This window comes from Mirounga angustirostris, unplaced genomic scaffold (assembly GCF_029215605.1).
Source record: "Mirounga angustirostris isolate CCGP_5_RB_7025 unplaced genomic scaffold, mMirAng1.0.hap1 SCAF_5, whole genome shotgun sequence".
Taxonomy (NCBI): Eukaryota; Metazoa; Chordata; class Mammalia; order Carnivora; family Phocidae; genus Mirounga; species Mirounga angustirostris.
The window spans coordinates 92,991,985-93,280,342 of record NW_026991713.1 but is presented as its reverse complement, the minus strand read 5'-3'; the positions used below and the strand labels follow the sequence as shown (position 1 = coordinate 93,280,342).

At 39.1% G+C, this 288,358-nt stretch overlaps 8 protein-coding genes, 1 non-coding gene and 1 pseudogene across 17 annotated transcripts; 1 reads left to right on the top strand and 9 right to left on the bottom strand.

Annotated features, from left to right (window-relative positions):
• Positions 1–53,302: 53,302 nt before the first annotated feature.
• Positions 53,303–75,738, bottom strand: LOC123843966 (killer cell lectin-like receptor 2). The gene is made up of 9 exons (XM_064591562.1): positions 75,602–75,738; positions 69,281–69,383; positions 67,355–67,471; positions 65,833–65,922; positions 64,724–64,936; positions 62,772–62,914; positions 61,021–61,127; positions 58,092–58,250; positions 53,303–56,290 (listed from the first exon to the last, which is right to left on the bottom strand). The coding sequence occupies exons 3-9, from the start codon at positions 67,467–67,469 to the stop codon at positions 56,191–56,193; spliced, it is 927 nt and encodes a 308-aa protein (XP_064447632.1). The 5' UTR covers positions 67,470–67,471; positions 69,281–69,383; positions 75,602–75,738; the 3' UTR covers positions 53,303–56,190.
• Positions 75,739–76,905: 1,167 nt separating this feature from the next.
• On the bottom strand, positions 76,906–85,770 carry MAGOHB (mago homolog B, exon junction complex subunit). Of its 7 annotated transcripts, none has more exons than XM_064591564.1 (5): positions 85,690–85,770; positions 82,326–82,384; positions 81,489–81,599; positions 79,422–79,504; positions 76,906–77,248 (listed from the first exon to the last, which is right to left on the bottom strand). In XM_064591564.1, the coding sequence occupies exons 2-5, from the start codon at positions 82,338–82,340 to the stop codon at positions 77,149–77,151; spliced, it is 309 nt and encodes a 102-aa protein (XP_064447634.1). In that variant the 5' UTR covers positions 82,341–82,384; positions 85,690–85,770; the 3' UTR covers positions 76,906–77,148. The 7 variants fall into 7 exon arrangements, with proteins under 7 accessions (XP_064447634.1, XP_045729819.2, XP_045729816.1 ...); XM_045873863.3 differs by lacking the exon at positions 85,690–85,770 and adding an exon at positions 85,186–85,599 and having other exon boundaries at positions 82,326–82,428; XM_045873860.3 differs by lacking the exon at positions 85,690–85,770 and adding an exon at positions 85,186–85,367.
• STYK1 (serine/threonine/tyrosine kinase 1) lies at positions 85,689–148,787 on the bottom strand. 3 transcript variants are annotated; one of them, XR_010411609.1, is made up of 13 exons: positions 135,357–141,083; positions 109,760–109,907; positions 109,174–109,308; positions 106,158–106,424; positions 105,195–105,376; positions 103,506–103,589; positions 100,960–101,168; positions 99,336–99,376; positions 98,623–98,719; positions 95,984–96,144; positions 92,524–92,652; positions 88,314–88,495; positions 85,689–85,768 (listed from the first exon to the last, which is right to left on the bottom strand). XR_010411609.1 is itself a non-coding variant. In XM_064591561.1 (11 exons), the coding sequence occupies exons 3-11, from the start codon at positions 109,803–109,805 to the stop codon at positions 95,940–95,942; spliced, it is 1,266 nt and encodes a 421-aa protein (XP_064447631.1). In that variant the 5' UTR covers positions 109,806–109,907; positions 135,357–137,558; positions 145,772–148,787; the 3' UTR covers positions 93,957–95,939. The 3 variants fall into 3 exon arrangements, 1 of the variants encoding a protein (XP_064447631.1); XR_010411610.1 differs by lacking the exons at positions 85,689–85,768; positions 88,314–88,495 and adding an exon at positions 145,772–148,787 and having other exon boundaries at positions 91,644–92,652; positions 95,351–96,144; positions 135,357–137,558; XM_064591561.1 differs by lacking the exons at positions 85,689–85,768; positions 88,314–88,495; positions 92,524–92,652 and adding an exon at positions 145,772–148,787 and having other exon boundaries at positions 93,957–96,144; positions 135,357–137,558.
• Positions 148,788–148,907: 120 nt separating this feature from the next.
• YBX3 (Y-box binding protein 3) lies at positions 148,908–176,104 on the bottom strand. The gene is given in 11 exon segments (XM_045873854.2): positions 148,908–149,473; positions 150,846–150,945; positions 151,585–151,756; positions 153,311–153,408; positions 158,975–159,178; positions 163,245–163,367; positions 167,106–167,195; positions 170,040–170,073; positions 171,337–171,400; positions 175,600–175,817; positions 175,819–176,104. Coding segments are annotated over 10 exon segments (1,098 nt in total). The 5' UTR covers positions 175,848–176,104; the 3' UTR covers positions 148,908–149,473; positions 150,846–150,879.
• A 6,664-nt stretch (positions 176,105–182,768) lies between these two features.
• On the top strand, positions 182,769–184,116 carry LOC123839918 (large ribosomal subunit protein eL37-like; annotated as a pseudogene).
• Positions 184,117–185,935: 1,819 nt separating this feature from the next.
• Positions 185,936–186,310, bottom strand: LOC123840963 (small ribosomal subunit protein uS10-like). The gene has a single exon (XM_045870680.3). It carries the CDS (start codon positions 186,308–186,310, stop codon positions 185,951–185,953), a length of 360 nt encoding a protein of 119 aa, XP_045726636.1. The 3' UTR covers positions 185,936–185,950.
• A 71,292-nt stretch (positions 186,311–257,602) lies between these two features.
• Positions 257,603–258,759, bottom strand: LOC123840944 (taste receptor type 2 member 7). The gene is given in 2 exon segments (XM_045870660.1): positions 257,603–257,788; positions 258,001–258,759. Coding segments are annotated over 2 exon segments (945 nt in total).
• Positions 258,760–262,702: 3,943 nt separating this feature from the next.
• Positions 262,703–263,861, bottom strand: LOC123839912 (taste receptor type 2 member 8). The gene is given in 4 exon segments (XM_045869743.1): positions 262,703–263,209; positions 263,211–263,307; positions 263,309–263,376; positions 263,607–263,861. Coding segments are annotated over 4 exon segments (927 nt in total).
• Positions 263,862–265,697: 1,836 nt separating this feature from the next.
• On the bottom strand, positions 265,698–280,786 carry LOC123839906 (taste receptor type 2 member 9). Its single transcript, XM_045869729.1, has 3 exons — positions 280,668–280,786; positions 266,807–266,892; positions 265,698–266,596 (listed from the first exon to the last, which is right to left on the bottom strand). The coding sequence occupies exons 1-3, from the start codon at positions 280,784–280,786 to the stop codon at positions 265,698–265,700; spliced, it is 1,104 nt and encodes a 367-aa protein (XP_045725685.1).
• LOC123845100 (U6 spliceosomal RNA) lies at positions 279,155–279,258 on the bottom strand. Its single transcript, XR_006790944.1, has one exon. It is a non-coding gene; the product is annotated as a U6 spliceosomal RNA (small nuclear RNA).
• Positions 280,787–288,358: the final 7,572 nt, after the last annotated feature.

Here is a 288,358-nt window from a genome sequence, read left to right as displayed (position 1 = left end):
ATGGAGGTATGTCAAAGGGATTGAGGGGCCAGGTGAATAAATTACCAATGGCTAAAGCTGGAACAATTTAAGCATCAAAATAAAGTAGTAGTGGACTATAAACCAAAATATAAATAAATACCTATCAGTCCATAATAGTATAAAATGACTGAATAAATAAATGAGGGCAATGAGACAAATTCTTCATGCAGAAGAATTCCAAATATAATTGCAAATATATGGGTTGTGGTTTCCTATGTATCTGGTTTTGATATCCAAGTTACCGCTTCACAGAATGAGTAGAACATGTTCTGTTCTCTTCTGTCTCCTGGAAGAGTTGTTTGGTTGTTTTTGTTTTTTTTTTTGTTTTTGCCTATTTTAATTTTATACTTTATTCCCTACATATTTAGTAGAATTTTTCAGTGAAGCCATCTGGGGTTGCCTCTGGAATTACCTACAAATTGAATATCTTATTTTAGATATACCACTATTTAGGTTATCAAATTCTTGAGTGTGTTTTGAAAGATCACTTTTTTTAAGAAATTAATGTCTTCTAAGTTTTATACTTTATTGACAAACAGTTCTTCATAATATTCACTTATAATTGTCAGTAAATCCTTTCATGTCTGTAATGTTGCTCTTTCATTCCTCATGTTGGTAATTTATGACTATTCTTTTTCTTGAACAGTCTGGCTAGAGGTTTATCAATGTTGTTGGTCTTTTCAAAACTTCCTGTTACATTTGTTTTATTATTTCCTTTATTTACAATTTCACTGATTTCTGCTCTTCATTTTATGATTGTCTTCTTTTACTTGATTTGGGTTTTTTTTCCTTTTCTTATTCTACTTTCTCAAGGGAAGTTGAGATGATTGATGAGAAAATTTCTTCAAATGTTATACATTTCTCTATAAACACTGATTTAACTGCATTCCACACATTTTGATTTCCTGTCAATTTGCTTTCATCAATTCAAAATATTCAAAGTTTTTCTTTATATGCAAACAGTGAATCATGGAACACTACATTAAAAACTAATGATGTAATGTATGGTGATTAACATAACATAATAAAATAAAATTAAAAAAAAACAAATAGCAAGACATTTTTAAATTTTCTTCATGGTTTCATCTGACCTGTTTATTATTGCAAAGGGTATTATTTAGTTCTCAAGTATTTGGAGATTTAAAAAGTATTTTTTCTGTTATTGGTTTCTAGTTTAAGTCCACTGAGGCCATAGTCTGTGTGATTATAATTTTTTTTTAATTTGTTGAAATTATTTTTATGGACTAAATATTGTTAAAAATATTTTAATGTACAATGTGCTTTTTATAGAATGTGCAGTCTGCTATTGTTGCCTGGAGAATTCCATAAATACCATGTAGGTGAGGTGGCAGAAACTATTATCCAGATCATCAATATCCTTACTGATTGTAAGACTGGATCTATTGATAATTAAGAAAGGAATGTTTAACTTCCCAGGTATGATATCAAGGTCATATTATGTTGCTTAGAAATATTTGTAAGAGAGAATGCATAAAAAGCCATATGAGGAACATGAGTACCAACTTTAAAGATGTGGTAGTTTCTGGTATTTTTCTATATACTTTAGATCCAGATCTAGTGGAAGAATTTCATACTCCTTCCCAAGCCCATTCTCCTTCCTCTATAAGGACAACCCTACCTTGAAGTTTATGTGTATCTCCATGATTTTGTATTTGATTACATATTGACAACTTTTATATTTTATATGACTACATATATGCTACTATATATTGATTTATATATATGACATAATCATGAATGAGCAATATACAGAAGGGAAGTATACCTAAATGGAGCTATTGCAGTTCAAGATCTACCATATGATTTTACTCAGCACTATGTCTTCCAATTTTTGCCAATATCAGTACAAGTGGATTTGGAACTTCCTTTTAAATGCAATCCAGAATCATTGTATGAAATATATTACACCTCATTCATCTATTTCTTTATTCAGACATCTCAAGTATTTCTCATTTTTCTCTATCAATAATGCAGCAGTGAGCATCACCATGTCAGTAAGTGAAACAGCCTATTCATATGATCAGGCTTTCTGGACATTCAGGTTGCATTCCTTATCAAACAAGTTTCTTTGTCAAACAAGTTTTATAAAATCTTAATCCCATCTTCTTATTGCTGTTTTTGTTATATACACTACAAATGCATTTTTCAATTATTTTTTCCTTTTTGTTTGAAATAATTACAGACACACAGGAATTTGAAAAAATACTACAGAGATCTCAGGTATCCCACACCAAGTTTACACAAAAGTAGCATCTTATCTAACATTTTACATATTTGGATAACAGCATACATAAAAATATATACAATATAAAATCAGGAAATTGACATTGATACAAGCAACAGAACTTATTCAGAGTTCACCATCTTGTTTGTTTATTTGATTTTCTGGTTTTATTGAGATATTGAGTTTAAGTTTATAAGATTAAGCTATAGAGAATAATGATTTCATTTACACATATTGTGAAATGATTACCCCAATAAGCTTAGTGAACATCCAACATCTCATACAGATACTAAAAAAAAAAAAAGAAAAATTAAACATATGTTTTTTTCAATATGATGAGAATTATTTGGGCCTACTGTCTTAACAACTTTCAATTATACAATACAGTAGTGTTAACTATAGTCATCATCCTGTACATTACATCCCTAATACTTATTTGTCTTACAAATGGAAGTTAGTACCTTCTTGCAGTTTCCCCTCCCTCTACCTCATCTCCGGTATTTTTTTTTTCTTTGTTTCTTTGTTTCATCGACAATGTCCCTGTTGGGCATTTGTTTTTTGGAGGTTTTTGTGGGTTTTTTAATTTTTTTAGAAGATATTATTCATTTATTTGAGAGAAAGAGCATGTATGGTGGGGAAGGGTAGAGGGAGAGGGAGAAACAGACTCCCCACTGAGCAGGGATCCCAACACAGGGCTCCAACCCAGAACCCAGAGATCGTGACCTGAGCCAAAGGCAGATGCTAAACCCACTGAACCACACAGGCACCCCTGAGCATTTGTATATATTCCCTCGAGAAGTGTCTATTCAAGTTCTCTGTCCATTTTTTTAATTTTATTTTGTTATGTTAATCACCATACATTACATCATTAGTTTTTGATGTAGTGTTCCATGATTCATTGTTTGCGTATAACACCCAGTGCTCCATTCAGTACGTGCCCTCTTTAATACCCATCACCAGGCTAACCCATCCCCCCACCCCCCGTCCCCTCTAGAACCCTCAGCTTGTTTCTCAGGGTCCATAGTCTCTCATGGTTCATCAGCCCCTCTGATGCCCCCCCTTCATTTTTCCCTTCCTACTATCTTCTTTTTTTTAACATATAATGTATTATTTGTTTCAGAGGTACAGGTCTGTGATTCAACAGTCTTACACAATTCACAGCACTCACCATAGCACATACCGTCCCCAATGTCTACCACCCAGCCACCCCATCTCTTCCACCCACTTCCACTCCAGCAACCCTCAGTTTGTTTCCTGAGATTAAGAATTCCTCATATCAGTGTCTCTGTCCATTATTTAATCATGTTCTTTATTTCCATTGTTCTTGTTAAGTTGTAGGAATGCTCCATATATTCTGGATATATCAGATATACAACTTGCCACTCTCTCCATTCTGTAAGTTGCCTTCCCATTCTGTTGGTGGTATCTTTTGATGCAGAGAGTTTTTTCAGTTTTGTTGTAGTCCAATTAATTTGTTTTAACTCTTGTTGTCTGTGCTTTGGGGTCTTATACAAGAATTCATTACCCAATCCAATGTCATGAAGATTTTCTCCTCTGCTTTCTCCTGTGATTTTTTTTTAAGATTTTATTTATTTATTTGACAGAGAGAGAGAGCAAGAGCAGGAACACAAGCAGGAGCAGTGAGAGAGGGAGAACAAGGCTTCCCACTGAGCAGGGAGCCTGATGCTGGGCTCAATCCCAGGACCCTGGATCATGACCTGAGCCGAAGGCAGATGCTTAATGACTGAGCCACCCAGGCGCCCCTCTCCTATGATTTTTTATAACAGCCTGTCTTAAATTTAGTGCTCTGATCTATTTTGAGTTCATTTTGTATATGGTATAAGGTAAGGGTCAAATTTCATTTTTTGCTTGTGAATATCCAGTTTTTCTAGCACTACTTGTTAAAGAGACTGTCCTTTCTTTCATCATAGTCTTGGCACTCTTGTTAAAAATCATTTGACCATGGGCACCTGAGTGGTTCAGTCAGTTGCACATGGGACTCTTGATTTTGAGTAGGGTCAAGATCTCAGGGTGGTGTGATCAAGGCCCATATTGGGCTCCATGCTGGGGGTGGAGCCTGCTTGGGATTCACTCTCTCACTCTCTCCCTCTTTCTCTGCCCCTCCCCCACATGGAGCCTCCCCACCCCCACCCCCGGTCTTTCTAGGAAAAAAAAAACAATCATTTGACGATATATGCAAAGGTTTATTTCTGGGCTTTCTATTCTATTACATTGGCATGTATGTCTGTCTTTATGTCACTACCAACCTACAGACAGAACTGAACTTATATGGGTCTACCAATGCTGAGTCAACTTAACAATTTTTTGAATTTATGATGGTGAAAAAGCGACACTCATTCAGTAGAGACCATACTCTGAATTATGAATTTTTACCTTTTCCCAGGCAAACAATATGTGGTACCCTACTCTCATAATGCTGGACAGTGGCAGGGAGGTACACCTCCCAGAAACTCATGTGATCACAAAGGTAAACAACCCATACACTTACGACTATTCAGTACACATATAACCGTTCTATTTTTACTTTTCACTTTCAAGAAAGTATTTAATAAATTACATGAGCTATTGAATACTTTATTATAATAGAGGCTTTGTGTTAGATGATTTTGCCAAACTGTAGGCTAAGGTATGTGTTCTAAGCATGGTTAAGGTAGGCTAGTCTAAGCTGTGTTTTCAGTAGGCTAGGTATATTAAATACATTTTCAGAGATGCCTGGGTGGCTCAGTGGGTTAAGCATCAGCCTTCAGCTCAGGTCATAATCCCCGGGTCCTGTGATCAAACCCCAAGTTGGGCTCCCTGCTCAGCAGGGAGCCTGCTTCTCCCTCTGCCTCTGCTGCTCCCCCTGCTTGTGCTCTTTCTCTGTCAAATTAATAAATAAAATCTTTTTAAAAAAATACATTTTCAGGGGCGCCTGGGTGGCTCAGTCGTTAAGCGTCTGCCTTCGGCTCAGGTCATGATCCCAGGGTCCTGGGATCAAGCCCCACATCAGGCTCCCTGCTCCACGAGAAGCCTGCTTCTCCCTCTCCCACTCCCCCTGCTTGTGTTCCCTCTCTTGCTGTGTCTCTCTCTGTCAAATAAATAAATAAAATCTTTTTAAAAAATACATTTTAAAATTACAGTATTTTCCACTTACATTCAGTTTATCAGGACATACTTATCATAAATTCAGGAAGGTCTATTTTTTTTTTTTGAGAAAGATAGTCTTTTTATTTATTTTTTTTTTAGAAAGATAGTCTTTTTATTTATTTATTTTTATTTTTTATTGTTATGTTAATCGCCATACATTACATCATTAGTTTTTGATGTAGTGTTTCATGATTCACTGTTTGTGCATAACACCCAATGCTCCATGCAGAACATGCCCTCTTTAATACCCATCACCAGGCTAACCCATCCTCCCACCGCCCTCCCCTCTAGAACCCTCAGTTTGTTTTTCAGAGTCCATTGTCTCTCATAGTTCATCTCCCCCTCTGATTTCCCCCCCTTCATTGTTCCCCTCCTGCTATCTTCTTCTTTTTTTTTTCTTAACATATATTGCATTATTTGTTTCAGAGGTACAGATCTGTGATTCAACAGTCTTGCACAATTCACAGCACTCACCATAGCACATATCCTCCCCAATGTCTCTCACCCAGCCACCCCATCCCTCCCACCCCACCCCCCACTCCAGCAACCCTCAGTTTGTTTCCTGAGATTAAGAATTCCTCATATCAGTGAGGTCATATGATACATGTCTTTCTCTGATTGATTTATTTCGCTCAGCATAACACCCTCCAGTTTGGTATATATATACAATGGAATATTATGCAGCCATCAAAAGGAATGAGATCTTGCCATTTGCAAGGAAGGTCTATGTTTTGATAATTATAACTTTCTAAGAAGTTTTCAAATGAGGAAGTGTAAGGTCTTCAACTATGTTCTTCTTTTTCAAGATTGTTTCAACTACAGATAGTCCCTTGACATTCTATGTGTCATCTTGGAGAATATTCTATGTGCAATTGTGAAAAATATGTATTCTTTGTGGCTAGAGTGTTCTCTAAATGTCTGTTATGTGCAACTGATCTAGAGTATTGCTTAAGACGTCTATTTCCTTACTGAGATTCTGTCTGATTTCTCTGCAGGTCAGGTCTGGTGGTGATGAACTCCTTTAGCTATTGTTTGTATGAGGAAATGTCTATCTCTCTCTCACTTCCAAAGGACAACTTTGCCAGATAGATTATTCTTCTTTGACAATTTTTTCTGTTGTCTATTTGAATATCCTCCCATTCTTTTCTGGCCCAAAAAGTTTTTGCTGAAAAATACACCAATAGACATATAGGAGATCCTTTGTTTTCTTGTTTGTTTGTTTTGTTTTTAAGATTTATTAATTTATTTATTTTAGACAGAGAGAGACATGGGGAGGAGTGGCAGAGAGAAAGCAAGAGAGAGTCCTAAATAGACTCCCTGCTGAGCACAGAGCCTGACTTGGGGCTCGATCTCACAACCCCAAGATCATGACCCAAGCTGAAATCAAGAGTCGGATGCCTAACAGACTGCACCACCCAGGCAGGCACCACCCAGGTTACAATGGAAATATACAACAACAACAAGAAACCATGTACAGAGGCAATGCAATCCCTATCAAAATTCCTATGGCATTATTCACTGAGAGAAGATAATCCTAAAACTTGTGTGAAACCACAAAAGACCTTGAATAGCCAAAGCAACCCTAAGAATGAACAGCAAAACTAGAGACATCCCAGGTCCTGATTTTAAACTATATTATAGGCTATAGTAATCAAAACAGAATAGTACTGGCATAAAAAGAGGCAACTAATGGAACAAAATCGAGATCCCAGAAATAAACCCATGCATATATGGCCAACTGACATTTGACAAGTAAGCCAAGAAAACTGAATGGATAAAGGATGGTCTCTTCAATTATTGGTGTTGAGAAAACTAGATAACCATGTCCACAATAGTGAAATTGGACCCTCATCTTAAACTATTCACAAAAATTAACTCAAAATGAATTAAACACATAAACATAAAACTTGAAACCATGAAACTCCAGAGAGTAAAACCTCCTGACATTGGTTTTGGTAACAATATTTTTTAGATATGACACCAAAATCACAAGAAACAAAGGTAAAAATAAATATGTTGAAATTCTAATTCCCACGACCTGTGAATATGACCTTATTTTGCAATAGGGTCTTTAAAGATATAATTAAGTTAAAATGAGGTCAATTGGGAGGAGCTTAATCAAATGAGTCTCCTTATAAAGAGAGGGATATTTGAACAGTGACATGGAGAAAGAATGCCATGTGATGACAGAAGCAAAGATAAGAGTGATAGACAAGCCAAGAAACACCCAAGGATTGTCCACAACCACCAGAAGCTGGGAAGAGGCAAGGAAGGATTTTTTCAGAGTAAAGAATCTCAAAGAGAACTTGGCCCAGCCAACTTCATTTTAAACTGCTAGCCACCAGAACTATGAAAGACAAATAGATGCGGTTCAAAGACACCCCAGCTGTGTACTTATGGCAGCTGAAGGAAAAAATATACCACCCATGTAACCAGAACCCAGATTACTACACCCAATTTTATCAGCACCTGAAAAATGCCCCTTGGACATTGCTATTTTCTAAGACTAACTCTGCACCATGGTAAATACTATTCATAACCCATATTGTTCCTTTTAGGAATAAATCCACATGGCAGGAACATTTGTTCTAGTTTCTAAGAGCCGAGTTTAGATTTATCTGGTGTTTAAACTTAGAAATAAATGGAATTTTATAGGATGAGCTATTTTGTGTCTGGTTTCTTTTGCTCAAAATTAGGCTTGTCATATTAATCCACAAAGACATGGACAGATAATTTTTGGCTTTTTGTTTGTTTTAAGATTTTATGTATTTGTTTGACAAAGAGAGAGAGCAGCAGAGGGAGGGGGAGAAGCAGGCTCCCCACTGAGGGAGCTGGGCATGGGGCTAGATTCCAGGACCCAGGGGTCATGACCCCAGCCAAAGGCAGATGCTTAACCAACTGAGCCACCCAGGTGCCCTGAGATAGTTTTTTGTTGTTGTTGCTGTTGTTTGGAGAGAGACAGAGCTCCGGTGATTGAAGTGGGGGCAGGGGAGGAGGGCAGAGGGAAAGAGAGAAAAAAACTCAAGCAAGCTCCAAATTCATTGTGGAGCCCAACACAGAGCTCAATCTCACCACCCTGAGATCATGCCCTGGGCTGAAATAAGAGTCAGACTCTTAACCAACTGAGCCACCCAGGCAACCCTGGACAATTAGTTTCAATAAAAAGAAATACCATAAAGAGATGTTCATTCACACAAGTAATAGACAAATGTACATTTAAATAACACAAGAAAACCCTTTTATTGGTGAAGGTTTTATCTGGCAAAATCAAACAGATCAATAACACACTGTGGTGGTAAAGAAGTGAGGAACCAGAATTCTTGAATGTTGCTGTGTGGAGATGATAGGTGTACAACCTCTACTGAAATATATACATGTCTATTAAAATTTAATATACACACCTTTGACACAGGAATTTCACTGCTAGAGATTTACTATATATATGCTCTATGGCAAATTATACTGTATTAAGTGTTAATCATTCCAGCATTTTTCAACAATTATAAAATTCTGGGCAAACCTAAATATTCATTGGAGATAAAACTTTTGGCACATCCATTTAATGTAGTATTTGCAGCTGCCTACAAACACTGATGCAGCTCCTTAGGTACTGATATGGAACAAACTGCATGATTTATTTTTAAACAAAAACCTAAAGAAGTAATACTATTATTTGTAGTTATGTAGTATTTTGTTTAGAAGATAGCATGTACAGTATATGGTTGCACTTTCCTAGAATATGTCTGAATAGTATCTAAACTATTACATGTTTGCCCATGAAAAGAGAACTAGGTGAATAGGTATAAGATAGATAAAGAGAAATTGTTCATTATTTCATATCTCATATTTTGAACAGTGTGAAAGTATTAATTACCTAATATATCAAGATCATTAATTATATTTTAAAATATAAAATTATATACTCAATAAAAATGAATTTGTTTTCACATTCTTTGATGGATTGGTTCTTGAACTTCCAAACAATATGTTCATTTTTTGGATGTATAACTTACTATTTATAAAATTTATTTTTTATGCTTGAAGAATGTTTGAAAGATCATAATCCTTCACAAGTCAAGCATAGTTGACTAATCTGACTGAATACCCTGAGTTTTTTCCTAATATCTATTAAAGAATGAAAATATTAAAACTTTGATGACAATAATTCTTTTATTTTTTTTTTTGACAAAAAATTATCATGGCCAGTGAACTCCTTTTCACAAATGTAACAAAAGCGTTTACTACAATCAGCACTAAAAATATTTGATGAGCTGAGGTATCCACATTTTATATCCGGTAAACTCTGTTGGAGATGCCTGCAGCAGAGAATATATTTATTTTAGAAAGTCATTTCTCAGGTAATATTTATAACGAATTTAAAACATATGTGCAATTCTTTCAATGGACATGCAACATCTGCATCCCTAGCACAGACCTCTCACTTGAACTTCTTAATCATGTATCACAATCCCCAAGTGCCACCCTCGTACATAGCTAACTGGTTAATAGATTTATTAAACTTGTATCTAAAACTGAATTCCAAATATGCCTTATTAACATTAATGGCTACATCATTCTTACAATTACTGGGCCAAAAACCTTGGAAACATCCCTGAATTGTCAATCTCTCTCACACATATTTTTTTCTTCTCACACATCTTTGAAAGAAGTGTGGAATCTAGCCACTTTATAGCAGCACAAACCCTACCATCTTCATCAAGGCACTGTATCTCACCTGGATGAATCCAACAGACTCTTAGTCTCCTGCATCCCAGCTTTTACTCCCCACTCCTCACCCCAAGGAACACACACCATCTAATCTGAAGAGTGTCCAGAAGGAGTCTCTGAAACAGGAAACCTGCCTTGTCACTTCTCTGCTCAAAACCCTCTAATACCTACTCTTTGCCCTCATGAAAAAATCCAAGTACTTAAACTTTTCTGATGTCCTTCCTGCTCTCACCATCACTACCTCTCTGACCTACTTCCCTCCCCCTTTTTCACTTTGCTCTAGAGTTGCAGGCCTTTTTCCTATATCCTCAAGCAGACCAAATACACTCCTACCTCAGGGTCTTTACACTAGCTGTTTCTACTGCTAGGATGCTGTCCCATCAGCTAATCCACAGGGCTTGCTCATTCAAGATACTATTCAAACATCATATCTCAAGGACACTGTCTCTGAGCACCCCCATTTAAAACAGTAAAATCTCTTCCTCTTACCTTCATACACAAAAGACATTGTGATATAGAAAAAAGTGAGAAACGTCACAATAATCCATAGCATTTATCTTCTTCTAACGTGCCATATAATTTACTTAGCATATTTGGTTTGTCCTCACTCATCCCTACCAACACTATCATACCTGCATTAGAATGTAATATCCATAAAGGAGGATACTGTTGCCTGTTTTATTCATCACTGTAGCTTCAATGCCTAAAATAGTGCCTGGCATATTATAGGCAATCAGTAAACAGCATGTTAAATAGCCCAATGTCTCTCATAATCTCCCTTATGTTACTTAGCTTAGTTATGACAAATCATTTTTCTTCATTTTCTAAACTAGTTTCCTGGACATCAAACCAGCAAATCTATGGGATTTACCAGTGAGACAAGACTACCAGAAATTATGTGGATTTGTGTATAATAATAGCATGAAAGACACTAAGTGATCACACTAGAGATACAAGATTACTAAATGATTTATTGGAAAAAGCTCTTTCTTTTTAGTTCTTGAATAATACCAAGCAAACAGGTACAAGTTGCACTGACAGAGAGAGCTGGGTTTAGATACAAGTTTTATTCATTCGTTATATTTTTACCATTTCCTGCAGCCATTACTTGAACATGCTAGTATCACAGAACATACAAGAGAAAGATACAAAAGCAAAATGTCACGTTACTGTATTTGGAAAGATCATCCAATAAAGAACATGGGAATAAATAATGCTCTTTGGGACTATCTGAAGCCTGAGATTTGCATTTGGTTGCCTATCTGAGAAGCGAGATCAAATGGAATTCAAGATATTCCCCAGGTCCCCAAGGATCCTTTCCTATTCTTGATCTATAATCTACCAGGTGGTTCCTGAGCAGGAAAGTTCTGGAGCAGGAAATCTACCATGTCAGTTCCTGTGATATGAAAACTTACACCATCTGAGATAAGAGTGTGTCATCCAGCCACTTCCAGGGATGCTTAGCTCCTACTTTATATAATCCAATCCAATAATTGTATTTTATTTTTGATTGAATGAAGTTCTGTGGAAAAGTAGAATTATTCATATTACTCATAACATCAATGCAAACAACTCACCCACAAAGGACTTATAAAATACTGGGCACTTTGATCTTCAAATACCTCTCTGATAAATGGAGGAGGTGGGCTAATTTTTCCATGGTGCAGAGAAGTTGACATGAAAAGTCTTCAATGAACAAATCACTCAAGTCTTTGTGACTGGTTGAAAGATATCAACAAAGGACACGATGGATTTTTTAAAAATCTCTACATATAATAAAGTGGATGGGTAAGTATGACTGCACTAAACCTAGAACTTCTCTTCATCATAAGACATCTTAAAGAATGTGGAAAGAAAAGCTTCAAATCCTGAGATATCTGCAATAATTTAAAGAACAAATACATATTTCTATAAATCAATAAGAAAACAAAATGATCCAATAAAAACAATGGACAAAACATAAGAACATATTTCAAATAAATAAAACATGTAGCCAATAAATATGGAAAGAGCTAAGCTCACTAGAGAGCAGGAAAATGCATTTCAAAGTCACAAGGATATATTCTACAACTATTCAATTGTCAGAAAGTAAAAATAACAACATGAAGTTTGCGGGATGGTAGAGATCAAAAATATCTTTAAAACAGTTCCTAAAATCATATTGAAAAATAATTTGGAATTCTCATATAAAATTGAACTTGTACAAATCCTATTGCCCAATAATTCCATTCATAGGAAAGTTTATGATAGAGAAGAGAGGACACATGGAACAATTTTGCACAGAGACATGTCTAAGAATGTTTAATAAAGGACTATTCATAACAGCAAAAGCTGGAAACAATGCAAATTCCCATCCTCTAGAGAATGGATGAGGCCTACCCAAGCTGTGGAATATTATACAGTAGTAAAAATTAAGAAACTATACCTACAGGCATTAAAACAGCTTATGCTATTTATTTGCTATGTACACTGAAGAAAATAAAACTACTCTGAGCATTTTCTTTGCTATGCAGAGGGAACCATACTGTCTGTTTTGAAGATTTTTGTGCACTGAATAATGCATACAGTGTCAAAAATATCTTTAACATAAAAACCTGTAAATTATTTGTAATCATTATCCCAATTGACATATTTTAGTCACTTAAAATGTCTCTTATGGATGCAAATGTGAAGCAACAAATTAATGTTCTTTCCTAAAAGCAATGTAATCTAATCCCCCTCTCTCGCACTCTTGCTTTCTCTCTACACACACACACACACATACACACACACTCCAATATTTTTTCACTGTAATTAAATTGTATAAGAAAAATACCTAGAGTAGGTAAAATGGGGGCTATTATATAAGCACCACAAATCTATGCATTATCCTTTCTAGGTCACTGAAGAAACACTAAAATTAAATGTTCATTGATACTTTCACTCACATACCTTTGTTAGATTTAGGGGTATACATAAATGTATAAAAGCCAATCTCAGTTTTCAGTACCAATGGATTTAAGGCACTGCCTTCATTACACTCTTGGGTGTGGTAAAGCAAAAAAGACTAAAATCCTAAACCATTAGAGTAAGAGTAATGCTGTTGTACAGCAAAGTCTGTTGCAGAGTTTGTATAGTGTATAAGTATTCCACTTTAGATCCTGACAGGAAGGCTGTCACCAAATGAGGCAAGAGACTATGAAACTCAGCTTTGTTCTAACCCACGACAAAGTCTCATGGAATTACAAAGGCTCTAGATTAGTTCATGGATATACAGGGATAACAAGTATATGATGTTTCATTGAAACTCTGAAGCCTAAAAACTTCAATGGCAGGACTAAAACTGAAGAAAACTGAAATGGAAATTACAGGGGATATATGGATGAAAAATAAATTTAATTTCTGAGAGAAGAAAATTCAACTTATTGAGGAATTGATTGATAGAAACTGAGATTTAAATTAATCAGGGTGGGAGGAGGAGCAAGATGGAGGAGGAGTAGGAGACCTGGATTTTGTCTGGTCCCAGGAATTCAGCTAGATAGGGATCAAACCATTCTAAACACCTATGAACTCAACAGGAGATCAAAGAAAAGAATAGCAGCAACTCTCTGAACAAAACGCGACCACTTTCTGGAAGGTAGGACATGCAGAGAAGTGAATCCAAGGTGATATTCAGGAAGATAGATGGCAGAGGAGGGAGCTTCTGTAGGCCACTACCAGCAAATGATAGAGCAGTGGAGCACAAAATCAGAAATTTTAGAAGTCAGCTCTGCTGAGGGACGTCAAACCAGTGGCTAAGTGGGGGGTGGAACCCTCACTGGGACAGTGTGGTCTCAGGACCCTTGGGGTCACAGAAAGACTGGGGGTGCCTGAGTGTAGCAGAGCTCCCAGGTATTAGAGCGGGGAAGATGGCTGCAGAGACAGAGACGAAGAGTGGACTCTCAGCTGGGGGTTGCCATAAACCGTGATCCATGGCACAGTTGGGCCACTGTTCTTCCAGCAAGGACCCAACAAGTGGCAGATCAGGGGAGACTCCCCTTCCTCCCTGGGGAGGAGTGGTGTGGGAGTGCACCACAGAGATCTGCTGGGTTTGGAGACTCCACACGAGGTCGGGTGCCAAAGACAGAAACACTCAGTCACAACCGAGTGAGCACAGAGTGCAGCCGGAGACCGGGGAGAAGTGACTGTTTTTCTCTGGGGGCTCACTGAGGAGTGGGGCCCCAAGTTCTCGACTCCTCCGGGGTGGAGTTTGGGAGGCCGCCATTTTGACTGTCATCCCCCCAAGCTGTACAGAAAGCTTGCAGGGAACAAAAGCTCCCAAGAGCAAACCCAAGCAGGTTACTTAGCCCAGACTTGGCAAGGGTGGGGCAATTCTGCCTCCAGCAAAGACATCTGAGAACCACTGTGATGGCCCCCTCCCCCAGAAGATCAGCAGGAACAGCCAGCCAAGACCAAGTTTACCGATCAATGAGAAGAGCAGAACTCCAGCGCTAGGGGAATACTGCACATAGGATTCATGGCCTTTTTCCCATGATTCTTTAGTCTTTCAAAGTTAATTTTTTTTAACTTTCTTTTTATTTTTTGAATTTTTTCTTTTCCCTTTTTCAACCAACATCATATCAATCCCTTTTTTTGAAAAATCTTTATTTTTCATTTTTAGAGTCATATTCTATCCTTTCATAGTAGTTAACCTTATTTTTGGTGTATATATATATATATATACATGTTGTTCTCTCTTTAAAATTTTGGGATACAGTTTCTTCTAACAGATCAAAATATACCCTAAATCTCTAGTGTATGGCTTTGTTGTAGTCTCCTGCCTGACCACATTCTCTCCCTTTTCTTTTTTAAAATCCTCTTCTTTCTTTTTTCAACCAACCTCTTATCTTATCTTATCTTATCAATTCCTTTTATAAAATCTTTTATAATTTTCATCTTACAGTCATATTCCATCCCTTCATTGTATTTACCCTTATTTTTGAACATATATAAGTTTTTCTTTCTTTAAAATTTTGGGAAGCACTTTCTTCTAACAGACCAAATTATGCACAAAATCTAGTGTGTGGCACTTATCTATGCACCAACCTGATCATATTTATCATACTCTGTTTTTTAGTTTGTTTGTTTTTATCTTTTTCTCTTTTTTTTCCCCTTTTTTCTTTCTTTCCCTCTCTTTTCCCCTGGTTTCAGGTCTTTTCTGATTTGTTTAGTGTATTTTTTCTGGGGTCGTTGTTACCCTGTTAGCATTTTGTTCTCTCATTCATCTATTCTCCTCTGGACAAAATGGCAAGATGGAAAAAATCACCTCAAAAAAAAAGAACAAGAGGCAGTACCAACTGCCAGGGACCTAACCAATACAGATGTTAGTAATATGTTGGAACTAGAGTTCAGATTGATGATTTTAAAGATACTGCCTGGGCTTGAAAAAAGCATGGAATATATTAGAGAAACCCTTTCTGGAGAAATAAAAGAACTGAAATCTAACCAAGTTGAAATAAAAAAGGCTATTAATGAGGTGCAATAAAAAATGGAGGCTCTAACTGCTAGGATAAATGAGGCAGAAGACAGAATTAGTGATATAGAAGACCAAATTATGGAAAATAAAGAAGCTGAGAAAAAGAGAGATAAACAACTACTGGATCACAAGGGCAGAATTCGAGAGATAAGTGATACCGTAACACAAAACAATATTAGAATAATTGGGATCCCAGAAGAAGAAGGAAGAGAGAGAGGGGCAGAGGTATATTGGAGCAAATTATAGCAGAGAACTTTCCTAATTTGGGTAAGGAAACAGGCATCAAAATCCAGGAGGCACAGAGAACCCCCCTCAAAATCAATAAAAATAGCTCAACACCCTGACATCTAATAGTAAAACTTACGAGTCTCAGAGGCAAAGAGAAAATCCTGAAAGCAGCTTGGGACAAGAGATCTGTAACCTACAATGGTAGAAACATTAAATTGGCAACAGACCTACCCACAGAGACCTGGCAGGCCAGAAAGGACTGGCATGATATATTCAGAGCACTAAATGAGAAAAATATGCAGCCAAGAATACTATATCCAGCTAGGCTGTCATTAAAAATAGAAGGAGAGATCAAAAGCTTCCAGGACAAACAAAAACTAAAGAAATCTGCAAACACAAAACCAGCCCTACAAGAAATATTGAAAGGGGTCTTCTAAGCAGAGAGCCTAAAAGCAACATAGACCAGAAAGGAACACAGACAATATACAGTAACAGTCACCTTACAGGCAATACAATGGCACTAAATTCATATCTTTCAATAGTTACCCTGAATGTAAATGGGCTAAATGCCCCAATCAAAAGACACAGGCAAACCATTTACCATGCTAATGGACACCAAAAGAAAGCTGGGGTGACAATCCTTCTATCAGACAAATTAGATCTTAAACCAAAGACTATACTAAGGGATGAGGAAGGACACTATATCCTACTTAAAGGGTCTATCAAACAAGAAGATCTAACAATGTAAATGTCTATGCCCCTAACGTGGGAGCAGCCAATTATAAAAGCCAATTAATAACAAAAGCAAAGAAACACATTCACAACAATACAATAATAGTGGGGGACTTTAACATCCCCCTCACTGAAATGGACAGATCATCTAAGCAAAAGATCAACAAGGAAATAAAGACTTTAAATGACACACTGGAACAAATGGACTTCACAGACATATTCAGAACATTCCATCCCAAAGCAACAGAGTATACATTCTTCTCTAGTGCCCATGGAACATTCTCCAGGATAGATCACATCCTAGGTCACAAATCAGGTTTCAACTGGTACCAAAAGATTGGGATCATTCCCTGCATATTTTCAGACCACAATGCTTTGAAACTAGAACTCAATCACAAGAGGAAAGTCGGAAAGAACTCAAATACATGGAGGCTAAAGAGCATCCTACTAAAGAATGAATGGGTCAACCAAGAAATTAGAGAAGAATTTAAAAAACTCATGGAAACCTATGAAAATGAAAACACAACTGTTCAAAATCTTTGGGATGCAGCAAAGGCAGTCCGAAGAAGAAAGTTTGTATCAATACAAGCCTTTCTCAAGAAACAAGAAAGGTCTCAAATACACAACCTAACCCTACACCTAAAGGAGCTAGAGAAAGAACAGCAAATAAAGCCTAAACCCATCAGGAAGAAAAATAATAAAGATCAGAGCAGAAATCAATGAACTAGAAACCAAAAGAACAGTAGAACAGATCAATGAAACTAGGAGCTGGTTCTTTGAAAGAATTAACAAGATTGATAAACCCCTGGCCAGACTTATCCAAAAGAAAAGAGAAATGACCCAAATAAATAAAATCATGAATGAAAAAGGAGAGATCACAACCAACATCAAAGAAACACAAACAATTATAAGGACATATTATGAGCAACTATATGCAGCAAATTAGATAACCTGGAAGAAATGGGTGCATTCCTAGAGATGTGTCAACTACAAAAACTGAACCAGGAAGAAATAGAAAACCTGAACAGACCTATAACCACTAAGGAAATGGAAGCAGTCATCAAAAATCTCCCAAGAGCCCAGGGCCAGATGGGTCCCAGGGGAATTCTACCAAACATTTCAAGAAGAATTAAAACCTATTCTTCTGAAACTGTTCCAAAAAATAGAAATGGAAGGAAAACTTCCACACTCGTGTTATGAGGCCACCATTACCTTGAACCCAAAACCAGCAGAGACCCCATCAAAAAGGAGAATTACAGACCAATATCCTTGATGAACATGGACGCAAAAATTCTCACCAAAATATTAGCCAATAGGATCCGACAGTACATTAAAAGGATTATTCACCACGACCATGTGGGATTTATCCCTGGGCTGCATGGTTGGTTCAACATCCGCAAGTCAATCAATATGATACAATACATTAATGAAAGAAAAGGCAAGAACCATATGATCCTCTCAATAGATGCAGAAAAAGCATTTGACAAAGTACGGCATCCTTTCTTGATCAAAACTCCTCAGAGTATAGGGATAGAGGGTACATACCTCAATATCATAAAAGCCATCTATGAAAAACACACAGCGAATATCATTCTCAATGGGAAAAAACTGAGAGCTTTCCCCGTAAGGTCAGGAAAATGGCAGGGATGTCCACTATCACCACTGCTATTCAACATAGTATTAGAAGTCCTAGCCACAGCAATCAGACAACAAAAAGAAATAAAAGGCATCCGAATCAGCAAAGAAGAAGTCAAACTCTCACTCTTTGCACATGATCTGATACTTTATGTGGAAAACCCAAAAGACTCCACTCCAAAACTGCTAGAACTTATATAGGAATTCAGTAAAGTCGCAGGATATAAAATCAATGCACAGAAATCAGTGGCATTCCTATACACCAATGATAAGACAGAAGAAAGAGAAATTAAGGAGTCGATCCCATTTACAATTGCACCCAAAACCATAAACTACTTAGGAACAAATCTAACCAAAGAGGCAAAGGATCTGTTATCATAAAACTATAAAATACTCATGAAAGAAATTGAGGAAGATGCAAAGAAATGGAAAAACGTTCCATGCTCATGGATTGGAAGAACAAATATTGTGAAGCTGTCAATGCTTCCTAGAGCAATCTACACATTCAGTGCAATCCCTATCAAAATACCATCCACTTTTTTCAAAGAAATGGAACAAATAATCCTAAAATTTGTATGGAACCAGAAAAGACCCCAAATAGCCAAAGGAATGTTGAAAAAGAAAAGCAAAGCCGGTGGCATCACAATTCCGGACTTCAAGCTCTATTACAAAGCTGTCATCATCAAGACAGTATAGTGCTGGCACAAAAACCGACACATAGATCAGTGGAACAGAATAGAGAGCCCAGAAATGGACCCTCAACTCTATGGTCAACTAATCTTTGTCAAAGCAGGAAAGAATGTCCAATGGAAAAAAGACAGTCTCTTCAACAAATGGTGTTGGGAAAATTGGACAGCCACATGCAGAAGAATGAAACTGGACCATTTCCTTACACCACACACAAAAATAGACTCAAAAAGGTTGAAAGACCTAAATGTGACACAGGAGTCCATCAAAATCCTAATGGAGAACACAGGCAGCAACCTCTTCAACATCAGCCACAGCAACTTCTTCCTAGAAACATCGCCAAAGGCAAGGGAAGCAAGGGCAAAAATGAACTATTGGGACATTGTCAATCAAAAATGAACTATTGGGGGGCGCCTGGGTGGCTCAGTCGTTAAGTATCTGCCTTCAGCTCAGGTCATGATCCCAGGGTCCTGGGATCAAGCCCCACATCAGGCTCCCTGCTCTGCGGGGAGCCTGCTTCTCCCTCTCCCACTGCCCCCACTTTGTTCCCTCTCTTGCTGTGTCTCTCTCTGTCAAATAAATAAATATAATCTTTTAAAAAAAATGAACTATTGGGACCTCATCAACAAAACCAAAAGACAACCGAGAGAATGGGAGATGATATTTGCCAAATGACATATCAGGTAAAGGGCTAGTATCCAAAATCGATAAAGAACTTATTAAACTCAACACCCAAAGAACAAATGATCCAATCAAGAAATGGGCAGAAGACATGAACAGACATTTCTCCAAAGAAGACTTCCAGGAGCGCCTGGGTGGCTCAGTCGGTTAAGCTGCTGCCTTTGGCTCAGGTCATGATCCCGGGGTCCTGGGATCGAGCCCTGCATCAGGCTCCCTGCTCAGCGGGAAGCCTGCTTCTCCCTCTCCCTCTACCTGCCTCTCTGCCTACTTGTTCTCTCTCTCTGTGTCAAATAAATGAATAAAATCTTTAAAAAAAAAAAGAAGAAGAAGACTTCCAAATGCCCAACAGACACATGAAAAAGTGCTCAGCATCGCTCAACATCATTCGGCATCAGGGAAATCCAAATCAAACCCTCAATGAGATACCACCTCAAACCAGTTAGAATGGCTAAAATTAACAAGTCAGGAAATGACAGATGTTGGCAGGGATGCGGAGAAAGGGGAACCCTCGTACACTGTTGGTGGGAATGCAAGCTGGTGCAGCCGCTCTGGAAAACAGTATGGAGGTTCCTCAAAAAGTTGAAAATAGAGCTACCATACGACCCAGCAATTACACTACTGGGTATTTACCCCAAAGATACAAATGTAGCGATCTGAAGGGGTACGTGCACCCTGATATTTATAGCAGCAATGTCCACAATAGCCAAATTATGGAAAGAGCCAAGATGGCCATTGATAGATGAATGGATAAAGAAGATGTGGTGTATATATACAATGGAATATTATGCAGCCATCAAAAGGAATGAAATCTTGCCATTTGCAATGACCTGTATGGAACTGGAGGGTATTATGCTGAGCAAAATAAGTCAATCAGAGAAAGACATGTATCATATAACCTCACTGATAGGAATTCTTAATCTCAGGAAATAAACTGAGGGTTGCTAGAGTGGTGGGGGGTGGGTGGGATGGGGTGGTTGGGTAATAGACATTGGGGAAGGTATGTGCTATGGTGAACGCTGTGAATTGTGTAAGACTGCTGAATCACAGACCTGTACCTCTGGAACATATAATACATTATATGTTTAAAAAAAAAAAAAGTAGAAGAAGATAGCAGGAGGGGAAGAATGAAGGGGGGAATTGGAGGGGGAGATGAACCATGAAAGACTATGGACTCTGAGAAACAAACTGAGGGTTCTAAAGGGGAGGGGAGTGGGGGGATGGGTTAGCCTGGTGATGGGTATTAAAGAGGGCACATACTGAATGGAGCACTGGGTGTTATACACAAACAATGAATCATAGAACACTACATCAAAAACTAATGATGTAATGTATGGGGATTAACATAACATAATAAAAAATTAATTAATTAATCAGGATACTCATGTACCTAGATTTTTTTTTCTTTTTTTTTTATTCTTATGTTAATCCCCATACATTACATCATTAGTTTTAGATGAAGTGTTCCATGATTCATTGTGCACAACACCCAGTGCTCCATGCAGAATGTGCCCTCCTCAATACCCACCACCAGGCTAACCCATCCTCCCACCCCCCTCCCCTCTAGAACCCTGTTTGTTTTTCAGAGTCCATCATCTCTCATGGTTTGTCTACCCCTCCGATTTCCCCCGCTTCATTCTTCCCCTCCCGCTACCTTCTTCTTCTTCTTTTTTTTTTTTTCTTAACATATATTGCATTATTTGTTTCAGAGGTACAGATCTGAGATTCAACAGTCTTGCACAATTCACAGCGCTTACCAGAGCACATACCCTCCCCAGTGTCTATCACCCAGTCACCCCATCCCTCCCACCCCACCCCCCACTCCAACAACACTCAGTTTGTTTCCTGCGATTAAGAATTCCTCATATCAGTGAGATCATATGATACATGTCTTTCTCTTTTTGACTTATTTCACTCAACATAATACCCTCCAGTTCCATCCACGTCGTTGCAAATGGCAAGATCTCATTCCTTTTGATGGCTGCATAATATTCCATTGTATATATATACCACATCTTCTTTATCCATTCATCTGTCGATGGACATCTTGGCTCTTTCCACGGTTTGGCTATTGTGGACATTGCTGCTATAAACATCGGGGTGCACGTACCCCTTCGGATCCCTACTTTTGTATCTTTGGGGTAAATACCCAGTAGTGCAATTGCTTCATGTACCTAGATTTTTAAAATTTATTTTATTCCATTGCTATTATTTAGTTCATCTGTTTCTTATAGTTAAGAGTGATTCATTCATATTGTTATTCTAATATGAATTTCAGAAACAAAAAAACATAGGTTTCCTTTTTTTTTTTTTAAGTAAGCTCTACACCTAACATGGTGCTTGAACTCACAACTCCAAGATCAGGAATCACATGCACTATTGACCAACTGAGCAAGCCATACACCCCCGAATGTTGTTTTTGTTTTAACATGAGTTTTTTAAGTCTTCCTTCACAGACACTAATAGAAAGAACATTGCTAGCACTAAACAGTATACTTGGAACTCAGTGCCTAAATGGAATCATTAGAAGAAAAGCTACAGAATCCAGTCTGTTGACTTAATATTCCTGAATCCTATAAGGAATGGCAAATGTGATCTAAATTTTCTCTTCTAGAAAAGAGATGCTTCCTCCGTCATTCTAGATGATAAGTAAAAGAAAATTTCATTTTTAGAGAATTGGTCCTGCTATATTCAATTTCTTTACTTTTCATCCTTTTTCCCATAGCCATGGAAGTGAGAAACTCATCTTCCCTTAGAAGTACTGACAAAGGAACAGAACTCAGTACAATGAGAAACTCTCTTTCAGAATGCTCAGAACATTGAAAGCAGTTTTTCTTTTACCCTGTATCAGCCCTGAGAAACTAAAAACTGAACTCCCTGATGTATACTAAATTTGAAGATGCAACATATACAAGAAACAACATACAATACAATACAATACAATACAATTTAAAAAAAACTGAAAATCATTCCATGGCACACACAGCAGAGCCATTTCTCTTGATTTAAAACAATGGTTCTTCTAGGTCTCTGTTGCACCTGTGTCTCCTCTGCAAAGCAATCTCCACCAGATAGCAAGTGCTTCAACACAAAGTGGCCAAATAGTATTGGAGGGAAGTCTAAGCAATTATTGTAACTCAAGATACAGGAACTTCCCATAAGGCATTTACTCAAGTTTTATAAAGTAGATATACCTCCTCCTCTTTATTATCAATCTTAATGAGACTAGAACGCTGGTCTTGGCATGACTCCTTACTCCTCTCCCAAGTCTTCTCTTCCTTTGCAAAATAGTAACAGCTTTTTCCATAGCAGTACATTTTTTCTTGAGGTCTGATATAGTCTTTATCTTAAAAACAAAATCCACCATGATCTTCAACCACAAGAACACTTAGAGACCTGCACCTTCTATATATTTCATTGCTTAGTTCAGACTGAATAACCAAAAAAAATCCCAGAAGTCTAATGTTGGAAATAGCTCTTTGGCCAAATTGTGGAGCCAGAGACTGTCTCTGACAGACTTCAGGCCATTGTTAGGATTGCACTGAGAAATCTTGTCTTCTCAAGGGCAAATACACTGCAGCAACATGGAGCAGTTCTCCCTTCTGGGAGAAATCCACCAATGGAATGTACAGGGATGGTATTAATTCCAAAGGATCTATATTGGGGAAAATTCATTCATGAGGATAAATTACTCAAATAATCAAATCAACATGACTTTGTGAAAGCTGAGCTCAATTACCTATAGTAACGAAAATGATTTGATTTTAAAAGGTGAGCAAAATTAAAGGACCTGACAAAATACAATATAAAGTTTTGAAATTATATATTGAAAAGGAACAGAAGGGGATAATTCCATGAAAAAAAAAATCATCTGTAACTAACAGCATAAGTATTCAGTACATACCTGTAATAGATGGTAAAACTGAATGACCTTCAACTTCTGCAAAGGAAGCGTTTTTGTCTTTTATGTCTTTCATATTTTGCATTGTGTTTCCAGAACACCTCTGAAAAACTTCAACCCATATTAGAAAATTAAGGTCATGAATGCCTTTAATAGGTCACTTTATTATAATCACTTACTCTCATTTAAATTGCATGGTGAATGCTGTTGACTAAATGAAAGTACCATCAGAGGAAATGTGAGGATAAAATACTATGAAGTGTCCGAACATAGAACAGATTTTTATTATACAACTTTATTTGCTATCTATTATTTGTTAAGTATGTAAAATAGTAATCAACTTTTATAAAACAGAAAATATAAACAGGAAATCAAATATATTACTAGTTTCTATGTCATCTACACTTCAAATAAAGATTTTAAAGTTGGTGAAGTTGAGTATTCAGTATATTATTTTGTATTTAGTATTTGCATATAAAGCTAAATACAGGGATTTGGCTCCCCTCTAGAATAAACTTATAATTGATTCACTGAATGTGCATGGAGTAAGAGCTCAGATGGCTCCTTCTAATACGCAAAAGGAAAGTTAAAAATCTCTGAGAAAAATAACAACATTTTCCCAAACTCACAAATAAAAATGTAAAAACATGAAGTATATGGCTCTTTCAGTGTGTGAACATTAAAAGAAAAATCCTTTAAAGTATTTGTTACATAACTGAGAACGTTCATTTCCAAATCTGCTACAACCCATCATCATTCAGTCAAATTCTTGGCTACTTGTAAAAATCCAACAAAATCAATTGCACAGTCTCTTAATATAGTCAGTCGCAATAAATGTAACTATTGCTTTAACTGAGCCATCCATTCCAATGTTCATATACTGGTTTTGAATTAAAAAGACACATTAAGGAGCATCTGAGTGGCTCAGTTAAGCCTCCAACTCTTGGTTTCAACTCAGATCATGATCTCAGGGTCCTGGGTTTGAGCCCCACCACCAGCACCACGCACAACATGGAGTCATTCTCCTTCTGTCCCTCCCCCTGCACAAGCTCTCGCTCTCTCTCTCTCTCTAAAATAAGTAAATAAATTTAAAAATAAATAAGACATGTTAAGACCTCTGATACCTAGGGATGCCTGGGTGGTTCAGTTGGTTAAGCGTCTGCCTTCAGTTCAGGTCATGATCCCAGGGTCCTAGGATGGAGTGGCATGACAGGCTCCCTGCTAAGCAGGGAGCCTGCTTCTCCCTCACCTCCCCATCTGTGTTCTGTTGCTATCTCTATCTTTCTCTCTCTCAAATAAATAAATAAAATCTTAAAAAAAAAAAAAGACCTCTGACACCTAAATACTACAAGATCTTGTGACTAACCAATTCCCTTGTCCTTTCCTTGCTGACTATCCAAGGACACATGGTACAAAATTAATTTTGGCAGGACCTCCAAGAAACTTACAACATAGTCTTTATGCACATCTAAAAACAGCCAAATTCATTGGGACACATGGCTGGCTCAGTGAGTAGAGCATATGACTCTTAATCTCAGGGTCTTAGGTTAAAGCCCCATGTTGGGTGTGAAGCTACTTTAAAAATAAAAAATAAAATAAAAAACATACAAAAATAACCAACCTTGGACACTCTTGGCATTCACCATCTCATCTCTACAAGTCTTCTGAAAGTCAGATGACCAAAAATCACAAAACTGTACCCATACGGTTTAACGCTAACACTTATGCTTCTCATCAATATTTCACCTCAACATTACACAGTATAGTTATTGAGTCACACTCTTTTCTCATCAACAGCTATTTCAAGTATTTATACTTTTCCTAAGTTATCTAGTGCACCTCCTTGACACTCCCCCTCAGAAGATGGCCTCGTGTGTTATTTCACATGGAAACAGTCACCAGCAAGTGTACATTCCTCTCAAAATCCTGCCTCACCGCCTATAAATACACAGGTATCCCTCATTCTATCTCAGAAAAAAAAATTGCTTTTCATTGAGTAAGTCTGAAACTTCAACCCCTGGTCTTGATTTCATCCCCTATTGAACCTTTGGTGATCGTGATCTCCTACTATTATATTTCTCTCTTGGACCCTCAACATTTTCCTTCTCATGGTTCCCTTCTCTTGGATTATGCTCAAGTCACCTCTCCCACAAAATTTCCTATCCTTTATTCTTCATATTTTTTGTAAGAGAATTGTTTTTCTAACTCTTAGATTGGGGATAGCATAAGGTTGTTCATAATACTTCATTCATGAAACACTCTCAAATTTGCTCTCAGAACCTTTATTTTTATTTATTTAGCCAATATGCTAACCACCAAAAATTGTAGCTAGCACCTTAACTATTACATTTATCTACTTTTATACTTTATTTCATCCCTTCTTCCTACCTTTAGTGTTACTAAAGCCCATTACAATCACCCCTTGATAAATTTTACATATACTTTTATTGTCTCCTTATGTATTTCCTGAAATATTACTATTTATTTGTTTTTAACTATTTAAGTTTGTAAGAAAGTATGATATACAAGAACTTTTGTGCTCTTGCTCTTTTTTCATTTCACATTATCTTCATAAATTTCATCCACATCGTTGTATATCACTGTAGTTTATTTTAACTGCTACATAAACTGCATGCATTAGGAAATAAATTGCAGAGGTTTCATTTACTCTCCCATTAATGGTCATTTGTGTATTTCTGAGGTGTTTGATAGTAAACAGCACTGCTATAAACAGTCCGTAGATGTGCATATCTGTGCATGTGCAAGTGTATCTGCTGGACATATACTTAGGCTGAAAATGACCGACTCATGTTCAGGTTTAGGAGATAATACCCAACTGACAAAGTGCTTGTGTCAGATTATAGTCCCTCTACAATGTATGAGATCATATACATCCACATATTTTCAACACATGGGAAATTTTTTGCTTAGCCATAATTCAAAAAATAATTTTCTGTACTCATTTTCTCAACTTCCTAATGTTTGAATAAGTTTCAGTCATTGTAATCAAGCTTTGACCCAACCTACCATTTTGCTGAATCTACTCTAGAAAATGTCATTAGTGGCCTCTCTGTTGCCATATATAATAAGCATACCTTTCACTATCATAATACTTCGTCTTTCTGTACTACTTGAAACCCATAACTATCTTTTGCCTCCTCTCCATATGATGCCATAATGTTTTGGATCCCTTCCCTGTTAAACCACACCATCACTGTTTTTCACTATTTGCTCCTCTTACACTTAATCTACTCTCCCTGGTTTCACAAGGTGACACATGGTCTAGCTTCTTCTTTCCTCTACTATGTTTTTGAATACTTGTTCCATTAGTTGTTGAATAAGCAATTCATATCTCTAATCTAGGCATCTCTCCTGATCTTCAGACTTTTGATTCTATCCTATATGTGCGGATAGTCTGTGTCTACTGCAAAAACTCACTTCGGAAGACTCAGACTAATCTAATTCTTTCTGGTACCCTCCAATGATATGCCACCAGCACCTCACTCTTCACCATTATTAGTGCACATGCACACACACACACACACACACACCCTAAATCATACCCTAATGTCCCTCTTGTGTCTTCTAAAACATTTAGTGGAATATATTCACCAAGGTGTATAAGCCTGATGTCAAATGGTAATACTAATTCACTTGTCTCCCTCACACAATCAACAAAAGGCATATCTTAACAATTCTACACATCAAATATTTCCCATATGTGGTCCCTACCCTTCATTACTTCTTTCATGACACTAATTTGTCATTCTTTTTTTTTTTTATATTTTATTTATTTATTTGACAGAGAGAAAGAGCAAGAGAGGGGACACAAGCAGTGGGAGTGGGAGAGGGAGAAGCAGGTTTCTGGCTGAGCAGGGAGCCCGATGCGGGGCTCAATCCCACTGGGATCATGACCTGAGCCGAAGGCAGACGCTTAATGACTGAGCCACCCAGGTGCCCCTAATTTAGTCATTCTAACTAACCCTAATTCCCGAAACATCCTCCTATCTTGTCGCCTCCCTCACTTTCCAGTCTATTCAGATTGACCTTTCCAAAATCCCTATCTGCTCATGGGACATGGGTCCTGTTTTGCCCTCAGATAAATCTTCCAATAATTTCTTTTTTGTTTTTAGAACAGATCTAAAATTTCCTAACATGATATTAAAATTACCATAAATTGCGTATCTAATGAAACCTATTTCTACCTACTTCTTTTATTTACCCAAAACTGAAATTCTCCTAACACATCAATATGTTCTTCTGTTCATGCTGTTCTGCCTGGAAGAGTCTTCTCTACCATGAATTTCCTGATTACATCCTACCTATATTTTATATCATGTCAATTACTATCTCCTAGAGGAAACTTTCTTGACCTCAGCATGGAATATCCCACCCATCTGATATCTTCATGCCATTATCACAGCACTAATAATATTTATTTTAAAAACTGCTTCATTTAAAAAAAAACCTTCCCCTTAAAACTGAGCTCATTGAGAGCTCACTTTCTAAAATTTATTTCTTCAGTGCCATCCATAGTTCCTGACCCAGGGAAGATACTTAAAATTGTTGTTGAATGAATGAAACAAAGAATAATAAACATCAGGAAAAGGATATTAAAAACAAGTATTCTATCAAACTGAGTGTTGTTGGAGTGGGGGGTGGGGTGGGAGGGATGGGGTGACTGGGTGATAGACACTGGGGAGGGTATGTGCTCTGGTAAGCGCTGTGAATTGTGCAAGACTGTTGAATCTCAGATCTGTACCTCTGAAACAAATAATGCAATATATGTTAAGAAAAAAAAAAAGAAGAAGAGGGTAGCGGGAGGGGAAGAGTGAAGCGGGGGAAATCGGAGGGGTAGACGAACCATGAGAGACGGTGGACTCTGAAGGACAAATGGGGTTCTAGAGGGGAGGGGGGTGGGAGGATGGGTTAGCCTGGTGGTGGGTATTGAGGAGGGCACATTCTGCATGGAGCACTGGGTGTTGTGCACAAACAATGAATCATGGAACACTTCATCTAAAACTAATGATGTAATGTATGGGGATTAACATAAGAATAAAAAAAAACAAGTATTCTATACACATTGTTTAAAAAATTGATATAAAATCTATAAAAAGTGATATAGAAAATATATCAACTTTATATTCCCCTTGTGATTTAAGCAGTATTGCAATATGATAAGGAATGTAAAATTCAAATAAAGATTTTTCCAATTCTCTGATAATATGGAAAACCTCCTTCCACACAAAATATAAGGATGAATATATATGTAAGCCTCACTGTACATTTCAGGCAAATTTTCTGCCATTACTGCTATTGCTTACACTATTTTGTGTGGTATAAAACCTAAGTGATAGCAAAATAATAAAATCATCATCCTCAATATTATCAACACCGTCATAATTACTAACATTTCTATAGGACTTTATGATTTTTTTACAGTGTCTTACAATGGATCCTTATAAGATTAATTAGGATTCTGCAAATCTTTTTTTTTTAATATTTTATTTATTTATTTGACAGAGAGAGACATAGCGAGAGAGGGAACACAAGCAGGGGGAGTGGGAGAGGGAGAAGCAGGCCTTCCGCCGAGCAGGGAGCCCGATGTGGGGCTCGATCCCAGAACCCTGGGATCGTGACCTGAGCCGAAGGCAGACGCTTAACGACTGAGCCACCCAGACGCCCCCTGCAAATCTTCTATTACCTTTTTTAAATTTTATTTTATCTCATCATGTTATGTTAGTCACCATACAATACATAATTAGTTTTTGATGTAGTGTTCCATGATTTTATGATTTACAAAGGTTCAGCAGAAGTTCAGTGATTATAGCATCTCATTTTCTACTCTGGCTCATTGCTCTCATAAGAACTGTGATTGTCACAGATACTCACGCATATATATTAAGCCTGTGATTGTCAGCAGGAGGATAACAAATATAATTCCCAGGGATAATGCAACAATATGCCATGGAAATTCTGTACAAAGTCAGAAAGCAAAATGTACAGTAAGCATTGAGCCTAGGAAGGCCCTCAAATTTAGAACAAAATGGAAATTCATTCTGGAACTAAAATGAATATCACTATTTATTCTGGTCACAAGTCTCATTAAATATTACATTTAAATATACCTCTTCATATGTAAAGAACAGATATATAATATCAAACTGTATAGACACAATTATCATGATTTTACTTTTTCTTACTTGACATCATAATGTTTTCAGAAACAATAAAACAAACAAAACCCTTTACCTCTCCTTCTATTCATTGGACATCTTTCACGCTTCTGTTTCCCCGAATAGGGTAATTTCAGCTCCACGTATGTCACTCTCTCCTCGCTCATTTTTGAGGGCTGCTGCCAAAGAACACAGCTCAAATCCTATGCAATGTTTCATGAGGCATGAAAATAACATTATATTTATCATGAAGTAACAGTGACAGCTAAACAAATGATCATCTGAAATAAGCAAGTTAAAGTAAATATTTATCGGGACTGTTAGGAAAACTTTTTTTTACATTTCTCTTTGTAATGACTTAAACAGAGATCCTACACAATTAGGTCCACTACCATTTATGGGCAAGTTATGTTTCACTTTTTTTTAAATTGAATTCATTGCCAAATTTAAAAATTTATATATTCCATACCCACCTAAAAAATATATTTATATTAACTTTTGAAAAATTATGTCTGATCACTTAATGCCTGTTTTATGCCCAATTATGTTGGTGGAGGGAGGTGGGTGGGGTATGGGTTCAATGCGTGATGTGTATTAAGGCGGGCACTCGTTATGATGAGCACTGGGTGTTACATGGAAGTGATGAATCACTAAATTCTACTCCTGAAATCAATATTACACTATATGTTACCTAACTCAAATTTAAAGTTTGAAACAAAAAAAAATAAAATAAAATTTTAAAATAAAGCAGATATAGTATAATCCTATTTTACTAAAAACGCTTCCATATTCTTTTTTTTTTTTTTTTTTTAATAAAAAGAGAGACCACAAGAGCAGGGTGGGGAGGGCAGAGGGAGAGAAAGAAGCTTAAGCAGACTTCATGCTGAGTGCAGAGCCAAACACAGGGCTCAGTCTCACGACCCTGAGATTGTGACCTGAACTGAAATCAAGAGTCAGACACTTAACAGACTGAGCCACCCAGAAGCCCCAAAACACTTCTATATTCTATGAATCTATCCACTTATCTATCTATATGTTTTACTGTTAGATGTTCGTAAATTGTATATACACAATGATTATTTCATGGTGATATAAAATATTTTTTATTTTTTAAAACTTTCTTCTTTATATTTATTTGCAATTTTAAGTTTGTGTAAATGGTGGGGAATGTCAAGAAGATATTACTGCTCTTTGACCCATGAGCTGGACCCAGGCACTCCGGAGGTCCTCACCCCCTTCCTTTCCTACTCCCAGGGTCTGCTCCGAGGACACAGCCTTGGGCTAGTGACATGATATTGAGAACACTTACACTGTATACGTGACTGAAATCAGCTAAGGCCTCTTTATGAACTTTTATAATTTGGCAAGTGGGTGCAGGGATCCATTCATCTTGCTGCGGCCCAGGACAAGCCTTGTAAGGTCCCCTTGCTCATTAAGCCTGCCACCTACCATCTGGAGTAGCCTGCCTCTCCCTTGGGTCTCTCCCTGACCTCCGAGTACAGGGGCTGATTTCAGATTACACCAGGAAAGCTCCAGAGAGGGCTGCAAACCAACAGTAATGAATCTATAATTTAAAATAAGACAAAACAGGGCGCCTGGGTGGCTCAGTCATTAAGCGTCTGCCTTCGGTTCAGGTCATGATCCCGGGGTCCTGGGATCGACCCCCCATCGGGCTCCCTGCTCGGCGGAAAGCCTGCTTCTCCCTCTCCCACTCCCCCTGCTTATGTTCCCTTTCTCGCTGTGTCTCTCTCTGTCAAATAAATAAATAAAATCTTTTAAAAATAAATAAATTAATTAATTAATTAATTTAATTAAATAAGACAAAACAAAAACAATTGTGAGTTAAACAAGAAAATAAACAATGACTAGAAGGGAGTTTAAACAAATTTTTAAGTGATTATTGATGGTGAAATTGCTCTTCTTCGTAATTTTATGTACTGTAACATTTCTAATAATGTTGAACTCTGTCCTCCAGATGTTTTAACGGCACATTTTCATGCATGTAAGAATGTTGAACAGACTGTTTTATATCTCATATGTCACACTTGTGGTCATGTGGGCACAGTAGAGGGGCACGTACAACAGTTGAAAACATTACAAAACTACAAAAATGTAGTCATTAAATACAGCACATTAAAGCAGAAAAAATGTATTTTGACTGTCGGAGATTAGGAGATAAAGAAATGTACATGTGTACCATAGATCAATTCTGTATCATTTAATTAGAGCTTAAAAATAAATATATGACACATTTATGCTAACATACTTGATAGACATATATTAAAATAGTATACATTTAAATGTATATTTAATTTGCATATAACATTGACTATTTTAATTATATGCCATTTTAATTTAATTAGAAAATGATATATGGGGCCGGGAAATAATCCCTTAAAGAGGGGTGGGTAGTGTTAACTGAAGGCCTACAGGACTCATTTGCTGAATGAAGAAAGAATATATGAAGGAACTAACATATATGCGTGAATATATAAATACAGAGAGACAGAGCTACAAGGCTATTCCTCTAGCAGTTTTCTTGTTCTCTGAGTTCTCTCCCTCTCACTCATACCCTGCAAGGCACTCTTTCTCACCCAGTCTGGGCCAAAATGAAACTAATTTATGAAGAAAGTACTTCTCCCTTGTAGAAGTGTGCTTGTTGAACCTGATGTTTTCTCCCAGGCCCTGGGGAAGGGAAAGCAGAAAAGCTGAGTACAAGATGATGTGGAGATGGATTCCAACAAGAGAACTTTTGAACATAATGGAACAGAAAGCAGGAAATAACCCAGCTGGCCTGGCTCATTCATTTTCTACCACCTACCCGTTGTCTTTGGGTGATTTAATATCTCAACAGTTCTGAACACTTTTAAACTCTCCTCCAGACAAGGTAGGGAACTTGGACATCGTATAGGGGCATTGGAACCACAAAGGGATAATTTTGACCCCTGACCAAGATGGAACTGAACTAACTTGTTCACAAATGGGATTCTCTCGAGAAAAGGCTGCTACCTAAGGAAGGAGTGAACCTTAATGAGAGGGGGAGAAAAGTAAGCCTTCATTCTGAGAGCAGATTCTATTGGGGAAATAGCATTTAATCAGAAAATATGGCTCTGAAATGGAAAGGCTAATTGAGACTTTGAAGAAATGAATAGCAGTTTCTCTTGTCAGAGAAAGCAATTTCAAGGAAGGAATTCTGAGACTCACCATAGGGTATTGGTAAACATAATTAATGCTTTCACTATGAAATAATTAAAAATAAACAAGAGCAGGGGCACCTGGGTGGCTCACTCGGTTAAGCGTCTGCCTTCTGCTCAGGTCATGAAGCTGGGGTCCTAGGAGCGAGTCCCGAATCTGGCTCCCTGCTCAGCAGGGAACATGCATCTCCCTCTGCCTCTGCCCCTCCCCCCTGCTCATGCACATGCTCTTGCGCTCTCTCTCTGTCAAATAAATAAATAAAATCTTAAAAATAAATTAATTAATTAATTAAATAAATAAACAAGAGCAGAAGGTCTAAAAGTGTGGTCCTGGGATCAGAAGCATAAGCATCACTTGAGAACTGTTTAAAATGCATTCTTGGGCCCCACTTCAGAATCACGGAACCAGGAACTGAGGTGGTGATCTGTACTTTAACAAGCTTTCCAGATGATTCTGAGGCAAACTAAAGTTTGAAATCTACTGGTACTGACATCAGAAGCAAGTGAATCATAGCTATGGAAAGTCCCTGACCTTAAACCCATGAATGGGGTATATAACAAAGAGAAACTAAAAAGTCAAATAACCAGAGGTTGACCGTAGTTGAGAAGTAAAGATGTCCCTGAATATAAAATTCTTCCTTAACAGTATCAAATGGGAATATGTTGAATCATTTATGTGGCATCTCATTATATTTTTATAGAATAACAACCAGGCTCAATTACACTTTATGTTTCTGCCTCCATGCCCAAATTTTGACAACTGAAAAAGGTCACCTCCCTTGGAAAAAGGTCCAAGCTATAGCTCACCATCCCTCACTTGATGATAATATACCAAAAGGAGGCACCATGCTGGGAGGGGTTCAAGTCATAGCCTACAGAGATATAGCTCTGAACTCACCTCTCAGCGTCACATCCCAAAGACTTATCCACTGAGTGGATTTACATTTGCATTTTTTCATGCTCACCTGGTTTCCTACCAGCATCTCCCTCTTCTTGGCCCACCTTCACTAATTACCAATAATTGGTTAAAACTCAGAATATATCATCATTTGATATTGCTTTATCAAAGTGTATTCAACCCAATAGTAAAATATAAAATTAACACGTAAGTGAGCTTTCGATCACCTGCTGCTTGTCTATGCCAACTCAACCCTCCACCATCATAAAGCTTGCTGGAAGTCCATTATAAAAGACAGTATACAATACTCTGTGAAAATAAAACATAAAAATAGACTCAGATACTTCCTGAGAGATTATCAACATATCTAGCCCAGCAGCTGGGGGTACCTCCGGTATTTGAGCTAAAACCACACAGGAAGTCTCCAACTCAAGGAGCTCACTGTGTACCACAAGGCCCAGTGCAGAAATGTTTCGGTGTGTGGAGGCATGGTAACCCTGAGAAGGGCCTCCTCTCTTCCCTCATTTTCATGCAAGGTCCAAGAACAAGGCAAAAGGTAGATTTTTTAAATAACATCAATTCAAGATTTACCTTTAAATCCTTGGCTTACTTTAAGTTTGGCCTCTTGGGTATGGATTTTTCCAGTATGGTCAGTAACAAACATTTATATGAGAATCGGAAATTGTATTAAAGTGTCTGATGCTTGAAAACGTAGTGTTTGTGCCCAGAACTTGTTTTTACCTTGTTGTATTTCTGGTCTCCTTTCAATCTTGTGGAAATCTATGTTAGAAAAACTGATTCCCGCCTCACAATCCAAATGTTTGTAAACTCACATCAAGATTTTTTAATAATGGTGTTCCATACTGTAACCTACCTGAATAACAGTGTCAATAATCTATTTCTTACAGGTAGATAATATCTTTTCCAGCAGATAAAGACTCGCAAATATTATTTACTCATGTCTGCTCTTTGAAATCTTTAAACAATGAACAATATGTACAAAGTTCAGTATGTCACACTCATAAATAGAATATTTGACAGTTCAAATTGGGTGAATTGAAACTATGAAAAATGTATTATACCATTATGTCTTTTGCATCTGTCACCTTACTTTACATATCTGCTTCTCTCTCTTTCTCTCTCTCCCTCCCTCTCTCTCTCTGAGTTGACCATATGTTCACTAAAGGCAGAAATCATGTCTTACTCACTTCTGTATAACCAGCACACAATGCGATGTCTGGCATATAAAAGGCACCAGATAATTACTGAATAAGTGAATATTTTTATGGTTTAACATAGTAGAGGACAAAGAATTTTAAGTTATGGTAAGTGAAAAAAACTTCCATTCCATTGCTCTGTTTGTCCTCACACTTGACTTCTTATTGATAACATGCAATGTTATTCCTAGCTAGTCATTGTTAAAAATTGGGGCAATAAGGAAAACATGAAGAAAAAAAAACCTTAAAATTGCCTGATAAAATATATTTCTATATATTTCCTTTCCATATTTCTATGTATTTTTGTACATGATAGAGATCACACATTATTTTGCAATCCATTTTTTCAATTAACATTATGTCAAAAGCATTTGTCATATCATTGGATACTTCATAAAAATAATTTTAAGGCTTTCATATTTTTCAATTGGATGGTTGCATCATATATATCAACCCGCCCACTATTGTTGAACATGAGATTTACCATGGTATTTGGCAATTCAAATAATGCTGGGGTAAAAATCTAAGCGTGTAGCATTTGGTTCAGATGTTTCATTTTCTGGACAGATTTCTAGAGGTAGAATCATTAGCTCAAAAAGTACTACCATTTTTAACACTAAAATATATTTTGCTAAGTTTATTTGCAGTAGTGTTCTACTAACATTCCCAATAGCAGTTTATGAAAATAGATAATTATTCTTAGGTGCAAAACTTTTCTCTAAATTTAAGAGCCTTGATTTTAGGGCGCCTGGGTGGCTCAGTCGTTAAGCGTCTGCCTTCAGCTCAGGTCATGACCCAGGGTCCTGGGATCGAGCCCCACATCGAGCCCCACATCGGGCTCCCTGCTCAGCAGGAAGCCTGCTTCTTCCTCTCCCGCTCCCCTTGCTTGTGTTCCCTCTCTCGCTATCTCTTTCTCTGTCAAATACATAAATAAAATCTTTAAAAAAAAAAAAAAAGAGGGGCGCCTGGGTGGCTCAGTGGGTTAAGCGGCTGCCTTCGGCTCAGGTCATGATCCTGGGATCCTGGGATCCAGCCCCACGTCCGGCTCCCTGCTCAGTGGGGAGCCTGCTTCTCCCTCTCCCTCTGCCTGCTGCTCTGCCTACTTGTGCTCTCTATCTCTCTGTCAAATAAATAAATAAAAATCTTTAAAAAAAAAAAAAAGAGCCTTGATTTTAGAGCTTGGTCTGTGTGGTGATGCCATCTGGTGGTCATAGTACAAAATTACAACATCAGAAATGAAAAATCCTTTGGAAACCGTAGTAAGCAGAATTAAATTTATAAAGTGTCAGCAGATATCACAGGTCTTATAAGTTTTCAAAAAGCACTCTTGCTATTTGGATTTTTTAAATTATCAGTAACCAAATAAAATAAAGGTTAAATAAAACTCAGCCTGAATTTCTGGAGCACCTCTCACATGGTGGCTATTTTATCAAATGCTGAAGAAGAGGTGAGTCACAGTTCACGACCTCAAGGAGTTTATAGTTGTTGTTTTTTTTTAAGATTTTATTTATTCATTTGAGACACAGAGATACAGAGAGAGAGAGAGAGCATGAGCGGGGGAGAGGCAGAGGGAGAGGGAGAAGCAGGCTCCCCGCTGAGCCAGGAGCCCAATGTGGTGCTTGATCCCAGGACTCTGGGATCATGACCTGAGCCGAAGGCACACGCTTAACCATCTGAGTCACCCAGGCGCCCCAAGAGTTTATAGTTTAATCAAGTTAAAAATCGGGAAGCAAACTGACCATTACAAACCTGACCACAAGCTTTTGCAAATGGAAAATAATATTTACTAATATTTGTAATTTGAATTATTTAAAATGGCCTCCAATTATCTCCCACACCTCTTGGTATTCATGCCATTGCCTAATCCTTTTCTCTGGAGTGTGAACTGATTTCTATATCTCCCCCCACCCCCACCCCCACAAGAAACAAACAGCTCTGATGTGAAGAGCCCTATAAAGAGACCCATGGAGCAAGAAATTGAAGTCTGGGGCAATAGCTGGTGAGGTCTAAGGCCAGCCAACATCCACGTGAATGAGCTCTGCAGCAGATCCTTCCTCATCAAACCTTGAGTTGAGACCCCAACTGTAACCGACACCCTAAGGGCAGCTTTGTGAGAAACCATGAATCAGAGCAACCCAGAGGAGCCATGCCTAGCTGTTGACACACAAAAACTGTGAGATTGATTGTAGGGTAATTCATTACACAGAAATAGCTAATTCACTAACAAAGGGAATTTGAAACCTGCTTAAACATTTCAACATTAATTTCAACTTAATTGCTCAAGTCCTATACAAAATTTAAAATGCAGAGACTTTAACTCTTCTGAACACCTCAAATGCCTAAAGTGGCAAACATACGAAATAAGATTATTTCAAAATCTGTTGCTATTCTTATGCTTAAACTCAACTTAAAACATAAGAGTAGTTTTTAACCTTCATTTTGCTTGTTATAGGCAAAATATTTCAGGAAATGTTTTGTCAAACAACTGATGTTTAGTCAGAGTTTGGGACCTGTTTGCTTTAACTTTAATCTAACTGAAACCACCATTGAGTTACCTATTGCTTTAGGGTTAAACTTCAGTTGTTACAAAAATAGCACATTTTATTTTTTTTTTAAAGATTGTATTTATTTATTTGTCAGAGAGAGCACAAGCAAGGGGAGCAGCAGGCAGAGGGAGAAGCAGGCTTCCCGATGAGCAGAGAGCCTGAGGTGGGGCTGGATCCCAAAGCCCTGGGATCATGACCAGAGACGAAGGCGGACGCTTAACCGACTGAGCCATCCAGATGTCCCAAAAATAGCACATTTTAAATTCTTACCTTTCACATAGGTTTTGGATTTTTATAACCTAAAATCTTTACTATAAGTAATATCTGTTTTAAATATTATTTAGCCAACACTTCATTATGCATTATCCTATTATTATTATATATTAATATTATGTGTTACACTATTTCAAATTATGTACAGGCATACTTCATAGATTTTGCGAATTCAATCCCAGACCACCTCAATAATAGCATGAGTAAATGAATATTTGGTTTCCCAGTGCCTAGAAAATCATGTTTACACTATACTGTAATCTTTTAAGTATGTAATAGCATTATGTCTTTTTAAAAAATGTGCATATACCTTAATTTAAAAATACTTTGTTGCTAAAAAATGCTAACCATCATGTGAGTAAACTAGCAGAGGATAAATAATACCAAACAAGTAACACAGTAGAAGGTTTTTCTTTATTCCCTATATTCTGTGGTATATAGTTACTAGTTTCTTTTCTGTAAAGTAAAAATGCCCTCTGGACCCATTACTTCCACATTTATTTTGGGGGATAAGCAGTAAGTAAATAAAAAATTTGTTGATATCTGGTTAAACCTTGTGTTAGCCTTGGCCTAGGGTGGCAGAGACTGTTGGCCAATCCATGAGCCTTTCCAAATCACCTTTTCTCCTGCCATTCCCACAAGTTACTTCCTTTCCTGGCTCCCCTTGCAGTGAGAGTGGCTACCCAGCCCACCTTTGGCCACTGAAACTTAAGAAAAATTTCACTAGATTTCTGGAATGGTTTTCATTGCCTCTATTCTCTTTTTGTTTTCCTGAATACTGACAGTTACCTGGAGCTGTGGCAGTTATTTTGTGGCAATGAGGTTGTCAACATGCCCAAGGACAGATTAGGAAGATTTTGAGAGCCAATGACATTGTCGAGGTGTTGGACCAGTGCTTAGTCACTTGATCTCTGGGTTTCTTTGATATCTATGTCCCGATATATGTCTAAGAACCATGTACCCAGGGTTGTCAATTTCAATTGGTTCCTTATCACACAGAAGAGGGAGCTCACACTGAATCAAAAACATAAACTAGGTAATTTGACAAGTGGGAAAAACAAGATGGAGAAATCAGAAGATTTCTGTATTTACTATTACTGTAGCTATAAACTGTGTTCTTATACTCTGATATTACAATATATGGAGAATGTGCTGTGCTGTAAAGCAAGATGGTTTAAGATTAAAAACAAGACAGGGCAACACAAATGGAAAAACTTGTGATTTGTGGCTTAGAAATAAAAGGCCCTTCAATCTCTCAGAGGCAGCCAAAGCCTCAGCTTCTCCCCCTGCTTTTTCTCTAACAGCTCTGTTCTTATGTATTTTAGTTCCTGGCCTGTTATTTTCTTTTTTTTTTTTTTTTTTTTTTTCTGATTATATATCACATTTTGTCTTAACACCTAACGGTTTCACTCTCCTTGGATTAAACTATTTCTCCATCCATGATTGGCACAGCAGTATCCCTCAGATCTACAGAAGATCACAAATGGGAAATCCCAATGTAAGCTTTATTTAGAAAGGCCCTTCAAAGGAACTCTCATACAAAAGGAAGAAAATCTACTCATACATTATTTTTTATTGACGACTAAAACCCATATGTCATATGGGATGTAGGAATTGTATGTAATGATTTTTTTTTCTTGAACCATTACGGAGGAGGTTCTTCTTTCCCCATATTTTATCTCAGTGTTTCTCTACTCTCCAGAAATGACTGAGGAGGATATTTACACAAGGTGAAACTGCATGACAAAGGAAAAAAATACAATCCAGAACTTCTGACAGGAAATAGGATTATAGTGACCATTTATTTTTTCAGAATCATAATGTTCGAACAGGATCTTATATGCCCAAAAGTCCCTGCTAAGCGGTGATCTGCCCTGTTTGAACACCTCTGGGGAAATCTAACTCATTTTTCCCCAAGGTAGTCAATCACAGATTTTAACTGTTCCTAGAATATTTTTCTTTATTCTGGATCATAATTTTTCTTCTTGCATCTGATCTGCACAAATATGACTCCTGAGCATTTTAATGGCAAAGAAGAAGTAATACTTGTAACATGCTTCATGACTTCTAAGGCTAAGTCCAACATCTCAGAGAATAGGTCATCATCTCTTCCTGGGACCCGAATTCATCACAGTGCAGAAAATACAGGAAAGATCATCTTATTTTATTTGACATGGAGTCAGTGTGTCTTTGCTATTTAAGGGTTCTGGGTCATTTTGGGAGATAAATATTAACGTCAGGAATTGTGTTCAAGTGAAAGGAAAAGTCAACTGATACAGCAAACTTTATTGTTCTCTTAGTTTTAAGAAACTAACACAGCAGGGGCGCCTGAGTGGCTCAGTCGGTTAAGCGTCTGCCTTCAGCTCAGGTCATGATCCCAGGGTCCTGGGATGGAGCCCCGCATCAGGCTCCTTGCTCAGCAGAGTGCCTGTTTCTCCCTCTCCCTCTCCTTCTGCCTGCCTGCCACTCCCCCTGCTTGTGCTCTCTCTCTCACTCTCTCTCTCTGTGTCAAATAAATAAATAAAATCTTAAAAAAAAAAAAAACTGCCACAGCCCCCCCAGGCTTTAGCAACCCCCATCCTGGTCATTCAGCAGCTATGGACATGGAGACGCCCCACCAGCAAAAAGATGATGATTCACTGAGAGCTCACTTATCTGTAGCAATCATCAGTAAAAATAAACAAATAAATGAATGAATAAAAGACAAACAAACCAACCTTAAAGGCAAAGGAATCTAAATCATTGCCTTTGAGGAAATAAACACAATGGAGTTAGAAGGATTCCTCCCGAAGTATGTGTCCAGGGTAGTGATGATGCTAAAGAATAACACAGGAAGGAAAACCTTTAATAGAAAAGGAAAGAAGGATGAGTTCCTGGACCTGAGTCAAAGAAGAAAAGAGAAACAGTTTGGGCCTCAGCAAGAATCTTCAGATACATTTTGATCTTTCTATAATATCCATTCTCACATCTGTTCTTTAAATAACTACCCTTTGGGGCGCCTGGGTGGCTCAGTCGTTAAGCGTCTGCCGTCGGCTCAGGTCATGGTCCCAGGGTCCTGGGATTGAGCCCCACATCAGGCTCCCTGCTCGGCGGGAAGCCTGCTTCTCCCTCTCCCACCTCCCCTGCTTGTGTTCCTGCTCTCGCTATCTCTCTCTGTCAAATAAATAAATAAAATCTTTAAAAAAAAAAAAAAGAAAAAGAAAAAAGAACGAAGGTAAACTTATATCTTCACTTTTCTCAGCCTTTGAAATGCACTTCCAAAAGAAACTCTGGAGGACCCAGCATTATTCCATCACCAGAATAGAAATTCCTCCACTCAATGACCTCCTTCTAATTTAATAGGATTCTACCTGAAAATATTCTAATCCAGGAGGTTTACTTCCCCTTCCCTAAGGTTTTATTGTTCTGAGTTTATTTTCCTGTTCTTGCATTTCAAATATCAATCCCCATCAGACAGAATTAAGGATGTTAACAAAATCTCTAGAAACAGTAGCTGATCACACCTTTGACCTTACCAGAAAGTGCCACACAGAGTTTGGCCAGAAATAGAGGTGAGAGGGGTTCACTTTCCCTCATCCAGGCTGAACAGAAAGAAAAGATCTGATGTGCAGAACAACTGAAAATATTCCCAGCACTAGGATGGGGCATCTTGACCTTTCAGAGACACTCTGAAAGTGTCTGTTCTTGTCATAATTTCTACATACGTTTACATTTTTCTTTTTTTTAAGATTTTATTTATTTATTTGAGAGAGAGAGAGCCAGAGAGAGCAGGGGCGAGGGGAGGGGCGGAAGCAGAGGGAGAAGCAGGCTCCCTGATGAGCAGGGAGCCCAACATGGGGCTCCAATCTGGGATTGGATCATGGATCCAATTGAATGGATCATGACCTGAGCCGAAGTCAGACGCTTAATCAACTGAGACACCCAGGTGCCCCATGTTTACATTTTTCTTAAAAGACCTTTGCTCCTCTCTTTACCCAGGGCATAGAGCCAAAAACAAGTACCTACTAATAAGTATTTTTGACTCATAACCGGAGGAAAAAATAACAACGCAGATGATGAGATAATGAAAGAAAGGAAGGGAAGAAAGAAAGGAGAGAGAAAAAAAAAAAGAAAAGACAGGGAAATGGGAAATAATTTGGTCAAAATTGTGACTACTCAGCTAGGAGTCTCTGTAATCATTTTGCATGTAGTTTCCATAGAGAGCTTTCATCTTTCCCTAATGTTTACATGATGGCAGAGGAAATCCAAGAACTAAGAGGACACAAGAGTGTTCTGTGTGATAGCACCTCCCACATCAGGCAGACAGAGTTAAAGAAGAAAATGCACAAGACAATTCTCTGCCTAGAAAACATTACAAATTCAAACTGTGGGAATAGGGGAGTTAGAAAAATCATCTCTTAATTAGCCAGAGAAAAGATTATAAATCATGAAATACTGTCATTTTAAAACTGTTCTTATGTTTTTGTTTTGTTAAATTACTGGGTAGAAAATAGCACAACTTTCTTTTCTTTAATGAAAGAATAAAAGAATAATGATCCAATATTTAAATCATATGATAAAATATGTATTATATGTACAACATTGCCGCCACTTCTGGAAACATAAACAAACTTATATAATAAGGGTTTGCGGCTATCACTTCAAAATACCACATTACATATCTGTGCTCTGTGCTATTCCTCATTAGCAGTGTTATGCAAAACAGGAATTAATGTCCTACATTAATGTAACATTTACATCAGGCCCTACACACGTTTCTGTGAAGGGTTGCTTCTCATTATTTTTGTCTCTGATTTTCAGTGTATAAATCTGCACCTTTAGCACACCCTTAAGTAATCAAGAGGGTTAATGTGTAAAAAGTAAAAGAAAATATTATCTATATTTCTAAGCTTTAGCAGCCCTGTATTTGATGTTATTTATATTCTGAACCTCTCCCTAGTTATTAATATCCATTTCTCATTAATAAGTTATTTCCTATCATGGATATTTGTTAATTAATAACCATTTGCCATTCAGCCTAGATTAGGCAGTGATGGGCATATTAATTTTAAATATCTTATACTTACCATAGTTTCCTACACACAGTAGTTTGCTTAATTAATATTTCTTGAATAAAAATGAACTCTAAAAAATTTCTTTATTTTTACCTTTGAAGTACATTTTGCATATATGACACTTTAAGTACACAGAGTCTTATGTCCGCTGATGGTTTTACATAATAAATATTCTGAAAGTTTTTTCAAAAGAAGTCTTGGAGCTGCGAATCCTCTGCTTATACTTTTCGCCACTGGGAAATAGTTTTCTTCATACTCATCCAAAGAAATGTCTTCTTTTTTTAAATGCTCACTGCTCTTTTAAGATATCCCTACAAAAGCCACTGATGTGTTTTGTTTTTGTATTGCTTTAATAACAAAAGCAAACTGCTACTAAGTGAGGAAATAAACCTGTTTTAAGTTAACATAAATTATGAAAGAAAGTTAAAAAATACTTCCCGATGAATTCATATGAACAAACATTTACTTAATGTGATCCAACGTGACATAACAGAAGACAAAGGAGTTTCACAGAGCGGTAAAGTGGCAGTTAATGCTGACTGGGCTGGAGTGTGAGCAACTCTACAAAGGTCCCATGTGAGCTGGCTGCCCAGAGAAGCTAGAAAGGAAAAAGTACAGCTGGCCAAAAGAAACTCGTGCTAGAGCACATAAGGGTGAAACAATCAGCATGTAGCATAGAGAATGAATTACATTAGGGATTGTGGTGTAAAATACCTAGATTCTACTTGGAGATGAGAACAAAGACATGGCAAATAAAGTCAAAAGGAGAAAACTGAAAACAGCTCTCTGCCACAGTTGATCTGCTATATCCTTCTCTTTACGTCAGGAGTTGGCATCTGCCCAGGAAACTTAGTATCAGGTTCAACTGTTCTTTTCGTTTTGTCATGTTTTGTTTTGTTTTCTTTGATCAGATTCAGTTTGTATCTATACATGGTCTTACTGCTCCTGTAACAGACTGAAAGGCCTATTGTAAATAATTAGCATAGTAATTTACATGGAAGCATTGCACATACCATTTTTTTTTAAAGATTTTATTTATTTATTTGACAGAGAGATAGCACAAGTAGGCAGAGAGGCAGGCAGAAGGAGAGGAAGAAGCAGGCTCTCCGCTGAGCAGGGATCCGGAAGGGGGGCTCGATCCCAGGACCCTGGGATCATGACCTGAGCCGAAGGCAGCCGCTTAACCCACTGAGCCACCCGGGAGCCCCATCACCTACCATTTTTAAACACCTATGAGAACATATACATCTGCCTTGGTACCCAGGGACATATCCATTATTATCACTAATTATTATTATCAATCATTATTCTTAATCTATTAAGACAATGCAAAGGTATCCGAGCTAAAGCTAAAGATCAGAGCTATATCATTGTCTGAGGGGAGGCAAACAGCCAGGGCTCAAACCCCAACACTAACGATTAATTAATTGACCGATCTTACTAAGCTTTAGTTTCCTCATCCATAAAATGAGGATGATGTATTATCTCACGGGATTGTTACAGTGGTAAAGTGAGAAGATACATGTGTATCAGTAAGTGTCCACAAGGAAAAAAAAAATGCCTCTGGGTATTTAAAACAAAGGAAATTTAATTTAGGGAATTAAGGAGGTGACAAAGATGCTCAGAAACCACCCAGGAGTCAGTAAGGACACTCAGAGTTTAACAACACTGGGAAGCCTCTGTTACCCCCTATTCTAGAAGGAGGTAGTTTTCCAGAGCCAGGATCACTGGCAGAATCTAGAAGCACAGAAGAGGCGTTCAACAAGAGGCAGGAACATAGAAGTAATGGAGCTGTTGCTAGAAATGCAACCTCAAGTCCAGAGGGCCTAAAACTACACTGCCTTCTCCCTCTCTCCCATCCTCCAATTTCCCATCACCCTCTCCTATTGACAAAACCCACCCTGCACCCCGGAGCCTGGTTTTACCAAACACATGTTAGGTACCTTCTCAGATTCTCAGCCTCAGCTTCACACATCTCTCGGGGTGTTAACCCCTGGGCTTGCACGGTTGCCCCTGCAATGATCACCTACAGGTAAGGCTATGTGTTTCCCCCGTCTGAAGTCAACAACTGAACAGTCGGGCTCTAAATACCATTTCCAGACTCTGAGAAGCACCACACCGCAGGAGATGAGATGGGGATTCACTAGCAGCTATACACACTACAAGGGCAGGTTACTTGTTTGCTCTAGGCATGAACTCTAACTAATGAGAGACAAAAGATGGAAAGGAATTGGCACACGGATTACCTCTCCACTCCTCCCTTCCATGGCCTGCTTCCACCTAGGATGTTTCTGTGCAGCCACATTCCCCGTGGTCAAGTGACAGCTTCGTTGCTTCGTGGAGCTGTGGCCCGCTCAGTTATGTGTCACCTTGTACTTGTTTCCTGTCCTCTCTCACCCCACTGCTCTTTTCCCTAATTTCCACTGCCCTGAAAAGCATTGATAGCACTGAAGGTTTGCCCTCGGGCTTTGTTTTAAGACACAGGGAAAGGCAGCCTGGAGGGGTTAGCTGCCCTGCCAGGCAAAGTTGAGGAGGGGAAGAGCAAAGAATAGATCTGAATACAAACAGACCCAGAAGCTATTGTCATATCCTTATATTCTTATTTAAATCTTATTTAACAGCTTCAAGCTTCAACCTAGGATGAGGCCACTATCTGCTATGCCAAGAAAGAGGCTCTCACGCTCTCCTCAATAAGAAGAGACACAGAGCCCCATCAGGCATTGCATCCGCCTCAAACACTGGCCCTCCAAATGATATGGAATCTTCCCCCCAGCTCTAGATGTGGCCCCTCATAATCTGGAAATCTGCCTGCCATTGATAAATTCTATTAACACTTCCTATACAAAATGGCAATGGAAAAGGAAGAAGAAAAAAATATATAATCACTTATCACACAGACATAATAAAAACAGTTTCCAATATCCTCTTTCCCGTGAAGGTCAGGAAGCCATAGTTGATGTTACCACTTTCTCCTCCCACCACTCATTCATTTGCTCTAATGCCTCAACTAGTTGGGATTCTTTATCTAGTGTAATGACCCCTCCTACCTGTTCCTCTCCTACTTTACATACAAGTTTTATTTAATTAGACTGTCTCCATTATGTCCTCCTTTGCCTTGGAGTCTCTGAACTATTGTACTATTAAAAAACCACCTGATAACTAATCCTGCAATACAATAGCTATCCGGGCAGGTGTGGGATGATCTCTCATTGTGATTTTGATTTGCATTTCCCTGGTGATTAGTTGTGTTGAACATCTTTTCACTTATCATTTGGTCATTTGTATGTTTTCTTGGGAGAAGTGTCTGCTCAGGTCTTTTGTCTATTTTTAATTGGACTTTTATTATTATGATTGAGTTGTAGGAGTCCCTTGTCTATTTTGGATATTAACCCCTTATCAGAAACTTAGTTTATGAATATTCTCTCGCATTCTGTCAGTTGCCTTTCAATTCTGTTGTTTCCTTTGCTGTGCAGAATCTTTTATTTTGATGTAGGCTCCCATTTCTAATTTTTGTTGGTTTTGCCTGTGCTTTTGGTAATAGATACAAAAGCCATTACTATGACCAATGTCATAAAGCTTTACCCCTATGTTTTCTTATAGAATATACACAGTTTCAGTTTTTATGTTTAAGCCTTTGATCCATTTTGAATTGATTTTGGAGTGTGATGTAGGATATGCATCCATTTTCATTGTTTTGCACGTGGATGTCCAGTTTTCCTGACATCATTTGTTGATTTCTCCATTGTGTATTCTTGGCACCCTTGTCGAGGATCAGTTGACTGTATATGCATGTGTTAATTTCGGGGCTCTCTGTTCTGTTCCTTTGGTCTATGTGTCTGTGTTTGTGATAACACCACGTTGTTTTGATTACTATAGTTCTGTTCTGTACTTTCTCAGGATTGTTTGGCTTTCTGGGGTCCTTTGTGACAGGATATGAATTTTGGGATTTTTCTCTCTATTCTGCAAAAATTCCATTGTGAATTTGATAGGGATTTCAATGAATTTGTGGAGAGCATTGGGTAGTGTGGACACTTTAACAACACTGAGTCTTACAATCCACGAATAGACAATAACTTTTTTCTTTTTTTGTTATGTTAATCACCATACATTACATCATTAGGTTTTGATGTAGTGTTCCATGATTCATTGTTTGCGTATATCACCCAGTGCTCCATTCAGTACGTGTCCTCTTTAATACCCATCACCAGGCTAACCCATTCCCCCACCCCCCTCTAGAACCCTCAGTTTGTTTCTCAGAGTCCATTGTCTCTCATGGTTCATCTCCCCCTCCGATTTCCCACCCTTCATTTTTCCCTTCCTGCTATCTTTTTTTTTTTTTAAATATATAATGTATTACTTGTTTCAGAGGTACAGATTTGTGATTCAACAGTCTTACACAATTCACAGCACTCACCATAGCACATAACCTCCCCAATGTCTATCACCCAGCCACCCCATCCCTCCCACCCCCCACCACTCCAGCAACCCTCCGTTTGTTTCCTGAGATTAAGAATTCCTCATATCAGTGAGGTCGTATGATACAGGTCTTTCTCTGATTGACTTATTTCGCTCAGCATAATAACCTCCAGTTCCATCCACGTCATTGCAAATGGCAAGATTTCATTCCTTTTGATGGCTGCATAATACTCCATTGTATATGTATATATACAACATCTTCTTTACCCATTCATCTGTCAATGGACATCTTGGGTCTTTCCATAGTTTGGCTATTGTGGACATTGCTGCTGTAAACAACAGGATGCACATACCCCTTCGGATTCCTCCATTTGTATCTTTGGTGTAAATACCCAGTAGTGCAATTGCTGGGTCGTACGGTAGCTCTATTTTCAACTTTTTGAGGAACCTCCATACTGTTTTCCAGAGTGGCTGCACCAGCTTGCATTCCCACCAACAGTGTAGGAGGGTTCCCCTTTCTCTGCATCCCCACCAACATCTCTCATTTCCTGGCTTGTTAATTTTACCCATTCTGACTGGTGTGAGGTGGTATCTCATTGAGGTTTTGATTTGGATTTCCCTGATGCTGAGTGATGCTGAACACTTTTTCATGTGTCTGTTGGCCATTTGGATGTCTTCTTCGGAAAAATGTCTGTTCATGTCTTCTGCCCATTTCTTGATTAGATCATTCGTTCTTTGGGTGTTGAGTTTGATAAGTTCTTTATAGATTTTGGATACTAGCCCTTTATCTGATACGTCATTTGCAAATATCTTCCCCCATTCTGTCAGTTGTCTTTTGGTTTTGTTGACTGTTTCTTTTGCTGTGCAAAACCTTTTTATCTTGATGAAGTCCCAATAGTTCATTTTGGCCCTGGCTTCCCTTGTTTTGGCGATGTTTCTAGGAAGAAGTTGCTGTGGCTGAGGTCAAAGAGGTTGCTGCCTGTGTTCTCCTTTAGGATTTTGATGGACTCCTGTCTCACATTTAGGTCTTTCAACCATTTGGAGTCTATTTTTGTGTGTGGTGTAGGGAAATGGTCCAGTTTCATTCTTCTGCATGTGGCTGTCCAATTTTCCCAACACCATTTGTTGAAGAGACTGTCTTTTTTCCACTGGACATTCTTTCCTGCTTTGTCGAAGATTAGTTAACCATAGAGTTGAGGGTCCATTTCTAGGCTCTCTATTCTGTTCCATTGATCTATGGGTCTGTTTTTGTGCCAGTACCATACTGTCTTGATGATGACAGCTTTGTAATAGAGCTTGAAGTCCGGAATTGTGATGCCACCAGCTTTGCTTTTCTTTTTCAACATTCCTCTGGCTATTCAAGGTCTTTTCTGGTTCCATACAAAGTTTAGGGTTATTTGTTCCATTTCTTTGAAAAAAGTGGATGGTATTTTGGTGGGGATTGCATTGAATGTGTAGATTGCTCCAGGTAGCATTGACATCTTCACAATGTTTGTTCTTCCAATCCATGAGCATGGAACGTTCTTCCATTTCTCTGTGTCTTCCTCAATTTCTTTCATGAGTATTTTATAGTTTTCTGAGTATAGATTCTCTGCCTCTTTGGTTAGATTTATTCCTAGGTATCTTATGGTTTTGGGTGCAATTGTAAATGGGATTGACTCCTTAATTTCTCTTTCTTCTGTCTTGTTGTTGGTGTATAAGAATGCCACTGATTTTTGTGCATTGATTTTATATCCTGCCACTTTACTGACTTCCTGTATAAGTTCTAGCAGTTTTGGGGGGGAGTCTTCTGGGTTTTCCACATAAAGTATCATATCATCTGCAAAGAGTGAGAGTTTGACTTCTTCTTTGCTGATTTGGATGCCTTTTATTTCTTTTTGTTGTCTGATTGCTGTGGCTAGGACTTCTAATACTATGTTGAATAGCAGTGGTGATAGTGGACATCCCTGCTGTGTTCCTGACCTTAGGGGGAAACTCTCAGTTTTTTCCCATTGAGAATGATATTCGCTGTGTGTTTTTCAAAGATGGCTTTTATGATATTGAGGGATATACCCTCTATCCCTATACTCTGAAGAGTTTTGATCAAGAAAGGATGCCGTACTTTGTCAAATGCTTTTTCTGCATCTATTGAGAGGATCATATGGTTCTTGTTCTTTCTTTCATTAATGTATTGTATCACATTGATTGATTTGTGGATGTTGGACCAACCTCGTAGCCGAGGGATAAATCCCACTTGGTCGTGGTGAATAATCCTTTTGATGTACTGTTGGATCCTATTGGCTAGTATTTTGGTGACAATTTTTGCATCCATGTTCATCAAGGATATATTTGATGGCGTCCTTGTCTGGTTTTGGGATCAAGGTAATGGTGGCCTCATAAAACAAGTTTGGAAGTTGTCCTTCCACTTCTATTTTTTGGAACAGTTTCAGAAGAATAAGTATTAATTCTTCTTTAAATGTTTGGTAGAATTCCCCTGGGAAACCATCTGGCCCTGGGCTTTTGTTTCTTAGGAGATTTTTGATGACTGCTTTAATTTCCTTAGTGGTTATAAGTCTGTTCAGGTTTTCTATTTCTTCCTGGTTCAGTATTGGTAGTTGATACATGTCTAAGAATGCACCCATTACTTCCAGATTATCTAATTTGCGGGCATAGAGTTGCTCATTATATTTTATTATAATTCTTTGTATTTCTTTGGTGTTGGTTGTGATCTCTCCTCTTTCAGTCATGATTTTATTTATTTGGGTCCTTTCTCTTTTCTTTTGGATAAGTCTGGCCAGGGGTTTATCAATCTTGTTAATTCTTTCAAAGAACCAGCTCCTAGTTTCGTTGATCTGTTCTACTGTTCTTTTAGTTTCTATTTCATTGATTTCTGCTCTGATCTTTATTATTTCTCTTCTCCTGCTGGGTTTAGGCTACATTTGCTGTTCTCTCTCCACCTCCTTTAGGTGTAGGGTTAGGTTGTGTATTTGAGACTTTCTTGTTTCTTGAGAAAGGCTTGTATTGTTATATACTTTCCTCTTAGGACTGCCTTTGCTGCATCCCAAAGATTTTGAACAGTGTGTTTTCATTTTCATTGGTTTCCATGATTTTTTTAAATTCTTAATTTCCTGGTTGACCCATTCATTCTTTAGTAAGATGCTCTTTAGCCTCCATGGATTTGAGTTCTTTCTGACTTTCCTCTTGTGATTGAGTTCTAGTTTCAAAGCACTGTGGTCTGAAAATATGCAGGGAATGATCCCAATCTTTTGGTACCAGTTGAGACCTGATTTGTGACCTAGGATATGATCTATCCTGGAGAATGTTCCATGGGCACTAGAGAAGAATGTATATTCTGTTGCTTTGAGGTGGAATGTTCTGAATATATCTGTGAAGTCCATTTGGTCCAGTGTGTCATTTAAAGTCTTTATTTCCTTGTTGATCTTTTGCTTAGATGATTTGTCCATTTCAGTGAGGGGGGTGTTAAAGTCCCCCACTATTATTGTATTGTTGTCAATGTGTTTCTTTGCTTTTGTTATTAATTGGCTTATATAATGGCTGCTCCCATGTTAGGGGCATAGATATTTACAACTGTTAGATCTTCTTGTTGGATAGACCCTTCAAGTAGGATATAGTGAGTGTCCTTCCTCATCCCTTAGTATAGTCTTTGGTTTAAAATCTAATTTGTCTGATAGAAGGATTGCCACCCCAGCTTTCTTTTGGTGTTCATTAGCATGGTAAATTGTTTTCCACCCCCTCACTTTCAATCTGGAGGTGTCTTTGGGTCTAAAATGAGTCTCTTGCAGACAGCATATCGATGGGTCTTGCTTTTTATCCAATCTGATACCCTATGTCTTTTGATTGGGGCATTAAGCCCATTTACATTCAGGGTAACTATTGAAAGATATGAATTTAGTGCCATTGTATTGCCTGTAAGGTGACTGTTACTGTATATTGTCTGTGTTCCTTTCTGGTCTATGTTGCTTTTAGGCTCTCTCTTTGCTTAGAGGACCCCTTTCAATATTTCTTGTAGGGCCGGTTTTGTGTTTGCAAATTCCTTTAGTTTTTGTTTGTCCTGGAAGCTTTTGATCTCTCCTTCTATTTTCAATGACAGCCTAGCTGGATAGAGTATTCTTGGCTGCATATTTTTCTCATTTAGTGCTCTGAATATATCATGCCAGTCCTTTCTGGCCTGCCAGGTCTCTGTGGATAGGTCTGTTGCTCATCTAATGTTTCTACCATTGTAGGTTACAGATCTCTTCTCCCGAGCTGCTTTCAGGATTTTCTATTTGTCTCTGAGACCCATAAGTTTTACTAGACGTCAGGGTGTTGACCTATTTTTATTGATTTTGAGGGGAGTTCTCTGTGCCTCCTGGATTTTGATGCCTGTTTCCTTCCCCAAATTAGGGAAGTTCTCTGCTATAATTTGCTCCAATATACCTTCTACACCTCTCTCTCTTTCTTCTTCTTCTGAGATCCCAATTATTCTAATATTGTTTCATCTTATGGTATCACTTATCTCTCAAATTCTGCCCTCGTGATCCAGTAGTTGTTTATCTCTTTTTCTCAGCTTCTTTATTTTCCATCATTTGGTCTTCTATATCACTGATTCTCTCTTCTGCCTCATTTATCCTAGCAGTTAGAGCCTCCATTTTTTATTGCACCTCATTAATTGCCTTTTTGATTTTGACTTGGTTAAATTTAAGTTCTTTTATTTCTCCAGGAAGGGTTTCTCTAATACCTTCCTTGCTTTTTTCAAGCCCAGCTAGTATCTTTAAAATCGTCATTCTGAATTCTAGTTCTGACATCATACTAATGTCCATATTGATTAGGTCCCTGGCAGTCGGTACTGCCTCTGTTCTTTTTTTTTGAGGTGATTTTTTCCATCATGTCATTTTGTCCAGAGGAGAATAGATGAATGAGAGAACAAAATGCTAGCAGGGTAACAACGACCCCAGAAGAATATACACTAAACAAATCAGAAGAGACCTCAAACTGGGGGAAAAGAAAGGAAAAGAAAGAAAAAAAGAGAAAGAAAAAGATAAAAACAAACAAAAAACAGAATATGATCAAATATGATCAGCCTGGTGCATAGATCAGTGCCACATACTAGATTTTGGGTGTATTTTGGTCTGTTAGAAGAAAGTGCCTCCCAAAATTTTAAAGAAAGAAAAACTTATATATGTATAAAAATAAGGGTAAATACAATGAAGGGATGGAATATGACTGTAAAAATGAAAATTATAAAAGAAATCGATAAGAAGTTGGTTGAAAAAAGAAAGAAGAGGATTTTAAAAAAGAAAAAGGAGAGAATGTGGTCAGGCAGGAGACTAGAACAAAGCCATACACTAGAGATTTAGGGTATATTTTGATCTGTTAGAAGAAACTGTATCCCAAAATTTTAAAGAGAGAACAACTTATATATATATATATGCCAAAAATAAGGGTAACTACTATGAAGGGATAGAATATAACTCTAAAAATAAATAAAAAGATTTTAAAAAAAGGGATTGATAAGATGTTGGTTGAAAAAGGGAAAAAGAAAAATTCAAAAAAAAAAGTTAAAAAAAATTAACTTTGAAAGACCAAGGAATCATGGGAAAAAAGCTACGAATTCTATGTGCAGTATTCCCCTAGTGCTAGAGTTCTGCCATTCTCATTGATCGGTAAACTTGGTCTTGGCTGGCTGTTCTCGCTGATCTTCTGGGGGAGAGGCCTGTAGCCATGGTTCCCAAATGTCTTTGCTGGAGGCAGAATTGCCCCACCCTTGCCAGGTCCGGGCTAAGTAATCTGCTCAGGTTTGCTCTCTGGAGCTTTTGTTCCCTGCAAGCTTTCCGTACAGCTTTGGAGGCTGAGAGTGAAAATGGCGGCCTCCCAATCTCTGCCCCGGAGGAGCTGAGAACTCGGGGCCCCGCTCCTCAGTGTGCCCCCAGAGAAAAGCAGTCAATCACTCCCATCTCCCCGGTCTCTGGCCGCACTCCATGTTCACCCGGCCTGTGACCAAGCGTTTGTCTCTGGCACCCGACTGGGTGTGGAGTCTCCAAACCCAGCAGATCCCTGCGGTGCACTCCCGCAGGGCTCCTCCCAGGGGAGGAAGGGGAGTCTCCCCGGATCTGCTGCTTGTTGGGTCCCTGCTGGAGGAGCAGTGGCCTGACTATGCTGTGGATCATGGTTTATGGCAACCCCGAGCTGAGAGCCCGTGCCTTGGCTCCATCTCTGCAGCCAGCTTCCCCGCTCCGATACCTGGGAGCTCTGCCGCACTCAGGCACCCCCAGTCTTTCTGTGACCCCGAGGGTCCTGAGACCACACTGTCCCAGCGAGGGTTCCACCCCCTGCTTAGCCACTGTAGTGATGTCCCTCAGCGGAGCTGACTTCTAAAAGTTCCGATTTTGTGCTCCACTGCTCTATCACTTGCCAGTAGCGGCTGACGGAGGTCCCCCCCCCGCCATCTATCTTCCCGAATATCACCTCGGATTCACTTCTCCGCACATCCTACCTTCCAGAAAATGGTCGCTTTTCTGTTCAGAGAGTTGTTGCTATTCTTTTCTTTGATCTCCTGTTGAGTTCGTAGGTGTTCAGAATGGTTTGATCCCTATCTAGCTGAATTCCTGGGACCAGACAAAATTTAGGTCTCCTAAATTTAGATAAAATTTTAAACTAAGCACATAAACCAGGTCTAGCACACTGCCCAATGACACGAGATGCTCAAACCTTTTATTAAAACTTTACAAGTTTTTAGGTTTCATATGAGTAAAGATCTATGTGTGACAACAGGATTAAAAGCTTTCACTTAAGGGGCACCTGGGTGGCTCACTCAGTAAATGGTCTGACTTTGGCTCGGGTCATAATTACAGGGTCCTGGGATGGAGCCCTGTGTCAAGCTCTGCTCTCAGCGGGGAGTCTGCTTCTCCCTCTCCCTCTGCCCCTCCCCCTGCTCATGCTCTCTCTCTTTCTCTCTCTCAAATAAGTAAATAAATAAAAACACTTTCACTGAAGAAGGCAGGAAAATAAAAGCAGTCATACTCAAAACAAGTAGAAGGGAGAAAATAATAAAGATAAAAGATGAAATAAGATAAAAAATGGACAAACATAAACAAATCAATGAGACAAAAATCTGGTTCATTGGCAAGATCAATAAAGTTGATAATTTCTAGCTAGACTCATCAAAACAGAAGAACACAAATACAACAATATCAAAAACATAAACAATATCAGAAAAAAACTGACAGGATCATTGATCCTACACACAGTAAACAGATAATAAGGGAATATTATTGTTATGGGTTGAACTGTATCCTCTGAAAAGATATGCTTAAGTTCTAACCCCTGCACCTATGAATATGACCCTGTTTGGAAATAAGGTCTCTGTAGATGCAGTCAAGTTGAGAAGAGGTCATTAGAGTGGGCTCTAATCCAATATGGCTGACATCCTTATATGAAGAGGAAACTGTACGTAAAGACAGGGACACACACGGAGCATGCCATGTGATAACAGAGGCAGAAAGTGAGCCATGCAACTGCAAGCCAAGTAATGCCATGAATCAATGGCCACCATGAAAAGCCAGGAAGAAGCAAAGATTCCACCCAAGTCTCAGAGGAAGCATACTGACACCTTGGTTTGGACCTCTGTCTTCCGGAACAGTGAGAGAATAAATCGTGATGGCTTTAAGCTGGTGAATTTGTGGTACTTTGTTACAGCAGCCCTAGGAAATTAATACAACTGTGAAAAACACTAAAACTATACATTTGACGATTTAGGTAAAATCAATAAATTCCTCGAAAGATCAAGATTATCAAAATTGACAAGAAACAGAATGTCTAAAGAGCCCCTATTAAAGAAATGGTATTCCTAATGAAATGTAATCTCTCAAAGAAAATTTCAGACACAGATTATTTCTCTAGTACATCTGAGCAAACACTTAAGGAATGAAAATTCAAATGCTACCCCACAAAATAGATGGATATTCAGAAACATCCCAAATGAATACATAAGGCCAGTATTTCTCCAATACCATAAACAGAAAAAGATATTTAAACAAATTAGGGGCACCTGGGTGGCTCAGTTGGTTAAGCATCCAACTCATGATTTCACCTCAGGACATGATCTCAGGGTCATGAGATGGAGCCCTGCCTTGGGCTGCTGACTCAGCAGGGAGTCCGCTTCTGTCCATTATCCTCTCCCTTTACCTCTCCCCTGGCTCACACATGCTCTCTCTCTTAAATAAATAAATCTTTTTAAAACATAAATAAATAAATAAATAAATAAATAAATAAATAAATAAATAAATAAAATAACACACCAATATCCATCATGAATATTAGCACACAATTTTTAAGAAAATATTACCCAAGCAAATCTACCAATATATAAAAAATGATAATAAATACAATATGACCACATGGGAATTACCCAAGAAGTGCAAGTTTTGTTTAACATTGAAAAACCATAATGCCATCTATCATATTATGAATATAAGAGAATATCTATATAAACATCTCAAGAGATACAAAAATTTATATAACAAAATTCAATTTCCATTCATGGTAAAAGTCTCAATCAACAGGAATAGAAGGGAATTTCCTCAACACAATAAAGAGGATCTCCAAAAACCTGCAGCAGACCTGACATATAAGAGTGAAAAACTAAATACCTTTCTTTTTGTAACATGGGGAACAAGACAAGCATGACTCCTATCACCACTCTCTTCAACACTGTACCAGAGGTCCTAAGCAGTACAATAAAGCAAGAGAAAAAAATGAAGGAAAGGAAAAAGTAAACCTTTCTATATATTTTTTAAAAGATTTTATTTATTTATTTGAGAACACTTACAACTTAAGAAAAGATTGAACAGGGGTGCCTGGGTGGCTCAGTTGGTTAAGCATCTGCCCTCAGCTCAGGTAGGATCCCGGGGTCCCGGGGTCCTGGGGTCCTGGGGTCCTGGGATCAAGCCCTGTGTCGGTCTCTCTGCTCAGCAGGGAGCCTGCTTCTGCCGCTCCCCCTGCTTGTGCTCTCTTGCGCTCTCTCTCTGTCAAATAAATAAAATCTTTTTTAAAAATAAAATAAAAATAAAAAAAGATTGAATGGACACTTCAATAGGCAAAAAACTAAACAGACACTTCTGAAAAGAAGATACACAAATGGCCAATAAATACACAAGAAGTTGCTCAATATTATTACTTTTCAGGAAAAGTAGTTCAGGAATGAATTACTGATACATGAAAGAACATGGATTTCAAAAACACGCTGAGCAAAAGAAGTCAGATACAAAAAAGTACATGATTATGAAATTCTAGAAGAGGCAAAACCAATTCATAGTGACAGAAAGTGTAACACTGGTTGTCTGGGACCAGGTGGGTAGTGAGGGGGAAGAAAGGAGCTTTTGCAGGCAATAGAATTATTCTATATCTTGACCTGATGGTGTTTAAGAAATGTATACATTTGCTAAAAACCCACTGACCTCATGACTTAAAATGGGTGCACTTTATTGCATGAAAGAATAACCAGATAAAGTTGATTTTTAAAATGTCAAGGTCAAGGGGCACCTAGGTGGCTCAGTCCATTAAGTGACCAACTCTTGGTTTTGGCTCAGAGTCCCAAGATGAAGCCCTGGATAGGGTTCTGAGCTCAGCATGGAGTCTGCTTGAGATTCTCTCTCTCCTCTCCCTCTGCCCCTCCCACCGCTCACACTTTTTCTCTCTAAATAAATAAATTAAATCTTATAAAGAACAATAAAACAAAATGTCAAGGTCAAGAAGACCAAGAAACCTGAGGAGTTCTCCGAGACTAAAAGAGACTAAAATGACATCACAACTAAATGTATCACATGATCCCACACGTGCAGGAAAAATACCTATGCTGATATTATCAGGACAGTTGACAAAATTTGAATATGGGTTATGGATGAAATCACAGTACTCTATCAATGCTAAATATCCTGATTTTTATAATTTTACTATGGTTATACAAGACAAAGTACTTGTTCTTTTTTTTTTTTTTTTTAAGATTTTATTTATTTATTTGAGAGAGAGAGAATGAGAGACAGAGAGCATGAGAGGGAGGAGGGTCAGAGGGAGAAGCAGACTCCCTGCCGAGCAGGAAGCCCGATGCGGGACTCGATCCAGGGACTCCAGGATCATGACCAGAGCCGAAGGCAGTCGCTTAACCAACTGAGCCACCCAGGCGCCCCAAGACAAAGTACTTGTTCTTATAAAATAGTTAGACAAAGGGACATAAGGTCCCCAATTTATTATCAATTAGAACAGCAAGGGAGTAGGGGAGAGAGAGGAGAACTGTAAAGCACAGGTAGAACAAAATATGAACAAATGGTAACTACGTGCAAAGGTTACAGGAGAGTTTTTATACAATTTTTTCAACTATGAGGAAGTATGAAATTATAGCAAAGTAAAACCATTTTAATGAAAGGTGATTATCTAGATGGGAGGGGAGGCAAAATAACTATATTTTAGTTCTTAATTGTGCCACCTCTCAAACCCAGAGGCTACTGAAATGATTTATCCCATTTCTCCTACTAATAAGGAAAAGACCAAACTATCAGAGTTGTCTAATTGGTTCTATGGGTAGGTCAGGGAAAGAGAAAGGGAATTTCTCAGGACCATTAAAGAAAGGGGAAACCTCTCCAAAGACAAAAGCATGCACTCTTTCTCAAGAAGACAGATGGCATCTGATCTCTTAAATCATAGTCCAAAAGAACATTTCCTTCCTTTTCCCACTCATCTCTGTTTCCACAGTAAAGTAACTCCTAGTAGCAAAAAACATTAGTTTGTTAAGTATTCACAAATTATCACAGGAACAAACAAACAAACAAATATCAGGTTCCATTGCACCTTTTCTTCTTGTATATATTGAAGCAGGCAGAGAAACCAGCATCAATTCTCTCCTCACAGATACAATTGTAGGTCTTAGAGCACTCAATAGTTGTTATTCTTGTTGGGGTTAAAAATGCACATTGTCCTCTTCCAGAAGAACTCATGAATGTATAGTTACTGTAGAATAGAAAACACACATGGTCAACTGTTTAGGGATGTCTGGGTGGCTCAGTCAGTTAAATATCTGCCTTCAGCTCAGGTTATGATCCCAGAGTCCAGGGATCGAGCCCCACATCGGGTTCCCTACTCAGTGGAGAGCCTGTTTCTATCTCTCTCTCTCTCATTCGCTCTTGCTCTATCTCATAAGTAAAATCTTAAAAAAAAATTAAAACCTTCTTGAATGAATTTATGAGCTGGCAAGAAGCAAATTCAGGCTCAGGCTGAGGTTAAGTAAAGGTGGGAACCCAGAAGGGTAAGTGAAGGACTGAAGTCATTTTCTCCCTTAATTGATACAGTAGATTAAATATGAATTCCACTCAAGTTTCCATATGGAAGAAAACCTACAAAGAGTTGAGACCCTGAAGATGTATCTTCAATGTAAACTACCCTTGAAAAGTCTTCAACCTTGGACTTAAGCAGAAGAAAAAATGAATAATCCCACCTAAGAATCCAAAATTACCAATTATCCCTCATGCAATTTGTATTTGAATATTATTTGAATATCCAAATCCCCTACAGAAAAAAAAAAAAAAAAAAAGGAAGATAAATGAAACTAAGTAGCTTGGGAGGCATGGGCAGAAAGCATGAGATGTGTTCAATAAGTACGGATGAGGAAGTTAGTAACCTTTGAGACATGTCAGGTATAGATACTGTAAGTACAGCATGTGCCTGCTGAACATAGGCAAGGAAGAAGGAACCAAGTAGCACTACATGTCTCACTCAAAATATACATTATGCACATAGACACTTACATCTATGAGGTCTTAAATTCACCTCCTACTGGTGACACTCTTACTGACCCTCTGCCTAACAAACTCAAATAAAATCCATAGCTGCTCATCAGGATCACTGGAAAGCTGCAGCTGTCCCCGGGCTTACATGCTCCCACATCTCCCCACTAGAGAAAATGCATATGCTGGCCACAGAGCCTTCTGTTTGTTGGGCCCCCTTACTCAAAACTCAAGTGATATCCTAGAAACCACGCCACTATCAGGAAAGGGGGATGCAGAAGAGTCAGGCCATCTGAAGATTATGTAACCCAGGATTCAGGTAACCTTTTACCCACTTGCACCTTATCCTGAATGTGATAACTGATCCTATCCCATCCCATTGTGATAAGCTATTTCTTTCCCCTTGCATTGGGCTATTTGTTCCAAATTGACTTAATTAACTAAATACAGTTTGAGCATCTTAATTTGACCCATGAGCCTTTCTGTTCTGTGCCTCTGAAGTGTTTGCCTGGAAGTGAACTCACAGGCTATAACTGCATCAAGGTAATTTCCTGCAAGCCATCTCTTTTAAGTTTGCATCCACCTTCATCTCAGTCCTCAAATAATTTCCACAGCAGCTCAAAAACGAAAAAAACACTACACAGAAAATGACACCATGAACTAAAGCCAGCAGAAACTATAGAGTAGACCCACAAAACTTCAAATATTAGAATTATCAGATACCAAATATAAAATAAGTATGTTTGACATCTTTCGAGAAATAAAAGACAGCTTGAAGAAGTGAGTAACTAGCAAGATTTAAAAACTTAAACCAGAATCCCTAGAAATAAAAGGTATAAAAGTTAAGATTTTTAAAAAATTATTGAACAGTTTAACAGAAAATTATAACTAAATGGAAACCCAAGAGTTTACAAAATACTGCACTTCAAAATAAAACTATGGGGATGTCTGGATGGCTCAGTTGGAAGAGCTTGTGACTCTCGATCTCAAGGACAGAGTTTGAGCCCCACATTGGGTATAGTGATAAACAAAGAAACAAACAACCCCCCCAAAAAAACCATAGTGAAGGCATATGTGTATGTGTGCGTGTGTGTATACTCACTTATATTTATATTTATAAATAATATAAACTAATAATATACAGATTGTATGATGGTGTTATGTCCTGATAAACCCAAGACAAATTGAAAATACCAAAAGTCAAAAATGCATGTAATACACCCACCCTACTAGCTTATCCTAGTGTACCTTAAATATGATCAGAACACTTTTGTTAGCCTATGGTTAGGCAAAATCATCTAACACAAAGCCCATTTTATAATAACGTGTTGAGCATCTCATGTGATTTATTGAATACTACACTGAAAGTGAGAACCAGAACGGTTGTATGGGTATAGGATGGTTGTTAAGTGTACTGGGTTGTTGATCCTTGTGATCAGTCAGGAGGATCACTGGGAGCTCCAGCTGCCTCCACCCAGCATCACAACAGAAGATCACACTGCACATCACCAGCCCCGGGAAAGATCAAATTAAAAATTCAAAGTACAGTTTCTACTGAATGCATATTGCTTTCACACCATTGTAAAGTAGAAAAATTGTAAGTAAAACCCTTGTTAGTCAGGGACCATCTATAAAGAAGTTTCAAATGAACTTTGGGGATCCTCCAAATACTTAACTTGTGATTGTGGGAGGGATCACTATAGCTGATTCAGGATGGTCCAATTCCTTCATATCACTTTATGATTTGCATTTGTTTTGGGTACCTCATAATGCATACTTCTGAGCATGTGTTTAGCATCAAAATTTTGTTAATAATCTGTATGACATTTCTCTTTCTTTTTAATTATACTTCCTAAAACACGTTCTTCATCATTCTACTTATTCTTACCAATGACCTCTGTGTGAAAACCACGTGAAATAAGAGAAGATTCTTTTTAGATACAGTCCTCCCAACCCCAACACCAATGTTGGAGTTTGAATGCATTCCAGAGACTTACATCCCAAAAGGTGGACCAGTGTCAATCCATTTCCATTTTTGTTCTCTATCATCATATGATAATCCAATCCAGTAGTTATTCCTATAAATTTGGGATTGAATAAAGGCCTGTAAGGAAACAAAACATATCATGTGACTAGCCCCATCTGTTAGATTAATGAAAAGGAGGAAGGTGAAGGTCCCAGCTGTTTCTATGGACAATAAATACTCTGCTACACACCACACCATGCTTCATCTCTATTCCTGGAAAACCCTCCCTCCTCTCCATCCTCATGCTTTTATTTTCCAAAGTAAGTTTTACCTCAAAGATTATTTACTTAATGTTAAAAATTCCTGCCACTCTCATGGATTATTTAAACACGAAAAAAATTTAAATCTAAATATCTAACACTAGACTTGTTAAATAATGTATGTCACTATAAAACTACTCAAAACCATGCTCCAGAAAAATATTTAATGGTGTAGAAAGTGATCATTACTTATTATTAAATGAAAAAAGGAATCTTCACAACAAATTTATTAAAATAACAACTAAATGTGCTAAGTTGTGCATCAAAACCCTCAGCCTCATAAGAGAAAGGCTTGCTGTAGTTTAGTAGTTCGAAGGGGTGAAGGGAAAATGGGCAGTATTTGGAAATATTTACTATGTCAAAAAATGTAATATAGCAAAGTGACATTTTACGTAATGTCTGATTAAATGGCTGAATGTATTTCAAAATATAGGCTTAAATTTAAGTGAGTTTTACTGCAACAAACATTTTATGACTTGATATCATAAATTCTTTTATGTTGTGACTTAAAACATCTATTAGATTTGCATATAAATGTTATATTGTTTTCCTAAGGGATAAATAGAGGTTTTAGGCTGATCTTTGAAAATACTTTTCTGTAAAAAATATTTTGTGTGTGTGGATAATTTTTACTAGTAATAAATTAAAAGATAATTTTGATATTGTTGTCACTTTATTTTCTCTTTTTACAATTCCTTTTGAAAGATATACATCATTATACAATATATTAGAATATTGATCAAGAAAATGTTATCTACAGATGCCATGAAAATCACCATGAGGCTAACCTGTAAAACTGTTATCACTTTTATATTCCTCATTATTATCTCCTTTTTGCAGGTGGAAAAACTGAGATCCAGAGGTTGAGTAATTCAACCAAGGTCACACAAATAATAGGTAGCAGAAGCGGATTTGCCTGATCCCAGGCAATCTGGCTCCTGGATTCCTAATAGCACCTAGTGGATTAGGTTCCTCCAGGTTCTTAGTTGCCAGCTTGCAAGGATAAATAACCACTGCTTCCAGGCTGCAAATACCAAAGGGTTAAGGGCTCCATCGAAGGAGAGGCACGCTTCTCAGTGAGCTGTTCTGCACACACCTTAGAAAAGGAAATGAATGCAAAAACCCAAACTGAATCTTCAAGGGGGTTTCCATTTTGGAAACAATAATGGTCATCATGATAAATAATATATATTGAATGTTTAGAAAGTAGCAAGATCATATATGCCTATCAGTAGGCAGGGTTTTCCAGAACCCTTACCTTTCTTACCCACACAATTTTTGCTCACTCAACAGACACAATACAGAGAATAACTGAAGGTCCTTCTTTCTGGCCTCCCCCTGTCCTCAGTATCTCAACATCTCTCAATATCCTCAATATCCTCAACATCTCAATACCCTCAACATCACTCCAAGCATGAGAGACAGTTAGGAAAATAAAAGTGAATGTAACAGTCCATGATACCAGTTCATCTTCATCATTTATCTTCAAAAGAGATGACTTATAACTTTGGCAAGTCTGTTTACATCCGTTCCAGTTTTTACTTTCAGGAATAAAATAATAACACTTCATTCCATAACAGGACCAGCGGTTTTCACAGAGTTTGCCTACAACATATGAGGTGAATGAAACATTGTCTGGTATTCTGTTAAACAGAGCAATATACTTACCAGCCCTCCATAATTAAATAAAATCTTAATAGCTATCAATAATGATAATATTAGGTTCATCAAGATTCTGGAATGCCAAAAGATATCTCTTATATTCATTGCAGCATTATTCACAACAACCAAGACATGGAAACAACCCAAGTATCCATCCATAGATGAATGGATAAAGAAAATGTGGTATATACATACAATAGAATACTATTCATCCTTAAAAAGAAGGAAATCCTGTCATATGTAACAGCATGGATTACATACATACATACAATTACCTTGAGGATATTAAGCTAAGTGAAATAAGACATTCACAGAAGGACAAATACTATGCGATTCCAGTTATATGAGATACAAAAAATAGTCAACTCAGAAAAACAGAAAGTGGAAGGTGGTTGCCAGTGGCTGGGGGAGGTGAAAATGAGGAGCTTTTGTTCAATGGGTATATAGCTTCAGTTATGCAAAATGAGTAAATTCTAAAGATCTGCTGTACAATATAGTACCTATGGTTAACAATACTGAATTGTGCATTTAAAAACTTGTAAAAAGGGTAGATCTTGTGTTAAGTGTTCTTAACCGCCCCCCCAAAGAAAAAGTGACATGGGAAAGCTTTTGGAGGTAATGGATATGTCTACTACCCTAATTGTGGATGATTTTACAGATACATGCATATGTCCAAACTTGTCAAATTATATACATTAAATATGTGCATTTTTTGCATATTCATAATACCTAAAGCTATTTTTTAAATAATAAAAGTAATTTTTTAAAAAGATTCTGGAATGCCTTCTAAATAGAAGAAACATGATTCTTTAGAATTTCTTCTTTTCCTCATATATCTTATAATGTACCAAATTTTTAAAATACTATTGATTCTTTCTTTTTATTATTTTTATTAACATATAATGTATTATTTGTTTCAGGGCAACAGGTCTGTGATTCATCAGTCCTACACAATTCACAGCGCTCACCATAGCACATATTGATTCTTTAATAGCAGAGAGGATAAATTCCTGGTACCATATCTAAATGATATTAAATATGCAAAACTGTTTTATAAATTCCAAATCCTAAACAAATATTTTATCACTTATTGATTAACTAGGTTAATTCGTTCCATCCATTTGCATGACAACGGAGTTGATTGTATGGGATTTAATATCCTTATCTCTTGGATGTTTTAAAGGGTATTATCACACAGAGTTGTACAAACATCAACACTTCAGCAAACTCTGCAGAAGTACTGCAGAGCCTGCAGGGAGTGTCTGTAGACCAAATACCTGAGGTCAAAGCACAATGGAAACACATACAACAGAATCACCTTTACAAGAGCACCCAAATAAAAGGCCTTGTGCCCATTTAACCTAAGTATATTCTTACTAATAGCCTCCATATTTCATATCAGCCACAAAGTAGAGTGTCTAATTTGCCCACAGGTCCAAAAGGATCCACGTTTTCAGGGAAGCTGACACACTCTTTCACCTCCCTGAAGCAGTCAGGATGCAAGAACTGCCATTGAGTTTGGGTAGATACAGAGCTCTGTTAATCCCAACACAGCGCCTGGGGTCTCAGTCTCACATTTGACGTAGGCAAACCCAAACACTCATATTGCATCTTGAGTACAAATAAAAAGGTGTCTAGTAGACCTAGATCACTAGCATATACCATCAGCCTGCCTATCAGGCCTCAAAGCTTCTGGAAGGGGAAGAAATAAAGGCAAATCATGCAATCTTCCATTCAAGATGCCCTTCATACCTTCATTTTCTTCCTGACATCTCCTACCTGCAAACAGTAAATCCTGTTCCTTTTTCTGCTGAAGCAATTCATTTTTGAGAATGTTATATTCTAAAGTCATATTTGTCAAAAGTCGCTCCTTTAAGTAGCTGTCATTTTGCAAAATGTGGTGCTCTCGAGTCAGGTTTCCTATCATTTCCCCCAGCTGATGGTTTTCTTGAATATACTGAAAAACTAAAATTAATAGCATAGATATAATACAAGGGTACTCATATACTTGAATGTTAAAATTCAAGACAAAAGAAAAAGTCTCACTTTGACAACCAACCCCTTTCATTACTTTAAATGGTTAATGTGACATTTAGAAAGTAACACCTCAATAAACCGACCGTAGAAATGGAAACTTCAAACTTCACACTATTAGCAACTTATGTGTAGAATAAATAAAAGAAGATATCTGAATAAAATTATAATAGTAACATCTTACCATTCAGTTCAGTTTCTTTTTAACAATTAGCATATCATTTATAAATAGGTCCCAGAGTAAAAACCAGTAAATCAACACTTAGCAACACATTTTCTATATGTGAAAATCTGCACTAGGAAACATGAAGAAATACCATCATTGTTACTGAAGGTGATCGAATAGAAAAGGGAGGAAGATGTAAATAAGTACATTTATTTGAGTGGCACATTAGTGATTTTCTCTAAAGATGTCAAGAAATTCAAATAAAAGATAAGAGTTGAATTCAAGATCATCTAAGGTACACGTACAGAATCAATCTTTTTACTAAACTCTATCAGCACAGACTTGGAAAAAAAAATCAAGGAAAGTCATAATTTCTTGTGAACGGTTGTTTCTCAAAGAATGTGTATCTAATATTTACAATGATCTAAACTCAGAAGACATTATATGACTAAGTCCTGTATCTGAATGAATGCTATTATGTATTCTACAGAATGAGACAGTTCATTAACCTACAGAGTCATTGGAATAGGTGAATAAAATGAAAATGACACTGTGACATGTCTGGGACATTCCATCATGATAGCCAGGGAACAGTTAGTATCTGTGCAAACAGTGGTCACTGCTATTACTCAGACTTCAAAGTTGTATTTTAATTACTCACTCTTTGTCCCCAATAGGGTGACTGCCACCGATAGTAGTAAACACAAGATCCCAAGAATCACTGCAATGAGATGCCAGGTCACTGAAAACCCTTTTTATAAGGAAGAAAGATAATCATCAGGGACAAAGTCTTGCTCACTGCTAACCTTAACCTGGGATACCATTTGAAACAGAGATAACCTTCTCTAAAAATTTTACAAAAATATATCATATAAATTGATTTAAATTTATGACCTAATAATTACAGTTTTAAAGTCTCAGATTTCTGACTGATACACACCCACTGTAGAAATCCTACGCACAAGAACAGTCCTCTAGGATTTTAAAAGCACTTTCCCTACTAAAGCACAGATGGCCTAATATATAGATTTGTCCAATCACTATGTTGTACACCTGAAACTCATGTACATTGTGCATCAATTATAATTCAATTTAAAAATTTTTAAAAAAGGGCGCCTGGGTGGCTCAGTTGGTTAAGCGACTGCCTTCGGCTCAGGTCATGATCCTGGAGTCCCGGGATCGAGTCCCGCATCGGGCTCCCTGCTCGGCAGGGAGTCTGCTTCTCCCTCTGACCCTCCCCCCTCTCATGTGCTCTCTCTCTCTCATTCTCTCTGTCTCAAATAAATAAATAAAATCTTAAAAAATAAATAAATAAATAAATAATTAAAATTAAAAAAAAAATTCAACAAAGTTTTTTTTAAAAAGCACAGATGGCAATAGATATAATACACTTTTATAAGAGTCCACACTGATGTGTATACTCCTTCCTGTGATCACAACTAATCATGAAGAGGAAGGAAAAAGCAGTCAGTATTCTTGAGGAATTGGTAGCCAATAGTGGATATTATGAGGCTGGAAATGTGATTGGGGTCCATCCTTAAAAGAGTTTCTACAAATCAACTTTCCCTTCTTTTTCATCAATCCTATTTTTCCTTAGACAATATTTATCTTCCTACTTTTGAGGTCCTGGGTCTGAAAATTGTATCTCTGATTGTCACTAAATTAAAACAATAAAAGTTAATCTCACTTTAGAGTTTGTGACAATATTTGAAGATAGAGAGTGAGGACGGAAAGAACAGAAAAAAGTGAACGCTCCTTTTGACTAATCTTCTGTTTCTTCATTACCAATTAAGGTTTGATAAATATTTAAGTCACCTAAAATATCTTTTTGTCTGAATAAAAACATTGTTTCTAAAAAATATTCCCATTTTTCAAGCATTCTCTAAGACCTTTGTTTCTCTAGGAAATTCAGTGTTTTCTTGAGACTCTAATCTGTCCTTTACTTTTAAAGGCCTCACAAATTCCTCTTGACCAAATTTGAATAAAAACACTTTATTAGCTTTGCAAATTTTAAAGAATTCATTAATTTCTCCATTTCACAAACATAAAAATATAAAACAAGGCTTTGCTCTGCTACTCTACACCATCATGGTTTCTTATTACTATTTGAAAACAAAAGGACAAACAGGAACTTTTTTCAAATGTCAGTTTGACAATCCATAAGAGATGCTTAAGATATATACCTTTGCCATCATTTTTCCCAGGCCTTTGAGTCCCACCTGGCCTTAATCTATTTGGTGACTCTGAAGAAGACTGAAGAAATCTCAGGGTGGAATAAATCACTTGCTGATCGCTCATATCTACAGTAAGAAGGGAAAGATGCTTTAAATTAAAGCCTCACAACAGGATGATTTCTGTCAAAAGAAAAATTCAAATCTCAGGCTGTAGAAACATACCAGCGACATACCTAGAGGCTTGTGTGTGTATCTGTATGAGTGAGTGTGTGTTTAACTCCTTCAAGCGCATAAAGCATGTGGACTGATCCTGATTTATATAAGAAATGGAAAACCTTTCAATATTTCTGTTAAACTCATTTATACTCCTAGTGATTACTGCCATGATTATTAGAAAATATCGAAAGAATTTTTTTTTAAATGTCCCAATAGATTGAATAGGCTGGGTCCTAGGCAACCAGCCAATTTAGCTCAAAATGTTGAACATACATATACGTATTTTTCATTTATATGTCAGAGAGAAAGAGAGAGAGTACAAGCTAGGGGAGCTTCAGGCAGAGGGAGAAGCAAGCTCCCTGCTGAGCAGGGAGCCCAACACGGGACTCAATCCCAGGGCCCCAGGATCATGACCTGAGCCTAAGGCAGATGCTTAACCAACTGAGCCACCCAAGTGTCCCTGAACATACATATATAAATGTTGGACAAATCTGGCACCAGTATAAATTACTGAGACACTTTAAAAACTATCAGTTCAAAAAAATGAAAATTCTGTTTGAAATTCCGAAAAAATATATATATCTTGGCCTAAAAAGCCTTAATATACATGTTCAGATATACACATAAATATTTAAAAGTTCTTGCATTCTTTCAAATATAACAAGACTCTACGAGTATGTTTCCCAAAGTATAACCCATAAACCATCTGCAAAAGAATTATTAATGGTTAACATCGCAGATTGGTCAACAATCCAGACTCCAGTGGCCCATGTAAGATATGCTGAATAAAAATCTCAGTGGAGCCCATATACCTGTATTTTTAATCCCAAATGATTCCATGTATATTTGAATTTTAGAAATAACTTTCTAGTGTGTGATGTTGCCAGAGAAGCCTCTCTGAAAATAAAATTTGTCAACAGGCAGTCATTAGTTTATATCCATAAAGGATTCAGTCTATTAATGGATATCAATATAAAAAGAAATTATTAGGGGTGCCTAGGTGGCTCAGTTGGTTAAGCGACTGCCTTCGGCTCAGGTCATGATCCCAGGGTCCTGGGATCGAGCCCCGCATCGGGCTCCCTGCTCGGTGGGAAGCCTGCTTCTCCCTTTCCCACTACCCCTGCTTGTGTTCCCTCTTTCACTGTCTCTCTCTCTGTCAAATAAATAAATAAAATCTCTTAAAAATATATAATAAAGAAAAAGAAAAAGAAATTATTAAATAATAAATCTTTAAAAGCTACCCTGATTCTGATATTAATCAGTGTGAAAAGATGATATCCAAGAAACAGAAAATCTGGAAAACAAATTACACATGAAACTCTATTCTCCTTAAATTTTTTTATTAATTTACAAAATTTTCTAAACTTATTCACATTTTCCCTAATTTCCTAAGGAAGAGGAGTCTTTTCTATTACACAGTCCTTTAAGGTGGATAACATCTACATCATTCAACACAAAGCAAAAGTCGCAGTGTATCGAGAAAAAGAAAATACCTTTCCATGAATTTTGCACTACAGTTTTCACATCCTTTAGAGTTAATGCAGTTCTAATGTAATCATTAGAAAATGCTTTTCTATCAATCCCCATATTTACACCAAGCCATTTATAATAAAATGCCACCTTCCAAGAATCTTTTTTTCCCAGAATCTCTTCGTTATTAAGTGGCACTAGTAGGACACTCAGATAACAAAGATCTGGGGGAACAGAAGCAGACGTTACCTGTGTCTATGCCATGCAGGGATGCAGGCAGAGAAAGCTGATCCAGAAAAGAGGTGGAAGAAGTTGGCCTTTTTGATCCTGGATCCCTTGTGTGCGTGAGGGTCTGTAAGACAGAAGGCAGAAATGATTGTCTCTGAATGGTACTCCCACTCAGAAATTTACTGCCCCTCCTCTTGGCCAAAGTGCTGAAAGGAAATTATATGAAAAGGCTGATGCTGAGGTACATCTTCCTCCATTTCAACTAACCAACCACTTCATACTCTTTGCAAAATAACGTTCAAAATCACTATTTGAGGACTGAAAATATAAACGAACACAGCTTTGGAAAAAATAAGAACTAATATCTTCAACAAAAACTAGCCTATTTAAAAGAAACTACTAGCAAAAACAAATTATTAAAGTGCATAAGTATACATATGCCTAAGAAATATTATAACTAAATTCTTTAACTCTTAAAGAGTCTGTCTCTTAGAAACTTTCTCTTACATGCCGCTATCTGAAAAAAAAGATTTTTTTTCCACTTATGTGTACAATCAATAAATGTATTTTAAAAATTATTTTAAAACATCCATAATCCCACTACAAAAATTTTGGTGTATATTCTTCCTGTTTCTTATCCACACACTATGATTACTATGAAAGTTGGCATTATTCATACATAATTTTTTTGATTTATTATTTTCTAATAAATGTTTCCTTACTTAAAAAATATTTATCTAAAATGTGATTTTAAAATCCATATATAGTCATTACCCACACAGATTATGCCACAATTTATTTAGGCAATCCCCTACTGTTGGACATTTGAGTTGTTTTCCAATTTATTGCTAGTACAAAATTTATGACCTTACATTTGAATGTTGTCTTAGGAAAAATGTTTAAACGTGAAATTAGGGGGGGTTAATACATTAAAGCACTTTGATACATATTGCCCAATGCCTTCCAGTGAAGCTGCTTCCATTTATATACCACCACCGTGTGTGAAAATGCTCACATTTTATTTTTTCAAAAGATACTGTTGAATTATTCCTCTACTTGAGTTTTGTACATGAATCTTACTTCATGAAGAACTACAAACTTCCAGCTAAAAGAAATTCATTTCTATAACTGTTTCTATGAGCCAGACCTTACCCAAACCTCACTGAAGTTCATTTTCATTTAATACAGGCCTTGTCAATCTTCTGACATACAGCTCTATGAAATCAACTAAAGTTGCTCTTCAAAGGAGATGATTATGGTTAATATGGAGTGTGGAGGAAGAGGAGAGAGGTGGAATGAGAAACAGAAATTGGTCATGAAGAGATAGCTCACCCTTACTTCACCAGGCTCTGATCAAGTTCCTTACTTATTCTTCTCTTTCCTTACCAACTTCCAGCCACAACTAAACCATTGTACTTTAGAAGGATTTCCCATTCTTCAGGTTGTTCATGCCTCCCACCTCTCCTCCAAACTACTTTACAAACACAGCTACTGAATGTTCTGACCACTAGGACCAATCTAGGTTATGTTGCTATTCTTTGGCCCTCACCGGGCCCACTTCTGTCCCCAAAGCACTCCTTAATCTCTGATCACCACTTGTCATCACGTGCAAGCACTCAGCTGAAATACCCCCCAGACACTAATTTAATTCAATAATATAAGTTTCATGGGGAGAGTCTGGACACTTCAAGAATACTGGTTACTGGGCATTTTCATCTCTTTACTCTAATCCTGTATTGGCTTTGTTAATCTCAAAACAGAGAAAGATTCTAGCCCTCTATTCTAAAGCCATACATACATACATACATACATACATAAATCAACCAACCAACCAACCTCTGCTGAAAGAACATAGGGAGTAAGGGTGGGAGAAGTATTAAAGTTGATCAAAGAGGTGGCAGAGAGAGACACTGTCATTTATTGAAAGACCCACTATATGTATAACCATATCAAACCCTCCCAAGGCTGATAGCCATTTAATATTGCCCCCATTTTACACATGAGGAAACTAATGTTAAGAAGTTAATTGACTTGCCAAAAGATACATTATTGCTAATTCTTGACCCATGTTTAAAATCAGGCTCATTATATATTGAACATTGTTATTTGAGGTCAAGGTTCAAATCCTCCCTAGATATAAAAATGTCAACAAGTCACTCCCAATCTTCAAGACCTTTTCCTCATGTGTTCAATAAGAGTAACACTCCCTTCATAGGCTTGGAAGAATTCAGTGAGAGTAGCACTAGAGAGGATTTCTCAGACTTCAAAATACATAAATATTCATTTTTTTTCCTCTCTCTCTCCCAAGGTTCTATAAACAGTGGAAGAGCCAGGACAGCAATGCAGAAATCCTGACAGGCTGAGCTGGTTTCTCTGTCCTCACCTTTCAGGTTTGGACTGCAGATGCTTGGAAGAGAGGGTGTGGGCAAGGGCAAGGGGCACATTCCTAATATTTAGGAGCTGGAAACATGTGGCAGCATACTGCACCTCCATTCTGTGACCTCGGATCTTGTTATTACCATCTTACCATCCCATGCAGTTACTAGTAATGCTGAGCCTTTATTCTGTTTTGATTTACATCCTCAGAGCTGGTGAAAGGTGGTCAGTTCTCATGATGCAGGCCAGACAGGTGCAGAACACTGTTTTAAACCACCATAGTTGTCTGTCCTCTCTACATACACTCTGTAAGCTGAGTACCACGTCCGTCTGGTTCCTTATTGTAACTGCAGCACAGACAAGAGATGTGATGCCCACATGTGCACGTGATGAACAAGGTGATTCAAGTTCAGAGGAATTGGTTTCACTTATATGTGGAACATAAGAAATAGAACAGAGGACCACAGGGGAGGGGAGGGAAAACTGAATGGGAAGAAATCAGAGAGGGAGACAAACCATGAGAGACTCTGGACTCCGGGAAACAAACTGAGGGTTACAGAAGGGAGGGGAGTAGGGGGACAGGGTGACCAGGTGATGGGTATTCAGGAGGGCATGTGTTGGGATGAGCACTGGGTGTTATACCCAACTAATGAATCGTTGAACACTACAACAAAAACCTATGATGTACTATATGCTGGCTAATTGAACATAAAAAAATAAAAAATAAAATAAACTAGATTTTCTAAAATAAAAAAAGGAGGAATTGACTATAAAATCTAGATTTTTCAGTTTTAGACAAAATCAATTGAGATGAATGACTGGGAAGCCAAATTGTGTAGCAGCTCCCTCCAAGCTCAAGTTATTTGGTTTGTTACTAAGCTCTAATTTCTGGAAGAGGTAAATTTCTTCTTAAAGGAGAAGACAAGATAATGACAGCACTGACTTCAGGTGGGACTAACAGAAACTCCTAGCATGGCCCTTTGATCAAAGCAGCACAACATTGGAAGCACCAAACTTCATCTGAACAACCACTGGTTCATAAAACAGAAAGATGAAAAATTTGAAGAACTTTGAATGTTCCTATACTTTGTCATCCAAATTCACTTATGTGCAAGACACACATAACACATACACACATGAATATATAAAGCATTTGCTTATTTACTTCCTGGCTGCTTTGCTGTAAAGCCTCTGTTCATTTGGGAAACCACACATTTTACCCCAACCACTATTGACCATATTTACTTTGTCAGCTAGCTTAGTTCACAGCTTCTAGTCACACCTTCAAGCTTTCTCGTCACAACCTCAAACCTCAATGGCTTATCATTTCACACCATCATGCTGTTCTTCCACTTGTAGGCCAAAGGGAAGGATGTCTAGAGGAACCACCAGCGCCCAGAGAAGGATGGTCTGCATCCCTCTGAGAAGAGTACCTCACCTCGCCGGGTTCCCACCTCCACAGTTAGACTTCATGCCTAACCTTCATGACACTGAGCAATGCTCATTTTCTGGCTCTTGCTGCAAAAACTCAAAAGACCTCCTTTGAACTTTCTTGTTCCCCTAACTAGTTACCTCATTTGTCCTTCTTGTCTTTACAATAAAATCTGTTCTAATGCTCTAGAGGTAAAATCCTTTATATGGGCCCAACTGCCCTCCAGCAGTCTATCAGACAGTATCCGTCCTTCCTCCAATTTCTAAATAACTAAATGAGACCACCTCCATCCCAGGAAATAAGTAAGCTTGAAAAAATTATGGCAAAAAAGGGACTTCAGAGGGCTATTTGGGCTCTCTGCCATTAAAGGTAACCTGTCTATTCACAGGTGGAAAAGGAAAATAGATCTGCAAAGTAGGGGCATAATTAAGAATTCTGTTGTATCAGTTAGTGTTCCCTCCACTATCTCACACAGTTCAGACTCTGAACTTACCCTCAAATCATTCATTTACCTTTGTTGTTTATTTTTTATTAAATTTTGTGGATGTTCTATTCTAGTGCATTACCATATAATGATAGGAAGCCAATTATTAAAATAACCAACAAACTTGATCACCCAAAAACCTGCACATAGATATTTATAGCTTTATTTATAATCGCCAAAACCTGGAAGCAACCAAGGTGTCTTTCACTAGATGAATGGATAAGCTGAGGTCCACCCAAGCAATGGAATATTATTCAGTGCTAAGAAGAAATGAGCTATCACGTCATGAAAAGACATGAAGGAAACTTAAATATGTAAGTGAAAGAAGTAAAAGAAGTCAACCTAAAAAGGCTACATATCATATAACTCCAACTACATGACATTATGGAAAGAAAAAACTGTGGAGACAATACAAAGAGTAATAGTGATGATAAGGGTCGGTGATGAGGGTAGGGAGAACTGGATGGAGCACACAGGAATTTTAGGGTAGTGAAAATACTAGCTCTGATACTATAATGATGGATATATATCATTATACATTTGCCTAAACCCATAGAATATACACTGCCAAGAGTGAATCCAAAAGGAAACTATGGGCTTTAGGGTGATTATGATGTGTCAGTGGAGGCTCATCAAATATAACAAATGTACTACTCTGGTGGAAAATTTTGGTTAACAGGAGGCTATGCATGTGTGCGGGCTGGAGTATATGAGAAATCTCTGTCCCTTCCTCTCCCTTCTCTGTGAACCTAAAATTGCTCCCAAAAAAGTCTTTAAAAAAAAAAATCACAGGGATCAGTAGTTGAACTTACAGCACAACCCATGTTCACAGGTCTCACATATTTCAAAAACTCCTTTTCACTGTCCCATTATCCATTGCTTTGGTTGAGCAAAGTTAAAGTGTCTACTTGAGAAATTAGGATCACAGCTGTGATCCAAAGGACACATCCTTATCCAAAGTGTTTGAATATACAGTTCTGTGGCAGGACTATGTGCATGTGCAAAGCTCGTGGTAACTGAAAGGTTTTCCATAGCTACAGAAATGAATCTCTTCCCCTTCAGACTAAGTTACAAAGACAAAATAATCTGATGGCAGTAAGTACAAAAGACAACCACCTCAAACTTTTACAAAGCATCTACTCTGTGGAAAATATTGTGCTAGATGCGGGGAAGCAACACTCCATCCCATAAAAGGGCCAAAGGAAGGATGGGGCACTGAACCAACACTTGGAAAATAAGTTTTGATTATTGCAAGAAGACTCTTTATTATGGGGAGGAAGGGAAGGGAACATGTATCTACTGACCTGAGTGCTATAACATTCCAGTTTCATATAAAGCTAGTATTATACAAAATTTAATTGTTAGTGATCATTGTCCACCAGCAGCTTACAATCTAGGAAGAAGCAGTTCAAACAAGGTATAAGAAAGTCAGAGACAATATAAAATATTTATCCTAATGATGTAGCCTCCAATCTTGGTTTGAATGTGAGAAACTCAGTAGACAGTGGGGAGAGAACATAACAAGTCAGCACAAGAGGGAAGTCAGAGAATGATGACAAGGAGTTAACACATTAAATCGAAGAACTGTTTCTCCCAACTTTGCTCCATCTTCATCATCTTACTCAATGTCTTACTCAGGAGACACAGAATATTGAGGAGCAAACAAAAATTGTGGGCCCACAAATTAAAAGAGCAATCATTTCTCCCTTCTTCCTGGAGGTTGACATCTAAGTATAAGAAAATTACATGATTTGACAACGCATATCCATCAAGGTCTACAACTTGAACAGAAATGTTTATTATCGTCAAGAGACCTGGAGGTGGTAACAGTATAGTCTTGCACAGTGGAGATCAGGTGACTTTTCAGGACAAACCTGGAGGATGGCCAGGGATTGTTTATATAGTGTGAAAGACCAGACAGGACTCCATGGCAAACACGCTGCCAAGACATGCTCTAGAGCTACAATATCCAAAGGGTAGCTACAAGGCACACTGGCTATCTACATTTAATCAAAATTAAATAGCACTAAAAAAAAAAAAATGGGGGCACCTGGGTGGCTCAGCTGGTTAAGCGACTGCCTTCGGCTCAGGTCATGATCCCGGAGTCCCGGGATCGAGTCCCACATCGGGCTCCCTGCTCGGCGGGAAGCCTGCTTCTCCCTCTCCCACTCCCCCTGCTTGTGTTCCCTCTCTTGCTGTATCTCTCTCTGTCAAATAAATAAATAAAATCTTTAAAATAAATAAATAAATAAATAAATAAATAAATAAATAAAATGGTTTGTTGACAGCAATATACCATTTTATTCTTACATGAAAAATCAACAGGACATGATTTAAAACAGACTTACTTCAGTAAAAAATTGTTCAGGATAGAATCTGAATTGGCAGATGGATATTCATTTTACAATTCTTGTAACAATTTCTATGCTTGAAATTCTTCATAATAAAATTTGAAAAAAGTTTAAGAGAACTATAAATTCAGTTATACTAGCCACATATCAAAAACTTAAGTTGCCACGTATAGTACCTAGTGCTTACCTTATTGGACTACAGACATAACGTCTCTATTATCTCAAAGAAATGTACTGGCCAGAACCACTCTAGAACCGAGCTCAGGAATACTGGCAAACTTCAGAGACCAACTCTTCCCAATAAGGTCAGTTCTGACTGTCCCAGGGGGGAGTGAATTATCACTACCAGGACTGCACACTTTTAAAGAGTGGGGGTTCAGATGGGGGATTAACAATCCCAGGGGCATAGTTGCTAACAGGGAAGTAATGAAAGACCAAGTCTATCAGAAAGAGGTTGCAGGACTGAGAATCATGAGTTAAACCTATGCTCATTAATAGTTAGAATACACACACACACACATGCATTAAAGTGTCAATTTTAAATAACTTGTAATGCTGAGAACTCATTTAGTTCCTACAGAAACACAAAATATATTCCGTAATATCTTATTGACAAAAATCTACTGTGAAATAAGGAATAAGGGCATAACAGAAGATATGTTTCACCTGGGGTGCTGACTTGACTCTTGTAACCCTTTAGGCAATTACTGATTACACCAAAAATAATTAAACTTTAATAATTCTGAGGGGTTTGGGATACATGTGAAAAATCCAGAACCTTCTGAAACAACTTCTATAGGCACCAAAAATTACGTCCCATTAGGTATGGAAGAAATGAGAGATCTGCAATTTCCTTTAATGGATGAAAATCTGGCAGCATTCTTCTGCCTGAAAGAACTTCTGCATAGGATGTACCTACTAGAACAATTCTTTATTATCTTAAAGTGAATAAAGAGACTTAGCCTTCTGAAAAAAACAAACAAACAAACCCACTCTCCATCCGGGCTTTGATATGTTTTATTAGAGCAAACTCTCAACAAAAGGTTCCTTTTATTTATAGAATTTCATGTGTGAGGACTGTCCAGACCACTTGGACCCAAATGAGAATAATCATTAAGCCTGCTTATGTATTTCCTTATTTTTAGTTGCCATACAAAAAAAATTTCACATTTATAAAAATCCCAATAGGGTAAATGACAAACCCATCCCTTAATTAAATATAAAAACAGCTGCAAAAACATACAATTTAGATTGGTTTAATCTTGAAATGTAATCCAATAAGACTAAAAACTAAACATTTCAGGTCCTGTACCAAATAGTAAAATACTCGAAGGCCTTCAGGATCCCTAAAATTTAAAAAGGTAAAAGTTACTTTTTTGTTCCTAAGATGAAACACATAATTTTAAAGTTAATTCCCAAAACAAAACAAAACAAAGGAATTCAGGAGAAAGGATTTGTTGCAACTAAAATGAACATACTGACTACCATCTCTGTCTTTTCTACAAAATTCATTTTTGTATTCATTCATATTTATATTTCATTCATATTTAAGGTGTTTATTTTCTTATAAAAGAAATAGCTATACATAAGAACGTAGAAGGCAGATAAAATTATAAAGACAGAAAAAAATAATACCCCTAATACTATAAAATGTCAGTCCTCCCAGGATAACTATAAATATTTTGGCATTTCTCTATTTTCTTAACTAAAATCATTCCCTGTGCCCTTTTTAGTATTACTTTTTCCTTCTTTAATATTACTTTTTCCTTCATTTGTGAATTATCAATAATTCTCTTTGTTAAACATTTGGATTTCTCCCCAATTATAAGACTTCAATGACCGGGCGCCTGGGTGGCTCAGTCATTAAGCGTCTGCCTTTGGCTCGGGTCATGATCTCAGGGTCCTGGGATGGAGCCCCACATCGGGCTCCCTGCTTGGCGGGAGGCCTGCTTCTCCCTCTCCCACTCCCCCTGCTTGTGTTCCCTCTCTCGCTGTGTGTCTCTCTCTCAAATAAATAAAAAATCTTAAAAAAAAAAAAAAGACTTCAATGACCATCTTCATGAATACAGCATTTTCGTTATTTGAGAGCATTTCCCTAAAGTAGATGCTCAGAAATGAAATTACTAAGTCAAAGATGAATTTATTTTTTTTATTTAGTTAATTAACATACAATGTATTATTTGTTTCAGGGGTACAGGACTGTGATTCATCAGTGTTATGTAATATCCAGTGCTCATTACAACCCTCCCTAATGCCCATCACCCAATTACCCCATCCCCTCAGCCCCCTCCCCTCCAGCAACCATGAATTTAAAATGTTAGCAGCTTCATGATGTAATGAACACTGGGTATTATATAAAACTGATGAATCACTGACCTCTACCTCTGAAACTAACAATATATTATATGCTAACTAATTGAATTTAAATAAAAATAAAAATAAATTAAAAAAATAAAATGCTAGCAGCTTTTGATGCATAATTATCAAACTGTTTTCCAAAAAACACTGTACCAATTTAAAATCCTAGTTAGGGTATGAATGCCACATCCTCATCAACTGTGGGAAAATCAACTTGATAGTTCAAAAGTATCCGACTGGTCTTTATGAATGTAGCCTTTTGTATCCAATAGTGACTATGCATTCATTCCTTTCTCCCTTCATCTAATAAATATTTACAAAGCACTTCTTGTATGCCAGGCACTGTGCTAACTGGTGACACAGCAAGATTCTCATGGAGTTCACATTCAAACCAGAAAAGCAAGCAAGTAAGTTCTTACAAGTTAGGGTGATAGAAGAAAGAGCACTAAGAAAACATTCTGAGGCATAAGACAGAAAAGAAGTGGAAGCATAGAAATTTTTCGGACAAAAACAATACTATGTCCTACAAAGGTCCAGAGGAGATAAACTTGGGAAGACAGAGGAAGCTAAAGCCATACTTAAGTTATACTGACTTTCTTCAATTTCTTTCAAATATTAAACTCAAGGAGGAGAATGATGTGGTATTAGGCTAATGAGGCTGATATAATCCAATAAGGATTTCTTTTAAGTTTTATGAAACTCTATCCAGATTTTTACCAAAAATAGCTATTAGAATTTGGTTGCTGTTATGCATATGGTCAGATTAAGATTTGACAATCAGAAAAATACACTGCTAAGTAGTTGACAGCAAGTCTTCAATGACATAAAAGTCAAAATTATATCTGCAGAATAAACCGATAAATTGCCACTGAAATAACCCTAGAAAACTGGCTATTGTTCTAAAATGGCCCTTTCAAATAAATTATGTCAATTTTTTTTTTTTTTTTTAGATTTTATTTATTTGTCAGAGAGAGAGTACAGGCAGGGGGAGCGGCAGGCAGAGGGAGAAGCAGGCTCCCCGCTGAGAAGGGAGCCCGATGCAGGACTCAATCCCAGGACCCTGGGATCATGACCTGAGCCGAAGGCAGACACTTAACTGACTGAGCCACCCAGACATCCCTAAATTACGTCAATTTAGTTAAAATACTTCAGCATACTTACTTTGACTGATTTACATCAATAAGAGAACCTATTTTCGATGTTGTAAAAGAAATATGTTCATCTCCAATTACAATTTCAAGCTCCTGAAAAAAATAAAATAGATTACTGTAGTTAATATAAAACTCCACTCAGAGGTATTGGTATTCTTGTTACCAAGAGGTCCCAATTTAGCTGCAAGTTTTCTAGCAGTCATAAAGAAGAAAGAAAAGAAAAAAGAAAAGAAAAGAAAAGAAAAAGGAAAAGAAACTTAACCTGACAGACATAAACTATGTCTGTAAAATAAAAACCTCATCAACTGCTCAGGAGTCCCCAATATTAGGATTAACGAAGAATTGCTTTCCAGAGATCTCATAAATAAGACACTATAAATATGAATGATATATATAAGAGTACACATAAACATTTCTTATGTCAGTAAAAACTGAAGACATAACTTTGAAGCAAAATGCTGTAGATATGGGTATAAACCTATTTTTAATAAATAAATACAAGCACATTTAACCTTTCTACCAGGCTTTATAAATAAAATGCACAATACTAATAGCACCACTTGGGCATCTACTATGTATGAGGCCCTGCTGCTGGGGACTTTACAAACATACTCTGTAATCCCTAAAACACCCTTCTCAGGGTATGTTACAAATGCAAAATACAAGACTCATAAAGCATAGGAAAAAAACACTGATGTATTTACAATCACGAATAAGTGATGGTATTGATATTTTGAGTCCTCGGCTGTTAAGAATGAAAGACTCATTGTGATTTGACTTCACAAAGCATTGAAAATTAAGACCTACTAAAACAAATACAACATACTGTAGACATTCTTAGTGTACCATAATTATTGTAGAAATTGTTCTCTAGATTTTATCCGCAAATCTAAAACCAGTAATTATGAGGCTATGTGTGTAGTGATTTATCAGGTTAAATAACAAATGCCATTAAAGATGGTCTTAGCTCTCTATTTCATTATGGGACCTAATTATGCACAGTTTTTGGCACACACAAAATGGAGAACTAATTAAGGCTCTCAAACGATCATAAAATCTTTGACTTAAAGACCCAATAGATGATTTCTGGAACATGCCTACCCCTCCCCCCACTAACCAAAACATATAAATACATCATCAAGTCGGTAGATGAAAATACTGGGTTCTCCCTGAGTCTAAAATAGATAAAAAGTTTACTGTTGTAGTGTCTGTTTTTTAGTACGTATGTACCTACAGCATAAAACAAACCGAGATTTAAATTTACTTTTTAAAAGTATTTACAATGTGTAACATAAATACTGTTAACTATTACCTTTGCTTTCCTAAATAATACTTCTTTAAATAGAAGAGGTAAATGACTGCTACAGAATGTCAGCATCTATTTGATTTCTCCACATTTTCTTCTAGTCAAAGAAGGGGATATAAAGTATAATTCTCAGGAATATATAAAAGTGAAATTAAGTATTTCTTCCTCCAGGAGTTAGATCTCATTTCTTCAAGAGTTGAAAAAACCCAAACTGTCTTTCTACAGAGTGAAATTAAGCCTTCAAACTTCTCCAGAAGCCCTTTGAGAAACATTAATTACTCTGAAGGGAATAAGAAGCAAAAGCAATGATCAGTTTGAAAAAGAAACCAATCAAATCCCTCTCTTGGGCACAAGGGTACAAATAAAGAGTTCTCAAAGTTATAAAAATGAAGAAAGTGAATTTTACAATCAATAAGAATCCTCTCTTGAATTTCACAAACACTGTACTTATTCTTAACAGAAGTAATTAATATACAATAGCAATTATCCATTAACAGTATGAAAACATCCTAACTTTAACCAGTGAGGCTACAGAGAAGACTGCTCAGAAAGATGCCTAAGTTTAGAGCTCTGCACTGACTCCTTTACAATTCAAAGGTAGAACAGAAAATGAAACTAAGTGAAATAAAATTAAAGAGTATTTACCGGGTGCCTACTAAATGGAAAACCAAAGAATCAAGGAGGAACTATGCTAAGTAAATATGGAGAAACGTAACAATTATATCACCAATTTCCAACATGTATGCACGTAAAGAACTACTGTATACGAACCTGTCGGCCAACTCTGTCAGGGGGAGGCCACAAAGCATCATCTTCTTTTGTAATTTCACTGTCGTCAATAATCCTCTTCAGTTCCTCCATTACACTCTTGTGCACATAAGCCTGAAAACAAGTTACAATAAAAATTCCACAATGTCTATTACTTTCCACAACTCAGAATGAAATCATAATATGAAGTTACAAACCCTAAATATTCAAAGAGAATATCACAGAAGAATCTAATACTGATCCTAAAAGTACAAGATGGGAGATAATCACTCATCCTTATGATTTTATTAACTCTCTCGCCCTTTCCTTTAATATGTATTTGTTTCCAAATTTAAAAAAAAAGATAACTTACACTAGCCCCCTTTTAAAACCCTGGATCCTGCCTTTTAACATGGGACTCAAATACCTCTGAGTGGTTAACAATGATAACAGAAAATCTGTGAGGTGAACAGACACAAATACAAGTAGACATCACAGTCACTGCTTTGAGCTTTTTCTTATCCTTAACTTCCGGGCCTTTCATTTAAAATTCTGTAAAATACTGTATTTAAATCTTGACTATCAATCAGTTTAAATAGGGAGTGGGATAAAAAGACAAAGCTAATTATGAAATGAATGAAATTATATGTTTAAAGGTGGAACTACAACTTAATATAATCAGATTGCTTCTTTGGCTGTTACACATGCTACATTTAGATCTATTTAAATAGACTCCTTTTTCAATCTATAAACTGGCTTCTTTACAAGCAATACAGCCTGAGATGTACTTTTGTAAATTCAAAAAAAGACATGAAGAAAATGGTCTAAATGTAAAAAATTAGACATCTGAAAAGAACTTACCTCCTTTCTGATCATGACATCATTTTTGTAATTGCTGTTGTTGGCATATCTAAGCTTTCCTGTGGGGAGTGGAAAAAAATTCAATCTATAACAGCAAAAACCACTAAAAAAGAAAATAATAAAAAAATGACATTGTAAGCAATTTCAAAGGTACAGACCATTTTATACTACTACTTTTATTAATATTTCCACCCTTTTAGCATAAGATCAATGCTAGACCTGTAAACACTCAAATATTGGTAAAAAGTTGGCTAAAGTTGAAGCCAGTCATTTTCAAAACTTTCATACCTTCAATAGTTGAATTTTTAAACATTCAACATAATTTTTAAATATTTCATGCCTTCAATATAATTCAATATAATAGGAGGGGTCATTTTTTTTTATTATGTTACGTTAATCACCATACAATACATCATTAGTTTTAGATGTAGTGTTCCATGATTCATTGTTTGTGCATAACACCCAGTGCTCCATGCAGAATGTGCCCTCCTCAATACCCACCACCAGGCTAACCCATCCTCCCGCCCCCCTCCCCTCTAGAACCCTCAGTTTGTTTTTCAGAGTCCATCGTCTCTCATGGTTCATCTCCCCTCCAATTTCCCCCCCCCTTCATTCTTCCCCCTAGGAGGATCATTCTTAAGGCTCATTTGCTTAAGCTATGTCATGAACTAGACAGGGAATCTGAAAAAGGAACTAACATTTCTTTTTAAAGCCTATGTTATATATCTGTATTGGCCCTAAGTGATTTACCCAGAAAATTTAATCTAATTGGTAAAACAACACTTACTAGGTTTTGTTCTCTCATCTATTTATACTTGAGAGAACAGAGTTAAGTAACTTGCCCAGGGTCAGAAAGATTCATTTCTAGGTCTACCTTCTTCCAATACTCATGCTTTCCCCAATACTCCAAAAATTATTTCCTTCAAATTAATATATGTACACAATATGGCAATGCTACTATTTTAGCACTGTGACTAAGATGTATACGAACTATGTACTGCTTCTAGATAAAAGTTGGTCAGTTTGTTAGCTGACCTGTATTTAAAATTTTAATCCATCATGACTTTTGTACTCCCTGATGCATGCTTCTCATCATGGCTATGGTCAGTTGCTCAGACACAAATGTAATGTGGTCCTGATCTCTGAAATGATAGGTTTCCCTAATGAGGTGACCCCCTCACTACTGAAGGAAATATGTGGAATGATATGGTGGCAGATAACCGGATGAGAATCACTGTTCTAGCATGAACTCTCCATGATAATATCCGCCTACTTAATTTACGTGACTGGCTAAACATGATATAGGCAAGCTGAAAGCTGTTCAAAGGCAAAGGCACTAAAAAGAGTATCACCTAAGAAAAGAATAGATGGAGAATTCAGATAAATTTGGCTCCTTAGTTAAATTTAAAAGAGACATGGTAAGAACAAGGGGGAATAAAGTGATTAAGGTTTCTGAACTGCAGGGCTGTAGCTACCTTGAGTTCTTCCTTAAATGTCTGATACTCTTCCTTTTCCTAACATGTGATGCTTCTCCACTTTTTTTTTTCACTCTCACAGAACTTTGTCCAAACCATAATACACCACTTAATATCCACACTGTTTTATGGCTAGTTTCATGTCTGTGTCACCCACCAAGACATAGTTCCTTCAGAGAAATTAAAGAGACTTACTCATTATTGTACCCTCAATTTTTGTGTTTACATGTTGCCTTGCACATAACACGCATTCAAAGAAAGAAAAGTCTATGCAGGTGGACCATCCCTGTTCTAAGCAGAGTTCAGTATACAGTAACTCTCTAAAGAGATTCAGGGCTCTCAAATGATAGAATAATGCTGCACCTCCAGGGCAGCAGACAGTCCCACCTCACCCTTTGCTCATGCTGTTTTCAGCAGTCTGAATGGTTTTTTTCCCCTCACAGGCCAAGAAAATGCCTATTCTCATTCCAAGACTCATCTTGAAAGAGAACTTTGGCTACCTACATTATTATGATCTCAAACCCACCTTCGCCCCATATTTTTTTGGCAAGTATTGTTGGCATTTTGGAGACAGTCTTTGAGATGCTAGTGCACTATCTTCCCGGTGCCAGCCTCTCTGAAATAAATTCCTTTGTTGTCTCACCACCAGTAGATTCTCTGCCTTTGGATTTTGTCAGCGGTGAGCCCCCAATCTGGTCTGTTTGGGAAACCCAGAGCAGCCCTGCGCACCAGCTACAATTTCAACTGTTACCTTCTCTAGGAAGCTTTCCTGGACTCCTAACCATTCCCTCCTTTTTATTCCTAATGCATCTTATGGGGAACAACAACTATATTTAAGCACCCAAAACACATAATTACTACACTCATGTTCCTACACGTGGAGCTCCCTTCTTCAGTTCAGCGCACCGGAAGCCATCTAGTTTACTTGACGTCATCCTTGAACATTTTAAAGAACATCCCACCACGCGGTTGTGCAATGGATGCTTAAAGTCTTCCGGTGACCGGCAATTTTCGGCCTCCCCCGTCCAACCACTGTATTCATTTAAGCGCTGTACGTAAGGCCACGTGTCTAGGAAAAGGGAGGAGACCTACTCTGAAGATTCTGATTACCCTGTGTTCAAGTTTTCAGTATCTGGCAGGATCAGATTTTCTGAATTAACTTACACCCATTAATTTTCTTGTATTCACAGGTCCAGTTAATGCTTCTGAGAGTCTTCGGTTCGGATTTACTTCGGCTCTAGCAAGTGACCTCAGTCCCCAAGACACACTTGCAAGCCCACTGAGGCGGAATCACCCCACTTCGCCTCCTCCGCGCCCTCTCCACCCCGCTTACCCGAGCCGCGCACCGAGCTAAGCTGCGGCGGCGGCGCCGCTCCTCTGCTCACCGTCTGGCCGAAACTCGAACTCCAGAAACTCGTGTCCAAACTTGCCCTTGTGACCTACGTAGTAGCGCAGGTAGAAATCGCTGGCCATAGCCATTTTTACCCCCTAAAGCCAGCCCAAGGCCTGGCCAACGTGCCGCCGGGCGCCTGGTAGCGACGTCATCGCCCGGGATAAATGCGTCACTGCGGGCGCGCCTTCCCGGTCCCGGTCGCCAAAGGAAAGGGGGGAGGCTAGCTCTCGTTCCAGAGTCTTGGAGGCGCCGGGGCGAGAGGAACATTTTTTTCCCCAAAATTAAGTGGATACGATTATATTAGCAAAGCACAGAAGTGTGGGAAATGTGATCGCATTTTTTATGGGTTTAGAATTAAGGTTTCAAGTCGCTTTTACTTTTCGGGTCTCTAATTCTCGCGCATCCTGTCCTCACGAGGTGGGTGTGGCATTATTCCCCTCTAACTGGTGGAATGAGAAAGATAAAGCCCAGAATCAGCATGGTAGACCGGGATTACCTCTCTTTCCTCCAGTTAGATTCCTAACCGGAGCTTTGCCCTCTGGACGATGACTGCTAGTTATCCGGCAGCTAGAAGCCTAGAATAGAGGCGAAGTAGGAAGAACCCATCAGAAAAGAGGTCTGACGCATGTATCATATGATCTCACTGATATGAGGAATTCTTAATCGCAGGAAATAAACTGAGGGTTGCTGGAGTGGGGGGTGGGGTGGAGGGATGGGGGGACTGGGTGATAGACACTGGGGAGGGTATGTGCTCTGGTAAGCGCTGTGAATTGTGCAAGACTGTTGAATCTCAGATCTGTACCTCTGAAACAAATAATGCAATATATGTTAAGAAAAAAAAGAAGAAGAAGAAGAAGGTAGCAGGAGGGGAAGAATGAAGGGGGGGAAATCGGAGGGGGAGACGAACCATGAGAGACGATGGACTCTGAAAAACAAACTGAGGGTTCTAGAGGGGAGGGGGGCGGGAGGATGGGTTAGCCTGGTGGTGGGTATTGAGGACGGCACATTCTGCATGGAGCACTGGGTGTTATGCACAAACAATGAATCATGGAACACTACATCTAAAACTAATGATGTAATGTATGGGGATTAACATAAGAATAAAAAAAATTAAAAAAAAACAAAAAAAAAGAGGGAACAAAAGAAAAAAAAAGAAAAGAGGTCTGATGTTTAAAAAGCACATTGAAAGGAAAGATCTCTGATAGTCACGGTATAAGAGTTCCTCTTAGTAGTAAAACTTTCATCATTCAATAAGGGTTAATCTTTAGTAGCCTGTGTAGTTTTGGCAATTTGACTTAAGATCAAATGGTTTAGCCCACTTTTTTTTTTTTCTTTTTAAAGATTTTATTTATTTGAGAGAGAGAGTATGACCAGAGGGAGGGGCAGAGGGAGAAGCAGACTCCCCGCTGAGCAGGGAGCCCTATGTGGGGCTCCATTAGGGACTCCCGGATCATGACCTGAGCGGAAGGCAGAGGCCCAACCGACTGAGCCACTCAGGCGCCCCAGCCCACGTTTCTTACCAGAAAGAATTAAATTGGGGAGATGAAGGAATGCTGCAATGTGGAATGGGTTTTGAAGGAGGTAGAAAGACAAGGTGAACTTTTATACAAAGTCTACTTTTGAAATATTATTGATCACCCTGTTTTTACCAACAGAGTAATTCTGTTGGGTGACCTTTAACCTTCAGCAGGATTTAGAAGAAAGACTGGCAGTCAGAAGACCTGGGATTCATTCCCATCACTTACTTCTACTAACCTTGGTTACTTAGTCACTGTCTACACCTGTTTGTTCACCAACCAAATGAATATCCTACAATGTCCTACAATCAACTTTGCGAAGCTTAGGAATTGTTGAGAAGATCAAATGAGATAATAAATGTATAATAGCTTTAAAATTTATAAAACATAATGATTTTAACAGGCGTTATTAAAATGTGCCAGAAATGGATGGACACTGGTAATAATTTTAGAGCCCTTTACACTTTTAGTCCAGAGAAGAAAGCGAACAGTAGATAAATATTAACACAAGGAAGCAAACCTTACAAGAAAGAGTATTTTTATTCTTTCATTGAGGAAGATGCAGTCACAGCAATAATGGAGCTTTGGATGCCCCGCTCCTGCTCCTGACTCACCAGGGTTCACTCTCGCAGAGGAACAAGTCAGTCAGGACGCTGCTCCAAAGCCATGACTTTTAAAGACACCAGGAAGACACCCAGGGAACCAGAGATTCACTGAATTAGAATTACTCTAACCAGCCGCAAAGTAAAATCTTTGGAGAAGGTATGTGCTGCCTTGATCAGAGGCACAAAGGAAAAGAATCTCAAAGTCAAAGGACCAGTTCAGATGCTTACCAAGGCTTTGAGAATCACTGCAAGAAAAACTCCTTGGACCCACAAGCTACTCATTGATTTGCACAGTCCTTCTGGAATTGTTAAGCAGATTACTTCCATCACTATTGAGCTAGGAGGTGAGGTTGAAGTCACCATTGCAGATGCTTAAATCAACCTTTTTAATAAATTGATTATCAGTTGTTTAAAAAAGGGGGAAAGAAAATTTTTAAATGCTGGTAGCACAGCAGAAAAAGCAAGTCATTTTACTGGTGAATAGGGGAAACTGAAGAAAGGGAAGTATCAGGGAAGTATTGTGACAAGAGGTACAATTTGAATCAGACCAAGTTGAGTAAGTTCAGTATATATTCAAAGGGAGAGAAAGAATTCCAGGCAGAAAACAGCCTGACCAAAGACACAGTGGTATGACAGTGTGTGATTTGGGAAAGCGAAGAAATTCACTATAGTTAGAAGATAAGGTTCATGCAAGTAGAATAACTAGAAAGGCAGACTGGGCCAGATTATGTTGAGTCTATATGAACACTTATATAACTGTCAATATAGATATCTATATTAACCATTGTATAAATGTTAATACAGAAAGATCATTCAATTCCTATATATACTGCCATTATGGAAAATATGCAAGAGACATAAAGCACTATCCCTTACCACTAAGGTGACTAACTGTTCCAGTTTGAACAGGACTGGGGAGTTTCCTGGGATGTGGAACTTTCAGTTTTAAAGCCTGCAAAGTCCCAGGCAAACAGAGATGAGTTGGTCAGTGTACTTACCACAAGAATAACCCACAGAGGGGCGCCTGGGTGGCTCAGTCGTTAAGCGTCTGCCTTCGGCTCTGCTCATGGTCCCAGGGTCCTGGGATCGAGTCCCACATCGGGCTCCCTGCTCGGCAGGAAGCCTGTTTCTCCCTCTCCCTCTCCCCCTGCTTGTGATCCTGCTCTCACTGTGTCTCTCTCTGTCAAATAAATAAATAAAATCTTTAAAAAAAAAAAAAAAAGAATAACCCACAGAAATTTGACCACAATATCCCATAGTAGCTCTGAAAATATAAGCAGTAATCCATTTGGTTTGTTTTTTGGAGGGAGCCTCATTCAATATCTTTAGATTCCCTAGTGCATGTCCTCCAGATTTTTGGCACACATACCAGTGTTCATCTTCATGCTTACGTAAGAGAGCTACAGGTACCAGGTACCAGAATTTACTATAATGTAAGTAGTGCACATGGAATGCACAGTGTTGAGGTCTTTATCTATAGGCCAGTTATTGTCTTTATTCCCTAAAAAGACCTCTGAGGTAAAGACTAATCCTCTCTGGGTGCCTGGGTGGCTCAGTTGGTTAAGCGACTGCCTTCGGCTCAGGTCATGATCCCAGGGTCCCTGGATCGAGTCCCGCATCGGGCTCCCTGCTCGGCAGGGAGTCTGCTTCTCCCTCTGACCCTCCTCCCTCTCATGCTCTCTGTCTCTCATTCTGTCTCAAATAAATAAATAAAATCTTTAAAAAAAAAAAAAAAGACTAATCCTCTCTAACTCTGTCTTTAAGAGGAAATGTGAAAATATATGTACTTAATCCTTTATATACAAAAAAAGCCTCACCATCTCTTGTATCTGATAAGGATTGCAGAGTGATAAAGCATTTGTGTTTTGTGGTCTTCTTGGATGTTATACAACAGAGATGTGGAAATGTTCTGAACAGCTCTTGAGCACTTGGAATGTGGCTGGCGAGACCAGGAACTGAAGTTTTTCTTTTTAAATATTATTTCATTTGTATGAATTTAAATTAATGTTTAAATACCCACGTGTGTCTATTGGCTACTGTGTTGGACAGTGAAGTTATATAAGAACCACTTCATACTCTTTTACTTGGGCTGGAAATAGTGAAAATATGTTTCGGACACTGAGAAATCTCAATCTCAGTTGCTGTAGAGTTCAAATTAGAGCGTACTTACCAGTATCACCGGTTTATTTATGAAAACAAATGTTTGGGCATCTTAAACGAAGCCAAATAAAGTACTATTTTTGCCTTTGCTAATGCAGCCTATCTGTGGTTAGCTTTAAAATACCCTTCTGAAATAGTTAAGAAATACACGTTTTATTTCCAACTCCAGCTGAAATTAAGACTTAATGATTTAATCAAATACATAATATTCATTGATAAAATAATGATTTGATTTTCCCCTCAGATTTTTTTTTTAAGATTTTATTTATTTATTTGAGACAGAGAGAATGAGAGAGAGAGAGCACATGAGAGGGGGGAGCGGGAGAGGGAGAAGCAGACTCCCCGCTGAGCAGGGAGCCAGATGCGGGACTCGATCCCGGGACTCCAGGATCATGACCTGAGCTGAAGGCAGTCGCTTAACCAACTGAGCCACCCAGGCGCCCTTCCCCTCAGATTTTAAGTTTATTGCTTTCAGCTTCACGGTGATGAATCCAGTCAGAGGGCTATGGTCAGAGATGATTATTTCTTAGAAGTGTTAATTCAATCTTTTAAAATGTTCTGATTTTTCCTGCATCTAAAATTCTCTCTTCTCTTGATCTCTCAAGTCTGCTCTGTCCTCAAACTTTTCTTTTGCCTTTTACCTCACTATCTAAAATCATCAAATCATTCCTACTTAAAATTTTCAGAAATATGCCCTGAATTTCCTGAGATAAACACTGGAGAGGATAGGTTTTTGTTGTTGTTGTTGTTGTTTTCATTTGTTTTCTTTATTTTATCAGTAGCTTTTAAACAGTTTGAATTTGTATTTACAGAACAAAAGCTGCCAGGGCTATCTCATTCCATTAAATGGGTCAGAGTAATAAACCAAGAATATTATATAATCTAAATCAACATTCTAAGGTAATTAAAAAAAATTAATGTCAAAATGAGATGGTTTGTTTCAGCCTTTATGACATCCATCCACCTTTCTCTTCTCTCTTCTAGGACTTCTTGGGGTACCTGAGTAGTTCAGTCAGTTAAGCCTCTGACTCAGTTACAGGTTAGATCATGGTCTCAGGGTCATGGTCTCAGGGTCAAGGGATTGAGCCCCACGTGGAGTCCTGTGTGGGGCTCCACGCTCAGCGCAGAGACTGCTCGTCCCTCTCCCTCTGCACCTACCCCTGCTCTCAAGCATGCATACATCTCTATCTCTCTCAAATAAATAAATAAATAAATAAATAATTTTTTAAAAATAGACTTATCTATGGAATTTTAACCATAAATGTCTTTTTACACTCAGTGGTATTACTTTTTTAATGAGAAACACCATCATGCAGAAACACAAAAATTTTCATACCATTGTTTCTCAGATATGTTCATATGTGGTGAGCACTATTGCTAGATTTTTTTTTTTTTTAAGATTCTATTTAGGGCTCCTGGGTGGCTCAGTTGGTTAAGTGACTGCCTTCAGCTCAGGTCATGATCCTGGAGTCCCAGGATCGAGCCCCGCATTGGGCTCCCTGCTCAGCAGGGAGTCTGCTTCTCCCCCTGGTCCTCCCCCCTCTCATGCTCTATCTCATTCTCTCTCTCAAATACATAAATAAAATCTTTAAAAAAAAAAGAAAAGGTTCTATTTATTTGAGAAAGAGAAAGAGTACAAGCAGCAGGGGAGAGGCAGAGAGAGAGGGAGAATGAGCAGACTCCCTGCTGAGCAGGGAGCCCGACGAAGGACTCGATCCCAGGACCTTTTGATCATGACCTGAGCCGAAGGCAGATAGATGCTTAACTGACTGAGCCACCCAGGCACCCCCTATTGCTAGATTATTATGACATGATGATATATTTAATTCCAGTATTCAAACTAATAATTTTTCCAGTATATGACAATATCATATGCTTCTAACACATAGTATGACCGCTAACTCTTATTTCCAAAACAAGTAAAAACAGTCTCTAGATTAAATATAATAGGCTACCCTCCCACTTTTCCATTGTATTTGCCATACTCATTTGTTTAAATGAGCTATAAGATAAAGCAAAAATTTAATAAAAATTATTACAGCAAAGTTAAGATTAAGAAGATTCTATCTACTAGTTTACTTTTTCTTTAAAAATAGTGAAAAAATTGGGGCACCTGGGTGGCTCAGACGGTTAAGCGTCTGCCTTCAGCTCAGGTCATGATCTCAGGGGTCCTGGGATCGAGCCCCACGTCTGGCTCCTGGCTCAGTGGGGAGCCTGCTTCTCCCTCTGCCTCTCCCCCTGCTCGTGCTCTCTCTCTCTCTGTATCTCTGTGTCTCGAATGACTAAATAAAATCTTTTAAAAAAAAAGTGAAAAAATTATTCAATTTTAATAACAAAACACCTAAATCTACCATGAAAAACACTAGTGTTCTGCATGAGTGTGATTTGAAACTACTGGTTCAGACTATTCTAAGTTAAACTACATTTTCAACTTTCAGTTAGACACTGTATCCAGGTGCGTGTTTGCTCAGTTCCTAGCTATGTTAGAGGCTTTTTTAAACAATAAAGCATAAATTGGAAAAACAAGATCCGGGGAGGGTGGAATCAAAACAATAAAACAAATCCTAGCCCAGATTAAACTTAATTGAATGGTAAATATTTTTATTCTCTTTTCCACTCATTAGCTCAGACATACCTGGTTTGGCTGACCAGTTAAAATGCCAAAAATATAATCCCCCTTTTGGAGAAAGCCTGGCCAAGTAATGGGAAAGACCCAGTTTTCTTAGAATAAATAATCACTGTATCCATTTTTCTAAACCTATATCCAGAAAAACAAATAAAATTAAGGGTAAAATTTTTAAATAGCAATTGTCTGCTGCTTTCCCTCCTACCAAAACAACTATTAACATACAGTATGAAAGAGCAATGCTCTGATTAATTATGTACCACTTTCCTCCTAACCTCACTGTGCCCCCATCCACTTGCCGACTTGCAGTTCCTCAAACAATTTATGCCTTTTTCCTTGCCCCAGAGTTTTCACACATATAGCCCCACTTCCCTCTCCCAGATGGCTCTTCTTCTCACTCTTTGTCAGGTTTGCTTACCTACCCGTAAGGTCTGAGTTTAGGGGCACCAGGGTGGCTCAGGTCATGATCCCAGGTCGGGCTCCCTGTTCAGCAGAAGCCTGCTTCTCCCTCTCCCCACTCCCCCTTGTGTTCCTTCTCTCGATGTGTCTCTCTGTCAAATAAATAAATAAAATCTTTAGGAAAAAAAAAAAGGTCTGTGTTTAAATGCCATTTCTTCAGGGAGGTCCTCATTTTACATTTCTTTTTACTATCCCGTAGTTTTTCTTCGTAGCACTTACCACAATTTGTAATTATACCCACACAAACATATACCTAAAGTCTCTTACTTTCTAGACTGTAATCAAAAGCTCTCTGTTTTATCCAACATCTGGAACAGTGCCTGGCACAGTTGGCCCTAACACTCACCTTTTTTTTAAATATTTGAATTAATACATAAATATTTTGTAAATTTGACTTACGTGAACAGACAAGCAACAACAATGAGATTCCATAGGACTTTATCATTTTGTGCCAAGCGCTGTACCTCCCTTCTCCCTATTGCAACTTAACACCCCCTTAAATCCTTACTAGTCATGTGGTACTCCTACCGGGGCAAGAATCATTATTCAGCTGGATGACTAATCATGACCTCATTCAGATTCCGACTTCTACAAAATTGTCAACTGCCAGTCAACTTTCTATAGCAGCCTTCGGTGTCCCTCCCAGAGCACCCAGAGTGTTCTTTAAAACCATAGATCATGCTGGGATGAGCACTGGGTTAGTTATACTTAACTAATGAATCAGTGAACACTACATCAAAAACTAATGACATACTATACAGTGGCTAACTGAACATAATAAGAAAAATAAAAAAGTAAAACCATAGATCACATGTTCAAGGACATTGTCATCACCATATTTTCAGTATTTTCAAATTGTAGAAGGCTACTGTCATCATCCAGAAGCTCATACAAAAGTGATGAGCTCAGGGCGCCTGGGTGGCTCAGTTGGTTAAGCGACTGCTTTCGGCTCAGGTCATGATCCTGGAGTCCCTGGATCGAGTCCCGCATCGGGCTCCCTGCTCAGCAAGGAACCTGCTTCTCCCTCTGACCCTCCCCCCTCTCATGTGCTCTCTCTCATTCTCTCTCTCTCAAATAAATAAATGAAAAAAATCTTAAAAAAAAAAAAGTGATGAGCTCATTATTTTAGTCATGTGGTACTTGTACCAGGCCATCCTTCAGTATGTCCTGCCTTGAGGTGTGACTGACAGACTGAGGTTCTCTTTCTGGCTACAGTAGATTTTATTATTATTTTTTAAAGATTTTATTTATTTGTTTGACAGAAACATAGCGAGAGAGGGAACACAAGCAGGGGGACTGGGAGAAGGAGAAGCAGGCTTTCCGGGGAGCAGGGAGCCCGTTGTGGGGCTCGATCCCAGGACCCTGGGATCATGACCTGAGCCGAAGGCAGACGCCCAACGACTGAGCCACCCAGGCACCCCTGGCTACAGTAGATTTTAAATGAAAAAGATATGAAAGATTCTAGGATAGGTGGGGCAAAAAGAAAGGAAACTACCATTTACTGAGCACATATGAGCCAAATACTGTACAAACATATATTCTTGTTCAGTCCTCACAACAACCCTGTGAGGTAGGTAGGTATTATCCCCACTTTACACCTGAGGAACCAGTCTTCTGACAATGCAGATTGTCTCCTGAATTTTTCTGTTGACATTAACTTCCATTTATTTACTTTTATCCTATTGTAGAGATTTGGCAGCTGTATACTAGAAAATCCTACTTTACTCAATAAATATTAATTTAATGAAATAAAGTTTCACAGTACATCAACGAATGATTGAGTCAGAAGCTACCATCCTTCTGTCTCAGATTACATCCTTTTCTAACCCTTTTAAAGACCTTCTGGACTACTAAGCATTCTTGCTTGGCTTTCACATTTCCTACTTATTAAATACACACATAGTACATAGTACATTGAACTACACAGGGATTAAGTGTGCCGAACCCTGCACAGTCAGAAATCTGCGTATAGGGTGCCTGGGTGGCTCAGATGGTTAAGCGTCTGCCTTCAGCTCAGGTCATGATCCCAGGGTCCTGGGATCGAGTCCCGCATCGGGGTCTCTGCTCCTTGGGAGCCTGCTTCTCCCTCTGCCTCTCTCTCTCTCTCTCTCTCTCTCTGTCCCTCATGAATAAATAAATAAAATCTTGGGGCACCTGGGTGGCTCAGTTAGTTAAGTGACTGCCTTCGGCTCAGGTCATGATCCTGGAGTCCCTGGATCGAGTCCCGCATCGGGCTCCCTACTCACAAGGAAACTGCTTCTCCCTCTGACCCTCCCCCCTCTCATGTGCTCTCTCTCTCGTTCTCTCTGTCTCAAATAAATTAAAAAAAAAAAGAAATCTGCATATGACTTTGACTCCCCCAAAACTTAACTAGTAATAGCCACTGTTGACCAGAAGCCTTACCAAAAATATAAACAGTCAACACATATTTTGTATGTTCTATGTATTACATTCTGTATTCTTACAGTAAATTAAGCTAGAAAAAAAAAATCATAAGGAAGAGAAAATACATTTACAGGCCTGCACTGCATTTATCAAGAAAAAAACTCCATGTATAAGTGGACCCACATAGTTCAAACCTATGTTGTTCAAGGGTCAACTGTATATTCATCACAGCCTAATGGGCTCTCTAGGCTCAGTCTCCCTAGTTTTATGGGGACCAGGAAGCTAGTCTGATGAACAATAGCTGTTGAATGTTCTTAATCGTGAATGGACCTCTCCAGCTTCTAGTTAAAAGTAGTTCCAGCCAAGTTCACTTGTCTCATAATTAGATAAAAAGAGACTATCTACCTCTTATCTATACCCAAAAGGAAACTCTGAAGTTTTCCTACATGGTCCTCCTCCAGTCCTGCATGAACGGACCAGGACTGAAGAACTTTATCTCCTTCCTCCACCTTCTCTTTGAAGGATGACCTTGGTCCACGTCTGTACTCCTGAGCAAATAGAACCTTTTGATTTTCTTTCTCATCAACTTCTTTTCCGGCTCCTTATTCCATCAGTTGACTCCCAACTTCTCTGGACTCTATAATCTAGATGAAAGCATGCTTCAAGAGGAAACCAGTCTGTGGTGGGAGGACCAGCTTGTTTGTGCAATGCCAGACAAACGTGGATTTCTAAGATTTTCTTTGCAATGGTACTATCCACCACGTCTACTGTGGGTCTTCAGGATTGGGACAGCAGAAATGAAACTATACTTCTCAGTCTCCAGGGTATATGGAGTGTAGAGCCTCATCTGGCATCATTTTGGGTATCTAGGGAAATGTGTAGGGGAATATCCTATTTGTCCCTTTATGTCCCACTAGAAAGCTATTCTCTGTTCTCGGAGGAATCCATTCCAATAGTATATGATCACTCATAAATGTTTCTTTCCCCAAGATCTTCATAGGATGCTGTAGCTGTAGGAGAGGCTGTCCATGCTGATACCTGCCACGGCTGCATACAGTTCAGGCACCACCAACTCGGGTACTTGCAACACAGCTTTGTCATTTGCAGTTCGAGCGGCGATTTCTAGGCGTGAGTGTAGCTCTTTAAGTGAGGGGCGGCTCTCCTCACTCCAGCGCCAGCAGGACTTCATAAGACCATACCTGAGAGGGAAACAAGAGAAACTGACTTCCTTGACAAGGCAAATGTTTGAGGAACGTTGTCTCTTCGCCTAACACACCTTAACAACAACAACAATAAAAAAACCCGCAGTCATTCATCTACTTCTCACTGTCCTCTCCTGTTTTTCCAGAGAATAATATTCCTTCTTATCCTCTTAGTATTAAATCACTTAATATCGTCTTCTCATCAGGGCCCTTTTTATAAGAAGAACGACTGAAGATTTCTCAAACTAGAATCAGTATGACAGAACAAGTTTTTCTTTCTATTGCCCAAAACTCTCAGAAGTTAAGTGTTCTCATCCTTTAGATATTACTCACTTGTAGCATTCCCCACCATTGCTATAAGGTATCTCCCAGTAAAAGCTACCTCGCAGCCAACAAAATAAGAAGTTATGGAATAATATGATTCACACTAATTTTGAATAATCTAATTAATTAGATGTTTCCTTTCATTAATCCAGGTCATTGCCCTCTTTTATTATTTAGCTTCTCCAAGAAATTGCCTTAATCTAGACAAAAGTACTCACCACCTTTAAGCTGTCTTTTCTTCAATCCAGTTTACAAAGAATTAATAATGTAGTCTCTTATCGAACACTTCTTGTCATGTCTCATCCCTCTCAAGAACCTACAGTGGTTTCCCACAGTCTGCCGTGTAAAACCGACATCCTACCTGCTAGCTTCTCTGCCTCAGAGACCTTGCCTAACTGAACCCCTCTCCTCCAGCCAAGTCAATGTCTTGCTATGCCTCTGATGTGGTTGTTAACACCCAACTCTGTCTTTGCTCATGCTATGCCCGATTCCTTGAGCATCCTCTCGATGGTCGTCATGTCCTGCGGGCTTGTTTTAGATCTCAATCCTTCTATGCAGCCTTCCCTTATAAGCCTCAGCCCACGCTGAGTCTCCCACACTCTTTACTATTGTACAGTGAGACTGTGTAAAAGATGCTAATTTAATAACCCTGATAACATGTAGCAAGAACTTACTTGTTTTATAAGGCATGGTAGTGGAACTTAACATGCATTATTTTATTTTAGCCTCACAATAACGTAGAGGTATGATTATCATTATACCTATTTTCAGGTAAGTAAACAATGTTCAGTAAAGCAACAGGACTAGGAGTGGACATGTGTTTTTTTGACCCTGTGATGTGAGTCTGAGCTTTTAATCCTTCTTTTATGTTGCCTCCCACTTTAAGTTGATTTTCAGGTTGTTTTAGATATCTCCTCACCCAAATATTAAATTCTTCAAGATTGTATACTTTATTGGTTAAGTGTCTCCCCTCCCCCAAAATAAAGGACAGATTTTTACACATAGAAAAAGCCTACAAGAAATATTTTTCAACAATCATTCCAGTATACCCAGGCAGTATTATTATATTATATACATGCATGTGTGTGAGTGTGTATATATATAAATGTATATAGTTATGATATTTAACATTTATAATATGCTTGATACAGTAACTTTATTGGTGGGGAACTAGGGTGATGGAAATTTACCCTTTTAATGCTGAAAAATTTATAAAATAGCAATAATTTTATGAGAAATTTATATTAATATATTCTCCCCTGACTTCTTATAAATATTTTAACCTTTTCTTATATTCTATAACAATCCCTTTTTGTAATTTATAGGTTATAAAATTCTGTGTATAATTTTTAATTTTTCCATTTTCTGCCTCTGCACTAGCTCATCAGCTGTCCCCTTCTGCTGACATTATTGGATACTCCTTCTCCTATCTTTCTAATTTCTTTCTACCCCCTTCTGGTTGGCTTCTAATTTGCTCAGACCTGGAAAAATAGTCAATATTTTTTAAAAGTTAAATACTAAATAAGAGCCAGTGAGTAACTCTAGAGCAATGGAGGGACGCCTGGGTGGCTCAGTCAGTTAAACATCTGCCTTCGGCTCAGGTCAAGATCCCAGAGTCCTGGGATCGAGTCCCACGTCGGGCTTTCTGCTCAGCGGAGAGCCTGCTTCTCCCTCTGCCTGCCACTCCCCATGCTTGTGCTCTCTCTGACAGATAAATAAAATCTTAAAAAAAAAAAAAACTCTAGAGCAATGGATTTTTATGGCAGCGATATTACAACTGAGGCTGGCAGTCTCTGACTGATACTGACATTTAGACAAGCAAAACACTACTGTATTTACATTGGATTTGGTCCACTTAGAAGCTTCTGGAAGAACTAAACTTTATCAACTTAGATTCCTAATACAGTTTTCAGTTGTTGCCTCAACACTGAGTGTTTTTGTGTGTATACACACACATATACATACATACATACATATATAAGTATATATGATATATGAGCAGATGTATTTTACTGCATAGGTGTGTCTAAGGCTGTGTATTAGCATATAAAGGACAGCTAGGGATTATCTGAGCCACTTTAAAAGGGCACGATTGATGGGGATCAAAAAGAGGTTGCAATGAGAGAAGAGTAGACCCTAAAAACTGCTTACATGGTATGTGTGCAGCTACTGGGTCTCTTCATTATTTTCCTTCTTTGGAGATGTTGTAGGATGCTGGTAGGAGGGACTTCAGGATATGGTGGTGCCCCTGTTGGTATGAAAAAAATGAGAGTAGCAAGGGAATATTAGGTCCTCTAGAATATGAACTATAACATGACTCTACATCCACCTGGGCTAACTGCCTGCAAAAGGTAGAGCCAAAGGAAAAATGCTAGATACAATATAGTTGCTCCCTGGTGATCAAGTAAGAATATAGCTTAGAGAGTTTTGGAGTAAAAAAAAAAAGGTGTTTGGGAGGAAAAAAACTGATAATTTAGGAAAATGTTGAGTTTTTACAAAAGTAACAGAGCAAAATGAGAAATGAGACCTGCCCTCCACTCCCCAAACATGGGAAAGTACTGTATTTTCGCTATCAGATAGGTTTATAAATCTAAGGACAACATATTTATGTTTATACAAAATCATTCTTGGAATTATTCTTTGGATTTTAAAACCTCTTTTGGAATTAGTAAAGTGTTGAGGGAAAAAAAGAAAAAGAAAGCAAAAAAAAAAAAAAGTTAAAAGGAGGAGAGGGATTTCATATCAGCCCAGTTCAAACCTCAGAGATCATACTGAAACCTCTTCCCATAGCATATGCCATCTCCCGCCCAAATAAACATACTTGTATATTTGCATACAGGTACTACCTTAGGGACCCTCCTTACCTAGAGTCACCATCTCATAAAGCAGGATCCCAAAGGACCAGCTGTGAAAGAAACAAAGCCATTTACTTAATTTATATTTCTGCCTTTCCTAAAGAGAGCTCACTTAAACTATCAGGGGCCTTCAGTAAGAACCCTATAAAGGCAATGAAGGGGAATTAAAGGTGTCTCATAACATAAGCAAAGTAATTAGAAAGCATTTCTGTTCAATCCCCTTCAAGTCTAATCTCTTTACAGACTGGATTTATGTCTCCTTTCTTCTATATTTCACATTAATAGATGTTTACTATCATTTGCTGAATTGTGTGTATGTGTGTTTATGGAAACACACAAACACATCTACCCAAACATAAAGAAATTACCTTCCGCATCTTTTTCATCCTTTCCATTCATTCCTGCCGAAATTCTAGCCTTTAGTAACTTAGCACAAGTCTCAGGGAGGTTTATCATTTATCTACTATTTCCTCAATAGATCTAACTGTCCAAACCTAGGAAAAATATTAACAAAACAAGCTTTACATATAATGAGAATAGATATTTGCCACAGCAATATGATTTAAGACATGTTAATTTCACTATTCTATAAACCACATTAAACGAGCAGTATTTCCCAGTTAAGCTTATTACTCCCAGACCTCTACTGAAAAGCAGATGTCAGTGAGGCAGCAATGGAAATCTCTTAATTGACTCACCGTATTAACTGATGTTCTAAATTTCCTCTGCTGCTCATGACATTAATACTAGTAAGATATTATATGTTACATCTATGTGCTTCGCCAAGCTGCTGAATTATATGGTTACCGAAAGTCAGTTGTGATTCTTTCCAGTACTGTTTATACCATCAGATGCATCAATGCAATTATGTAATCAATTAAATATAAATGCAAAAAGTATTAGCTCCTGAAAACTAGGTTGAATGCTTTGAAAGTATTCTATAAAGATACACTGCTAAAAAGAAAGCGTTGTCAAATTGTGTGGGTGAGCCCAACAGTAGGAAATTGGAAAAAATAATAATAAACGTCTGCAGTCAAATTGCTTCACCATTTTTTTTCAGATTTCTCACTCAAAATCATCCCAAGCTGAAACTCAAAAATAATGTGTTATGGATGCTATTTATACAAGAAATACAGTGTATAACTTCACTTAGCAGGTCAGTCCTCATAAAAAAGGCTTTGGCCCTCCCCCAAAAGATCAATCAATAAATGTACATTTATATGTTTTAAGTCAAAGTAAATTATTCAAAGTATGTATATTTCTTTTTATTCTAATAATTCCTGGTTTAACTGAACTTTTGATTAAGTGGACCCACCTCCTTCAGATAAAAGGGAATCTACTAGATTAAGTCCTTGGATATTGGTATGAATAATCTTTTCACTTTTCTCTTTTCTGATTAAGGCTGCTAATCTAATACAGAAGGAATACTTTAAAAGGCACTAAAAAGGATTGCAGCCAGATGTCAAATATGAGCTCTGTCACAAAACACACATTTCTCCTGGAGAGTCTGTCTGACTTCTAGGTAGAGATTTCACATGTAGACATAATTGACAACAGATACAGTCATGGTCAGGAACTGGGGGACATCTAGGTCAAGAAGGGAAGAAGTCCAAAGGGCAGGAACAAACCGTACATGTCTCCTCTGATGCCAGCTTGTCTCAGCAGAAGCCGTTCTGGGGCGAGCCACTTGAGAGGTACGTTGTGAGTAGCCGGGATGGCCCCTCGGGCATGGACTTCGTAAGCTAGGCCCAGTCCACAGAGCTTAGCAGTAAGATCACTTTGGATCAGGATATTCCTAGCTGCCACATCCCCATGGAACAGATGCTTATCCTGGAGAAATTCCTGTAAGCACAAGATCAAAGATGGATCAGCTGTCTGAGTTCATGGCTCGAGTCACAGACAAAAAGAAGCAGTCCTAGGAATCCTCAAAAAGACAAGGACATTTTCAACTCTGAACAAGTCTCATTGATAATGACATATCACTTCCAAGTCACCATAATGAATCAGACATTTTTGCATTATGTTTAGGATTACCAAACTGAGCAAATAATCCAAACAGCATTAATAGTGGGTTTGGAAAGTATGATCACCCATTCTGTGTCAAGCTCTGACCCCTGCCTGAATTTACATTTCTCTCAGATAGGATCCAGCTACACCCTGGAAAAGGAAGCAGGTTTCAAGTTTCTAGCAGCAGTCCCCCAAACAAGGTAATATATACATAGTGAAATTGAGTGTCATAATAATGAATTTACACAGAGCTTTATATCATCTCATTTTGTCCCTAAAATAACTAGGTCAGATAAATCTAAATGATTACATCAGGTCACACAGTTTGGAGTGGTAGTGACCAGAACCAGGTATTCTAATTCATAGGAATTAGAATTACAAATTCTTTTTTTTTTTTTTAAAGATTTTTTTATTTATTTATTCATGAGAGACAGAGAGAGAGAAAGAGGCAGAGGGAGAAGCAGGCTCCCAAGGAGCAGGGAGCCTGATGCGGGACTCGATCCCAGGACCCTGAGATCATGACCTGAGCCGAAGGCAGACGCTTAACCATCTGAGCCACCCAGGTGCCCAGAATTACAAATTCTAATAATTCTCAAGCCAGCCTACAAATCAGAATTGCCTGAGAGCTTTTTAAAAACTTATGATTTTTGCCCCAGCTTTACTTAACCAAAATCTAGGGAGAATAACCTAGTAATCTCTATTTTTAAGAAGTATCACAATGATTCTAGCACAACCAACAAAGCATTTGAAAACCATTGCGCCTGGATGACAATGATTTGCTGCAATCATTCCCCCAACATCAGGCTATTCAAGGCATAAGAAGTTGAAAAGCTATACATGACCAAGGAGCTAGAGATTGAGGTCTACGATTGCTAAATAAGAATGACATAAAAAAAGGGGGCGGGGCGTTTAAGATGGTCATTTCCAGTCACTGATGATGAAGGAAACAGTAACTAGCAGCTTTCTGTCCCTGGTGAGGTGAGGTTTTAAACGAAGAAATTATACTATCCTGAGAAGAATAAAGAATGTAGTGACTTTGAGGTTGTCAAAGTAAGAAAAAAAAAAAAAATAGTATGACAATGCCTTGTAACTGGTAACCCAGAGCCCTGATCAATGCATCTCTGTGGGGCACCACTGCAATTATGGTTCACAATACAAGGTAGGCTGTGTCCTGACACCCTAACTTTATCAAGGGAGTATACCAACTAGGACCTCCAAACACTGTAGATAATACTCATTTCTACGACGTGCTCTCTCCTTGTGCCCCATGGGAACTTCGGCTGTAACTACTGCTCCTTTTCACCTCACTGCTTCTTTTCTAAGCTTTCCCAGATTCCATTTAGATCCCTAGTACATTTCACACCTCAAGGAGGCAAGATATATCAAATACTTAAAATAGTAGCTTCACAGAGCCTGATTTTCTATATAGCAAATGCTAATTTTAAGTAAAGTTATCTAAATAACTTCATAGAAATTGTCATCTAAATTTCTTGACTAATTCTGGTAAAGGTACATTTTTTTTTCCTCTTAAACCCTTTTTTTCTCTTACCTCTTTATTTAAGTTGGTTTAAATGAAGGAATGATCTCACTGTTGCCCCTTATTTCTTTTTTTCCATGTTCCTTGTTCTTTTTAAAGTATATGTATTTCCTATCACATTCAGTATCAAAGCAAGTCTCCAGTGAAATGTGTTCTGAGCTCGTCTTTCTTGTTTTTCAGGCATAAAATTGTGCACTTCCATCTAGCTCTGCAGCCTTTCACCCATTTGGTTTCTCTTCCCGTGTCTCCTCCCAACTCGCTCGCTATTTGCCATTTTACATCTCTTAATATTAGTGTATATGGGGAAGGAAGAGTGTCAAGCATATAACTCTTGGCCCTGGTTTTTGACCTTTAAGACTGAGAAACCTTTTAAAATCCTTCCTGTTCCTTCTACAAAGCCTAAGTTGACGACTTTCTGCCTAGAATTACCAATCCTGTGTATATTATCTAAATAATTTCATAAAGAAAGAACTGAAAACAATTTATCAGTGCTTGAGCTTCTGACCCTTAACTTCCATCTGATTTTCTTTATAATCTATACCCCATTTGGAAATATAAATATGAGAAATGTGATGTCAAATATCAGACTAACAAGAAAAATCCATACCATCTGTTGTCATTTTTCCCAGACTTACCAAAGCCAGGAGGACCTGCCTCCCGATGTGATATACTTGTTTTTCTGTGAGATCATAGAGAAGGCCATCCATGGTCATCACATCCTAAAGAGCCAAAGAAAAAACATGACATCAAAATGACATGAACAGATCTAAAAAATAAAATAGGGGCAGAGATATTCTTAAATGCAGATATCAAGGCAAAGATACAAAAACGTAGGGATGAAGATTCAAGGAGAGGCTAATATGAGAGATTCTCAGATATGCAAAGAAGTACAATGATAGACTGACCTAAAAAAAACAATAAAGAATGTAGATAAATAACAGAATGAAGGAAGAACAGAATAGCAGGTAGGAAAGACAGATATCATAAGACTATCCCCTGGATAAAGCAACAATTTTCCTGGGGCACTATGTGTGTGTGATTAATTAAGCACATTAACTCAACACATTATTGAATGACTACTATGTGCCAGGTTCCATCTTAGGAACTCAGAACACAAGAGTGAGCAAAATAAACATGTCTGCTGCCTTCTGGAACTTAAAGTGTGACATCAGAATCAAATAATCATACATAAATATATGGTTACATATCTATAAGCTCCATGAAGGAGATGAAAAAGAGAGCATATGATGGTGACAAAAAAAGATCTGAAGGATGGCTGGACAATGACTATGCAAAAAAAAGGAAAGGGAGAAGTTTGGTGTAATGAGAGAAGCATGTGTAAATGGTCTAAAATAGAGAAGCATAATCATTTTAAAAAATAGAATAGCGAAGTTAGAGCAGAGAACAAGTTACAGATGAATAAATAACCTCTTACAAAGGCTTAAATGCCTAAAGACTTGCACATTGTCCCATTTGCACCACTGGATGTAAGGCATTAACAGGGTCCCTTTATCATACACATTTAGCGGTAAAGTAATCAGTCTTTTGAGGAGGCTTGATTAATATTGAACTTGTTCATTGGTAAGTGAGGAACTAACTAGGGAAACATGCAGTACTTCAGAAAGAGGAATATGTAGAGAAGCAGAAAAACTGCAAGCAAGAGGACTTGCACTTTAGCCTGGAAATTTCTACACATTTACATTTTTTTAAATATGAATTTGAAGTACAAAAACTTTCAAGCTGAATGTCTCCTCATCAACCCTGGCATACTAGAGGGATGTTACGGAATAGAAGACACATTTAAGGCTAACAGCGATAAAATTACAGTCAATACTAACAATAGTTTTTACATGCATAATTTCTGTTAATTTTAATAATAACTTATTATTATTCCCATTGTACAGATGCTGAAAATTCAGGCTCAGAGGGAAGACTTGCCCAAAGTCACACAGCTCGTAGGATATAAAGCCGAGAGTTCATGCCCTAAATCTGCACTGCCCACTATGATAGCCATTAGCCACATGTGGCTGTTGAGAAGTTTATTATTTAAAACTAAATGAAATTTTAAAAATTCCATTTCCCAGTCACATCAGCCACATTTCAAGTGCTCCATAGCCGCATGTGATTAGTGGCTACCATTTTGAACAGAGCAGATAGAGAATTTTTCTGCCATCATAAAAAGTTCTATGGGATGGTGATACTCAATCATTATTATGTTCCTATAATGTCTCTCTGCTTGGTCGTTTGCCAGGCTATTTGACATGTGACCAGCTAATGAGCCAGGTCAAGCCTTTCCTTCCTAATGCCTCTGCCCTGCTGCTCACCCGCCGACAGGTCCAGAGAAAGCTGAGCAGGTCCCCTTGGGCCACATCCTCCAGCAGCATATAGAGCGGCAGCTCCTCTGTGCAGCAGCCTTGCAGCTGCACCAGGTTCTCGTGCTTCCCCAGGTGCTGGTAGAACTGGATTCGCCCTAAGAAATCCTGCACCTCGTGGAGGCCAGCCGGTTCTGTGGAGGACAGATGAACCATGGGAAGCAGTCAGAACATCACCAGTAAAATGGGAGCTATGAGGGAGGAAGCAACCTCAGATGGTAATTTTCAAGACTCCAAAGGAGAATAAGTATAGACAGAAAGTAAAGAGAAAGGGAACTAATTAGAAGATAATTCTCAAGGTCACTGATTTTTTTTCTTGTCAAAACAAACAGAGAATCATAGGCCTTAGAACTGGATAGACTCTCATTTGCCTAAATAGACAAGTGCTCACATTCAAATATTATCACTGCCTAGGCCTTTTGATTAGTATTCGTGCTTATCCTATCCTTGTTCTGTCCATATAAAGAGAAAAAAAGAAAAGAGGAAGGAAGGAAGGAAGGAAGGAAGGAAGGAAGGAAGGAAGGAAGGAAGGAAGGAAGGAAGGAAGGAAGGAAAGAAAGAAAGAAAGAAGGAAGGAAAGAAAGGAAAGAGGAAGAAAGAAAGAAAACAATATTAGGGAAAGTGATAGTGCAGATAAATGAAGGAACAACCTCAAAATCCACATGCACTAATATCCAGTATGAAAAAATCAGTTCTAGCAACCTCAACAGGCAACACTGAGCTAGGGAAAAACCCCAAGAAAAACATTTCTGTCTCAAGTTTTCACTTTCTATCCCTTTCTTACTCTGCTCACAATTGTGATCACAGCTATTTGTTGATTAACATCTTAATGTCTATAAGCTTGTTAGCATTCATGGCTGGGGGCTCACAATGGAAAAGTAAAAAAGGGAAAGGGAACTCAAACACTTCTTTTACCTTTCAAAACCCTGAGGACAACACTCTTTGGCTTAGCTGGGTCCCCAGTATACATCTTGGTTCGATAGATGGCCCCACAACTACCATTGTGGATCTCCTCCAGAACTTCAGAGAGTTGCTCCCGGGGCACTTGCAGCTTAGCCAGAGCATGAGTGGTAGTTCGTAGGAGGCTTTCCACCGATGTCTCCTTAAGTGGCACAAACACACTTCCTCCATGTCCTCCTGCCTTCCAGCTTAGGCCCCTAGATGGAGGCACAGGGGCAATGCCTAGAACAAAGAGATGATACCAATCATCTTTTCCCTACCCTAGGGACTCCAGGAAAGCAGAGCCTGGAACACACTGGCAAGGAAGTTCCTTTAGCAATTTTCTCTCTGCCCGATGTGGGGATACCTTCTGTGAACCAGCATCAATACCAACCTTGTAAAACTTTTATAATAACCCTATTCCTTCTAAGACAACTCAAGATGGACCTCTGGAAAGTGGTAATGACATTTTCTTTCTACTTTTCTCAGGATTACAGTTCAGTATTAGTATGGAAACAATTAAGGAAGTTCCTGAATTGGTACTCAAACCACAGATACCTGAAACGTGGTGGTAACTACCAGTAGGGACTAATGCTTAAGTCAATCAAATGGCTTTTAAAGGTGGAGGGAAGGTATGGATAACTACTCAACTCTAAGCTGTGCCTATTCTTCCTCCCTTAAGATGTCCCCAAAGTCAAACTGCATATTTCCCAGAGTCTCAGTCAAAAAAATCTTCTGGTACTTTCCCCTTTTCTTAGTCAGTTTTTCTCCATTGGAAAAGAGAAATTCATTCTTCTCATTAAACCTCCATTCATTCATTAATCTATCAGTTTATTTGGCAAATATCACATCCTGCATTCCAGGAACTGTTCTAGGTGTTGGGAATAGGCAAAGCCCAGATTCTTTTTTTTTTTTTTTTAAGATTTTATTTATTTGCGAGAGAGAGAATGAGAGACAGAGAGCATGAGAGGGGGGAGGGTCAGAGGGAGAAGCAGACCCCCTGCTGAGCAGGGAGCCCGATGTGGGACTCGATCCTGGGACTCCAGGATCATGACCTGAGCTGAAGGCAGTCGCTTAACCAACTGAGCCACCCAGGCGCCCGGCAAAGCCCAGATTCTTATGATTACTTTCTAGTGGTAGGGGAGAGGGGAAACAGATAATAACATACCAGGAAATGAGTGTTATAAAGGAAAATAGCAGAATCAGAGGCTATCTGTGATGCTATTTTATATTTCAAGGCCAGGACAGTCCTTTCTAATAGGATGAACATTTGAGAAATGCCTGGAAGCAATTAGAGAGCAAACCATACTGGTATCAGGGAGGATATTACAGACAGAGGGAACAGGAAGAGCAGAGGTATTGAGGAAGAAGCATACTTGGCATATTTGAGGAAGAGAAATGAAGTTAGTACAGCTGGAACCATGTGGGATAATTGGAGAATCATACGAGATGAGGCCAGAGAGGGCCCAGCACATGGAAGGTCATTGGAAGAATTTTGTCTTTTTTTATTCTAAAAAAAAATTATATTTTATTTTATCCCAAGCCGAGAATGATCAGGACTGACTTAGGCCTTAAAAGAATCATTCTGCTGTCCTGTGGAGAACCATAAAGGGACCAGGAGAGAAGTAGGGAAACCAGTTAGGAATGTATTACAACGATCTATGAGAGATGAGAGAGGCTTGAGTTTCTTCTAAAGATAGAGTTAACAGGATTTGCTAATGGATTGGATACAAAGTATGAGAGAAAGAGGAGTCAAGGACATCTGCAAGATTTTAGACTGAACACTTCATAGAAAACCAGAGGACATTTGTGAGGGAACTTCAGGACCTTTGCTGTGGGCATATTATATATGAGATGTGTATTGGATCCAAACTGCAAAATAAGTGGTTTAATATAGGAATCTGGATTTCAAGGGGACTACAGTTAGAATAGAGAAAGGGTTTGAATCCATAAGACTGAAAATGAGACCATTAAGGGAGTGACTATAGGTTTAAAAGGAAAATAAAGTGTTTCAAGAAGGAGAAGGTGCATAATTGTTCCAAATGCTTTTGACAGGTTAAGAAGAGGATTCAATATAGCTGTTATCGGCAATCTCGGAAAGAATTGTTTTGGTGGAATGGTGGGGATAAAAGCCTTATTTTAGTATGTTCGAAAGAGAATGTGACAAGTAGAAGTCATGAGAGTGAGTTTAGACAACTTCTCTGAGAAGTTTTTCTGGAAGTGAATTAGAAGAGAATTGGGATAATTTTTTAAGTGTTTTATTTAAATTCAATTTAGTTCACATATAGTGCATTATTAATTTCAGGGGTAGAATTTGGTGATTCATCAGTTGCTTATAATACCCAGTGCTCATTACATCAAGTGCCCTCCTTAATGCCCATCACCCAATTACCATTTAGAGAGGGAATGGGGATCAGCCACTAAACAGTTTCTGATCACTGTCATGATTCTTTTTTTCTTCTCTTTACTCTTAGTTTCATGTAAGCTAATTCATTTTCATTATATGCTCACTGGTACTTCAGAACAGGATATTATCTCCTACTTAATGCTTCAAAGACTGCTATGAAGGCTACCCTTTTTCATCATATAGTCCAGGAGCACAGAGGAGGGCTGGGATCTATTACAGAGTAAATGTCATCCTTTGAGGCTGGTAACAAAGCCTTGGGCTTTTACCCACTAATCTTCCTCCCCAATATGTAGACACTCACATGGCCAAATATTTGATAGTGCAGTAGGACAAAGAAGATAGAAACAGGTCACATGAAGCCTCTCTTGCCTAAGGTTGTTTCAACTAACAAGCATATACTGAGTTTCTACTCATGACTTCCTAGAGAAGAGCTCACCTCCCCTCAGCTCCACAAGAGGGGCCCCATACCTCCTCTTCCATAGCAGGGACCTCACCTTCTAGACTTGGGCTCATTGAGACTTGGGTCTTACTTTCTGTAATCTCTATTTTCCCCAGCCCTTCTCCCAGCCCCAATTTGAGTTTTACCTTGGAGTCCAGGAGACTGTTGTTGAGCTCTTTGTCCTCTGATAAAAAGCCACAGGATGACTGCAAGAAGGATAAGGAAAGTGCCAACCAGAATGGTTGGGATGATGATGATCTCATACTGCTGCTCCCGGACAACTGGGTAGGAAATCAAGCAGGAGGAGGAGAGATTGAAGAAGAACCCCAATCTGATGTCCACACAACTTCCCCTACCCACACAGTGGGTAGTCCTTCACCCACCCTCATACGTGAAATGATCATTTCTTCCTTCTTCCCCTCCACTTCCATACAATGGCACCACTACTGGGAGCAGCTCTCTAATCAGAAAGCCCAGTGTCCCCACTTCTCAGCCTATCAAGGGTGCTCTGTGTCTCATCTCTCATTTTTCCTGCTGAGGTGAAGGATGCAGTATCTGGATCTCTGACTGGCACTTGTCCCTCTTCAAAGACAATGACCTCGAGTGCCCATTCCTTTATGAACACCGTCTTCATTTCTACTAGAAGTCAACTCATTCTCCTAGAATCTATGCAGACCTTCGTCTCTGTCATCCTAGAATCAGAAGATAGGCATCTGTGGTGTCTGTCCTTACCACACAGCTTGTCACTGAGACTGCATTCCAGTAGCTTTCGTGCCATGCCTCTCTCATCTCCCAGGTCACACAACTGTCCACTCCTTTGCTTGGCCCTCAGAGAATGCACAGAGCACCACTGAGAGTAATTCCCAAGGATGAAATTATTCTGAAAAAATCAAATGGAGCATACAGAGAGTTTTAAGATACCTCAAAAGATCATTAGGTATTAAGTACATCGCTACCTGGAACTTTCTGAGTCATCCATTCATCTCTATCCATCTACCTGATGTTCAAGTGTGAAGAACTTTGTTTTTTCCTAGCATTTTCCCCTTTTCTATTATACAAATATAGCCCTGATCTGGCCTTATCCTTTCATGCCATTGTTTCTCAAATTATTTAAAGGTTCCCCTCCTACCCAAGACCCCTGCTCCAATGCTCAAGTTCATGTTCGCAGCACTGGTCTGAGCAATTGTGGTCCATGGGTTATATGGAAATGATCTACCTCCCCTATAATCCTAAGCAGGTTTAATATTTTTTTTCTGTGTATCACTTATTTTTTAATTGGAGCTTCCCCTGGTCATTATATATAGACAGACACAGGCATTCATTCCTACTAGTATATAGATTAAAGGGAGTATCAGAACCAAGCCATTTTCTTTTTCTCTCTCTTTAACTATGTAATATATACATATATACATATATATATTCATAAGTTACAAAAATAAAAAATTAAAAATAAATAAATAAATTAATTAATTAAATAAAATAAAATAAATAAAAATCTTTCTCCTACCCCATCCTTCTCCATTTATTCAGTTCCCAATTCTCCTCCAAGTAAACTAGTTTCTTGCTTACTGAGCCAGAGATTCTTTAGGTACATCACTTTTAATTCTGTATGATCAGCATATATTTGAAATTACACCTCCCCAAACCTGGTCCTTTCTTTCTGAAGAGAACTGGTATATATATATATATATATATATATATACAAACTTTATTTTGCCCTTGGTAAACAAAAGTCCTCCCTGGTTCTAATTAATTCTGATGTATCTGGGGGGGGGGGAACGGTGATTTTTTTTTTTCACTATCTAGGTGATCCTAAGTATGTATCTAGTTTTGTAGTGATTTGATAACAAGGTAAAATTTTACAAATCAGAATTACAGAATGCTCTGTTGTACATAAGTGCTATTCACCATATTATGCGGTCTTCTATTACATGTTGTGCTTTATTATTGATACTAATAACGACAATGTGACTTATTGAGGCAGAGTCCCTTAGTGCCTGAAACACATATATAAAGAAACCTTCCAGTTCCAGCCTCACCCCCTTTTCATTATTCTTGAAGCTCCATGATTGGGAGATGAGAATTAGACAATTTTCTTACAACTCAGAAGAAAGACAGGTGTGTGGTTGGTTGACAGAAGCCCATGTATACAGAGGAGTGGCCAGGAGGAAAACTGGGGAGAGGAAAGTCACCTTCTTATCTGTGGGCTTGTACATAACAAGGGATCTATGAAGTCAATGAATTATAACAAAGTCCATATCATCTAGTTTATAAGTCGAGAAAGCAAGGTGAAAGGGAGTTGAGAAAGTTTCCACAATTCCACAAGACCACATGGAAGGAAAGCACTGGTGCTAGGGCAAGAATCAGGGAGCCTTGAGATGGTAGAGAAGGAGACCTTAAATAATAAAACATTAGCACAGTCCAGAGAATTCAAAAGCTGCTTGAAAATGTCTCACTGCCATTCTCATTCTTGTTCTCCTTTCCTCTTACTTCCTTTTCAGTGCACTATCAGATGTAATTGTGTTCATTCAGGGAGCAGCCAGTTTAACGAGTTTGGCTCTCCGGGGGAGTGTTCTGTGAGCATAATCTCTCTTTTTATTTATTTTTTTATTCTTATGTTAATCACCATACATTACATCATTAGTTTTTGATGTAGTGTTCCATGATTCATTGTTTGTGCACAACACCCAGTGCTCCATGCAGAACGTGCCCTCTTTAATACCCATCACCAGGCTAACCCATCCCCCCACCCCCTCCCCTCTAGAACCCTCAGTTTGTTTTTCAGAGTCCATCGAGCATAATCTCTCTTGACCACAGTGCAAGTGGAAGAAAAAGTCGGTCAGCAGCCAGCTCCAGCTTGCAAGCTCTGCCCAGAAACCAAACTCCACACCCACTAATACATACCAAAGGAAGACATTTAAAGGCCTGTGTGCACATGTGTCCTCACTTAGAACTGCTCATGGTGGGCCAAACTCAACTACAGGCACATGGCCAAACATACCCACCCACACCCAGTGACTCAAATCCATACTTGTACCCTTGCACCTACATATCACACTTATTACAGAGCACAGTGTGATACAGTATGGATACAGTATGAACTTCTATTCCATTTCCTGAACAAGGTTCATTTGTGTATCTTTATTTGGGCATGGATACTTTAAAGAAGCTAGGCTTACTAACAACCGGAAACCCAAAATAATAGGATGCTAGACCAAGAAAACAAACGTGTAGGGCTATGGTGAGGGCCACTCGGTAGATTGCTTTCCAGGCATTTGTACAATAAGCTCTTTCCAACTATTAGAGCTTGGCTGGAGACATGTGGAATATACGAAACGAGTCTAGAATTTTTAAGGTGAACACACCAGGCATACCCACCCCATAGGCATGGAAGCCTACACAGGAAACCTTACCACCTTTAGAGCCCACCAAAGCGCTTATATCAGAAGATGCTCATACTCACCTGTAGCAACAATATTCCTCTCACATTGCTTTTCTCTCTGCAGTTAAATATTCAATTACCACATGACTTTGCCTGTCCACTGTGTCAACCTGAGAAAAGACATGCCTTGATGCCAGAACCTTCTAGGATGATTCTTCCTATTGGTTAGATTCTAACCTATCAGTGTTCTTGACCAACATTTCTATACAATATGACCAATACTCTACCCCTTCAATTACATCTAGACAGTTTTCTCACTGTGTTAAGACAAAAATGTAGGGGCGCCTGGCTGGCTCAGTCAGTAGAGCATGCGACTCTTGATCTCAGGGTTGTGAGTTTGAGCCCATGTTGGGTGTAGAGATTACATAAAAATAAAATCTTCAGGGCGCCTGGGTGGCTCAGTTGGTTGGGCGACTGCCTTCGGCTCAGGTCATGATCCTGGAGTCCCGGGATCGAGTCCCGCATCGGGCTCCCTGCTCGGCAGGGAGTCTGCTTCTTCCTCTGACCCTCCTCCCTCTCATGCTCTCTGTCTCTCATTCTCTCTCTCAAATAAATAAATAAAATCTTTAAAAAAATAAAAATTAAAAATAAATAAATAAATAAAATCTTCAAAAAGAAAAAAAGAAAAAAATGCATATTGGCTACTCCTTCTCTTACCTAGACTGTAAGGTCCTTACATATATAAAACATTATCCCACAGTTCTCTCCTTAGTGCCATGTATTACTAGATTATTGGAAGCCATTGGAATCAAGGACCCAGTAAAGTTGGGAAATTGTTTATTTTGATAATTCCATTTAATGGTTGGAAAATAGGTACACAGCTTGCCTATAGTTTACAAATACCTACATCTAACAGTGCCAAATCTCCTCAGGCAGGGCTCTAATTAAAACAATATTATTCCCTCATTTGTGGTTATCATTCCTTATTTTCTCTCTTCTCAATCACTTCTGACTTTCTGTTGACATATTGAAAAGTTCAGCTCCCTTCTTGAATTGAGAATCTGGAGTAGGAAATAGCACAATGAAGAAGGAGATACAATAGGAAGAAAATGAGAGTGAAACGAGGGGTAAAGTTCAGCCCAAAGTTTTGCAAGATTACAGTCCGGACACCACACAAGTGAATGGTTATAACTGAAATTAAGCTAACTATAAACATAAACTCTCCAAACTCTTACACATAGGCACAACACAAGCATAACACTATGCCACATCTTTGTATCTGTTTCATTATACACAAACACAGTTCTATTTGCAAGAATAACACAACTCCTACTAGCAACACTTCTGTCCAGTGAGTACAGTGTAATCTCCCAGATATAGTCAACAATTTACTCAGGAGTATCCAGAAGAAATTCTTCTTACCAAAATACACTTACAAAGAGAACTTTAAAAATTAGATCCATTCTCCTGTATTCCATCTGCCTACGTGTTGTGAGAAATTCCTTGATTGACCTCCATATAACACCTGGTGCCGTTACCGTAAGATACGATTAAATGTTAACACCAGCCTCACCCTCAACCTTACCACCTGTGTATCAACACAAGTGGGTCCGCCGGCCATGTTCTTTTTATGAAGACAAGTGGCCCATTCGCGCACATGGATGCCACATTGGGTAAGGGAGTTACTCATAGCTATGAGCTATGAGGCAGAGGACTCAAAGAGTTCAGGTGAGGAGGGTAAAATATATGGAGGTAGCAGCCCCCAGACTGAGGCAGTCCACCCTCTACCTCACTCACCCTCTCTTCCCCTCCCCCTTCATCCTTATCCTTGAGCTGTCTAGTAAAACAAAACAAAAACCAAAAACCATTTACTGGAATGAACATGTTAAATTGGAAATGAGATAGAAAAGAACTGCTCAGATCTATCTACATGATTCCAAAATTACTTAAGCTTTAACATTCTGAAAAGCAAGCTGTTCTTCCTATTTTCAGCTCCAATAAACACGTTGAGCAACTACAATGTGCCAGGTATTATGCTAGGCACTTTCACATAGAGGAAACTGTGGCTCAGAAAGATTACGTTCTGAATAAGCCAGGGTTAAAAAAAAATTAAAACAGGGGCTCCTGGGTGGCTCAGTCAGTTAAATGTCTGCCTTTGGCTCAGGTAATGATCCCAGGGTCCTGGGATCCATTCCCGTATGGGGGGGGGGGGGTCCCTGCTCAGCAGGGAGCCTGCTTCTCCCTCTGCCTGTTGCTCCCCCTGGTTGTGTGCTCACCTGTGCTCTCTCTCTCTCTGCTAAATAAATAAAATCTTTAAAAAATTAAAACATAAAAAAGCAAGTAAATGACACAGCAAGGTTTCATACCCAGTCTTTTAGTTACAAACCCAATATTCCTTAAACTACTTTACTACACATCTGTCACTCAAATGGACAAGACCAAGAGTGTCAAGAAGGAATTATGTCAGAATCCAAAAGAATCATAGAAAGCATAATGCTGAAATCAAACTTCACCAACAAATACGACATAATTTGGGAAGGGCAGGTGAGTAGAATCTGCCTTTAAGTGTGTTCTCCAAGATCTTACAGGGGCACAGACAATGTCTGCATGTCTGTCTTCGAAATTTCTTCAGAAAATAAACGTAGCATCAGAAACTTTTCCTAGTACTCACCAGATCATGGAATCTTGGGTCATTTTCTTTGTTTGCTCATTTTCCTGGATCTGATCTCAATCCGTTTTCTACCTTCTGCTTTTGGAGGGAAAGGATCTAGTTTCCAGGACTAGCAAGCTTTCATTGTGAGCCTGAGGGTCAGAAAGGTGCTAGAACTCCCAGGAGACAGGGCACTGGCCTAAGACATAGAATCATCGTGCAGCACCCAAGGCTCCACCTTCCTCCTGAAGCATACTTGTCAGAGGACAAAGAGTAAAGGGAAAGTACACTGAAGAGGTGACCCTCTTTCAATCTGGAAAACCTGACTAGTGTAGATAACTTGTCTTGTGCAGCGTGGTATCGCCTAGTGAGGATGAGGCAAAGAGAAGGGGAGGTTACCCAGAGGGAATCCCTTGTCCTCCTGTTCTTCTCAGATATTGAAGGATTATGGTGGTTCTGATCTTCACCCTCCCCCACCTTCCTAGAAACCCAGAGCTTGAAACGCACTTTGAAATGGTTGGAAGAGAGTCTCCTGTGGTGCCTGGGAATCCGGACCTTGTTTCAACAAAGGTCTTTTAACAGTGAGACTGAGTGTTATCAGCTTTTCTTGCTTCTTATTTTTACGTACCTATAGGAATTCCTAAAGCATGTGCTACACGGTAGAGATGAAGAAGCTTAACTTCTATCCTGGTAGCTCCCGAAAAGTTTCCTTTATAGAGGAGCAATGTGATTGCAAGACAGGCCCCCTAATATCTAGGTAAGAATTGCAGTAACACTGCACGCCCCATCAGATTTAAATATGATTACAGAGATTACATTTTATTTCCTTTGAGGTGTTACACAAATTCAAGACATTTTATTTTTATTATAATTATCATTCTATTTCTCGTGTTCTTGATTCCATAATTCTCCACCTACCACATTCGAACCTCAAACGCCCAGAAATCGTATATGTATCTCAAATTAGATATTCTCCCACTGATTGTTTTCTCTTCCCAAGATCACTAGTGAACATCAATTTCCCCAGCCCAGAATAAGGATTCTCAATCAGGGAAAAGCCAAGGACACGCAGCTACCTCCCACCTTTAAACACAGAATAGCTTCTGATCCATCTGCGTCCCCTTTGTCCTACCTGATGCACACAACAGAAGACGCCTGCTGGGGGCTTCTCTCAAACACCTCGCTGCTACATTGTCAGTTACAATGTGTTTCCAAGGATCAGTCCCCCTCTTTGCTACTCATTCTGCTAGACTTTGCATTCAGGGGTGGTGGGGAGACTTCTGGTACTTAAAAATCTTGGAAGTTTCCCCCAAAATGAGGAGCCCCTTGTTGCTCTGCTGCTTCTCCAGCCTATCCTAGCACACTGCCCTCTTGTGGAGAGGGGAGCCACACTGAAAAGAACAGAGGGAAGACATTTTGTGAAAGATTGCAGGAACGAACACACACACACACACACACACACACACTTTCTCATACTCTGATAAATGAGTCCCAGACCCAGGCAGGCAGAGAGACAAATGGACAGGGGATTTCACAATCAGGAAATCAGCTCAAATGCCGTTTACCTCGGTGCTATGTCATACAGGGTGTGTCCCTGTAAAGATTCTATACATAGAAGGTAATCCTAAGTAAACAGCAACAAGCGCCTGGCAAGACGAAAAAGACGCTTCTGGGAACGTCATTCTGCACAGCAAGGAGCAAACAGCAGATTCCCTCGTTAGGAATGGGTCAGCGTGCTTCAGAGCTGAGCAGTCTGGAAGTTGGGAGACGTGGAATCAGCACAGAGCTGGTGCTATGATAATAGAGTCAGAGGTTTGAGTTCTAGCTCTGGTTTGACAGGTGATTCATCAAGCATCCAGAGGCTTATATAACACCTGACCTTGCCATGCCTTCTCTTCCTAGTTTAGGGAGCAGGACATCTCTTTCTCTCCTGAGGGCAGTGAAGAACCACAGAGAGCAGCAAGAAATGAATCACATCGGAAAAGGGGCCAGGCAACCAGCAAGACCCCTCAACCAGCTATACCACCTTGCCTCTCAAATTCTGAAGGTTCCTTCAGACCGGCATCTTCTGACCCTTATCACGGCAGCCCCAGAAACTCTCCAGTTTCATTCCTATCCCTACCCTGCCTGTAATTTCCTATGGGATAGTGGTAAGAGAAGGAGATTTGGAGTCAGACTTCTATTTGAATCTCAGGTCCACCATTCATCATGACTGCGTATAAGTCATTCTCACTTTTCTGAGCCTCTGTTTTCCCACCTGTAAGTTAAGACAACAATATCTACCTGTCAAGGCAGTTGAAAGTTCTATAGGATACTTGACGTAAAATACCTAGTATAGTGTCAGGCCCATTACAGACAATCAATATGTAGTATTCTCTCCCTTCCTCCCTTCCTCCCTCCCTCCTTCACCTATCTCCCAGGCTGGGAGGTAGTCACATAGCTGTACCAATCAGTAAGCATCTATAACTCCGAATAAGAAAACAAAACACCTATTATCAAGATATTTATATTTGTGGGGGCACCTGGGTGGCTCAGCTGTTAAGCATCTGCCTTCGGCTCAGGTCATGATCTCAGGGTCCTGGGATCGAGCCCCACATCGGGTTCCCTGCTCCACGGGAAGCCTGCTTCTCCCTCTACCACTCCCCCTGCTTGTGTTCCTGCTCTCACTATGTCTCTCTCTGTCCAATAAATAAATAAAATCTTAAAAAAAAAAAGAATTTATATTTGTGGATCTAACTATATTTAGCCCTGTGTGTGAAGAGGAAGTTAAAGTAATCATAAAGTTAATGTGGGTTTTAAATCTCTTCATATCAACTAGATATGTTTTGACAGTCTAAGTATTACACCTGCTAGGCGGTCCCTGAATTGGACAATCATGTTGAGGAAGGGAGATTTAAACAAGATGGATCAAAGACCGTAATGCTGTAAGCTAAGGTATAAAACAGATAGAATGCTAGATAGTGGTATATTATTAATTAGTTAGTTAATTAATTCACCTCCTGTCCTAAATTTCTCAACTCCTTCTAGCTGATTCCATTGATACCACCTATCTGCTGGCTACATTTTTACCCAGTTCCTGAACCAATCTTGATGGAGGCAGTAAGGAGAGCAATAGTCTCAGCTCCTTCTCCCCATTCTTCTTACCATACTCCCCAATCTGAGAAGACATAAAGTTGATCATTTTTCACAAGGGGTATCCAGTTATTCATAGTTAATACCCAAGCACTGTCAAATCTGGAGTCCTGTCCCGAACGTCTCACAGGTGCATAGGCTCTTCCTGTTCTTCCGGCTTCAATCAATTTTCTTTCATTAGATAAGAACTTCACACTATAGTCTGGTTACTGAGGTCCTGCTACAAATGGAAAGGACCCCCACACATGCACCCTGATAGATACCCTGCTGGCTTGGCACTTCAATATGGCCATCACCTCATCCCCACTATGCTTCATGCCCACCCACACACCCCTGAAACTCTTGCCCCCACGGTTCTGCTCACATCCTATAAACCCAAGTTGCTCATTTTTGCCTACATTTGAGTCTATAACCTAACTGTCCACCTTTACCTAGAATTTACCTCCATAACCTAGTTAGTTTATCTCAAATCACTCTCAGACAAGTGACCCTGAAGCTGGTGAGAGGTAAGAAAAGTCACCCAGTGGATATAGGCAGAATGGAGATCACTCATGGTCATAAAAAGAATAGTTGTAAGGCAGTAGCAGAGCCAGAGAGTGGGGTGGTTCAGGGAATAAACAGAAAATGAGGAGAAAGTTTAGGTAGCTTTCCTAAGATGTTTAAGTATGAATGAGAGAACTAAGTTGAGAAGTTCAAGGAGGGCTCATACAGTAGAGTTGTTTGGAAACTTAGGGCTCCAGCAAGATGAGGAAAAGAACTGGTGATATCTCAACATGCGGTAATCTCTCGCTCTAAAAACAAAACAAAATTTGGGGGAAGGGGCATGTCCTAGGCCTGAATATGTTACAAGGCCTAACACACAAAATGACATTGAAAAACAGAGAGTAAGATTAATAGAACAAATAAATATCCCAGAAATAAAATACATATTTAGGAATTTAATATAAAGAAGTCAGCATGAAACAAAACAAGCAGATTCTCAAGCTTGGTTACACATTAAGAATCTTGTAGGGAGCTTTCTAAAAAATACCAATCCTAGGGTTCACTGCCTCCCACCTTGGAAGAGATTGTGATGATTATGAATCCCATAATTACGATTTCACCTATCAGCATTGAAAAAAAAGGACTATTTCCCAGGAGAGACTAAATTATAGCTAAGTTGAGAACTATTGAGATTGATTATTATTATGTGGATTATGCATATTATGATTACTCGTTTGGCAATAATAATTTCCATCCTTGCTTCATTCTTATGCAAAATTAAATTTTAGTTGTAAAAATAATTATGTGTTTTAAGAAACAAAAAATAACAGTGTAAGTTATATTGGATTGGTGAGGACTTGGTAAGTTTAAAACAGAAGCAGCAGGCCCCACGCTTAGCTCAGAGTCTACTTGCTTCTCTCCCTTCCCCTGCATGTGTGTGCTCTCTCTGTCAAATAAATAAATAAAATCTTTAAAGAGAGAGAGAGAGAAGACTCCTTCCAATAGGGGGAAAAAAAAATCACAAAGAAAGGATCAACCAATAAATAAAAACATAGATATTCTATATAACTTAGTAACATAGTAAAAAAAATTACTAAAATGACAATAAATAAATGGTCATGAAAAGTGAAAAACAAAAGAAAGCCAATACCCCAAACCAAAATGTTTAACAAATACGGAAGAAGGGTAATGTAAGATTAAAGATGTTTACCTTAACTAGTAATTAATAATACACATTCAAGTAAAAACAAGATGCAAATTTTTTTGTCTATCCATATAAGAAGAAAAAAGGGAAAGAATTATGATGCTCTGAAGAACCCTATTTAAATAGCCCACTCTAACATAGTAACAGGGAATCTAAATTTCTACATTTATGGAAACAAATTTGGCATGTACGAAAAGAGCCTTAATGACATTCATAATTTTGACCCAGCAATTTCTCTCCCAGGAGTCAATTATAAAAGGATTTTTTTTTAAAGATTTTATTTTTAAGTAATCTCTACACCTAACGTGGGGCTCAAACTCATAATCCTGACACCAAGAGTCACACACACCACCAACTGAGCCAGCATCCCATAAAAGGATTTTTTTAATAAAAGATGTTTCTGAACATGCAAAAAAATTTTATTATACTGTTATTTATTTCTTTTGAAAGCAGAAATAGGCATGTGATTCAAAATAACCCCAGGACTTGAGCAATGGAATTGAGTGGAGGATATAAATGAAACACGATTGGCCATGTGTTGAAAATTGTTAAATTTGGGCTATGAATACATAGGTAGTCAACATACCATCCTACCCATTTGCCTGCTTTTGTATATACTTGAAATTCTCTACAATAAAAAAATGAAAAGTGGAAATAAATTTTCATCAGGAAAAGTGGGATGGTTAATTTTATGCTTCAACTTGCCTAGGCCATGGTACCAATATAATTGATCAAATGTTATTCTAGATGTTTCTGTGAAGGAATTTTTTTTATGAGATTAACATCTAAGTCGGTGAACTCTGAGTAAAGCAGATTACCCTCCATAATGTGGGTATACCTCATCCAATCAGTTGACAGTCTTAATAGAAAAAGACTGACGTCCCCAGAAGAAGAGGAAATTCTGCCAGCATGTTGGACTTAAACCGGGTCTCCAGCCTGCTTGCCTACCCTGAAGATTTTGGACTTCCCAACTATCCACAGATTCTTTAAAATAAATCTCAACGGATACATAGATACATAGACAGACAAACAAACATTCTGTTGGCTCTATTTTTCGGGAAAATCCTAACTAATACAAAGAGGGATGTCAAATTTTTATACAGCTATGCAATGGAATACTATAAATATATTAATTTTATGTTCAAGTTCATTAATTTTATGTTCAATTTTATATTCAGTTAACGTTTTTAATAATTTTTTTATGTTAGTAGGTAAAGTAATATAGTCAGATTTAAAATTCATCAGGCTCTAGTTTAATAAAGGTCTATATTGGCAGCCATGCTTTAACATTATCTCTGTCTCTCTCTTTCTGACTGTCATTTTGGGCAAGTTTTATCACATCCCTGGGTTTTAATTCCTAATTCATAAAATAACAGATCATAATCCTTCAACTGCCTAGTCAGAGACGTTCTGGCAAGACAAATAACATATGACAGGACTTTAAAATTTTAGACTAAAAGAATTTTATGGATTTCAGAAATCCAAGGTAGAATTATCATGTTCCCCCTTTCCCCTGCCCCCGCATGCCTACTGCCCTCTCTTCTGAAGTATCCTTGCTGCCCACAGTTAAAGCTTTTCAGTAGTAAATGATTTGAAGATCTGTTAAGCTGCTGTTAAGGCTTTGGTATTTCAGAGAATTTCAGGCCAATTCTACTCATTATTCCATCATTTTTTGATCATATGTTTTCTCCTCTCATATATCAATACCAATAATTTTTAGGAAGACAGATTGATGCAGATATGAGATGCACTAGGAGAAAAACCTGAGCTCAAATGAACGTTAAATAATACTATTTCTATACTAGCATGGATTCAAGTATAATGAGGCTCTGGCATTAATCTTTACTTTGGCTTCAGCTGCCTTCTGCCCTAGAATTGGTCATATTTTCCTCACCTAGATTATTTAATAGAAAGTTCTAAGAGAAATGAAGAATGAAAAGAATCTCAGGGTGCCTGGGTGGCTCAGTCAGTTAAGCGTCTGCCTTCAGCTCAGGTAATGATCCCAGGGTCCTGGGATCCAGCCCCACATCAATCTCTCTGCTCAGCAGGGATTCTGCTTCTCCCTCTCCCTCTGCATCTGTGTGCGCGTGCTCTCTTTCTCTCAAATAAATGAATAAAAATATTTTAAAAAAATTCTCTCCTAATACAGGCAAAGGGGATATGAGATCTCAGTTATGTCCCTGGGTTAGCACAACCTTGTGTGTGACCTTAAGTAAGTCAATTAACATATCTTTGTCAAAGGTTTGTATATAAAGCATCATGAAATATACAGAGTAAAAATATAAGGCATTATAATTATTTTTATTTAGTACCCAAGAAAGCAAAACTATGATAAAACCAAAGCTATATAACATACATTCACTTAGAAGAGAATTCAGAAGTGTAAAACCAGAGGAAAGGTGGACAACAGAGTTTGTCTCTATCCTTTTAAGTAAGACATGTAATACCTTCTACCATCCCCTCAAAATGGCTATGTAATCTAGTCCTTCTTTGCCACATGTTGACAGAAAGAATCAGATCTACAGAAAAGTTAGGAATAGTAAATGCACCCTACAAGGATGCAGAAAGCAGTTTAAAACAAAGGGATGTGAATATTGTTAGAAATACCTGCCACCGTCCTGGCTTCTTGATTTGTCTTGGGAATAAAAATGTGGCAGTGACATGAACTTTAAAGATTTGCTTGAGGGTGCCTGGGTGGCTCAGTTGGCTAAGCATCCGACTCATGATTTCAGCTCAGATCATGATCTTAGGGTTGTGAAATCGAGTCCCACGACAGGCTCTGCGCTCAGTGCAGTCTGCTTGAGCTTCTCTCTCCCTCTCTCTCTGCCCCTCCCCCCCACTCATGCTCTCTAAATAAATAAATGAATGAAAAAAATCTTTAAAGATTTGTTTGATTTTATTTTGAAATGAAAGAGGTAACAAGATCCCAATAGAGATAGGAAGAGAACAAAGATCATAACTTTATTATCTAAATCCAGAGGAAAACCCTCAAAATTTTTGCCTAATATTTATTTAAATTGAACAACAAAAATTTATTAAGTACTTTTCACCATCCCTTGCTCTGGTTCCCTCCTCTGTATGTCTCTCCTAACACAGTTTTAGATCTTTTCAGGACCCAGGAAAGGTTAAATATAGATATTGTATCCTGGACCCATATTATCTCTCCCTCCTTTCCCACAAACTCAGTTTCTTTCCGTGAGTCAACATGGAGCAGAGTTCAGACAATAAACCAAGTGAAGCAATCTGTTTTGTACTCTGCCCTGCTCTGCTCCTCCTTAACTGTCATTTATGGGTAGCATAGCTTCCTTAATACTGGTTTTTGCTTCCCGCTATATCCTAGCACATTTTATGGCATGTAGTTACAATGACAAACATTCAAATAGTGCTCCCCATGTGTTAGGCACTGTTCTAAGCACTTTACATATAGATGAAGAAACTGGGCCACAGAGAGATTAAGTAACTTGCTCCAGATCACACAGCTAGTAACAGGGATTTGGAATTCCCAGGTTGTGTGGCTTCGGAATCCGTTTTCTTACATTATACCATCTTCCTAGCAGATTCTTGAAAATATTTTCTCTTTTCTTTTTTCCTTTCTTTTTTGCTTCAATATTGCTTTCTTTTTGACCAAGATATAATTCACATACCATAAAACTCATCCTTTTTAAAGTGTATAATTCAGTGGTTTTTATATTCACAAAGTTGTACAACCATCACTGCTATCTAATTTTAGAATATTTCCATCATGGGGCGCCTGGGTGGCTCAGTCGTTAAGCGTCTGCCTTCAGCTCAGGTCATGATCCCAGGGTCCTGGGATTGAGCCCCGCATCGGGCTCCCTGCTCAGTGAGAAGCCTGCTTCTTCCTCTCCCTCTCCCCCTGCTTGTGTTCCCTCTCTTGCTGTGTCTCTCTCTGTCAAATAAATAAATAAAATCTTTTAAAAAAAAAATAGAATATTTCCATCATCCCCCAAAAGAAATCTGTACCAATAGCAGTCGCTCCCCAATGCCCACTCCCCCCAGCCCCTGGCAATCACTAACCTATTCGCTGTCTCTATGGATGTGCCCATTTTGAACATTTTATATGAATCGAATCATACAATCTGTAGCTTTGTGTCTGGTTCCTTTCACTTAGCATGTTTTTAAGGTCACCGATTATATTAGGGTTCTCTAGAGAAATAGAACCAATAAAATATGCAGATATGTAAGAGGAGATTTATTACAGGAATTGGCTCATGAATTTATGGAGGCCAAGAAGTTCCACAGTCCGCTGTCGGCAAGCTGGAAAGTCAGGAAAGCTGGTGGTACAATTCAGAGTGAGGCTGAAGCCCTGAGAACTGAGGACCACTGGTGTAAGTCCCACAGTCTGAAGGCCAGAGGATCAGGAGCTCCAATGTTGGAGGGCAGGAAAAGATAGATGTCCCATCTCAAGAGAGAAAGTCACCCTTCCTCCACCTTTTTTGCTGTATTCGGGCCCTTGGCAGGATGGATGATGCCAACCCACACTGGTGAGGGCAGGTCTTTATTCAGTCCATTGATTCAAATGCTAATCCTTTCCAGAAACGTCTTCACAGAGACACCCAGAAATAATGTTTCCCAGCTATCTAGGCATTCCTCAGCTCAGTCAAATTGACACATAAAATTAACCAGCACAGTCTGTGGTCTGAGCAGTTTTCTTTTTGTGCAAACTGATGCCACGCTCTCTCAACCTGTCTCTCCCTCTCTCCCTTTTCTCTCCCCCAATTCACTTCCACGCACCTCGCACCTGCCACGTTGTCTCCCTTAACTGTGGAAATCCTTCTTCCAATCCTCAGATCGATCTCCTGGGTGTTCCAAGTGATCTGACCTCAGTACAGCTGTGTTGAGGGTCGAGGAAAGCCCCAGGTCCCCCTACTTCTCCACCATCTGAACTCTGCCTCCTAACCATCACATCCATGTTGTAGCATAAATCAGTACTTCAGGGGCGCCTGGGTGGCTCAGTTGGTTAAGCGACTGCCTTCGGCTCAGGTCATGATCCTGGAGTCCCTGGATCGAGTCCCACATCGGGCTCCCTGCTCGGCAGGGAGTCTGCTTCTCCCTCTGACCCTCCCCCCTCTCATGTGCTCTCTCTCTCAAATAAATAAATAAAATCTTTAAAAAAAAAATCAGTACTTCATTCTTTTTTGTGGCTGAATAATGGTTTTAATTCTTAAATTTAAGTTTTTGACCTATTTTGAGTTAATTTCTGCATATGTTGTGAGGTAAGCATTCAATTTCATTCTTTTGCATGTGAATATCCATTGTTTCAGCACAATTTCAGTGTTTCTGTGTTGTATGTGAATATCCAGTGTGTCCGAACAATTAATTGTTTTGACACTGTGTGGAAAATCAAATGGCCACAGGTATGAGTTGGAGACTCTCAACTCTGTTCCACTGGTCTATATGGCTATCCTTATGCCAACAGTTCACAGTCTTAATTATTTAGCTTTGCAGTGAGTTTTAAAATCATTAAATATGAGTCCTCCAACTTTGTTCTCTTTTTGATGATTGTTTTGGATATTTTAAGACCCTTACATTCCAATGTGAATTTTAGAATCAGCTTGATCATTCCTGTAAAAAAAAGCCATCTGGAATTTGAGTAGATTACACTGACTATATAGATCAACTTGGGGAGTACTGCCATCTTAACAATATTAAGTCTTCCTACCTGAGAACACAGGATGTCTTTTGATCTATTTAGATCTTTAATTTTTTTCAATGATATTTTGTAGTTTTCAGTGGGCAACCCTCATTTGTTGTCGATGCTAACATTTACAGTTCTGTGGCCTCTAAAGGTTAAGCCAGAATTTGTGTATGACTTGGTGATATCACAGAATGTTCTGTCTCTGAGAAAATCCATTCTAGAACAGGTTGGTCAATACATGCCTCTTAGAGGCTGGCCAGACATGCTATCTATAGCTAATACCATAGCATACTAAAAGGCCACTACTGATCCTTCTCATATTTGGATAAATGCACAGACCATAGAGCACCATATTGTGCAGCTCTTAGTGTCAGAACCCAGTGTATTTTCTTGGATGAGCCTGAGTTCGTCTAATTTCTCAGGTTGCCACAAATTGGTAGGATTAGAGATGGTATCCAAAGAATGACATCTCTAAATTTCTATCAACATAAATACTTCTTCATATCTAATCTACGGAGAACACTGCTCCCTGGGCACCCAAAATATGTTTGACTGAGGTTTAAATAAAAGCCACAAAGGAGCAGCCCCCAATATCACTGTTAAATTATAACTCAGGTATAAAAATATAAGGATTTCCATCTAGCACAGAGAGTTCTATCCCAGGGTTCAATGCACTTCTTTTTGTGAGTGAATTATCTCACACACTATCTGAATATCTATAAACCCACAATCTGTGGCCTTGTGGATACTATCAAATCTTTATTGGCCATCTGTTTGTAGCTAAGGTAAGCTCATACTTCCGTTTTTAAGTCAGCTTGCCTCCATTCCCCAGTCAATGCTAACTCAGTGGATTAAAAATAATCAATTTTAATATCAGCCCAAGAAGAGCAGACCTGGAAAGATAAATGTGGTGGTAAAGGGGTGGTGCTTTATAGATAATTATAAGATCACATTTGATTTATTTATATTTCTTTTTTCCCAGTCCTACAGAATTGGAATATTCCTCAAAGCTATCTTCATTTTTATAAGAGAAAGCCACTTCAGAATACTCCACGGCTGTCTTAACAACTTCATACGTGGAAACCAAGGTCTGAGTGATCAGGTGACCTGGCGAGGTCAGAAGATCTAATCAGATGTGAAAGCTCCCGATCTAGAATTCCAGATTAGACCGTCCTAAGAATGGAATGTAGGTGACGACAAGAAGGACAGGGAGTGAAACCCAAGTCACCCGGTGATACGGGAGATGCTTGGGCTTCAAGAGCGGATGCAGATATGACAGGTTCAACTCTCAGTATCCAAAAGCCATTCTATTCCCGTGCTGTAAATGTAGTAACCACTGCGGTGCCTTCTGGCCTGCTATAGCCACACCTCCCTGCTAAAGAAACAATGGAAAGAGCAGCCCTGCCTTCCATCTCTTACTCTGCCTGCTGAGCCAGCTGTGAAGTACAACGCACTCTCCACAAATGCGCAGAATCCTGAACAACCAGCCGAGCCCTCTGAAAGCCACAGGAAAACCTCACGTCCACAGCCTACCAGTGAGGAAACTCGGGCACACGAGAGAGGCGTCCTCCAACAGCAAGCACTCAAGCCAGGGCTACCATTGTGTGTCTCCAATCTCTGCCTCGTGCTCTTTCACTACCATTCTCTACCATGCGTAAGGCTGGCTGGAGATTTGACCCCTTGTAGTTATTCAGTTAAGTTTTGTAGCAGTGAGGATAAGGAAAAGGATCCTAGTTTCTAGAATTCCTAATGCAATATACTTTCATGGTTTCTTCTGCCTGTTGGATCTTTGGGCTGTTTAGTGTCTGGACCAGGCTCAGAAAATCTACCCCATACATCTCCAAGGTTGAAGACTAGAGACTTCGCATTCCAGTTGTGTTTTCATTGCGGGCACTGCAGGGCTTTCAGAATACTCTAGTGGATACTGTATTTCCTTCTTCTTCCTCTGCCAGAACTCATTTTGACTCATACTAAGATAGCAGCCCCCCCAGAACACTAAAGGGATCGGGCGTTGAGACCTGTGGGTAAAGACCACAGAGGTAGGAGGCAGGGCAGCTGCAGGCCAGACTGGCTTGATTTGTGGAATCTGCTTATAAATCTGATGGAAAATAAGGCAATGGAGATAAATATTTAGCATTCTTTTAGCCTTCCTCCTCTTTCCTTGAACCACAAGCAAGCCTGTCACTTCTACTACTCAGATAAACAAGCCCTTTCCTGCTGCCTTAGCCTCTAACCAGCCAGAAGGAGCACTACGTTGGGGCCCAGACTGAGCACGTGGGCAAGGGCCAACAGGAGCTTTTCTTGCCTGGGCCAAGCCAGTCCCATCTGGCTTAAGAGGGACTTTGGAGAAGTTGACCCAAAGGATACAAACTAGGGGTGGCTTTAACATACAACTGGCCCTGATAGTTGAGTACTATCAGAAAAACGTGCTTAGGGGGTGCTGGGGTGGCTCAGTCAGTTAAGCGTCTGCCTTCAGCTCAGGTCATGATCCCAGGGTCTGGGATCGAGTCCCGCATCGGACTCCCTGCTCAGCGGGGAGCCTGCTTCTCCCTCTCTCTCTGCACCGCCCCCCTCCGCCCGCTCATGCTCTCTCTCTCAAATAAATAAATTTTTAAAAATCTTTTAAAAAAAGAGAAAAGAAAAATATGCTTAGGATCAATTTCTCCAAACTCCAAATTATCACCTTTCACAAATGTTTTTCATCATTCAGTTGATAGCATAATATGAATATAACATACATAGTGTCTCCTGGAGTTCTTCAACACAAAACTTTGCATTTACCCAACACAGTACATTTGGTTAAATCATTCAAAACTGATGAGACAAAAGCTAATAATTTTGAAGGTTTCTCCAGAAAGCAAATTGGCTTAAAATATGAGCATTATATGTTCATTATTGAGATTGACCTATGGCCATAACATATACTTTGAAACAGTTTTTTCTTAACCTTTAGAATCTGCTACGATTTGTTCTTAGTAGAATTCTAACATAGCCTAGAACTATATACATATAATAATTTTTATTTAGGCCAGTGTCCTAGAAATAGCACCACATTTCTGTCTTTTGTAACCTGACATTAAGCACCACTGCCGTTTACTGTGGTTGAGGCTATACGATGTTAACAGCCATAGCAGGAAAATTAAAACAGGCTTTCTTTTCATTTATAATTCTTGCCAATAATTTAGTCCATAACAATCTGCAAGTGCAGGTTTGAAAAATGTAATCACTATCTTCAAGTTGATTTGATCACGGCCATTATGAAGAATTAGCTATATGGATAAGTGGCTACCGCCAGAAAGATTGCAATTATAACTGAGGACACAGACTGAGTTGCAGGTGAAGACAGTTCTTAGAAGTTGGGACGCAACAGAGACTGATGAGGGCTAAAGAAGGCAGGAGCATCGGGAGATTCTTCCGTTCCCTGAAAACTCACCCTTACAAGTCGCATTCACAACATGATATAGCTGGAATCTACAGTGCCCAACTCAGCTGGCGTTCTAAGCAGGAGAAAGTAGAGAAGGGCATCTGAGCTGAGGGGGTAAGAGTAGTAACCTCAGGAAAAGAGGCTGAAGTCAAGGGACCGGTGGGAAGCCCTTCACCCCATCCCCACTTTCCTTTCTTGCCCAGAGGTGACTGTCACCCCAGCTAAATTCTAACCTATCCCCTCATTATTTTCCTAGTTAGGAAACTCAGAGAAATTGTGAGAAATTCAAAAATAAAAGACTCATTTTTTTTTAACCTGGGAAGATTCCCCTGAGGTTTCCCAGTCTACCTCAACCCTTCATTCGCTAAGAGAGGGGGAAACATATGAGATAACGAAGGACATTGAGGTAAATCATAATAAAAGAGTGAGCACAAAAAAAGTGCCAGAGCTTAAAACAGATTTCAGGTCCCTGCACTCAGGACTGGACTCTTTCCACTCTACATGGATGTTTGTGCAAGGAGCTGTTTTGTGGGTGGGTGTGTGCACTCATCCCCTTCTACTTTCATTTTCCCTGTTAGAAACTGGGTCCAAGAGATGATATGCTAATATAGAGCATCGAATACTCAACTTGCTTACTTAGTGCTTAATTGATTCATCTGTTATTATCTTGCTCTTCCCAACCAGATGTTAATTTCCTGGAGGGCCTGGTCAGCTTCTTTAGGTCCTTCATTAGCACAGCCCAGAAGTAGGCAGAGGGCAGTAGCCACATCTAAAGTCAGAAGTACGGTGGGCAATTGAGACTGACTAAACCTAGCCTGGTGGGAAGGACAAGAATGAAGTGAGAGAGAGAGACACCTTCATGAGAACAAGAATTTCAGGACTTCGTCTACTTTCTTTCTTCATTACTGTATCCCTTCCACTAGACCAGTGTCTGACACATACCAAAATCATATGTTTGCTCAATAAAAAAATAGCTAACTTCACCTATAACATTGAGGGACGCCTGGGTGGTGCAGTCAGTTAAGCATCTGACTCCTGATTTCAGCTCAGGTCATGATCTCCGGGTTGTGGGATCAAGTCCCTCATCAGGCTCCCCACTTGGCAGAGAGTGCACCTGAAATTCTCTCCCTCTCCCTCAGCACCTCCCCTCCCATTCTCTCTCTCTCTCTCTAAAATAAATAAATAAATCTTTAAAAAATTAAAATATAAAAATAGCATTGGATCCAAAAGAAATTTTTATAGAAAAATAACCACTACAAATAAACTGGGTATAAAGAATTTAATTGTAATGCTAAAAGTACAAATAGGGCTGGGAAATCGTTTCTAACAGTGTTAGATAGGAAGTATCAGGGTAGCCAGCTCTCTGCTCAGTGGGAACACATTTTTAGTTCTATCATTAGGCAGGACACTGGTTTTCTCTATAAAAGGGATATAAAGTTCTTTGCTACACATAGCAAGCAAAACATTGATCCATCAGAGTGAAAATAGGACAATAAACCCAATAAAGAAAACCCAGTCATTGAAAGCTCAGTGTGGCTGGCAGATAACAGCCCCTCAAAGACATCTATGTCCAAATCTCCAGAACTACGAATATGTTAGTTTTTAATAGTGTTAACATAGCAAAAGGGAATAAAGATTGCAGATGGAATTAAGCAACTGACCTTAAAACAGGGAGATTATTCTGGATTATCCTGCAAGTCTGATGTAATCACAAAGACCCTGAATGTGGAAGAAAAAGGCCCGAGTATCACTGCCGGCATGAGGAGTGTGAGAAAAACGACATGGCTTTGCAGATGGAAGAGTCACAAGCCGAGGAATGCAAGCAGTCTTTAGAAGCTGAAAAAAGGCAAGGAAAAGGATGCTCCCCTAGAGCCTCCAGAAGCAATGCAGACCAGTCTACCCATCTTAGACTCCCGACTTCCAGAACTGTAAGATAAAAATCTGTGTTGGTTTAAACCACCAAATGTGTGCTGATTTGTTACAGAAGCAGTAGGAAACTAACACACTCGGGGCACCTGGGGCGCTCAGTTGGTTAAGCGTCTGACTCTTAATCTAGGCTCAGGTCATGCTCTCAAAGTCGTGGGATCGAGCCCCGTGTCAGGCTCTGCACTGGGCTCGCAGCCTGCTTAAGATTCTCCCTCTCCCTCTCCCTCTGCCCCTGCCCCTACCCTCACCACCCACCCCCTCCTCAGCGCACATACTCTCTCCCTCTCTCTCTTCTTTAAAAAAATAAAATAAAATAAAAAAGGAAACCAACACACTCAGTTTAAAACAGAGCTGCAGAATCACAAAAGTCCCTGTAGGAGTTTGGAGCACATGCTCCCAGGAGCTGGTTGCCGAGAGTTGGAAAAGGTGGGAAAACAAAGTTTCTGCAGAAGACAACTGAAATACATGTGCTCAACTAACTTGGAGTGTGTACGTAATTCAAGAACAAGGAACTGTTACGGGTTGAAGTGTGGCACCCCGAAATTCACATGTTGAAGTCCTAGCTTCCAGTACCACAGAATGTGACCTTATTTGGCAATTGTCATTACAGAGGTAATTGAGCTAAGAGGAGGTCATTAAAGTGGGCCCTAATCCAATATAACTGGTGTCCTTTTATTTATTTATTTTTAAAGATTTTATTTATTTATTTGACAGAGAGAGACGCAGCGAGAGAGGGAACGCAAGCAGGGGGAGTGGGAGAGGGAGAAGCAGGCTTCCCACCCAGCAGGGAGCCCGATGCGGGGTTCGATCCCAGGATCCTGGGATCGTGACCCGAGCCAAAGGCAGACGCTTAACAACTGAGCCACCCAGGCGCCCCAACTGGTGCCCTCTTAAAAGGGGGAAATTTGAAGACACATATGCAGGAAGGATGCTGTATGAACATAAAGACGGCCATCTTTCTACAAGCGAAAGAAAAAGGCCTGGGACAAATCTTTCCCTCCCAGCGCTCAGAAAGAACCAACACTGCCAACAGCTTGACTTCAGACTTCTGGCCTCCAGAACTATGAGACACTAAATTCCTATTGCTCAAGCCACTCAGCTTGTGGTTGGTTAGAGCAGCCCCAGCAAACTAACACCGTGATAAAGGCACTGAAGAAAGGGTGTACGAAGCAAACAGGTGTGCGGTCCTATTGAATTTTGCTTTCTTGAGGTTCACAGATACTGTGTTTTTTACAAACTGCAGGTCTGTGGCAACCTTGCATTTTTTCAACAACATTTGCTCACTTTGTGTCTCTGTGTCACATTTTGGTTATTCTCACATTTCAAACTTTTTAAATTATTATTTTATTTGTTACCGTGGTCTGCATTCAGTGATTATGACTCGCTGAAAGCTCAGGTAACAGTTAACATGCTTTTAGCAATGAAGTTTTTTTAAAGGATTGATTTATTTATATTGGGGGGGAGGGAAAGAGTCTTTTTTTTTTAATTTTTTATTGTTATGTTAATCCCCATACATTACATCATTAGTTTTAGATGTAGTGTTCCATGATTCACTGGTTGTGCATAACACCCAGTGCTCCACGCAGAACGTGCCCTCTTTAATACCCATCACCAGGCTAACCCATCCCCCCACCCCCTCCCCTCTAGAACCCTCAGTTTGTTTTTCAGAGTCCATCGTCTCTCATGGTTCGTCTACCCCTCCGATTTCCCCCCTTCATTCTTCCCCTCCTGCTACATTCTTCTTTTTTTTTTCTTTCTTAACATATATTGCATTATTTGTTTCAGAGGTACAGATCTGAGATTCAACAGTCTTGCACAATTCACAGCGCTTACCAGAGCACATACCCTCCCCAGTGTCCATCACCCAGTCACCCCATCCCTACCCCCCACCCCCCAGTCCAGCAACTTTTTTTTAAAGATTTTATTTATTTATTTATTTATTTTTAAGATTTTATTTGTTTGTCAGAGAGAGAGAGAGAGAGAACAAACAGGGAGAGCTGCAGGCAGAGGGAGAAACAGGCTCCCCAATGAGCAAGGAGCCGAATGCAGGACTCAATCCTAGGACCCTGGGATCATGACCTGAGTCTAAGGCAGATGCTTAACCGACTGAACCACCCAGGCACCCCAAGATCTTATTTATTTCTTTGAGAGAGAGAAGGCATGCGCATGAGAGAGAGCAAGCAGGAGCTGTGGGGAGGGGCAGAGGGAGAGGGACAAACAGACTCCCCGCTTGGCAGGGAGCCCGAGGCAGGGCTGGATCCCCATCAAAGGACCCCAGGATCACAACCTGAGCCCACGGCAGATGATTAACCCACTGAGCTACCCAGACACCCCTAGGGAGAGTCTTTAAAAAAAAAACAATGATAATTTTTTCTAAGATTTTATTTATTTATTTATTTGAGAGAGAGAGACATAGATAGTGACAGAGATAGTGAGAGAGAGCACAGGTGAGGAGGAGAGGGAGAAGCAGGTTCCCCGCTGAGCAGGGAGCCCAGCATGGGGCTGGATCCTAGGACCCCGGGATCATGACCGATCCAAAGGCAGATGCGCAACCGCTTGAGCCACCCAGATGCCCCTGATAATTTTTTTTTAAGATTTTATTTATTTATTTGTCAAAGAGAGAGAAAGAGCACAAGCAGGGGGAGCGGCAGGCAGAGGGAGAAGCAGGCTCCCCACTGAGCAGGGAGTCCGATGTGGGTCTCGATCCCAGGATCATGACCTGAGCCGAAGGCAGACCCTTAACCAACAGAGCCACCCAGGCGTCCAGGAAAGAGAGTCTTAAGCAGACTCCACACTGAACATGGAGCCTGGTGCTGGGCTCTATCTCAAGACCCTGAGATCACAACCTGAGCAGAAAGCAAGAGCCTGGCACTTTAACGAACCGTACCACCCAGGCTCCCGAGCAATAAAGTACTTCTAATCAAGGTATGCACATTGTTTTTTTACACATAATGCTATTGCACATTTAATGGACTACAGTACAGTGTAAACATAACTTTTATTTGTACTGGAATCAAACATTTCATTTGACTCCCTTCATTACAATGTTCGCTTTATTGCAGTGGTCTGAAACCAAACCCGCAATATCTCTGAAGTCTGCCCCAACAGTTGGCCCTTGAACAATGCAGGGTTTAGGGACACCGACCCCCTGAGCAGCAGCAAATAAGCACATACCTTTTGATTCCCCAAAAACTGAACTACTACTAGCCTGTTGACTGGAAGTCTTACCATTAACATAAACAATCGAGCAACACTTATTTTGTAGATTATATGTATTATATACTGTACTCTTATAATAAAGTAAGTTACAGAAAACACTTAAAAATCATAAGAGAAACTACATTTACAGCACTGTTCTGGATTTATTTTTAAAAATCCATGTATAAGGAGACCCACACAACTCAAACCCAGGTTGTTCCTGGGACAACTGTACCTCTCACTAAAAGACCAGGCTGGCCCCTCCCGGGGGGAGGGGGGAGGCGGGGGGGGGGGGGGGGGAGGCGGGGGGGGGGTAGGAGTACTGAGGAGGGTCAGTCAGGTGGAGGGCACGGTTCTCAGGTGCATCTCAGTGTGTGCGTGCTGCACCTTACAGGAGCCTGAGTGCTTGATTTCCACAACCGCTGATGGCTCTCACTAAGTAGCAGGAAGAAAGCTTGGTCTGAAATGTATGAGAAACTCAGATGGCAAGAGGATTCCTAACAGAAAGAGGCCACGGTCACCTAAATGAAAGGGAAAGAAAGCAGACAAAATGGGGACGAGGTTGACAGGGAGAAGGGAAAGAGGCACAGAAAAAGAGAAGACAAATTAAGAAGAAAACAGAAATTCGGTCACGAAGGAATGGCATATCACACTGTACAGTCATAAACATATAAAAGACAAAACCCGTAAGATGTTCCTTCCAAAGAAATACGGGTTCATTCACCTGGTGATTATTGTTCGTTCACATAAAATTCGAACCGCCGCTCACAACCGTCCCACTCTGGTCCCCACTCTTTTCTTCCCAAACGTCCAGGTCCACCCCTAGCTGCATCCCTGCCATCCGGCGCCCACCCTTCCTGCCCCCCAACCCCAGTTCACTACCGTGTCCCTCCTCCGGCCACTCTGATTTCAGGTGCAACTGGCTCAGCCAGAGGGTAAAAAATGATCGCTTTGGATACGACAAGGCGAGCTGGCCTCAAGGAAATGCTTTTCAGTCCCTCCTTCCCACTGGTGGGGCGTGGCTGCCAGCAAAGGATGGAGTTTGGGCGGGCTCCCCACAAAGGGAAGTCTGTGGGGACGGAGGCTTCCGGGACTCACCACACACTAGCCAGCAGGAAACCTCTGCTGAAACTGTAAAAGCTGCACCTGTTACCGATCTACTTACTGAGTTCCTCCTCTAGTGATTGCTACATGGTCAGGTATAAAGGAGACTTGAGTCCAAGTGAAAAATGGAAAGTCATTATAAAGCGCAACAGCGCCACCTCATGCCCGACCTTATAGCAGCAGCCTTCATCGGTGCTCTAAAAGGTCCGGATTTGATCAGGATTTAGCTTGATGAGTCCTCTCCTGGGATAATCGCAACCTCCAGGCTTTGCTGGGGAATCGCTAAGGAATAAATGGAAATAAAAGTATCAGTAGTAGGTAATCAGTCATTAACATATGCTTTCTAAATACATTCTGGGCTCTCCTCTAGGGTTATAGCATAAACAAAAGTAGGTCTATTACCTGCCCACATGGAATTTACAATCAGAGGAAACACGGAAGAAAATACAGGGCTGAAAGAACTCCATATTAGATACTAACACTTAATACAAGTTCTATTAAAGAAATGCGGGTCACAGATAACTTAAATAGGGGACCAGTTTGCTCAGCACTGATAGCATACCAAAGAAGCACCTATTTAGAACAGAAAGAATTGGGGCACAGTGTAATGCGGAGTATTTAGAGACTGAGGTACTTTAATTCTCTAGAGCCTTCTCTATTGAAATTTTTCTTCCTTCAGAGCTCTTTTAAAATTGGATGAACTGGGGCACCTGGTTGGGTCAGTTAGTTAAGTGACTGCCTTCGGCTCAGGTCATGATCCTGGGGTCTTGGGATCGAGTCCCGAGTCGGGCTCCCTCTGCTCAGCGAGGAGCCTGCTTCTCCCTCTCCCTCTCCCTCTGTTGTTCCCCCCCTGCTTGTGCTCTCTCTGTCTCTCCCTCTCTCTGTCAAATAAATAAATAAAATCTTTTTTTAAAAATTAGATGAACTATACTAAATGTCACTGAATTGCACATTTAAAATGGTTAATGGGTAACTTTGTTATATGAATATTACATTAATTTTTTTAAAAAAGGATGAAATCTCATCAGCCAACTGTTCTTCCCATCTTTTAGGTCATGATTGATTAATAAAAGCCGAGTGAACTGATCTGAGCCTCATATTATGCAATCTCCTGCTCTGCTTTCCCAAGCATCAGAATCTCCTGAGGCAGAGGCTGTAGCTTGCTCATATTTGTAATTCGTGCAGCACCCTATTAGACTGCTCCATCCCCATTCTAATTTACAGAATTTTGTTTAAAAATCTCATTACTGTGAAGGAACTATTACAGTGATAGAAGTTATAACCTCTAGGACATAGGGATTTTTTTAAAAAGCAAAATATAATAAAGAGGAAGAGGCCAGAATTTACTCTCCAATTTTATTGAGCAATTCAAATAAAAGATGAAAATTTTTTAAATTTCTGAGATAGAGAAAATTCTGGAAATAGCAATGCTCAGACACAGAAACACCTAAGTACATACTAGATACAGTGCTAGCTAAACAAGGTATAAACAGAAGGTCTCACGTTTATACTCATGAATAGTGGCTAGATATCTGTTACTTCTTTTTTTCTCTCCAAGTGTTCATTCCCTTATAATTTCAATTATTGCCTCTTTCTCAAATGTCTGGCCCTCTGACTCATTTTCAGCAATGCTTCCGTCCCACCATTCCTGCCAGGTGGTTATTTCTGCCCCACAATTAATTCATTAAGCGTTGGTTTGAGTGCTCATTATCTGCTCTGCTCATGTGAAGTGTTGAACTGTAGGAATTCACACTGAAATATCCACCGGAGACTTCATTCTGCAGTTTACTCCAGACGTGCCTTCGCTATATTCTGCTCTCCTCGGACCTCCTGCAACAGCCATCCGTTCATGTGTTACTTAGCACATTCTCTCTTGTGCGATTCCTGCACTTGTGAGGGATCCCTGCTTGGAATCTGGTGCGGTGGATACTCCTGAAATCTATTTACGTGAGGCCTGGAGAAACCCCTGGGAAATCATTAATTATAAGGAAAAAGAGAGTCGGGGCAGGACTTACAACTGAGTCCTAAGGAAAGGAGACTGTAACTGTAACTAGTAGAGTTATTTCACAAAGCAACATCAACAAACTATATTAGAACCTGGGTAGTGTTGCTTTGGAACTGTTTCAAAGGCATTTAACACAGAAGTGAGGCAGACAGATTCTCCGACTTTATCTGAAAATGCAGCCCAGCTTCACCATGGGAGGGCAGCAGGATGCTGAAGCCTACCTGGAAGGCTTGGCCGCACAGAGAAACAGAGCGATCCTGACGGGAGGCTGTAAATGGAGTCAGCAATAGAGTCTCTGCAGCAATGCCTGGCACCTAACTGGGGCTTCTCAGGGCTCGAAAGGACAGTAGACATCAGCAGAGTGAATCTAAGGCAGAGAAGGAAACTGGTAGACTCCACGTAGGAGCCGGGATTTGGATTGGCGAAAATTTACAAGGTATTCCACTGCCCTGAGGACTCCCAGGGCCAGTTGAGGAACTGGTTTTTGAAATAATTCTGAGGTCCTGCAACTAACGAAAGACAAAGACCAAAAGAACGTATCAGTATGACCTCATGTTTAACCCAGGTTGGTGTGTCCTAGGGAATGTGGATTATGGGTATTTAACTTTGCATGTATACATTGTTTCTTTTTCTGTTGCTGAGGCAGCAAATTACCACAAACCCAGTGGCTAACACAATACAAAATTATTTTACAGTTCTCTAGGCCAGAAGTGGAACACTCATCTCTCTAGGCTAACATCAAGGTATTGGCAGGGCTGTGTTCCTTTCTGGAGGCTTTTACAGAAAATCTGTTTCCTTGGCTTTCCCAACTTCTAGACCTCCCACATTTCTCAGTTGAGCCAGCAATGGCCAGTCTAGTCCTTCCCACATCACATGTGTGTTTCTCTGACCCCTATTCTATCATTATCTCTCTGTCTCTGACCACAATTGAGAAAGTTCTTTACTTGTAAGGACTCATGTTTTGTTTAGATTGGGCCCACAGGACAATTTCCCATCTAAAAAGTCTATAATCTTAGTCACATCTGTAGAGTCCCTTCTGTTGTGGAAGATGACATAATCACAGCTTCTGAGGATTAGATTATGAACTCTGGGTGGGGGGGGGCAGTTTTTATGCCTACCACACATTCCTTGGACGAGACTTTAGCATAAGGTCCATATCTCATACCTCTTTGTACTGTTTCCTGCAAATAGTGAGAGATCATAAGTGTTGTTGACCACAAAAGGAGTATCTCACTTGCCAACCACTTTTATTCTGGGAAAGAGTATTCATATTCCCCATGGGGGAAAATGTGATGATTTGAGGCATTATGCCAACCATATGCTCCACTTATTTCTTCCTTGCCTTTTTCTCCCAAGATTCCCAAGATTCTCATAGAATCATTCAGTGTAGTTTAGAGATCAGTGACCTACAGCTAGTTTCCGCAGCTTATGCCAACTAAGACAGGTTGACTTTTCTGGGTCTCAGTTTTCTCATTCGTGAAATGAAGAGGATGGAGTAAATTAGCTCCAAGTTTTTGTCAAGTTTTGCATCCCATGATTCCCTAACCCTTGAACACAAAAAACTCCTCTGCTCCAAATTCTTGCCCACTGATGCCTTTCCCACAGGACATCTCTGGCAGGTATTCATCCAGTTCTGTCTAAACTTCCTCAATATGAGGAGCTGCTACCAGGCCCCTCATTCCATCCATAACAGCTCTGCTAACTAGAAAATTATTCCTCATACTAAGTTAGCTTCACTAACCTGCAATTTATTTGTAAAATGGAGGTGAAAAATATCTATCTCATCAGGTTGTTGAGTAGTTCATGTAAGAAAATATACTTGAAAGTATTCAAAAATCAAAAGCACTATATAACTGTTAACTGCCATATTATTATCTGATACTATTGATAATAACAATCTAGATTATTATTAACCTCTATTTGTGCAATCTGTGATGGGTTGTACACTTATTTTTTTTAATTATATCTTATTTATTTCAGCCCTCTTCAGGCAAAACATTAAAGATAATCCTGAATCAATCTCTGACTTACACTTTTCTGGCTATATTATTGAGACATGGTCAACTGCAAGTTGATTTAAAAAAAAAAAAAAACTATTAAAAAATTTCTGCATACCTCATAAGGCACCTGGCTGGCTCAGTTGGTAGAGTGTGCGACTCTTGATCTTGGGGTTGTGAGTTCAAGTTTATATTATTAAGATGTCATTTCTAACCAATCATTTTTTGTAAACATAGCAATAAACAATCCTTGGTGAGCTAACAAATAGAAAGTTTGTAAGTGAGCAAAGCTGAGGACCTGGTTTCATCATGACCATGCCCCTACCAAGTGCAGCATGAAGAACGGACTAGTCTTTTTGTAGGTCCTTCCTTTGCCTTGCACTACAATGTGGCATAAAGAGAAAAACATAGATCCTATAGCCAATCAGACAGTGAATGAAACCCAGATTCACCTCTTAACACTTCATGCTTTGGAATTGTGGCAGACTGTGGGAGATTCTGCTCACTTAACTTATTTCTTCTCTCCAGGTGCAATTAAGGGCTTGCTCGGCCCCCTTAAATCTAGGTACTGCCATGTAACTATCTCTTGCCCATGGACTATGAGCATTAGCAATACGTCCCTCATAGTCTGAAACAGACTTGCTGTCTCATTGCCCCATCTACTGGCTGGACGGCAGCAGGACAAGCTGAGAGCACACATTCAAGATGACAGAGCCACAGAATGGAAGATTATTCCTAAGTAGCCCCTGGAAGGAAAACTGCCCAGGGGAGCCACCTAACCAAACATGTCTGTAAGAAAAAAAAAAGTATTCTATTAAGCCACAGAAATTTAAGATTGGTTGTTACAGCAGCTCACATTAATTACCCCGAGGAATGCAAGCATACTAATTTTTCAGAGCCACTGGTTTCCACATCAGTAAAAGGGAAGTAGTATGTCTTGCAGTAAAGGTAGAAGATAATATATTTACAATGCTTGGTACCAAGGTTACTTTAGTGAGAGCTATATAAATTAGCTCCAGAAAAAAAAACGTAAGAAATTATGGTGCCATGCCTAGGTGTGACCTTGACAGAGTAACACACAAAGGACAATGGCATATTAGAGTGGAGGGAAGGCTGAGGATAATTGTGAAATGACTTCACTCTGACCACCAGTTGAAAACCACTGATTCAGGGCACCTGGGTGGCTCAGTCGGTTAAGCGTCTGCCTTCAGCTCAGGTCATGATCTCAGGGTCCTGGGGTCAAATCCCACGTTGGGCTCGCAGGGAGTCTGCTTCTCTCTCTGCCCCTCCTCCCATCTGTTCTCTCAATCTCTCTCTCTCTAATAAATAAATAAAATCTTAAAAAAAAAATAATTGCTACAATCCTTTCCTTTCAGGCAAAGACATTGAGACCATGATGTTGAGTATCTTGAGGTTAAAAATTGTGAAAGATTTGGACTTGAACCTAGATCTACTCATTTCCAGGCTTTTCTCCCTATGGCCTCTATTTCTGTGGGTTTGAGCCTTATAATAAACTTGTGTTACCTGGATCCACAATGCCCTTACTTACTAAATGGCAACAAAATGTGCTAGCCAGGGGGCATCTGACTGGTTCAGTCAGTAGAGCATGTCACTTTTGATCTCAGGCTCAAGAGTTCAAGACCCACCTTAGGCATGGAGCCTACTTAAAAAAACCAAACCAAAACAAAACAACAACAAAAAAAAAACTAGCCATGACTGTTGTGAAGATCTAAAGCAATAAGAACATTGGTACTCAGGGGCACCTGGGTGGCTCAGTCGTTAAGCATCTGCCTTCAGTCGGGTCATGATCCAAGGGTCCTGGTATCGAGTCCCGCGTTGGGCTCCCTGCTCAGTGGGAAGCCTGCTTCTCCCTCTCCAGCTCCCCGCTGCTTGTGTTCCCTCTCTCAGTGTCTTTTTTATATATATATATATTTTTTATTTATTTATATGACAGAGAGAGAGCACACAAGCAGGGGGAACAGCAGAGGGGGAGGGAGAAGCGGGCTCCCCGCTGAGCAGGGAGCCTGATGCGGGGCTCGAACCCAGGACCCTGGAACCATGACCCAAGCCGAAGGCAGACACTCAACCGACTGAGCCACCCAGGTGCCCCTCTCACTGCTTTCTTTGTCAAAAAAAAAAAAAAAAAAAAAAAAAACACATTGGTACTTAATGTATTCTTCATTTGTACAAGAAACTTTAAAGTTTCTAAGTTCATGATACCATAATTTCTTACGGTTTTTTTTCCACAAAATTTTTATAATCTTGTATTTTGTCCTACCCAATTCCTTAAACGTTTGAAGGAGTTAAGATAGGTTTAAGTTAGGTCTATAGGAGTCTACAAAAGAGGTTTCAAAATGGGAGACGTGCTAAGATCTTGCCCTTGCTTCACATGGGCTGGCTCAAACTAGGTCTTTCAACAAACTCAGTCAGTATAAGGCCCCAGATTTCTCTTGTCTCCCCCAAAACTTAGCAGTATCATGTTCATGGAACAGAGACCACTGGGTCCAGACAGTTAGATACCCCCCCACAACCGTGCAAGAATATAGAAAACCTTAACGACACCATCAATCAACAGGATCTAGTTGACATTTATAGAACACTCTACCCAAAAATAACAAAATTCTTTTTAGAAAGCCATAAAACATTCACTAAGATAGGCTATATCTTAGGCCGTAAACCAAAATAATACTCAACAAATTTTAAAGTATTAAAATCACACAGTACATACTCTGACTGTAATGGATAAAATTAGAAATTAATATCAGAAAGATAACAGAAAGAGATCACTAAGAACTTGGAAATTAAACATCACACTTCTAAATGGGTCAATGAGAAAGTCTCAAGAGAAATTTAAAAATACATTAAACTATGAAAATGTAAATACATTTGAAATTTGTGAGGTACAGGTAAAGCAGTGCTGAGAGGGAAATTTATAGCATTAAATGCTTATATTAGAATAGGAGAGCAGATGCCTGGGTGGCTCAGTCCATTAAGCATGTGACTCAATCTCAGCTCAGGTCTTGATCTCAGAGTCATGAGTTCAAGCCCCTCATTGGTCTCCACACTGGGTGTGGAGCCTACATGAAAAAAAAAAAAAAAATACGAGAAAAGTCTCAAATCAATAATCTGAAGAAGTTAGAAAAATAAGAACAAAATAAACCCAAAGCAAGCCAAAAGAAGAAAATAATAAAGAGAAGTCAATGAAATAAAAAAATAGAAAACCAGGGAAAAAAATCAATAAAACAAAAAGCTAGTTTCTGAAAAGATCATTAAAGTTGAAAACCTGGGGCACCTGGGTGGCTCAGTCAGTTAAGCATCTGCCTTCGGCTCAGGTCATGGTCCCAGGGTCCTGGGATCGAGCCCCACATTGGGCTCCCTGCTCAGTGGGGAGCCTGCTTCTCCCTCTCCTCCACACTCCTGCTGCTCTCTTTCACTATCTGTGTCTCTCTCTCTCTCAAATAAATAAATAAAATCTTAAATAAAAAAAAATTTTGAAAGCCTCTGGTGAGACTAACAAAAAAAGAAAAAAGAAGAAAACTATAAATATCAGGAATGAAACATATCACTACCATTTCTGGAGACATAGGACAATAAAGAAATACCTTAATAACTCTTCACACATACATTTGATGACTTAGATAAAACGGACCAATTCTTCAAGAAACACAAACTACCACAACTCATCCAATATGAAAGAATTTGGATAGGCCCATTACTACTAAATTAAATTTGGAGTTAAAATTTCTCAAAAAAGAAATCTCTAGACTCAGATGGTTTCACTGAAGAATTCTACCAAATGTTTGAAGAAAAATTAACAACTCTACACTGTCTTCCAGAAAATAAAAGAGGAAGGAGACTTTCCCGGCTCATTTTATAAGGCCAGTATTACCCTGATAGCACAACCAGAAGAATAGTACAAAAAGAAAACTACATACCAATATCCCTCATGCACAGAAATGTAAAAATCCTGAACAACATATTAGCAAATTAAATCTAATATTATATTTAAAAATTTATACAGTATGAGAGTCTTAGTCTGTTCAGGATCCTATAACAAAATACCCCAAGCTGGGTAGGTTAGGAATTGATTTCCAATAATTCTGGAGGTTGAGAGTTCAAGATTAAGGTGCCTGCAGGGTCAAGTTCTGGTGAAGGCCCTCTTCCTGGCTTTTGGCCAGTGTCTTATTCCCACTGCGTCCTCATACAAGGTAATGGGCTAGAGATCTCTGTGATGTCTCTTTTAGAAAAACGCTCCACCGTCATGATCTAAGCAGCTCCCAAAGTCCCCACCTCCTGATACCATCACACTGGCATTAGAATTTCAACGTATTACTTTTTTTTTTTTTAAAGATTTTATTTATTTATTTGAGACAGAATGAGAGACAGAGAGCATGAGAGGGAGGAGGGTCAGAGGGAGAAGCAGACTCCCTGCCGAGCAGGGAGCCCGATGCGGGACTGGATCCCGGGACTCCAGGATCATGACCTGAGCCGAAGGCAGTCGCTTAACCAACTGAGCCACCCAGGTGCCCCAATGTATTACTTTTGGAGGGATACAAACATTCAGAACACAGCCACGACTGAGTGCATTTATTCCAGGGATACTAGGCTGGTTCAGTATTTGAAAAGCAACCAGTGTAATCCACCATACTAACAGGCTAAAGAGAAAAAATCATGATCATATCAGCTGATGCAGAAAAAGTATTAGACAAAATTCAACACCCAGTCAGAATAAAAGCTCCCAGCAAACTAGGAATAGAGTGATCTTCCTCAACTTGATAGAGAGCATCTAAAAAAATACCTACAGCTAATATGATACTTAATGTTCAAAGACTGAACGCTCTCCCCCTCTAATATTGGAAACAAGGCAAGAATATTCACTCTCACCATTCTTAGTCAGTATAGTATGGGAGGTCCTAGCAAGCCAGTACAGTAAGGCAAAAAAAAGTAAATAAAGGGGACACACATTAGAGAGGAAGAAATAAAATGCCTATATTTGCAAATAATATAATGAAAATCCTGTTCCTAACAACATAGAAAAGCCCAAAGAATCTACAATCAATCAATCAATCAATCAATCAATCCTGGAACTGACAAATAAGTTCATTGCATTTGTAGGATACAAGGTCTACATATAAAAATCTATTGTATTTCTATATACTAGTGATGAGCAAGAGGAAGCTGATATTAAAAACAATACCATTTGCAATTCCTAAAAACAAAATGAAATACTTTGGTATTGATCTAACAAAACATGTACAGGACTTGTATGCTAAAAACCAAAATACTGATGAAAAAAATCAAAGATTTGAAGAAATAGACACATGCCATGTTCATGGATTAGAAGACTCGATGTCAATCCTCTTCAAATTGATGTGCGGATTTAATACATTTCCTATCAAAATCCCAGCAAGACTTTTTGTAGAAATCAACAAGCTTATCCCAAAATGTACATGAAAAGGCAAAAAAACTAGAATAGCTAAAATAATTTTGAAAAAATAAAGTGGGAGGAATCATTCTACCTGATTTTAAGACTTACAGTACTCAAGACAATGTGTTATTGGTGGAGGGATAGACAAACTAGACCAATGGAACAGAATGAAGACCCCAGAAATAAACCCACATTGAGTACGGCCAACTGGATTTTAGCAAAGGTATAAAAGCAGTGCAATTAAGTAAGAATTATAGTCTTTTCAAGAAATGGTTCTAGGGCGCCTGGGTGGCTCAGTTGGTTAAGCGACTGCCTTCTGCTCAGGTCATGATCCTGGAGTCCCTGGATCGAGTCCCGCGTCGGGCTCCCTGCTCGGCAGGGAGTCTGCTTCTCCCTCTGACCCTCCCCCCTCTCATGTGCTCTCTCTCTCTTTCTCTCATTCTCTCTCTCAAATAAATAAATAAAAAATCTTTAAAAAAAAAAAAAAAAAGAAATGGTTCTAGGATGACTGGAAATCCATAGGCAAAAAATTGAAACCCACCCTAAATCTTACATCTCATACAAAAATTATCTGAGAGGAAAACAGAAGAAAATCTTTAAGATTTAGGCTAGGTGAAGAGTTCTTAGACATGAAACCAATACCACAATCCCTAAAGAAAAAATAATAAATCAGACATCATCAGAATGAAAAACTTTCACTCTAAAAAAGGCAGTGTTAAAGAGGATGAAAAGACACCTCACAAACTGAAGAAAGAGTATTTGCAAATAGTTGACAAAAGACTCATATCAAGATTACATAAAGAATGCTCAAAATTTAAATAGTTGAAGCCAAAAACAAAATAAAGTCCAATAAAAAAATTATAAAAGCCATGAATGGACATTTTACCAGAAAGGAAAAATACACAGCAAACAGGCACGGGAAAATATATTCAACATCATCAGCTATTAGGGAAATGTGGATTAAAACCACAATAAATATCACCGGACACAGAAGAGCTCAAATTTTGAAAGTGACAATACCAAATGCTCACAAGGATGTAGGGACGCTCATACATTGCTGCTGCAGATTAAAATGATATGTATTAGTTCGCTAAGGTTGCCGCAACAAAACACCACAGACTGAGTGGCTTAAACAACAGAAATTTATTTTCTTACAGTTCTGGAGCCGGAAGTCCAAGATCAAGATGGCAGTTCTGGCTTCTCCTGAGGCCTCTTGTGGCTTGCGGACGGCTGCCCTCTCGCTGCCTCTTCATGTGGTCATCCCTCTGTGCATGTGAGCCCCCGGTGTCTGCATCTCCCTCATTTTGTAACAGTAGCAGTTCTATCGGATCAGGGCCTCATTTTAACTTAATCACTTCCTCAAAGACCTAATCTCCAAATATGGTTAACATTCTGAGGTAGTGGGGGTTAGGACTTCAACGTGAATTTAGGAGGGACACAATTCAGCCATAACAGCCATTTTAGAAAATGGTTTAGGAATTTCATAATCACACATACACACACACACACACACACACAATTCCCAATAATTTTATTGGTTGAGAAGTTCTGTTCTCAACTGATCAAAGGGACTTTTACCCATGGTGCCATGTCCATGCAGTAGGCTCAAGAGTCATTTTGAACCCCACATATGAAGTCCCCTTTGAATTAAACAGTGAGATCAATGCACGAAAAAAAACTATGGTAATAACATAGAGTGATTTCTCATCTCTTCTATCACACGCCTCCATTCTACAGCCCTCTTAATAGAATACTGGGCAAAACACAGAAGTGTGGGGAGGGATCGACAAGCTAAGCAACCTCTGTCACGTTACCAGTGTGGACTTCAGCTCCATTACAGCTTGCCATCCCTTTGTGAAAATCTGGGTGGTTCTGGAGCTAGATTGTCAGATGAAATGCTTTCACCCTAAGAAAATGACAAAACTAATATAGTATCACCTTTGCTGAACAAGATTACCTAGTTTTTAGAGATTTATAACAGCCTGTTTCCTTTCTAGACTTCTATTAAACAAGAAAGACATCTATGCCATGATATACCAAATCACTCCCCTGGAGTCAAGAGATTACATTTATTTTCTCCTCTTTTCAACTGAAACCAAGTACTAGCTTCCCAGAAGTTTCAATCTGCATCAGCTCTAAGATTTAAAGAACTTTATTACTTCAAAATCTCAAAGTATTTGTGTTTAAATACATTTTTCCATTCCACCAAGAGCTAAAGTACTTTGAAAAATTGCACCTTTGCAATGCAGGAGCCCCTTAGAATACTGTTGTCAGTTGAGCTATTTGTGATACAAGAGCACCAAGCATCCCTCTTGGCAAATAGTAGGCATGCAAATATTTCGAGTTGTGTAGGTTTTCTCTACAGGTGCTGTTCCATCACACATGCAAAATTCACGAGCTTACTAACCAATCACAGCTAATGTGTGATCAGCAGATGACAGCCTTCTAGTTAATCTCCAGCTATGTTCCCACCCAGATAGCCTCTGTATCTTGATAAAGCAATTCAAGTCCCTGATCCCTTGCTGTAAAAGGAAAACAACAACAAAAAACTTATTTCGGGCCCATCCTCACATCAAATCCAATTCTTTCTTCTGTACCTTCAAACCAGTGTTTTAGGATTATACTTATACCCACTACCAAAGATTTTCCCCCCAACTCTTTGCATGCATTGTTACATTGTTTTTTCTCTAGAAACAGATTAACAGTAAACCTGGAAACAGATGGATAGTATTTAGAGGTAAGGATGTTGGAACTATGACATAAAGTGTTTATAATTGCAATTTTTAAAAAAGCCTCAATATCCAGTAAGTGGGCTGACAAAATTATGGACAGCTATATAACTGAAATGTTGTGCAGCCGGTACAAATGATGAGAGGACTCTACCTACGTTTGATAATGGAGTAACAATAAAGATAATTAGATGGGCAAAAAATGTCAATGCCAGTGTATATAGTGTTAAAAGACATTCAAAAAAAAGTTTGAAAGACTCCACAATAAAATTGTTTAAAATGAGCAGGAAGGGGTGGGGGGCAGTTAGAACACCAGCTGGGCAGTAAACTTACCCATGGCATTTTAAAAACAGATCTAATGTTTGTTGTTAGAATAACAGTTAAAACCCCTTCCCCCTCCCTGAGTTGCATCAGTTTGCCAAACACACACAAACCCCCATGAACGTAAAAGATTTGAAATAGATCTTTTTTTAAAAAAAACATACTACCTGGTTGCCTTAAGGAAATCAGAGCTAAGATGACATTTCTTCATAAAATACTTTATACCTTTGAATATTTTTTGCCTTGTGCAACTTTGGTTTTTTTTGAACTTGCAAGGCAATACAAGTTCTTGAACAATCCTTTCCCTTGCTTGCCATTTCTTAAACAGGCCAAGTACACACGTTCCCTCCCTGCAGTCTTTGCATCTGCTCTCCCTGCTTTGAATGTTCTTCTCTCTAGAAATTCAAACGGTTATTGATCTCCCACCTCATGAATCCATTTATATATTCTGTTATCATTTAGAGACCGCCCCCCCATTTAAAATAAATGTACCTCCTGCAATTATGCCAATCTTTATCCCTTTACCATGTTTTTTCTTTTATAATATTTATTGCCCTCTGACATTACATTTCACACTTGTTTACATATTTGTTTATTCTCCATATTCACTCACTAAAATGCAAGCTCACTGGGACTAGAGTCTTTTGTTGGTTTGTTCCCTCCTAGCCACCAGAATAATGCTTGGCACAAACCTAGGGCTCAACATGTACCTGATTTAAAGGATAAATTTGAAAGGTGCAGTGTATCTGAGAAGTAACTACATAGCATTGACATATACTGTAACATTTCTCAATTTGAAGGCACCATCTTCCCGGGGGGGTAAGAAATTTCTAAGTGCGGATGGAAAGGGGCCCCTCCTCTTCCTCTTTTCTGAAAGACACACATGTAAATATACAACATGGCAGTTGGTGTTGAAAACCTCAGGTTGGAGATTCAAGAAGGTCAGAACTCTTAACTCCTTCATTTATATAAAGAAAACTAATCTAAATGCCATCATAACACCTCAACAAAGATTATTCGAGAGAGAGAGAGAGTAGGAACGAAGCATGCCTACTGCCAAACTCAGACAAGAACTTGTTCCTTCCAGGAGGAATCCCATGGTCTCAAGCTCATATGCCTACATTTATCAAATAGCACTAATGCACCTTTACATTGGCTCTGAGTTTACTATTTTGTGAATAAAGTGGTGTGAAAAGATAAAACATATGCTAAGATAGGAAAACATACTCCAGTCATACACCTTTTCCTTTCAAGGGTAAAAATTTTATTTTTGAGGAACTTCATACTGCACATTTTTAAAGAGTCACATAAGAAAGCAAAAATGTTATCCTCCCCTCATCCTAGAAATAAATAAGGGCATAAAATTTCTTTTTAAATCACGACACTTGGAAGTTTAGCACCAGCATCCAAAATGAACAAAAAAGGAAAAAAAAGCATTTACTATATATTTCAGATTTCTTTGGTTGGGGTTCTCCCCATGTGGTATTAATATTTCTTCTTTCAATTCATATTACCAAAACAGTAAAAACCAGGAAAAAAATATAAACCTAGTGGTTGCTGAAACTGGGGAGGTTGCTCTCTTGTCTTTTGTGCAGGCATTCCCGGGATCTCAGCTTGCTAGAAAAATTGGCTGACTTTTTCCTTTTGCAGTTGTCTGTTTCATAAAGAATAATAGTAAACATTCTAATGTCCACATCTTGGTTATGAGTCTTCCACATTATTGCTTGGATGTTTCTTTGGTGTTGGTTAAGGTCATGGTCTGCTTTACGCTTTATTTTTTTTAATGGTCATTAATTTTTTAGGTCACCTGGAAAAAAATTAAAACCAAGAGTGACAAAATGACCAAAAGTTAAAGAATAAAAAGGCAAAAATGTTAATTCAAAATACGGTATTTCAGAAGCTCGAAATGGAATCTATCCTTGCATCTATAGATTTGTAAACTATACATTTAATAAAACATTTTTATCATAAACCAGAACATTCAGTACGTGGTAGTAAAAATTTTATAAAACTATTTAAAATTACCATCGTGAAGCCTTCTCAAATAAATGAGACTACAGCATCACTAATTCTTCATAATCATGTTAGTGGCTGCACAATATTTCCTAACATGAATATACCCCCAAATCGAGCCCTTTCCCAATGTTAGATTATAGATAGTAGAAATATTTGTTTCCCTGTATTTTGGATTATTTCCTTAGGAGACCTAGAAATAATGTTACTAAGTAGAAGGTTACAGCCAAATGATTCAAACAATTCTCAGTTAATGCAGGCAAATTTAAATAGGGAGCTTAATTCTATGATATATTGTCCACAAAACCCAGAGATAAAATACAATATTCCCAGCATAGCAAATGTCTACCTGACCGAAGGCTATGGGTTTAACAAACTCTTTTAACGAAAAGCTAATTCTTTAATGAAAAGGGCAACAACCAAGAAATACTCAAAAATTTAAGTCCCAGGAGTTACTAGCTAAAAAACCCAGAATGAAAACAACTATGGCTTCTAAATTCCTATATAAGTGGCTTCACAATTGGGTCAGTCCTTCTAGTTATATTTTACCTACATAAATTTTCCAACACCAATAAAGACAGCAAGCTGACCTTTACCCAGAGGTTGCGCTTTACCATGCCCTGTTCAAGCACTTCATACCTGTTCTCTCATAAATCTCTACACCAACCCTAGTGAGGTAGTCTAGTTGGTATCCCTGTTTTATCAACAGCAGACATTGCTGAAGTAGAGGATAAACAAACCACTAGATAGCATCCAGCAAATGAGTAGGAGATCCTGCACTGAGTACAGAAACCTCTTGGCTCTCACACATTATGCTGCACTGCCTCAAAATAAATTCTGTTGGTTATCAAAGGGAAGAAAAAAACTCTCATAAGTTTATTCTGTACAGCAAACTCGTTCAAACTGGCCACTAGGTGTCACAAAAGTAAAACTTTCAAAGTTTTCTTAAGAGGTATTAGTATTAAAAATTGTCTAGAAAAAAATCTGATGTTTACGCCCCCAAAAGCCTAGCAAAATAAGGTCAAATCCCATACTTAAGCACTAAAACTACTCTCTCTCGAGGATCCGAAAAGAGATGAAAGGTCGGCCCAGAGGAACCACAGAACTAGTTCAGGTTAGAAGTCAACAATACTTAAAATATCAACTCGAGCCTGGGGAGCTCTTACCTGGTGATGGTGAAGGTGCCTGGGGAGCCTGGTGTCACTCAGCACCGCTCTGCTCGGTGGCTGGAGCGGGGTTCTCAGATGGCGCGTCGCCTGCCTTGGTCTAAAACACGCAACAAAACCACAAATCAGAAACTGATCCAGATGACAATGGAAAGTTCAAGACTAAAAGGTCTCAAAAGTTAGAACTTGCTGCTTATGAAGGTAAATCACTGTGCAAAATTAACTATTCTTAAGTAGGAGTCAAAATTTAGTACCACAGAAGAAAGGCCCATAAATGGCAACTAAACAGCACCACTCTCCATAACAAAAAGTCTCTGATACCCAACTGCTTTCAATACGCGCTTAGAGAGGCTCCCCTCTAAATGCCGTCCTTTGTTCAGAGAGCCCTAAACATTTTAATTCTGAATCTCCGTTAGTATGCATAATTCTTTCAGAGAATGTTAATTAGTTGAATTCAAATATTGGGTTTGTGTTATGTACAGGGGATTCTCTCTCTCCATAACATATATAGATATAGATCTTAAGCAAAATATTATATATTAAAAACATTATCATTTATATGAAATACGTCGTATTAGATATAAAATAGCTATGAAGGTCATTATAAATAACGTTTTATATAAAATGCTCTATCACTGTCAGTTACCAGGTTATCTAAGCACTCTCAGGATGAACACTGAACAGGGTCTGACATGATTAAGGGTGATCCGGCAACATCCCGCTCTGTGTCTGCATTTACCTCTTTGCCGTCCTGTGAAGGAGCATTCGGAGGACGGGGGCGACGCCGATAGTTGTATGGTCGCCGGTACCCGCGGCGAGCAGGTGGCTGGTTTGGACCGCTGGCCGCTTGTTGGTTCTCTTTGTCTTCAGCCTCGCCAACAGCTGGGGCAGGTCGGGGGCGAGGAGGGCCTCTAGGGCAGAGAACGCGACGAAAGAAAAGAGCACAAGTGCAACAGGCCAGGGGGCCTCAGAATAATCTTTATTTTTTAAGATCAAGCGATCGGTATTGATCGCTAGAATTACACACAGGCTAATGCAGCAAATGGAAGGGAGATTTTTGTGAAAAACCAACCAACCAACAAACTTATCTTTCCACTATTTTCCCCTCTCCAGCTGAATACCTACTTGTAGTGAACAAACATACACTGGACACATAGCATGATCCTGCTAGGCACCTGCCAGGCACCAAGGATAGGAAGATTGAAAAAGAAAAGTTTTGTCTGGTATCTGCTCTCCTCAAGCAGTTTAGTGGGGGCAGGGGGATGAAACATAGGGGAAAACTAACACTACTATGTGCCAGAGCCTGTGCCAGGATGTTTTTGTGTCAAACATTTCATTTCCATGCTAACTCTGGAAGTCGGATTTATAGTGAGAAAACCAAGAGTAGTGTAGAGACGCTAAGTATTTGGTTGAACCACGGGGAACTCTGCTTTTTACAGGTCAACAAAGATCAAATATAATTTTCCCATGATCGTGCAGCCAGGGATTGACAGAGCTGGAATCTACATATACCACTCTCCCCTTTCTGTTTTCATTAAGACATTTCTATGAAGTGTCTTATTTTTGAAAGTCCTTAGTAATTAATCATTAGGAGTGATTATGTCTAAAACTGGAATGAATCTTGTGAGGAAAAAGGACACAAAGTGGTACAAATCCTTTCCCAAAATAATAGACTTACCCTCCTTTCAATAGTGAAGGTCTACTTTTTTCACTTACATCAAGGACCAGGAAGAGGAACAGAAAGGCTTATGATATCAAGAGCTTTAAAAGGATCTTATGGAGTCTAGCCCAATTCAGTCTTCACAAGGGATAAAGCACAAATAACCTATTCCTTCACTAATATGAACATCACTGGTAGTAATAATGTCTCGTGTTTACTGAGGGCAGACTATAACCGGTACCATTATCTTAGATTCATTAGTACTTTTAAAAATTGTAAAATACTCTTCAGTGTCCATCTTAGAGACCTGGTAACTTAAGTCTGACAGTCCAGGAACCTCCAAAAGGAGACACAGGTACAAGGTGGGAATTTAAACACAATCTGATCTGTAGCCTGACTTACCACCTACACTGCCTTTGGTTTTCGCAATTCAGTATCCCAAATACCTTCTTGGCACTCACTTCTTCCTCCGTTTGTTGCTCTACCACTGAATTACCCATCAATTAATTTACTGTTTATTTCATTAAATATTTATAATAAAAAATTAAATATTAATTCACACCATATGACAGTTAATAAATACAAATAATAGTTTGGTACAGAGATACCTAAGTATTTTGTTAGGTGGCAGGAAAATATCCCACGGCCATCTGAAAGCATACTGCAGAGGTCCCCCAAAACTTAGGATGCAGCCACTTCTTCTAATTATTATTACAGATCCATAAAACAGGCCCACAATAGTCTCATCCACTGTACTATTGCTCACAAGTGCTTCACGTGGTCGTTAGTGAAAAATGTCACCTACCTCCGGTACCTTGGGCGGTAAGTTGGATTTCGATGAACTGGTCCCTGAAGTTGTGCCCCCTCTGGGACTCCCTCCTTCATCTCTCCAATCTCACCAGCCTACAAGAAGGCAGTGAGAGCTGAAAATGAATGTCATACTACCAGATATAAGAGACATAGAGCCCATAGTTGCATTCAGAATTTTTAAGTAAAAAGATGCTTCATTATAAAGCCAAGAACCGTCAACTTTAACAGGGAACTGTGTACTGATGATACAGGTCTTCATGAGTGATAGCAAAGAAAAACTTATTTCCACTAGAACAGTCTTTTGCCTATCACAGAGCACCTTATTTTATAATACTAACTTAACATTTTGAAGTGTTCCACTCGTCTCTTACCAAAAAAAACCCTACATTGTAAAAGGAAATACGATGATATATTACATTTGAGCAATGAGAATCTTTTCCACATTTCAAACTCAGACCCACTGATTCAATCTACGAACAGGGTATCCCTTCAACCATTAATGGTTTCTACATTCAAAGATTTTCCCACACCTCCTAACTACACCTTCACCTCTGGTGTCTTCCTTTCATCTCTTTGCATTATTTAAGTATAACCTTTAAAAAATAATAAAATTACACTTTCCTGATGATAAATTTATTTTAAGTTGGGGATATAAAATTCATTTATTGTGGAACTTCCAGAGAAAGAAGTGACTAAAAACTAGTAACAAAACCCACAAGACACATCTCCAAAATTCTTTATAATACAGCCACATCTCAACTTTCTTTTTCTCAACACTAACAACCCTTACTTACTTCTCCCTATTTCACTAAGAAAAGAGAAGCAGCCAGCAAAGAATTTCCACGTTCTTTCACGCTCAAATCTGCCCAGACACCTGCGTTTGCTGTAATTTTCTCCTCTCTCCTAACCTTGGGTGAGTGGTCCATGCTCACATCCAAAGCCAACTCCTCTGTCACCTCCTCAAACACTCTGACTTGCGATCCCCCTCCTCCCCCTCATTGTAGTTTTCCCTCTTCTCTACACCTTCGTTTCCATCCAGGCATACAAACAGGCTGAAATAGCACCCATCCTTTACTTACAGAAAAGTTGGAAGGACAGAACCTAATCCTCAGGCCCCGTTCAAGCTTCACCAGTTGTTCAATAATGTCCTTGACAGCAAAAAGACCCATGCAGAACATGCACTGAATTTAGCTGTCTCTTTGCCCGGAACGGTTCTTCGATCTTTACTTGGTTTTCATGACCTTGACACTTTTAAAGATTACAGGCCAGTTATTTTATTCAATTTGGGGCTGTTTGGTGTTTCCTCATGATTTAGCTTATGCATCTTTGGCAAAGAAGCCACAAAAGTCACACTGCATTCTTCTCATCGCATCCTGTCGGATGGCATATGGTTTCAGTTTGTATCGTTACTGACAATGTGCACTGTCAGTAGTTAAGGTGGTCTCTGCCAAGGCTACTTCGCTGTAAATTTACTCTTTCCCTCTTTGTCATTAATGAGGATCTTGAGAATACTTTCAAAGTCTGTAAATATTTCTCTTCTCATCAAATTCTCAATATATTCATTTATGTATTTGTATCTGTATAGACTCATGGTTTTCTATTTTATTCAATGAGTTATAATCTGTTACTATCATTACTGGCCAATGGGAACCCTTTCAAGCTGGCTCGTGTCCCTGACATGTCTCTAACATTCTTTGAGTACTTTCTTGCTTTTTGGCACAACAAGATGTTCCAGGCTCACATTGTACTTTCTCTGGCCCAGCTCTGAAATCAGCCATTTCTCCAAGAGAGCTTCTTTTTATTGGAGCATGGTATTTAGGAATGAAAAATTGGGGACCAGGTATGCTCAATGTTATCAAGGAGTCTCTGTTTCCAGGCCATTTCTGTAGACAGAAATAAGGCACACACACACACGCTAATATATATCTATACATCTACAGTGTGAGTTACACATATACACATGTGCCTATGGGGGTCTGAATGGAGAGCACATTTGACTTGCCCCTCCATAATGCCTTTAGGAGTAAGTTGTTGGGGAGGGAAAGGTTAGGGAGGCCAGGAGAGAATTCACTAAATGTCAAAACAAAATCAAAGCAAACAAAAACCTTGCCCTGACCCCATATCCTCCTCCAGCTACTGCCCCATTTGAGTTCCTCTACAGACATACATATAAAAGAAAACCACCACCACTACCACCACAGAAACCTTAAGGGAGAATATAATACCTTTTCTTCCTCACCCTTTGCTCTCTTGAATTCATTCTAACCAGACCACAAACCTCCAAGTTATTAAATCCAGTAATCAATTCTCAGCCCAACTTCCTGTGCTTAACAGCATTTAACACAGCATTTCCTTTTTGAAATACCTTCTCCCTGGGGCGCCTGGGTGGCTCATTCGTTAAGCGTCTGCCTTCGGCTCAGGTCATGATCCCAGGGTCCTGGGATCGAGTCCCACATCGGGCTCCCTGCTTGGCAGGAAGCCTGCTTCTCCCTCTCCCACTCCACCTGCTTGTGTTCCTGCTCTCGCTATCTCTCTCTCTGTCAAATAAATAAAATCTTTAAAAAAAAAAAAAAAGAAAGAAAGAAATACCTTCTCCCTATCTGGTCCTTCTTCATCTTCATCTTGCATTGTCAGTGTGCCCTAGGATCAGTGACTCAGTCCTAGGATCAATTTTCAACCTACACTCATTTTATAGTTAATCCCATCCCCTGCCAGGCCTTTTAATTTGTCCTTATGACCCCAAAGTTCCACCTAGTCTCATCCCCACCCCCCACCTCCCCAGACTCCCTTGGGCCTCTATCTCTGCCATTCCCTCTGCTGTTCCTGGCCTTTCCCAGTGCCTGAAAGATTCTCTCCCTCACTTCATTTAGGTATCTTTTCAAATATGACCCCAAAGACTTTGTCAACCACCTTACCTAAAATGACACCTTCCTAACTCAAGCCACGTTCTCCCTCTCAACTGTGCTTTATTTTTCTGCCTACTTCACATCTCCAGGTAAAATTTAAGGGGGGGGGGGGCAGATTTCCAGATGATTTCCACCTTTCCCCCAAACCCGATCTTTCTTCAGTCTTACTGTATTTGTTTAAATAAAAAACCACAGAGGTATCCTTTACTCCTCACACCACACATTCACTCCATTATCAAATGCCATCACTTCTAGGTTTAAAACATTTTTAAATCTGGCCACTTAGCACACCTCCACTGCTAGCATTCTCATCCACGCCATGACCAGCTCCACATGGGGAGATTACAGCAGCTGGTCTCCCTACTTCCACCCCTGCCTCCTGTGGTCTAGCTTCCATAAATAGTCCCATGAGCTCTTAAATATGTGTCTTCCCTGTTTATATCCCTTTACTGGCTTTCTGTCACATTTAGAGCAGGTCAGCAGTCCTTACCAGTCTACCAGGCAGGTTGGATCTGCTCTAAGATACCACCCTAATCGCACCTCCGGCCCCTTGCAGCCTCGCTCACAGCCGTCCCAACCACACAAGCCTCCCTTTAGTGCTCTAAACAAGCCAAGTTGCCTCTTCCCCAGGAACTTTGAGTCACAAAAAGCAGACAGAAACAGCAATTGACATGTATGAAGGATGAGAATTTACTAGAATGGTGAGAGGGGAAGAGCATCGGCAAGAGATTGAGTTTAAATCAAGCTCCCCAACTTCCTGCCCACGCAACCTCAGGTAAAAGTTTGCCAGTTTTTAAAAATACTCAAATCTCTTCATTTGTAACACCAACAAAAATATGGAAATCACTGCCAATTTTCTAAAGCTACAGGGAAGACTGGATGAGCACTGATTTCAAACATCTGCCACTTGGTCAGTGCCAAATATTTTATACTCCCTCTTCTCTATCATATACCTCTTTTCTCAAAGAATGCAAATAGTGGCTATTAGCTCAGTAACCAGTTCTACTTAATTTGCAAGTGAAAACTAAATTAAAATTAAGCTAGAATATTATCTTTAAAAAAATAGAAACCACTTGGTCACTGACGTATCATGCTATATATGTCCCTTGTACATAAGGGAAATACTATTGTCCTGTATCTTATAATTTTTTCCCCGTGGTGTTCAATAAATTTTAGTATTTATGTAGTAGAAAATGTTTGCAAAGACTTCTCTATTTGACCTCAGTAATTTTAATATCCTAGAGATCTCTCTATACTTTTAAGCCATTACACTAACAACCTTGAAGTAGCCTAGCTGTATGAAGGATGAGTCTTAGGGATTTTCATTTGATGCTCTTGATTGCCTTAAGCAGATTTCTTTAATCACTGGACATCCAAACATGGTATGTATTAGAAAGACTGTAAGGAAAAAATGTTGAAGGAATCTAAGGACACCTTTTATTTCATATATGGAATGGGTAAGAGATTCAGCTCAAGTTAAAACAACTCCATGCAATTATCAGAATAAGCGTATGTTTCTCAAAATTAGCTTTCAACCAGCTTGTGCAAATGCCACTCTACAGAGCACTGAAGAATCATTTTGCTCTGAACCTTCAATTCCTAAGATGAAATAGAATTTATTTTAAAAACATAGAAAAAAGAATCATCATGTTCTAAAAAAATGATACGTACGGACATGCTAAATAAATACTAAGAGAGATTATTTCAGGAAAGTACAACTAATGCCCTAAAAATAAATGTGTATTACAATCTCACTGATTCTTCCTGCTCTCATTTCCTAGAAGCCCAGAATGCTGCCCTAAAGAAACCTACTATGCCTCATAGACCCAATCTCTCTATATATGCAAGTCTTCTTGTTATTTTTAGCACATTCGTCAGGGACAGCTGTTAAAGAGTGGAAGGGAAATAACAAGAAGCAATGTAGAAAGAACACAGTCATGCGTGATGGGATAGGAGATGGGTAGCAACGAACAGACTGAACATAGTGTTCAGTCAAAACACTTAGTGGAAAAACAGAAAACAAAAACCAAGGACACGAAGAGGAAAAATTTATAGCTAGTGACAACAAAACTGATATCCTATCCCAAGTCTTCCAAGTTTCCTGGGAATTGTGAAGTTGGTACAAGTTTATTAATTATAGGTCAAGTTCACAATAGCTATATCAGTATTTTTCAGGAAAAAAGGAGAATCAGTAACTAATCAACCATCACCACGTCTACATTAGGTTTTCTGAATAATCATTGCCATCTCATAAAAATTAAAGACTTAATAGAGATTTTATCTATCCTGAGGAGCGTGCTAAAATCTTCACCCTCAATTTAATCATCATAGATCCATGGGTGAGATACCTTCCTATTATCCCCCAGTTAATGGATGAGGATTAAATTGGTTTTCTCGAAAGCTCACAGATTCAAGTAGCAGAGGCAAGATTCAAATCCGGGTCTGCTAACTTCAGAGTTCTAGCTCTTAATGCATAACCATCTGTCTCTCTGCTTTAAATGGTATGCTATTCACCAGGGTGCCCAATTACAGGCATGGCTCCTGTGGTTATGCTTCTGGTTCTGTTATGAGAATGGCTGCTCAGAAAAAGCACCCTAACTAAAGGCCTTGCCTCAGCTTCTGTAGCATCAGGAAGCCACAGGCAAGGTTTGACTCCCGGCGGCTGGTGTTGGAGGAGGAGGAGGAAGAGAAGGCAGAGGAAGGACGGAGGGGTGAGGACTGCTGAAGACGACAAGTCCCAGGTGCAATTTTACCTGCATTCTGTTGGGATGGGGAAAGACCCGGGAGCGGCGGTCAAAGGTCTGTCCCACGTGGTAAGGCGGGAACCGCCTCCGGTACTGAGGGCGATACTGGGGGCGGCGCAGCTGACTCCGGGCCCCAGAGAACTGCCCGTCAGTGGCAGGGGGCTCAAATCCTTCACTGCTGCCGCTCCCTTCCTCCTCCTCCTCCCCAGCGTACTAGCAAGCAAAGAAACAGAGATTCAGAAGAAGTTTCAGCAAGGACAGAACCAAAGAATACCGCTTAGGAGGACTACCCCCAAAAGAAAAGAAAACAAAACAAAACAAAAAAACCTCCCCAAAAAGAATAATCCCTTCTATCATACAGACAGAATGCATCTAACCCAGGTTATCATGTGATTACCTGGGATAAACTACATTAAGATCAAAGTAGATCTGTGCAGATAAAATATCAAGAAGCAGAGAAGCAAGAGCAATCAATCTATAATGAATTTAGTAGTCATCTAATTAGAACTGGTGACTATCTGTTGATCAACCACCCAAAAAAAACCCAAATACAAGGTTGGTATTAGTTAGCTCCGCCAAATGTGTATCTCCCAACATCTGCCATCCACTGGGGGCAAAGTCAGGACAAAACAAGAAAAAAAAAATACTTTGTGGTGTTCTCAACATGTTTGTCCTAAGAGTTCAACCTTCCAGGAGCAGTGCTCAAAGTGTGCACAGGGTCTTGGAAAACCTTTCCGAGTGGGGGGCTGGTACTGAAATTCAAACATTCTTGTAACGTTACTAAGACAATATTTGCCTTTTTTCCCTCTTATTCTCTCATGGGTATGTGGAGGGGCGCCAAAAGCTACAAGGACACGTAGCCTCTTAGCTGACTAAATGCAGAATGAGATATGAAAATCCAGCTGGCTTCTATTAAACCAAATATCAGAGATTTGCAAAAATAGAAAGGAACATCTCTTCTCACTCAATTTAAAAACACCGTTTTCATTAAAAAACATTACTTATATTTGTGTAATGAGCTTATTTTAAATTAATTAAATACCTTTTAAATGGCTGCTCTCATTGCTAATATAATATTAATAGATATAAACACACATAAACAAAAACTCTGGGATCGTCAATAACATTTAAGCATATGGGGCACCTGGGTGGCTCCGTCAGTTAAGCCTCTGCCTCTGGCTCGGGTCATGATCCCAGGGTCCTGGGATCAAGCCCCATGTGGGGCTCCCTGCTCAGTGGGGAGCCAGCTTCTCCCTCTCCCTCTTCCTCTCCCCCTGCTTCTTCTCTCTCTCTCTCTCTCTCTCTCTGTCAAATAAATAAATAAATAAAACCTTTTTTAAAAAAATTTAAGCATATCAATGGGTCCAAAAACCAAAAGTTTGAGAACCACTGACTTACGGCATGATTCTTTTCATATGTTTTGGAATAAAGTTTTAATTGCACTTTTATAGTAGTAAGTTAAAGATAACAGGCAGTTTCTAAATATAGGCCTTATTAACAAAGGAAACTACCGGCCTTAGATTTTTTCCTGTATTTTAGCTACCATTATCACATACTAATATTTTATATTAAAAAACAAACATCCAGGGTGCCTGGGTGGCTCAGTCGTTAAGCGTCTGCCTTCAGTTCAGGTCATGATCCCAGGGTCCTGGGATCAAGTCCCACATCGGGTTCCCTCCTCGGCGGGAAGCCTGCTCTCCCTCTCCCACTCCCAGGGCTTGTGTTCCTGCTCTCACTATCTCTGTCTCTGTCAAATAAATAAATAAAATCTTTAAAAAAAAAAAACAAACATCCAAACATCCCTCAAAGAATTTATATCAAATCTTAAAGGATATAGATATGCAAATGCCAAAGGTAGTCAAGAGAAGTAACTATAGTTTTCAAAAATGAATGAATTAAAAACTAATAAAATAATGACCTATTTCCTTTGGAAGTGAGGATATTTAAGATTTAGAACCCTCCAGAACCAACCACCACATGGGCAACTAAATTCCCAAAAGAGGAAAAGTTTCAACTATAGCCTCAACTAGTCTAATTTCAAAACAATCAAGCCATTCTACACTTCATAAAACCTGCATCAGACACAATGTCCAACTACGTAAGAACATATTAGCATAGAAAATATACACCAAAATAGTAAGTGTGAGACTGCATAAATTATTCTTATTAGGCTTTTCTGTATCTTTTTTGAGTTTTATACAGCCAAATCATTAAGAGTTTTATAAAATAAGAATAATGGCACTGCCATTGCCAAACATGCTCTTTCCAGCTAAGGAGAAAAGTCTTTAAAGAAAAATTTCTTGGGGCGCCTGGGTGGCTCAGTCGGTTAAGTGTCTGCCTTCAGCTCAGGTCATGATCCCAGAGTCCTGGACATCGGGCTCCTTACTCAGCGGGGATCCTGCTTCTCCCTCTGCCTGCGTGTGTGTTCGCTCTCTCTCTCTCTCTGACAAATAAATAAATAAAATCTTAAAAAAAAAAAAGAAAAATTTCTCACTAAAGTTTTTCTACCACTTTTACTTCTGAATTAACCTAGTAATCAAAATACAGTTGGCCCTTGAACAATGTGAAGGTTAGGGGTGCTAACCCCCATGCAGTCAAAAATCCATGTGTAACTTTTAACTTCCCAAAAACTTAACTAAAGGCCTATGGTTGCCTGGAAGCCTAATAATAACACAGAGTCAATCAACACCCACTTTATATGTTATATATATGATATACTACATTCTTACAGTAAAGTAAGCTATGGAAAAGATAATGTTTTTAAGAAAATCATAAGGGAAATATATTTACATTACTGCACTGTATTCACCAAAAAAATCTGCAGGTTAAGGGCACCTACACAATTCAAACATATATTATCCAAGAGTCAACTGCCATCAAAACTAGAGTTCTGTGAATGTGATGAATTTGACAACATTAACTTGATATAATAAATGTTATAGTAGCTCATTCCTACTCCCCACCCCCTGCACAGGTTTTTATTAAAAATCGAATAGGATAAGCAAAATATGGGTAAAAAAATAATAGAACTAGGGGAGGGGGGGTGGGGAGGATGGATGAAATAGACGATGGGGATTAAGGACTGCACTTGCCATGTTGAGCACTGGGTGATGTATGGAAGTGTTGAATTACTGTATTATACACCTGAAACTTATATAACACTGTATGTTAACTAACTGGGAATTAAAAACTTTAAAAAAATAAAAATAGAGACCAATAAAATTTTAAAAAAGAGAGAAAAGAAAAATACAGAAACAAAAATAAAATGTCAACAGGTATCTGATAAAAACCAATTTGGGCAGGGTGTTAAGATGACAGAATGAAGAGGGAAAGCATCAAGGTAAGCAGAAAGATATAAACCTACCAAAGCATAGGGATAAATCATTCTCATTCTGCAGACATTTTATTCTGGTGAGATTTTTCAAAAGGTTTCCTTGGATAATACACATAACCACAATCTAGTGCTCACAAAGCATCTTCAGTTTTATTCTATGGTGCCAATCCCAAGTACTAATTCTAGAAACATCAAAAAATGACTCAAATTTAATGGGATCCTCATGACCGCAAATGAATGGGATTCTTTTTAGGTGCCTTGAGAGTACTTTAAATTGAGCCTTCTAAGTAAGCTGTAAGACAGACTTGGTTGTAAACCCTTCCACCTGGATTGCTACCAATCTAAAAAACTAAAAATCTGGAGAATTACTTACTGCTTCTTTACTTTAAAATAATGGGAAAATGCTATGCTAAATAAAATAGTTACTTAGTCAAGGTAAATTAATATTTCTGTGGTCAGTACTATTTTTTGCCTATTCCCAAGCTATTCCTCGTTCTCCCTTGCCAACCAAACCCTTATTTTCTTAGAGGTCAACAGAGCTAGTGCCAAGAGATGAACAACAGGTTTATACCAATCATGGAAATCCCAGTCCCCTTTGCCAGTGAATGCCACATGACTAGGTTCTGGCCAGATAAAAGAGCCAAATAAAGAGAAAGCCCTTTTGACAACCCTGGCACAGCCTATCTTAATTAAGCCTTCTTGTTGAAAGATAATTGTCTGTTACTTGCAGCCAAATTTGTACAAACTGATACAACTTCTGAATGGCAAGTGTCCAGAGAGACTTTTAGCAATAGAAAAATGCTGGACACTAAAAATTTTCCATCCAAAAAAAAAAAATCATCTTGTGCCTCCAAGAGAAGATACATCTATCTGCTCCAAGTATGTACACTTAATTTTAAACGTGACAATTTTTTCAATCGCTGTTTAGGAAGAGAGACAACATACATTACGGGGCGGTCCACGGCGTCTGCCATAATAGCCACGTCTGTAACGGCGCCGATCAGCAGCATAACGGCTCCCTTCTACTGGGACTCCATCTGGTCCAGTCACATTGGCTGCTTCTGCACCCTGGGAAAGAAAATGAACAAAGATGGCCTCAAAATTAAAAGAAGCTGAACTAACCCCCCACCCCACCCCCAAAAAACCCAGTCTTGGACAGTCAGAATGTTAAAGACTGGCAGAATGTACTCACAATTCCTATCGTGACCTCAAAGATACACCCAGGTATTAAAAAGGTGAGTGAGGTGCTTGGTGTACTGATTAGAATGTAGTTTCTTTGCTCATACAACCTAAACTTTTCCTTCTTGTTTGGTTATACTAAGTTCAAGAGCAGGATGTACCTCTTTAAGAACATAAACTGGTAAATATGCGATTATAAAATAATGCTAGACCAGGAAGAATGTTCCTCAGTGGAAAATAACGTCTAAGAAGATGTTATCTTCTTAGAATAATGTTGAAACTGGATGCCTGGGTCGCTCAGTCAGTTAAGCGTCTGCCTTCAGCTCAGGTCATGATCCCAGGGTTCTGGGGTTGAGCCTGAGTCTGGCTCCCTGCTCAGTGGGGGCGCCTGCTTCTCCCTCTCTCTCTGCCCCTCCCCCTGCTTGTGCTCTCTCTCTCTCTCTGTCTCAAATAAAATCTTTATTAAAAAAAGGAAGAATGAAGGGGGAAAATCGGGAGGGGGAGATGAACCATGAGAGACGATGGACTCTGAAAAACAAAGTGAGGGTTCTAGAGGGGAGGGGGGTGGGAGGATGGGTTAGCCTGGTGATGGGTATTAAAGAGGGCATGTTCTGGGGCACCTGGGTGGCTCAGTTGGTTAAGCGTCTGCCTTCGGCTCAGGTCATGGTCCCATGGCCCTGGGATCGAGCCCCGCATCAGGCTCCCTGCTCGGCGGGAAGCCTGCTTCTCCCTCTCCCACTCCCCCTGCTTGTGTTCCCTCTCTTCGCTGTGTCTCTGTCATATAAATAAAATCTTAAAAAAAAAAAAAAAAAAGAGGGCACGTTCTGCATGGAGCACTGGGTGTTATACACAAACGAATCATGGAACACTACATCTAAAACTAATGATGATGATTAACATAATATTATGGTGATTAACATAATAATAAAAAATAAATAAACAAATAAAAAATGAAAAAAAGAAAAATGTTGAAACCTGTATGATTCTAAGGGACACTAAGAGAAGAGCTATTCACAGGCTCAAGTGGCTCCGTCCGGCACAGAGTTATTGAGAAGGAAACCTCCCAACTTGGCAACAACAGAAAAGAAGGTCCTTGATTTAGCAAGACATAGGTTTCCACAAATGTAGTGCCACTTTAGACCTTCTTATTATCCTTGAAACAGACTTACCATTCTTATCCTCATGTGGACAGGTAAAATAATGCTTCAAAAATATAAAAAATTCAGACAAGATACTCAAGAGTCTATATCACACTCTATACCAATTTGTAAAACCTCAAGTTCTGAAAACATACAGAGGCAAAAATAACCTGGCAACACAAAATTTAAAGGGTTCAATGGGATAACAGAAACCATTACAGGTCAGCATTTGCTGGTGGATGATTTCAAACTCCAGATTTGCAAGACAGCCTAGGGACCACATTGGTAAAGAAATCATTTAAATTTTTATATTGAATGCAGTGACTTTTTCTCTCTTAACAGAACAGCTTGAGAGCTATCAAGAACGTGGACCACGGAATGGTGTGCATGTATGTGCCAAGAGCACATGCACAGTAGTCAGTCAGTCATGCACTCAGTTTCTAGTTTAGCTGCCACAGCTTCTACGGCAGTTATATCATATATGGTTTTTAAATGTTTTTATTCTTATTCTAGATTGTTTTATTGATATCTATAACAGACTATTGATTAAAAACAAAGCATGAAGGACATTACTAATGTTGGAATAAATATGTAACAGTGTAAAACAAAAGTTCTGTAGATATATTACAAGATGATCCATTAGCTTCTTGTATTGTTCTTCATCTGAACAAAGTTGTTACGCAGTCTATGAAGATGCCCCTGGCTTTCCAAAATCCAAGCCAAGGAGAAAATACAATGATTACGTTAAATTTGAATCTTCTTTTGGGGTGCCCGGGTGGCTCAGTTGGTCAAGAGTCTGACTATTGATTTCGGCTCAGGACACAATCTCAGGGTATGAGACTGAGCCCCGCAATGGGCTCCATGCTCAGCAGGGAGTCTCTGAGATTCTCTCCTCCCCTCCCCCCAACCCCGCTGCCTTGCCCCCGCCCCCCCCGAGTGCGTGCACACACACGTGCTCTTTCTCTCAAATAAATAAATAAATCTTTTTAAAAAATTTGAATCTTCTTGGGGCGCCTGTGTGGCTCAGTTGGTTAAGCATCTTCCTTCGGCTCAGGTCATGATCCCAGGGTCCTAGGATCAAACCCTGTATCAAGCTCCCCGCTCAGTGGGGAGTCTGTTTCTCCCTCTCCCTCTGTGTGTTCATGTGCACTCTCTCTCTCTCTCAAATAAATAAATCTTTTATTTTTTTATTTTTTTATTTTTTAAGATTTTATTTATTTATTTGACAGAGAGAGAGAGACAGCGAGAGCAGGAACACAAGCAGGGGGAGTGGGAGAGGGAGAAGCAGGCTTCCCGCCGAGCAGGGAGCCCGATGTGGGACTCGATCCCAGGACCCTGGGATCATGACCTGAGCCGAAGGCAGATGCTTAACGACTGAGCCACCCAGGCGCCCCTAAGTAAATCTTTTAAAAAGAATTTTGGGGCGCCTGGGTGGCTCAGTTGGTTAAGCGACTGCCTTCGGCTCAGTTCATGATGCTGGAGTCCCTGGATCAGGTCCTACATCCGGCTCCCCGCTCTGCAGGGAGTCTGCTTCTCCCTCTGACCCTCCCCCCTCTCATGCTCTGTCTCTCAAATAAATAAATAAAATCTTTAAAAAAAAAAAAAAAATTTTTTTTGAATCCTTTATTGAGGTTAAAACATTCTTTAATGTATATTATTTGTGCAGAAGTGCTTACAAATCACAGCATGAAAATTTTATGCTTATAAAAAGGAAATCTTCCCCAAAGCAACTTTTATCTATTTTTAATACTATGAAAGTCATGGGTGCCTGGCTGGCTCAGCTGGTAAAGCATGTAACTCTTGATCTTGGGGTCGTGAGTTCGAGCCCCGTGTTGGACACAGAGATGACTTTAAAAAAAATACTACAGGGGCGCCTTGGTGGCTCAGTCGTTGGGCGTCTGCCTACGGCTCAGGTCATGATCCCAGGGTCCTGGGATCGAGCCCCGCGTCAGGCTCCCTGCTCTACGGGAAGCCTGCTTCTCTCTCTCCCACTCCCCCGCTTGTGTTCCTGCTCTCACTATCTCTCTCTCTCTGTCAAATGAATAAATAAAACCTTTAAAAATAAATAAATAAATAAAATAAACAGTATAAGGCAACCGTGGGCCCCTGGGTGGCTCAGTCGGTTGAGCAGCCGACTCTTGATTTAAAAAAAAAAAAAAAAATACTACAAAAGTTAAATTTTAATCTACACTTGAATATATATTTGGTACCAAAATAAAGTATCTCCTTTAAATTTTGAAAAATTAGCTTCTCCCTCCATAGTTGAACAGGGTTCAGCATTTATTGAGAAATTAAAATGCCCTTTTATAACATATCAAAGAATGTTTATAATGATATTCAATAATCAAAAATTTTCTCCTTAAAAAAGTCACTTCTTCCTGTCAAAAATCCAAAGTAACATTAATTCAAAAGGGGCCGAGAAACCATTTATTATGCAAGAAAACCATGTGCCTGCACACTTTGATACCCAACCACAACAGTCTCTCACCTTCTCTCCTTCAACCACATCAAACTCTACAGTTTCTCCATCTCCTACACTGCGCAGATATTTCCGTGGGTTATTCTTCTTGATGGCAGTCTGTCGAGAGAACAGAAAATTCTAAATGAAGTATACATCAATATTGGCCACAGATTTCATCTTTCAAGTTTATTGTACATATTACTTTTTAAAAGTATCATTCTCCCACTAACCTGGATTTCCAAAACAAACAAAAAACACTGTAAAACTATGTTCCACATTATTTTCTTGATTCATGTTATCTTTTGCAATTCTTCTTGATAGGTGGATTAAACAGAATGTTTAGTTAATACACAGTTTTGTTACAACCTGATCATAATATTGGATACTATTAGTTCCCTCAAACTATTAAGTACCTAAGATTCAGACTGGACCTCCATCAGTGGTGGGGGGGCAATGCCTTCATGAAATCTTACGTAAATACACAAATACACATTTCACATAGAGAGGTTTCTATGGACAAGAGAAACTGCTAACCTCAAGAGGAATTGTAAAATATAGGAAGGAGTGGAAGGATGATGAAGAATAGAAAAAAAGGAATTTAAAAGTGCCAGAAGCATACTTCTTTTTTATTATGTTATGTTAATCACCACACATTACATCATTAGTTTTTGATGTAGTGTTCCATGATTCATTGTTTGCATATAACACCCAGTGCTCCATTCAGTACGTGCCCTCTTTAATACCCATCATCGGGCCCACTCACCCCCCAACCCCCTCCCCTCTAGAACCCTCAGTTTGTTTCTCAGAGTCCACAGTCTCTCATGGTTCGTCTCCCCCACCGATTTCCCCCCCTTCATTTCTCCCTTCCTACTATCTTTTTTTTTTTTTTTTTTTAACATATAACGTATTATTTGTTTCAGCGGTACAGGTCTGTGATTCAAGTCTTACACAATTCACAGCGCTCACCATAGCACATACCCTCCCCAATGTCTATCACCCAGCCGCCCCAAGAAGGATATTTTCTGACGGAATACACAAAATTATCTCAGGAATGAAACATTACTGATAATCATAATCTGGCCTCTTCCCCACCTCCCCCCATTTTATGCATAAGGAAACATGAGGCTGGTTAGTGATTTAGCTGAAGACCTAAAGATACAGCCTGGTGGGGAAAGTACAGGGCGTGGGTAGGAGAAATTCATACCCCTGCACTGTATCTATGATATTTATTTAATATTTTCCCCATCACACCATTCATCTCTCACTCTTCCCTACACATTCCCTGATGATGCACTGAAAGGTTGAGAAGATATTATGCTGCATGAGACACGTGCACCTAAATATCTGCCTATGAAAAAGCTTCCCTTTCTCAGTCAGTGGAAGGGAGACAATAATTTCTGCAATGAATTTCCATTTCTTTAGTTGGTATCTCTAAATAGTTAAAGGGGCTCCGAGTTTCTGTGGAACTAGGTCAACCTTATTTTATAAAGCGATTAAGCATGTGTAATCCAGCCCTTCCCTTACTCTGAGTGGGAGGGAGGAGGGAAAAAAATGAGCCAATAGCACAGAGACCGGACCCACAGAGGAAGAAAGGCAGCTCAGGACAGGATATATGCTCCCGCAGTTAGAACAGTCAGCCATTCCAAAAGCAGCCCCTCCCTGCCGGCTCGTTCCCTTTTTCCTGTTGAACTGGGCAGGCCTCAACACATTGAGGTGACTCACCACACAACCTCATAGGGACTGGAATCAGGTCATATACTTGCAGGCTAGTGATGCTGGCGACCAGTACAGAAACTTGTGAGGTCCTTTCACTGCAGCTGTCACCAAACAGAGTTCTTTACCCAAAAGGTCTATTAACTTCTAGGTATTATAAGCAACACTTTCTTTCAGTCTGTTACGACTTTAAAAGTCACTGTATCTCAACAACGACAAAAAAATCTATTCAGAGTATCTAGGTAGAACTGATACACATCCAGTCAAGCAGAAATGTAAACAAGAGAAACCACAACTACAGAGCTTAATCCTCGACATCACCAGCTCCAGTCACCACACCCACCTCAAATTCACAATCCTAACCAGGAGGAGACAAAAACGCAGAAAACCAGAGGCTTGACAGAGCCCTGCAGGTAAACGTACTGGTGTTAGGACCTGGCTCCATACTTCCCTGCTGTGCACTAAGAGCTCCCCACATATTTGAGACAACTCAATGAAACTTAAATACACAAAAATAACAAGGGGAAGCATTTCTTCTTTTAACCAATATTGTAAAACAAGTCCAGGATACACAATGAAATAAATAGCATCCCAGGCCAGGAAAGTGAAGACAGAGATCCCAGGAGCAGACAAGCCTGTGTTTCCCATATTTTACCCGTTTTCTACATTTCTTTCGAATCCAAGGGAACGTGGACCTTTTGACCTGGACATGTGCTAACCATGCCTCATTTTAACAGGAATGAGGACTATCCTGGGAATTGGGGAGTTTTCTCATGTCTTGGATACACAGACTCTTAACCATCTGCTTCGCTGTGCTTTATTTACCTCAAGTCAGAGTTACTCTGGTAGAAGGGCTTTAACCAAGACCCACCCAGGCAAAAGCCAGATCAGTTCCAGCCAAACACTAAGGAGGAACCACAAAGTCAGGAAAATAAGATGCTAACATGGAAACAAAATTTTGTTAAGGCCTCAAAGGCTTTAAAAATTAGAACCTGGTCTAACTGATTATTACTCCATTTGAATATTACTGCAAACGTAAAAACTCAAAACAGTTAATATGATGGGACAGAAGAGTTTATCTGCCAATCTTAAAATGTGGACGTGAGCGCCCCTGCAAAAATAAAAATCACAATAAGAGTTCAGAGTAGAATAATAGTATATAGGACTTCATTTTCGAAAAGAGACAACAGCAGATTACAGACGCCCCCCTCCTCACATAAGAAATGTAACATTTATTATCCCTCTTACCTGATGTACAAATACATCTTCTTTGGTGTCATTTCTGTTGGGAGACAAAAAAGTTCATAAATAAAAGTACTAGGTATATGGAAAAACTTAAAAGAACAGATGCTTTTATGAGTTTAGATCCCAAGACTTCAAAAAGACAACATAAATTTTTGTTTATCCTCTCAACTTAATTCAGATGCCTGGAATCAGTCCTTGTGAAAAACTTCCAAACCTGCCAGATACCTGTCTTACCCCTCCATATTACCGGAGTGCTTAGATCCAAGTGTACAGATTCTACAGAAATATCCCTTCCCTCTCATCTCCTCCTAAATCATGTGGAATGTAATCAGAGCCTGAGATTTCCCTCCCAGTAAAAGCAAAGTAAGACAGTTAAAAGGACAGGGCACAGCTGTGAACTAGGCTCTCCTTACACTGAAACCTAAAACAGCACCACCACCCCCCCCCCATTCCTTCCTGCCCTAACTCACCCCCCACCCCACCAAATCAGATAAGGAAGAAATTAAGGCATTTTTAAGGGGGCGGGGGGCAAAGAAAATGACAATATCATGTAAAAACTTCATCATACTCCCAACAGCCTACAGTTGTGTTCTCGTTTTTACATGGCTAGAAGTTACCATTGTTTATTTTTATTTTTTTGAGATTTTATTTATTTGTCAAAGAGAGAGAGCACAAGCAGGGGGAGCAGAAGAGGGAGAAGCAGGCTCCCCACTGAGCAAGGAGCCAGATGTGGGACTCGATCCCAGGACCCTGGGGGTCATGACCTGAGCCGAAGGCAGCCGCTTAACGACTGAGCCACCCAGGCGTCCCGAAGTTACCATTTTTAAAGAAAACACTACACTTTCTACACAGGACTTGGGACAGACCTGGGTTACAGATCCAGCTCAATTACTCACTAGTTGTGTGACCTGAGGAAAGTTGCTTAACCAGTCTAAGATTCCATTTCTCCATCTGTGAAATTAGGGATATGGTCCCAATTATCCTAAGGCCCTTCCCATTTCTCATTCATCTCCCTCACCTTTTCTCTTTTAATGACTGAATTTTATAAAATACGTTATTTATCAGTATTCTGGAAATGTATTTTAATTAACATTTAACACCAGTAGCTTAGAAATGAGAATGCTGACAGTGCTTACAAATCTTAAAACTTACTCCAGACATCAATTAAAAACAAAACAAACAAACAAACAAACAAAAAACTTACATAAGCCATTTAAAAAGTATGGTAAAGGATTTACAAACTTCTGGTGCCATAAAGTAAGCATGCATTTAAAACATATACGGAGATACACACACATACCGATTTATAAATCCATATCCATTTCTGACGTTGAACCATTTGACAGTGCCAAGGACTTTGGTGGCTAAAATAAGATTAAGCAGATAAATTAGTATCTGACCTACAAAGAGATAAAGCTCGTATCAATAAGGTCTTGATAGCATTATTTAAAGCCTAAACATACCTGAGGAAACCATTAAAGGCTTAATTCTAAAATATATTCGGAAAAGAAAATGGAGCAAGGGAAGATATCATAGGAAAATACTTTTCAGAAGACGAAACTTCTCTTCCTTGTTAAACTTTTCAGTAAAGTCATAAGAAAAGGAGTGGTCGTAAGTCTATACAATTCTGCAATAATTAAAATTGGGAAACACTGTTTAAGGAAAAAAAACAAACAAAAAATACTCTTTAAGATCAAAGTTTTAATGCTGAAAAATTTTCTAAGTACAAAAGAAGGGTCACAATGAAAGAGACGGTAGATAGATGAACAAAGTACCAATGACCCTAACACATCACTTTCACACTCTGACATATAAGGCAAACTTTAGTAAGAGAAACAGTAGCTCCTACAAAGCTACTGTTTTGTAGCTAATCTACAAAGACATAAAGTAACTTGTCTAGTTGCCAGATGGGGGCCTATCAGAGGAGTCAAAGAGTAATAATAGAACTGATGCTGTCTCAATCCCAGTTTGTACTCACCACCCCTAGGCATGATGTAACAGGCCTTTCCAAACCGTAGTGATGAATTTGGGCTTCTGTTTCATTGTTTATCCTACTCCCTGCAGTTGGTGAGAGTCAAACTCAGCATTTTTTACAAAATCCCCCTCTTTAACCTGATTGTCTCAACGTTCCATCATGAGTAGGACAATTTCTGTACAACACCAGACTTCAACAGAATCCAAGAGAAGGAATCTACATAATATGGTCATATTAACTTGCACTTCAGAGATTCATATGTCAGCCATTAAGCATGATTTGAGAAGACTCCTTTGAATCAACTGTGAATGCTAAATTCAGAACCTCTAGGAAACGCCTACATCTAAATTCAGGAAACACATAAAGCAATTATCAAGACTCAATGAAACAGGAAATATGACAATAAGAGTAAGGTTAAAAAAAAAAAAAAGACTTAGTAGAGAATGAAAGTAACAAATTAATCCATGCTGCCTCTCTATGAGATACAAAGTTGATAACTTCAAGGATAAACAATAAGGATTCAGTTTTTAAATTCAAGACTAAAATAGTAATTAACACTTGCTTGGTTGTGGGCAGATGCTTTCCACTGTTTTGCTATACTGATATGCCTAAGGAAGTATTTTAGCTCTCTGTAAAAAGAAAAAAAAAAAAAAAAAGAACTCATTATGCCTCTAAAGTCATTCAGCCCACCACTGACTAAGCAATCTCCAGCTCTATGTCCAAGTAACAAAGATCTCTCCAATGAAGAGATTGAACCATTGGAATCTTCAGTTTTAGGCCATTCTAATCAGAGCAACAGGTCAAAGAAGAAGAAAAAAAAAAAAAAAACAACCTGTATTAGATCTAAATGTACACAGAAGAGGCTCATTTTTGATAAATCATATGCTTTTTAGTCAAACATTATTTCAAATGATAGGCTTTTTGTGCCTCCTTTCATTTGACCCAAAATTAATGACCTGGGAAAATATAAAGATAGGAACTCTTTGATTCATTTCCATACAGTTAACGTCTAGCACTGTCAAAGGAATAATCTTGATTAGAAAGGCAACACTAATAGGAAAAAAGATGAAATTTTTAAGTCTAACTTCAATCCAGGCTGAAGGCCATTTTTACTCCCCAAAGTAGTTTTTTAAAATGTCCTAATTCCACAAATATCTCCAACAATGTTACAGGATCGAATTTTCATGCACACCTCTTGCTTTAAAACCATAAACTCACTTCACATACCCAAAGGAGGAAGGGGATGGGGTAGTTCAGAGGAAGACCATATGGCTTCTAGGATGTTTATTAGGAAAGTTTTCTTTCACTCAGGTAAACTATCTGTGGCCTATGGTTATCCACTGAAGTTAAGGACTGTTTGCAGGAACCAGAATGGGAGAATCCAAAAGCAGAATTCCACTTCAGTCAGCACTGTGCCTTGCACATTTTAGGCACCCATGTGTTTGCCTGGCAAAGGAAAGAAGATGGCAGAACACACTGGACAGGGACAAACAGTGTCGAAATGTCATGTAGAAGGCTGTCCTTCATTTTAAGAGTTGGAGTTACAGTGGAAAGATGAAAGACCTCCAGAATCATCACCTGGGATGTGGTAGAGGCTTAACAGCAGTTGGTGAAAAGTTAATTTATCTGTTCCTTTCATCTTTAAAGATATCTGCTTCAGTTTCTTTTTTTTTTAATTTAAGATTCTATTTTTTTTTTAAGATTTTTATTTATTTATCTATTTGACAGAGAGAGACACAGTGAGAGAGGGAACACAAGTAGGGGGAGTGGGAGAGAGAAAAGCAGGCTTCCCGCTGAGCAGGGAGCCAGATGCAGGGCTTGATCCCAGGGTCCTGGGATCATGACCTGAGCCAAAGGCAGACGCTTATCGACTGAGCCACCCAGGTACCCCTCTGCTTCAGTTTAAAATCCAGCAGTTTAGTTTAGATCCAGAAGGGTACAAGGATCAAGTGAAAACCTGAAAGCTTTCCTGTATACAAAAATGAGTATTAAGAATATACCTTAACACTGCTTTGGTTAAGACAAGGTTGTCTCTCTCAGACATTTTGCATGGAAATGTTCCAAGAAACACTTGTTGGAAACAACATCCCAATACAACAGTGACTAGACTGAAGTAACTTTTAGTCCAGCAAAAAAAGGAGGGCAATTTTGTTTCTTAACCTACACAGGTTACATTTAGCATGTTGTCCCCCAGTAACTGAGTAAAAGCTCTGGAAGAACAAGAAAACAGGCCTTGGGGGGGGGGGGGGGGGGGAGACATGGAATTGTATTACTTTCTTCACCTTATTCCTTCAATTTTCTTCCTAGGAAATTGAGTAGGCAAGGCTCAGAGAGATCAAACAGGCCCCACCCCACATATTGGAAATTGCTCTGAAGCATCCTACACCGTCTCCTAACTTTCCCGTTTAAAAAGAGTGCATTGGGGCGCCTGGGTGGCTCAGTCGGTTAAGCGACTGCCTTCGGCTCAGGTCATGATCCTGGAGTCCCGGGATCGAGTCCCGCATCGGGCTCCCTGCTCGGCAGGGAGTCTGCTTCTCCCTCTGACCCTCCCCCTCTCATGCTCTCTCATTCTCACTCAAATAAATAAATAAAATAAAATAAAATAAATAAATAAAAAGAGTGCATGACATATGCACACACCCTTCAGAGTTTATTCACCACCCACCTGCTTTGTAAACCCGCTTTAAAGCCTCACACAGGGCATTCGTTCAGCCTCGAGAACGCTGAAATAGGCGACAAAACCAACAATGACAACAGAAACCCTTTCTGCTGCTCTGCCCCACCAACCTGAACGTCTCATCTTCCCATCTGTTTTCGTAAGTTACAAGTCCCAAGATAAGGATGTTCTGAACAAACGTCATACCCACCCTATGGACGAAGTTTTTTCAGCTGCTGCACCAAGTGCATTCCCACAGTCCGGGAAGAAGAAAACGCGTAAGCGACTGGTAAACCCTGAATGGTTCTTTTCAGCAGTGGGCAGAGGGAGGGAGGAGGACGTGGGACCGAGACCCAAGTTTCCCGCAGAGGATTGCAACACCTCTTAGCCGGCATGTGGCCGACAGAAGCATGGCGTCTTTCCCGTGCCCATGTGGGAAGGGCGTCCGGGACAGACACCTGAGCCTTCTCAGCAAGAAGCCTCTCCACCTTGCCCTCCGTGGGCCCCTAGCCCCCACCTTTCCCGGAGGGACATCCTCACCTCACCCAGATCCCAAGCGAGGACTGCACAGTCCCCGTCCCACGTGTCTGTCCCTCCCCTGCATCCACATCCATCCCTACCCTGGGTCCCCCTCCCAGACCGTCGCTCCCTTCCTCTTTGGACCGAAGTATTCGCCACTACGGGAAGGTGTGGCAGGGCTCGCGCCTAAGTGACAGAAGTTAGGACCCCAACCTGCCGGCCCGGGGCCGGGAGAGGCGCGCACGGGACAGCCAGGCGCGCCCGGCGCCGCGCGCTCCCGCGGGAGCCTCTGCAGGGCCGCCCGGCTGCGGCCACCAGCGCTGGGGACGCCACCGTCACTCTGCCGCCCGGGTGCGAAATGCAGCGGGGCGGCCCCCCTCGGAGCAGCCCCCACCCTCCGCGGCCTGACTCACCGAGAACTTTCTTCTCCGCGTCTTCGCTGCCGGCGGGGGCCGAAGAGGCGGGGGCCGCGGTGCCGGGGGCCGCGTCCCCGCCGGGGCTTCCCGCGACGAGGGCGGCGGGCGCCGGGGCCGCGGCCGGGGGCGCGCCGCCGCCCACCGGGCTCTTGGGCGCGGGGTCCTGGGGGGCCGCGGCGGCCGCCTCCGCCGGAGCCTGCGGGAGGGGGGGGGGGGGTGGTGGTGGCCTCGCCCGCCTCGCTCATGCCGCCGCCTCTGCTCTCAGTCGGGCACCTGGGTGGCGGTTGGTCGGCGGTTAGCGCGGCTGGGGCGCGGCGGCCGGGGCTCGCTCTCGGGGAGGCCGGTGCGGCTCTCGCGGCGCCGGCGGCGGCGGCGGCCGCGGTGGGGGTCTCGCGGCGGAGGCGGCTCGAGCTCTCGGGCTGCGCGCTCGCGCTCGGGCTCCTCGCTCGATCTTACTGCCCCAAAAATGGCCCCGCACAAGTTTTTCCAGGCGGCGCACCGGCCGGGGAGGGAAGGGCGGGCAGGGAAGAGGGTGGGGAAAGTCGGCTTCCGAGCCGGGCACGACCTCATTAGCATTTAAAGGCGCCCGGTGCCCTTTCCAAGCCACCAGTCCGCCCGGGCCCGGGGCGCAGGGGCCGAGTTGGAGAGTCGGGGGGAAGCCTGGGGGAGCTCTGCGTCGCAGTCTGGGGTTCGCTGAGGAGCACGCGCTGCTGGCCCTTAGTTGGAGCGGGGTAGCGGGGCCCCTTCCTCGCGGCATCTTGACACCTTGAGACTGACCTTTGGGCGGAGGAAAACAGGGCATCCAAATTACGCGGGGCTTCTCTCCCAAGCACGGTTTTTAAGCCCTTTATGTTTATTCGTTCGACGTTTATGAAGTGCCAGAAACTATTTCTGACAAAACAATTAAGAATGAAACAAAATCTTAACTCTGCTTGACTGCTTATTCCTAAGCGATAACTTACGGATAATCTTATCTATAACCCACAGGTAAGGAAATCGAAGTGGAAACGTCAGAGAATAAATTCACATCCTACCTTCTGCTCCAATTGTAGCTCACTGCTGGTGAAAGCTTAAGCAACTGAGCCCGCTTAGCTTCAGGGATGGGGGTACAGAGAAACAGATCACCCGGTAAACATATTCCCAGTTTGAAGTGTCCACATGGCCTTTAGAGAAGGCCCTGGACTATGCTAGACACATGGCCAGAGGGACTACGTATGACCTGCACCCAGCGCCTATTTGGAATTTAGGGGTATGTGGTGTTCTTTACCTATACGGTCCAGACAGACCTAGGTATAAGTTCTAGTTTTGCTCTTTATTGAGAGAGTTCAATGGTGTGCAGCGTCACAGAGGGTGTTTCCTCCTTTTAAAGTTTCTCAAAGGCACCGTGGAAAGGAGATGAGATTATCATATGTTAACTCCAGCTTTTGTCCAACAAAAGCTCATTTTCTTCATTTCCTAGTCTCCTGAATCATTTACCTATTGTTCTCCCCTGGAATTGCCTGTTTTGTGGCTACATCAAGAGGGGTGCTATCAAGTGTAATTCACCATTGTATCCTCACTGGCTAACACAGTACCTAGCATAGAGCTAGAACACAGTAAATGTTTACTAAATGAAAACAAATGAACAAAAAGACCAAAATTTTCCAAACTTATCAACACACTCATTATCAAGTGTTAACTATCCAGCTTTATTACTTTCTTCCTCCATTGATGAAAAAATACAAATTAAAGAAAATAAATTCTTAGAAAAAAATAGCAAAATATGGAATTTTTTTTTTACTTTCCCATGTACTTCTATGTTTTAAAAATTACAAACACCTAAATGTTAAATTCATATTTTAGTTTGACTTCAATATGGAGCATGTGGTAATGTTAATGTGGGTATTTTTAAAAATCCTGGTCAAATACTTAGAATGATTAAAGTATTTCTTAATTTTAAAGATGCTAGTCTTTACATGATAAGCATGATTGATTCTGGCAAGGACCGGCCATTGACTTTCGTATCCAACAAAATTATTACCAGTGCTGTTTACCATGTAGAATTGGATTGCAAGAAAAGAGAGGGCTTGGGCGCCTGGATGGCTCAGTTGGTTAAGCGACTGCCTTCGGCTCAGGTCATGATCCTGGAGTCACAGGATCGAGTCCTGCATCAGGCTCCCTGCTTGGCAGGGAGTCTACTTCTCCCTCTGGCCCTCCCCCCTCTCATGTACTCGCTCTCTCTCTCTCAAATAAATAAATAAAATCTTTAAAAAAAAAAAAGAGAGAGAGAGGGCTTGAACTCTTCAAACCCTATTCTAATAGTCAAGCCCTTTTTAAAAATATATGCAGGTATACCCTGCTTTTCAAAAATTCATGTTAAGCCATTCCACTTTCACAAAAGACCTCCATTAGTACCTGTTTTCAACTAACAGAAAGAAATCCAAAGAGGATTTCGCTTCTATGAAAAAAAGACGAAAAGTGAAGATAGTGTTCAGCATTTGCTTTGTGGCAAGTCATCATAGAGAAGAGTGCACCCTGAGCAGCGAGCATGGCCCTGCCAGGCTCCTTCCCCAGGAGCCACACTCAAGCATCTCAGTCTCAAGCTGCCATAGCCTTGAACTGTTTCCGTGAGCATCTGCATTTTATCTTGATTTATTTTGTGCATCTGTTAGCAAGATGTGTCCTAAGGTATCATAAGAGCCCAAGAGAGGTTACTTTTTGGGTCTGGGAATGCTCAAAACTTTTTCCGTATAAATAAATGGTAATTGTGTTTTTATGACATTTCGGGTTCATGGAAACACTCTACATAACAATAGTGGGGGAAACCTGTATACATATTTACCCTTGGAAAATAATTCCTAATTAACAGGTGGGGTCTCCAACCTCTGGAATATCCTAAAATACTTACAGATGCATCCTGGAATTTCCTAGAATTTTGTGCTGGAATGGCTCCCAAAACTACTCCTCATTTTCATCCAAGAAAAAGCAGTGAGCAGCTTGTAATTCTTGGTATTGTGCTAAATAAATCTAGAGAGAATTATTTAGAACAAACAAGATCTATGTTGTTTTATTTTTTTTTTAAGATTTTTATTTATTTTAGAGAGAGTGTGCATGCAAAAGCAGGAGGGGCAGAGGGAGAGAGAGAGAGAGAATCTCAAGCAGACTCCGCGCTGAGCCCGGAGCCCAAACTAGGGCTCTATCTCACGACCCTGAGATAATGACCAGAACCGAAATCAAGAGTTGGACGTTTAAGCGACTGAGCCACCCAGGCGCCCCAAGATCTATGTTGTTTTATTTATCATAACTAGAGAGTAACTTGGATACAGATGCCCATAAAGTCTTCCCTTCCTTCACTCATTAATTCACACACTCACTTAGCATGTATTTACTAAGCACACACTATGTACCAGACAAAGTGCTACACTATGAGTTCCCAGTGTGGACCAAAATGAAGTTTGCACTAACGTTTTTGGGGTTTTTTTTTTTTTCATGTGATGTTAAATACTTTTTTTCACTATCATTTCCTTTGTAAGAAAATGTCATTTCTAAAAAAAAAGAAAAGAAAATGTCACTTCTTAAATTTGAGATTAAGTGGAACAAACAAAAAACGAATTGTAATCTAATTGTTGGCAGCAAACATTTTTAAGCAATGACTGACTCGATCATGAAAATAAAAGCCACTCTGTTCCTAGTATGAAGGGACTTAGAGCTTCCACAACTTCCGGAAAGGCTGGGGGGTTGGGGGGGGTGAGAGAGAAAATCCAAGAAGCTCCATTGAAGATAACAAATCCAGCCAGTGGTTCTTGAGAACCCTCCCAAAGCCACTAGAGTTGCAGGATCTCTAGGAGACTCAACCATTCTGGGCTACAGCCGCGTTTGGGAAGACTTAAAGCTTATGCAATTTAGACGCCTCTCTTTAAGAAAAAAATAATGAATACAAAATTACTAATGCCACTCTCGCAGTCTTGAAAGGGCCCATGCAGGAAAGAAGCCCCTTAAGTCTAAACTCCCTTAGCTTACATGTGTCCACATGTGTCCACCCCATACCAGCTATCTTAATCAGCAACATAGATGCTAGAGTTCCTCAAGAAGTTTATCTGTAAGCAGCTTTGAACCTCCATCTGTCCATGCATCTTCCTGTAACTAACTGGAAAACAATGACATCCTTCTCTTCTGCCTTCTAAATCTTGAACTAAATCTTGAACCAGTCTCATTGACAGATTCCAACCTGGAACCATACAGGGAAGGAAATTCTGGGAAATATAGTGCTGCCTTTGAGGAGGCTAAGGATGATGCTGAGTTGCCAGAGACTATGCAGCATATCACCCTAGGGAGGAAAATAACAATTGACTAAAGGAGATTAAGGGGAGTTTAAGCCATTCAAGAAACTAGAGCTTCAAAGTATGTAAGCATTGGTATATTAGCATATCTGAGACTGAAAAACAGTGCTCTTCTAAACCTGATCGATGCTAAAACAACGGACGGGGGGAAAAATGGTCTGTTTGGAATAAAAAAGTAGAGGAATAAGCAAAAGATTTGTCATGGTCTCCAACAATGTTCTTCTCCTTCAGGAGAGGAGATAGCCTGACTATAAGTCTCTGTTTGGCATTCACTAATAATGCATTCAACACATTTATTGGCCATTCATATTAGGTGCTAAGGATATCATGCAAATCAAGACCAGAATGTTCCCTGTATTAAAGGAGCTATTGGTCCAGACCAGGACTGCATAACTGAAATATAACTTGAGCCCCAAATAGGAGACATATATGTAATTTTAAAATTTCTGCCAGCCACAATAAACAAGTAAAAAGAAACAGATTAAACTGATTTTAATACATTTTCCTTAACCTGATATGTCCAAAATATGTATTATCATTTCAACATTTAACCAATACAAAGTTATTATCTATTTTACATTATTTTTTTTCTTTTGATACTGTTTTTAAACTCTGGTGTGTATTTTAAACTTACAGCACCTCTCATTGGACTTGCCACATTTAAAGTGCTCAGTGTGGTTAGCGGCTACCAGATCGAGTTGTACAAATCTTCTAGACAAGGAGAAGTTTAATTTTTTTAAGCTTTTTTTTTTTTTTTTTTTTTTTTTTTAGTAATCTCTACACCCAACGTGGGGCTCAAACTCACAACCCTGAGCTCAAGAGTCACATGCTCTTTCAACTAAGCCAGCGAGGTGCTCCTAGACAAGAAGTTTAACCTGAATAATTCTCCACAAGCCCATTGTGAAAAATTCCTGGCCTTGAAATCTAAACCACACATCTGTCTGTGGTAACCTATTAAGATAAGGTTACCTGTCCGGCTCACTTGAGCTTCCCTATGACATATAATACCCAAAGAAATCACATGAGTCATAATTCCATGATTCTGAATAGTTGTATGACAATGTCACTGATAAATTCTACAGCATGTAAATGAAGTTAATTTACAATATCCATTCCTTGCCAACACTGCTTGTGCAGATATACAACTCTTTAAACATATATCATCATACCAAGGTGAGGATGTAGTCTAGGCTGTCTTCCTTTTCATTAAGAGAACTAAGGGTAGGGTAGGGGATTGACTGTGACTTAACCCTCTCCTATGCGAGACTGGATTTAGGATTTGGAAAACACTGCACCTCTAGATCTGAGACCGCTGAGAGAGGAGAAGCAATTACTAAGAAATTTAAAAAGCAGGTTTAAAAAAACCTGATTGTTTCCTTTTTTTTTATTTTATAGAAAAGTTACAGCTTCTCAAAGACTTTGTTGTGTTTGTTTTGCTTCTATTTTTTTTTCTTAACTATTCTTTCATTGTTAAGTTTTTTTTTAATGTTGCTCTAAAGATTAGCAAATTGGTATACTTTTGGTTGAAGAACTTAAAAGGTTGTCTGATAGGTAAATAAGAACTGGAAAGACGTACTAGAAATTATCCATTTCAACCCCACTCATTTTACAAATGAGAATCAGAGATTAATCGGCTTTCTCAAACTAACTCATCTAATTAGTGGAAAAGCTAAAATCAAAACCTGAATCTCCTTATACTCAATCAAGTGCTCTTTCTTCTATACAATTCTAGTTGAAAAAATCCCCATTGCTCTGACATTGAGTCTAGTGGTGTTTCAACTCTCCTCTTTGATTAAGCATATAAGAATTGGAATCTGGTTGGGGTGCCTGGGTGGCTCAGTTGGTTAAGCGTCTGCCTTCCGCTCAGGTCATGATCCCAGGACCCTGGGATGGAGCCCCACATCAGGCTCCCTGCTAGGTGGGAAGCCTGCTTCTCCCTCTCCCACTCCCCCTGCTTGTGTTCCCTCTCTCACTGTGTCTCTCTCTGTCAAATAAATAAATAAAATCTTTAAAAAAAAAAAGAATTGGAATCTGGTAAAATGTAAGAAACATGCATAGAAATCTGTAAACACTCTGAACTCACCTCAGAAATAGAATCAACTGATGGGGCACCTGGCTGCTCAGTCAGTAAAGCATACAATTCTGGATCTCCCCATTGCAAGTACATGCCCCATGATGGGTGTGGAGCTTACCTTAAAAAGGAAAAAAAAAAAGAATCAACTGTGCAAGGCCCTCTGGCCACTAGACAATGTTCATCTTCCCAATGAGGACCCCTGGAGAGGAAACCAAACATCTGTGTGCAATTTTAGTTTATAGCATTTGGAACTAACTCTCTAAAACAATGCATAAAATATATTCTCTTCTTCCTGAAAAAGCTTTTTCTTCTGTCTCTTTCTACACAGATTACTTTTCCTTTTTTTTTCCTGTTCCAATCCACTTTCTCTATTCCTTTTCATCTTCTTCAGTACTTCCCTTTATATCTTTACTTTTTCAAAAATTAAATCTAATTGGATATCTAATCCAAACTCTTGTCTGGGAGATCTAATGCCTTACGGGGTTTTCTTTTTTCTCTTTCTTTTTCTCTTTCTTTCTTGGATCTGATAATTCTGGGAAATAAATCCTCAACCAGCAAGAGAAAAAAGGGAAAACATCCAATAGATCTCTTCGTCAATGTTTGCACTTCAAAATTCTTTCTCCTCTCCTCTTTAATATGAACTCTTCCTCTTGGTCAGACTTGATTAGCGTCTCTAACTGCTTCCTGTAGTGATCTATTTTGGTTTTGGAGACACCTGTTTAATTTGATTGTGATACTCCCCCAACATGGGAACTTTGGAGTAGAAACTGAAAATGAGAAAATTTGTAAGGGTAAGGAAAAAACTAGCTCCTAATAAAACTGCAAGAGACAAAGATTAATATTAATTAAGCACCATCAGACATTTGACTTCCATAAGTGCACAATATTGAAGAAAAAAATTACTATAAAGTAGCAATATTTGCTAGTGTAATATGAGTGTGTACTTATTTTGATACTATGAAGTAAACATAGACAAAGAGAGTAATATTGACCTCTTTCAAGTGTTTAGATCTCCAGGAATCTTACTGCACTCTGAACAAACTATTTTTAGTCCTCTTTTTTTTTTTTTTCAAGTAATCTCTACACCCAATGTGGAGCTCAAACGCTCAACCCCAAGATCAAGAGTTACATGCTCTACCTAAACTGAGCCAGCCAGGTGCCCCATCTAGTCCTCTTTTTATTCTGCCTTTACCTGAATTCTTTGCACCTGTCACTATTGGTCTAAATATGGGATGTTGGGGAATTTGAATTTGAACTATAACAAGGAGTCGAGTGATGGAGTGAAGTGTGCATCACCCTCCAGAGCAGACTTCTGCTCCTGTCAAATCCTAGTAATAGAATATCAGTTATGCACATCCCACTGGGTCTTTCCCAATAAGTCAGGACTCTATCCCACCACCAACTTCCTGCCCACAAAGATTGCCTTTGGAACCTTCCCAAATAGAGATAACTGACAGTCATTTTGTCACGATTGAGTTTGAACAAAAATAAGTATTATGATAGGATAACTGTGTCCTAACTAGATTGTATTTTACTACACTTTACAGTTACATACAAGCTTGTTGCAAGTTTCCAGAAACACATCCACCTAATGTTGTTTTGTTTTGAGACATGAAATATATTTTCAAACATTGTTTTAGTAAAATAATCTTTCCTTTCGTTGTATTCCTGGTTAGGCAACTTACAGTGATTTTCAACATCTTGACTCTCAAGCCAGTTTTTTCTTCTCCTTGACTTATTATGCCATTTAACTTGAAAAGGAGTAATTCCTAAAAGAGTAGTTTCTTTGGTAAAGATGGAGCAATTTTAGTCTTTGGTCTCGGCGGCAGAAATGAGAGGACGAAGGAGACTTCATCATTTGGAAAGCATCACAATAAGACGCCCTCACTGTGTCACCACTGTGACTCTAAGGCCTGTCATCTTCAAAAGTCAACTGTGGCAAACGCGGCTATCCTGGCAAGAGGAAGAGAGAGGATAACTGGAGTGCCAAAGCTAAAATACCACTGGACCGGTGGACTGAGGCACCTAAAAATCATGTACTGCAGATTCAGACCTGAATTCCAGGAAGGAACAACACCTAAACCCAAGAGGGCAGCTGTTGCAGCATCCCGTTTATCTTAAGGATTTCAAGGATTAGTCACACGATAAATGTCCTGGTTTAAGGGGCTCCTGGGTGGCTCAGCCGGTTAAGCGTCTGCCTTCAGCTCAGGTCATGATCCCAGGGTCCTGGGATCCAGCCCCCATTGGGCTCCCTGCTCAGCGGTGAGTCTGGTTCTCCCTCTCCCTCTGTGATCTCTCTCGCTCTCTCTCAAATAAATAAGTAAAATCTTTAAAATAAATAAATAAAAATCAATTTTAAAAAGGTTGCAGCAATTTTAGAAGTTTTTGAAAAATTGTTTTGAAGATTTCATTTATTTATTTTGTGAGAGAGAGAGCACACACGCAAGAGCGGGGGGAGGGGGCAGAGGGAGAGGAAGAGGGAATATCTTAAGCAGACTCCCCACTGAGTGGGAGCCCCAGGCAATGCTCGATCTCACACCCTGAGATCCTGACCTGAGCCAAAATCAAGTCAGTTGCTTAACTGACTGAGCCACCCAGGCATCCTGCAATTTTAGAGTTTTTGAAGGTGAAGTTTTGGGGCACCTGGGTGGCTCAGTTGGTTAAACGTCTGCCTTTGGCTCAGGTCATGGTCCCAGGGTCCTGGGATCGAGCCCCACGTCTGGCTCCCTGCTCCGTGGGAAGCCTGCTTCTCCCTCTCCCACTGCCCCTGCTTGTGTTCCCTCTCTCGCTGTGTCTCTCTCTGTCAAATAGATAAATAAATAATCTTTAATTAAAAAGTTAAAATAATAAAGATGAAGTTTTAAAGCAGAAGTTTTTGAATTTAAAGTTATACCACACTAGGAGTCCTCACAGTGAGAGTTTATATAGAAAACGAAAAAAACTCAGACTTATGAAATATCAACAGGAAAAACTTAAATTCAGGCAGGCTAATTTTTAAAACCAAGATTGCAAGAATTAAGTGGAGTGATTTCGTTTGTTTTCTGAGCAGGTTGCTTTGTTTTGGTGGTGGTTGGGGGGTGATGGTCTGTGTGTGTGTGTGTGCGTGTGTGTGCGTGTATTCTAATTACTTTTATTCTGCTATTGTGAAAAAAAAAATGCCACTAAGCTAAAAACATGTCTTCGAGATGATTGTCAATGTGAAGAAGTTATGTTATCATAAAGACATATATTATGCTGTTTAGCTATGGCTACTCCTATTCTGTATCTTAATTTTAGGAGTTTCTATTCAGATTCAAGGTTCATAATCTAGAACTATAATGAAATTAAATGTTGTTCTAAAGCTAAAGTATGGAACCTGACTTCTAAAAGAACCCACTATCAGGGCACAAAATAGAAAAATGGCATTTTATTTGATTTTTACTAATGTATAAAAATGCAAGCCAGGGGCGCCTGGGTGGCTCAGTTGGTTGTTGGGCAACTGCCTTCGGCTTGGGTCATGATCCTGGAGTCCAGGGATCGAGTCCCGCATCGGACTCCCTGCTCAGCGGGGAGTCTGCTTCTCCCTCTGACCCTCCCCCCTCTCATGCTCTCTCTATCTCATTCTCTGTCTCAAATAAATAAATAAAATCTTTAAAAAAATAAAAAATAAAAAAAATAAAAAAATGCGAGCCAGCTATTTTGTTATCTCTAACAAGAGTCAACCAAAAGAACACAAGTGAAATTGTACCAAGAAGGAACTCAGTTTAATAGCATCTAACCCTGAGATGGTGAGAAATTCATCACATGACAAAATGACTTTGAGGTTTCCTTTGGGAGGGTTCCAAAGACAATCTTTGTGGCAGGAGGTTGCTTGGTGGTTGGATAGAGTCTTGACTTACTGTGAAAGGCCCATAGGGTTGTGGGTTTTTTGTGTTTTTTTTTAACAACTGATAATCAATTTATTAAAAAGGTTGATTTAGGCATCTGCAATGGTGACTTCAACCTCAACTCCTGGCTCAATACTGATGGAAGTAATCTGTTTAACAATCTCAGAAGGACTGTGCGAATCAATGAGTCGCTTGTGGATCCTCATCTGAAAACGATCCCAAGTTTTAGAACCTTCACCACAAGGAGTTTTTCTTGTAGTGATTCTCAGAGTGTTGGTAGGCATCCGAACTGGTCCTTTCACTTGGAGATTCTTTTCCTTTGCACCTCTGATCAAGTCAGCACATACCTTTTCCAAAGATTTTACGTTGCAGCTGGTGAGAGTAATTCTAATTCGGTGAATCGCCACCTCCGGTTCCACGGGTGTCTTCCCGGTGTCTTTAAAAGCCATGGCTGCAGAGCGCCTTCCTGACTGACTGTTCCCCCCTGAGAGCGAACAGCGGTGAGTCAGGAGCAGGAGCAGGGCGTCCAAACCTCTGCTGTAGCTGCGACCGTGTCTTCCTCAAAGATTCACAGGGTTGTGTTTAATTGGTATTTTATTACCCGGATTTGACAGGAGCGGGAGTCTGTTCTGGAGGGTGATGCACACTTCATTCCATCACCCGACTCTTCATCATAGCTCAGGAAATAAGATTCATTATGGCTGCTCAACAGGTATTAACTGGGCACACCTTAACCTTAGTTTCTGATCTCAATGTATTCTGGTCCCTTAAGATTACTTGGCACTTTCTTGACCTCTATTATGGCTGAAACTCTTAAGCAAGCTGTACATACCTTCAGAAATAGGCTACAGTGTTGTTTGAAATACAAGTCTGTCAAGAAAATGCTGAATTGGGATTATTGATGCCTATTCCTCCAGATGGGGACCAAACTCATATTGAGAGTAAGTTGTTTTTTGTTTTGTTTTGTTTTAAGATTTTATTTGTTTATTTGAGAGAGAGAGAGTGAGAGAAAGCAGGAGGAGAGGGAGAAGCAGACTCCCCGTGGAGCAGGGAGCCCGACATAGGGTTCCATCCCAGGACCCTGAGATCATGACCCGAGCCAAAGGCAGAGCTTAACCGACCGAGCCACCAAGGTGACCCTCCTTTTGCCATTCTTATAATTTCATTTGTTCTTACCTCTAGCCCAGTTCATTTTTGAATCCATCAAACTCTCAGATCTTTCATTTGTTATCTATCAATATAGATAGGGTGGCACAATTACTTGAATACTAATAAAAGGCATCATTTATTTGCTATCTATCATGGTCTAAGAACTAAACAGGGGCCTCATATTTATCATTTCTAATCCTTGCACCAGCTCTGCAAGGTTGGTATTGTTATCCTAATTTTGAAGATGAAGATATCAGAACTTAGAGTGGTCATAGAGCCAGTGGATCATAGAACAGAGATTCAAACTCAGGTCTTTCAAGGTCTAAAGCCAGAACCATCTCCTCAACTCTGCAGCGATGTTCCCTCTAGCTCTTACCCGTGTAGATTATGTCAGGCTACTAGGTCCAGAAAGTAATCTAACATTCATCCAGAGAGGCAAGTTTGTTTGAAAATGGTACATGAAGCCTCACTATATCGTTGCTTTTATCATCCCACATCCCTGCATTTCTATCACACTCAGAGGCTCAGACACATGGACGCAAAATGAGGAGGGGGAAAGAATATATGAGGAGTGAACTCAGTGACTAGGCTATGGCTGCTTTTCTGTCTTTTTATATACTGATTTCCTTTTTTTACATATCTTTTCCTGGGTTCTGTCTTACATGCTAGGCTTAATCTCAATTTCCCCTTTGGCTATAGTACCCCACCAAAATTTAAATTTCCAGTATGATTTATATAAGTCAAGCTGTATGTTACTAATGTTGCAATAGAAGAATCAGAATTCTGACTAACTGGGTTTTTTTCTGGGGTATTCTTATTCCTTGTTTCAAGAAGAAAGCTAAGATTTTGGTAGTTAGTAGTTTGTAAGACTGACAACAGAAGCTGACTCAAGAAGCCCTCCCTCTCTTTATATTATGAAAACCAAAATCCACTAAAGATAATATGTGAAGGTGTTTTGAGTGGAAAGGGAAAAGAGCTAGTGTCCTTGTAAAAAGATATGCAAAAACAGGAGCCAAGGCAAGAAGATTCTCAAGCCTGGGAAGGGGACAATAGTGTACTGTGGGTAACTGGAACTGGGATCTGCTCCCTCTAGCACCCCCTGGAAGGACTTTGTAGTGCAGAGGCTGTCTGCATGGTGGGCACATTTGGGTAGCATCATGTTCTTCTGTGTTCTCAACTCTGGTAAAAACTCCCATGAATGCTGTAACTCAGCCACAGGGGTTGGACATTCTTGCAAGCTTGGATAATGTCCATCTCAGCAGCAACCATGAATATAATGTAGACTAGTTTGCCTTATGTAGTAAAGGTCTTAGGTGGGATGGACAGGGGAGGGAAGGGAAAGCAGATTAATGTATGAACTTCTGTATGAATTCCACTAATGACTAAATTTCTTACAACTTTGATGGGATAGGTTCTTCAAATCAGATTACTTATAGTTTTGTTTGTCCCTTAGATCCATTCTTCACCTTCCTTTTCCCCGTTCTTTGTCGCAGGGGGCTAACCTTTCTGGGCAGCTTCTGTAGACATCTTTGCCCCTGGATTCCAGTTGTGTCCAGCCATTGGGAGGCACTGGCAGGAGATCAGAGGAAGAGGAATGAATTGGGGTATTTTTTTCCAAGGATCCCTCCTTGTGGGTTAACTGGATCCCTTTACTGAAGGCAGCAGATCCCATCTGGTGGCCCTGCCTTATTTTTTTTTAAAGATTTTATTTATTTATTTATTTATTTGAGAGAGAGAGAGCATGAGCAGAGTGGGGAGGGTCGGAGGGAGAGGGAGAAAGAGACTCCCTGCTGAGCAGGGATCCTGAAGCTGGACCTGATCCCAGGACTCTGGGATCATGACCTGAGCAGAAGGCAGACAATTAACAACTGAGCCACCCAGGTACCCTGGTGGCCCTTTTATAGTTACTCTCTCTGGGTTGGGTTCTAGTAACCATTTCTTCACCTTGCCCCCTCAGACCTGGGGAAGGAAAGTTTAGAAACTGCCCCATTCTTGTTAGCCTGGGGTGAGGGCAAGAGGGAAGTGAGGGAGTACTATATTATTGCCAGTTGATTTCCCTTAATCCTATCTATAACTTTTAAGTAGTTTCTTTGTTAAATCCTCCTCAGTTAATTACCTTTGATCATGCCATCTTTTTCCTACCAGGACTCTCAATATTACATAATGTGACTTTCCCCCCAACACGCCTAAATATGTGGACGACTCCTAATCCTTATATGTTGCTGCACCGCCTCCCTCACCTCCACCTGCCCCTGGAATTAATTTGTGCGGTCCATATCAGAGCTATGGTAGATTATAACTTCTAGCACTAAAGTCAAATTATTTTGAGATTTTAGCAGTGAAATTCCCACCTCCTGAGAAATGCCTCAGTCCCAGGCAAATCAGATGATTATCAACCTATTTATTACTCTGGTGTATACTTGTGTGTGCAATTTCAGAAGTCCCTGGTGATTTGCGTCTAGTGGACTATAATGAGACAGAGTTTGAAAATTACTACACAATTCTACATATAACATTGTCCAGAAGGAGATAAAAGAAATTAGGATAAATGCCACTCTGCTCATCAGTTGTTTCAAGAATACTCTTTGGTGGGTCATGAATATAAGACTTTCATTTCAGACGAAAATTTTAAAAATTAAACCACTTTTTTTTTAAGATTTTATTTATTTATTTGACAGAGAGAGACACAGCGAGAGAGGGAACACAAGCAGGGGGAGTGGGAGAGGGAGAAGCAGGCTCCCCACTGAGCAGGGAACCCGATGTGGGGCTCGATCCCAGGACCCTGGGATCATGACCTGAGCCGAAGGCAGACGCTTAACGAACTGAGCCACCCAAGCGCCCCCAAAATTAAACCACTTCTTGGGGATGGAGGAGCAGTATTGTCAGAATCCTGGTACAAGGTTAAAATTATTCTCCAAACCTGGACCTGCCATATGAGGCATGGTTTAACATGTTGGAGCTGATGATAGAGCTAAGAAAAGGCCATTTAGCTTGTGATGGAAATGATTACCAGAAAATGAGAGTGTTTTTAGGAGATACAATCTCCTTCCCAAGAGAAAAGACAGTTTTACCCTTGATAAAGCTAATATTGAGATGGCAGGAGCTGAGAAAAAGAACATGATCTATGAAATGTCTAAGGAGGTCAATCTGAGGAGGCCACTAGTGTTCTCAATTAAATATGTCAGTAGCTATGGTTGAAGATGCTTGAGAGTTGGTTCCAAGGGCTTAAATCCAGAGCATATAGCAAGCAAACCTCCTAAGTATTGCCAGAAAGTTAGGGAAAGCTGACTGTATTTATAGGAAGTTTATAGACTTTGTTATAAAGGAACCTGCCCTCAAAGCCTGAGGAAAAGTGGAGCTGACCTGCTTAGCATAAGTGTGGCCAGGAGAAAAGAGCATCTGTCCTTGTGCAAAACTTAACCTGACTGAACTCCATCACCTTCCAAACTTCTCCCAAATAGAGAGGCTGGTGAAAAAGGAGGAAGAAGAAAAAGCTGTTTCCTTCCACAGCAGGGAGGTGGAGTTTAGGAAAACTTGTCCTTTTCAGTTGATTGGCCCAAATCAGGCAAGAGTAGATGGGAAATAAAAATGGCAAGTAAAGTCTCTGAATGCCAGTCACTTTTCAGAGTTTTAGATAGGAAGGGGTGGTTACCTTTCCTTTCTCCAGGTCTCCCTGAGAACAAGCTTCTGTGATGAGTGAAATCTGGTGCTCCCACCAAATTTTCGTCAGCTTTAAGCTGCCATCAGTATGGTGGGCCCGTGGCACCCACTGAGAGCCTGTGACTGGAGAACGGTGGACCCCACAGTGAGACTAGCATTGACCTGCATGCTAGTGTTAAGAATGGAGATCTGAAGCCATATTTCCTGAGTTTTAATCTTACAAGCTGTGCAACCTTGGGAAAGTTTATTTCTCCTCACTTAAGTTTCCTTATCTGTAAAATGGGGATAATAATAGTACTACTTTTATAAACTTGTGATGATTTAATGAGATAATGTATATAAAATTCTTAGAATAATACCTGTCACATGGAAAGTATTCCATAAGTGTCTATCTTCCCTCTCATCATCAGAAGAAACACATTTATAAGATAACTGTTTACAGTTTAGGGTTTATGCTCAGTCTTTTTTTTTTTATTGTGTTTTGAGGAAGATGAGCATTCCATGATTAACTATACAATGAGTGCTTGTGAAGGAAAGGCTAAGGTGTGTTTTGAAGTTCCCAAGGGAGCACCATCAGGTCACTGTCATCTCAGTAGAGGTCACATGCAATTGACACTTCTTTTGCTTGACTCATAGCCCCTTAACTCAACCTTCTTATGATCTACTTTATGTGCCCATGAATCAAATAGCATTAGCTTTACACAGTCTTCTCAGAAAATGGGTTATTAGTTATTACCAGATAATTTCTCTCCACTGGACAACTTTCTGTGCTGTATTTGGGGAAGAATTTTGGGAAATAATAAATACACTGGAATTTGCAAGTGGGGGGAGGTACAACCTCAACATGGATGAATGTGAGCAGGAGATTCTGACTAAAAGGGTGAGAGGTAAAGGAAGGAGATGGTGCCTCTAAGGATGAGGAGGTTTGGCTGAAGATTTGATTTGAGTGAGCAACTCACCTTTCTTCCTACCAATGGACCCTGTATTTCTGTCCTAATCCCCTGTCAGATTTTTTTTAAATTTTTTAAAGATTTTATTTCTTTATTTGACAGAGAGAGACAGTGAGAGAGGGAGCACAAACAGGGGGATGGGAGAGGGAGAAGCAGGCTTCCTGCTGAGGAGGGACCCCAATGCAGAACTCGATCCCGGGACCCTGGTATCGTGACCTGAGCTGAAGGCAGACGTCTAACGACTGAGCCACCCAGGCGCCCCATCCCCTGTTAAATTATTTAAGCAAGGAGACCATTAGACTGAAGTGGCTTTAATGCCTTAGTAATCTTTGTAAGCAAACCAAAATCTAAGCTTGTAATGCCTCAAGTTTAAGAAATTAAAACCTAAGGACAACCAATCACCAACAGCCAACTAGGCTTTCCCAAATAATGCAACTGCTAAACCTATAGCCAATCAATTTCCTGGCTTTGCTTCCTGTCTTCTCTATAAAAGTCTTTACCCTAGTTCCTGTTGGTGGAGTGCTCCTAATCATTTCTGGTTTGGCCAATTTGAGTCAATTTTTGTTCAAATAAACTCTTAACATTGTTAATATGCCTCTGTTAATCTTTTTACAATTCTGGAGTCAGTAGTGGGATTCCCTTCCCCCCCCCACTCACCCCCACACCCTTGAGAACAATGAGCAATAAGCAGGCATAGGTACACACAGAGTTCATTGTGCTCATTGCTTTCTTGCTGCATCTGGGGGTCACAAATTAGTCCCTCTAAGATATATGAGCTCTACAGCTTTTGCATTATGAGCTCCCAAACTTTATTTGAGAATTCCTTTTATTGGACTGACTGGGTCCAACTTAAACCAGATTGGGTCTGACCTAAATCAGACTGGTCCAGTGTGAGACCTTAGGTAAATAAAATTTTCTTTTAAGGAAAAAAAAGAGAGAGAGAGAGAGAGAGAGAAAAGGGTGCTTCCAAGTCCAAAGAGTCTAGGACCCCAGCTAATTATAAGTATAAAAATTATGAACCCAGAACTTATGTTTGTCTGGACAAGTGGGTTAACCTTATGAAAGATAGTCTTGAATTACAATGGAAGTGGGAGACTTTTAACCTAGATAAGTTTATCCATTTATAAGGTGCCCTAGAGAAAAAGAAGTCTCAGCCAAGAACTCAGAAGGGTAGAGGAAAAATTATTTTTCCTCCCCTACAGTTTCTGATGATCCAGATGGGACCTGCTGGGACACCCCACTCCTTCTGGAACCTGCAGATGGGATCCTGGGAAAACTAACAGAAGCTGGCAAAGGGCAAGAGTTCTTACCAAAGTCAGCTTTCTGGATCTCTGTCTGTAGTGCCTGGTCAAGAGAGGAAGGTAAATCTCACTGATCTCTTCCTTTCCAAATTCAGATTCTTGTGAATTGTTTTTTCAGTGCCCATTAGTTATCAATCCTTTCCCTACCAGGGACAGCTACTTTTTTCTTGTTTGCTTCATTTTCTGTCCTGAGAACTTGTCTTGGCTTTCCTTCTGTTGGGGCATGCATGTTGCCAGCCCTTGTGCATGCAGGCCGCTTAACAGTCAGGTTTGAGGCCACAAGAATATGGTGGGATAGAAATGTAGGTTTCAGACACCTGGGTGGCTCAGTCAGTTAAGCATCTGCCTTCAGCTCAGCTCATGATCCCAGGCTCCTGGGATCGAGTCCTGCATCAGGCTCCTGCTCAGTGGGGAGCCTGCTTCTTCCTCTGCCTGCTCCTCCCCCTGCTTGTGCACTTGAGTTCTAGAAAGAAAGAAAGAAAGAAAGAAAGAAAGAAAGAAAGAAAGAAAGAAAGAAAGAAAGAAAGAAAATACTTTGCAGTAATGTCCTACTGACTGTTGTCAGCTCTTAAGAAAATTGTCCAAGTCTTCCTTTCTTTTGGTTATCTTTGTGAATGGTTCTGCATCTTGAGAGGGCTGTCATTTGCACCCTCTTTGGGGATGCCTCTTATGTCTGTGACTAAGCCATAAAAGGCTTATTGATTTTGGTTTTGGATCATTTTAATATATATCTTTGGTTTAAAAGAAAAAAAATTTGTTTAAGGAATGCAATACAGCCAGCAATATTTCTGTTTGTCCTGGCTAAAACTTGATAATAATATGTTTGAAAGGATTTTTTTAATGAGCTCTATGGTCAGAAATCGGTCGACTTGGAAGCTGATATTCAGAGCCTGACAGGAACTCTTTTTAAGTCCTCCTCTCCTCAGCTCACATGGGACAATGTATTCAGAAGGAAAGAAAACATCCTGAAACCATTGTGGAAGGATTTACTAAAACATTCCCAAGACACGCAGCTCTAAATCTTTTGATTTCCATCTTTGTTGGAAATCTTCTCCCTGATAGAGAGAAACAATTTGGATGGGTGGGTCAGGCCCTCGATATCTTTCAGGTTGCAACCCAATTCTCTGAGGAATTAAAAAAAAAAATACAAAAAACTGTGCTTGTTTTATAATAATAGAAATGTAACATTAGAAGCAATTCAAAGACTACCAATCCTTTTTAACAGTCCTCAAACCTTCCCTATTCATCTCAAAAGGCTTACAGATATTGTAAAAGATCCAGATTATTGGAAATAAAACACCTTCTTGGAGAAAACTTACATCCTTTCTCTGTGCCTTGAGATGTAAATTTTTGACCCAGTCTTCTGTAGGAACCCAGAGCCATCTCTTTGAAATGCAAACTTCAGGGAGATAATTCTTATCAGAAGGGGGAGGGGTGGAGAAGGAGCTATATGGAAATTAAGCATATGAAAAAAATCTTAAGAATCTTGTTCATAAGGACACCTGGGTGGCTCAGTCGGTTAAGCGTCTGCCTTTGGCTCAGGTCAAATCCCAGGGCCCTGGGATCTGCCTGCATTGCATCAGGCTCCCTGCTCTGTGGGGAGCCTGCTTCTCCCTCTCCTTCTGCCTACCACTTCTGCTTATGCTCTCTTTCTGTCAAATAAATAAATAAAATCTTAAAAAAAATCTTGCTCATAAATATTAGCACAAAGCTTAAGCTAAATGAGCAAGTAAACTTAACTTATCCCTTCTGCCAGAAACACAGTTTGGATCTCTTCTTTTATGAACTAGTGATTTTTACATTACTGCACCTGTCTCATGGCTAAAAATTTTAAATACAAGCTATAAGATTTGTTTGTGTTTGTATGTTCATGTATGTCTAGTTATGTATGTATAGATTTGTGATTTTTCTACCTCCAGTTGGTATTGCCAAAATTAATTTGTAAAAGAGCTCTTTGTAATTAGCTTGAAGTAAAATTAAGGGCTTATATACATCAATTATTCTCTCAGAAATATGGAAAATAACTCAAATATTTTTCAAGTTCAAGTGATCTAGGATAATCTTCTATAAATGAAAGCTACTTTGTTTTGCTAGTTTAGTAAAAACTGGCATGTCTTCAGAGTTATTGACATTAAATACAATACAGACATACAACTTTTATCCTACCTGGCTTTACTAAAAGTCTAATTAGCTCTTGTTATCTTGTTACAGAATTTGCCAGCAAGAAGAATAACTTAAGAAGATAACTGTTCAATGTCTTGTGAAATTTTCATGAGATATCTAAACATAATTGTTTAAAAATAGTTTCCAAAATCTTTTTGGTAACTTGAAAGCTTAAAGTGATACTGTTAAGTTAAAGGATGGATATTCATTGAATATCTAGATCATTTCCAAATAAGATAAAACTCTGAAAGGTTAATTACTGAACACAGGTCTATCTACTTTTGCCTTCTTATTAGAAAGGAACTAAAGATGTTTGTTAGTAAAAATGTCTGTGTCACACTGAAAAACTTACTATGAGGAAGAATGTACTTCTAGAAATTATGAAAAGTATTTATACATTTCCCAATCCACAGAATGCAGGTATAACAAACAGTCCATAATTGCTTATTTCTTAGTTTTCACTAGAAACGAAGGTTTCTAAGGGTTAAGAATTCTGATCAGTGTATGTAATTAAAAATACTAGAATGATAAGAGTGAAAGGAAACTGTGTATGAAAGGTAGGTAAGGAAAATAAAATGTGTTTTTGGAATAAGGAAAGGGAAGGCATGCTTTTGTTAAGAGAAAAAGTCATTTTGTCCTAAAGTAGAATGACTGGTTGTTCCAAACTGAGAATGGAAAAATATAGGACAAAACCCAAATGGATGCAAAAACACTGTAGAAGGTTTGTAGAAAAGGAATCCTGGAAAAAAAATTTATGTGTGGTCAAACTGGCTATGATTGGAATGGATTTATTTAAGTTTTTAAAGAATGAGCCTTAATATCAAAAAGTACACTGGTGCAAAAATAGAATTTAGTTTTCTCTCTGTAAAGATGACAGTTTTCTTGGAAGAGATTTTGAAACATTTTTCTTTATCTTTTTGTGTAATCTACCTGGAAAGCAATGATTCTGTGTCTTACCGAAATAATTTCCTGTGCTTTATGTTGTCTTTATCAGGTCTTTGATTATGGGAGAACTGAATCTCCTCAATATTCAAAAGAGCTAAGTTTTGTTCACAGCAATGTAACCTTCTGTATTTGGCTTTAAAATCTTCCATGAACACTTTTGGTAAGTAGGTAAGTATAATTTCATAACGACCTGTGATCCTATTTGATCAAACTTTGGCATTCTTTACAACTTTCCAAAATCAAATTGAAATGAAATCTTTTTGTCCTCAAACTGACTTTGAGATTTCCTCTGGGGTCCCTGAAAGAAGGATTTGTCACTCACCATGTGAAGATGTTAAACTGATTAGGCCTATTTGGCATGTTAACATATGTGGGAAGTGTTGCCACATAAGAAGTGGTGATGTAAACACACAGCACAAACTCTTGACTGACAGAGGGAACAGGAGTAGAGAGATGAGGAAAATACATGAAGGGGATTGAGAGGTACAAACTTCCAGTTATAAAATAAATAAGTCACAGGGATGGAAAGTACAGTATAGGGAATATAGTCAATAATAATGTAATAACTTTGTATGATGACCAGATGGTAACTACACTTACCACGGTGAGCATTTCATAATGTATATACATGTTTAATCATTATATTGTACACCTGAAACTAATATAATATTGTATGTCAACTATACTTCAATTAAAACTTTAAAAAATTTAATACTACTATGAAAAAAAGAAGTGATAGAAGTGATCATAAACTTTCTTAGGTAATATGTGTATGGATATATGTCACTAATATAGGTATTCTAGAAGTTGAAGTTCATAGAAATTTGTCAGTACCCTCATCGTCCAATTATTGTCTTAAATTATTGTATGCCATGGAAATAACTAAGTTTCCTTATCAAATGATCTCTCATCAGATCTTTAGCCATGGCCATTTTTAAAGTCTTTTTGTCATTTATAGACAATTACTGTTTTGTACTGATGTTTTTGTAACAGTGCTTTATCTTTAGAGTGAATCATAGAAAGGCCTCTAACAAGTACTCCATGATACAGGTTTCTGACACTCTGAGATCATACCACTGAAGTGGGTGAGAATTTTCAGAACTCTAATGGAAAAGCTGGATTCAAGCAGAACAAGAATTAATAATGAAGGATAGTTGGAAGAAAGACAGGCTGGGAAAAGGGGCCCCCACTCTAAGAGGAAATCACACTTAAAAGGATTTTACACCATCCTGGAAGGAGCCCTCCACCCTTTCCCACGTCATAGGTAGATGACAAAAACCTGATTGGATGACAGGTGCATGGAGGGTTAATCAGATTCAAACAGTCTGCTAACAAGTCCATAAAAACCCTTACATCTAATCTGCCTCTTGGGGCCCCACCCTCTTCAAGAGCTTTGTACTATCACTCAATAAACTTTACTATGGCTCAATAAACTTTGCTTGGCTGCCCACCACTCTTCGTCCGGTCTGCCTCTTCATTCTTTAAAGCAGTGTGACCAAGAACCACGGGCACTAAAGTAAAAGAAGTCCTGTAACATTAATAGCATGAGATTTAGCGAACTGATGAGGACAATCATAGTTTTAATGACTTTAGCTTTGAAACATTGCTGGCTCCTTAATATTTTAGTTTTCCAGGTTTAAGGAAACCCTTTTCTCTTAAGCTATCCATGATTTACAGCAATCTGGTAAAGTATACCTTTTTAAGTAGAATTGAAACATTTAGTTTTTCTCCCTACCTGTTCCCTCTAGAATTTGGTTTATCTTTGCTAGAAATAGGGGTGCCTGCAGATAGAAAAATTATGTTTCAATGGAAAGCTAGCATAGCCTTGTGGGTATTAAATTCTATTCTTGTTCTTTGTCTTTGAGGTTTTGTTATCTACCTGTAAATCAGACTGGATCCTGAATTTTTCTGGTTTCTTCAAATATTTATCTATGACTCTCTGAGCTAACATTTTCAATTTTCTCCCACCCTTCTGACTTGGAGTCACTAAGAACAAAGGTACAACCCTGGAACCTTTTTAGAAGGTAGGCTCCAAAACACCATACCGGGTCACTGTCTAGTTGGCAACTAAACTTAAGGTCTTAAATCTTGGCGTGCACATCTCCCAACTGAAAAGGGCCCGTCCAGATTCTTAGAACTGCACACCAGCTGGAGATCTAATATTAAGATTAACTAGGAAGGTTCCTCCCCAGAATCAGACAGCATCTTAAAGTAGAAGTTCTTTAAGGATTACAATAAGATTATTTATTGTCTGGACAAGGAGGAATCTGTACCATAGCCAACACCTCCTGTTGGATCAGCACCTCTGATATTGCAGCAAATACAAGAAATGAACAAACAAGCCACTCACTAAAACAGGTACCTCTTTGAGGTACATTCTTTGATTCATTCTAGTTTGGTTCATGGGGGCCCTGACGAAGGAGCACACTTCAGTGTCTTGGGATTACATTCTTGATAGTCATCATTTCAGTCTCCCTGATGTCTTCTCCCAAGGTCTTAAATACGTCGTCAGAGTCATCAGCAGTGACCAACATTAGATGGTCGGTCATGCTATGCTTATAGAGACAGAAATAAGATGAACAATAAGATGAACAAAAACAATTCTTCCCTGGACCTGACGTCATAAACTACTAGTTTCATGATGAGACAAGTCTCTGATGGAGACTGAGAGTGGCACTGAGAAGATGACCAAAAGGGGGAAATTGTTCAATTAATTAAACAAGGAGGCTGAGGTTACTTTAATGGCTCTTAGTCTACATAAGCAAACCAGAAGCTAAGTCTGTTAATACCTCCAGGTTAAGAAATTAAAACCTATGGACAACCAATCACAAACAGCCAACTAGTCTTTCCCAGACAATGGAACAGCTTACATTGTAGCCAATCAATTTCCTTCCTTTGCTTCCATGTCTTCCCCAGAAAAGTCTTGCCCCTAGGGCATGTCATTGGAGTGCTCATAACCGCATTTGATTTGACTCTGCTTGATTTGAATTGATTTTTACTCAAAGAAACTCTTAAAATTTTAAACAGGCCTCATTTTATCTTTTAACACCCCACACAGTTACTCCATTTTTTGAGACTCCAACTTATCTGAGGCTAATTACAGATTCTAAGCCAGCTCTGTCAAAGGGCAAACTTGGGGCTGTTCTAGGAGAAAAGAATCTTTTTTCCAAGAGGACTCAATTCTTAAAACAGACAGGCAGAAAATGTTTCCTGTGCTCAATTTGCATATTCAGCTCTTGGGAAAAATATTGCTATAATATTGTGATTTATAATAAGAAATATACATTTGGTCTTCCTGCTCATTCTTGGCACAGAACTTCTAAAAACCCTTGCAACTTCCTAAGTAATAAGAATTATAAGTTGTCTTTTGTTATTCCTAACAAGCCCCCTTCAAACAGACATGAGTTTATATTAATGAGGTGACTTTTGGATTGCCAGGGAAACCAACCAAGTGATTAGAGGGTTGAAACTTTCAGGCACAGCTTCTGACCAAGAAAGGGACAGGAGCTGAAGAGTGAGTTCAATCACCAATGGCTAATGATTTAATCAGTCATGCTTATGTAATGAAGCTTCCATAAAAACCCAAAGGAACAGAGTCTGGAGGGCTTTTGATTTGGCGGATAAGAATGCTGGAAGAGTGGTATACCCCAAACTCAAGGGGACAGACGCTCCTTTGGAACTTCATCCCATGTATCTCTTCATCTGACTGTTCACATATACCCTTTTATATCCTTTGTAATAAACTGGTAATATAGCAAGTAAACTTCTTGAGTTCTATAAGCCACTCTAGCAAATTAATCAAACCTGAGGAGGGGGTCATGGAACCTCAGATCTATAGCTAATGGATCAGAAGCACAGGTTGCAACCTGGACAAGCGATCTGCTTTTAAAGTGTGTGTGTTGGGGAAGGGGGGCACGGGAAGAGTTTTTTCTCTACAATTGCCCATATATCCAGCCATCATTGATTTTTCTGACATTCCTATCTTTGAAAAACCCTTCATTCAGGCAAAAAAAAAAAAAAAAAAAAAAAATCTAGGAAGAGAAAAAAATCTGTAAATTTTCTTTACAGAAATGTAGATTAATAGTGAGAATGATGGCAGGCAGGAGCACCTGGGTGGCTTAGTCGGTTAAGCATCTGCCTTCAGATCAGGTCATGGTCCCACGGTCCTGGGATTGAGTCCCGCATGGGCTCCCTGCCCAGCGGGGAGCCTGCTTCTCCCTTTGCCTGCCACTCTCCCTGCTTGTGCTCTCTCAATCTGACAAATAAATAAATCTTTAAAAAAAAATAGTGAGAATGGGGCAGAATAATACATTAAAATATAACATGAAATTGGGGCACCTGGCTGGCTCAGCTGCTGGTGTGTGTGACTCTTGATCTTGGGGTTGTGAGTTTGAGCCCCATGTTGGGTGTAGAGATTACTTAAAAATAAAATCTTAAGGGGTGCCTGGGTGGCTCAGTCGTTAAGCGTCTGCCTTCGGCTCAGGTCATGATCCAGGGTCCTGGGATTGAGCCCCGCATCGGGCTCTCTGCTCAGCAGGAAGCCTGCTTCTCCCTCTCCCACTCCCCCTGCTTGTGTTCCCTCTCTCGCTGTATCTCTCTCTGTCAAATAAATAAATAAAATCTTTAAAAAAAAAAAGATTAAGAAAAATAAAATCTTAAGATACATACATATATATGTATAAATTAAATATAAATATATGAAAATAAAAATATATATATAAAACAAGTGGGGTGCTTGGGTGGCTCAGTTGGCTCAGTTGGTTGAGCATCTGACTCTTGGTTTCTGCTCAGGTCATAATCTCAGGGTCATGAAATCGAGCCCCTCATCAGGCTCCCCACTCAGTACTGAATCTGCTTGAGATTCTCTCTCCCTCTGTCCCTCCCCCACCCGCCACTTGCGTGTGCCTGTCCAGGTGCACCTGCTCTCTCTCTAAAACAAATAAATCTTAAAAAAATAAATAAATAAAATTATAGATAAAGATCTATCTATCTATGTATATCACAAAACTATATACATTTTTGCCAGTCTGGTTGGATGATATTGGATTTGATTTAATTTTATTTAATGAAAATAAAAGAATCATTATAAGACAATTCTTAAATATTAACTTTGTGAAGATTCATGTCCTCATATATTTTCCTCCTCAAAACTTTCTTGAAACAATCCCAAGTTCTCTAACAATTAGAGATGTCTTTTTTACTTTTGAGATATCTTTTTTTTTTAAAGATTTTATTTATTTATTTGAGAGAGAGAGAATGAGAGACAGAGAGCATGAGAAGGAGGAAGGTCAGAGGGAGAAGCAGACACCCCGCTGAGCAGGGAGCCCGATGCGGGACTCGATCCCGGGACTCCAGGATCATGACCCGAGCCGAAGGCAGTCGCTTAACCAACTGAGCCACCCAGGCGCCCCTACTTTTGAGATATCTTGATAACAGTTAATTTAGCTTCCAGCATTTTTTCCTTTTTATTTTAATTCCAGTATAGTTAACTTACAGTGTTATATTAATTTCAGGTATACAATATAGTGATTCAGCAACTCTATCCATCACCCAGTGCCCATCATGTCAAGTGCCCTCCTTAATCCCCATTACCTATTTAACTCATCCCCCACCCCTTCCCCTTTGGTAATCATCATTTTGTTCTCTATAGTTAAGAGTCTGTTTCTTGGTTTCATTCTCTCTCTCTCTCTCTCTCTTTTGTTTTTCCTTTGCTCATTTGTTCCGTTCCTTAAATTCCACATATGAGTGAAATCATATGGTATTTGTCTTTTTCTGGCTGGCTTATTTCACTTAGCATTATACTCCATAGCTCCATCCATGTCATTGCAAACAGCAAGATTTCAATATTTTTTTATGGCTGAATAATATTCCATTATGTGTGTGTGTGTGTGTTTGTATATACACATAAGGAATATATATATACAAAATATATATACATAACCTATATATGCATAATATATATACATATATATACAAAAAAGAAAGGTATATAGATATAGATACAGATATATCACACTTTCTTTATCCATTCATCAGTCAATGGACACTTGGGTTGTTTCCATAATTTGTCTATTGTAAATAATGCTGCAATAAACGGAGGGATGCATGTATTCCTTTGAATTAGTGTTTTTGTATTTTTTGGGTAAATACCCAGCAGTGGGATTACTGGATCATAGGGTAGTTCTATTTTTAACTTTTTGAGGAATCTTCATACTGTTTTCCACAATGGCTGCTCCAGTTTGCACTTCCCACATTTCCTACAGTGCACTGTAAAACCAATTCTAACTAGCTCATTTGTACACCTAACCAGTCAATCATAAGGTTAGTTTAGAGGCCATCAATCATCAGTGCAAATTCATTACTACTGCTGGAATTTTAATTCCAGAAATTTGCTTTCTTATGTTGGCTTCTTATATAAGAAAAAGAACATCAGGAGGGCTCATCTTGTCAAGGTCATGACATGGTGCCTCTAGAGATCCTGAAGGAAATTTTCTCTCACAACTTACTTATTTTTCCATTTGATTTTTTTTTAAAAAAAGGAATAATATATACTACTTATGTTAAAAAGCATAAACTGTAAGAGTAAAAAGTTAAAATCTCCCTTTTAAAGCTTTTCCCCACATAGCCCACTCATCCGGGATAACCACTATCAAGTCTGTTTTACATAATTAAGTACAGTAATGAATTATAACTCATTGAAAAAAGTAGGAGTTCATGAATCAGACTGATAAAAAATAAATAAATGGAGAAAAGGGAGTGTTCTTGCTAACAACAGGACGCTAAGTCCTGATTGGTGATGGTGGAGGATGTGCTGGAGTTATAAGTCAGCATTTTGTTACTGTCATGGTACAAACTGGATCAGCTAAGATTCATCCATGGATACTACGTAGAGGAGAAAATGTTGATGAGGAACAAGACATTTCTGTGGATTTAAAGTATCCATCCATAGGTCCTTTTTTAGTCAGAAGAGAAAAAAAGAGTAATGACGCAGTGGAGAAATTGAACAGCACCTTGACCTAGAGGGCAGAATTAAAACCACCCATGAGGGGCAGATGGAGATCTTGTGTCTCTAGATAAGGTATGCTGAGAAGGATCACTTAGGTAGTATTCCAGCTGCAAATGCATAATCTGAATCTAATAATGAGGAAATGCCAGACAAACCCAAAATAAGAAATGTTATATTAAAAAGGGGGTGACTGTACTTTTCAAAAATGCCAATGTCATGAGAGACAAAGAAACGCTGTGAAAATATTCCAGATTGAAGAAGACTAAAGAGACATGGCAACCAAACACAGTACCAGATGGGATCTGTGTGCTGGAGGAGAAACAATGCTATAAAGACATGGTTGGGTTAATTTGCAAAATGGGAATTCAGGCAGTAGATTTAATAAAAGTATCATATCAATGTTAAATATATTGAAGTTGTACATAACTGTGGTTTTATAAGAGATTATCATGATTCTTAGGGAATACACACTGAAAATTTAGGGGTAAAAGGCCATGATTTATATAACTTACCCTCAAATCATCTGGACAAAAAGAGAGAATATAGCAGATGGGGTAAAATGTTAATAGGTGAATCTGGGTAAAATGCATGTGGATTCTTTTTGTACTCTTCCTTAATTGCAATTGTACTCTTTAATTGCAATTTTCTGTATATTTGAAAGTATTTGCTAATTAAAAGGTGAAATAATTTTTAAAACATGGGTTTCATCTTTTCAGGCTTTTTGTATGTATTTACAATGTTTCTATATATGTTCAAATACATTTTTGGATATATTCAAATACAGTTGAATACATGCAAATACATTTTTCTGACATTATAAATCAGATTTTTTTTTAATTTTTTAATTTCTTTATTTGAGAGAGAGAGAGAGAGAGAGAAACAGCATGAGAGGGGATAGGGTCAGAGGGAGAAGCAAGCTCCCCGCTGAGCCGGGAGCCCGATGTGGGACTCGATCCCAGGACTCCGGGATCGTGACCTGAGCCGAAGGCAGTCGCTTAACCAACCGAGGCACCCAGGCGCCCTAAATCAGATTTACTTTTAAATTTATTACTTTACCTATTGCCATGATAAAACCACAGATCTCAGCATGGAAAAAGAGTCGGAGCAGTTCTCAGTGGGGCACCAACAAGTAGAAGGCCTAGAAGCAAACAGGGTGACATCTCTGTAATTGATCAGATTATTATGGTCACCTGGCAGGGTGGGGAAGGGAGCAAAATGAGGGTGATGAAGAAGGGAAGAGCATAATGTGAATCTTTTACTATGTCTAAATGCCCAAACGAAAATATGCAGCACATTGTATATAATAAATATGGGCTCTTATACATTTGACATACTGTGTTGCTTAAGCACCTTAATATATATCAGATCTGTAATCTGTGCAGCATCTCACATATTGTGGAGATTTAATAAAATTCCAAGATAATTAAGAAGATAACATTATTTTTATTAATTCCTCATTTTGCTCATGACCAAACTGCAAAGGAGATCCCAGTCATAAAAAAAGACTCTTGTTTTTGATTGTCAGCCCTTCAGAAAACAACCTGCTAAACTGAGACCTCTTTTTCCTATCTGTAAAAGATTAGAACAATGCTGACCCATTTCTCAGTATTGCTCTGAGGAGTAGCTTGTAAAAAAGAGTAAAAGACTTCAATAATTTAGGAGTGTCTCATAAAAATAAGTAAATAATGATGGTATTTCCTCCCCATACAACACTGCAGTCTCTGTGAATGGTGAAATGAGGGGCGGTTCTGATGACCCACCTCCTGGAGGCAGTAAAGAGCTTTGTATAATATTTTATGTGCCGATCATTGGGACTGAAAGATATAAGTTACTGTTATTATTTGCAGACATATTCCAGGAGCAATGTACAATGTACCTAAGCAGAATTAAATGAGTAATTAAACAAAATTTCAAAACAGCCACTAAAAGGTAAGCACTCAGCCCAGGAAGGCTCTCCTCTCCCCTCCTCCTGTTGACTAAGTCTGTTTGCTATCACTCACTTCTTCAATGATAAGGGGAAGAAAAAAATGTAACAGAAGCCTCAGAGCTTGACTCAGCATGTCCTTCTCTTGCTCCTTTAACCACTCTTCCTCTCTCCCGACCCCTAATCCACCTTCAGCAACACTAACATCTCTTTGCTCTTACCTGAGGTATGAACCGAAGGCTGTCATGGATGAGAATTCATCTGAGTTATTTATTCTAAAAGCTTCTCCTACAGTAAAATGTCGGCCTCACTTGACTGAAATTTTATAAAATAGAAGTTTATACACTTTAGTCAGGGAAGTTTTGGCAGATAGATTTTGTATTCTGCGAAAACTTCGGTCGATGGTAACGGCTACCTGGACCACCTTGCTAAGAAGGACTCTGAGATACCTGAGCTCAGTATGAAGGAGGAGAACCTTGATAGATTAGTGATGTCAAGAACAGTTGGATAAGGGGTTAGTGGGGGCATTCCTGAGCCAGATCTGCCTTTCTAGGTAAATGCATTGCACCCTCTAGAAATCCTTTTTATTCACGTGCTGTCACATCTCCGTGCATTTTTACAGATCGTTTCATCTGCCTGGAATACACCTTCCCCTTCTGCACATCTGAGAGCTTTCGTTATTCCTTCAAGACTGTGTTCAAACTCTACTTTCTTTATGAAGTGTTCCCTAGCTTCTCCAAGCATCTTCTGAGATCACCAGATAGTGTGCCTCTGGAAGTCTGATTCTTGGTCTCCCTCACCATACAGTGTCTGCAGACCAGCAGACTGACTGACTGAAAGCATGATGAGTAAATAAATGATCAGTCTCTCAAGAAAAACCACAATCTAGGGGCGCCTGGATGGCTCAGTTGGTTACGCATCTGCCTTCGGCTCAGGTCATGATCCCAGAGTCCTAGGATCAAGCCCGGGGTTTTGTCGGACTCCCTGCTCAGCGGGGAGTCTGCTTCGCCCTCTCCCTCTGCCCCTCCCCCCAACTCATGTATGCTCTCTCACTCTCTCTCTCTCTCAAATAAATAAATAAAATCTTTAAAAAAATAAAAAGAAATTTAAAAAGAAAAAAAGAAAAATCACAATCTAGTGGGTGATAAGAGAAGACAAGTAGTATATAACAAAGAACATTGGGCAAGGAAAAACCAAAAAAAAACGTGACTTAAAGTGCTTTGGGGACTTGGAGGCTAAGAAAAAATCTGGGAATAAGGCAAAGAGTCATGAAGAAAATGACATCAGGTAATATTTGACTGGGAGAGGCGGCAGCTAGCATTGAGCGGGTATCTATATCATGAAGTAAGGGAGGATGAAAATGCCTTTTTATAATTTATATCATTTATATCATTGACAATACAATACAGATCAGTTGTGCTGGCTGTTTTGTATTGAGTAGTCAGAGGATGAGCAACATGTTGTAGAAGTTCAGGGTCAGATTTTTTCCCCCCTGGGAACAGAATCTAACAGCAGAAAGACTGAAGGATTATTGGAGCAATGTAGGAAAAAGTGGAGACTAGTATTTTTTCCCATATCTTATTTTTGCCTAATTAGGTCTGCCAACAAGGTTTTGACGGATTAAGATACCAGAGTATCGAACATTGCTTGGAGAGAAGAGAGCTAAGGGCTAGGCTTGGAAATCGACTCAAGGAGGAAGTCACTCTGCAGTCAGAACCTCTGGTTCCTAATCACAGCCAGGCAACTTGAGATGAGAAAGCTAAAGGGGAGAAGAAAACCCATCTTTGTAGCAAGACAAGCTTCTGGTCTCAAACTACTGGGGCTTTGACCTTGCATTTTGGCCTTTGTGATCTGGGGATTCTGTTTTCCTGTTTGAAAAATGGGAATGATGGTGGTTATGATGGTGATGATAATGATGATGATGATGATGACCATGACTGGAGGGGATCTCGTGGGGACCAGACAAGCTAATGCTCCCAGCGGACTGCAATGCACATAGTAGGACTCTAATATATGGTGGCTATTAGTTGTGAATGCTTACTATGTGCCAGACATTTTAACATATGTTACCTGATAGCGTTCTCAACATTCACTCTTAATTGGGGTGTTATGAAAACCATTGTACATGAGTACATGCTCGATAAGTAGCAGACCTAGGCTTTAAACTCTGGATGGCCTGAAAGCAAATTCTGTAGTGATTCCAATATACTAGGATCCTTCACAGACATGTGACCATCTGAACACATAGAGCTTTGCTTTTCAGTTTGTGAATGTGCGTACATATACTTAACTCTGCTGACCGCCATTATCCCCATGTCCAATTTGGATAAACCAGGACCCTAAGAAGTAAGCCAGTAAAATATTTTGCTGTTTGTTTGCTTATGGTTTTGAGTGCATTTGGTTACGTTTGGTTTAACTGCATGAGCCCAGAAAAATACCAGTTAGAAATGGTTCTTCTGGGGTGCCTGTGTGGCTCAGTTGGTTGGGCATCTGCCTTCAGCTCAGGTCATGATCCCAGGGTCCTGGGATCGAGCCCTGCATCGGGTTCCCTGCTCAGTGGGAGGCCTGCTTCTCCCTTTCCCTCTGTATGCCGCTCTGCCTGCTTGTGCTCTCTATCTCTCAGTCAAATAAATAAATAAAATTTTTAAAAAAAGAAAAGAAAAGAAATAGTTCTTCTGTCCTGAGCTTAGTGCAGGAGTTCTTCTTTTTTTAAGATTTTATTTATTTGAGAGACAGAGAGTGCGAGCGAGAGAGCACAAGGAGGGGGAGCAGCAGAGGGAGATGGAGAAGCAGGCTTCCAGCGGAACAGGGAGCCTGATGCAGGGCTCGATCCCAGGACCCTGGGATCATGACCTGAGCCGAAGGCAGACGCCCAACAACTGAGCCACCCAGGCGCCCCAGTGCAGGAGTTCTTAAAGTTCTCAAAGTTCCGGGCGCCTGGGTGGATCAGTTGGTTAAGCGACTGCCTTCGGCTCAGGTCATGATCCTGGAGTCCCAGTATCGAGTCCCTCATCAGGCTCCCTGCTCAGCGGGGGGGTCTGCTTGCCCCTCTGCCCTCTGCCCTCTTCCCTCTCATGCTCTCTGTCTCTCATTCTCTCTCTCTCAAATAAATAAATAAAATCTTTAAAAAAAAAAAGTTCTCAAAGTTCCTTGACATTAGTCTTGATGAGGATTTTTGGGATTGACACCAAAAGTAAAGGCAAAAATAAACAAGTGAGAGTACATCAAACTAAAACACTCTGTACAGCAAAGGAAGTTATCAACAAAATGAAAAGGCAACCCGCAGAATGGGAGGAAACACTAGAAACACGGATGCCAGGGACTGGAGGGTGGAAGAAATAAGGAGAGGTTGGTAAAGGGGTACAAACTCCGCTACAAATGAATAAAGTCTGAGGATCTAATGTAAAGCATGGGGACTATAGTAATAATACTGTACTGTATAACTGAAATTTGCTGAGGATAGGACTTAAATGTTCTCTCACACACACACAAAGAAAGTAAATATGTGAGGCGATGGACATGTTCATTAACTAGATGGGAGGAATCTGTCACAGTCTTCATCTGTGTCATCATCACAAAGTACATTTTAAATATCTCACAACTTTGTCAATTATAGCTTAATAAAGCTCATATATATATATATATATATATATATATATATATATATATATAAAGACAGCTGGGAAAGCTCCAAGGATCTGGATGAAGTTTGCACACATTTTAAACCACATTCTGCACTGTGCACACCTGTTGCACAGACAGATGTGAAGGGGGGGATCTACAGAAACTATAAAGAAAGCGGTAAGATGATCACCAATTGAGATGCTAAAATACAGACTTGAATTAAATTCCAGATTCCATACAAGCTCTCCAGCTCCTCAGTTAGCTGTAGCATGAATGCATTGCCAAAGAGAATACCCTCTTAATTTTTCCTAATCACCTAAGCCCCCTACACCATGCCATCTTAGCAGGATGGACACAAGACATATCACACTGCTGAATATTTTTCTTTTTTTTTTTAAGAGAGAGAGAGCACTCTCCAGCGGGGGGGGGGGGGCAGAGGGAGAGGGAGGGAGAGAATCTTAAGCAGGCTCCATGCCCAGAGTAATCTCACAACCCTGAGATCATGACCTGAGCTGAAATAAAGAGTTGGAAGCTCAACCAACTGAGCCACCCAGGTGCCCCCACCGCTGAACTCTTTTAAATGAACATAGAAAAGGACCATAAGGTTACAAAGGAAGGAAGGAAGAAATGAAGGAAGGAAGGCACGGAAGAAGGGAAGGAGGAAGAGAGGAAGGGAGAAAGGAAGGAGGGAGGGAGGGAAGATGAAAGAAAAGGGAGGGAGGACAGAGAAAGAAATGATTCCTTTGTCTTGAGAGTTTAAGGCAGGAGGTCTCAAAATGCAGTCCCTGGAACCAGGACCATCAGTGTCATCTGGGAACTCGTTATAAATGCAAATTATAAATTACCAGACACTAGCCAGACCTAAAGAATCAGAAACTGGAGAGGCACGGAGGGAGATGGTGGAGCAGGCAGCAATCTGTGTTTTAACAAGACCTCCAGGCAATTCTGAAGTGCACTACAATTTGAAAATCACTGATGTAGGATATAAACAGCATGTAATTTTTAGCTCTTGATAGTAGCTTGCGTTTCTAACATATTGGTAACTTTCCAGTTTCTCTTTTACTAAAAAGAATAAATGTTGGTTGTAAACAACTTAAAGATATCGCTTAAAATTTCATTGACCTGGTCCGGATATTAAATATCCTTGCTAGATCTGCTTTATTATTCAAGGGCCACTTTCCAGGAAAGAAGTATTGGTTACAAGTGACAACCTATTTTAGTGACTCCGGCTTTAGTCAGAAGTCTATCTGTATGTCAAATTTAAATTAATCTTTTGTGATTTTAGGTATATTCCTACTTGATCTGTCATTAAAGCACATTTTTATTTTTACAATTCATTTCTTTTTTTAAAGATTTTATTTATTTATTTTTTTAGAGAGCGAGAGAGAAACAGCATGAGAGGGGCAAGGGTCAGAGGGAGAAGCAGGCTCCCCGCTGAGCCGGGAGCCCGATGTGGGACTCGATCCCAGGACCCTGGGATCATGACCTGAGCCGAAGGCAGATGCTTAACCATCTGAGCCACCCAGGCGCCCTACAATTCATTTCTTAAAAATATTTCATTTATTTATTTATTTGAGAGAGAGAGAGTGAGCAGGAGAGAGAGGGAGAGAGAACCTGAAGCAGACTCCATGCTGAGCACAGAGCCCAATGCGGGGCTTGATCCCACGACTGGGAAATCATGACGGCAAGTTCATGACCTGAGCCAAAACCAAGAGTCCAGAGTTTCATTTTTAAATAGGCAGATTGAGGTATAGATATTATAAGTATAAAATCAGAATTTTCTAATTTGGGCCTAACTTCAAATATTTTGAAAAATTATCAAAATCTTTGCCCTAAATTATGATTTGATAGTTCTCACCATCAGCATAAGGGGAATGTGGACATATCCTAGAGTTTAGAATTTCATCCTAACGTCCTTTATAATTTCCTAGAAAGCTATTTAGCCATTTGCAACATACATTTTCTGGGGTATCCACCCCACTCAGAACATCCTTCCATGATCATCATTACCCTTGTCTGTGCCTTAGTCTATAGCCATAGTCATACCACGTTGAAGTTTTTCTCAGAGGTTCGGAATCAGATTCAAAGATGTGGGCTCATCTCTGCTAGGAGCTGAGGATGCATGAATACAGGAGTTATGCTGTAGCCCAGACAGGTCGAGAAAATCATATACTAGAGAACATGGAGAGAGAGAGACAGTAAGTATGAGCAATTGCCATAGTTCCTACAGCAACTAACACCAAGAGTTTAAGTTTTGACATAATAATTTGATTATGATTCCGATCAATGATTTGATAATGATTCCAATCTTTCGTATCACCTAAAGAAACCTCTTGTACCTGGAATCTTTGAAATGCAGCTTTATTCCATTGAAAACACAATTTTTTTTAAGTTTGAATGAAATTCCGGTATTTCTAACTCAAAGTGCCTCAAGATTACAGCCAATGAAGAAATGTTCCTGGGGTGCCTGGGTGGCTCAGTCGGTTAAGCATCTGCCTTCGGCTCAGGTCATGATCACAGGGTCCTGGGATCAAGTCCCGCATCAGGCTCCCTGCTCAGTGGGGAGCTTGCTTCTCCCTCTGCCTCTCCTCCTGCTTGTGCTCTCCATCTCAAATAAATAGATAAATAAATAAATTAAATCTTTTAAAAAAATGTTCCTGCTTTGAAATGGCTTTAGGAATGAAACCACTATTTAATAGTGTCTGGGAAAGTTATTTGTCTTGTCCCATGCTAAGAATGAATCAAATCTTTTAAGGGTCCTTCAGTTATAAAGAAAATAGCAAACATCTTATTTCTGTATCGATGATGAAGGTGTTTAGGAAGGAAGGACGGTAACTTCGTGTTAGTCAAATGGTTTTTTTTTTTTTTTTTTTTCAGAACTCTCAGTAAGTGTAGTGGAAGGATGATGGACTTTGACCAGAGCCATTAACTTTTGAATTCCAGTTCCATCACTTACTATCCGTTTCCTTGGATAATTTACTTTGTTTCTCCCTGCCTACTTTCTTCTGCAAAATAAGGGTGAGGATGGTGAAGTTCCCTTTGCTTGACTGTGAGGATCGCGGAAAGTCTGGATGGTTGTTGGTTCCCAGGTGGGAGTCATCCTCATCCTGCTTTCTGTGCAGCCTTTGTTTTCCCAGCTTCTCTGGCCTTGGTGACATCATAAAAAACAGGAAAGAGAAATCTGTAAACATGAGCCATTGAAGAAATCTGTTTCTTAGAATTCAGCTTTGAATTTACTTTTAGCTCAGGATTATTGCCACCCTGTGGATTTCTTGGGTAATGAAACAGTCGGAGAAATTAAAAGGGGGATTGCTGTTACTGTCATTTTAGTGAAATTATCATTGTGAGCGCCCTCTTCTGAGCGTTGGAGGAATGAGCACATACCTACCGCATTCCATTTCGGTTTGTAAAATTGAATGTAGTGCAGCCTCAGGGAATGAAATCATTAATTAATCCATCCTCCTCTATAGACCTCCCTCCTCCGCCGAATCCTTAATAATTTGAATTTCAAAGCTGGCCAGTAGTCAATTCAGGAAGAGAATTTTAGGCCCCTGACTTCCAGTTGAATATACTTTCCCCTTACACAACTGGATAATAAATGCTTATATCTACAGTTAGCTGATGGTTATTTTTCATTATGTATTTATTTTATAGGTGGTAGTTTGTTGATCAGTTAATTAATTTGCCGTGTAGCACTGTATTTACATGGAATCCTGCTCTCTCCTAGTTACTTCCTGAGTGCTGCCAATTTTCTTTCTTTTTAGAAGCATTTTCTTGTCATTCTTTTTGTTTGTTTATTTGTTTGGTGGAACTTTTGGATGATGGTTCAAGAGCCTGTCCCTATTCGCTGAAGATCCCTTGCAAATTTCCACTTCTGTGTATTCCGCCTGCTTTCTGAAATATCCCTCCCCATCTCCAATGCTGTACAAATCTTTATTTGTTCAGGACACAATTCAGGTTCCTCTACTTCTTTTGAGACTTTCAGGCCACCGTGGCTAGTGCTATCTCTTTGGGGGGCTCTATCACTGACTTATATGTTATTTTAACATGGATATTATTATTTCTTCAGCTCGACTATGCCCTCTTTGAAAGCAAAGACTACGTCTTAATTGTGTTACCATGAGCACTTGAATTCCCAATATATACATGATTAATACGTATTTCCTGACCCATTGTGCGTGTCCCTGCTTTCATTTCCCTTTTCTATCATATTTCCACCTTTCCAAGCAAGCAGGAAAAACAAAAAACAAAAAACAAAAAACCACAACCCTCTGATCTATTGAAGATTATTGCTTTTTGTTTCTACTGGTTTTGTGTCAGCCCAGGTCCTCATTTGTGTACATGCGTGTAAGCGACAGGTAACTGAGCGAGCCACAGAGGTAGAGTTTGACTTCTCCCATAACTTCCAGTTCCCAACAGTTTATCTATGAGTTGGGATCTGTGTTCAAGTTGCTTTCTCCCATAAAGGTTTTGTTTTCTGCTTCTCTGAGGCAACTGATGGTATCACTTTAAAATAAAGTCTCAGGTTGAGGTTTTGAGAACTACATGTTACAAGCATGTTTGAAGGCTATTTGTGGTTATGAATTCTCAGCGGAGATTGCTTTCCCTCTCTCCCCTCGTTTCCAAGGTTCAAACCTGTAAGTTTGCTGTTCCTTTTCCTGAGGAGAGGAGTGGTTTGTTGTTGTTGCTTTAATTTGTTTATTTGTAGTTCTCCCTCACAATGAGAGGGTAGTTTTTATGTACCAGGTGCATGTGTGTGTGGAGGGGTTCTATCCTCCAGCTTGAATAATGATTTTTCATTACTAGGGAACCTGAGCGAGTACTCAGTTTTATGTCTGTTCTTTTTTCTCACGGGCTGTTATCTGGTTGGGCAGATACCCTTAGGGCAGATCTCAATTTCAGGCTTTACTTCCCTCTGTGGGTTATTGCTTTTGCTTAATTTTGTTAAATCTCTGAGCATTTCCTTTGATTTTTGCCAGCTCAGGAATGCACTGAAAAATTTTTTTCAGATCATATTTAGAATTCCTAGTTCTCCGAATTGGGATGGTTACTCTCCATGTGCACAGTGATGGTTCATTAATTCGTAAATTTCACAGAGCAATTCTATCCTGATTTTGGATTGAGATTTCACTGAGTTTATAGAAAAATTCAGGAAGAACTTAATATCTTTGTAATAATTTATTCTTCTCATTCTTAAACATGGTTTATTATTCCATTTATTTACATCTTTATTATGTCCTTCAGTAACTTCTATGTTTTTCTTTTAAAGCTTTTATGCTAAGGTTTTTTTTTTTTTAAAGATTTTATTTATTTGAGAGAGAGAATGAGAGAGGGAGAGAGCACATGAGAGGGGGGAGGGTCAGAGGGAGAAGCAGACTCCCCACCGAGCAGGGAGCCCGATGCGGGACTCGATCCCGGGACTCCAGGATCATGACCTGAGCTGAAGGCAGTCGCTTAACCAACTGAGCCACCCAGGCGCCCTATACTAAGGTTTTGTATTGTTTCCTTTTCAAACTTGCCTTTTCAATTAGTTACTGCCATATAAATAGTTAACCCTTACATAGTACTTACTATGTGCCAGGCATTATTTTAAATCCTTTAGTAATATTTTACCTGGCAAATTTGTTTACTACCTTGAATTTCCCTGTCATTTGATTTCTCTTGCATTTCAATATCTGTTCCTTTTATTTGTTTAATCATTTTTTTAACTGCTGTTTTATTTGGCGCCTCTCTTTAATGAAATTGTTTTTCCCCCTGTGTGTTTCACTCGTCTTGATTTGTAGGCTTATGTTTGCATTTGAGAATTCCTCTTTTCCTGACTGCAGACACTTTTCAAATTCACTGTTGCCTGCCTCCAGTGTTGGAGTAGACACAGTTGGAATCTACCAGTAAGGAATCTTCCTGTTATTCCTACGAGGATTTTGCTATTCCTTTTGAGAGTTGCCAGCCACCTGGAACCTGTAATGACCAGTTATTCATACCGGCTTCTTCAGTCTGGCAGCAGATGCCGAACTGTTTACTGCTTGACTCCGTATGTGTGTCAGTGTTTGTGTTTGTGCAGGTGTGGTATTAGGGCCAACCTGCCTGACAGCTTTACATTCCTTCTTTATGCAGTTACCATAATGGTTGTCCTTGGCTCCCTTTTCTTCTTTATTTTCATCAATTAAGAGTTAGAAAAGTCTTTATAACTAATCTTACCCATATCCACCATTTTATGTGGTGTCTGTCTTTGTACCGAAATTCCTTCTGCAGTTCAATCCTGTCTGATTTCTATCCTCTTATAGATAAACATTTCTGCTTTCCTGATGACATTCTTTCTTTTTTCCAGTATCGTTAAGGATTTATTCCTTACTTTTAAGTTAATTTTTCAAGATTTGTTGTGAGGTGAAGTTTGTTGCGTTTGCCCTTTCTGTTACTAATGCCCACTTACTTATTATTAATACCCACTTATTAATTGTTATTCTCATTTCTAGCTATTTCTCATTGGCTCAACTGTTAGGAAACTGCATTAACAATACCAGTAATGAAAAGCTATTTGTATCCAGCAATCTCTGATCAATAGATCAGGGAAACACTGGACTGAGTAAAACTGAATAATTATCATAGGTCATTGTATATAAATTGAGATCATCTCGCACTTTCCAAAACATTTATAAGTTATATCACCAAATTCTCTCCACAAGTCTTAGATAATCATTATAATTTCAAATTGAGAAAATTATGTCCAAGGATTACTTGAGATTTACACTATTAGTACACTAGAGAGTAAACTTAATGCCCACTGAACACAGCTATTAAAAGCACAAAATCTACATCCAGACAATCCAGGTTCAGATTTCACCTCAGGGGCGCCTGGGTGGCTCAGTTGGTTAAGTGACTGCCTTCAGCTCAGGTCATGATCCTGGAGTCCCGGGATCGAGTCCCGCATCGGGCTCCCTGCTCAGCAGGGAGTCTGCTTCTCCCTCTGACCCTCCCCCTCTCATGCTCTCTCTCTCTATCTCATTCTCTTTCTCAAATAAATAAATAAAATCTTAAAAAAAAAATTTCACCTCAGTTACAGACAAGTTGCATCACCTTTGAATTTCCCCATCTCTTAGTTTCTCATCTGCAAAATGTTATTAATTATATTACTGTCCTCAAAATATTTTAGTGAGGATTAGATTGAAAGAGCTCAGAACTGTCCCAAGCACATTATGTAATCAATAAATCATCATGTTGTTATTATGATTGTTGCTACTATTTTGAACTCACATCCAGCATCTTTTACTACATTTTTTTTCTTTGAGAGAGAGAGAAAGAGAAATAGAGAGTGCACACATGTGCACAGGGGCAGGGGGAGGGACAGAGGGAAGGGGAGAGAGAGATGCCAAAGTGGGCTCCATGCCCAGCGCAGAGCCCGCCGCGGGGCTTGATCTGAGATCAACCCTGAGGTCATGACCTGAGCCGAAATCAAGTTAGATGCTTAACCAACTGAGTCACCCAGACACCCCAAGACTAATTTTAGAGGTCCTTTTGAATTTAGGGATAAGGTCAGAAAGAAAAAAAGAGAACGCTCTAAAAGTGCAACGTATGGTTAGACAGTACATAAGTATTGACTAACCATTTGCACTGCTAGCTTAATCTGGTGCTTCTAGATTCTAGGCAATATAAAATGTATCAGGGAAACAATGTTGAACAAGTCAGATTCTCCCATCTCTCATGGGGCTTACATATCAAAAGAGGAGGCAAGTGATAAAAAATATAATTATACTAGGGGTGCCTGGCTGGCTCAGTTGGAAGAGCATGAAACTCTTGAGCATCCCGACTCTTGATTTTGGCTCAGGTCATGACCTCAGGGTGTGAGTTCAAGCCCCATGTTGGGTGTAGAGATTACTTACAAATAAAATCTTTTAAAAAAATGATTATACTAAAACAAAGGCATTACAGTTATTTATTTATTTATTTATTTATTATTTTTTATTTAAGATTTATTTATTTATTTGAGAGAGCGAGAATGAGAGAGAGAGTACATGAGAGGGGGGAGGGTTAGAGGGAGAAGCAGGCTCCTCGCCGAGCAGGGAGCCCGATGCGGGACTCGATCCAGGGACTCCAGGATCATGACCTGAGCCGAAGGCAGTCGCTCAACCAACTGAGCCACCCAGGCAAGGCATTACAGTTGTATTAAGGGCTTTAATGCATGAAATCATTTGACAGTGCACTGCTCAAAAGACTTAAATACTCAAGGTCAGTTACAGCGACTAGAATTTTATCTTCCTAAAGGCATATCTGGAAAATAATTGCCTTTTTTTCTTAAGATTGATTTATTGATGGGGCTCCTGGGTGGCTCAGTTGGTTAAGCAATTGCCTTTGGCTCAGGTCATGATCCCAGGGTCCTGGGATCAAGCCCTGCATGAGGCCCCCTGCTCCTTGGGGAGGCTGCTTCTCCCTCTCCCTCTGCATGCCGCTCCCCCTGCTTGCGCTCTCTCTCTCTCTGTCAAATAAATAAATCTTTAAAAAAAAAAGATTTAATTTATTTATTTGAGAGAAAAAGAGAATGAGTAGGGGGAGGGGCAGAGGAAGAGGGAGAGAGAGAGAATCCCAAGCAGACTCCCCCTTGAGCACAGAGCCCAACATGGGCTCGATCCCATGACCCTGAGATCATGACATCAGCTGAAATGAAGAGTCGAATGCTCAACTGACTGAGCCGAGCCACCCAGGTGCCCTGGTAATTGCCTTTTAAACTGTTGAAAAATGTTACAACAGAATACCCATGGTTTCTATTAAAAGAATCAAAAACAAAACTTTATCATTTTTATCTTTTACTATTCAAGTGAGGGAAACAAAGAATCTGACAGGCAAAAAGTTCAGGTCTTTAGACACATGTTCTCTATTGTAAAGAGAAGGATAGGTCTGTTTGTCTTTGTTGTTGCGAGGTTCTAGAGGGAGATGGCTGACGCGGAACAAATATGCATTAGTGGGTTCATGGACTGCAAGTAGTACGTTAGGAAACTGCTATGTTCTGAGTGGTTGTATCCCCTCAAATTCATATCTTGAGATCTTAATCCATCAAAGATGATGGTATTAGGAGATGGGGCCTTAGGGAGACGCTAAGGTCATGAGGACGGAGCTTTGTGAATGGGATCAGTGTTCTTATGAGAGACCCCTCAGAGATCCCTCACCCTTCACCCTTTCACCATGTGAGCACACAGGGAGAGGTCAGTAGCCTGCAATCCGCAAGAAGGCCTTTGCCCAACCATGCTGGCACCCTGATGCGGCCTCCAGAATTGTGAGAAATAGATTTCTGTTCTCCATAAGTTACCCAGTCTGTGGTATTTTGTTATAGCAGCCCGAATAGCCTAAAACTTCCTGTGTATTGATCAGAGATCGCTGAATATAAAAATTCTTCCATTACTTGTGTCGTTACTCCATGTTTTATTCCCAGGTGAGCCAATAAGAAATAGCCTCCAGGTATAAATAATATGTAAGTATATTAATATATTGTTATATATTGATATATAAATATATAGCAATTAATTATAAATATTTAAATTTATATATTAACATTTGTGCAGTAAGTATACTTAGTAATTAATATATAAAAAATATATAAAATTATCAGATATATGCTGACTGCCCACCATGTCCCAGGCACATTTCTAGGCATGTGGGGGCATCTCAGTGAGCAAAATGGCTAAAGATATCTGACTTTGGGTACTTTAAATAAGTCAACAGAAAGTACCCTCTGTTCTCTACCCATCCTGTCTGTGGAGAGAGATGAGGGAGGAGCAGGACCTTGTTACTGATGGTAGACCTGAGGGCAGACTAAAGACACCTGAGCTCCAATCAAAGCAAGGGACCACGGAAATGTTCCTCTTGTTTGTCTCAATGAGGTTTGCTGGCCTGAGCTATGTTTACAGTTCACCCTAATGAGCAAGTGCACTGTGGGCTCATTTGTGGCCAGGGATGTTGTTCCTGCAGTCACTAACCGTGCCAATCATCACAGGGCATCTCTATCTGCAGGCAGAACATTCAGGCATGTGGAGAGAATGGGTGACCTTTCCAGAGTAATAGGGGTTCAAGCCAGTACCATGGATGCAGAAGGGAAAGATTGTTAAGGAAGCATTCCTAGAAGACAGAGTGAGATTTGGTGGATTTAGATGTCATTAAAACAGTCATCCGGGATCCTGCCCCTAAAAGTTTTGCCTCAGGGGTCCCGACTAAGGAGCTTATGTGAAAAAAACAAAAAACAGTGGGCAAAAGAAAAGCACACTGCAGTGGAACAGCCTCTAACATAATGTTAAGAAGCAAAGTCAGAACGTAAGGTGAAAAATCATGTATTCATAGAATTACCCACGATAATCTTGTCATTGCCTCAAGTTAAAGTACTTCTCATCTGTTTTCATCTTTACAACTATATATTAGGTCCCATAACCCTTTGTTAGTCAATGTTTTTGTGCCCTTAGTTAATTCTTCAATCTGTCTCTCAAGAATTTTAAAAAATCCATCGCCACTCACACGTCTGGCCACATGAACAATACATTTCTTTCCCCCTTTCTTTCTATATCAAAAATCCTTCAAATCAATCCCACAAATTTCCTTAGGTTTGCTAATATACATTGACTTTCTTCGGAAGCTTGGTTGTACTTAGTACAAGTGATGATCAGTATATGTCCAATATTTTGATAAATGTGTGTATGGAAAGCTTTCTTTGCAACATTGGAAATTATCTAGGTAAGCACTAGGGAATGCAGGACTATTTGGTATAAACTTGATTGGAAGTATGGAGGTTTAAGTGAGGCCTCTGACTCTCTTTATCTCTCACTCTCTCAAAAAGGCTGAGCCCAAGAGGGAACCCTTGTGTACTAACCGACCTAAGCCAAATGACAGGGAGAAAATGATCAGTCTGTCTTAAGGGAATAAGCCCAGCTAGGATTTACTCCAGGAAGTAGATGAACAAGAAAGTGTATTCTCATGGTATTGCCCAGTTAATATCCTTGTATTTTTGTTTCTGAACAAGGAGATTAGTAAATCTTTTGCTATCTTGAGAGGGAGCAGAAAGGGAGGTGGGCAGAGGGTGGGAGGAAGGATTGGAAACATGGGAAGAAGGACACAAGTATATGGAGAAGGGTAAACAAGCCTCTCTCCCCATAAACCCACATTACAAATCCACAGTACTATAGTTACAAAATGAACCTAAAGTTTACAATGAAAAACACCACCAAAGAAAAAAATGCCTCCTATTATTATTTTTTCTTTTTTTTTTTAAAGGTTTTTAAAATTTATTTGACAGAGAGAAAGACAGCCAGAAAGGAAACACAAGCAGGGGGAGTGGGAGAGGGAGAAGCAGGCTTCCCGCCGAGCGGGGAGCCCGATGCGGGGCTCGATCCCAGTACCCTGGGATCATGACCTGAGCTGAAGGCAGACACTTAACGACTGAGCCACCCAGACACCCCATATTATTAATTTTTCAAAGAGAAGTTTCCGTGCCTTATAAACTAAAATGTAGAAAAACCCCACAAAAACCAAAATGACCCTAAATTTCAAATTACTCTCCTCTGCAATTTCGTCTGCTCATCTTATTCAAGCCAATCAGATACCTAGTGGATTCTACTTTCCTTTCGTTGTAACTGAGCTTGAGCCATCTGTCACTCGAATAATTATAGATCCTTGAATCTCTAAAGTTGAAAAATATCCCCTTGCTGTCCACCCACAGTGTCTCATGTGTTCTATTTCTTGAAGAAAAAAAATAATTGCACCTAAAAAATTACAAAAATATCTCTGTACTCAAGTTTAGAATTTGCCTTGAGCAATAACATTTAATGAGGAAAAGCAATATTCCCTTATTACTATTGCCAGCCACTGAGGTAGGAAAAAGGAAACAGGAAGAAAAAAGGAAAAAGTATTGTTTTCAGCTTAGACTATCAATTTCTACCAGATGTGCATAGTCTACAAATCATGAGCTAAAAATCAACACCAAGAAATCTCTCCTTTAAGAAGTTAGCAGAGATCTTATGCTTTATCTATATATTCTCTCTCAGAGAGAAGAATGCAAAACTCTGTCTTTTTAACACTCTATAAACATTGTCTAGAGTTGACTTAAGAAATTCCTCTTTCTATTAGGTTCTGAGAAGCCTCTGAATTTCCATTTCCTTTTTGAATCTCATGTGGCTAGCATCACAAAATTAAATGGGGTCTGAGTCCTTCCACAGTACTTTTCTTTAAGTTTTATTTATTTATTTTAGACAGAGACACAGAGAGAGAGAGCATGTAAGCAAGGGGGAACGGCAGAGGGAGAGGAGAGAATCTCAAGCAGAGCTCCACAAGGTAGTTTGATCCCATGATCCTGAGATCATGACCTGAGCGGAAATCTAGAGTCAGACGATTAACCGACTGAACCCCTAGGTGCCCCCACAGTATTTTTTTTAAAAACAGGACTCCCTTATTTGTAATAGGGAAATCTAAACAAACTTAGACTTCATTCAAGTCTTCTGCTTTGAAGATGTACGTCTTTATCCCCAGCAGGAGCCCCAAACCTTTGAGCCTTATATTACTGTGTCTGTCACTGTTACCTCCTATAGTGAAATTCTTTAGGCCCATGATTCCTGTCCCCTAGAGGAGGCTTCTTTCTTGTCCCCAAGGTCACTTCAGTGCATGCCCCATGTAAATGCTTAATAAATGTGGCCATTTGAAACAGTAAAGAAAATGGAAAGGTTGAAATAGATATTTGCATTAAGCTTTAAGAAAGCCATAGGAATTCACGTAAAGGGCCACATCAATATAAGAATGCAGAATTTAACAAAAGACAGTAGTGAAACCAAAATGGGGAATTGGTCCATGTTTAGAATCACTGTTGCTCAGTTACCTGCTGGGCCTACTTTTTTTTTTTTTTTTAAGATTTTATTTATTTATCTGAGACAGAGAGAATGAGAGAGAGAGAGCACATGAGAGGGGGGAGGGTCAGAGGGAGAAGCAGACTCCCTGCCGAGCAGGGAGCCCGATGCGGGACTCGATCCCGGGACTCCAGGATCATGACCTGAGCCGGAGGCAGTCGCTTAACCAACTGAGCCACCCAGGCGCCCTATTTATTCATTTATTTGAGAGAGTGAGAGAGAGAGAGAGCACATGAGAGGGGGGAGGGTCAGAGGGAGGAGCAGACTCCCCGCTGAGCAGGGAGCCCGATGCGGGACTCGATCCCTGGACTCCAGGATCATGACCTGAGCCGAAGGCAGTCGCTTAACCAACTGAGCCACCCAGGCACCCTGGGCCTACTTTTGTGAGACTTTAAAGAGACCGTAATGTTCATATGGTCGCTGATCTCCAAAGCTACGCAGGTCATCCCAGCAGTTGCCCCTGTGTCCTACCACCAGCTGCCCACCTCACCCAATACTATACTGCTCTCAACACACTTCTTGACGCTGACTATCCTGTTTAATAACTTCTGCCCTTACCTTATATAAAAGTTAGAAATAGAAGGACAGTTGGCCGTGTAGGGACCAAAGGCAGGCCACCCCAAGGGGAAAATTATTGGTATGAAGATTATTTTTGAGTTAAAAAGCAAACAAAACTCAGCCGATTCAGGGAAAACTCATTACCTCTCCCTCAACTGTGTAAGAAAAATTTAGCTGGAGGACTTACTCCAAGAAGAGAGTTATCACCAAGATACCTACATAACTAAGTATGGAAGACACAGAAAAACCTAACAAGGCCTGTTTGGTCAAAGTCCTCCATGTCCCATTGTTTCTGAAAGGCCCAAACATTTGTTGACGAAACAGTTACTCTTTTTCATCTTCTGTAAATTGAATTCTGTTCCTTTGAAGTTTCAGATCCTTACTCCCTTCTTCTTAGTTCAGAATGACATCTATATCTCATTTTGCCTGTCTTTGCAATTCTCATGTCTGTGTAAATTCCCCATGTGTAGAAAATAAAGCTTCATTTTCTCCTTTTAATCTGTCTCATACTGATAGAGGATTTCACCATGATTTTGGCCTTAATTTGTACTTCCTAACTGATTAAGTTCTTCTTTACAATTTATCTTTTGATTCAGGTAAAGGACCCTTTAGGCAAAGCATCCTGTGGTGTGAACAGAAACTACCCCCTCAAGCCTTAAGGACTTCCCTGATGCCAGCAACACCTTGCATGACTGACCCCAAGAAAATGACTGACCTCACCTTCCCCGCCACATGCAGGTCCACCGACCTTTGTCCCACATTTGCCTCATAAACCAAGAAGTAGTTTTAGCACTTTGGAGACAGTCTTTGAGATGTTCACCTTTGTCTTCCCAGTGTCAGCCTCACTGAAATAAATTCCTTTCTGGTTTTGTCCCCACTCATTTCTTTGCGTTTGGATTTTATCAGTGGCGAGTGTCCAGAACTGATCTGTTTGGAAACCCTGCAGGCAGATGCTCTTGCACCCTTGGGTCCTGGTGACAATCTCAATTTGATTCTTAGTTCAGCTAGAAGGATGTTGAAATGCATAGTAAATTCTTCCTCCCCAACAGCTGCAATGTTCCCTCCTTGAGGAGATAGCTCTGATTCTCCTTTGCCAATACCACCCACGCTCAACACATTGTTTTTATTGCCTTGGCTCACATCTTTGTTTCAACTTTCTCCTTGACTCTCTGACCACCTCACCTCCCCACACACCCCTCCCCACCCCACACATACCTTATATACTATTAGAGGCTCGGTAGATGCGAGGTCATCCCCTCTTTCATCCAGCTGTTAACACCCAAAGAAACAATTCATAAGTTCTAAGAAATAGCATGTCACTATCATCATCTTCCTCATCACTAATATTTATTGAACATTTCTGGTAGGCCAGGATAAGCACTTTATATGGGTCATCTCCCTCAAGTCTCACAAAAACATTATAAGCTAATTACTCCTATTTCTCTTTTATAGACAAAAAGAATGAGGCTTAGGGCGCCTGGGTGGCTCAGTCGGTTGAGTGACTGCCTTCGGCTCAGGTCATGATCCTGGCGTCCCGGGATCAAGTCCGCATCAGGCTCCCTGCTCAGCGGGGAGTCTGCTTCTCCATCTGACCCTCCTCCCTCTCGTGCTCTCTCTCTCTCATTCTCTCTCTCGCAAAAAAAAAAAAAAAAAAAAGAATGAGGCTTATAAAGATGAACTATTTTGCCCAGGTTATACTACTAAAAGTGATGAAGACAGATTTTGAAACCATATCTGACCAGGGCACAAGTTTAGCCCTTATATTCTGCTCCTTAGAACCAAAGGAATTTCCTTTTTTAGGTGTATTCTTCCAGTCAAGAATTTTTCTAGTGCTACAAAATAGGTTGTTTTGGGGGTTTTTTTGGTTTTTGTTTTTTTATTCTTCCACAGACAATTGATAAAATAGCAGTTTCTATCCTTAGAACCTCTGTTCAGACTCCCAACCTGTGACATAAGTATATCTTTAGAGAGCATTTTGTTGAGCAATTTAGGTTCTTTGGGTTTTTTAAAAAAATATTTTCAGAATATTTTTAATTGGAATTGTTATGTTGACATTTGTTCCTCATTCCACCTCATCAACTGTTTAGGTTTTAATGCTCAAGTTCAAAGAGACAATAAATGGAGCAGCCAAGTCCTAAGTTCACAGAAATCACTGGAGTTGACCTTTCATGTTTGTGCAAGAAAGCCAACTTTTATTTATTTATTTTTTACCTCCCTAATTCCCTTCCATGGAGGTTAGTTTGTCTTAAATTTCCTTCCAAGGTGCTCTGGAAAGTGTCATCCCCCACCAAATGATTCACTGGACCCTCTTTACAATCTCCACCTTGATCCTTCCAACATTTTTGCTAAGGGAATCTGATGTCATACATCATCTTCACTTATTAATTCTCTATGAACTAAATTAATTCTAAATTAGATATAGCATATTAATGTGGGTCTCTCCTTTGTTGACTCTTGCCCTGCTACTTAGTGATTCCGTTGGCTCTACTGACAAATCAGAAGTTTCTTCCTAAATCCTCCTCTCAAAGTAGTTCCTGTGTCATCAAGTAATTACATTTGCATTTTCTTAACCTTTCATTATTTGTCATTCTTATCACAGTTAAGGAAGACATGTTATCATTTGACAATTTAATAATATAGAATACAATGAGATTAGTGATAATTTCTATAGAGGAAATGTTCTGGTTGAAGCAACCCAATAGAAGCCTGAAGATTCTTCTTATGTAGCAGCAATACTCTTACATTCTTTGGGAACTATATAAGTGAGAAACTCCAAATCTCTCCAGAAGAAAGAAGAGGATAACTGTAATTTAAAGATAAGTACCTTTAATTTAATTTTATTTAATTTAAAGGTAAGTACCACCCTCTTCCTCTTCTTCTTCTTCTTCTTCTTCTTCTTCTTCTTCTTCTTCTTCTTCTTCTTCTTCTTCTTCTTCTTCTTCTTCTTCTTCTTCTTCTTCTCCTCTTCTTTCTTCTCCTTCTCCTTCTTCTCCTTTTCAAGCTATACTGCTGGCTTTGAGCACAGCCCAGCAAAAGGCATAAGATCAAGATTGGGAAGTCTGATATGATAACAGGTATGGCAAACTTTTGATGAGCAGACATTTTAGTGACTAGACTGTCTCTCAGTCATTATTTTTGCTTTCCTTTTTCCTAGAGCAAACAGAGAACAAGAAGTGACTGAATTACATTAATATATCAGCCCCAATTCCAAAAGATCTACTGATGAGGAATAATTCACTCAGCAGATAATTTGTTTAACCATGATTTCACTTCATTTTTGTTCAAGTCTCTTCATCCTTCTATCTTTCTTAGACTCTCAATTATTCTAATCACTAGGATAGACTAACATTTCTTTTTTTTAAATTTTTTTTAAGATTTTATTTATTTGAGAGAGAGAGAATGAGAGACAGAGAGCATGAGAGAAAGGAGGGTCAGAGGGAGAAGCAGACTCCTTGCTGAGCAGGGAGCCCAATGTGGGACTTGATCCCGGGACTCCAGGATCATGACCTGAGCCGAAGGCAGTCGCTTAACCAACTGAGCCACCCAGGCACCCCTAGACTAGCATTTCTAAACTTGATCTTAAGGCCTCCCAATGTTGTGCCCTATTAAATTAGTTATATGCTATTCAAATTTTAGGGAGCAATTTGTTTTATTTCAAATAGGATTTCCAATAGTCAATTGATTAATCAAAAGTCAAGGGTTCTTGTTGATATACTTGTCACTTTGGTCAGAAAAATAATTTTTTGCAATCTTAAATAATTAATTTGATAAAAGAGTTGTTTTAAACATAATTTTAGAAATCCAGCCTTCTTCAACCTATTAGCTTCAAATTGAAGATGTGTTTTTTACAGAGGATACCAAAGAAATATGTGATGTGGCTTGTTGCCCTCAACGAACAGACGATCTTCACTGGGGAGTAAGGCTTGAATATACTTAGTAGTGTATAATGAAGTACTAAATTCAATATTGTACTGTAAGACTATCTGATATAAAAAAGTGGCACACATCCTATGGACCTGGAGCACTAAGGCAATGATTAAATTGTTAGGATAAAATAAAAAGAAATTTAAAAAGGGCAAGAAGAAAGGAGCAAAAATGGAGTATAAGTGATTGAATGACTTTACCATAGCTAGGTTTCCAGTTATTATAGTATGTGTGCTAACAGAATGAATATGAAAAAACAAGTGATTGGATCAGATTGATAATAACTTGTAGTATCTTATTTGAACTTCTTTATCCTTATGAATTCCATTATTTTAAAAAGTTGTACTTCTTTTTAACAGAAAGAATATCACACACAATTTAAAGTATAATTTACAAGTTAACCTCAGGGTGTGTTACAAAGTAGTCAACTGAATTTTTAAATTATATATTTAGGTCTTGTAACCCATTTTTTGATTCTTACCACTTTACCTCCTATTCTTTTTTGTACATTACATTATCTGCTTGTCCTTATGTTTTGTTCTCATGTTATGTATTTCTCAAAAAGAAACTTCAAATAGGAAGGCATGTTAAGAACAGAATACAAAGATCATGAAAATTCTTGCGATTGATATCTAAAAATACAAAGCATAATGTATAAAGCAGATAGTAAAGTAGCTGTTCTAACAATGACCACAGTGTGGCCTCCAAGCATCATGAATGATGCAAGAGAGCCACACCTCGGAGCATAATTGCAGCAGAGTGGAAAACTAGCTAGGTTTTTCCCTCCAACGAAATCCCATGAGAGAGCGGAGTTTAAGCGTTGGTTTTTTTTTTTTTTTTTAAGTTTTTATTTATTTATCTGACAAAGAGAGACACAGCGAAGAGGGAACACAAGCAGGGGGAGTGGGAGAGGAGAGAAGAAAGCTTCCTGCCGAGCAGGAAGCCCAGTGCGGGGCTTGATCCCAGGATCATGACCTGAGCTGAAGGCAGACGCTTAACGACTGAGCCACCCAGGCGCCTCCAGAGTTTAAGTTTTATGTTTGGCTGTGTGCATTTGATTTTCCCTGATTCCTATCTAGTTTTACTCCTCCCTTGGCAAGTGTCTTTTGCCCCTAGTCAAACCTCCCTCATCCTCAAGTTAGCTATGAATCAGCTCACTATTTAACTTCTTGAACAAATATCTTTCATGTCTAGAATCCACTCTGCAACTACTCATCAACCAGTAGCAGTCTGGTTTTCCAGTGCCATCTCTCTGTTAAAACTAGCTTTCAGTGACCCTCCAAATGAGTTTGTATATGACAATATTGTTCATCACCTTCTTTTGGAAACTTTTTTCTATTCTGGTGTGGTGACATTAATCTCTTCTAAGTTTATTCTTACTGTTAGGTTGTTTCTATTTACTCTGTTTTCCTAGTTCTCCCTTAGCCCCTTCCTGATACGGTTGCTTCCTATGGAATTTTGCAACCAAAAGGTCTAGCAGCTAGTAAGTCTTGTATACAGAAACCCAGAAAATATATTTTATCAATCCTTTACTTCAAGTTCAAGGGACACAATCTAGCTAATACTGATTTCATAAGATAATGGGGTTTGGGGAGTGAATATCTTGTCTGCCAGTTGCATTCAAGATTTAACGTTTTGTCCCCAAGCCTCAGAGCACAAGATGCTCTTGTCCATCCACAGCCCTCTGTCTTTTTATTCCTTCACAGCAGCCCCTTGTCTCTCCTTGTGTTTGATCTTGTGAGTGGGCAGTCATTTTCTGCCTTTTGAGACTCTGCTCTTGGAGAGGGTGAAGGAAGGGACTTGGATCCTACATAATGGAGATAGAAGAAACCCAATGTGATGTATGGTCTTGGATCAGATTCTTGAGAACCAGACCTGAATGAGGAATGTTTTCCAAAATATCTGTTGAGGACTTCTCCCAGGGGTGGGGTGGGTGTGGGAAGCACAGTAGGGCAGGGAATAAAACTAATCAAGAATGTGGTCTCAGGGTGGAGACAAGCTTAGTCTGGCCCCACAGAGGAAGCCCTGGAGCACCAACTGCTCCACTAAGTTAGTCCCACTTGAGGCCGGGAGGCCAGCCTTTGGTACTCTCATGTCAGAGGGTTGCTGCTAAGGACAATTATTTGGAGAAAAAGGCAGCTGTGAATGCTAGCAGCGACTCATAAGGGGCCAGTGGGTCACCAGTCATAAAGGGGGTCAGGGCTGGGCACCTACAACAGTCACTGCCTGCTGCTTTCACCTGGAGGATCTGAGAGTATGTAATCCCTTTTCATGACAAAGATTAATCCTTGCTCACTCCCTAAGGCTAGACAAGTAGCTGTCTTCATCCCAGTATTGAGTCAGATTCAAAGACTCCATTTAAGTATGAAAAACAAGAAGTAGCAGCTCTAGAGAGGAAAAACCTGGCATATATCACCTTAACCATGTGGCCAAATTAATATCATCAGTGTTTCAAAGACTTAGTGCTATCGTGTACCCTCTGATATGATGCAAGCAGAAGAACACTGTGGTATTCTTTCCAGACATCCACAATTCCAGTCTAATCAGGAAAACACAGATTGGGAGGCATTCTGTAAAATACCTGACCCATACTCTTCTCAAGTATCCAGATCATGAAAGACAAGGAAGGACTGAAGAACTCACAGATTAGGAGAGACAAAGAAGTGACAACTAAATGCCATGAATAATCTTGCACTGGATCATGGAACAGAAAATGAACATTAGTGGAACATTCTAGAAAAATCTGAATAAAGTCTGTAGTTTAGTTAAGAGTGTTATACCAGGGCCCCTGGGTGGCTCAGTTGGTTAAGCAACTGCCTTTAGCTCAGGTCATGATCCTGGAGTCCCTGGATCGAGTCCAGCGTCGTGCTCCCTGCTCAGCGGGGAGTCTGCTTCTCCCTCTGACCCTCCTCCCTCTCATGTGCTCTCTCTCATTCTCTCTCTCAAATAAATAAATAGAAAATCATTAAAAAAAAAAAAAGAGTGTTATACCAATGTTAACTTCCTGGTTTTGATAATTGTACTATAGTGCATGTATATATTTATAGGTATCTATTTTATATTTATATTTATTTATATATAGAATTTAAAATTAAATAAAACTTTCTGGTTTTATTTAATTTTATTTCTGTTATATTTATATTTACACATATGTATTTACATATTTACATATATATGTATTTACATATATATTTACATTCTAGTAGTATATAATTTATTTATTTATTTTTTCTTTACGTTTTCTTTGTTTCCAGTGTTTCCTATTCTATGGTAGAATGAACAAGCAGGATTACTATTTTAATACATTCAATTTTGACTCACTTTCATTTGACACTGTAACATGTCAAGGTGCCATAGAATCATTATGAAAATTAAGAATACCTCCTGGCATTTAATAATTTCCGATAATATTTACTTGCATTTTATTTTATTTTTTTAATGTACTTGAATATTAATGAAAACAAAATCTATAACATAATTGACCTCATTGCAGATAGGTGTATTATTCCTGTTAGTCCTGGTAGAAGTTTGGTTGGTACTTCTAGAAAGGTACTAAGTGTGAATAGACAAGAGGTACAGTGTGAAACACTTCTGAAAACAGCTGATTTATGAAGATTAATGCTTCTATAACTAGGGTAAAAGAATAAATACACAGGACTGCAAGGAGCTTTTAGGTATTGCCTTTTTTTTTTTTTTAAGATTTTATTTATTTATTTGAGAGAGAGAGAGAATGAGAGACAGACAGCATGAGAGGGAGGAGGGTCAGAGGGAGAAGCAGACTCCCTGCCGAGCAGGGAGCCCGAAGCGGGACTCGATCCCGGGACTCCAGGATCATGACCTGAGCCGAAGGCAGTCGCTTAACCAACTGAGCCACCCAGGCACCCTAGGGATTTCCTTTTTGATTTGATTATTCTCTTTAGCATTCTTTGTCTAATAAGCATACATTTTAAGAGTTTTTTTTATATCTATCTTGCCCACTCTATGAAAGAAAGGACTTTTGTTTTGTTCTCTTTACTACACTATTTCCAGTGCTAACAAGCTTGGCATATGCAGTAAGCACTCAACAAAAATTTCTTAGAAATCGATAAGTGAATAAACAAATAAATTGGTCATCTACAATTCAGATTTCCTACACCATATGTTGAGCAAGTCTACATTGGAACACTTCTGGTGATTAAAAAAATGTGTATATGTACAAATATGTTTTGTTAATCCTACGTAGAACAGTAATAAGAGTCTACTAAAATAGACAAACATAAGTTGCAATATCCTTCCCTCTTGTGTAATTTTTTTACCTCTAAATTATTTCAAATATATGTATTCCAAATATACATATATATTCTAAATGTTTATATATATATTCTGAACACATATTTTTCAAAAATATATAAACATTCCAAATATGGATTCCATATATACATATATATATCATATATATCAAAATATTATGATAACCAGGTTGGTGTTGGTCTAACAGCCAGTTTATCATGACACCTCAAATGTACTTTTGTTGTACTTTTAGTGTATTTTACACATGACTTACGGAGAGAAATGGGCTAACAGAAAAGCATAATTAAGGGGACCATGACCATATCTTTGATTAATTTCCTTGTGCAAATAGAGAGAAGGTAAGAAGTCTCACAGTTCCTTTTTTCTTTTACAAATGAGGAAAAGCGAGGTATGTGTCTTTATACACAATCTTTTGAGGCAAACCAACAGAGAGATAGTCAAAACTCAAGTCGACCTGATTTAGACCCCATCCTGGCAAACAGAACTGCACTCTAAACAACAACCAAGTCCATACATTGTTCTAAGAATCTTTGTATAAAAGATAGTGACACAAGGGTGCTGTGAAAAGCTATCTCACCTCTAGGTATGGCCTGAGGTACACGCATCCTCTTATGGTGACCCTGTCATTTTCAATCCACCTGCACAATCTAAGGCATTAAATATCAGGCAAATTGATCCCCTCGGCAGTTCTTTTCTGCTTTCAACTTAAAATACCTTCCATGGCTTTTCTCTTGTATTCTTCTACCCAGATTCATATTTTATATCTGAATATAATAATAGTCTAGAATTTATACCACTTTCTCCATGATGTATAAGAGGGCATGCTACCTTAGAAGAATATTCTGGGTATACCCCACCTGATTTATTTGTTTGTATATTTGTACACTTATATATTCATTCATTCATTCATTCATTCATTCATTCATTCATCTAACTAACATTTCCTGAATGCCCACAACATACTAGGCTCTGAGAATATAGTGATGGACAGGACAGATACAATCACTTTATTCATGCAGGTGATAATTTCAGCAATATTCTTTATCCTTCCTTAAACAAACAGGACTTTTCTTCTCCTTCAAATATATATAAACACTTTCTCTACTGCACCCCTCCTTTTCTTTTCTCTTTTTTTAAAAAGATTTTATTTATCTATTTTAGAGGTGGGAAGAGGAGCAGAGGGGTCGGGAACAAGAATCTCAAGCAGACTGCACAGCCGGATGAGGGACTTGATCCCACAACTGTGAGATCACGACTAGAGCCGAAACCAAGAGGTGGTCGCTCAAACTACTGAGCCACCCAGGTGCCCCCACCCCCTCCTTTTCTATTATCAATCCCACCCCACCTGAGAGTTAGAGGTCAGTGTTCAACACTTGGTTGAATTATTTCTTTCTCTGTTTCTTCCCCTACATACTGGATGGAGAAATAGTTTCCAAAGGAGGTAGCACTGAGTTTTTTGAAAATGACTCATCTCTGCCAAAATATTACTCTGAACTGTTGTTCTTCAAATCCATGTGACATTAAAAGCTCAGTGTCATCTGTATTTGGTGGTTGGAAACTAGCATTTTATTATGGTCTTATATGTATTTCCCTGATTCTTAATGAGGTTGAACATCTTTTCTTGTTTATTGGCCTCTTCTGTGAAATGTGTTTTCTGTCTGTTGCTAATTTTTAAATTATGTTGCTTTCTTTTTTCTTATTCCTTTGTTAGAGTTTATGATGTATTCTGATTGCTAAGTGTTCAATATCTGTGCTACAAAAAATACTCCCATTTTGTGTCTCCCTTTTTCACTGTCTTTATGATATCTTTTTTAAATTTTATTTTATTATGTTATGTTAATCACCATACATTACATCATTAGTTTTTGATGTAGTGTTCTGTGATTCATTGTTTGCATATAACACCCCATTCAATACGTGCCCTCTTTAATACCTATCACCAGGCTAACCCATCCTCCCACCCCCCTCCCCTCTAGAACCCTCAGTTTCTCAGAGTCCATAGTCTTTCATGGTTCGTCTCCCCCTCCAATTTTTTATATCTTTTGATGAATCTAGACATTCTTCATTTTATGTAGTCCAATTTCTCAATCTTTTTATCATGAGTATATCTTGGTCCTCTCTAAGAAATTATTTTTCTCCTCCAAAGCATAAATGTAATCTTCAATTTTTTTCTTCTCCCTAAATTGTAAAGTCTACACACGACATACATTAAGGCTTAAGCCTGATGATTTCTCTCTTTGTTACACATTGACCTAGCTACAGCACTTATTTCCCTGTTTCTTTTAGAGGAAGAGGAGGTCTTATGCCTTAAGAGGAGGTCTTATGTCATCCTCCTCAAGGGATGACAGCTTCCACTTAGGTTCCATGAATGTCATTTGCCCAACTTCCATAGAAAAGGGGAGTACCAAATAAAGGGATTAAATTCTTTAGAGCAAAATGACCCACCATTCTTGCTGAGGAGAGCTATTCTTTAGTAATGTAGGAAGCAAAAGAAAAACAATGGAGAAGACACTAAGGAAGCAGAGAAATTTGTGTAGACATTTTGGATTTACCCAGGAAAATAAAAAATCTTCTGGAAGTCGTTTGTTAAATATGTTGCTTCCCTCCCTTCCTTTCTCCCTCTCTTTCTCTCTCCCTAACAATCGTGAGAGTTGACCAGTCCAGAAAGCTGTTATCGGTACAAAATTCCTGCGCAGAAGAGTATATACAAATAGGTGAGCTTTAAAGTAGAAAAATTTGTAAATAATAGATTTTTGGAAAATCAGAATTCCAGGTAAGTTGGTGATTCAACATAAACTTTCCCTTCAAGATTCAAATATCTTGTGGTTTCCAGAAGGGAAAGGGTGGGGCTATGAGCAAAAGGGGGAAAAGGGAGTGGGAGGTACAGGCTTCCAGTTACGGTATTAATAAGCCATGGGGATGAAAGTTACAGCATAGGGAATATAGTCAGTGGTATCCTACTAGCCCTGTATGGTGAACAGATGGTAGCTTTATTCACAGTGAGCATAGCACAGTGTATAGACCTGTTGAATCACTATGTTGTATACTTGAAATTAATGCAACATTGTACTTCAATTAAAAATAAATAAATAATAACATAAATTAAAAATCAATTAATCAATCCGATGAAAGTTTATGACCAGTGTTGATTATTCCAAATTTATGTCTATGACCTCTCAGAATGATAAAAATTCACCTAGTCTAAAATCTTATTCACAGACTGAGAGTTCTTTGTATCCTGTATGTGGAGAAGTCCTGTTATAGGGGAATCTTCTGTCGGAGGAATCAAGAGCTTTTCTGTTGGTGTAATACACTGAATGTTGGTGTTCCTCAAAATTTATATGTTGAAACCTAATCCCCAATGTCAGGGTGTTAGGAAGTGAGGCCTCCTGGGAGGTGATTAAGTCATGAGCACAGAGTCCTCATGAAAGGGATTAGCACCCTTAGAAGAGATGCAGAGAACTTCCTTGTCCCTTCCACCCTATGAAGTCACAGGAAGAAGGTGGCATCTATCACCACGAAACAGTCCCTCACCAGACACCAAATCTGCTGGTGGCTTGATCTTAAAATTCTCAGCCTCCAAAACTCTGAGAAACAAATTTTTGTTGTTGTTAAGCCACCCGGCTTATGGTATTTTTTTAGAGCAGCCTGAATGGACTAAGACAGATGGCAATCTAAGCGGACTTTGGTATATAGCCTAGGGTGGAACTCCTTACTCTATACAAGAGCAGAAGAGCCCTGGTGGATGATCCTCAGCTAAAATGCAACAGAAAAAGTATCTGTCTACCTTGAGTTCAGTGAAGTCAGAAAATATACAACAAAATGTTTAATTAGAAGTTGGCAGTAGCCTGGTAAGTGCTTTTGGCTGAAATGAAGGAGGATTGACTGAAGGGGGATTATCCTGAACTCCAGAGAGTTTCAGGGCAATTGATGGGTGAGTGTTTCCCATAAACCAGAGCCTATGAGGGGTCATCTTAGATCCTGTCCACTTCCCCCAGTTGGAGAAGTGATGGAATCTCAGGACAAAGATGCTGAACTACTGGAATGTAACTAAGCAGATATAAGATACATTTGTTCTCATCAAGGGATTTATAGGGAACACTCCACCAATGATGGAGAGGTCTCCAAAGAAGGCATGAATATACTCATATGACAGTCATCTTTAAATATCTATCAGGCCTAGTGAATACAGAGGCAGCTTATGATAAAGCCAGGGAAATAAAAGCATTCTCAATTCCCTTTCTTCTATTACCTCTCCCGTCACCCCCTTCACTCCAAACTATGTGTGTCAAAAAGGTAAGCCAGCAGAAAATAGGAGCTGAATACACTCTCTGGCCAAGAGACAGGTGACTTGTCTATGGACGGCCTTAGCTAGGTGGAAGAAAAGTAGCTGTGACTTTACATGAAAATCAAAACTATGCCCATTATATAGAGTTCGATATTTTAATATGTTGAATTGAGTCTGCTTTTTGTGAAAAAGTGATCATTGGATTTTCAAATCTAACTAAGAGTGATCAAAAAAGTCATGTAACTTCTTGAATTTTCACCCAAAGAAAGGAGAAGCCTTTTTTTCCACTGATAATATTTTGCAGAGTTTGTTGGACACAAATGATTCTTCCCCTTTGAGTCTCCACTTTTTTAACATACTAGTTATAGATGATTCAGTGTCTGAGCATAGCTGGTGATAAATTGATTTTCCCCTGAAGGACTCAGTCTATTGCTTCAAGTTTTAATAATCTCAAGAGTCTTATTTTTAGGTTCTCTAAGATAATTGACATTTCTCTGAGATAATTTAAAATTAAGTTTTAATTAAATCTAAGATAACATAAATAATTCTAAGAAATGATTTTATATTATCTTCAAAATATTCTCCTTTTATTTTATTTTTTAAGATTTTATTTATTTATTTAACACAGAGAGAGAGAGAGAGACTGTGAGCAAGCATGAGCAGAGGGGAGGGACAGAAGCAGGCTCCCCACTGAGCAGGACTCTGGGATCAAGACCTGAGCTGAAAGCAGCCACTTAACCGACTGAGCCACCCAGGAGCCTCCAAATTATTCTACTTTTAAAATCAGTAACTCTTTTCTTTTTATACCTTCCAGAAATATACACAGAAAATTACTCTTTGTTCTCTATAGGTAAATAGAATTATCAACCTTAGTCATATTCCTTTCATTCCAAGCTGAACACCATAACTCACTGAACGCTTCCTTGCGTACTATGGTTTTCTAACCCACTTATTATTCTGGGCATTTTTTATTTTAAAATGTCACAGTCCATTGAACTCATGAACTCTGATGGATTCTGAGTAACCATAGATTTCTGTGTCTGAAGATGGTTTTAGCTGTTTTCATTTTTCAAGCCATGTAAGATAACATATATTAGCCTTTCTTGACCCTTTGTTGTTCTTTCATTGTATGGATTGTATTTCTGTTATTTTTGCCTTTTAATTCATGATGATTGTCTTGACTCATTCTATAGGAAAAAAGGACTGAAGTAGTTCAGGTTTGGGCAGCTTAAACAACGTTGAACAGGGTAGTGAAACAACCATAGTTCTGAAGTGAGTATTACAAAATGGAATACTTTTAACTAAGAGTTGAGGATGATGAACCACTATTTTAAACATCCAACATAAAACCAACTTACGGTTTTCCAGTAAAGAGCTTGACCAGACCTTGAACCCAACAGGTCGGAGGAGACCCAAGTGGCAAATCAGGTATCGGTGAGAGGTGTCAATCCATGGGTTTGAAAAGTGATATCATCTTCTTGGGTTTCATACAGGAGTGTGCCTGAGTTTCCTGCAGCATCGGGAGAGGGAGACCGAGACACCATGACTTCTACCAAGATGCTGCTGCTCTTGCTGCCCATGGCTTTGGTAGCCTCGTGCTCTGCTCAGGGCATCAGTGATGGTGAGTTGGGGAGATGGGGGATCATACAAGGATGAGGTTAAGATTCATGGAAAAGAGGAAGGTTGCATTGAGCTTTCTCAGAAATTAAGTGCTTTATATTCAGACACTAGGCAAATAAAAGAGGAGAAAACATTAGTTATGTGACCTGTCTGGTGGTTTTTCTCAGGTATCATGAGATATCAGGTGATATTGATGATTTGATGTATGTCATGGACAGTTGAGAATAGATGGCAATATAGAATCAGCAGAAGCACCCCAAGAGGCAGAGTAAATGGCGAGTGGGCAAACAAGACCCGCCAAGCTAAGTACATGCACTGTCATGAGGCCAGGATCTCTCTGCCCCTTCTCTTCTGGGGACTAGGCTCTGGTCACTACCTAATACCACAGAAACCAGCAATATATCACTTCTAACTACATTTAGGCTGTTGTACATGCCAGACTTGCTTCATTTCAGTTTGTGGCTAACTTTTCTTTTTCCTTGTTCCTTTCTGAATCTGTGTTCTCTTGCTAAGTAGATGATGAATTATTGGAAGAAAAGCCAGAGGAATCACAAGTCCAACCTCAAGAAAGAAAATGGAGGTCAGAGAGGCAAACCTGGAGAGAGAGGCTATGGTCAACCAAACAAACCTCATAACCACGGTGTCCAGGGAGGGCCGGAAGGCCCATTTGGCAGAGGTGGCCCACGTGGCCCAGAAAGCCCAGGTGGCCAAGGACAAGATGACCAACAAGGACCAGGTAGCTAGCAAGGACCAGGTAGCCAAGGTCATCCAGGTGGTCAAGGTGGTCCAGGTGGTGAACAAGGGCCAGGTGGCCAAAGTCATCCAGGTGGCCAAGGTGGTCCAGGTGGTCAACAAGGACCAGGTGGCCAACAAGGACCAGGTAGCCAACAAGGACCAGGTAGCCAAGGTCGTCCAGGTGGCCAAGGTCATCCAGGTGGCCAAGGTGATCCAGGTGGTCAAGAAGGACCTGATGGCCAAAAAGGACCAGCTGGCCAAGGTCGTCCAAGTGGCCAAGGACATCCAGGTGGTCAACAAGGACCTGATGGCCAACAAGGACCAGGTGGCCAACAAGGACCAGGTGGCCAACAAGGACAAGGTAGCCAACAAGGACAAGGTGGCCAGGGTGGTCCAGGTGGCCAAGGTAATCCAGATGGTCAACAAGGACCAAGTGGCCAACAAGGGCCAGCTGGCCAACAAGGACCAGGTGGCCAACAAGGACAAGGTGGCCAACAAGGACCAGGTGGCCAGGGTGGTCCAGGTGGCTAAGGTAATCCAGGTGGTCAACAAGGACCAAGTGGCCAACAAGGACCAGGTGGCCAAGGTCGTCCAGGTGCCCAGAGCAACCAGCAGGGATGAGATGACCAGCATGGTCAGCCTGGTGGCCAGTGACAAGGAAAACCAACTAAAGAGAACCTCCAGTGATTCTCTAGGTATTAAGTGTATTCTTTTTCACTGAGCTAGTGAATTTCTGCTTTTCAATTTCCCAGTTCTCTCTTCTGATATCTGTTCTTTGGTCTCATTTAAACCTTGACTTTAATCGCTCTTAAACTTCTTGTCCTTGCTGTGATTCTCTTTGCCTCAACCTTAACCACAGAAGAGTCTCCTTCAATATCAGAGCAAGTGTTCCTTTCACCCTAAGCTTATTCTTTCTTTCTTTTTTCGTTTCTTTTTTTTTTTTTTTTTGCCTCCCTCATTCTTATGTTAGCCTACAGCCTTCCCACGTTCTACCTCGCCACACCCTTCTTCTTCTCTCCTCTCTTCCCTTCTCTCTACTCTCTCCTGGCTTCCTCCTCTCACGTCTGCTACTTCTTCTCTCTCTCTCTTAACATGTTTCATAATGTCTTCTTCTACCTATTAGTAGAAATATGGACATAGATCAAGTCCAAGGCAAATTAATATTTCTGTCTAAAATTCTTCTCTTTGTTTAGAAATGGTTAGAGATCAACTGGTGACCATGGACTTTTCAGCAGTGAACACTTGGCCTTTCCTTTCTCCGACTTCAAATCATCAATAAAGTCATCAGCATTAAAGCCCTGGCTCTTGTTTTCCTTCTAGGGCCACGGTTCTTAGTCAGGGGACAGGAAGGACAGGTTGGGAGATCCAAAGCCCTGATTGGACTCCAAATGTTGTGTGTTGGGCAACTTTACCTAGCTCAGAGTTTCATAATTTTGTGAGGACTTAACTGCCACCAATATTACCAAGCCAAAAAATTGTATTCTTGAGACCAGTAAGGAAGTTGGCCAAGTTCAGATTACTGCTAGGCACACCCTTTTCTTAGCTTAAACACAGAGAAAATTACCTTGTGAACTCCTTCGATTTCTTGTAGTCTTTCAATGTATGTGTGTTATATAATGAGGTGAGGGTGTGTAGAAAAGGGAACACTGTGCACTGTGGGTGGGAATGCAAACTGGTGCAGCCACTATAAAAAAAAAGGAGGGAGGTTCTTCACAAACTGAAAATGAGTCCTACAATAGAATCCAGCAAGTCCATCTCTGGGTATTTCTCCAAAGAAAAGGAAAACTCTATTTTGAAAAGATAATGCATCTGTAATGTTCATTGCAGCATTATTTAGATAGCCAAGATAGGGAAGCAGCCTAAGATCCATGGACAGATGAGTGGATAAAGCAGATGTGGTGTGTAGACACAATGGACTATTACTCAGTGATGAAAAAGAAGGAACCCTTGCCCTTTGCGACAACACAGATGGATCTAGAGGGTATAATGCTAAGTGTAATAATTCAGTCAGAGAAAGACAAATACCATGGGATTTCATACACATGTGGAAGCTAAAAACCAAAACAAATGAGCCAACAAAACAAAACAGAAAGAGATTCATAGATACAGAAAGATAATTATCCAGTGGTTGCCAGAAGGCAGGAGGTGGGAGGATGGGCAAAATGGCATGAAAACAGATATAACATGGTACAAATGGATATTTATAAAATCAATACAATACAGGGATACCACCTACACAGAAGGAACTCAGGAATACAGTTAATAATACCTAACAATTTTCTATGCTGATAGATGGTAGCTAGATTTTTCCTGGTATAAAGGTTGAATCACTATGTTGTACACCTGAAATGAAAATAATATTGTGTGTCAACTAGCTTCCATATTTTTCAAAAGACAGGAAAGTGACCAGAAAAACATAAAAATGAATAGGGAACGTTAGGACACAAAATGTCCACATGGAGAATGCCATGTGACGATCAAGGCAGAGATTGGGGGATGTGGCAGAAGCTAAAGCACACCAAGGATTGCCAGCAAACCAGCAGAAGCTCGGAGAGAGGCCTGGGACAGATTCTTCCTGAGAGCCCTCAGACTGCACCAACACCTTGTCCTTGGACTTCTAGTTTCCGCAACTGTGAGGAAATAAATTTCTGTCCTTTAAGCCACCTGCTTTGTCGTACTTTGTTACAGCAGCCCTAGCCAACTAACCCAGTGAGAAAATTCAATTACCAGAGTTTTTCAATGAAGGGGGATACTTGGACTAATGACAACACACTTGTTCCATCCACCTTGGAAGCCTCTGAGTGGCGTGCACCAGAAAGGAGGTTTTTCGGGGAGGCTTCCCTCAGTTGGTGGGCTTCATAGAGACAGCCTAGGAATTGTACTTAACCTAGAGGTTCTTGTTTCTCTGAGTGTCCAAATTGGATTGCTCCTGTGGACACTCACCCATGTAAATGCCAGTGTCCTCAAAAGGCTGACAATAATATTAGGTGAGGATAAATTAGAAGGTTCTAGTGGACATTTCTCTCCAGAATATCAGTGGTTTGCTCTTAGTATCAGCATTAATGAAGAATTTACAAGTCAGGATAACAGACACAATGGAAACATGTTTAATTCTGTTTATTCCCACACACCCTGGTGCTTCTGTTCTGAAATCAGACCTAGACCTGATGTTCTCTTTGGAAGCAGAATCCATCTCTGGTTGTGCTGGCATTCTCAGTACCCTCATAGACTTGCCATACAATTTCTGAAGGACTGTGACCATCCTATACATGGAGTTGGGTATATTTCACAACGCAAAATGTATGAAGACATATAAACCTGAGGGTGGAAACATTTGAAAGTCACTTGGGTGGACCTCAAGAAGGAACTAGCAGCTTTCTCTACCCTGCAAGCAGAGGAGGAGGCCCTGCTGTGATCTTTCCCAATTTACCATCATTTACTGAAAGCACAGAGGAAAAAAAACAAATGTAAAAGATCAACACTAACAGGCCTCATAATAACACAAGTCACTAAAGATAATTGACACGAATTTACTACATAGTGGGTTACTATCATTTCAATCCAAATACTGGGCGGCAAAGCTCACAGTCTTGTATCCCAATCAATACTGTTTTGCATAATACAAGACTAGTGAATAGGCAAGGACATTCATAAGTGACCCATTTAAAAGCATGCTTTGTTTTCAGAAAGAGATCCCCAAACTTAGCTTTCCTAGTTAAAAACTACATGCCTAGCAATATTATCTTCAGTTCAGAGCTCTATTCCTCAGTTCTTCTCCCCAACATCATTCAAAAGAACTGTTTCCCAGCCCGCCAGAAAGAAGGAATTTCCAGTTTGCTCACATTACAATAAATCGAGGAGGTACTCCTCCACCTAAAACAAAACTGTATATTAAAAGCTATACCCCAGTCTGAAGTATTTGCAAAGAACTGTGATCATGCTACTCCCACTCTCCCAAAATTTCTCTGTTGCTCTTAGAATCAATCACAAATTCAGTTTGACATTCACAACATTCTTCACAATATGGAGCTAATCCATATCTCCAGCTTTATCTTCCCATATTCTCCTCAATCTCACTGGATCATTCCGTGTTTCTAGACCATTCAAAATACTATGCTATATGCATAGATTGAGCCATGCCTTTCACTCTGCTTTCTTCCACACTGCTCTCCAGAGTCCAGATCCCATGGCATCTCCTTTGGAAGCCTTCTTTTTCTCCTTTGCTCTGAATTTCCATAATTCCTTCTTTTGCCTTTTTTCTGATAGTGATCATTGTTATGTCAAAACTCAATCTTCCATTAGATCTTGCATTCCTTAAGGACAGGAAGAGTGTTTCATGTACTTTCATGTCCTCAGTGCCAAGAATAGTGCTGTTTAAGGACAATGAAGAAGACAATACCAAAGTTGGTGGGGTTTTTTTGCATGATTTTGACCTTGGGGGCTTAATTATATGATTCTACTTGAACAGAGAAATGGTCCCTAAAGACGAATCTCTTCTACCATACTTAGAGTTCTAGGCAACACACTTCTAGCAGTTTGAGAATAGCCTTTTATCCAGCCCCACCTCAATGCCAATCACAGGGAGGAGTCTACTTCCCAGTCAGATTTTAAGCATAGAAGTGGGTATTTGCATGTAAATTTGAATTACGTGTTTTAAATTTTACCATACAAAAGTTAAATACCAAATTATCTTGTTCTTTCTAGATACTTAGGAACTTAGAAATCCTGATTCGATTTGGGGAGGAATTTTCCCCACACACAGTGATGATGGGCCTGAATGAGATTCACGATGGGTTATCTGTACATATTTTGTCTTCTGGAATGAAGTTAGATGGTTGGTTCCAAAGGAGGCAGAGCGACTACAGTCTTCCCTTGTGTCTGCCCAAGATCCAAGAATAAGACTGGCCCAAACTTGAGTATGTACAGCTCACTAGACAAGAAGTGCTTTCAGAAGAAGCCAAACCTATGTGTACTTCTAACTTATTGGCACTGAATTACTAAAGTGGTTGGCTCAGGCTTTGACCGAGGGAAGACAAATAAATACGGTATTAAGAAGAAAATAAAAGCTGGCTGATATCCACCAAATGAGACTTTCTAGCCCAAACTTAAGAGATGTCAGGAATGCACTTTGACAGATGCTAAGCACACCTATCCCAATTTTATTCTTGAGAACGAGGTAGATAACCCAGGGTGGGTGTGTGGACCCACTGGAGCCACTGGAGGATTTGACCCACCTAGACGTCCACTCTCCCTGGACGATCATGATGGCATTGCTGTGGCTCTGGTATTAGTGTTCAGTCATACGTGCTATGATAGATCTCAAAATATCTAATTATCTCTCTTTCCCCAGTCCACCATTAATCTGTGAAATGAGTGCAATTCCCATTAGGGAGGACTGCTTTTGGGAAAACGTGTACCATGAAAACCTGCCAAGGTCGTTCCTCAATGGCACCCAGCCACCTCTTCAGTCAATGCAGTCAAGTGACTTAGAGTTGGAAGCTTGAGAAGCAGTAGTGTTTTTCTATTACAGTAACTTCTTAGCATTTTTTTCTTACCTAATTCAAGATGCACCTTACTTACCTATCAGAATCCTAGGATTACCATTCATCTTAGTGCTGACCACAGATTCCTGCAGGTGAGTACACGATGAATAGCACTCTGGCTGGCCTTGCTGCTCGATACACTGAGGATGTGTCGGTGCTACAACAGACAATTCCAGTGTACTCATGGCTACATGGAGCCCAGGTTCCTGGCAGCTTCTCCCATCAGCCCGTTCTGGCCTACAGAGGACATGCCATCATGGAGTTCTCAGTGAGGCGAGTGTTCCCCTCACCAGAGCATTCATTGTTGCCTCAGTGAAGAAGATATCTTCAGGGATCTCCTGGGGAACATAGGTGGTGATTTCTTTGGTCTTAGGTAGTTAATCCTTTCTGACATTACATCTCCCTGAACTTTCTGATCCTTTTTAATACTATGTTAAGGGAATTGCAGCAAGTCTACCTTATATATGAGGCCAGCATTGTGTCCAACTTTCATGGAGCTGTCCCAACAGAATATTAGGGCTCGATTTATCTGCCCTTGCCAGAATCTGAACCCTCAGTCCTTATTGAGGGCCCCCAGCTTGATAAATTCTCCATACCCAGACTGAATATAGAGAACCTTTTGACCATCACCATCAAGACCCATCTCAGCATGTTCTCTTATTTCTGCTGATATGTTAGCAATATGTGCAAGTATTCGCTGGTATTGTTTTGTTTGTTTCATTTTGTTTTTTGTTTCTTAGACAGGAAATTGTAGTTACCTTATTGCTCTGTGTTGAAACTTTGTCCCGAAGTAATGAGGAGTGGTAGGGCATATCTTGAAGAGAATAAATCTCACCTTCCCTCAAATTGGGTTAATTGAACAGTTTTCAGGAGTGGCATGGCTCTCCTGCTTGTGTAGGTTGTATGGGTTTGTTTTCGGTGGCCCTGGAGGTTCCAGGAAATCTGGGGGTTTCATAGTTTCAGGTTCATCCACCTAAATATCCCTCTCTCAGGCTTGAAGTTTCCACCTTTTAACATCAGAGATAATGATTGTAACATCATTTCTCCAGCTATTACTACCCCTCTCATATTATATATTATCCTTATATATTATCCTTACATATTATCCTCCTCTCTATTGAATTGTTTCAGTTTGCATGCACTCACTGTATCATCCCACTTCAAAACAAAACCAATGAAAGCACTAAGATTCTGGCTTGCTCCCCAAGCTGCGTTCTCTACTCTCCTTAATCACAAAACTCACCAAGAATGATCCATTCCCCACCTATCTGCTTTCTCTTAATTCATTCCCTCCTTAACCTTTTCTCCCCCGAACCTGGCTTCTGCCCCTACACCTCACTCACATTGCACTTGTTGGGTCATCCATTACATCCATGTTGCCAGATCCAGTAGTTATGTTATATCACTTTTACTGTTTTCCTCAGCAGCATTTGAAAACTGATCTCCCCCTCTGCCTAACACAATGACATCTCTCATTTCCATTCCACCAGACATGTCCTTGCTTTTTCTTACCTTCCTACGTGCTCCTGACTGTTTCTTTTACTGGGACTTTTCTGTATTTACCTTCTAAAGATTTGAATATCTCAGGGTTCAGATCTGCTGTCAATTCTCTAGAACTTTTTGAGGTAATCCCATTTATATGTTGAGGACTTCCAAATGTATATCTGTTATTTGGATCCTTAGTGAAAGATTCAAATACTCAGTTATCCATTTAACATTTCAACATGGTTATTTCCTAGATGTCCTAAACCTAATAGGTTAAAAAAAACAGTTTTTGATTTTTGTTCTCCCATCCCTCCTCAACATTTGCCACTCATTCATAAGTAGCAGTGTAGTCTCAATGCCTACAATAAAAGGGATCTAAAAGGTTTTTTAATCTCTTCTTCTTCAATTCCTTCCCTTTATCTAATTGAGTAATAAGACCTATCAGCTTTACCCATACAATATATAGAATTCAGCCATTTGAAGATGTCCTAACTGTATTAGCACCATCCAATTCTGAGCCACTATGATTTCTCGTAGAAACCACTTACTACCCTATAACTTATTAGCTGGTCCCCTTCATTGTACTCCTCCCCATTGTACTCCTCCCCATTCCAAAAATACTTTATCCATTCGTCTTACAACCAAAGTAAACTTAAATCTACGTATAAATCAATCAAAAAAATCTTTCCCTTAAGAAGTTGGCAGAAAACTTCTCTATACTCTCTCTCAGAGAGTGGAATGCAAAACTCTGTCTTTTTAACACTTTTTAAACATTGTCTAGAGTTGACTTAAGAAATTCCTCTTTCTATTAGTTTCTGAGAAACCTCTGAATTTCCATTTCTTTTTTAAATCTCATGGGGCTAGCATCACAATATTAAATGGGGTCTGAGTACTTCCACAGTATTTTTCTTTAATTTTATTTATTTTAGACATAGACAGAGAGAGAGAGCACATTAGCAAGTGGGAGCTGCAGAGGGAGAGGGAGAGAATCTCAAGCCGACTCCCAGCTGAGCACAGAGCCCTATAAGGTAGCTTGACCCATGAGACCTGAGACCAAGACCTGAGCCGAATTCAAGACTCAGATACTTAACCACTGAACCCCCAGGTGCCCCCACAGTAGTTTTTGAAACAGGACTCCCTTATTGGTAATAGGGAAGTCTAAGCAACCTTAGGCTTCATTCAGGTCTTCTGCTTTCAAAGATGTATGTCTTCATCCCCAGCGGGAGCCCCAAACCTTTGAGCCCTATATTACTGTGTCTGTCACTGTTATTTCTTACAAGTGAAATTCTTTAGGCCCATGATTCCTGTCCCTTAGAGGAGGCTTCTTTCTTATTCCGAAGGTTACTCTGCTAGAGGATTACTCTTACCTTATGCTTTTAACTACCTTTTTTTCTTTTGAGGAATAATTTATATACAGTATAGTGCATAGATCTTAATTCTATAGCTTGATAAAATTTTACATATGAATATACATGTATAACTACCTCCCCAGTCAAGCTAAAGGACTTGTCAGTTGATTCTTGAATTAAGCTCTTGATGTTTTGGGAGCAAAGTCAGTGCCCCCAGGTCTAGGTGAGAAACAGTAAATCCCTTTCTGTAAGCTCTCTCCTTTCCCCAACCAAGTTTTCTTCTAGCTTCTGATCTTTTCAGGCCCTGAGTAAATTGTACTACCTCAGGAGCAGCAGAAAGATTTCTGTTCCAACTCCTATCCTGAATCAGTGGACTAGGTTTCTAGTGTTCTGTTTTTTGTTTTTTTTTTTTCTTTTGTTTTCAGATATTCCTCTATTTTTTTTTTTTCTCAAGCATATCTAACTTAATTATTTCAATAACATTTCCATGATGGTTAATGAAGATGAGTATCCTTTTTTATGTTATGGGCCATTTGGATTTATTTTTTTGTGAAGCATCTGTTCAAACCTATTATCATATATGGGGTTTTTACTTTTCTTACTGAGTTGAAGTTTTCTCTAACTTCTGGATACAAGCCCTTCTCCAAGACTTGCATAGCCAATATCTTTATTTTTTGTGTTATGATTAGCACTTGTGGCCCTGTCAGTTGATGTTTTATGATTTATAGGTAACATTTCACAATTTTTTTCTGTATACAGTATCCAAAAGTCTGCCTACAATTCCCAAAGGGCTGTGATGGTCACTTAGCCATTTTAAATGAGAGACAGAGCACAGTTAATCAGTCTTTGTATTCAAGGAAGCACTCAGATAGGGCAAAAGACCCCCAAGTTCTATAGGGACACCTATTGCATATTGTCCTAAATCGATATGGCACATAGAAAGAAAGCATTCTTGGGAGTTAAGACCCAAGTTTACTGCTCCTTTTTCTTCCATAGTGAGTAATATGAATGTGGAAGAATCATTAAAACTCTCTGGACTTCACTTTCTTCATATTAAAAATAAAAATTCTAGAAAAATTATTCTCTGATATTAATTTTAACTTCATCATTTTACGAATAAATTTAGATTGATAAAGTTGATACAAGGATTTATATTTTAAAGGAGACAACAAAAGAACTACATCCAGTTAGAGAATACTGATTTTATTATGTTATAGACACATTTATTGATATACATGGGAATCAATATTGTTTTATGAACACAACACAAGTGGTAGAAATCAGTTTAGAAAACACACGTTTGATTATCCATGGATGAAGCACGGTGTTCTTTCTCACATTTGCACACCAGATGGTGCCCTTGGACGAGATGCATTTCAGGAGATGAAACTTTGAGGATTCACATTTGAAATGGAGGATTCCCATCCTCACAAAATTTCCCATTCCTACCTCTCCCCCCGCCGGGAAAGGTTTTCCTTGAACTTAAGGGCTCTTCTAATTTGGTCTTGGATAAACAGGGTGTTAAGCCAGGCTGCTGATTTCCCCCTCCTTCTATTCCTGGTTCTAAATATTCCCTTTATAATGCTTGGTTGTTAACTAAACAGCCCTTAAAACTTTCTGAAATAAAATTCCAATAATCTTTTTATTCAAATTCTGTCGGATTCAGGGCAAAGAACCACAGCCCAGTTATTGAGTCTTTTCTTTCAGAGACATGAGGTAGAGGGTGCCTGGCTGGCTCAGTCCAAAAAGCATGTGACTCTTGATCCTGGGTGGTGAGTTTGAGCCTCATATTGTGTATAAGGATTATTAAACAAATAAATAAATAAACTTTAACAAAATGGGTGAGGTGGATACTCTGAAATATCTCTTAGGAAAGCTGTGGAGAAGTATATTTGCGGAGAACGAAGTTTTTTTTTTTGGTAACGTTTTATTTGTTTGAAAGAGAGAGAAAGAGCATGAGCTGAAGAGGGTCACAGGAAGAAGCATATTCCCTGTTGAGCAGGGAACCCCATGCCAGACTCCATCCAGGGACTCCAGGGTCATGACCTGAGCCAAAGGCAGTTGCTTAACCAACTCAGCCACCCAGGCGCCCAGGAGAAGGAAGTTTAACAAAACACAGATATCTTGGGGCACCTGAGTGGCTCAATTGGTTAAGCATCTGCCTTCGGCTCAGGTCATGATCTCAGGGTCCTGGGATCGAGTCCCACATCAGGCTCCCTGCTCGGCAGGGATCCTGCTCCTCCCTCTCCCTCTGCCTGCCACTCTGCCTACTTGTGCTCTCTCTCTATTTCTCTGTCAAATAAATAAATAAAATCTTAAAAAAAAAAATAGAAACACAGATATCTTGTTTGTTTTGTTTTTTTAATGTAGTGATTACCATATACCTTTGAATAACTCTGAGCTTCAGTTTCCTTACCTTTAATGGGGAATATTTCACCGACTTTTGTAATTTTTACCAGACTTGGGTGAGATAGCAGGGCTTGCACATAGTAGCTACTTAAGAAATGCTACTTTTATTTCCTTTACTCTTTTCCAGCTTATTTTACATTCATTGTTAAGTAATTCAGGTACTCATTACAACCAGATTAAGAGCTAAAATACTTAAGGTTTTGAAATTGACTGCATGAGTCCTAAATCCTTAGCTGTGTGACCTTGGACAGGTCTTAGTGTTCTTATTTAAAATGAGAACAATAACAGTACATACTTACGATATGGACTGAATGAGATAAGTTTATACCGTCCTTTGCATAGTGCATGCCCCATGTAAATGCTTAATAAATGTGGCCATTTGAAACAGTAAAGAAAATGGAAAGGTTGAAATAGATATTTGTATTAAGCTTTAAGAAATCCATAGGAATTCACGTAAAGGGCCACATCAATATAAGAATGCAGAATTTAACAAAAGACAGTAGTGAAACCAAAATGGGGAATTGGTCCATGTTTAGAATCACTGTTGCTCAGTTACCTGCTGGGCCTACTTTTTTTTTTTTTTTAAGATTTTATTTATTTATTTGAGAGAGAGAGAATGAGAGACAGAGAGCATGAGAGGGAGGAGGATCAGAGGGAGAAGCAGACTCCCTGCTGAGCAGGGAGCCCGATGCGGGACTCGATCCAGGGACTCCAGGATCATGACCTGAGCCGAAGGCAGTTGCTTAACCAACTGAGCCACCCAGGCACCCTGGGCCTACTTTTGTGAGACTTTAAAGAGACCGTAATGTTCATATGGTCACTGATCTCCAAAGCTACTCAGGTCATCCCAGCAGTTGCCCCTGTGTCCTACCACCAGCTGCCCACCTCACCCAATACTATACTGCTCTCAACACATTTCTTGACGCTGACTATCCTGTTTAATAACTTCTGCCCTTACCTTATATAAAAGTTAGAAATAGAAGGACAGTTTGCTGTGTAGGAATCAAGGACAGGCCATTCCAAGATGGCTGGTATGCTGATAATTTTTGAGTTAAAACTCAACTGATTCAGGGAAAACTCATTACCTCCCCTTCAATTGTCTAAGAAAAATTTAGCTAGAGGACTTACTCCATAAAGAGAGTTATCACCAAAGATACCTACATAACTAAGTATGGAAGACACAGAAAAACCTAACAAGGCCTGTTTGGTCAAGGTCCTCATGTCCCATTGTTTCTGAAAGGCCCAAACATTTGTTGACCTAACAGTTACTCTTTTTCATATTCTGTAATTTGAAATCTATCACTTTAAAATCGTAGACCCCTACTCCCTTCTTCTCAGTTCAGAATGACATCTATATCTCATTTTGCCTGTCTTTGCAATTCTCATGTCTGTGTAAATTCCCCATGTGTAGAAAATAAAGCTTTATTTTCTCCTTTTAATCTGTCTCATACTGATAGAGGATTTTACCATGATTTTGGCCTTAATTTGTACTTCCTAACTGATTAAGTTCTTCTTTACAATTTATCTTTTGATTCAGGTAAAGGACCCTTTAGGCAAAGCATCCTGTGGTGTGAACAGAAACTACCCCCTCAAGCCTTAAGGACTTCCCTGATGCCAGCAACACCTTGCATGACTGACCCCAAGAAAATGACTGACCTCACCTTTCCTGCCACATGCAGGTCCACCGACCTTTGTCCCACATTTGCCTCATAAACCAAGAAGTAGTTTTAGCACTTTGGAGACAGTCTTTGAGATGTTCACCTTTGTCTTCCCAGTGTCAGCCTCACTGAAATAAATTCCTTTCTGGTTTTGTCCCCACTCATTTCTTTGCGTTTGGATTTTATCAGTGGCGAGTGTCCAGAACTGATCTGTTTGGAAACCCTGCAGGCAGGTGCTCTTGCGCCCTCGGGCCGCGGTGACAATCTCAGTTTGATTCTTAGTTCAGCTAGAAGGATGTTGAAATGCATAGTAAATTCTTCCTCCCCAACAGCTGCAATGTTCCCGCCTTGAGGAGATAGCTCTGATTCTCCTTTGCCAATACCACCCAAGCTCAACACATTGTTTTTATTGCCTTGGCTCACATCTTTGTTTCAACTTTCTCCTTGACTCTCTGACCACCTCACCTCCCACACACCCATCCCCACCCCACACATTCCTTATATACTATTAGAGGCTCGGTAGATGCGAGGTCATCCCCTCTTTCATCCAGCTGTTAACACCCAAAGAAACAACTCATAAGTTCTAAGAAATAGCGTGCCACTATCATCATCTTCCTCATCACTAATATTTATTGAACATTTCTGGTAGGCCACGATAAGCACTTTATATGGGTCATCTCCCTCAAGTCTCACAAAAACATTATAAGCTAATTACTCCTATTTCTCTTTTATAGACAAAAAGAATGAGGCTTAGGGCGCCTGGGTGGCTCAGTCGGTTGAGCGACTGCCTTCGGCTCAGGTCATGATCCTGGCGTCCCGGGATCGAGTCCCGCATCAGGCTCCCTGCTCAGCGGGGAGTCTGCTTCTCCATCTGACCCTCCTCCCTCTCGTGCTCTCTGTCTCTCATTCTCTCTCTCGCAAAAAAAAAAAAAAAAAAAAAAAAGAATGAGGCTTATAAAGATGAACTATTTTGCCCAGGTTATACCACTAAAAGTGATGAAGACAGATTTTGAAACCATATCTGACCAGGGCACAAGTTTAGCCCTTATATTCTGCTCCTTAGAACCAAAGGAATTTCCTTTTTTAGGTGTATTCTTCCAGTCAAGAATTTTTCTAGTGCTACAAAATAGGTTGTTTTGGGGGTTTTTTTGGTTTTTGTTTTTTTATTCTTCCACAGACAATTGATAAAATAGCAGTTTCTATCCTTTGAACGTCTTTTCAGATTCCCAGCAAGTGACGGAAGTTTATCTTCAGGGAGCATTTTGTTCAGCTCTTTATGTTCTTCGGGTTTTCTTAAAAAAGATTTTCAATATATTTTTAACTGGGATTGTTATGTTGACATTTGTTTCTCATTCCACCTCATCAACTGTTTAGGTTTTAAAGATTTTATTTATTTATTCATGAGAGACAGAGAGAGAGAGAGGCAGAGGGAGAAGCAGGCTCCAAGGAGCAGGGAGCCCGATGCGGGACTCGATCCCAGGACCCTGTGATCATGACCTGAGCCGAAGGCAGACGCTTAACCATCTGAGCCACCCAGGCGCCCCCCTTTTTTTTATATATATATATTTTACAGTGCCCTGAGTTTATTTATTTATTTATTTTTTAAAGATTTTATTTATTTATTTGAGAGAGAGAGAGAATGAGAGACAGAGAGCATGAGAGGGGGGAGGGTCAGAGGCAGAAGCAGGCTCCCTGCTGAGCAGGGAGCCCGATGCGGGACTCGATCCCGGGACTCCAGGATCATGACCTGAGCCGAAGGCAGTCGCTTAACCAACTGAGCCACCCAGGCGCCCTACAACTGTTTAGGTTTTAATGCTCAAGTTCAAAGAGACAGTAAATGGAGCAGCCAAATCTTAAGTTCACAGAAATCTCTGGAGTTGACCTCTCATGTTTGTGCAAGAAAGCCAACTTCTATTTATTTATTTTTTACCTCCCTAATTCCCTTCCATGGAGGTTAGTTTGTCTTAAATTTCCTTCCAAGGCGCTGTGGAAAGTGCCATCCCCCACCAAATGTTTCACTGGACCCTCTTTACAATGTCCAACTCCCCTTTTCCAACATTTTTGCTAGAGGAATCTGATGTCATACATTATCTTCACTTATTAATTCTCTATGAACTAAATTAATTCTAAATTACATATAGTATATTAATGTGGGTCTCTCCTTTGTAGACTCCTGGCCCTGGAACCACTTAGTGATTCCTTTGCTTCTACTGACAAATCAAAAGTTTCTTCCTAAATCTTGCCCCAAAGTAGTTCCTGTGTCATCAAGCAATTACATTTGCATCCTTAACCTTTTATTATGTCATGCTTATCACAGTTAAGGAAGACAGTGGAAAATGTGTTATCATTTGACAATTTAATAATATAGAATACAATGAGATTAGTGATAATTTCTATAGAGGAAATGTTCTGGCTGAAGCAACCCAATAGAAGCCTAGAGGTTCTTGCTATGTAGCAGCAATACTCTTATTGTTCTTTGGGAACTATATAAGTGAGAAACTCCAAATCTCTCCAGAAGAAAAAAGAGGATAACTGTAATTTAAAGGTAAGTACCTTTAATTTAATTTAATTTAATTTAATTTAATTTAATAATTTAATGGTAAGTGCTTCTTCCTCCTCCTCCCTATCCTCCTCCTCTTTCTCCTCCTACTGCTTTTTCTTCTTCTTCTCCTTCTCCCTCTTCTTCTTCTTCTTCTTCTTCTCCCTCTTCTTCTTCTCCCTCTTCTCCTCCTCCTCCTCCTCCTTCTTCTCCTTCTTCTCCTTCTTCTCCTTCTTCTCCTTCTTCTCCTTCTCCTTCTCTTTCTCCTTCTCCTTCTCCTTCTCCTTCTCCTTCTCCTTCTCCTTCTTCTTCTTCTTCTTCTTGTTCACCTTCTTAAGCTATCCTGTTGGCTTTCAGCAAAGCCCAGCAAAAGGCATAAGTTCAAGATTGGTAAGTCTGATATAACAGGTATGGTAAAGTTCTGATGAGCAGACATTTTAGCAAGTAGACTGTCTCTCAGTCATTCTGTTTTATTTTAAGATTTTATTCATTTCTTTGAGAGAAAGAGAGAGACTGAGAGCATGAACAGGGTCAGGGGTAGAGGGACAAACAGAAGCAGACTCCCTGCGGAGCATGATCCTAACATGAGGCTCAATCCCAGGACCCTGACATCATGACCCAAGCCAAAAGCAGACACTTAACTGACTGAGCTACCCAGGTGCCCCTCTCAGTCATTATTTTTGCCTTCCTTTTTCCTAGAGCAAACAGAGAACAAGAATTGTCAGAATTAGATTAATAGCTCAGCCCCAACTCCAAAACAGCTACTGACAAGGAATAATTTACTCAGCAGATAATCTGTTTAACCATGATTTTAATTCATCTTTGTTCTTTAAATCTCTTGATCCTTCTATCAATTATAGAATGTCAATTATCTAATCACTAGGAAAGACTAAGAGTTCTGAACTTACTCTCATTGCCTCTCAAGCGTTGTGTCCTATTACTTTAGTTATATGCTATTGAGATTTTAGGGAACAATTTGTTTTATTTTGAATAGTATTTCTAATAAGTCATTGAAGTCATCAATCAAAGACAAGAGTTCTTATTGCTATATACTTGTGACATTGGTCAAAAAAATAAATTTTTGCAATTTTAATCATTAATTTGATGAAAGAGTTGTTTTAAATATAATTTTAGAAATCCAGCGGTCTTCAATCTATTAGCTTCATTTTTTTTAAAGATTTTATTTATTTATTTGACACAGAGAGAGAGGGAGCAATCAGGCAGAGCTGCAGGCAGAGGGAAGGGGAGAAGCAGGCTCCCCACAGAGCAGAGAGCCTGACATGAGACTTGATCCCAGGACCCTGGAATCATGATCTGAGCCAAAAGCTGATGCTTAACCAACTGAGCCACCCAGGCACCCCAGTCTAGTAGCTTTAAATTGAAGATGTGTTTCTACAGGTACAAAAGAAATATGTGTTGGAGCTTATTGCCCTCACGGAACAGACAATCTTCATTTGCGAGTAAGCCTTGATTATATACTTAGTAAAATAGTGTATAATGAAGTACTAAATTCAACATTGTACTGCACGACTATCTGATATAAATAAGTGACACACATCCTATGGACCTGGAGTATTGAGGCAATGATTAGGTTGCTAGAATTAAATAAAAAGAGATTTAAAAAGGGCAAGAAGAAATGAGCAAAAATGGAGTATACATGATTGAATGACTCTCTCATAGCTAGGTTTGCAGTTACTCTAATACGTGTGCTATCAGAAGGAATATATAAAAAGAAGAATTGGATCTGATGGATAATAGCTCTTACAGTATCATATTTGAACTTCTTAATCCTTATGAATTCCATTATTTTCAAAACTGGTACTTCTTTTTAACAGAGAAAGAATATCACACACAATTTAAAAGATAATTTACTTACAAGTTATCCTCAGGGTGTGTTACAAAGAATTCAACTGAATTTTCCAATTATATGTTTAGGTCTTGTAACCCATTTTTTTATTCTTTTTTTTTTTTTTATGTTCAAAATCGCTTTTATTTTGCTTTCGTGCCCTGATAGAGGTTGAACACCTGGTCTTGGGATACCGTGTGACTATGATACCCCAGCAGCTGATTGATTGATTTTTTAAATTTAATTTAATTTTATTTTATTTTTTAGTTTTATTTTATTTTGTTATGTATCTCTTATTTCGATCCTTAGTGAAAGATTCATATACCCAGTTATCTAGTTGTCATTTTCACTTGGTTATTTCATAGTTCTCCTATGCCTAATACGTTAAAAAATAGAATTTTTTATTTTTGTTCTCCCGTCCTTCATCAACATTTGCCACTCAATCTTAGGTAGCAATGTAGTCTCAATTGTTAAAGTATAAATGATCTAAAAGTTTTTTGAATCTTCTTTTTCTTCAATTCCTTCCCTTTATCTAATTGAGTAATAAGACCTATCAGCTTTATCTATACAATATATAGAATTCATCCTTTTAAAAATATCAGAACTCTAGAGGTGCCTGAGTGATTCAGTCGGTTAAGCGTCTGATTTTTGGTTTTGGCTCAGGTCATGATTTTGTGAGGTGGAGCCCTGCTACATGCTCTATGCTTGGATATTCTCTCCTTTTGCCTCCTCCCCCCAATAAATAAATAAATCTTAAAAAAAAATGTCCTAACTCAATTACCACCATCCAAATTGAGCCACTATGATTTCTCATAGAGACCACTTACTATACTATAACTTATTAGCTGGTCCCCTTAATTGTACTCTGGCCCATTCCAACACAACTACATAGTACATCCATTGTTTTTATAACCAAAGTAAACCTAAATCTTCATATAAATCAAATTACGTTACACGCGGTTTCAATTCCTTTTTATGTCTTCCCATTGCACTTAAATCTAAATTCTCTCTTGTGACTTATAAGGCTTTTTCATGATCTTGCCAGTCAGCCCTTGCTCACCATGCTCTCTGGTCACTCAAATCTCATTGCTCTTCTTCAAACACTTGCTCCTTGGGGTAGTGGCACTTGCAGGACCATCTTTTTGGGAGATTATTTGTCCTGGATGGCACATGGCTGGATTATATCTGTGATTCAAGTTTCAGTTTGAAATCTCAGTTTCTCAAGTAGGTCAATCCTGACTACCCTCTATAAAGCTCTTCTTTTTCTCCAGTTATTCTCAGTTGTATCAATCATGATTTGTTACTCTGATTTTGTTTACTTGATTAATATCTGTCTTCCATAATGTTTTCTATGACTGTGCATACACGAGAGCACAGACTTTGTCACATTTTATCTGTATTTACAGCATATAGCATCATGTATAATGCTCAGATATTCAGTGTATGAGTGGATATGTACTTATTAAACAAGGAATAAAAACAAGAAGGAATTTGCTTGCATTCTCTGTAAACTGTTTGCTTCATTCTCTTAGAGTAAGCCTGAAAAACTCTACTCCCAACCCTGGGAATAAAAGAAATAGTACAAGTCTTCTTTCAATCCTGAGTTTTTATCACTGTTGCCTTATTTCTCAGAATTAATATAATCTCAGAAGATAAAACACTTACTTTGGTTACATCACTTTCATCCTACATATGCCAGTAAGTAGAATTGTGTGCAGTAAGAGATTTCTAATATGGTTTCTTTTCCACCTTAGTATTCTTTGCCTGGCTACTCTTCACAGAGAAATTGAATGTTGAGGTGTTAATATTTCTAATGTAAGTATATGATCAAATTTCTCAGGTCCACAGCACAAGGACATCAAACATGGAGTTTCCAAGATTTCCTTTAGCCCTCAGGGGTTTTTTGTTCCCATGCCTAATAAATTCAAATATATTGGTCTCTGCCTAGGTGGGAGGTGGGAGAAGGTATTCTTTAAGACCATATCAAAAAGAATGTAAGCTTCAATGTATGCATCTAATTTTCTGTTTTTTCTTTAACTTACAAGGCACTCAATATAAATCTTTTTAAATTTATCAATTTAATCAATGTGTATCTTGCACTGTCAGATTCAAGAAGAAAAATTAACATATGAAACTAATGTAGAATTAATTTTTATTTTTGCCAAATTAATTGATGAGAATATTTGCAAACATTTTCTTTTCTACACACAAAACTTATGGCTATTCTAGGCTGGTTAGTAACAGAGTCAATCGCTCCATAATATACTTTCTGCAACATAAATGATTTGCTTTTGTTGGAATTTCCCAAAGAGATATTTCATAGATAACATATGTATAATCCAAATAGTATTCTCCTGGCATGTAGCAATGATCTGCATTGAATCAATATCTTCTTTGATAGTTTTGATGTTTTAACATCTCAATACATAAGTTTTTGATTGAAGGTCTCACCTTATAAGGATATCTTGACATTCAATTATGCAGCCATCAAAAAAAAAAATGAAATCTTGCCATTTGCAACGACGTGGATGGAACTAGAGGGTATTATGCTGAGCGAAATAAGTCAATCAGAGAAAGATAAGTATCATATGATCTCACTGATATGAGGATTTTGAGAAACAAGACAGAGGACCATAGGGGAAGGGAAGAAAAAATGAAACAAGACGAAGCCAGAAAGGGAGACAAACCATAAGAGACTCTTAATCTCAGGAAAAAAACTGAGGGTTGCTGGAGTGGAGGGGGGTGGGAAGGATGGGGTGGCTGGGTGATGGACATTGAGGAGGGTATGTACTATGGTGAACACTGTGAACTGTGTAAGACTGATGAATCACAGGGCGCCTGGGTGGCTCAGTTGGTTAAGCGACTGCTTTCGGCTCAGGTCATGATCCTGGAGTCCCTGGATCAAGTCCCACATCGGGCTCCCTGCTCGGCAGGGAGTCTGCTTCTCCCTCTGACCCTCCCCCCTCTCATGTGCTCTCTCTCATCCTCTCTCTCTCAAATAAATAAATAAAATCTTTAAAAAAAAAAAAAAGACTGATGAATCACAGACCTGTACCCCTGAAATGAATAATACATTATATGTTAATTAAAAATAAATAAATAAAAGGATATCTTGACATTCAGTGTCTGGTTCCTAGTCTGCTAAAAGCAAACTTACATGTGTCTTTTGTGGAAAAATGTACTTCAGTAAGCAATCAATCGTTCTTTTTTTAGCCAACTTTCTCTTATAGAAACTTTCTATGTAAACTCTCCTTCTCTCACACTTACAGAGTATCTTTCTTTCATTGATCTATAGTCCTAAAATAATTTTTGAACTTGTTGTGACAATATTTACTTTAATCACAATATATATCTTAACTATGATTATAATCAGCATTAATTTCTGCCACATTCACAGAATTGCATAACATTTGATTAAGAACTGTCACCATATTGAGCTTTTTCCAAAGATGGAGTCTAGTTGGATGATCTGAGAAAAAAATCTAACTAGGATTGTGGGGATGAGTGAGCTGCTTTTCATAGGGATGCAAATAATAGCTAGATACTATTACAGTTGTTCTGAACTAGTTGTACAATTTTGCATCTAGAGAAATGTTTTAGAACTTTGAAATACTCTCTCTTCTGACAGTTAATATTAAGATATTAACTTTTATATGTTCCAAAACATGTTTAAAAAAAAAAAAACTCTGAAGGGAAGGAGAGAGAGAGAAGAGAGAGACAGAGAGAAAGAGGCAAAATTAGCTCTACATGAGATTTCCTAAATTACATTATAGATATACTAAGTACATTTAAGAGTAACTAACCATATGAAACCAACATTAATGCAAGAACTGAGGACAACTAAGAAACATCATGTCTTGTTTTGTCCTAGTAAATGATAGTTAGCCTTCAGATCTGTTTATGGTGTTAGAAATTTCTCCTGTTTAGGATATACTTTACTTTCCATAGCACCCTTAGGGATGCCTGTCTTAATTTATTGCTCCCCAGAATTAAGGTAAATGAATGGCTTGAGGGATAGATTAAAGCTATCAACTCACCAGTGATCACAGCTAATTCAGTCTCTGGCATAAAGTAGCTAGAGGTGGTGGGCGCCTGGGTGGCTCAGTTGGTTAAGTGACTGCTTTCAGCTCAGGTCATGATCCTGGAGTCCCTGGATCGAGTCCCACATCGGGCTCCCTGCTCGGCAGGGAGTCTGCTTCTCCCTCTGACCCTCCCCCCCCTCATGTGCTCTCTCTCTCTCATTCTCTCTGTCTCAAATAAATAAATAGAATCTTAAAAAAAAAAAAAAAGTAGCTAGAGGTGGCTACGAGAAAGGCCAAACAGTAGGCAATGAAAAGGAGGACAAAGGAGATGACAGCTTTCATGGCTCCCACGTGGGCTTCTATGCTGAAGTCTCTGCACCCTGTGGCATTGAGTTTCATCCGCCTGGTATGTCTCCAGAGGGAGAGGATCAAGAGGAGAAATGAGATCAGGGACACAGAAAAGGGGAATAGCGTTAACAGGTTGACGCAAATCTTGATAGAAGCATATTGAGCTTTATTTACTCTGCATCTCACAGTTAAGTTTGTTTTCTTCTTTGTCCTAACACAATACCTGAAATCATCATTCAAATTCTCAGTGACAAAAAGGCTAATAAACACAGAGAGGACCAAGCACCCCAGCAGGGTCCTAGGAATCACACTGTCAATTCTCTTCTTCATCCAGAGGAAAAGAGGATGGAAGAAATTCACAATCTTGAGGAAATAGAAAATGCTGAGACAGGTGGCAAACCAGACACTTAAATGGTTGGTTAGTGTTCAGAAAAAATCAATGATTCTCATTTGTTTACCGGTAGTATACACGTCTGGATACAGCACCAATATAAAACAATCTAATAGTATTATACATAATAGACAAATTCTGGATATGGCCAGACTTGTGAGGATTAAATCAACGGAGGCAATCTTCCTATTCTTGATCCAACCCATGCAGTTCACCAATCCAATGAATGCATTTCCTAAAATCCCCATTGAAAACTCTCCAGCTGCCATGAGCATTAAGGTGGTCTCCACTTTATCCGGCATGTTAAAATACAGAAATATCCAGGGGCGCCTGGGTGGCTCAGTTGGTTAAGCGACTGCCTTCGGCTCAGGTCATGATCCTGGAGTCCCGGGATCGAGTCCCGCATCGGGCTCCCTGCTCGGCGGGGAACCTGCTTCTCCCTTTGACCCTCCCCCATCTCGTGCTCTCTCTCTCTGTCTCATTCTCCCTCTCAAATAAATAAATAAAATCTTTAAAAAAAAAATACAGAAATATCCAATTCGTTTCTAGTTGAACTGATATAGTTTGATAGGTACACCTACTTCTTAGATTTTGCTATAATTTTATTTGCCTCTCTTATTGTAGTCTGTCTTAGGGTAGAGACTGGAGTGAGAAACGAAGACTATGGCTATCATCATTAAATCCTAATTAGTCTTGAGAAGCAAATGTGGCTGGCAATCCCTGGCCTGGCCACTGCACGTATCACCTGTATGTAAAACCCATATCAGCAGGCTTTATTTTTCCACATATGGTTAATTTAGGCTGAGCTGCATTTTAGTATGCAAATTAGACCTGTTCCCTTGCATGGTCCTGCACTGTCTATGCTTTGCAAGGCTATGTTTTGCAAGTTTTGGATTCATTAATCTGCAACATATACTAGTAGCCTCAATAAGGCTGCTAGATTTAACAAATAAAAATACAGGACACCCAGTTAAACTTGAATTTCAAATAAACAATGAATGATTTTTTTTTTTTAGTATATGTCCCAAATTGCATGAGATTAGCACTTCCAAGAAGTACTAAAATTCAAATTTAATTGGATGTCCTGTATTTTATCTGGCAAATTTAAATTCCAAGGATTTTCCAGCAATTAGAAAACAGGCCAAAATTGAAATTTGTAGAGCAATCTTCATTTTGCTAAATGATAATATTGATTACTGCTAAAAATCCAAAGTTTGGGTTAACATTGAGAATTATACATTTTCAGGGATTTAAAAGGTTACACTAAATATAGCTTATTTGGGTCTAAAAAAATATTTTAGCTCATTTATCTTGGTTGTTCAGATGAAGAGTTACATGCACAAGGTCTCTTAAAATAATGCATTGTTTTCTTAGTCAAGTCAATTTAATGGTTATTTAGTTTGTGATGCTATATATGATAAGATGAAGGAGCCCTAATGGAGTATTGATTACCTTTATATTTTCCTTTTACATTTAAAATGTTCTCGAGTGCAGTTGTACATATGAGAGAAGAGATTAAAATCCTGTGTTTTGATCTACTCTCCACCCTCCACCATGCCAAATTGCATCTGAGAATCTAGATCCTTAGCCTTTCTAGACTATCAGGCAAGAGACTGATGATTAAGTTTACCTCACTCTTACAGGCTACTCTTATTTTGAAGTAGGTTCTCTAATTTAGAGTTACTGAGAAACACTTTGCTACATAGTATTTCCATGGAATAATTCTGCCGGCTGATACTTTCTTTGGGAACACGTATCTTCCCATCCTTCCTTAAAGGACAAACTCCTAAAATGCAGCCCTGATTTTTGGACACACTATCTCATTTTGCAGCCATGTTCACAGATGACTGCTTTCTTCTGATCCTAGAAATGATCCCTGACCCAAGCACATCATTTTCTTCTCCACAGTGCCCTGGTAAATAAAGGGCCTCAGTAACTATGATAATACCTTTACCCAAATACATTTTTATACGTCTTTGTTTTTTGTCTTTTTTGCAGGTAAGTACAGATTTTCTGCATACTTGTGTTGTATAGCGTGTAAGTTATAGTGCAGCTACTATGGAAACAGGATGAAAGTTCCTCAAAAGATTAAAAATACAGCTACCACATGATCCAGCATCCCCAAATCTGGGTATTTCTCTAAAAGAATTGAAATCAGGATCTCAAAGTGATATTAGCGCTCATGTTTATTGCAGTGTTATGCACAACAGCTAAATGTAGAAACACTCTAATTGCCCATTGACATATGAATGAATAAAAAGAATGTGTTACATACAGACAATGGAACATCACTCAGTTTTAAAGAGAAGAAAATTTTGCAATATACAAAAACCTAGGTGGACTTGGAGGACATTATGCTGAGTTAAATGAGCTAGTTACAAAAGGACAAATATTGCCCTATTCCACTTGTATAGTTATCTAGAATAGTCAGGTAATAAAAGCAAAGAGTAAAATAGTAGTTGCCAGGGCCTGAGGGGAGATAAGAATGCAGAGTTGCTATTCAATGAGTATCAAGTTTCAGTTACTCAAGATGAATAAATTCTAGAGATATGCTCTACGATATTGTGCCTATAGTTAACAACACTATATTGTACACTTAAAAATTTGTTAAAAGCATAGATCTCATACTCTGGTTTCTCTTCAGATCACATAAATCTTTCGCCTTTTAAAAGCATAGATCTCATATTGAATGCCCTACTACAATAAAAAAAAAATAGAAAAGAAAACAGAAAAAAAAAATTGCAAGAGAGCATTTTGTCACCAGCTTACTACTTTGAACCCTTACTACTTTGAACTATTTTGAACTTTGGTGGTCAGTGGAGGTACTTCAAACACTGAAGATACAGAAAACTAAACATGGAAGGAAGGACTTCACACTAACGGAGGGAAACTTTCCCAGAAGTACTAATCTTACAAAACATTTATTTCATCTAAACTTGCAGAAGAATGTAAAGTTCATTCCAGTGTAGGATTAACAGGTATTTTGTAGAATATACTAATATATTCCATCAAAAGAATATCAATTCTCCTGTCTTGTACAACAAATAGCAATTTAAATGCTAAGATATTAGAAATATAGTTGATGAAGTTTATGTACTTAAGACTGTAAATATTGGGACTTTCCAGAGTGAATTTTACATCATCATATGCAAAAAAGTGGATAATCTTCAGGTAATTAATATTTTGGTCATAACAAAACAAAATAAGTAGATTGAAATAGACCAGATTTTGACATAGCACATGGTAGGACCTGAAATGCACAGCCATATCAGAACAGACATGAACTTAGATATTCCAGATCAAGTGTTTCAACACTACTCTAGTGAGGAAGGATTTGATGTTCACAGTAGAACAACAATTTAGTAGTGACTCTTATTTTTTATTATCTTTTTGTAATTTACTCTGTATGTGTTATGGCATACATTGCTTTTTTAGTGATAGCATGTAGTTATTCCAAAATGTATGTTAATTTCTTCCCAATTAATTGCTTTTCTAAAGTCCTGAGTAAAAAGAACCCCTGCAGGTCTTATTAAGAAAGGAGCCTGAGTAAAGCAGTCTGATCGAAATTAATTGTCCCATCCCTTTATCCAGATTGTGAAGAGGACTTAGGAATGTCCGTAGGGAGAGATACTTGAAAGGGATCTATTCCCATCCTATTGCTGCCTGAACAGCAAGTTGTTTGTAAGGAAATTTAATTTCAAGGAAAATGAATAAAGAGGTGCCAGAATAAAGTCAACCAGGAAATATTATCTAGGAGACCACCTAAAGCATCACTCATCTGGGAGGAGACAGATACATAACTGGGACACTGAACCAGAGATGGGACAGGGGAGATCTGAGTTCCTAGTTAATAAGCCAAATGAGAGTGACCCAACAGAGCCATGAAGGGAGCAAAATTAAGGGTCAGCTATGAAAAAATGTATGATAGGAAAAAAATGAAAAAACAGTGCGGTTCAGTGCTCTTTATCATGGGCCTAAGTAAAAACTCAAAGGAACTTAACTAGGCAGTACATGCCTAACATCTGCAGTAAGAAGGCAAAAAGGGAAGTGTGAGCTCTCAAACTCTTGGAGGAAAGGGCGTGTGAAGATGAGAATCTGGAGCGTACACAGACAAAAGGGATATATACATTCAAGTGCTAATAGGTCTCAAGAACACTTAAAGATGTTACCCGAAATAAGCAGGATAACTGGAAAAAATGAGAATGTATTTTTTATTAGCAAAGTCCATTTATAAAACTAAGATTTTTACATCATGCAGACTGTTCTCCCATATCTCAGCATCCTGATATATGTCTGCCTCAGCTTGTTATTTCTAATAATTAAAAGAAGTGAATGACCGGAAGGATAGAGAATTGCTATAATTTCTCCTAACATCACAGCTAACTTGCTTTCTTTCATAGGGTAGCTAAAAGTCGCCAAAAGAGAAGCCCCATAGTATACAAAAAGGAGGAAGAGAAATGAAGTCATAGTTTTCATGGCTCTCACATGGGCCTCTGTGCTGGGGTCTCCACAGCCTGTAACACTGAGTTTCATTTGCTTGATATGTCTCCACAGGGACATAATTAAAAGGAAAAATGAGATCAATGATACAGTACATGGGACAATTGCCAACAGGTTAAAGAGAGTCAAAGGGTTGAAGTATTGACTTTTACTCACATGGAACATTTCAGTGCAGTTTCTTTTATGATTTATAATTTTATGAAACTCATAATCATAATTTGGTGTTGTTGCTAGTATAAGGCTGATCAAAAGAGGAAATGGCCAAACAACCCAGCAGAATCCAGTGAATCACTCTGTCAGTTCTTCTCTTTAGCCAGAGAAAAAGTGGATGGGAGAAATTGGCTATCTTGAACATTGAGGCAGGTGGCAAACCACGTACTTAAGTAGTTGGTGGGTGTCCAGAAGATACTAATGACTGCCTGTAGCTTATCATTTTATTTTTTATTTTTTATTTTTTTATTTTTTTTAAAGATTTTATTCAGAGATTCTCTCTGAGACAGAGAGAATGAGAGACAGAGAGCATGAGAGGGAGGAGGGTCAGAGGGAGAAGCAGACTCCCCGCTGAGCAGGGAGCCCGATGCGGGACTCGATCCAGGGACTCCAGGATCATGACCTGAGCCGAAGGCAGTCGCTTAACCAACTGAGCCACCCAGGCGCCCTGTAGCTTATCATTTTCATAAAAATCTGGGTAGCATACCATTATGATGCCACTTAGTATCAATACACAGAGCAAACAAATTCTGGAGATGGCTAGACTGGTGAGGATATAGTCAATTGAGGAGATCTTTTTCTTCTTAATCCAGTCAATCCAGTTTACTAGTCCAATGTATACATTCCCCAACATTCCTATTATGAATTCTCCAGTTACAATGATCACAAAGATGTTGTCTTCCGTACTGAGCATGTTGGTAGGGAGAAGACCCTGATCTCTAATATCACTACAGATGGGCTAATTTACAGACGCTCAGTTGGAGCATGGTAAATAAGTTCTTCAAATCATGGAATAATATTTTCATCTCATCCACTATTTTGACTTTAACATAATTCCAGAAGTACCCAGCTCTCTTTTGAAATAGAATTGCTTCTCCATTCATGAGGACAACCAACTGGTTGCTCCAAAGAGTTTGACTAGCTTTGAGCCAGGGCAAATTATAATCATCACCCTTTAGTGAGTGATAAGGGAAATGTTTGCTTGAAACTGCTCTTATACAAATTAAAAGAGATTATATTTCATGAATTTGCAACAGGCTTCTTGCTGTTAAGTTCTGTGTATTTTGACCCTGTCAAATTGAATTTTGAATACAAAGCCACAGAAAGCAAACGAAAACATGTATTCCATAAAAATCACAATGTGTAAATGAAAGTCCATTTTCTTCACCATAAATTATAAATTAATCAAAAGTTTCCTAGTGGAAATGAATTTTAATTTTGGAAATGATCAGTACAATCAGTTGTAGAAAATTAACTTTCAGTCAGAGGATAGTAATTTTGTTTTCATATAAATGATTAATTCGAGAAGGGTATGATACAAATCTAATTATAAATGACATAGTGTTATTAGGCAGGCACATGGCAATATTTACTAAAAATTTTTTCTCTATGGAGTTTTTTTTAATAGAAGTGAAAGATGCTAGATAAATCTGCTATGTTTGGTTTTATTTAATATGGGAAATGCTGTCCATGACAATTCACTTCCTGAAATGTTGTCTCTTGGATAATGAATATTTTCATATAAAATTAAGAAAACACACTTTATACTATTTACAATCAACTCCTTTTATAAGATTTATAATCTCACATTCTACATTGTAGTCATTTCTCTAGATGGGGCAATCACCTTTAAGAAAATATTTACTGAATTATATTTCCAGGGAATAGGACTAAGTCTACTGTTAAATTGATTTATTCTTTCTTGGGAAACCTAGCCCACAAATCTAGGTAATACAAATCACATAAACTAGGTAATACAAATCACAGAATCTAGGTAATACAAATCGCATAAACTAGGGTTCTTCTAATTTTATTTAAGTACTTCTATAATGTAAGAAACATATCTAGTATTTTTCCTATTTCTTATGTGTGCATAGTGTGTAATAGGAAAGCATGAAGTTAATAATTTAAGGAAAACTAGTTATCTGTAAAATGTTATCAGAAACAGAATAGAAAAGAGAATGATGCTAAAACAAAACAAAACAAAATAAAAAACACATGTCAAAGATTCTTGAGTCTAGAAGGATAGGAAAACATTCCAAAGAATCTTTGAGAACTGACTCCTAAAACTGGCATCACCAGCTAGGATGGTTTGATATGCATATTTCTAACTGTGCACCCCTTATCCCCTTTCCTAGTCAAACCTTTTCTTGAGATCACCCCTCTTTTCTTACATTATATTTCACCCTAGGGAGGTTCTCACCAGAGTGTTTTTTCTCCATCCTTATGAGGACAAGCCATTCTAGAAATGGAGAGGACAGGGCAGAAAAGATAAGTACTGACTTCCAGCTCAAAGTAGATAGTTTTTTACATGATTGATTTTATAGGAAGGACTGATATGTTTTAAAATCTCTTCCCCAAAGTCTGTTTGCTTAAAATTCTTCTACTTTTTGAGTTCAAGGCCTTTACCAGATATGACAGAAATAAGTAGAATCTCTTTGCATTTAGGCAATGATATGAAATGTTAGCATGGGATTTGGATTCATTTTTTCCTGCAAAGACAAAGAAATATATGTGGTTCAATAACATTTCATTTAAAGTTAACCAGAACAGAAATGTTAAGGAACACAAAGGAAAATTTAGGATAATGATAGATATTAATGATTTCTAAAGCATGTATAAAAAAATGAATGTAATCAATTGGGAGAAGGGAGAAGGTCTTTTGTTGATTTCTTCTTGTATTCAGGATTCTCTGTGGAACGAAAGGTTTCCTTCTTCTGTGGAAACTCTTCACAATCCTTAGCACTTTCAGAAAAGCCTCCCTCAGTTTGCTGTTCCTCATTATCAGGATGAACAAATGGCTTGATGGGAAAATGACAGCTATCACGCCACCAAACATCACCACTAATTTTCCCTGAGGAATCAGCAAGCTAGAGGTTACTACAAGAAAGGCTGCATAGTACATAATGAAGAGAAGCAGAAAGATGATCACTGCCTTTATGTCCCTCATGTGGGCCTCTGTGCTGGGGTCTCTGGACCCTGTGGCATTAAGTTTCATCTGCTTGGTATGTTTAAATAGGGAGAAAAGTAACAAGAGAAATGAGGTTAGGCAAAGAACAAAGGGAATGATAGCCTCCAGGTTCAGGATAACCAGTTTGAAAGCACTTGGGATTTTACTCACTTTGAATTCCCAAGTTATGTTTTCCTTATGATTGCCTTTGAAGGGATCCCAGAAGTCCTCATTCAATGAAACACTAATAATTATACAGGTAAGGAAGGACATCAGAAAAATCCCCAGGACGACTCTGTTAATCTTTAGTTTCAGCCAGAGGAAAAATAGGTGGGATATATTGGCTATCTTCAGTAAATAGAACATGCTGAGGCAAGAAGTAAACCAGACACTTGAATGATTGCTAAGTGTCCAGAAAACATCCACAATGCTCATTAGCTTGCTACCGCCATATCTATCTCGGGAGATACATAAATAAAGCCATCTAGGGCACCTGGGTGGCTCAGTTGGTTAAGCGACTGCCTTCGGCTCAGGTCATGATCCTGGAGTCCCTGGATCGAGTCCCATATCAGGCTCCCTGCTCAGCAGGGAGTCTGCTTCTGCCTCTGACCCTCCCCCCTCTCATGTGCTCTCTCTCTCTCTCATTCTCTCTCTCTCAAATAAATAAAATCTTTAAAAAAAATAAATAAAGCCATCTAAAGATATCAAACACAACAAACAGATTCTGGAGATTGGTAAGCTCACCAAGATAATGTCAATCCATTTTCCCAAATTCCTATAGTCAATTCACCAGCGATCGGGATGGTAGAAATTACCTCCGTTGTACTTAGCCTGTCAGCAGAGAGTTCTGACTTGGGATATCACTGATGATGAATTGGCTTTCAGCTGACCAGTGAAGAATGGTGTATATATATGTCTGTCATGTAGGTCATGCTGAAGTTGTCTTTTTCTGTCCTCTTTGTCAGCTTTGATCCAGGTCAGTGAGATAGCCAGTCTGCTCTGGGTGAGAACTACCTAAAGACTTCACTGATTGGCCAGTAATATCTTTCATGTGCAGTGATGATTGAAAGCCTCCAAGATGAAAATAGGAATGGATCTGATTTCTTGGATTTGCACAATCTTTCTCATTTTAAGCTTTGTATATTTTGGAGTTATCGAATTTAAGCTTTTGACCAGGAACTTCAAGAAAAAAGTTAATTACTTGGAAAATATGGATCCAATTTAATTTGCAGATGTGGCACATTACCGTCTCTGATGACTTGCAAAGTACTCCCAGATTATGGTCCATTTGGTGCAAATGCATGTTTTGGAGCTTAAAAATAATTGTGGGTTTAGAGTGTTGACAGTTAACATGACTAATTTCAGTCTTAAAGCAATGTATTCACTTCATTAATTAGGATAACTCGGTGGGCAGCAGTGGTTTTCAATTTTCTCGTAAAGATGATTACTTGACTTTCCAGCTCTTCCGTCCTGTAATGGGGAAGACTGAGCACTGAAGACATTCCAGTTGTGCCTGTCATTACTCAGAATTTGACCTCAGAATCTGTATGTTAAAATCTGAGTGCAATCTTCTTTATAATGCTTTTATAATAATGGATACCAATTTCAAAGACAAAACATATTGGATCATATGTTTACTATTTGTATACTTTTTTGGTTGCCCTCCATCCCTGGGACCCCTTCCATAGGGAAGAGAGCCCACACACCCGTGTCCCCCGCTCCTGGCCCTGGCGGAGGTGGTGCCCGGGAGAGCCCCTGGGGCGCGCCTGGGGCCAGCCGGCTTGGGGTCAGCTCCCTTCGCGTTGATCCTGGGGGCACACTGAGATCTGTCCACCCCCTTAAAGTCTGGTTTCCTGCCCCTCCTCTCCACTGCTGAAATCACCCCCAGGCCCAGTGATTGTGGACCACCTTGGAAAGATCAGGAATTCTCCAAAGTTAGGGCAACATTTAAATCAATTTATGACTCACCACGGTCACACCTGCCATTCGTTGGTGAACGGCTGAACTGAGGGAGGGTGAAAGAGCAGAAGCTTATTCCTTGATTTTCACACAGCTCATGGGGCTCTTTGCTTTTCCAAAACATTTGAAGCAACATAATTAAAAAGTGAGTAAAACAAACAAAATACAAATAGGAAGAAGCAACCAGAAATAAGTGAAATTGATTACCAATAGGGAGTGATTTAAAATGAGATGGAAGTTATGGAAAGCAGGTTACACCATTATCAGTATGCCTTTTGTACAGTTTTGAGTCTTGATGCTGATGTTTGAGAAAATAAAATAAAATAAGGGCTGGAGAAAAAAAACCTAAAGCAAAATGCAATTAAAATACAGCCCTTACTTTTTCAAATTAATAATATAACCAATGCTGAAGGGAAAAAAAGAGAACCAACCAAAATAACTTTTTTTTCCAAAATTACTTTTCAACAGATTTTTGACTATATGTGCTCACATAGGCATACATTAACTGTAAAGAAGTATCGAAGTGTAGTTACTACTCTTTCTTTTTCTTTCTTTCTCTTTTTTTTTTTTTTCCTACAAGTGGTATGTGTTAGCAAATCTGAAACTACTTTCAGTGTATTTTAGGATTGAACAAATGAGTATATATACTGAAAAAAAAATGAGATCCATGTTTTTCATTGTGAAAGACAGGATTTACAACATGGAAAGAATAGTCTGTATTTTTTAACTGAATTAGAGCTACCAGTATAGATTCGTCATATACATACATATATATAGAAAAACAGACACATGGAGAGAATAATAGGTGTGTATGTGTGTATGCAACCAAATCTTGGTTTTTAAATACACTTCCACACTAAAAGAAATCAGGACTCCTTGAAGAAATAGTAAATCCAGGAAAGGATTAGAAAAAATACAGAATGAGCCTAAAATATTTTGTTGTGCAAGAATGTAAGGAAACGGGTGCCTGGGTGGCTCAGTTGGCTAAGCGACTGCCTTCAGCTCAGGTCATGATCCTGGAGTCCCAGAATCGAGTCCCGCATCGGGCTCCCTGCTCGGCAGGGAGTCTGCTTCTCCCTCTGACCCTCCTCCCTCTCATGCTCTCTGTCTCTCATTCTCTCTGTCTCAAATAAATAAATAAAATCTTAAAAAAAAAAAAAGAATGTAAGGAAACACTAAAAGTACTATGGGGACATGTCGAAAGGACACAAGAGTCAACCTGAAGTGGTTTTTACTTGACAAATCTAGATCAGTGTAGGCATTAAAATAAATCATGATAGTAATAAGTAATAATCCATTGAATAAAATATGAATCTGCATTATACAATATGTCCATTGAATAAAATATGAATCATGCATCTATTTTATATATAAATGTATATTTATTCATATAAAAATGAATAAATAAATCATTGATTTCAAGTAACTATTCTTTATCAGGCAAAAGAAGTGTTCTTCTACTTGTTTATTAAGAGTGTATGACAGGGTACCTGGCTCTCAGTCAGTAGAGCATGTGACCCTTGATCTCAGGATCATGAGTTCAAGCACCACACTAGGCATGGAGCTTACTTAAAAAAGTAAAATATAAGTTGAAATTTTTTTTAAAAGGAATATATGTCAACAGACCATTAAATATAATGTCTCCCTTATACACATTAACAGTATATTTAGAAGACTACCTGTTAACAACTTGATCCTGGTATATTTTAATAAATAGAGTCTCTTCTTCTCTTCCCTCTCTCTTTTTCATTCTCAAAATCTATATTAAAGACTAAGCTTTATACAGCCAGCCCTTTGTTTCCCTTTGTGTGGGAAGCTCTTAGTTCTCAAGAGACATGCAGGCGCTTCCTGGAGAATAAAATCTTCAACATAAAATGAAGATTTCTACCAAGTGCTGTCTTCTTGACTCTGATATTCATAGCACCATCTGAAATTAATCAGAAATCTTACCATTTGGGGGCGCCTGGGTGGCTCAGTTGGTTAAGCATCTGCCTTCGGCTCAAGTCATGATCCCAGGGTCCTGGGATTGAGCCCTACATCTGGCTCCCTGCTCCATGGGGAGCCTGCTTCTCCCTCTGCCTGCCATTCCCACTGCTTGTGCTCTCTCTCTCTCTGTCAAATAAATAAATAAAATCTTTTTTAAAAAAAGAAATCTTACCATTTTTCTATAATGCCCTTCTCTTGGGAGGATGACATGAGAAAATGGCAAAGTCTGCATTTTTGTGTACAATATCGTGGTCTTCTCTATATTAGCAACATTGTTCTGATTTTTACTGGAGGACTCCTCCTTAAGGGTCAACTATTAGGTAGGATTGTGCATGGTGAATATATAGATATGGTAAAAGCAATCAAAACACTTTTTCATACTTTTACCTTTCCAGGCATAACTTGTAAAACAAGTATTTCCAAGAAATTAATTGCTTTATTGGCCTCTTATCATATTTTCCCTCTTTCATATCTACATTTTATGCCAGCAAAAGACTAAGATCTAAACAAAGAGCATTTCTCTTCATTTTCTATTTAACTTTTTATTATGAAAAATTTCAAGCATAAACAAAGGCAGAGAGGATGATACAATAAGTCCCACGTACCCATCACCTACTTCAGCAGTTACCAATGTACGGCCACTATACCCTTACTCATCCCACTCCCTGTGGATTATTTTGATATGCATTCCAGATATGATAGCTCCACATCCATCAGGTTGTACACTGTGCTATTATAATAAAATTTCCACCAGTAGTAGCTGGCTGATATGAAAGGATTTTAACAGCTTCAGTGAATTCTAGACTATTTGATTTCTGCAGTTACATCAGTAGCAAAAATACTCTCAAATACAGTTTATTGCAAAAGATTATCAAAACATGAATTAAATGGCTAAATCTGTATTACTCCAGAAACCAGGTGGTTATCTAGAGGACTTAAATAGTTTTAAGTAAAAGCACATTAGTATGACATTAATATCCCCAAATGACAGTTTATATCACAGATCCATACTGGCTTCCTGATGTTTGTGAATGACTCAGTGTTAATGATAGTGATTTTCAGTTGGTCTTGGAATATTTTTTTTTCTATTTAGCTTTTCTCTCTGCCATATCTTATTATACCCACCTGTTCAATTTTGATTACTTGTGTTCAATTTTTAACAACATCTCTCTTCTCTAGGTCTCTGTGAGTGGAATGTGACTTATACATACATACACAGAAGTTCAAACATCTCAAAGAGATAAGAGTTCCTCTTTATATATACATATATTTTTGGGTCTGGATATTAGGTTAGAGGTCTGTCTAGGTCTAGGAAGAATTTAAATGATACTCAGTGGGACAGTACGTATACGAAAGGAAGAATCCAATGAAACAAGGAAGATTACACAGATTTCTTGTTGACTTCTCTCATAGGCCTATCGATGTAGCTGAAAGTACTTTCCTTTCAGACCATGCTTCAAGTGCCAAAGAATCCCCAAGATTTTCCTTATTTGGCTGTTTCCAAAAATCACAACATATGCGTGACCTGAAGGATAGGGATTTCTTATACAACCAAACATCCAAACCAAGCCAGCTTGTTCTGAAGCAACAGTGCCCCCCAAATGTCATGAAAAAGGCAAATTGATACAGCACTAAGAACACAAGAAAGAAAAAATTAGTTTTTGCCACTCTGAAATGGGCCTTCATACTGGGGTCTCTGGAATCCCTGACAACCTCAATGTGCTTCACGTGTTTCCACAAAAAAAGAAAATCAAGGAAGGAGAGACAGGAGGGAGGAACCAGAACGGGCCACAGCCAGGCCACCCCTCAATGTGCCACTTTGGCATACTGATTATTTCAAATAAAAGTTACTTAAGAAACAACCAGTGCAAAAACACTCAACCCTCCTCCGTTCCCCTGAAAGCAGAAAAGAATCTCCCAAATAAAGAATATCCTCTCTGAGCTAAAGTAAAAAGACATCCTTATCACTAGAGAGAGGGACTTTAAAACTGAGAAAGCTGTAGAAACAAGCATTTTTACTTTTTTTTTTAAAAGATTTTATTTATTTATTTGGCAGCGAGAGACACAGCGAGAGAGGGAACACAAGCAGGGGGAGTGGGAGAGGGAGAAGCAGGCTTCCCGCCGAACAGGGAGCCCGATGTGGGGCTCGATCCCAGGACTCTGGGATCGTGACCTGAGCCGAAGGCAGCCGCTTAACGACTGAGCCACCCAGGCGCCCCACATTTTTACTTTTTTTTTACTCATTTACTACTTCAGCCCAAATTTTGCTTAGAATTACTTACTAATTAAAACTCCCAAACACTTGTTTTCTTTCTCCTGTAAATTATTCACAAATTTATTGTCTCTTTGTCTAAAATGTGTAAAAAACTGCCTGCTTTGGTCATTTCTTTAGGTCTCGATTTCATTATTAGGCTTCCATGAGCATGTAATAAAACTTTGCTTTTGTTTTTTTCCTGTTAATCTGTCTCACGTAAATCTAATTCTTAGTCCAGCTGGGAGACCTTGAGGATAAAGGAAGAATTCTCCCTCCCAACAGACCCAATAGTAAAGATAATCACATAATTTAAATTTTTTATTTTTATTCACATTGAATATCCCAGTTATATTTCTCTCCCTCCCTCCCCCTTTCTCTCTTTGTTGTTGTTTTTGGAGATGATATCAGAAGACATCAAAACTATATGGCAAAGAAAAGCTTATGAACAGGGAGGTCACAGATACCAGCAGAAGGATGAAAACTACCTTGTTAATTCTCCATGTTAGCCAAAGGGAAAGTGAATAGGGGAAATTGGCAATCTTCAGGGGGAAAAAAGACAGCGAGGCAAGTAGCTAACCACGTGCTCAAGTGGTTAACCAGTATGCAGACACTAGTTAGGATATGGTTTCTGTCCACAGTAACAAGGATTTTCTGATACAATAGCACTGAAAACAAATTGACGATTGTGAGCCACAAATGACTAATTTTGTCAAAGGCCAAACTAATAACAATAAAGCCAATCAAGCATAACTTTTGATTTCTAATTCAAGCAATGCGATTTGTGGAGTTCAATGAATGCATTCCTTAAAATATCTATTATAATTTTCCCACGTGTTACAACCATGAGAACTTTCTCCAATGTATTCGACATGGCCGCAAAGAAAAAACCCTGATCTGCAGTTTGTTGACTAATCTTGTGATGACTTACTAGATTAGGGTATAGGTTTTGTTTAATTATGCAATAACATTCTACTTTTTTATTGTGGCTCTTCTTCTTAGCTATGAAGCCCAGGAATCTGCAATACAACTATGGAATCACTCTCTAAACACCCACTGAACATTTCCAGCCCCTCTGCTAAGGATTTCCAATCTTGGTCCAGATGTCAGCTAGAAACTGTAACATCCTATGTAAAGAGATGGTTGAAAGACCAGATTCTCATTTGTTAATATGTAAATAAAGGCACAGATTAATTTTCACTCTTTTGAATAAAAATTCCTCTCTTCTCTCAAAGAACTGCTTCATTTGATATACAAATCTAAATTGTGAAATAGATACCTCTGTTAAATAACAGAAAGTCAACTGAGTAAATTTTAAGATCTCATTGGCTTTATTATTCAATTCATGAATCAAGCAATATCCTATCTAGCAACTAGAGGGGAGTTCCAAAGGGCTACAGAAAAGGAAAAGTTTTTAAAGGTAGAGAAGGAGTGGAAAAAAGGGAATTATGAACAAAGAATCCATTGTTTTAGGCCAGGTCACCCTCCTAAGGGGAATGGAAGGGGCCTATCAGTAAATTTCCTAGTGCTGACCAGGAAATTCCCATGTTGATTGGTTCAAGGTTACATTTCTGGGGGGGTTGAAACTTCAATTAGGTTGGGTATTAAGTCTTGGTTTATTGATTTGGGGCCTTAACCTAAATGACATCATTTTGGACTTGTGGTTTTCTTTTTCTTATCTCAAACACTGATTTTCACCACATTAAAATATTTCCACATGTAGGTAAAACTAGCAACCTCTGCATTACTGATTACTAACACTCAAAGTGCAGGTCACTGTGTTACAGAGTAAGGTACAGGGTTTGAAATTTTCAGAAAACTTGGCAATTTAAACTCAGTATTATAATTCCCAAAGAAATGTGTTTTGTTTTTTGTTTTTTGTTTTTCTATAAAGACGTGGGCCTTTCAGGTCATCTGACAGTAGCATTTTATTTTTTATTTATTTTTTTTTAATTTTTTTTTAAAGATTTTATTTATTTATTTGAGAGAGAGAAAGAGTGGGAGACAGAGAGCATGAGAGGGGGGAGGGTCAGAGGGAAAAGCAGACTCCCTGCCAAGCAGGGAGCCCGATGCAGGACTCGATCCCGGGACTCCAGGATCATGACCTGAGCCGAAGGCAGTCGCTTAACCAACTGAGCCACCCAGGCGCCCCTGTCAGTAGCATTTTAAATACTTTTTTTAAATGCTAAGTCTTTGCATGAAACATAAGTACCCCAAACTATACATGCCAAAACTGAACTTCTCTTGTTTCTTCAAAGGCTTTCTTGGGAGTATAGAAGAGTCTTCAAGACTCTTCAAGAATTTTTTTTATTCTTGAGAGAGTAGGGGGGACAAGGAAAAAAAGAGAAATGTTAACTAAAGTGTGGAAATTTTTCCACAGAATATTAAGATTACTGTATGTTGGCAAACATGCTTAAAAACGTGTAACTAGGGGTGCCTGGGTAGCACAGTCGGTTGAGGGTCCATTTCTTGGTTTTGGCTCAGGTCTTGATCTCAGGGTTGTGAGATCGGGCCCCTCGTTGGCTCCACACTCAGTGTGGAGTCTGCTTAAAACTCTTTCTCCCTGTTGCTTTGCCCCTCCCCACTGTGCGCTCTCTCTCTCTCACATAAATAAATAAAATCTTTTTAAAAATGTGTAACTATATTTAGAATTATCTATTGGGTATATTTCAGCTTAAATTACAAAATGCTTCAGGGATATCTATTCTGATCATTTGAAATTAACTAGGAAAATATTTTAATTTATTGATGTCTTTAATGCACTTGAACCAATAGTAATTAGATGTCATTCCCACCCCTACTTTCTGACTTGGTCTTTCAAGAAAATTAATAGTAAAAAAGATTCAAATAATGACATAACTAACCCAAGGGAGGAGATCCTGTGAGATCCTGTTCTGGGGGCAGGAACATGTAAAGGCAGTCCTGCAAAGAAGCAGCTAGTTAGTTAGCTAGTTTGCTAGTTAGATGATGCTTTGGGACTAACTGGACCTGGGCACTTCAACCTCTAAGAACAAACAAATCTACCATAAAGAAGAGCCCACCAACAATCTAGACACAATCCAAGGAGAATTTTATCATCATGCTTGTTGCTAGGAAAATACATTCAGAAGAGAGATGCATAGACCTTAATCATTTCATACCCTAAGGACTAGAGGTAAAATAAGAGAATAGGGGATGTAAGACACCCTTTTATTCCCTCCACTTTCCAGTGTACCCAAAATAAATCTTTTTCTTTCATATTGTCCAGTGTTGAATTAGTCATTCCATAGATGAGGGAGAATTCACAAAGGCTAGCTCTTAATTTCTCAAACAAATCCAGTATCAATTATAGCCCTAGATCCTTTGTAGGTCATCTATTCACAGAAGCCAGAAATCTGTGCCAGCCTGATTTTACTTTTACTACCAAATCCAGTCAATTTTATGATCTTAATAGCTCTCAAATCTATCTCCTTTTCAACAAGTCTATGGCTACTATCTTAGTTCAGACCCTCATCATTTTTGCCACAGACTGCAAGAATAGTCTCCTTATTGTTCACTCTACTTACAGTCTTATCCTTTTGTAGCAATTCTTTCCATTAAGTATGTAGAGGTTCTTTAGTGAAAATCCAGTCACGGTTTTCAGGATAAAGTCCAAATGCATCAATATTTTCATGCTTTATTCCCGGCACTCATCCCTTTTCTGACTCTTGCAGACATTGTTTTAGATACAATTCCTTCTGGAAAAATGTCCCTCAACATCTAAACTTGAATTTGGTGTCTTTTTTAAATTATCCTGTGTCTCTTTAATTATAGCATTTTTTGCTTTATTGCGACTGTTTTCTGGGCTGAAATTTTTTATTATCTTTTATTTTTTTTTAAAGATTTTATTTATTTATTTGACAAAGAGAGAGAGATCACAAGCAGGGGGAGCGGCAGAGGGACAGGGAGAAGCAGGCTCCCTGCTGAGCAGGGAGCCCGATGCGGGGCTCTATCCCAGGACCCTGGGATCATGACCAGAGCCGAAGGCAGACACTTAACCAACTGAGCCACCCAGGCGCCCCATGGGCTGAAATTTTTTAGAAGGAAGAAAAATTTTACTGTTTCACTGTCAAAATCCTTTTAGTAAAAGCAAAATCTGACAATTAGTAAACACTTAATAAATATTTGCTGGAGGGCGCCTGGGTGGCTCAGTTGGTTAAGCGACTGCCTTCGGCTCAGGTCATGATCCTGGAGTCCCAGAATCGAGTCCCGCATCGGGCTCCCTGCTCGGCAGGGAGTCTGCTTCTCCCTCTGACCCTCCTCCCTCTCATGCTCTCTGTCTCTCATTCTCTCTCTCTCAAATAAATAAATAAAATCTTAAAAAAAAATTAAATAAATAAATAAATAAATAAATAAATATTTGCTGGATTGGAAAAAACACAATCACAGAAAGTTTTAGAAGTATAGAAAAATAAATAAAAATTTAAATACCAATAATGTGTTAATATTTATACCGATTTTCTTCCAGTATTTTAATATTTAACTATTCATTACTTATCATTACACATAGTTATAATCATGTTATTTTTGTAATGCTGAGGTCTAATTTTTAATTCCTAGCTTTAGAAACTAAGGCCTTTTGTAAATTTTGTCAACTCTCCACAACAATGATTTTAAGAACTTCATAACATTGTATCAAAGGCATATAATATTTTTACTTCAAGTAATCCCTTATTACGGGGGTACTTTTATCTCTTTCTTTTTCTACTTTATTTTTTCTATTATACACAATATGGCAATGATTATCTAAGTACATGTAAATATTTCTCCACTTAGATAAACTTCAGTACAGGGGATTATGAGTTTAAATGTATATGCATTTTTAGGTTTTCTGATACACATTTTGCATTCCAAATTGTTATCAACCTATGCAAAGTATTATGATTAATTAATAAAAAAATTTTTATTTGAAAAGTGCAACATATTTTCCATTGTGAAGTATCTGTTCATATTCATAAATTGCTTATTTGAGGAGCCTTACTGGTTTTCTTATGTATTTTCCCCAATTCTTATCATTTTGGAATTATAAGCACATTTCTTGTTTTCTGTATCAATCAATCAATCAATCTCAGTTGTTATTTGCTTTTTAACTTTAGAAGTTAAAGCAGAGGAGGAATGCGGTAACTGGATGATGGGCATTAAGGAGGGCATATGATGTAATGAGCACTGGGTGTTATACGCAACTGATGAATCACTAAATTCTACCTCTGAAACTAATAATACACTATATGTTAATTAAATTGATTTTAAATTTAAAAAAAGAAGTTAAAAGAGCAGTCATTAATTTATATTTTAAAATTTGTACCAAATGGAATATTGATCAACAACTGTACTCTTCTCGTTCCAGACAAAAAATCTTTAATATCTCTTTACTTGCAAACTCTTTACTTGCAAACTCTTTACCCCATGATTTCCACTGTTGCAAAGTTGGAACTTAGTTCCAGGTTATGACTATTTTAACTTTCTGTACATGTTCGTCAAACTGCACAGGTCTTCACCTCTCTAAACAAAAGTTTTGTTTTTCTCATCTTACATGTAAGACAAAAAAAAAAAAAAAACATGCTTAAAATTATCCAGGAAACTAAAATAGACTTAGGAATAGAGTCAGTAGAAAAAAGCATAATACCTAAAAGGAAAGAATAACTATGAAATGTTACTGAATAATCTTAGAGACGGCTTAAGTAAACTAATTTGTATGTTATATTCTTAGAAGGAAATACATTATGTTTTAGAGCAATCTATAAGTTCACTGCGAGTCCAGTCAAAATCCCAACAGTGTATTTTCTGGGATTTGAGAAGTTGATTCTGAAAATCCCCTAGAAGAGTAAATGTTGCACAGTAGCTAAGAAATTGAAAAAGAAGAATAAGAGGCCACAAACCAGCAGACTGATCTGACAGTGACTGTTTAAAACATAAATTTGAACATAATTATGAGGAACACATACACAAGTTCATCACGATTAGCTCTACTACCAATGTCTTTACGCATTTATAGACATTCCTGGTCCCTGTGGACACTGGAGTTTGCTACCACTACATAAAGGTATTTTACTTAAAACAGCTTATTGGCCATCCATTCAAATTAGTCAGATTCCCTACCTCCCAAAATATACAAAATTAAATATGAGTTTGATTAAAGATATAATTGTACCAAAACATACATATAAGCCCCCCCAAAAAAGTAACAAAAAACAAAACAAAAAAATGGGGAAATATTTCTTAAAAATTGAATATGAAAGTCTTCCTAAGAGTTCAGTTCAAAATTCCAGAAATGGGGAGATGGGTAGGGGATGGGTGAAATAGATAAAGGGAATTAAGAGTACACTTATCATGATGAACACTGAGTAATGTACAGAAATACTGAATCATTATATTGTACACCTGAAACTAATATAACATTATATATTAATTATACTTCAATGAAAAAAGAGAGAAAAAAAAGAACAAAATCCCAGAACCATAAAAGAGGTGAAAAATTTTGCACATATAATAGTAAAATAATTGTATAAAAAATAATACCATATGTAAAACTTTTAAAAATAAATAATTTATTGGAAAGTATTTGCAACATTTGAAATACACAAAGAGATAATATTCATTATTCATAAGGGGATCTGATGAGTTAATAAGAAAAATACTTAGTACCAAAATTGGCACCATACCTGAGGAATGAGAAAAATGTAAAACTATTCTGCATTGTATTTTCTGTTATTTTTTACCCACAAAATAACCTCTACTGTACTTTATACTTTGAGCCTTGTATTTTTTGGGGGGGGAACCAAATTACTTTATTTGAAGGATTGGTACAAATGAAAGAAGTTAAAAACATATGGAATGCTTCACAAATTTGCGTGTCATCCTTGCGCAGGGCCAAGCTAATCTCTGTATCATCCCAATTTTTAGTATATGTGCTGCCGCAGTGAGCATACCTTGTATTTTCTAAGTCATGTGTTTTTCTCTCTTATTCACTTATTTATTTGAGACAACCTTTGGCATATGTTTAAGAAATAGTAGGGTTCTCATGGGCTCTGCAACTGGACTTCTAGGCACATATTCTGGATGGTAGCGAAAAATTTGTCATACCAGTTCATTCCATGTTCATTCTTTCCCAAATACAATTTTAAGTCATGGTTACCCATCAGCCACAGGTAGAATTTTTAAATATTCTTTTCATGATTTCTGGGGGTTTTCTGTGTCTAAGACTTGCTACACTTAATTTTTTACAGTTGTAATCTAGCCATAAGTAAATTTCTATCTTCCTAAGTCTTATTTTTGTATCTCATCAAATTCCCATTGTCTTGGTGATACGTTCTAATTTTACTATTAATTATACCATCATTATTCTGATGGAAACACAGCAAAATATTTTTCTTTTAACTTATTCTAGACAGATATTTCCAGTAAGGTTCAGTGACCTACCACAGAACAGAATAAAAGAAGTTGAGAGAAATGAAAGAAATGTACACGGAGTTCTATTCATGATCTTCATTCTTGAGAAAATCGCAGTCATTTCAGGCATGTTTTATGGGTATGTGGGTTTCCTTAGATTCCTGCACCACCTCAGCTTCCTCAGGACACAGAGAGAAGCCTGTTTCAATTTGCTGTTCCATAAAATCAGAAGAAATGGATGGCCAGATGGATAGGAAAATACTAACATATTAGCAAACTTTTTTTGCCACCAAACTGTCTAGACTGATATAGGCCAAATATATTATAACATTGCTCGAGTAGTACATAAAGAAGAGTAGGAATGAAATCACAGACTTCATGGCTTGCACATGGGCCTTTGTGATAAGATCCCCAGAACCTGTGCCCTTCCTCTGCCTGGCGTGGTTCCATAAAGAATCTATCAAAAGGACAAAGGAAGCCAGAGACACTCCAAAGGGGAGATGAACTTTATGTTCAGGACTATACTAGAAGTTAATAAATCATATTTTCTCGCTGTGAAATTCGATGTCCGATTGCTTTCAGTGTTTACCCTGGTTTTGATCAGGTTCTTAAATCCTGTATCCTTAAAAAGCAAGGACAAGCAGAAAGAGAAGACCACCCCCAGGACAATAATGAGAGGCAGGCTGTGAATTCTCTGTTTGACCCAGAAGAAAATGGGATTGGAAAAGTTGGCTATCTGGAGAAAGTAGAAGACACTGAGGCAGGCCATACAGGTTGTGTGGAAATAATTGGATCCTGTCCAGAGGATTTCAAAAGTCATCAGTTGATTATCATTGTACCATATTTCCTCACAAATTATGTCTACACCTATGCCTAGCATTGTTACGCACAGCAGAAATATTCTGGAAAGAGCTAAGCAGGTAAGAATAAAGTTAATCAGGAAGAACTTCCAGCTCCTGATCCAATCAATATAGTTAACCAATATAATGAATCCATTTCCCAAAAGCCCCATTATGAATTCTCCAGCAAAAATCATCATAAGTACATTCTTAAATGTGCTTGCCATGACTGGTGATAGGAAATCTCTGTCTTCAGTACTCCATTGATTTGTAAATTAAGTCCTTTGTAAATTACAGAACTGTGGATCCAAAGCCTTAATGTTCAATACGTTTCTTTTTCCTGTACTTTGATATCCACTGGCAAAGAGAAGAATGCCTCCAGTACACTCCCGAAGTCTTAGTTATCCTTGGGAAAACCTCTCTCAAGATCCAGGCTAGTGGGCGCCTGGGTGGCTCAGTTGGTTAAACGACTGCCTTCAGCTCAGGTCATGATCCCGGAGTCCTGGGATCGAGTCCCGCAGAGCAGGGAGCCCGCTTCTCCCTCTCCCACTCCCCCTGCTTGTGTTCCCTCTCTCGCTGTGTCTCTCTCTGTCAGATAAATAAATAAAATCTTTAAAAAAAAAAAAAAAAGATCCAGGCTAGTGATTTTCAAGGCAGATAGCATATTACCTGCGGTCATGACACTGCTTATAATTTGTATGTAAAGCGATTCATTAGGATTTGAATCCTGGTTTGTTAAAACACAAACTAGAGATTAGATTTTTACATATTTTTTACAATGTTTTTTTCTTTAAGATTTAGACATTTTTTTGATCCATTCACCTTCATCATAAGCTAGAAACAGTAAATGCCAATCTAGAAAATAGAGTGACTCAGTCTGGCTGCTCTGAGAAGCAAGCAAATGAGCAGGGGAAATGCCTGAATGGAAAATCAAGAAGGGAGCACGAGAGGGCTGTGGGAGATGTTATACACTACATGTAAGTCTGAGCCCTGTGGAGGCAGAGGGAAGGCAAGAAGGTAGGTCTTGGGTAGCAGTGCAGTCCTAAGAGAGTTTCAAGAAGTCCAGTGGAAGTTTGCAAGCCCATGGCGCCCATCAGAGGTGTCCTGAGCCTCATGGGAGTGATCCTGCCATTGACACTCTGCCCAGCTTGGTCATTGGCTGGAAGCCGCTCATGGAAGGGCTGCAGAGCCTAGGAACATCGGCAGGCCGGCTGTTAAAAGCACAATCTCCTGCCAGCCCAGAAAACCTCTCCACAAAGGTAACAGAGAAAGAAAACTGCTTTATTATCAAATAAGCATTAAACCAGAATCAGATGCACTGCTTTATTATTGAATAAGCAATAAACCAGAATCAGATGCACCTCACTGCAACTTACAAAAGCAGAAAGAACTCTCACCCTTTTATATAGTGCAACAGATACAATCCATAGGTTCTCAAGGTAAACAATAACTAGTCCTCAAGAAGACTTGGCAGCACTGTTTAATATAGGCAGTTTATCCTCAATTTACCTGGTAATTGGGTTGACCATCTATGTTAGTTAATTGGCTTTCTACAAAGGAAAAATAAATGTATATATTTATGACAGGAGGTAGTTTTGCCACTTGGAGTCAGGCACTCACTGAAGTAAGGCTCCTGTCCTCCCATAGAAACTGGGAGATATTGTAAGCCCTCAGGGGTAACTGTGGAAGCAGCTGAAAAAGCAGCGTTCCTGTTCGTTCCTGTTCTCGGGCTATTGAACGCAATGGCGAGGTAGGAGCAGGATCCCACGATCCCCAGGGGCAGGGCATGAGTTAGGAGCTATGAAAGAATGTGACCTTCAGCCCCCCCTTTCTGCACCTGGTGATTGCCAGCCCAAGCATCCTACTCCTCCCTTATCCCATGACTGACTCCCTGCATGCCTACATGTAGAGGAGAAGGCAAGCCTGCTTCAAGATACTTGCCATCCCTTTGTACTCCTTTCCCATGCTTGGAGGCATCTGTCCTTGCTTTTCTGATAAAAAGCAAAATAAAAGCTATGTGCAGGATTCAGCAGCTGCTGCCCTCCCTTGCAGAGGCAGCCCTGCATGGCTGCTCAGACTGGTGTCTGAGAACTTTATTTCAGTGCGTGAGGACAGAATTAAACCTCTCATTCTAACTGGTATTTACCCTTACATACCAATCAGGCTCCCTTAATTAAGTCAGAGATTTTAGAGGCACATTTTCCTAATCACCGCATGCTGCAGGCACCTTATAGTCAGAGTTTACTTTTACTATTTACCTTACCGATACATATTATGTATAAAATACTCAAAGTTTATGTAAATACAGAAAAGCTGCTGTCTAAAGTTACACCAGGATCTCTCGGAGTCTAGGGCAGTTTTGAAACATGGCTGCAAACTCTTTAACCCTCTTCTTATTGAGATCTGGGGTCTGCAACCCCTCCTCTGGAAGCTGATTGGACTTGTGACTGCTTCAGCTAATATATTATAGTGCAAATGACATTATAGGACTTCTAAGGCTGTCCTAAAAAGCCATGGCAGTTTTCGCCTTAGTCACTAGAACATTTTCTCGTAGAGTCCTGAGTGCTCTATAAGAAGTGTGACAAATCTGAAATCAGTATGCTGTGAGGAAATCCAAGCCACCTGAAGAGGCAACATGTAGGCAATCTGGCCAGCCATTCGCATTGAGCCCCGACTTTTAATCACCCCACTCCAGTGACAGATCTGTGAGTGAAGAATCTGTTTGGTGATTCCAGGCCCTTCCGTCTGAGTCATATTCAGCCATCTGAGTATTCTGAGGTTGAAGCTCCAGACATTTTGGAGCAGAGACAAGCTGTCCTGCTGTGCCTTGTCTGAATTCCTGATTCACAGAATCTGAGAGCCTAAAAAATAATTGTTGTTTTGTGCCACTGAATTTTTGGATATTTTAAAGAGCAATAGATATCAGAACAGAATTATTCAACATATAGATAGAAAAAGTTTTTTATGATTCCAATTGTCCATCTATCTCTTTTTTTTTTTAAGATTTTATTTATTTGTCAGAGAGAGAGAGCACAAGCAGGGGGAACAGCAGAGGGAGAGGGAGAAGCAGGCTCCCTGCTGAGCAGAGAGTCCGATGTGGGGTTTGATCCCAGGACCCTGGCATCATGACCTGAGCCTAAGGCAGCCGCTTAACTGACTGAGTCATCAGTCAGTCCATCCATCTCTTTCTCCCAATACAAATAGCATAATTTTTGTGTTATGCAAAATTATGTACAATTTTTAAAAAATAGGCAAAGGATCTGAATAGACATTTCTATAAGCAAGATATACAAATGACCAATAAACACACAAATAGATACTCAATATTACTTGTCATCAGGGAAATGCAAATTCAAACCATAATGAGCTACCACTTCACATCTACTAGGATAACTAGAATTCAAAAGTCAAATAATAACAAGCATTGGAAGAATGTGGAGAAATGAGAACCTCATACATGACTTTTGAGAATACAAAGTGGTACTGCTGCCTTGGAAAACAGTGAAGCAGTTCCTTAAGAGATGAAAGATAGAGTCACCATGACCCAGCAATTGCATACCTAGGTATAAACCCAAGAGAAATGAAATACATGTTCACACAGAAACTGGTATGTGAATTTTTATAGCAGCCTTATCTGTAACAGCCAAATGATGGAAACAACTCAAAATGTTCATCAAAGGATGAATGCGTGAACACAGTGTGTTATATCCATACAACAGAATACTGTTTGCCATAAAAAGTAATGAAGTAGTGAGAGGTGCTACAACATAGATGAATCTCGAAAACACGATGCTACGTGAAGGAAGCTGGTCGTAACAGACCACATGGTATATGATTCTAATATGAACATTTAGAATAGGGAAATCTATAGATAAAGGAATAGATTAGTGACTGCTTAGAGCCGGCGTGGGGTGGGTGTGGGATGATGAGGAAATAGGAAGGTGATAGCTAAATGGTTCAGGTTTCTTTGTGAGGTGATAAAATGTTCTAAAATTGATGGGTGAGGGTTGCACATATCTGTGGGTGTACTAAAAACCATCAAATGTACACTTAAGGGGCACCTGGGTGGCTCAGGCAGTTAATCGTCTGACTTTAGCTCAGATCATGATCTCGGGGTCCTGGGATTGAGCCCCACATCGGGTTCCCCATTCAGCGAGGAGTCTACTTCTCCCTCTCCCTCTGCCCCTCTCCCGACTCATGCTCTCTCTCTCTCTCAAAATATAAATAAAATCTTTAAAACAAAAATGTACACTTAAATGGGTGAGTTGTATGGCATGTAAATTATATTTCAATAAAATTGCTTAAGAAAAAAGCAGATATATAAAATGCTTTCCTCACAAACCATGAGTATAACATCTGTGTATATTTTTCATAACTTTCTTATACACTGGGGTGATTCTATTTGCTTAGTTATCTTTAATTCTGACATATAAATAAAAATTCTTTATTTCTGAGATAAGTAAAAATATCAACAATCATATTCATTTCACTTTTGTTAACTATTATTAATTATGAGGGAGCTTTTTACTGCTGCTATGCAACATGATAGGATAGGCTATGCTCTAGCATGCAAAATGTCAGTTTCCCACAAGTTTCATTTCTGGGTTCATTTATATACCCAATATAGTTTTTGGTTTTTTTTTAAGATTTTATTTACTTATTCATGAGAGACAGAGAGAGAGAGAGAGAAGCAGGCTCCCAAGGAGCAGGGAGCCCGATGTGAGACTCAATCCCAGGACCCTGGGATCATGACCCGAGCCGAAGGCAGACGCTTAACCATCTGAGCCACCCAGGCGCCCCCCAATATAGTTTAAAATTGCAGGGTGGAATAGGACAGTTCTCCTCCATGTAATCTCTCAGAAATGCAGGCTAATGGGATATGTAACACCCAAAATGTGGCCTTTGAAGTTCTTCACTGAGAAAGAAAGGGACATGGAAGCTTCTGCTCAACCTCTTAAATAAATCAGTCCCAAAGTGGCACATTGTTTTGCTTCAAGCCCATTGGCCTGGACAAATCACAAACCCCCATTCTAATTGCAAGAGCCTGGGAAATCTGAGATAACACAAAAATGTTCAGTGAGGAGGACATGTCTCTTCCACAGTCCACACTTGTAGCCATAAAATATTATCTTATTCCCTCTCCGTTGGTATAGAACCCATTTGACTCATCTCCCCAAGAAAGATAACCCAAAGACCAAAGCTCATATAGGTACAGCTCAAATTCTAGGATCTCTGGTCTGGACTTGGCATCTCTTGATATAGAGCTTTATAAAGTAAAATGAGAGATTTCCTCTTCTCATCCAATCTCCCCCACACCCATCCAGTGTGCAATGGTGAAGTTGAGACCGACCAACTGCAAATAAACAGGCATCTTTGTTGGTCGTACCTTCCTAGTTCTCAGATATGTTCATTTCTTTGTTTTGTTTTCCTTATACATTCCTCTAATAGAGACTATCATAATGGTGCTATGGGAAGCTGATCTTTGCAATGAATCATTTTTACCCAATTTAGAGATTTCACTGGAAGACACACTTTTAGTTTTAGTTTTTACCCCAAAGCACCCTAATCAATGAAGAAATTTAAACAATAAGTATAGAGCCCAAATACTTCAACTGATTTCGAGATTTTACTTGGTGTCAGAACAATTAATTTTATCTTTGTCCTGAACTACTTTAATAAACTGAGAATCTCTCAGTTTATGAACAATATAAAGTCTACATGCTTTATTTGAGATTTTCTTAATGAAATATTTTTAAAAGTTTTATTGACTTATGATTAACATGCAATAAGTTGCATAGTTTAAAAGCACAATTTGCTGGGTTTTGACATGTGTATACACCTATGAAAACATCACCAAAATCAAGGTAATAAACATATCCATCATTTCCCAAAGTTTTCTCCTGCTGCTATGTGGGCTTGTGACTCTAGCTGCTTCCACCAACCCCGGGCAAAAACTGATATGCTCTCTATCACTGTAGATTAGTTTGCATTTCCTAGATTTACTCTTTTTTGTCTGGCTTCTTTCACTATTGGTGCAAGAAAGAACCTGGATGGATATCAAAGCATAATTATTTTGATATTCACCCAGGTTCTTTCTTGCATCAATAGTTCATTCCTTTTTATTGCTGAGTAGTATCCATTGCATATAAACCAGAGTTGAACTATTCACCTGTTAATTGACATTTGGGTTTTTTCCAATGTTTAGTTAATTACAAATAAAGCTTCCATGAACACTCATTTCTAAGTCTGCATATGGATATACGCTTTTATTTATTGTGGATAAATACCTGGAAGTAGAATCACCAGGTTGTATGGGAGATGTATGCTGAACATTTTAAAATCTGCCAAACCACCTTTTAAAATTGGTTGTTCCATTTTATATCCCCCCCTAGAATTGTATGAAAGTATCATTTGCTTCATATGCATGCCAACACTTGGTATGGTCAGTATTTCTGAACATCATTTCACCTGCTTATTTGCCATTCTGTTTTGATAAAGTATCTATACAAATCTTTTGCCTATTTTTAACCGGGATTTTAGTTTTAAGAATTCTTTATGTATTTTAGATACCAGTGAGTTGTGAATACAGATTCCTATTTTTGGCTTGCCTTTTTATTCTCTTAACAATGTCATTTTTTTTATTTTTTTATTTTTATATTTCAGCTTTATTGAGGTATAATTGACAAATAATATTGTAAAATATTTTAGTTGTGCATCACAGTGATTTTATATACATATATAGTGAGAGGATTTCTCCCATCTAATTAATTTAACATATCCATCATTTCACATATTTAACTTTTTTGTGTGGGTTTTTGCTTTGTTTTGTTTTGTTTTGGTGAGAATATTTAAGTTCCAGTCGCTTAGCACATTTCAATTATACAATGCAGTGTTTTCAACTATAGTCACCATGTTTTACATTAGATCCTTGGAACTTATTAATCTTATAGCAGGAAGTTCATACTCTTTTACCAACTCTCTCCCTATTTCTCCAACCCTCTGGCCCCTAGCAACCACTTTTCTTTTCTTTTTTTTTCCTTCATTTATTTTTGGTGTGGAGGGATGGAGGGAGAAGGAGAGAGAGAATCTCAAGCAGACTCCCCACTGAATATAGAGCCCAAGATGGGTCTCGATCCTTCAGATCATGACCTGAGCCGAAATCAATTAACTGACTGAACCACCCAGGTGCCCCACAACTACTTTTCTACTATTTCTATGATTTTGACATTTTTTTTCTTTCTTTCTTTCTTTGTTGTTTTTTTTTTTTTTAGATTCCACATATAAATGATACCATGCAGTATCTGTCTTTCTCTGTCTGGCTTATTTTACTTAGCATAATGCCCTCAAGGTCCATCCAAGCTGTTGCAAATGACAAGATTGCCTTCTTTCTCGTGGCTAAATAATATTCCATTGTATGTATATACCATATCTTTTTTTATCCATTTGTCTGTTGATAAACACTTAGGTTGTTTCCATATCTTGGCCATTCCGAATAATGCTGTAATAAACAAAGGGGTACAGATATATCTTTGATATCCTTAACAGTGTCTTCTAAAGATAAGAAAGTTAAATTATGGTTTATTTAATATATCTAGAGGCACCTGGGTGGCTCAAGTCGGTTAAGCATCTGCCTTCATCTCAGGGTCCTGGGATCGAGCCCCACGTCAGGCTCCCTACTCGGCAGGGAGTCTGTTTCTCCCTCTCCCTCTGCTTGCCCCCCCCTTCCTGCCCCCTACTGCTCATACTCTCTCTAGCTCTCTCTGTCCCAAATAACTAAATAAAATCTTTATTATATATAT

What these genes read in the sequence shown, in the direction of transcription:
- LOC123839906 (XM_045869729.1), bottom strand. Translation starts at nt 280,786, where the DNA reads ATGGCAAGCACATTTAAGAATGTACTTATGATGATTTTTGCTGGAGAA. An exon ending in GATTGGATCAGGAGCTGGAA is followed by an intron (nt 266,893 to 280,667) that starts GTTCTTCCTGAT and finishes AATTGACTATAG; the next exon opens with GAATTTGGGAAAATGGATTG. An exon ending in TTTGATATCTTTAGATGGCT is followed by an intron (nt 266,597 to 266,806) that starts TTATTTATTTTT and finishes GCCCTAGATGGC; the next exon opens with TTTATTTATGTATCTCCCGA.
- LOC123843966 (XM_064591562.1), bottom strand. Translation starts at nt 67,469, where the DNA reads ATGAGCGATCAGCAAGTGATTTATTCCACCCTGAGATTTCTTCAGTCT. An exon ending in TGGGAAAAATGATGGCAAAG is followed by an intron (nt 65,923 to 67,354) that starts GTATATATCTTA and finishes CCTTATAAAAAG; the next exon opens with GGTTTTCAGTGACCTGGCAT. An exon ending in ACTGGTCCACCTTTTGGGAT is followed by an intron (nt 58,251 to 61,020) that starts GTAAGTCTCTGG and finishes TCTATTCTACAG; the next exon opens with TAACTATACATTCATGAGTT.
- LOC123840963 (XM_045870680.3), bottom strand. Translation starts at nt 186,310, where the DNA reads ATGGCTTTTAAAGACACCGGGAAGACACCCGTGGAACCGGAGGTGGCG.
- MAGOHB (XM_045873863.3), bottom strand. Translation starts at nt 85,460, where the DNA reads ATGTTCCTCTCGCCCCGGCGCCTCCAAGACTCTGGAACGAGAGCTAGC. An exon ending in GTTCGAGTTTCGGCCAGACG is followed by an intron (nt 82,429 to 85,185) that starts GTGAGCAGAGGA and finishes TTTCTTTTTTAG; the next exon opens with TGGTTTTTGCTGTTATAGAT. An exon ending in ATGTCATGATCAGAAAGGAG is followed by an intron (nt 81,600 to 82,325) that starts GTAAGTTCTTTT and finishes ACTTGTTTTCAG; the next exon opens with GCTTATGTGCACAAGAGTGT.
- STYK1 (XM_064591561.1), bottom strand. Translation starts at nt 109,805, where the DNA reads ATGGCACGAAAGCTACTGGAATGCAGTCTCAGTGACAAGCTGTGTG. An exon ending in GGCAGGTCCTCCTGGCTTTG is followed by an intron (nt 101,169 to 103,505) that starts GTAAGTCTGGGA and finishes TTGTGCTTACAG; the next exon opens with GAATTTCTCCAGGATAAGCA. An exon ending in GCTGGCATCAGAGGAGACAT is followed by an intron (nt 99,377 to 100,959) that starts GTACGGTTTGTT and finishes TTTCTTTCACAG; the next exon opens with CTGGTCCTTTGGGATCCTGC.